This window comes from Bacillus rossius, chromosome 1, assembly GCF_032445375.1.
Source record: "Bacillus rossius redtenbacheri isolate Brsri chromosome 1, Brsri_v3, whole genome shotgun sequence".
In the NCBI taxonomy this organism is placed as follows: Eukaryota; Metazoa; Arthropoda; class Insecta; order Phasmatodea; family Bacillidae; genus Bacillus; species Bacillus rossius.
The window spans coordinates 349,135,744-349,424,101 of NC_086330.1; the positions used below are offsets into that span (position 1 = coordinate 349,135,744).

Below are 288,358 nucleotides of genomic sequence, written 5' to 3' on the forward strand. Positions count from 1 at the left end.
ATATTCGGTACTAGATTCTCCCTACATAGAAAGGATATTTAAATTTTTTTTAATTTATTTGATGTTTTAGCTATTTTTAACATTCCCCCAATTACCTGCACTTTTGATCATCTGCAAATGAAGCATGCCACCATGTAGACCTTGACCCAGTGAGTAAGTCTGTTCCGTAATTCTAACATTATGCTCTTTTATTTAGTGAATTTTTTGAACTAATTTTCTTTAATATCAAAGTGCATCAGCAAATCTGACCTCTTTCTGAAACAGATATGGTAAAAAAATATCAAATATTTCTATAAATTGTTGAATGAAAAACTGAGATATGCCAATGTAGCGTAAATACAATTAGATTGCTTCCGATAAATCTTTTATTTGTTGCTTCACAGGAAATATACATGTTTTCATCATTTTTTTTTTATTGGGAAGGCATTTGATTAGCTGAAATCTTACGATCTGAAGTCTCACTAAGGACTTCTATTTTAAAACTTCAGCTCTTCAATTGTTTACATTGGGCCAAAAACCAATCCCAGATTTTTTTTAAATTTTTTTGGGTACATGATAAATGAAATCTGGCATAGTAGTATAGTTTGGGATCAGTTTAACAATAACGACATATTCCTAATGAGAAAAAGACAACCTTGAAATCCTAAACCCAAAAATATTAGCTAATGTGAGTACATAGGTTTATCGCCTAATGAATACAATATTCAAAAAAATTTAAAACTTTCTACAAAGTTTTGTCAACATACGGTATTTGTTAAAATTGAGAAAATTTATTTGCATCATAATTCAATTTTATATTTTATTTCATTCTTTAACGCAGTTGTATGAGACATTTAATATTTCAGTTTTGAATTTAGTTCAGAATAAACTAATTTAATTTACATTCTATTCTAATGCTTTCTCAGAGTTATATTTGGGTTGATCTATATAAACAAAATACATAGTTTGTCGGTCTGTATAATGAGCAGTGCAAAAGTCTGCAGCAAAGCGCGGGTAGGTACACAAGTTAGTTCGTTATACAACATGAACATAATTTATTCGGATTTTAATAAGAAAATCAAAATTTATTAAGATAACTGAACAAAACAATATTGGGATTTTAAGTTCCCGCTTGGCTTAAAAATGTTGTTTTAAAGACTTTTTCTACCTTAGAATTTTCAGGGTGAGGACCCGTGAATCTCGTTTTATCTTAGGGTAAATCTATCCATTCCAGACGCCTCAGTACTATGGCCTCTTTCCAGAATATCAGGACCTCACAAAGTCGTCAGCCACAGCTCGTCAAACATGAGGACATGAGATGCCAACAAACTATACGTGTCAGGGAAATTAAGGATGCGTGGTCATCACTATTTTCAATCAAAAAATGAAACAGGATTAAGGTAATAAAAATAAATTCTACAAAGTCATCTTGTTTATTCATTTGTCAAGATGATTTGGACACATCTCCTACTACATGAATGCTCTACTTTGATATTTCACTAATTAAATAAAATTCGTAAATACTAGTTAACGGAAGATTTGTTTCACATACCTATGAAAAAGGAAGAAACCTATTAAGATTTCATATTAAAACTACAAAATTGTTTAACATTTGAATTAAAGTAACAAATGCTTCTTAGTTAAGTGACAAAAAACAGTCAATGGTAGACAACACAATGAAACACATTCACCTTACAAAATGTTGAGGCCATGTCACATAACACACTTTTACAAAGGCATCAGTAAGAACTATACTATTGAGCAGTTATTGATGCAATGTAATCAATACATTGAATTAACACACCTCATTCAGACATTTGTATATTATATACAAATATACACAGTGTACACACACACGTTCATTCTCTAATTATAAATTTTAACAACCACCAACACTGCACTTGCTTCTGGTTTATCTAAGTATTTACATATGCCATTATTCACAGCTATGAGAATAAAAATTTACCGAAGGCCAACATAAATAAATTACGTAATGAACGCAGACAAATGGCAAGACTAACTATATCAATTTTGAGTACAGAATTTTTATATTACAGAATATGCAACTTTCATATCACACATCTCAATAGCATTGCTTCAGCTTTATCTAATAGTTTTTAGTTTACTATCAAATTTAACTAATTTATTTGTAAATATTGCACTGTTTAGCAATAACTTTCTTAAAATACTTACATAATTTTTATTAAAAGAATTGTGTGTTTGTAATACAAAATTTTATGATGAATAGTTCATTTATTAACTCAAGTAAAGTATTTTCCTTCAGTTTAAAAATCACTAAGCTTATAAGTATATAAGCTAAAGTTGTACCATTAAAGCAAGACATTGAAACATCTTCAGCAAACCACAAAACATGGTATTGGAATAATACTAATATATTGGTTTTTGAAGTTATTTATTTCTATTCTTTTTATATACATATGTATAAGTAGGTATAAAAATAGTAAACATACGATGAGGAACTCAACAAATATAATACAAACGAGAACGACTAGTTACAAATAACTAAGTATTTCATTCCTTAGTAAATGTAATCACATGGTGATTATTCCAAAATCAGAAACATCTAGCTGTGGGAAATGAAAATCACAATAACCTCAAGATCATTCGAGTCATCATGGGCATTGAGCCAAGCAGATTTATGCACTGGCAAATAGAATAACATAAGAATATGACAAAACAATGCATTACAGAATACACTGCCCCTTCACAGCAAACAGCAACACATTTATGGTGATAAAATTCTTAAACTCCACAAGTCAAAACATACTATACTACTATGTACTTCTTGAGTAATTCATCTAGCACAATTGTCATCTTTAAGGTTACAGACTTGTTCCATTGCAAACAGCCTGATATCCCATTTAAAATACTAACTAAATAATAACCGCCCTTTCCCCTAAATAAATGTGGAAGCAAAAATCCTTATATAATTTTGAAAGAAGTGTTTGAGTCTGAAGATCTATGTGTATTCACACATTGCCCAGTAATTTCAATCCAGGACAGGAATCACATATTCAAAATTTTTCAAAATTTTAATTAGCACGAAAATGTCATTTTGAAAGTTTTATCACTTGTAAGCTAAATTATAAATATAAACCAAGAAAATTTTGTAAGCAATAATGTTAAATTTTAACAGGTCAATATTTACAATTACACATTCATAATAAGGAAGGAAAAAGCCTAAACATTCATTCCTGATTTTGGAATACTGTATGTAATTCCAAGAAATTAGCAAATAACATTCATAGAAGTTAATTAGTTTGGAACAGAGTCATATTCGTTGCACTTTTCACCATACTTTTCAAAGTCATGATTATTCTGTAAAAATCAATTTCTGTGGAAAAGTACGGTTCACAACACCCAATTATATTACTCTTGAAACACGCGCTACAAGATACAATTACTGGATGAACACCCAAACATGATTCATCTTGAAATGGTGTGTCTTACTGACTTTCATTACAGCTTTCAATACTTCTATAACAAAAAGTAGGAGTGATGTTTCCAAGAAGTCCACAAGGAGAAGGAAGAAAATACTCTCCGAAACAGTCCTGTGTACTTGATCAAAACAAGTACAAGCTGTTTTTTTTTTAAAAATCTAACTGCCAAAAATGGTAAAGTTTTTTTTTTGCAGTATTCAAAATGCCAATTCCTGGCTACCCAAAACTTCAGATTAGTCTGTGCTTTCAGAAAAAAAAAAAAGTTCCCAATAAGCATATAAAGTGAACAGAACACCAAACCAATTCTCCAACAAGCACACCACTCCCAGCCTTTACCGGACTGCCAACACCCAAGATATGCACACACGTTCAGGAAATGTTTGCTCTCAGCATGCAGTTGCCCCACCATGGACCGACTAGTCCAGCGACGGCCAGGCTTCCAGCGTGCCGCATCTGGCCCGCGGCGTCTTTGCGTACGGCTCGCTTAGAGAATTTAGCAACAAAGAAATATCAGGTAAACAGAAGTGCATTAACCATCTTTACAATTGTAGAATAGGTAAGTAGTCAGCAGTCACTGATGCAAAGTCACGATATTCTCACAGAAAGACTGTTAATTATTTATATTTTTGTAACCTATATATTGTTCCATGATAATTCTTCTTAAATTAAAAAATCAATTATTTCTTATAAATACTAATTTTAAGAGAATTATATTTTATCTCTTCATCACATTACAGAATAGAATTTATAGTTTATTAGTTGGATTAAGAAGATATAAAAATTTTTTGTTAGAAATTTAATATTTATTCATGTTTGTCTGGTCCCCCCCAAATAAGTTACAAAAATTAATATCTGGCTAGCGAAAAGAATGAAGTTGGCTATCACTGGCCTAGTCCATGGTTACACTGTTCTACTGATTCTTATCAAGACTTAACACAAGACATTTCCACCTGCAAGCAAAAATTTTTATTGCTTTCTAAAACAAATTCATACAATTACAAATCGCACCCACAGATACCAATGTAAAACTAGCCGCAAAGCCAAAAACAGTGTCAGATAAATCATGTTGGATGTTGCTTTATTCAAAGAGAATAAATTCAGGTTCCCAAACTTTAGGAGGGATGAATGTCCTTTTTTTGTGTGTCCTGTTATATACAAAAAGTACACTGAGGTAATTATCAACATGCAAATAATTTGTTATACTAATGATTTATTACGACATATTTCAAGTACTTCAAATCCCTGCAGACACTGAAACCCAAACAACTTTTTTTTTATTTAGAAAGTTTCACAAATACTGTACATGTCATGGGACGTCACAACTGCCACAGGTAGTCTCGACGACGAATGTTCGAACTAAGGCTTCAGTGCCTCTACAATGTGCACATCCCCCTGCAAGCAGCTTCCGCCAGTGCAGTTTCTGACGAGCGACCAGGACTCTACAATTCACCCTGCACATTGAAGTAATTATAAAATTACTTCTAGATTTGTAATTACTACTGTTAAGTAGCTATACATTTATTTTGTTAAATAAACAAAACAGTAATCATTATAAAAAAATTTAAAAAATAATTTAAATAATGATGCCCTTTTTAAACTCATAGACCTATTTTCTTTCCACACAATGAAACAAATTAGAATAAATTTATTGTCCAGCAATTTTTCAGTTTTGATTAATAAAAATAAACGAAAAAGAAATTGTGATTGAAAAAGTAAACACAAGACACCAGATTTCCAAGTGTGCATCAAAAACTAACAAAAACCATCTACTATAGCTATACAGCAAGCATAAAAACAATTATTTATATGTCTGTATACAAGAATCCTTCAAATAATTAAAATTTAAACTGTTAATTGAGGACATAATAATATTTCAGAATAATGTCACTTATGCATTGAAAGGAACAATTCATTTTGGTGAATGAAAGCAAAACATTGCATAAAAATAACCTTTGTATGTACAAACAAATATGTAGGAGGTGAGAGGGGCAAAAACCTTTAGTCAGAAAAGCTCGCATAAGTTCATTCTTTGTGGCAGGTTACATTTTACAGTGAAGCATTGGACTCTCAACTATGCTTACAGACAACTAAAGCACATGGAAATGCAACAAGGGTAAATAGAAAAAAAAAAAAAAATTATGTAATGGAAAAAAAAAATTGCTGAACAATGCATTTGCAAGCTTCGTATGTTGCAAACTTTCCCACAAACAGGCCACACACACACACACACAATGTACACACTCGCACAAAATTTGTAATTTCCTTAAAGCCTATTATCGTCATGGTTGACTCCCAGATGAAGACTTTCCTTTGCTTTGTAGATCGGCCAATTTCTGCACCACCTGCAAGAATCACAACGGAAACATTTTTTTCAAGACTCCTGCGTGATTTACTTGATTTGAGGGTGATACCACACATTTAAACATACAGGTAGGCGCCATTAAAAACACGGACACATTTTATTTTTCAAGGCAAACACACAGCACCCACATTGTTCTATAGAAACCTAAGATAAAATATCCATGATCTTTCAATATTTACAAGCATTGCCACCACAAAACAGGAAAATAAACCACAAAAAATATTTTCCCTTCCAACAAACCATGCAAAAAGAAGCAGCCTCATCACCTCACCTACCTGTTCCTTGTCATGTGATTACAAAAACTGATTAAGTTTATTGTAGAATTTTGTGGTGCTACCTAGTTCTTGCAGTCCCACGATGACATAACATTTATGTAATTATGAAGAAAAATATTCAAAACAAAACTGCATACACCTTTTGTCTGAATGTGCACAAAATTACGTAGAAACCATACTCATGGTTACTTAATATCAATAGAACCACATTAATAATTACACATAGCCCAAATTTACAATTCCTGTCACAAACAGAAACATAAAAATTTGTAACTACAACCAAAATTATACCCATTGCCCTACATGTGTATGTATCTTTTCCAATATATTCATTATTAAGATCATTAATGGTATGCAGCAAAAATAATACATTCAACTGCTATTTGCGCTACATCATCCCCAGAAATGATTTGGATACCTATAAGCAAGCTGCTTTTGTACAGTAGCAAGAGGATTATATTATACACAACTTATGTAAGACTGCAATAATAATTTGTTAACACTTCATGGCTGCAGTTCGCTTAATCACGCACTTGCTGATGTGTAATTTACCAACTGACTGTCATAGAAACTCGTATAAAAGAGTTCAAACAACCGGCTTCAAATCTGATCTTACACTATCTATAAATTTTACTGTCCATTTTTTTTGCATAGATATTAAGCAGAGAAACACAATAAATGGTATTTTGGTACTAGAAATGGTGCTTCGTGTACCAAAAATAGAATAATGGCATCCAAAGTTCAACATAATTAAGAAGTTTTGCCACATCCCTACAAAAACTTTTTTTATGGTTTTCACCTTCAAAGTGTTACTTGCTGTCCAATTTTTAATTTTTTTCTTCTTTTTCTTTTCATACCATCTACGAGCGTATATGTAATGAAAGAGTAAAATTCAAACAAAATTTGAATGCTCACATATTTAATTTTTTTTATTTTTTATTTTCCAGAGGCAAAAGTAAACCTAGGATATATTATTGCCAACAGTACATGTTGAGCCTGGAGCTACCTAAGAGTCAATCACTGATTTCCACTCAGAATGCGACACATTCAGTCAATCATAAGCCCCCTTCACCAACTAATCCCTAGGTTTGTTTTACTCAAAATTTTCTTTTGGACCTTTCAACTCTCGGGGTGCCCCTGTGGGTTGTACACGCGAAAGGGCAAGGTGCTCCCAGGTCAGTGAGGTTATGCATCAATGCTCCTCTCGAGGAAGAGCTGTGTGGCTTAGGGTTACCAACTATTTCACCCTGACCATAAGGGACACTGAACCCCGCCTAATAGAGCCCGGGGGGAGGGGGGGGGGAGATATGCAAATTGGTGCTATTTTAGCAGTTTTTGTATCTGAAAATAAATTATTTATTGGTTGGTTATATTATTGGTTGAAATATTAAAATTTGTTGTATTGGCCTAATAATTTTTTGAGTGATGAATTTAATACATAAAGATATGATAATAAAGATAACTTTATCCGTTTTCAACTCAACACAATATCAACATAAACATAACAGACTAAGCACGGATGAGTGATGCCACCTGTCGGCGTCAACATGAACTATTTGGTGGCCAGTGAACTGCGGAGTAAACGGAGCCTCGCAATGTCGCAATACATATAATAGGTGGTGCGGCGCAGGCGGAAAGATACTTTTTCAATTTTATGCAGGTGTGTGAATTGAACTTTAAACATGATACGGGAAATATCACGTCCCGTCCTGCCTACGTACGGGATAATTCTTTTAGTCACAGAATTCGGGAAATCCCGTACAATACGGGACGGTTGGCAACCCTAGTGTGGCTGCTGGTTATTTTGGTGCGACCGACAATATGTAACATATTTAATAACGTCTCCATCCCGTTACTATGCACTGAAGACTTGGGAAGAAAATTTTTCTCTACCAACAACCTGCAGCGTTCATGCAATGACAAAGGGGTTGATACCCAAGCAATCATCCATCACAGCATCCCCCAGCCAATTCTTCCTCCGAGAGAAGTGCTCACGAACAGAAGACGACCCGAACTCAGCACATGCTGCCATAGAAATATTGGACTACGTACAGACCACAATTCTCACACAGCCTTGGGCATATGTGTGTGAATGTGCACACATGTGTGGCACGAATCTAATATTTTAAGTCTTTATTTGTTCATAAATATTTATTAAATCATGATAAATACCACAAACGTTGTAACATACAGTATTCATGAATTTGTAAGCATGACAAAAGGAAATGTATTCATGATAGGGTCGCAGACTTAACTCAAGTCTTTTCAGACCTTGTGAGCAACCAAAACTTGCAAATTGTTATTTTAATTAAAAAAAAAGCATATTAAAGAATAAAAAACTAACCCAGACAGACCCTTCCCCCATTAAATTTGATAACAGCTCAAACAACATCAAAGTACCCATTTTAGAGCAGGATATGTGCATAAATGGCAAGTGATATATTCCTCATAAAGTGGTTGATGAATTGGAAATTAAAAAAAATATCTTAAATTTTTTTATAAGGATTGTTTTGTGTTTGCTAGAGGTCAGCAAGTATTTGAAGAAAAAAAAGAAGATATTTGTGAATTATTTCAGAAATATTTGTTTTCTGCAACATTATACATACTTTGATTTTATATGTAACAAATAAACTTCAATAATGATTCAAAAATTTCTAATAATATTTTATTTTTATGTATATAATCAGTTGAATCAAAGAAAAAATTAACAAACTTAAAATTTTATTGATTTAAGAAAATGTATTTCTTTTAACACATCTACTATGAGTTAAATAAACATTTATTTTTCATTTCACTGTATCTTGGATCAATTTTTCTTGGAAGCGTGAAAAAAGTTTTTATGTACGTTAAAATTTGATTAGAAAAAATTTTGATATTCGTGAATAATTTTATTTGAAATTTGATTGGAATAATAATATAGTTTTCTACCACATCAGAGTGTTGAAAGAGCTATTTATTTTGCTGCTATTTGATGAACTTAACAGCCTGTTGCTGCAAGAGTATGCGAATGAGCTACAGCATTCCTAAACTATGGGCTATGTAAGCATCTATTACAAAACAGACCTCCCTACACTCTCTTTCACCAACATAATTTTATTCTTTATTGGTTCTTTTGCAACCTTCTATCACATTAACACTTTTCTTCACCCTGCCAGCTACAAATTGTCATGCGAAGACCGAATTTTACAACACTGTAAGAGTAAGCATGAGATATGAACCCACCAAATGCTGAAAATGTGGGAAAAAAATTCCTCGCACAAAAATGTAATCTTAACTCTTTTTTATTCAAGCTTAATCAGCTATGCACATTTGTTATATTTTCTACCACCCTGCACACCTCAGTCCCATGAATGAAAGAAATATACATGTGTTATAATAATTCTTTTATGTAAATTTACTTAAAAAAAATATATCGAACAACAACTTTTTAAAACAGTATTAGCATCTGCAATGCCATATTTGTTCGTCAATTCTTAGCTTGGCTGTGATGTAATGAATCTTGAAATGCCTGATGACTAAAACAGTCAAAGATCGACGTCTAATTTAATTTGGAAAAAAATTAGGCTGACCATTATACAACTTGATTAAAATAAGATTATGTACATTTACCCACACCAACCATCACACCCACCAAAACAAGGTTCATCTGCAATTTGAGTGTGTTAGTTCAAACTTGCAACACAAACTATTCGCGCAACAGCACACAAACACCTTTAGCTTCATGCTATGTTACGAAGCAAAAACAAAACCCAAGAGTATAAACAATAAAATACAGAAGTCAAAATTTTGCAACCATTGTTATGAATTTGAAAAGAAAAAAAAAAAGCTGAAGAGCTGTATAAATATTGTGGGTGTCTGCCCTAGAGCCACAATTTTTGTTAAATGAGGGCTGGTGTGAATTGGAACCTACTGTAAAGGCAGACCTGAAATCCCAGCCAGCATACAATGCAGGACAAAGATAAGCTTCACATTTTTCAAACATACAGCTTTGATAATATAGGTACATACGTAAAAATACAGAGATCGTAAAAGAACATAGTAGCAGAACATATAGATGGAGAAATCAAATGATTAAATTAACTAAGTGTTATCATTGCAATGATGCTGTTGTAACTTGCAAAATTCTTCACTACATTTAGTTACTTCCAACCACCGAATTGCCAAATGAATAAGCTGGTCTGAAAAGCAAAAGTGTGTCTGCACAAAAGGGTTTTATACTAAAGTGTATTTCTTTTTGAACATATCTGCCCGCGAGTGCTTGTACTTATGCTGGCTTTCAAATCGAGTATTTGAATGCTGCAGATGTATCCCAACACAAGAATTTTTTTTTTTTATTAGTCCACACTGAGGTTAAGTGACCTAATTGGCTGTTCTGTGCCTTTCTCAAAATTAAATTTTTTTTAAATGCTAGCCAACAAAATTAAGTTGTCTGAAATACACATGCAAACATCTTCTGGATAAAAGCATAGACCGTGTGTCCACACAAATCTGTAATAAAGTTTCCGTAACTTTCACCGACCTAAATTTCAAACTTACCATAATAATTATTTTTACATAATTTATCCATCTTAAAATTTTCCAAACAAAATAAAGAAAATTCAATTTCCAACATCTCCATAGCTGGCCTAGAATTATATAACAAAACTGAAAATTCATACACTGTGCATAAGCCATTTTATTGTGTATATGACACTGCAATAAAAAAATCATCTGGAAACAAAAAAAATGTTTTCACAGATTGGGTGGGGGCAGACTGGTGCATGATGTTTCACCCTCAAATTACCATCACTGGGGAATTTCTATGACTTTTCCAGGATTTCAAGTATATTTCCATGACTTTCCAGAATGTGGGTACCCTGCGATAGAATATAAAAATGCTTAGGATCAATACGTTAAGACAGGCTTAAACCTGAAAAAAAAAAATAGTGATTGAACACCTGATAACACGTCGGTCGGCAATGCAAAGTACATTTTGAAACTTGATCCCACCTTGTTCTGACTTATGAAATTATTCTTTCCGCCAGAAAATTTCCAGAACTACAAGTTCCATTCCTGCACAGCTACAAGAAACAGTCAATACTAAATCTATCTACTGCACAATAGTCTACAGAGACAGAATGAAACTGACCACTCAATACCATTAAACTTATGGCTTAATAGCTTTGTATTGTTGTTACTTCTTAATGTTCCTTTGGTCCCGCACAAGGTATTTCATGTTCTTGTCACAAGAAACTTTATTCAACAAAGATCTAGTCCCGTGCTGATTTAAATCAAACTGGGCTTTGGGTTGATGTCTAATTTAAGGTACAATTAATTCAAACAGTCCTTACTGTGTCATTATGTACTCATGAATTTATCAGTCCAAGCCTGTTTAGTAAAGATATTCATGCCATACTCAATCTGTTGTTATACACATAAGTATACTGACTTAATATTCACTATTGAAACATTTCTGAAAAGAAATTAAAATAATACCCTTATTGAATGTGATAAACAAAAGGTTGAAAATAATGACTTCTGTTAAAGTGCAGTGTTAGCTCACACCCATACATCAAATGGGAACTTACATCCTTGGCAGTTATGACTTTTGGTTTGGTTATAAAATTAATATATATTAACTCCTCCAATAAGAATTTTTTCGAAACGTTTCTAACAAATCATTTTGTGACTAAAGATTTAATATAATTTTTTTTAGAAATGTCCAAATACGTAGGCAGTATAAGTGCACACACATTTCACACTAATATAAAAAAAAATAATAAGCATAACTACAAGTCACACATTTCTATTATGCAGCTTAAATACTGTGATTTTCAAAACATAAAGATGAATTAAACTTGATTAGTAAAAGTAATATTGAAAAACATAAATCTTTTAAAAAAAATTATGCGGACTTAAGTATTGGTTGCTATAAGAAATAAAGATGTTTGGTACTCTTATAAAAAGCCAATGGAAATAAATTATTATATCAAATAAAACATAAGAAACCTTACAATACAGAGTATACATAATAAACATGTTTTTCATGCAATAGTAATGCATTACAAAACAATACTTAATTATCTAGTAAAAACCTTTCAACTACAAAGAATTTCACCATGCGAACTAAAAATAAAGCTACTGACTAGAAAAATAATTTTTGTTGCAATCGGCTTTAAAAACAACCATTGACACAGTACACATTCATGCAGTACATGTTACAAAAAACAATGTTATATTCCCGATAAATTGAAGCATTTTTAAAAATTATTTTATCATCAGCAAAAAATTATTTAGTTTTTTTGTTTACTATTCCATGTAGAAAAAACTTAACACCCCTACCAAAATAATTTTAGTTATAATATCACACCTAATATTTAAAACGTTGCATTTTTTTTCAAAACTTTAATCAGTCATTTTTACGGCAATTATTAATTAATACTCATTACTTATTGCAAATGTTAAAAAATTAAATTCAAGTCCAATGATTAAGTCATTTTTATAATGTGTCACTTAAAGAAAAAAAACACAATCCAAAAAACACAAGTCTATCATGCTATAAAAAATAGCTTTATAATAAACAATTATTTTATAGTCCACTTATACACAATCAATAAGCTTTTTATAACTTACTCTCACAATTCTCACAACTACCTATATAACAAAAACAAGCTAAACCAGAAAAAATGAAATAAACCTACACATGCATGCAAACTAAACAGTTATTCTGCAATTAATCCTAGACTGTAAACTTAAATAATATTAACCTAGTCAATGAAATGGTAATCTCAAATCAATTTTCTTTTGCTAAGATAATAAAACAATGACATGCAGAAACAATAACAGTGTTATAGAAAACCCAATTAGCTGGTAGTAAATAGTTACCAAAAACCTATTTTCTTACAATCACTGACCTATAAATCTACATGGACGGCAAAGATTTCTAGTATCTTCAGTGATCCTCACAGTTTAAAAAAAAATGCCTTTTATAAAGTGGAAACATCACTAAAAAAAGTATATAATATGACAAACAAAAATATTAATTTTTTTCTTAACCTCTAACGAACTGTGTACAGTTAATTCAAAGACAAAACTAACGTATTTTGAAACACAGATGGAGAATATTTATACTAAACTGATTAACTTAACATTGATGTTTTCCTGTAAATAACTTTGAACATGTAGAAATTTGAGGAAATTGCACATACTATAATATATATTTGAAGGTGCCACTGAGCAGACCACTATGAAATAAACCCACAGATTTAATAAAATAATTTAACTGAAAAATTAAGGGGTCACTATCTATCAAAGTAAAGAAAAATGTCCCTGAAGAATTAAATGCTAATCAACACAACTGTGATGTAATGTTCACATTATATCATTAGAATGTTAGACATATGAGCGCACCTCAGTGATAAAACTAAGAGAGCTAGTATCTCTACTTACAAAAACCAGTATGTACTTAATTCTGAGACACACCCTTTTTGACACTTTTTGAGCCAAAAAAGTCTCTCTTTCAATTGTTAGCATTTTAATTTGCAGAATTGATCTGATTTTAGGACACAAATATTTATTGAGTATCAGATGAGAATGGGTAAATTAAATTCTTCAATTTCATTAAATTATTTGAAAAAATGGGCATTCAAGAATGTGTGCCATTAAATTAAATACTCCTAGCAGACACTTTTTGTACACTATCCAGAACTATTCCTGACAATAAGTTTTCTATCTTGCCTCAAGATAAATTTCTGGCCTTGAAATTTTTTCAGAATTTTATTTAATTTTGGGCTAAAATCTTCAATATTAAAACGTAAAATATAAAATAATACATTGTTTAAGGTTTATCATTCCGTTGTGAAATTACAAAGTTTTACTTCGATACAAAGATTAATACTAAATTGAATGTGACTTCCATCAGTTTACATTCAGGTTTGAAAATCTACGAATGAAGCTTAAGCCAGATAAAAAATTAATTTTTAGTGAATTAACCCATAATGGGACCCCGTGAGTAGTGACTCATAGACAACTTATGTAATAACATATATTATTTTTATTTACCTAATCATAAATAAAAAAAACTCAAACACGGGATACAATTTCATGAAACGCCAATGGGTAAGCGAAGATGTTATTTCAACACGATAAAATACATTCCAGAAGTGCTGATATTGTTAGAAATACCGAAGTTTTGTCAGTGTATGTTTTAACATTATCGAAAGAACTGTACAGTAAACTATCGCAAATCCGTGGGTGTCAGGGTTTTATGACCTTCGGATTTTTGAAAAATTTTAATTATAAAAAAAAAAATGAAATTATAAAAGATAAAGATTGGTAAAGTCAATGAACATGTACTACTACTACCACCACCGAACATCATAATAAACAAGACACTTGGAAATTAACAGAAAGGTACATCAGCAATACCAGTATAGTCCATTCTTGGTAAAGGAAGCACCTGAGAAATTTTTTTTCTTCTGAAAATTTACAGCCTTGCCGGGTTAAATTCTTTACACACCCGTTGTTCAAGTTGGTAGTAAATTGTGCAAAAAGTAATTTAAAGTCATCTTAAGAGGCCACTCCAGTGTTTCAGGGGTACTACGCAACCCGCGTTAACCTCATAAGATTCAATGCTATTTTCATTTTGCTTATAACTTATTAACTAATATAGATTTCGAAATGATGCTTGCTTGATATGTAAGACAACGATGCTCTTATCAAAGCCCCTTTCTTCAAAAACGTGCATAAATTATGGTTCAAACCTAGACAATACACTTATGCATATTAGTAAAGATTAGAATAAAACCATAATTTATGCACGTTTTTGAAGAAAGGGGCTTTGATAAGAGCATCGTTGTCTTACATATCAAGCAAGCATTATGTCGAAATCTATATTAGTTAATTAGTTATAAGCAAAATGAAATAGCATTGAATCTTATGAGGTTAACGTGGGTTGCGTAGTGCCCCTGAAACACTGGCGTGGCCTCTTAAGCGAAATTAATGGCACCCAAAGTCGCACTTTATTGTGAGCGAGCTATACATAGCAGGTGGCTACGTGACGTGCGCTGAAGCGGGAAGTCTATCGGAAGGGGAAGTGAATGGAGGAGGGGCGGGAGAGAGAAGCGATAGGCAGCCGGCAAGAGACTGCAAGGTCACTCCCTCACAGACACACGCGCAGTCCAGTTAAACTAAAGAAAAATGGGAGAAATAAAAAAAAAACTCATGAGGTAATTGCACTTACCACAAAACATTATTCCTTTATGATAAAGCCCTTAAATAAAAAACCCGCACACACACACACACACACACACAAGTTTTGGATTTAAAAAATAAAAATTGTCAAATTTCTTGTTTCATAAACACAACTGCACACAAAACGTTATTTTAATTACTGCTTTTTGTACACACATGAACAGTCCCAGAAGTTGAAGCAGATGACAGACTCTGATTCTGTGTTTCTTGCATCACAATGCAAGCTCGAATGTCGGACTGTTTATGGCCTGTCTTCTTTTGTGAAGAAAAGTGGAATGCAGAATATGACACTTCATTACTTCCGATATTGAAGAACAGTTTTTCTAGCTATCATAAAATTTTATAACAGTGTTCCATGCAGCTGCAGCCTCATTCCAAGTGACGCCTGTATGCATCACTACCATCATCACTTTCATCCCCACTAGTTCAAGGTTCGTTGGAGGGGTTTTTCATCGCATCTATTATCTCTTCTGTTGTAATTGACATTGCAACAGGAATGTCTTTGTCCACCTGTAGCCACTCATTTAGATCTGTCACGGACAGTGTGTTCACAGGATTTTTCTTGTCAGCACATTCAACCATTTGTACAATTTCCGTGTATGTATTGTCTGTGTGTCCTGACACGTCTCCACCTCCGAACCCTAGGAAGTCTTCCTTATTGTCCTCGTCGTCAGTCACGTCTTCGATTGTTGTTGTAGGCCATAGTTTGCGCCAAGCTATGTGTAGAGTTTTGTTTTTCACAGAACTCCACGCACAAGACACATTACGTATAGTATCATTTAAAATGTATTTATTTTGAAATTCAATTATTTTGCCATCATAGTTTGTCAACTGCCTCATGATATCACGTCTGTATAGCATTTTCAGATTTTGAATGACACCCTGATCCATGGGCTGAATCAAGCTAGTCACATTTGGGGGCAAGAACATTGCCGATATGTTGCCTTTCTCGAGTTCTTGTGCAAGTGGATGAGCACGGCAGTTGTCCAACGATAACACGACCTTGCTATCTTCTGGCAGTCCTTTCTCTCTCAATTTTTCCTTTACACTCGGCACGAAAACATTATTAAACCAAGCAAGAAACATTTCAGCAGTCATCCAAGCATTACTTTGAGCTCTGTAATCAACAGGCAAGTGAGTGACGTTTTTCAAACACCTTGGTTTTGCATACTTTCAGATGACTGTGAGTTTTACTCTGTGTGTACCTGCCGCATTTGCGCAAATGAGTACTCTCACACGTTCTTTGTTTTGCTTAAATCCAGGCGCAGAAGTTTCGTTACCGCCAGCTAATGTTGTTTTTGGCAGACATTTCCACAGCAGACCACTTTCATCCGCATTGTACACTTGCTCGGAGGTTAGGCAGTTTTCACTTACTAGCTTCACAAAACTGGTTCGAAATTTTTTCGCAGCATCTACATCAGCAGACTTCTGCTCGCCAGACACATCCAACTTCCTAATTCTGTGCCGATCCTTGAACCTAGTTAGCCAGCCCTCTGAAAATGTACATGGTTCGGTGAGCTTCATTTTTACGAAGAACTCTTTCCCTTTTTCTATTAACATAGGTCCTGATAAGGCAGCACCTTCCAATCGTTTTAAAGAAAACCACTTGTACAAGGCACCGTCCAAGTTCTGCAGTTTAGCCGTGTGCAGACTTGCCAACTTTCGAAACCCTCAATTAGTAAAATACATAAAAAATAATATAACACGCGTAAACTGCTCGCGGCAATTGAAAAATTAATAAACTTTCATGATCACATTTTTTCTAGTAATCAAAATTATGTAATCGTTTTAACATACATTAACATTGCAGACCAACAATCATTCTCATTATTTACCATTATGGAAACATTTTTGTTTAGTATCACATCAAAGAAAAAACTCTGTTCCTTGTGGTACCCTACAAACCTTTGTTACAATATACACTGATATCAGTTAACTTCCAGTAGAATCTCCCTGGAGTACTGGTAATGAAAGCAACCTTGACACTATCATTTTCAAACTTGCATCACAAAATGTTACAACTAGTGGTGGATATAATTTGGAGTCAGAGTCGTTGCTGCCGTCGGTCGCGACTGTAAATGCCACAGTTTGTAAATTACAAACAATTTTATAGTTGCATCTGTTGCCATTTCTTTCACGATAGCCGTCGACTTTGTTCTTGCGCAACCAAATTTTTTTGCTACTTCAGAATTTGAAAACATTTTTCTGAATAACGGGCCCGCGTGATCCAAATCATTTGAAGGAATATTATGTTCAACCAAAAAGTTTGTAAACATACATTTGCACGTATTACAGCATTGTCTGTGCTATTATTTTTAGCGAACTAATCACTAACCTTTGAATTGACTGCGACACTTTTAACATTTGCGAGATGTTATGAACAGTTCACGTGGAGATTGATGTCATATTTTCCGCCGTGCCCAATGTTGATGTCGCATCTACACACTGAAAAAAAAATGCGAACTGTGTTCCCTTGCTTGATTTAAGAATACACGGAAAATCCTGCGTGTATGTATCACGAATGCGTATCACGTTTCGGGGGCATTTTCTTCCTCACTTGATTCCACTTCCGTTAATTCTGCACATAACACTTTTTATTAAAAACATGCAATAAATTCGTTTCCTAACCTGTAATAAACAAAATCAAAATTGGCTCAACTTTAACTGAAGAATCACAACATACGCTTATGCATGACACCATCTTGCCAAACTAAAAATGCTATTTAAACTGGTTCGTGATTGGTTGTAAGCGCATCAATGTAACTGAGGCGGCCAATAAGGAAAGATATACAATCGAACAACAAATTACGTGATTTGCTGGCCTTCGACCAATAATATAACTCAATTACCGCACTCGTTTCCACAGCAACAACACATGGCAACAGCATTCACAAACCATACAATAAAACATTTAAGGCAAACGGAAAATACATGTTTTAATAAACGTCTCGTACTTAAAATTCGTAAAAAATGCAGACATCCTCGTACAATCGTAAAACGGACATGATTTTCGTACATTTTACGAAAAAATCGTAAAGGTTGGCAAGTCTGCGTGTGGAGCGTTTTGCGGTTATCAAAACCTCTTTCCGACTCGCTGTTTAACATAAACTTTTTAAGATTAGCACTACTTTTTTTTAATGTCATAAACCGTAGTCTCGCCGATGACATATTCGTCCCTGATGACAGCCACCTTTATACCACGTTCCCACTTTTTGCAACTTTCAACCTTTTGTTTTGGTGTTAACGTCATGTGCTTTCGTTTCACAGGCGCCATACACAGAAAGTAATGAGCAGAGCACCGCGCCGATTGTTTAGTCACGACCTTGGAAATGCTGGGCTAGTACCATTAGATAGCTGCCACTCTGGCAGCGCAGTGCAGAACAGCACTAATTGGGAAGCAGCAGCTAAGCGCGGCCGCGCGGCACTGTGAATCGCGACACACACGTCAAAACAACGATCATGTCACTTCGGAAATACCTCGGATTTCTGAGAACTTCGGATTCTCGGGCCACGGACTGGCGAAAGTTTACTGTATTTCATATTTTGAATGTCAAGAAAATGTATCTATGTGATTTAGGAGTTAGTTTTGAATTGTTGAAAGAAAAAAAAATTTTGTATATTATGCAGGCAATAAACGAACATACACAAAAACCATGCTTTTATTCTGGTGCTGGTAATCATTCCTAAAGCAAATAAACTTACTAGCAGGTGTAATGGTAATGGTAGTGTGTGAACACACTGTGGCTGGAGATCACATGCACAAGGTGGGACAATAATAGCAAGTATATATTTGTTTAGCATCTATTAGTCTATAGAAATGCAAAAAAAAGTTTGTTTTTGGCCTCGTCTCAGAAGTACTACAAAATTCAAAGCATTTCAGTTGATTGATTGGTTGGAGCAGCTTTAATAAAAGGACCAATTAGGTAAAAAAAATAATACTTGAATTAATGCATGATTCATTCTTGCAGCGGAAGACATAGAAAACTTCATATTACGACTTAAATTTTATTTTACCTACAACAGAAACTAGACATCTCTTAAACCTACAAAACTAGTTGCTTTCAAAACCAAAATGGCTACAAAAAAATGGGCAAGCGTATACAGTGAATGAACATTATCGCTAGGGCCTGGAATTTTTCGCGATCGTGAATTTTGCGAAAATTTGCGCGAATTTCACATGAAAACGCGAAAAGTAAGTAAATTCACGAAAACCACAACATTTCTATATTACACTGCGAATATATCCCCGAAAAGTACCATTACAGTAGAATCCCGCCGATGTGACCCCCCTCTGATGTGTCCATTCCGTTTAAACGACTGTTTTTTGAGAAACCGTGAAAAATTTGAGCAGAGAAAGTCGAAAATTTGAGTTAAATCGGCTGAAAAACAAGTCTGTTACACTTTGTTGGGCGCTATGTGTTCACGTTTATCTTGGCGAGAGCTGTACTGTAAGCAGGCAGGCATACAAAAGACGGCTAAAAATATATACCACCCCTCTAGACTGTCCATGCGGCAGTGTCTAGCCAAGCTCGGCGCGTCCCTTATCGCATGAAAAGCCGTCTCAGCTGTCATGTTATCTTACCCGCCCGCAGGAAAAGCCGCTGTGGTAGCTTCTGTGAGAGCGTAAGAAACTCGTCTGGCCAGGCTGGCGGGTAGCGGCGGCTTGACAGGGACGTGGAAAAGATAATTGCTTGAGCTGTCAAAATAAACATCGCTGACGGCAAGGGCGGGGAGCGCATCCTGTCGGTCTGTCGCTGTGATTATCTACTCCAAAAACATGTCAGAGCATTTCAGTATAGCATTGTTCTTATATCTTTCGTTTATAGCCGAATGTTTTCTACCTGATCCACACAAGTTCCTTCGCCACGTTTTGAACGAAAATAACCACCAGCCGGCTAGTGTAGCCGAACTCGCGTGACGCGAATTCACTTAGCGCGAGTATTTATTGGAACCCATTGTTCGGAGTATGCAAGTCCGAGGTGTAATATGAATTTAAAAAGTTGTCTTTTATACACCATAGACTATTTGAATATGAAATCTATGCGAACAAAGGCGATTTTTTATGTATTTGGATTTTTTTTGGGGGGGGGGGGGGGGAGGGGGTTAAAATTGGCCCAAATTCTCTATTGCGACCATTCCGTTTGTAAGTCAGTTTTTCCGGACACCGTGAGGGGTCGCATCAGCGGGATTCTACTGTATTTGCAGATCACTAATACTCTTGCAAGGTTAAAGTATCCTTTAACCCAAGTCTTGTGTTTCAGCACAATTACCTTATTTTTACATAAGCCGTGTTCGTGTATGGTTTTGATGCTCAAAATTGATCTCGGGTATAGTTCACACTAAGTTTCTTCTCATTTGTGCGCCGGGGTTTGTTCAAGTGGCAACCCCGTGCTCCTCCACTCCATTATGCCAATACTGTGTTTATTGAATGCAAGCAAACTCAAACTTTTGCACTCTACGAAAAATAAAAATAATATGATGCCGAATTATAAACTACTGTGCACACTTGGCCGGATATGAAAACGCGTTAATTGTATTTCGCGAAAAGTGTATAAAATATTATATCAAAGAAAAGAATAACATAATATATTGTATTTATCCAAGTTGCATAATATACGGTAAAATGTAAACAAAACAAACCTGGTTTGTCCATGTTAGCCAACATAGCTTCTACTAACTTCTCACGTAAGCGAATGCTTCCTTAACGAAGATCATACATTTCTCAGACTGTGAGAAGTTTTGTTTTGTGTAAAGCTAAACACATTTGTTAGCCGCTAACGAATTTATCTTACCGTAGTTGTTTATTTTGTGTAACTTCATAAATAGCAAGAGAATAAGCAAATAATGATTTTGCGGGTACGAAATTAGTCTGCGCAGCGAGACTGGGAGTGTGCGGGCATGCGTGACTATCATGCAGCCAGCATCTGTTGTTGACGCCACGAGCCGCGACAGCATTCCCAACGTAGTGGCATTCCACTGCTGATATTTATTCGCGCGCCAAGTTTAGTGGATTGTTTTCGTAACAGCCTGTATGTAGTACAGTAGAACCCTGTTATAATGTTTCTGCATATATAAATAGTGTAATTTCCTGCTTATAATGTTTGCTTTCTAGCATTCAATAAATGGGGAAAAAATGTTTTAAAACCAAATTATTCCAACACTTATGATAAAAAGTTTCCTTTATGTATGTTTATGTTTACAATCACTGCCATACAATACATGAAGTTTGTTAAAATACCTACAATTTTATGCAATATACTGAAGGTACACAATGTTCATAGTTACATGTCAGTTGGCACCCTTAGTCAACTCTTCTCTTCCTTACCATTCCAGTGGGTATTCAGATGCAAGTACATAGTCCTACGATATTTAAGTTGCCAACCATTGAGCGAGGGCATAACTAAAAGTGCTTTCTATTGCTTACAAATATTTTTTTTTTTCATTCATACGTAGAAATCCCAAAATTACATTTTCAGGTGGCAAAGGAGTAGACATTCTCACTCTTATTGTTGTCATCATGAATCGTGAGACAATTTTACAAAAAATGTGGCAGTGTATCTTTAAAGATAAACAAAATTTAACCAGGGAACAAGACGAAGTTGAAAAATTGTTGGCTTGTTTCAGAAAATTCATGTATCAAGTATACTATTTTTGGTTTTAACTTTAAAGTTGTTTACATAGCTTGGTGAGTCCATTGGTACAAAGCTCAAACATTGTTAAGCGCTAAATTGAGATTTCCGGCTTATAATGTTTTTTTCTTGTGGTCCCTTGAAAAACATTACAACAGGGTTCTACTGTATGTTGCAACATATTTCTGTCTAGAGTCTGAAAATGCCGAATAATACATTGAGTGCTCGAGACCGAGCATATCAGTATCAGAAACATGGGTTTTATTGTACTGATGACAATAGCACAGTGATGTGTAAATTTTGCAACTGTAAAGTTTCATGGGAAAGAAAAGATTCCATTGACAAACACCTAAAGTCGGCTAAGCATGTGGCATCGGCAGCCGAAAAAAAAAAAAAATGAAAAAAAAAAATTGTAGTTGCAAACATTTATAGCAACATGTCTGTTTTGTGTAACTGTTTTGGATTTAATTGGCTGTTATTATGCATATTAGTCTATTCCTAGTATACATGGATTGTTTATTAAATATATAAACTATTATATTCAATAACTGCACAATTTAGTCAACATTTAAAATACTGGTAAAATTTCTATTGCATAATGAAAATACTGACTTTAAACCACTGCTTTTCTAATTTGAAAGTACCGCTTTTTGCATACTGAAAACACCTAAATTTTCCAGATCCTAATTATAGCTAAAGCCATCATTCTGATTAGAATCTTAACATAATCTTACCAATAAAAGAATTTTACCTATTGGCAATTAACAAAAACAATGTAGTGAGGTCACTCATGTTCGTGTATGTTCTTGTGACGATATGCCTTCCTCACTAAAAAAGGACAAGACGAGCTTTTTCTTACCAAAGCATAGGAGAGAACTAGCCCATTGGCGAATCTGCAATGTAATTTACGAAAAGAAGTACAGTCAAACCTCTATCTATCTTTTTCAGGGGACCAACAAAAAAATTCAGTAGATGCGGACATTCAATAGATGTGGACTTCACTCTAAGAATTTTTAAAAAACAATATTTCAACCCAAAATTAGTGTCAGAAATATATCAGTTACTTGTCATTAAAGTTAAATCAGTTGAAAAATAAATAAAAATGGAAGTATTTTACTTAATTCAATTTACACTTGCAAATAAAAAAAAAAAACATACGCACAATAAATCTACATGGAAATTAATTAAAGACTTTTTCAATATCCTAAAGTCTGAAATATGTTTACTCATGTCATCAAATGTAGAGCTGTACTGAAGAAGCCGATTTTACCAATATTTAGTTGAATCGGCATTTCTGTCGACTTCCGATACGTTTGTTAATTTTCGGCCGAAATTACTGAAAAACGAGAGATACTGCCATAACCTAAAAATCCACGAGTACCCTTTTCACTTTTCGTAGTAGTACTGCATTCTTTCAGATCGCATTATTTCTTCGCAACATGTGCCAAACGTACATATAAAAATTTAACATCCTTTTTTTTCAATAATGTTCTTTAATTTTAATATGTCATAAATAAATACATTACCGTCACGGTAAATATACATCTCGGTTGTTACGGTAACTGTTATCTTAGGATAACAATTGGGTTTGTACTGTAGTTATGGTACATCATCCATATTTCTTCGTAAGTTGTTGTTCATTTGTCTTTTCATATTTACGTGCTCCATTACTTGGCTGCAGATTTAAGGTGATTTTTACTACTGTATACTATCGTTACTGTTTTTATGACGGTTTCTTTCTAAGAAATGGTTATTTCTGCAAAATCTTTATGGTTAAACGATCATCTATTATAATTTATAGTGACGGGACCACATATTTTGTACGATCAATGCGGACAAAACGGTAATTCGAACATCGGTACAAGCGGACTTTTTTAACCTTAGTTGTATGGCAATTTTGCCGGGACCGTAGAAAGTATACGATAAACACGGACAATCGATACATGCGAGTTCGATAGATAGAGGTTTGACTGTAGAGCCTTCCTTCTAGAAGGAAACCTTACAGAAAAAGAAAAGGAAGACCTCTGCATATGGCTATGCGAGTTCAGACACAGCCGGTGTATGTCAGGATGCCTGTTATTTTGAATAGGAACTGAGCCAACAAATAGACAATAGTTCACAGTACACTCACAAGAGCATTATTAACATTTCAAAAAACCAATAACCAAAAGTGATGCTACGTTATAAACAAAATAAATCGGAAACTGCTGAAGAATCACACGTAACAAATTCTCTACTTCACCGCATGTTAATCAACCTTGGAACTTGATGGATATTGTGCTATGCAGCGTTGCCAAGTTTTGAATAAGCTGTTCCTAGTGCTTTTTCAACACACAATTTACGAAAAATTGTGTGCGGATTATTCAGGTGAATACGGTACTACGCATACACAATTTTGAAAATGTTTCAGTTAAACAAACTTTTTTTTATAAGCAATGGCCACTGAAGAAACCATAACGATGCAGAAACAAAAATATTTCAAAATTTCCCTGACATCACATTTTCCCTGACTTATTTTAAATTCCCAGACTTTTCCCAATTTTTACTGTGTAGCCACCCTATTGTTCTCCTGAAAAGTGTAATTTAGTGGTTTTGCTGTGTATTTTTAAAAAGTCATAACTCACAAGTCTCACGTATTTATACTTGCTTGTAGGGCATACAAATACGTAAGAACTTTCAGAATTATCACTAAGGTGCATTCACATGTGGAAATTACTTATTTTTACGAAAACAATAAACACTGTATCTCATTGTATAAAACTAGATTATTTTTTGTGTTAAATATATTAAACATAAGAACAAATTGTATAGATAGGTACAAGCATATAATTTTCTAACAATATTATAAAATAAAAGGAAAAACAGTTTGCCTTGAAGTGTGAACTACATTCTCCAAAACTAAGACATGGTTGTGAAATACACTGCAACACAACCCATGCACTAATCTACACTTTTGAAGTATCAGCAGGAGCTACTCCGGGGGCGGAGGGGGAGGTGGGTTGTCGGGCGGGGGACCCTGTGGTAAAGGAGGCAGCTGCGAATCTCGTGGGAGAGGTGGCGGCTGCAAATCTCGTGGGAGGGGCGGATATGGCTGCGACTCATGTGGGAGGGGAGGATATGGCTGCGACTCATGTGGGAGGGGAGGATATGGCTGCGACTCATGTGGGAGGGGAGGATATGGCTGTGACTCATGTGGTAGGGGTGGGAGTGGCTGCGATTCATGTGAGAGAGATGGATATGGCTGTGACTCATGTGGGAGGGAAAGAAGTGGTTGCGACTCATGTGGGAGGGGAAGAAGAGGCTGCGACTCCCGTGGAAGGAGGGGATAAAGCTGCATCTCTTGTGGGAGAGCAGGAGGCTGCGATTCTTGCGGCATGGGAGGCTGCTGCTGGTGGTACATGTAATGCTGTTGGGCGTAGTAACCGTATGCGGGATCCACCTGTTGTGATGTGTACATATAGGGCTGCCTGGACATCATGGCAGCAGGGTGGGAATAACCCTGGTTATAGAAAGGGGCGTAGTTGTAAGGTCGGGGAGGACCTTGGTACATGGGAGGAGGGAAGCGCGGGGGTCGGCCCCTGCCTCGACCACGTACCTTGTTCCCGGCGTACTGGGACGAACCTCTGCCCCGCTGACCCTCTGCGCTGTTCTGCTTACTGTGGCTGCCGCTCGCACTTCGCTTCGAGTGCTCACTGCTCGACAGTCGGGCCGACTTGGTGGGAGCGGCAGATGACTCGTCACCGGGGCTGCTGCGGTCCCTCTTCCGCGACGATTCCGCGTTGCTGCTGTTGATCCCGGTGATCTTGATTTTCAAGCCACCCGAAGAAGTCGAGTGGGACATGTTGGATGTTGTCTGGGGTAAGTCTTTCAAGCGTTCCTTCTGTATCTTGAGCTTTATTCCTGAAGAACCACTCGAATTCTGCTCCAAAGTTGGTGTCATGTTTACCAGTTTGTCCTTTGGAATTGTTATCTTAATGGGTTCCGCTGCAGGCATCACATCGACTGATCTGTCTGTTTTGTTCCTATCTTTGTCTTTGTGCTTGTGCTTGTGCTTTCTGTCTTTATCATCCTTGTCCCTGGATTTATCTTTTTCTTTATGTTTGTGCTTCTCTTTCTTTTTCTTCTTATCACTTCTATGGTGGTGATCTGATGACTTCTTCGAAGGGGAAGCAGATCCAACTTGGGTAGCTCCGAGTGCCGACTCATCTACTAAAGGTAGGGTCGGTAGCGGTTCTGTTATCGAGGTGACATCTATAACACTTTCCAGAGAAGCATTGAGATCAACAGACTGTTTGCTAGAAACATCCGGTACTTCGAAATCCAGCGGGGAAGGTGAAAACGTCACAGGTCCGACATCACCATGTTGGTTCTCCGGTGCTTCTACTTGGCTTGGGAATGGTCTTATCAAGTCGGGTGGTTTCAACTCTTTTGCCACGGAAGTGGCCAGGGTGGTTTTAGAGTTTGTCCCGTGCACAGATTCATCCTTTTTCCTATCTCTAATAGGCTGGATTATATCTGGCACTCTACCTGGCAACTTGATCTTAGTCTCGTGGATTATGTTTTCATAGCCAGCTATATCATCTAATTTTGTAACAACAGGAATAAGTTCGGGCTCGCTACTTGAACTACTCGAGCGATGTCTTGTTGTTCGAAGACTCGCTGAGGGATTGTTTGCAGCACTTGGTTTTCCTGGAGTTGTCGGCAAAGGTGGAGGTGGTGAGCCGAAGGGAGAAGTCAAGCCACCACCAGAAGACACAGGAGGGATGGTAGGGGTTTCCAACAAAGGAGGTCTCCGCACTGAAGATGGAGGTGTGCGCTGCTTCGACTTCGCAGACCTCTGGGGGTACGGAGATTCACGGACGGAATGAGGTGGTTTTTCTGGGGTAGAATGACCCTTGTGACCGACGGGAGTCGATGATCTCGGGGCCTGAGAAACGTTCGTCTGGGATGCAGCAGAGTCATTGTCCATTTTTGTGTGTTCAGTAGACAAAAGTTTTGGTGTAAATGGAATAGGTTGCTCAGGTCTTTTCATCCTATGTTCCTCTGGCACTGGTCCATTACGAACGGAAACAGAATGATGGTGATGCAATTGCGATGAACTTGGTTTCTGTGGTTGTACGGACACATTAGGGGACTTTGATCTATGACTGGAAGATGAGCTTTGACCGAGTGATTGTCCTACAACTGGTGACCCTGACCGTGACTTTTGTTTGTTTATAGGAATACTATTTGATATTGCACGAGGTTTCACATCTAAATTTTCCTCAATTCTGACTTCTCTTTTTGTTGTTGGAACATGGTGACTTGAATGCACATTTGTCGGTAACCTCTTTGAGCTGTCATGCCGATCAATTACACTACTAAGTTCAGACTTTCTGTCCGTCAAATTGTTCAATTCTGGTTGAAGCTTTCTATCAACCACACTATTTAACTCATGAGGTAGTTTCCTATCTAAGTTACTTGGTTCACTAAGCATTTTTCTATCTAAGCTACTAGGCTCACTCGGAGGTTTTCTATCCTGAGTCATCAAGTCAAGCAAGGACTTTCTGTCACTCGTGATGTTTATATCCGGAGCTGGTTTTCTGTCCATCAAAATACCCAACTCTGGCTGGTGTTTCCGCTCCACCGAGTCGGAGTTCACTTGACTCGAAGGGTGGTATTGTTCACTTCTATGCCTGATATGATCTTGGCGATGATTGTACGTATTGCCATGTAAACTGTCTTTGTAGTTATTTTCCCCGAGTGCTTGACTCATCCTACCATGTTCGTTGGAAACTTTGCTGTGCCGCAGCAACTCGCCGCCACCACCACGCTTGTCACCGGGCAGCGAGCCGTGTCTCTCGTCCCTAGCTTCACCATCGACCGGCCACTCGTTCCTACCCGCACTGGAGCTACCGGCAGAGGGAACAACACTCCCCAAGTGGTTCTGCTGCGAGCCGGAGGGCTCCGACGAGTCCAGGGCAGGGTCGTGCCTACCTCGCGACGTGAACAGCATCTCTCGAGGGAGACTCTCTCGCTTGGACGCCTCACGGATCTGGGCCTGCTCTCGGCGGGCGGCGTCACGGGACATGCTGACCGCGCTGCCTGGAGGGCGGTGGTGCGAGGCGGGAGCCCCCACCTTCGGGGGCACAGCCTTGTGGTGAAGGTTCTGCAGCGCTGCCCCTCCGTGATGGCCACCGTCCCTGAAGTTCAACATTCACTCACTTACAATACATAATGTCTGAGAGACCGTTAGTAGTCATGAAAACAAAAAAACAACAAAACACTATAAAGCTGTTTAAACTGATTTTCAATTTTTATAACTAAAAAAAAAGTGTAAGGACAACAAACTTTCCTCGCAAATAAGTAAACTAGTAAATCCAAACTAGTATTTTCAGTAAATGAACACATCAATACATGAGTTTTGTGTGTTTTATACATGTATATTATGTATGTTTTGTGTGCGTGCCCCCCCCCCTCCCCCCCCCCCTCTCTCTCTTTCTATGGGCTGAGATTTGAAAACGTGAGTTTACTCGCCGAGTCGAGCGAGTATCTAAAGTTCAACTCAATTTGAAAGTTGAGTTCTTTATTCTCGATAAGACAAGACTCCACAAACCTTTTTTAAAATTTGTTACATATTTCACACGTGCAATTAGCATAAAAAAACATACCATTTTTTTGGTAAAAAAAAATCCCATTTTAATTGCACATTTTATTGCACAATTTTCTTTAAGTATGGTTAATTTTACATAATAATACTGCCTGAAAGACGTAAAATGTTTCTTCCGATATTTACGTTCCAAAACACTGGAAAAGACGCCATTTTGGAATGGCCTGCTCCATGTCAATAGATTTGTAACACAGCAGACAAACATTACAAGAAAACACTTTAATGCCTCCAATTTATGTTTTTTTATACTACAGCAACAATTGTTAGTATAGCTGTTTATGAAAAAATTGTTACACCATATATTTTACTATCTAGTAAAATGGCAGACCTAACCTATATCAATGGGCAGGTGTAATTATTTATGTAAACAAAAAGGTTATATATTTCACATAGTTTAATGCCATATTCAAAAGAAAATTTTGAAATGATTTTTGAAAAAGCTTTTGTATTGCTGTTTTTGAAGTCGGGACATTCGTTTCCAAACAGAAAATGGCAGAAGTAAAGGAAAATAATACAGAGCTTATATTCTGTTTGTTTAATGTGCATGATTTCCGGATGTCCATTTAATGACATTAAAAAAAAATACTTGAGAAGAAAGCAGTTTTCTTTACAGAAAAATAAGAAAATTCCGAAAAATGTGTATTTGATTACAAATGTTGCTAGGTTATATGATGTAAATGACAATTATTTTTAAAGCAAATGATTTCTTTCAATATATAAAAAAAAACTTACAGTAAGGAAGGCTATCAAGTCTGAGATAATCAGTAGTTCACTGTTTTAATGATTGGTTAAAAATAGTGAGAAATTGTGAGACAATTGCCAATTGGTTAAGTTCATATAGCTATATTAATAATACTGTGACACCTGAATTTATAATGTAGCTATTTTAACCTCACCTATTACTATTTTATGTAATTTTTATATAACTATCCATTCAAACAATTGTTCTGCATTTTTAATGTACAGTGGAAACTCATTAATACGAGTACGGGATACTACGAGACCTTCGAAGATACGAGAGTTTTGTAATGCACCGTCAGTTTGACCACGCAAATCATACTTAATTTGTCGAGTGTTTCCTTTTGGCCCTTCCGTAAGTACAAGTGATTTAAATGGCATTTTGAAAAAAGTTTACACAGTTAACACAAAGACTGCTAAAAGAGTGATGACCGACGAGGAAGGAAGTCTCGTGACTGGTGACAAGCAATGTGCATTGTATTTTGTTCCGCTACTTTCCCCAGTATAGTATTGCAAAGGGGGAAGAGGAGAGGCCATGGGTGGGATTGTGGTGACTAACAACATTCATTCTCTCTCTCACTCTCACTCTCTCTCTCTCTCTCTCTCTCTCTCTCTCTCTCTCTCTCTCGGCACCGGCTACTTCCCCTCCTTTTCTTTTCCTCATCCCGTTATTCCCCAGCATTGTCCTCTCTCTTCGCTGTCTCTTTCTCTCTCTACCCTAGGTTGAAGGTTGACATCGAACAAAGGTGCTTGAAAAGGCACATCCGGCAGGGGATGAAGGAATTTTTCAGCAGCACGCAAAGGCTCACAAAAAAAAGGGGGGGAAAAGAGGAAAATGCGTCAGAGTTGCCATGCTTATGGTGAGACTGGCCACAAATATAACCTAACCAGAAAGTATAAAATCTTTACGTTCACCGCTGCGCATAAAGCACCGTAGAGTGCGCCTGTGTGTTGTTATGTCAACCAAGGTTCTCCCCTAGAAGCTAGCTGCTGCGCTGACTTTCGACTATAGGGGGAAATCTAAAAATAAACCAGTCTACACAGGAAGGGCAGCCTTCTTCTCGCACTTCTTTTATTTTCCTTTCTCCGTTTCACTTACCTCCACTCCATTATGATGTGACCATGGCCCCAGCTGTTATCTTACCTGTATTCCGTTGCTCCCTCATGTGTCACACCAATTCATTCCCAATTAAAACCAAAACCATTTTAGATACAAAAAAAAATCATAGAGACTGTTTCAATTTTTAATTCAATTTGCTACAACTTTTATTCAATGCGTTTTTCACTAAAGTTTTTGAGTTACGGTGTGAAATTAAGACATTTTTAAAAGGTTCAGGAATCTTAACTTTGACTTCAATTTTTCGTGTTCGGATATTATGAATATACGTAGTTACGATAATTTTTCCCGCCATTGTCAGCTCTCGTAACGAGGCTCCACTGTAGCCAACCCAGCCAACCATAATTAACATTAGTCATGTAGCTAACCTAACCTAACCTAACTACTCTTTAAAAAGGTGAACTACTGGTAAACTACCTACTTCATGTATCACAATGCTCTCATAGAAAACATGTTGGGAAGTTTCAAAAAAGAATATTGAATTTTTTCTAGGAACGACACTCTCCTATGAAATTACCATTTCATTTAGGGAAATTGTAGAGTTAAAAACATTTAAAATGAGAAAAACCTTGTTAAACTATTACAGTGAAACCTCTATTTAACAAATCTCAAGGGACCAAAATTTGTTGTGTTTGTTGTATAGGGGTTTGTTAAATGGAGGTTTCGCACAATATATTTCTAGTCATCATAAAGCTTCACATAAATGGCTAGAACTGTCTTTCTGACTGTTTAATACGATATGAGGAATTAAACATGAAAAAGCACATATAATACACTTGTTTATTGGCCAACCATTTGATGCTTGGAAAATATCAATTCCCATCCCCAGTGCTTCCTGGCATGCCTTTTCTTGAAAAATCGGCCCCGAGACGTTGATGTTAGATGCCCTAGCCGCCATTAACCAGTCAAAAAGTATCTTGTCTAAATCATCATTTTTACATACTTTCACACGTTTTCGATCTGTTCCCGGTTGGATAATATGGTCGAAACTGTAGACGCCGGGATGTCGAAACGTTTAGCTATATCACTTTTTTTGTCACCTTCATCAACTGCATTTAAAATTTCTAATTTTATTTTAACGTCAATCTGTTGCCGCTTTTTAGGATTAGAATTCATTTTACAGTAATAACGTGTTGATTTCCGTAACTACGTGTGGAATAAATAAACAACAGTTGAAAACTGAAAAAACGGAAATTGTACTACACCATAGTTAAAAATATTTGCGTGTGCGCATCTTTAACCATAGAAACGCAAAATATACTAGTTGTTCGTCTTGCCACAGCGATGGTACGAGAGGTTTCCGCCACTAGCGCTAAATGTACCCGCCATTTTGAACAAAGTGTGGCATGTATACACGACGTGCGTTATCCATGATGCTTTGTTTATTTATGTCTTCCGCGATGGTGCATATTATTTTAAGGTTATACGCACGTATTTTTAAGCAGTGAATGCAAAAAAAATTAGTGGATGTCTTGTAGGAGATATTTATTTTTGCGTGTTTTCCAAAAGCGGCAGTTCGTTGTAAAGGGAATTTCACTATTTCAGAACAAATAAAATTCGGTATTTAGAGGTTAAAACAGCATTGATCTTATGGCGGTTCGGCGGGACCAAAATTTTATTTCGTTGTATGGGGTTTTTCGTTAAATAGAATATTCGTTAATGGAGGTTTTACTGTATTTATATTTTCTCGCATTTAATTGACTTTACCACACATTTCTCCTTGAACTTCAAAGATCTTCGCATCTACAAAGTTTTCCAGAATCTAGTGGGAATAAAATACTTAATTCTAAAAGAAACTATAAATAGGTATGATTGATAGTTATATTTTACTTATTCATGTGACCCCAATGACTCATTCGTAGAAAACACATGTAAATTTTAATATAATGCTATTGATAAATTAACATAATATAAAACACCAGGAACACAAAAATTAATGCCTAAAATTACTGTAATTAATAGAGCTCAGCTTTATTTGTAACTCAACTACTAAAAAAATTTGCAGACTTTCCCATCTCTTATTTTTGTATTTTTTATGCTATAGCAAAAATGCAATCAGTAGGCTCAAATTATTTATAATGGTAGAAAATTCAAATAATACATTATTTTTAATAAGAGCAGTTGTATTATGACACATTTTGTCAAAGACACTCATAATTATTGAATTTCATTTTTTCTCTTTGTGGATTAATTTTAAAAGCTTTAAGCCAGAGATAAAATAGTCACAAAGTAAAAACATCGAGAACTACAAGGTTAAGGATATATAAAAAAAATTAAATAACATTGCTGAAGATGCAGAAGATTTTTGGTAATATGTTAGGTTTTCAGGACGGTGATGAAATTTAGATGGTAGACTTAACAACAATTATTGTCGTAGACCATACAAGTTAGGCGTTAACTGTAGCTGGGGTAAGAAATTTGGTGATAATTAAAAATTACTAAAACCTAACATATTCTAGTATCTGTAGTCTTGATACTAAAGGGAACAAAAAATGAAATATGAATGCAGTTAACACACCGGCTGCTGGGCACAGGAGCAGACACCTGGCCTTCAGACGAGAACTTCTCTCGGTCCTTCTTCTCGCGGTAGTCGCGAGCATCAGCTCGCTGATGGGGGTGCTGCTGATGGGGAGGCGGGATCTGCTGTGGCGGGTAGTCCGTGTGTCGCAGCACGCCAGACGACTGCGCTTGCTGCGATTTCTTGTACGCATCTTCCGGGGCAGCGGAGTAGCCTGCAAGCGGAATGCTCCACTGCACAAACTGCCTGTCTCTACTCTCCCTGTACATCTTTGTACATAGTGGTGGTTGGGAAGAGGGAAAAATAGAGGGGGGGGGGGGGGGGGGGGGGGTTGTTGTGAGAGGATAAAAAAAAACATCTGGAAATGCTAAAAAAAAATGTTTTCGGCTTTACATAACATGCAAAAAAATAAGGTTTATCAGGTTATGCTGAAACGACCTTTGTCCCTAATGTCCAATCAGGGGGAAATCTATGTTTTATACTTAAATAAACCTTGGTGGGTGTGTGTGTCTATATATATATATATACACACACACACACGTTCACATAAGACACATGGGTATTAAAAAAAAACCTTTGAAACACACATATTTTATGAGGCCAGACTCCATCTTGCCATACTGAAAGATTCAAGTGATATCTGATCGATGAACATACCAACGTAAAACTTTCACTTTCAATAAGACAAGGAGCTACTTCTCTTGCTTTGCTACCACCGGACGGTGTGCGATTATCCCAGTTACACACAACTGCCTTCAGGCAGGTCCCACACGACAGCAGCTCTGGGCACTGGCTGCGTGCCGAGCTGGTCGACGCCTAGCAACGCTACGGCCAGGTTCCGCTCCCCGCACGCCCCCGGTGGGCGCTCACTTACTTGGGGAACTAGGGGGAGGCGGCAGCGACTGCGCGCCTCTGAGCAGAGTCTGCAAACTCTTCATGGTGGCACGGGACCCGGAAGCAGAGTGGTATTCAAGCTCGTCAGGGCCTTCTCCTCTTCCAGACACGGATGTTGGGAATGGACCTGGAAGCGGTAGGTATTCTGTGAAGTGTACTTCACATGATATGAATCAAATAAAACCCTGCATTATCAATGTGCTTACTTTTTAGTAGTCTGCAAGAATTTGAAAATTTTGATTTCAAATATAATAATTTGATATTGAAATGGCTTTTAAGATTAATTAACTTTTTGAATTATTGTTACTGATACATACATGTTTTCTACAACATAGAACATACAGCTTTTTATTGGTAAGTAAAAATTTGTGCTTGTGTTTAAAGTATTTCTTCCTATTTTCTTGAACTCATGTGAAGTGTGAAATCATATTTTCACTATATGCTTAAAAATTATTACAAAAAAAAATTGATAATAGTGAAATACAAAATAATTGACAAAAAAAACAGCATTCATAGATGCCTACTAATTTTTTTAAAACTCTGGTGCACATTCAGACCTGCAGTAGCAAACAGAGAGAAGTAGCGCCAATTTCCAATGCCTTATTTCAAGTGAAATATTTACATATTTACCAATTATCGTTTCTATTTTGTTTTATGTACATTCAAGAAGATGGTATGAATATCCTTGGAACCATAAAAATTGATCTACGCTGCAACACTTGTACCATACACTGACCTTCCATTTCACTGAACAGCAGACTCACCAACCAAACCAAACACACCCACATCATGGCAGTTATAACTATGCCACATTAAACCTTATCTACCAGTTGCCTCACGGAACTCACAAGACTCACCAATACTCTCTGGCAAAGAAAGAGCATATTGCTAACAAAACATTGTAGCATCAACCAGCATGAGAAGCCAGAAAACTACAACAAAGATTTTGACTGCTGCTACAACACCTTCTAGCAATTACTTGGAATCAAGCCACTTGGGTACAGGACCTTCAGAACGTCAATAAAAGCAATTTATACTTTTAGGCAAAAATGTAAGATCAATTTCAGTCACTTTCAACCTCCCACTAGCCATATCTTTGGATTCCATGATTTAAATGCCTACTTTAAACACAGATCACCAGTTTTACCAGTTACAACTAACAAGCCACCAATCTGTAGTATACCATTGCATCTACACCATCCGAGAATACTGGTACAATCAGTGAAATGCCGCAACTTCATGAAGTGGTTTCTTTTTGTGCATATCTCAATCATATGTCATTCATATGGGATCAATTGGTCACAGTGATCTAGTTTTGTATTTGTATTCTATCATTAGGTATATTCTTGTAATTAATTTTGATATTTTATTTTATTTAGGAAAGCCTGTCAACTATGTTTATACCAATTACCACTTTGCTGGCTAGTTTATTATGTTTGAGTGTGTGAATTGCAGTAATTTATTGCATTTAAATATAATTTACATAGCTATAATATAATTTACATAGCTATAGTTTTTTCGTTTGTGGTTCACAGTGTATTGGTGATGTTTCAAGAACGTAGGACAGTGGTTTCAGAGAAAGAAAGAAAGCAGAGACCTGACGCTTTGGTGCCGAAATGATAGACAATACTCTATTACATGCTGTGTAAGAGAAAGACAGAGACAGGTACCAAAATTGGGGCAAGGCCCGTTGAACTCAGAATCAATGAATAGTAGTTATAAGAAAAATGTTATAAGCAATACGAAGGTGTTTTTAATGGGAAAGTCCCCTGCTATGTAATGCTTGAAGGACTTTTGTATGTTTTTGCCCTGTGCTTTGTTTAGTTTAGTCGTTTTCCACGCGCAGGGCCAAGAGGTCAAGCAGTTTCTGCTACGGTCTTATCGTGAGGGTAAAAAGTTTCAATTCATTCCATTTATTTGAGAAGGAGCTTCACACCCAACTACCTGCAACTTACGTTCACAGATTTTCAAGTGTTTATGTATGTGCAAGGAGCAGTCATTATCTTAGTCCGGCACAATTGTGACTTGTTACAATGTCCGCAACCAACGTTTGAGTTTTTTCCTTCAAAAGTTTTTATGTACCGGTATGTAGTGACTTTCCAGATGACCACATCTCAACATACGGAGAGAGTATAGCGGGCAAGCAACTGAAATGTACTTCCATTTGCTGGTAAAAAACAAAAGTGTGTTACAATGGTCGTTGGCGTGGTGAATGATATCGAGCTTACCAGACTTGTCGGGAGGCTGATGGGGATGGTGGTGCGAGCTACTGGAGCCCTCCTGCCCATCCGGGCCATAAGCCTTGCGAGGATCAGCCTGCGGAGGACCACACATGGTAGAAATCACACCCACCGCAGGGCACTAAGGACTGGCTACACATTCTCTCGGCACACAATATCAAAACATTTTCCATAACAGAAACTACTAACGTACAATGTTTGAACCAACCAATAGCATCAGGTAACAATGATGACAAAAATATATGCAAATCTGCTCGAATTATTCCTCATATTAACTCAATTTAACAGCTACTTTATATTTAAGATAACAATATATTGTGGGGTGAGTATGCTGTTTCGGAAAAAAAAACCATAAATTAATGGGTTTTTTTTTTGGCGATGTTTGTTAATTTTTCTGAATTTTAAGTTGTACCATATTGGGAATCTAGAGCATTCTGTGCATTTACCCATATTTTGCTAAATTTTTAGTTACCTAGTTGTAGTATTCACACCACAATATTTAGGTAACTTTAATTATTCAATAATACCAATGAGAAATTTCATGAGTGTCCCACTAATGTTTGCAAACAGTTGTGCTACATCACAAGAACAGTAACCAAGGTCTGTGCAAAACACCAAAATTTTAACACACTGTGATAGGTCTTTTTAAAGTTCTCATTACAGTACATATTTTAATAGCATTCTCCTAAATTTAGAAGATAATATGCCCAAGGGTACAATAACAATATCATTGTTAGTATGCATATTACGTGACAAATGTTACCACTAGGAGTACATTGTCAATGTTAAAAACTTGTAACTAAACACACTCAAATAATCACATTTAAACACTTTAATCCGCTATTAGAACACAGCCCTAGTGTCTTCAACTAAACACAAGCATGCCAATACAACATGGTTCTCCACAGACAAATTAATAATTACTGTTCCAACATATGAGTGAATAACCATTTGCTGTAAATAACACAGAAGACAAAAGTAATAATAAACTTGCAGAAACTGACTTAACAAGAATGTACAAATTTTTCAATGCTAATTCTTCCTGAAAGTAACTAACAAAGTTCTTTAAAAGTTTAAACCCAAACTCACAATACTTAGTGCAGTAAACAACCCTGAAATGTTAATTACAATTACAACAAAAACTTAATTTAAAAAACTGGTTACTTATTTAAATCAAAATCTTTGCAACAGTAAATAAAATAAGAGGCAACTTACAAAAAGGTTGCTGTTGATGTTCTGGGTAGGAAATGGAGCATTCTCCTTTTTAATGCTCTTTATCTTTCTTTTCAGCTTGGTGGGACATTTGTCAAATATTATGAGGAACTCTGAGGTCAAACGCTCCAACTGCTCCAACGTCACAGACTTATCGACGTACCAGAACCACTTCTTCCCTTCGATAGACAGTGGAATCTAGACAAGCCAAATACATGTTTTTATTAGAGACAGCAGCAGCTAGCAAGCTTAAATTATTTAAATAAGCACTTTTAAGCGTAAAATTTTCTTGCTGTCACACTTAAGTGTAACCAGGAGCCAGAAAGCCTACTTGGCTACGAAATTGGCACAGGAAACAGCGCTGGAGTACAATTCAGCAACTAAAACATAAATATTAATGAAATGCTACAAGATATAAACATTGCCTGGTTAATGGGGACTCGGCCCTGGAAACTTACATTTTCCCACCTTTTTGCTACAATTATAATTTTTAATTATTCATCTCCATTTTTGCATGTTAACCCTTTCCCAGGTAGTGGGAAGTATACTTCCCACAGAGTTAGTTTTTTTTTAAGGGCCGCGGTAAATTATTTTACCACCTCAGACTTAGTCTGCCATCTGTCGGTTACTTCAGTAAACTATAAATAAACAGTTGGTAACTCTTGAAAACAAATGACAGGCACTGGGAACGAAGGAGAAGGCGCCAAAAGCTGCACTAAATACAATTTTACTACTTTATTGACATTGTGTGATCGTAAAAGTAAGTTATGATTTGAGTGAAATTCAGAAGCACCAAAAATGAATGTTACATGTTATGGTAAGTGAAATAATGCTTTGAGTTTATTTTATCATGTAATTGGAGTAATAATTTTTTCCTAACCTCACATTTTTGTTTTTACTTACAGAAAAATGTCCAGCAAAAAAGTGAAGTTGCGCTAAGAAAAATAGTTTGCAACTTTTAGCCCCCAATTTTACAATTATTGACAATGAATGAAGAAAATAGTAACAGAAAGTTTCATTGAGTCCATATTGACACTTTTTACGACATTGTGTGATCATAAAAGTATTGTTGGATTCAAGTGAATTTCAGAAGCACTAAATATGAATGTAATTTTGTTCTGGTAAGTGAAGTAATGCTTTGAGTGTATTTGATCATGTAATTGGAATAATTTTGTTTTCCTAACCTCACGCTCTGGGTTTTGGTTACAGAAAAAGATGTCCAGCAATATTTCAGTGAACTACAAAAGACAGTAATTTCACATTTTTGTCTTCCTGCAGCAAAAATGCCCAGAAAACATCAGAGAATTTCCACCGAGGAAGCCCTTGAGTTATATTTTGCACTTCCAAGTGACACTGATGATTCCGACAGAGATCCGGACGAAGGAGCAGAAGAAGAATTTTGTTTGATCGAGAATCAGGAGAGTAGTTTTTGGACGTCTGATCTGCAGCCAGGCACCAGTACAGAACCAAGTAGTGTGCACATTGTAGATCAAGTGAGTGATAGGCTTGGCAGATCTATTACACAATGTAGCACCAGTAGGGCACCCAGTAATTCATGTAGGGAAAATGTGGAATCTAGAAATGATGATAGGGATAGCAGTGACACTGAAGTTGAGCAGATGGATGAGGACTGGTCTCAGGATGCTAGTCAGTTTGATTCGCTAGCTGTCAATATGGATGTTGATGGAGAAGTCACTCCTATACTAACTCGAACAAGTACAGAGAAAGACTTTTTCATGCAAATATTCAGTAAGAAAATCACAGAAGACATTGTTGAACAAACCAATTTGTATGCAACACAAGTGAAAATGAAACGGAGGAGCGGCAGTGATATTAGTGAAACAACAAGCAACTGGGACAAAACATATGTAGAAGAAGTCCAAGCGTGGATTGGAATGAACATTCTGATGGGTTTGATAATACTGCCACAAGTTGATCAGTATTGGAGTTCTGATCCTGCACTCGGCCAACCTACGATATCGCAAGTAATGACATGTAAACGTTTCAAGAAGATAACTGAAACAATTCACATCAATGATAATCAGACCATCCTTCCAAGGGATCATCCAAATAATGATAAACTTCACAAAGTTAGGCCTCTTATCACAAACCTCAATAATACTATTACTGAGGCATACACTGCATCTAGTGTGTTGGCTGTTGATGAGAGTATGATACCTTTCAAGGGGCGCTCATCACTCAAACAATACATGCCCATGAAACCTGTGAAGAGGGGCTACAAGGTGTGGTGTCTAGCCGATTCTAGAAATGGGTATGTATTGAAATTTGAAATATACACTGGCAAGTCTACAAATGGAAGGATGGCTGATACACTTGGTGAAAGGGTAGTACTCAGTCTAACGAGAGATCTAAAAGGAAAAGGATGTGTCGTGGCATTTGACAACTTCTTCACCACTGTAAATCTGATGAAAGCACTTCGGAAGGATAACATTTATGCCATTGGCACTGTAAGAACAAACCGAAAAGGACTTCCTGCAATGTTGAAAGAGAAAGTGCCACTGAAGAGAGGAGAGTTTCAGTTCCAGTGCAAAGAAGGTGTTGCAGCCATCAAATGGATGGACAGGAAACCAGTAACCATTCTCACAACCTCAAACAACCCTATGTGCACCACGACAGTCTCAAGGAAGAACAAGGATGGGACAAGTTGTCATGTGAGCTGCCCAACTGGTATTGTTACATACAATGAGATCATGGGAGGCGTTGATCACTTCGATCAACTGCGGGAACGTTATGCAATAGGTCGACGTTCCCGAAAATGGTGGCACAGAATCATGTATTACCTCATTGACTTAGCAATCGTAAATGCATTCATCTTGTGGAAGATCAGCAGAAGAGAATGGGCATCTCATGACCAGCTTAGTTTTCGGCTACGACTAGCAAGACAGTTGATAGCTAATTTCTCAAACAGAAAACGAAAAGGAAGACCTGTCAGCTTCCTGAGCAACAAAAAGATGGTTCCAAAAGAGGTGAGGTTGACCAAAGTAGGTGACCACATGCCTATTTTGGAAAAAACATACAGAAGGTGCCGTCTCTGCTCAACGAAAGTGCATGACAAGAGAACAAGGTATATCTGCAAAACATGCAATGTTCCATTGTGTATTGAACCATGTTTCAGGAAGTTTCATGGAAAATAAAATGTGTTTGACATCTCAGGGGGTCATTGTGTAACTATGGAAGAAAATAGCTTTTCATGGAGGATGTAAGTTTGAAGGACTAGTGAAAGACAAAGAAGTGATGTTACATATTTTTTGTTACTGCTGCGGGCCATGGGAAGTATACTTCCCACCATTAGAAATTAGACAAAATGTAAAGAAAATATTTTATGCCTGATATTGATGTATTTTAGTTGTATAATATAAACTAAATCCAAAATTTAGTTTTTGTACCATTGCTAGAAATAAATGGCCTTCAACAACTTGTTGCAATCACTCTAGTCTGCAAGTGCCGTGAGGAAAACAAATATTTTACGCGGGCGACTACAATTATCATGATACACTAGTTCACAAATGTTGTCTTTAACAAGTAGCCAAAGCTAAGTCCTATGCCATGTCAGACCAAAATATTTTGTATGAAAGCTTTATTACGAGCAATATAAAAATATTTGAAATTGCAAAATGGAGAGGTTTACGCTGTAAGTTACAATTATAAAATTACATAATTTTATTTTACAATCTATTCACACCAAATTCGACTATGGTCAAACTATAGTCACAAATATGCAAATCATTAGATAACTAATCTTCCTAAATCTAAATGAAACTATAGTTACAGCACTGCAGCACATTCAGGATGTTCAATTTTCATAAACCGACTGGCATTTTTTTTTTTGAGGGTTTATAGGCTGGTCTCAACTACCATGAAAAAAAAAGAAAAAAAGAAAAATAGAAATTATATATATATATATATATATATATATATATATATATATATATATACACACACACACACACATACATACACACACACACTTGCACGCACACACACACACACACACAATTACAGTAAAACCCTCCCCAAAAAAATTTGTGCATCATAAGTTTAAAAAATTTCCCTGATAATACGATTAAGTTTCTAAATACTTTTGAAAAACTTCTACTGTAGTTCAAGCAAACCATGACCTTGTTTTAAAAACTGTTTTTCACAATCTTGAAGGTAATATCAAACACACACGTTCATACAGCAAGCACATATTTCAAAATGTGCTTATTGGTGATGGAATTACCAAATAAACTGTCAAATGTAAGAAACAAACAACTAGCTCAAACATGTTTTACTCATAATGGATGGCTGAATGCATGATGAATGCTTAACATCTTGGCCACATCCTGGTCATTAAAAACAATGAGAGGTGATGAGACAAGAATGAAGCATTGATGCAAAGCATGGGTAGTGAAATGGAAACCTCCTACCTTTATTTCCCATTCGCAAAAATTCCAGACTTGAACCCGACAGGAAACTACCTCAGATCGAGAGATCCAATCCAATTGCTTATAAAAGATACAACTCTGCGATAATAGAGAAAAAAACTATAGTCATAAGTCAGGAGACAAGAAGAAAATCACTTACATACAGTAGGCATATTATATACCATTTATACCACATTTCAATAAGCATAAGTCATTGTGAACAATTTCACAATAACATTACACATAAACTGTAAGTAACTTAATTACTAATTACATTCAGAATTTGTAACTTATGAAAACTCAAGGTAAATAAATGGTAATGATTGTACGTGATGGCAGGTTACAACAGCTCCATCCGTCTACTGAACTTGACTTAACATTTACATAATTTCATTGACAATATACATTAAAACTATGAATAAAGGTTTTGAGCACAAGACATATGATTTTGTACACCAGTGTCCTAAAAACATAAGCACAAACATATGCATACGCAAACACGAAAATAGAGACAGAATTGTTTAGATCTAACGACAACAATAGTAAAATTCAAGACATTTTAATATTAATATTAATTTTGTAGCTCTGAAACTGGCCGAATTATAGTCTCAGCTACTCAGAACTACATTGTAATATACATATATCCCTGGCACAATTTTGATTTTGTTATGTGCACATGTTAGTTTTCAGAAAATGTATTTTAAAGAATATTTTTAATGAGCGATAAAAATTTTTTTTTTACCAGCTTTCCTTATACAAACAGAACCAAAATAAATACACATTTTGTTTTTCTTTACCACCTAATGGCTAATTCAACATTTGAGAGTAGACATGACTCATGATTTAGAGAGACAAGATTTTATGGTTTTATTATTATGCCAATTTTGTTTTCAAAACAGGAGATTTCGGTGATATTTAAATATTTTATTAATATTGTTTACTCATAAAGCTAGCACCATTTTCATCAAATATGATACTTACTTGTTCAAGGATACTTAGGGTCAGGTGGGGTAATTGGGAACAAAATTGGAATGTTTAACCTTCTCGTTAACACAAGGACCATGCAAACCATGTTAACACATTTTTCTATGGATACACTTGTTAATACACATCTTATTTAACTGTCCTACATGTCTAATATAGAAATCGGTTTTTCTGATAGCCTTATTTTTCATGTTCACAATAATCCCAAAAATTCCCAATTACCCCATAGGGTAGGGGGTAATTGGGAACGGTTACTTTTTCACCTAGGGCTATTAAATTAATCAAAATCCTCATTAAGAATGATTTTAAAGCCTGTTATGTCTCTAACCTACTTAGAACAATTTAGCTCTTTGTTCACAATTACCCCAAGTAATGTTCACAATTACCCCAACTCAACTACTCATCAAGAGGTTACTTTACAAAACAGTGTAATTTTGATTGAAAAACGACTGGGAACAATACTAATAAACCAGCAAGCATATGTCCGTTTGAAAAAAAATGTCCTGATGTCGTAACATAAAAATTAGTTACTGGTCTCATAATTCATTTTCTCCAGCACAGCAGCTCGTGACAGGCGGGCGGCGACGGGGTGACGCACTCACCTGCCAGTTGGACCACTTGCATGCCAGGTGGATGCAAAAGCATGCCACGATGGTGGGCTTGTACTGCAGGCACATGGTGGTGAGGTGTAGGCTGCAAGACACCCACAACTGTCATCAGTGGGCGGGAACCCAACACCTCGACACGCATGTCTCACATTCATTCTTTGACCTCTCTTGGCCGTGTCCCTACCAACTGCACCAGATATCGCAGGATAGATATTCAGCGGACAGGCGAGTTCCACACCTCAACTCTGGTCTGGTGGGACGCTAAACTGTGAAGCCATTGTCCAGGCTGTGCACCATCTCCCATCAAACTCTACAGTTGTGTTGAGGCAAAGACAACTAAGGGATGTGTATGGCGACAGAGACTTACAAACTAACAGGACTATCTTAAAAAGAACACACGTCATGACAACAAGAATAATTTGAATAACTCATAGCATTTTTATGCAAAATATTTTTGAATACTATCAATAACACAAATATTTACTTCCTTTTAGATTTACTAACTAATTAGTAAACACTCTAAAAACCCCAACGTAATACAGTCAAACCTCGTTTCTAAAACATAACATTAACATTTTAAATAAAAAATTAAAAAAATTCTATACATTATTTTTCACAACATTTTAAACAAGTTTCATTGCTGAGTTGACAGAGGAATGTACCTGTAAAAATGTTCAGCAAATAGAAACCAAATTTTTTAGTTTATTTACATAAAATGTACAAAAATCTGTACAAGGAAAAGAAAAATAAATACTTTTTACAAACTGCACATACCTAACTAGATATTAAGGACTTAACAAAATTTGTTTAACCTTCCACAGTTATGCACAGAGGGTTTATGTGACTGGACTTTTAAGTTTGAAGTAGGCTCTGAACCATAGGCGTGCATAGGACTTCAGTATTGGTGGTGCCAGATTACACAACAGCCCTGTCATTCACGGACTCCGAGCCTAAAGTGGGTCCGGGGGTCCTCCCCCGGAAAAAATTTGGATTTGAAAGCGCAAAATCGTGCTATTTAAGGTGTTTCCGAACAAAAACATTAAATACACAGATGTCAAAATTTTAACATTTTTTATGAAAAATTATGGCTTTGAACGTTATAATCACCAGGAAAACTACTAAACTATTTACAGTTTTAAGCTTTTTTGAGCCATAAAGTAAATTGAACAAAATTTTTGCACGAAATTTATGTTGGTGGCTTTGAAAAACCGTACTTACATGTTTTCTGAAGACGCCAAATAAATGCTAGAAAAAACATTCTCAAATGTTAAGTTTTAAAATCAACAAATCAAGGGAGTTTTTGTAACATACCTTAAATATGTAAAATATTAAAATAATAAAAATACACAAATAAGAGTGGGCAAACGTTTTAACTTTTGGAATACAACAAAAATGTTTTGTCGGCGACTGCATATAAGTCATCAAGTAAGCCTATCCTTTTAACTAACTAAACTCTCTCTCTTTTTTAAAAATAAACCCTGGCGGACGGCGGCTATTATTCCGTGCGCCTGCCGAGTGGAGTGAACAGTGGACACCGAGCGCGCATTCTATGTAATTCGAGGAGAACTATGATAAGTATTTACATTTCAGAAGTTTCGTAGCTGCGGCCCGCGTGTACAACACAAGTAATTGTCACTGACTTGTTTCCGTGTGTATAGTTGGTTCGATTGATATTTGATATACTGATAGTGTTATGAGCACATATCCGTAACTCAACACGATTGGAAAACATATTTTTTTTGGAAATAATACGGATTTTTGTAAGTAGTATGTATTATTTCTGCTTGTAAAAAACAAAATAACGTTAACCCTAATGGTGGTGCCAAGGCACCTGTGGCACCTACCATGCGCACGCCTATGCTCTGAACAACTGATGGGCCCTATGCCCATAAAGATATTAATGTGCCAATTGAGTTGGAATTGAACAGTTACCCTTCCACACGAGCATGACACCTTATTAAACATGGCCATTATGGTTATTTGAATACTGCAATATAAGGACTGTTCCAAAAGCACAGCATTCAGTTTATTTAGAGATACGAGAAACTTTTATTCAAAGTTATTTAATATTTAGCCACATATAATTCAACTTAAGTGTAAATTTTGTCTGCTAGAATTTGATTCAACAAATGAGCTTGAATACTGATTGTAGGTAAGTTTGTCATAATTAATTAAGCAAGGAAATGTATAAATAAGGAACTCTGAACCCTACACATCAGGGTTTCCAACTGCCGAACCTTGACCCGGTACCGGGTACTGGGTTTCTATACTATAAATAATTTTAGATACCAAACAGTATACAAAAATTAATATATCATATTAGTTTGTTACACTGTTTTTATACTTTAATGTTAGGGAGAGCATTAGCGAAGCTTATTGACAGTCACGTGAGCTGTGATGTTCTCAATGTTGCAAACACTGATTTATATGCAGGGTGTATAAATAAATATCAAATGAATCACTTTCAGGACTTTTTCAACCTTCAATTTTTTCTTTTACAATTGTTTTATATTACAGGGTCATTTTTTAATACATAAGCCAAACTAGACATAACACAAAACAGATCTATTACAAACAGAATGTTCAGATTTTTAAGTTAGAAAGATAAAACTTTATCAGATATAACTTCCACAAGGTTTCAGAGGACAGTCTCCAACTCTGTGACTAAATGAAACTATGTGCGATTATAAACTCAAGCGAAGAGCACAAAAAAAAACAAAATGCACTTTTCCAACAGGCTGCTGGAAATTAAAGTTTTGTGAGTGCCAATACTGTTACAGTTTACTTTGTGAACTTTCAAACCTGCAAACACCCTGATATGTAAACCCAGACCTCTACAAAAATGCTTGAGTTAAGGAGCCAGCAATTAAAAAATGTATACAAAATTAAGAGTACAGTATAACCTCGTTAACCAAGACCAAGTTTTGGAAAAAAATTATATTTTTAGTAAATGAAGACTCTTATTTATATGATTGCAAAAGCTTGGGATCAGGTTACAAGAGAAATTTTGATAAGGTCACAGAAAAAGTTGTGACTTAGTGTGTGTGACTTGCCATGAAAACAAGATTAAAGAAGATTTTATAGACATTTTTAAAAATATCAATGGCTGTTCTGATGTTGATGACATTGACAATTGGTTGCAAATTGATGACGGAGGTTATAAAGCGATCACAGAGAAATAAATTATTGCATCATGCAGTTTACAGAAAATGAAAATAAAGATTCAGACAGTGTTGATGAACCAGCTGTGGTTATCACCCACGCAGAAGTAGTAGCAAACATAGATAATGTGTTGGTGTATTCCGATAGTCAAGCTGAAACATCGCCAAACGAGTTTCTAATGCTAAAGCGGATGTGAGATTGCACTGCTCGAAACCGATACACAAAACTGAAACAGCAAAAGCTCGCTGCCATTTTTTTTTACTACCGTCTAGTTTACACCTATATTGCGATCAGTATAAATACATATTATGTGTTTTTAGGTAAAAGTTTACGCATAATTTTTAAATGTCATTAAAAATATTTTTGTTACGTACATTCATGTTCTTTTTAATAGTTTTTCCTTCATTCTCTGGAATAACCTGGATTTTCGTTAACTCAGATCGTCTATGGCCCAAGTTGATCCGGTTTAACAATTTAAAATTTTAAAATTTAATTTTAACATTAAAGTACTAAATTGATATAACTTGGCACAGTATCAGTAATTAGAGTTAAATATGACCCAGTTTCTTGGAACCAAATCGTTTATGTACAGCACAATTTTGTAACAATGAAATTAGTAAATGTTTTCAAAACCAATATATAGTCAGGGGTGTATGCAGGGGGGTGGGGGGGGGGGGGGGGAGATACATATATAAAATCCTCCCCCTCCAAAACTAAAAATTTCTATCATTATCCCTAAGGGAAGAATTTGAATTCCAAAAATGCAGGTAAAGAGGTTCCTATACTCCCCTCCCCCATCCTATTCCAGTGTAGTCACATCTTGGTATCTAAACAGAAGTCAGTCGCCAGCAAGGGATAGTTAGTCGTCATGGCTACCCGGCTGAGCCCTGGGTTAACCTCCGAGATGACGGTGGGAATCACTGAGCGAACACGTGTTAAGCACAAACCCAACACTACGTGATCCAGTACTCAGCCACTCACCTGTTGGAAGCCATGAAGTAGGATGTCTGAGCGAGGTCCTTGCTGGCTGAAAGTGGGGCATGTTTGTGCGGGCGAAAGAGGTGGCAGGTGGCCGCGGCAACAGCAGCGACACACCGAGAAGAGAAAGCAGCGCTCAGTTAACAACTCGTTGCTGTCACAACAGCAACATACCTATTCATTCAGGTAAAACGTGCACAGAGATTGCGACCAATCCCGGGGCACAAACATGCTAGTCATTTTTTCCCCTCCACCTAGAAAACAGTGCAGTAAATCATTACCAAGTTCCACCAGCATGTCACCAAATTTTCAACTTGCCAAGTAAAGTACACCAAAACTTAACATTGACACCATAATTACAATTTCTTTAAAAATACCAAATAAAACTGTTTGATACAATAGATCACAGAGATGAATATTTTCAAATATAATTTGATAACTGGCTTGCATAATTAATATCAAAGAGGGCAGAGTACTTTGTATAAATCTATAAGAACAAAAAAATTATGGACAGTTAAAGGCAGTGTAATGCACCTTACAACTACGTAGCAGATATAAGTGAAGTGATTATAACAAAAAATTATATAAAGTGTTGTACTCTGATACGTAGACCATTATTGAAGTGTGTCGAGTCAATACTCTATTTAGTTTAAATAGATTGAAAAGCTAACAATTTTGGTGGTGGTTTTTATAAATTTATTCAGAAAATTACAGATATCATGGAAGATACTATATATTTTTATCAGCAGAATCTTTTTTTTTAAAAGATTACTTCTGCTATTTTATTAAATCCCATTTGCATGGAGATAATGGTGAAGTTAATTGTAACACACATAGTGTATTTGCTTTCAACTTCCAAAACCCTTGCAAAGATAAAAGTTCCTAAGGGGCCTGTCTAGTCTGGGTGTGTGTCAGTGAGGCGGGATAATAAGCACGACGCTCGCTGGTGTTTTTAGCGCGGTGTTGTTTTCTAAGCGCAAGGCTGTGAACTGATGCGATGTCTTCTTGTCCATAGGACAACTGAGAATTTTTTTTAGTTGTGACTGTAACATTATATGGTATGGAAATGAAGGTACAGGTGTAATGCAAGTCCCTTAAGGGGCCCGCCTCGTCAGGGGTGTATGTGTGTTAGTGAGGCGGGATGATAAGCGCGACGCTCGCTGGTGCTTTTAGCGCGGTATAGCCTCTAAGCGCAAGTCTCTGAACTGGCACGCATTCGTCTCGTCGTCACAGGATAACTGTGAAATTTGAGCGGTGACCGTAACATTATATGGCGGAGAAATGAAGATAAAGGTGTTATGCAAGCCCCTTAAGTGCTTTCAAGAATCTGTACTGATTGTTTTATGCCCAAAAATTACTCTGAAAACACGTGTTTCAGGCATTTTAACGCTTCTAAAAATACAGTTTAAAAACTTAATCTGAAATTAAAAGTACTTTTCGGCCCTCAGCAAACTCTTAAATGCTATTCGTAAATAGGCCCCACTCGGATATCTTGAGTAGTTTTGAAATCGCGTTGTTTTTCCTGAAGCTCTGCACACCGTATGTGTGCCCAGGTAGGCGGGACCCTTAAGTGCTTTCAAGAATGTGTACCGGTTGTTTTATGCCTAAAAATTACTCTGAAAAATCGGCTTTCAAACATTTTAAAATGGCTAATACTTAATCTACTTAACTGTATTAAAATACAGTTTACAAACTTAATCCAAATTCTTAAATGTTTGTCGTACACAGACCCCACTCTTGATATCTTGAGTAGTTTTGAAATCACGTTTTCCTGAAGCTCTGCGCACTATATGTGTCTAAGCTGACTGCGCCCTTAACAACTTTTATTTATTCATAAAACTATGTTTATTTTTAAAATATGGAAAAAGTAGTATTATAAATAGATTTTGTGTTTGTGCACACCTAATAGCACTTTTGTAATTATTTTGCCCTAATTTAAAACACAACATTTCTGACTGTTGACAAATTACTTAACACTACACCTCAAGTAAATTATGAGAAACCAAAAATATTAAGGGGGCCACTTGAAGGGTGCACTAGCTCTATAATGCCAGGGGGTGCTAAGGATGACAATGGCATGTACATAGAATCAGTAGCGCGTGTCTGTGGAACTTTATGCAGTGAAAATATCATTTTATTGTGGAATATTAAAGATAAAGGCTCCATGCATGTACTTATCCTACTTGTTTGTATGTACTTGCGTATAGTGTCAGACATCCTTAATAAATTTTAACTGTTTGTAAATGTGTGTTAATACCCGGAACTCTGCACGCTCATTCAGCAGCCACATAGATTAAGTCGAGACGCGGCACATTGTGCCCGCTTAACAATGTATTTTTGTTATGTTACTTCTTCCCACATTCTTGAAAACAAAATGTTGTTGTGATTATATGAAAAATGTCTTCTAATAAACAATCTTCAGCCAGTTCCATAATAAGAGAAAATCAATTAAAATACTTTGCAAGTGAATACAAACTCAAATTAAAGTAAAAATGAAGACCAGTCTAACTAGACAGCTGTAAACACACTAAGCCACGCCTTTGACAAATTTTTGTAATACTTGTGCATGCGCAGAACACTACAGCCATTTAATGTTTTCACCTCATGTCTGATCACGACAGTTTTGTGGCAATGTGCCGCATCTGATTCCCTGTGCATTGCTTTTATATAAAAACATGGAAGTCTACTACTATCAGACTAAAGGTTGCATAGTGTCGTGCCTTTATCCTGCGTGTACCCGGCCTTACGGTCGTACACACATGTGCACCGTGGCTGCAATGAAACATGGAATGCACCACAGACCAGTACACCTCAAGCATGCGATGCACTCAGGCGAATCACCTGAAACTGGCGAACATTGCAGTTCATTTGGCCATGTACGACGAGGAAGACGAAGTTCTGCTTGTGTGCAGTGGTGTAGTGGTAATTGTTGCTTACCGTTGTATGCACTCAAAATCTTTTTAATCCTTTAAAAGATTGTGCGGCTAACGAGTAAGGAGTCCTGAAAGTTCAGCAAATAAGCGGTCAATAAAAAAATTGTACACAAATGAGACTGACTAAATTTGAATATTTACTGATTAAAATTGAATCTAAAACCTGTAAGAAAGAAACATACTGGCAAGAACCGATCACTATTCAAGATCGCTAAGTAGCCTACTAATTGTTCACCATTTTTACTAATGCCCGACAGCATTTCCCTGTGAACATTACTAAAAAGGTTAATGTATATGCTTTTGTAGTTAACAATTTTTTTAATATTTATATTCCAAGTTAGCAGTGACGTTGCGGTTTTTAGCGACATGAGATTCGTACCCAAGCTTACAGTATCTTTTCCAAATTTCAAAGCGGGCAATAGTAGGAATACCTGTAGTTCTAGAAGTCTGCTCAGCGCTGATTTTAAGTACTAAACGGTAATATTAAGTTTAAGTTGAACCTAAGTACAAATAAATATTATCTTTGTTAAGTTTTTATTTATAAGAATGACGTCAGCCGGCGCTTCGACTCATTAGCCTGGTCCGACTCCACTGTCCCTTCCCCCTCCTTCCCGGCATTTGTACCGCCGACGTACATAGAAGGGCGTGTGCTTAAACTGTGCGCCACGGACTACCGCAAGAGGGCGCTTGGAGGCAGTGCGACGTCCCCCATATATCAATAATAATTATTGTAAACCTTGTTTTAATGAGTGCCAAGCGTTTTGTGTCTTTCTTAAACTAAACATTGGCACAAGGTCGCAGAATTGAGTAACGGTTTTGGTACGGTGGGAAGCTGCCTGTTGCGCTGCTCGCCCCAACAATTCCTCTTCGTCATCGGCCGAGACCAGACGTGCGGGGGTACACCGGAGACGGAGACGTGTGGCCACGTGTCGCTAACCTTTGTAGTTCTCGTGTGTGTGTGTGTGAGTGATAAGTGTGGCGTGCCCGACGCCCAGAGCGGGCTAGGTCTTTTTTAAATAAGCTTGGTAATAGAGGGTTGCTATCTCGCCTCACACGGGCCACATAAAACCCTGACCGAGAGTCTCAGCCGGGTCCAAGTGCCCACTCACGTGGTGGCGCCCACTATAAACAGCCTTGGGCTAGCAGCTATGCCCTTAAGAAGATATTTAGAAAAATACGAAACACACATGATGTAAGAAAAGAAACATTAAATAAATGAATCCATTACAAACAAATAGCATTTTTTCTTTTGATTTCTCCCTTCTGCAGGACGACTGTAAACTAATCATTATTTCCCCTGCATTCATCTTCTGACTGTACAACTATAACAGCTATGTCTCTCCACGCATCCATTTTTTTAAAGTTTTTTGTAGTAGTCTTTATTACTTGGATTACAAAGCACAAGACATGTTTTTATAATCTTCTATGAAGACCAACACATCATCTTCGCACCACTCCATGATCACTACCTGTGAGCTGCTAAGGACGAGCGCGCCCTTAACATATCCACACTGGCGCACCGAATCCCTTTGTGTTTGTCATAAAAACGGACAGTTGATGTTTCGTGGCTTGCAGTTTGCTACGTGCGTTATGCGTGTGTTCAAGGCTCCACTCACACAATGCAAATCCTGTTCATAGCGTGTTGCATTGTAGCCGCGGCGCGCATGTGTGTACGCGCCTTTATGCTCTACAGAAACTTCGGTACTGAACTCCAAACTGTTATTTCAACATCCTAATTGCCAGCCGTTCAACTCAAATGAATGATTTATTGTACTATCTTCACTGCAAATTATTCATATTGGTCCTGAGTTATTTGATTTTCTTATTTACTAAAAATTAGTTATGGGTCAAATACCCATTTTCACGAATCTGAATCTCGAATTCAAACCTCAAAGAGTACCCCGAATCCAAATTTAGGTCTCAAGGGTCCAAAATAAAATGATGTACAAGAAATGAAAATTTTTAACTGTGGTGCTGAAACATTTAACCATTTAAATGTTTTATTCATGAACCAAGTCTCCAAAATCAAAACATATTGTAATTTTATTTTAATAACTATGCTAAAAGTACAATATCCTGTGGAATGAAAACAGGTTAGGTATGAACAAAAATATTGACCTTGTAAACTTCAGAGTTTATCAGTTTTTTTTAATTTACATTATTTCCCCTGATAAATTTCTTAGAATATTTTTTCATCGAATATTAAAATTTCGAATACTAAGTTTCAGAAGATATTTGAGGATTTGATCGGCTCATCCCTACTAAAAATATAAATATGTAGATTTATTAGAATCTTAGTTCAACAAAAGTCAGTACAGAAACCAACTTCACATCAGTGTATAAAATAATGAAGTTCCTCTAATATTAAACTACCTTGACTTAAGAGGCTGAGCTGTGTCTAAGTAGTTGATTATACAAACATTTCCACATTCCTACAGGTATCAATAGGGTTGAGATATCAACTCTGTGCTTGAAGGCTCTATATATACAATAAGGTGGGCTGAAAAAAATAAAAAAAATTTATTTTTAATTGTTATAGTGCGGAAAAGTTGCATTTAACGGTAAAAAGAAAAACTATGCAAAGTAATTTCAAATCGGTTTATATATTCCGGTCGCGCATAGTGCCCAACGTTTATAATAATTGACAACAATGGAACATTTTTTATTTATTTTCTTAATCAACTTATACTTACTTCTATGATGGACATCCTATATATAGTTTGCGATGTTTATTTTAGGGTTGAATAAAGAAATATAAAGTCAAACTTCAATAATATTACAGTATTTATCGGTCGCGCATTCTGTTCAAAAAGTTGGAATTTTCCTAATTTTTCAGACTTTCATTGTGCTTCTTATCTTACAGATTTACAATCATTTTTGTTCTATGAAAAATATTGCCTATGCAAATAATTGTGTTAGTCGTTTATAATAATTGTTTCTTAAAAATGAGATGTCATTTACCCCTTCCATTTCACTTCTGCCGCGCTCACACCTCCCTCTATTTCCCTTGCCCCACTACATCTCTCACCTCCTTCCAGGGCCTGTCGTGACTCCTCAGTTGTCAGTTGGCCACTGGTTTTGGTGCTGTATTGTTTGAGGTGCGTGCACGTGTATACTGTTATTGTGTTAGATAATTTAAGATATACAGTTAAGTTGGTTCCTGTTGATTTTGGTTAGTACAATTCACTGTAGTGTTTTGAAACACTAAATCACTACTTCGTGAAACGATGGCTGTGCCGAAGAAGAAACTTACGAGACAGGCATTTGAATGCCCCATATTTGGTCACCCGACAGATTTTCTTCAGAGCAAACTACCAACGCATGAATGTATTCTCCGATGCTGTTCTGAAGAGCGATTCAAGCTATCTATCCAGTCAAATAACGTGTGTGTAAGTTTTTCTAGTGTATCCAAGACTGCAGCAAAAAAAATTAAATGTTTGTACGAGAAAGCATCTATCCCAACAGTTTCTGATTACAGAATAGTTCAGGTGATTAATGCTTACCATGATTCTTATTACATCAGGAAGTCGTACAATCGTGATAAAGATAAAACTTCATTTAAGCAAAAGGTTGACGAATTCAAACTGAGAGCTTGTTCACTTTTTGACATCGCTGCTTGTAAATGTGCTATTGTTGTTGATTGTACATGCAAAAAAACACCAGATGTCTGTGATTGTGCACTTTCAATTAACTGCACGTGCGAAAAAGCGAAAAAGATTCCTGCCCTTGAGTTACGATTTATATTTCTTCAAAAAAAGTACGGATTGGGAAGAATTGGAGTTCTCGACGTCAATGAAACAAGAAAGTTGGTTGAACGTATGAAGAGGAAGGCTTGTGAGCTCCAGCGAATCAAGACACAGATTGACACCAACAATTCTAACAGTGAAGCTGAAGAATATACAGAAGATACAGAGCAACTTTCTTCTGGTGATTCGGATTATGAGGATAATGAATTTAGACCAAGTACTTCGTCAACAAAAACCCATTGTCAGATGAGAGTTAACATGAGCGCAACAGTGTTAAGCAGTGACCGATTTGGAGTATCAGATCGTGTGACAGCTGCCATAGCTTCAAGTGTTCTACAAGACATTGGAATGATAACTGACAGACTTTTATCACGTCGTTGACTAGAATAAAATTAGAAGAGAAAAGAGTTGTGTCAGGACTGATTGGCATAGAAGTTATAACGAAGAAATTTATGGCCTTTACTTTGATGGTAGAAAAGACGACACTCTATTTGTCAAAAAATAAATGCCAAGCATTTTCGTAGGAGCAGAAAAGAAGAACATTATTCTCTGATTCAGGAACCTGGGTCGACTTACATTGGACATGTTTCTCCTATATCCAGTTCTTCAGCCGACATTACTCAAAGCATCACTTCTCATCTGCCTGAACTTCAAATATTGCTTGAAAAGCTAAAAGTGATTGGGTGCGATGGCACCATTACCAACACTGGCAGGAAGAATGGCGTCATTCGTCAGTTAGAACTGCACGTGGGAAGACCACTACAGTGGAGTGTGTCTACTGCACTTCAATGAACTTCCTTTCCGTCATATTTTCCAGCATTTAGATGGTTCAACCACAGGGCCAAAATCTTTTTCTGAACCAATAGGACAACAGCTTACTGGATGTGAATTGCTTCATGTGGTAGAGTGTGAATCTAGATTGTTTGGTTCCAGTAGTGGACAGAAATATGCTCAGCAAAGACCAGCAATACTTGTTAGACATATCCATAGCAATAAAGTTGGGACAATGTTCGGAGGATTTGTCAGTTCGAGATCCTGGTCCTCTGTCGCATTCGAGATGGCTAACTGCTGCCAACAGAGTGATTAGATTGTACATGAGTTTATCCAATCCTTCTGAGAACTTGAAACAAATATGTAGTTAACTTCATCTTGAAATCATACATGCCTGTATGGTTCAACATTAAAAACAGTGAAAATTTTATTGACGGCCCGAAACATGTTTTTCTAGCTATTCAAACATCGCGGTATTTGTCTGACGATTTAATTCAAGTTTTTGATCCAGTCATTCAACGCAATGCATTCTTTGCACACCCAGAAAACTTACTGTTGACTATGATTGTTGATAACAGACAACACATTCGGGAGCTTGGATATAGGAGGATTTTAAAAGCAAGACAAACCACCCCTAAAGGAAAGACTATTAGAAACTTTGTTCCACCTAAAATTAACTTTGAAGCTACAGATTATGTGGACATAATTGACTGGAGTACTTCCTTGTTGTATCCTCCCCCAATGCTTCGGGAAGTATGTGATGATATTAAAACAATCATCAATTTGGAAATTAAACCTATCAGAGACATCACACTCAAGCAGTCGAGAGATGTGTGAAACTGGTCACGGAAACCTCAACTAAAGTGTGTGGTTTTCAAGCAAGAGATGGATACATCAGATCTACAATGTTGTCAGTCAGTTATGCCTGCTTTCTCCCAAAAGTCTGATTTTAAATATGTACAAGTACATAGTACAAAGTAAGAAAGGACCCGTAAAGGTAACAGTAGTCCATTGAATCCTAGTAAACTAATGTTTGGATGGTTGGTTGGGTACGGTGTGGGTGGAACTCGATGTGCAGCCACCTTCTTGTGGTGAGTTCTGGGTCGTTTTGTTTAGACATAATGGGCGAAGAGCTGCACAATAAAACTTTCAAAATAGAGGAAAATGTCCACTTTTTGAACAGAAAGCGCGACCAATAAATACAGTAATATTATTGAAGTTTGACTTTATATTTCTTTATACAACCCTAAAACAAACATCGCAAACTATAGGACGTCCATCATAGAGGTTAAAGTTGATTAAAAAAATTAATAAAAAATGACTCATTGTTGTCAATTTCTATAAACTTTCGGCACTATGCGCGACCGGAAGTTATCAACCGATTTAAAATTACTTTTCATAGTTTTTCTTCTTACTGTTAAAGGCAACTTTTCCGCACTATAGCAATTAAAAATAAAAAAGTTAATTTTTTCAGCCCACCCTAATATACAGGTCTCTTTCTATTGGCTCAGGCGACAGCCAATCCAGTATATACAGGATGTCCCAGCTATCAATGTCAAGTTGAGGACAGCTGATAGGCCAGTAAATTATGGTTCTGAATTTTAAAAAAAATTAACAAGTGATGTAGTTTTCGAGTTATAGGTATTTTTTTCAAAAGTTTTTTAAATCCTCACCCTGCACTAAATTATTAGATACCATGACTGAATAATATTGCTACATAATCATAAATATCCATACTATGTATTGATAACAATTCAAAATAAAATCCAACATGCTATACTTTTAGGGGAAAAAATTATTTTGAAGATTAAGGTGGCAAAATTTGACTGGTCATATTGTAAAAACGTTACTTTGCTACTTAACAAGTTATTTTAAAATATGACTACATAAAGTAGATAACTTGTAATTTATTTTACAGACTGAATAGTCAAAAGTTACCCTACAAAAAATTGTTGCCATATAAGATGTGCAAAATCCCCCCCCCCCCCAAAAAAGTAAAGTTTATTTTGGATTATTAATAAATGGATTATTTATGATTGCATACGAAAAAGAAATAAGACAGAGTACCTAATAGATTGGTGCAGTGTGGGGATATAAAAAGTTTTGAAAAAAATACCTATAAATTTAAAATGACACTTTCAGAATTTTTTTATATTTTTATTTATTCAGAACCGTAATTAATTGGCCTTTAAACTGTTCCCAGATTGACGCTGAATTCTGGGACACTATGTATAGAGCCTTTTCAACCTGTAACACTCAATTTTTCAACCCTGATGAAATGCAGAACGAAATTTCGGTACACTCTACTATTCAGATGCTGCTCACAATTTACTAGACAATGGCCACAAACATTTGCAATCTACTTCTGCTACTACTGTTCATTAGAGTGACCTAGCATTGTTCGTAATACAATTCTTCCAAGTCAAGTATGAAACCAAAATTCAATATTATTGAATTCCAAAAAAATACATATATTGTGATTATTTGTAATAACCATTGTGTATGGATATCATTTTAAATGTAAAAAAAAAATTAAATACACAAACTTTAATAACAGTTACAGGGATCAATAATCATTGTTAAATAAGCATGGTCAGGTTCCAGTATTTGTAAAAACCATGTTTTATGAGCAGAGTCAGAACAAGATATTCAAAGTCTACTAGAACGTAGAAGTATCTAAAGGGTTTATATGAATTTCAATGCCCCACAAACTTATTCCTACATTCACCCCATATATATTATTAAGAGTTAAGCATTTAAGTCTTACTACTCATTTTTAAAACCTAAAACTAGTGGATCTAAATAAATTGTTAAAATTATGACAGGCTAGCAGGAAGGGCATTATTGTACACACAACTAAATTGATGTTATCTATACCCTGTTGCAATGTCCACCTGATAAGAATACTTTGTTTTAATTCAATGCCATTGCTCTCATGACACAAGTAAAGGAAATAGAAAACAAAATCCTATCAATGTCTTATTTGTTTGTGTAGTGTCTTTGGTTTCTGCAACAAATGAATCATTCAGCTTGCTGAAATTTAATTTATGACAAGGATACCAGCTTTTTTACACAAAAGAAGAAACAAAAACTATATAATGAAAAATATTACTCTACAACACAGTGTGTATTAAACTGGGTTACAAAACTGAAACACAACCTGTGAATGAGTGTAACATGGCTAGTATTATATAACAACACCAGGGTTAAGAAGCATAGTACCCTCCCCCCCCCCCACCACCGCCTATTAAAGCGGGGGAATTTGGATTTTAAGGTGTAAAATAGTGCTATCTGAGCAGTTTTCGGTACTTAACTTTAAATATTGTAATAGTAAAAATATCATTAATTTTTTTAATAAAAAAATTGTTTGAGTGATGAAGTAAGAAATTAATTAAAGATATTTTAATTAATCCAAGTGCCTTGTCCACGTCCACTCAAAATCATAAATCATGCTCGAAGCTCGACAGTACAAAAAAAAAAAGGAATAAAAATGGTTGGGTTTCGGCAGAACTGGCCTATTCCTGGAAACAATTAGCTTTAGCTTGAAGAATTACCCAGTCACTGCCTGCTTATAATTACCGCGCTGGTTAAATACAATAGGTGTAAGATATTTGAAAACTTGGGACCCGTTACGGCGTCACAACCTTCTAACTTCTGCTCGTGACAGGGGTAGGGGAAGGGAAGGAGAATCGGTAGGGCTCGCTTACTCTTCCCCTCCAGTGCAGTGGCTGGTGATAGTAAGACACCCAGGCTTTCAGCTAACCTCCTTTCAGATAAGAAAAAAAATGGAGGGCTAAGGGGGGGGGGGGGTAGAACCCCTAACCCCCCCCCCCCTTGCTTCGCCCCTGAACGACACTATATTAATTACTACAATGCAGGTCATTACAAATGCCTTGCATTACCCAATCAACATTTAAATAGCACTATGGATTGGCTTCTGAAGCAAACAAAAACAATAGTACTTAAATATACAGTGAACATTTTTCTAACAATAATAAAAAATAAAAAAATAATTGTTTTTGAGGGAAGTACAATATGAGATAAAAAAAAAAGGAGAATTAACTGATAACTGATTTAAGAAATACTTCTAACTGGATTTTGTATTTCTAACTGCACTTGGCTGAAAAAATAGACCGTTTGTGAGATTGTGTGTTGATTGGACAGCTAAACTGTGAACATGAGAAAACTCGCTCAATGTCTGTGTGTATGGTTATCAGCCTGAAGGCTGGTTTTATCTCTCGAAATGCTGAATTAGCATTGATACGAGGCCAAGCGTAATGGTGACAGGACGATGCCAACCAACAGCTGTAAACTCACACAATGAAATGACACAGCATCGAGAAGACGTTCTAAAGCAGAAGTAGTGGGGGCAGCCCACACCACCAATCATATTATCAACCAATAAAAAAGTGTTTTAGTACAACCTGAATTTATCTTGTGTTTACTACATGTCAACTTTAATTTACTTCTGCAGTGACACGCTGGTAATAACAAATTCGTCAGTCTGTACTTGGCTAAAACTCGAGAACCAGTTTCAGATAAACTCCTGGCCTGCCGTAGCCAAGGACCAAATTAAGTTCATAACATTGGAAGTATATTTCTAACAATTGACTTATCATACAACAAACCAATGGTTCTTATCATGTCAGTCAAAACTATCTAGTAGTTCATTAGCACACACTTTTTTTTGTATGAATGAGCAGCTAAATTAGATTCTTATATTTTACATTTTACTTTACTAAACCACTGTGAAAGTTATGTTGGATCAATCATCCTAGATTCGTCCTCAATTCCCAATGAAATATATATAATTTCCCGACTACTCTACTTGCAACATAACATAAAAAAAAATCTTTAATTATGCTGAAGCAAAAAAAAAAAAAAAAACTAACCATTTATAAATAGTCATTTCAAACAGTTTCTGTATAAAAAAACAGTAACAAACCTGAGAAGTATTATATTATTTAGATATACTAAATTGAAGGGTTTCCTCTATTTGTTTTATTTCACATACATACTTTCGTTTTGACACAACTGTGGAGACAGAAATTTTCCTAATTACAACCATATTATTTTTTTGTTGTATGATGGATTTGTGCTGATAAGTTGTGATTATTTACAGTAGTTTTATTTTTATTTTTTAATCATTATTATTACAGTTTAAATTTTAAATTTCTTACTAAACCAGTAAAATTGCATAGGGAAATGATAGTTTTGTAATTAAATGTAGTATTAACTTTTTAGTGAATGGGAAAATCATGGAAGCTATAACTGTTGAACTGACTTATTTTCATGCTAAAATATGTTTTATATATTCCACTCGATGATATACCACAGAGATTTGTGAAAATTTGTATTTCCTACTGCTTTAGAAATATTACTCCAAACTAAATAGATAGAATTATATAAATTTACATATTCTTGGACATTCACCCCACCCTTAAAAAAATTTCTATTCATTATTCCTTTGTTTGCTTTTCTCTTAAGATGTAACGCTAAAAATGGACAGATGTTTCCGTATAATACAACCAAAAAATATGCAACTATAATCATTAAGATTCCCTGGAATATATTTTTCAGTTATTCTTCTACTTAGTGACATAAAATGTACCTACATGTTCAAACAGTGCTTTAGTCCAACCCTACTCCTCTATGAAAACTTAACTTCAAGAAATTGTTAAATGGAGTCATTTGGGAATGAGCCTCTTACTTCAAAAGTAAACATGATGCTGCCGTTTCTGTAACAAAAAGCATTTTTCTTCATACTTCTCCAAATAGGCTACATAACTAATCAGATGATTACAGATCAAGCCTAGCTGTTGAAATATTTAATGATAATCTGCTTTAGCGTCATAGAAAACAAGTTAACTAGATAGGGAATTTATATTGATTGTTTTGTCCTGCTCCTTGCTGCACCCCCAATTTAACTTCTATATTTACTCCCTGTTTTTCTTTCTTACCTGTGGACGAGCCTTGATTCAATATGCTTCTTTGTATTTCAGTAAGGTTACTCTTCTTAGTTCTACGGCTGCAGCAATCTGATTCCAAACTGACATCTCCAGAATTTATTTTGTCAATATCAACAATTATTTGCGAGGTGCGAGTTACTCAAGTCATGGTTTAATACATAAAACTTCTTCAGAAATCCCTGCTATTGGATAATAACTAGACTAGATTTCCCCCCCCCCCTTTTTTTTTGCTGATGTGATATATTCATTTTCACAACAGTGAGTTGCAAAGTGAACTGTAATGTATAACTCTCCCAGTTATATTAGGTCTTGAACGATTTAAACATTTTACCTACAGGGATAACAAAATCTGTTGGTCATGCTTGACAGGTTCATTTAAGTGAATTATTTTTTTTTTGATCAACTGTATGCAAGTCTAGTTGGAATCTTGAAAAGTACTGTACATAGAGTGAATTAGAAACAGAAAAGATATTACCATTTTTGGCCACTTTAAAATCAATCAGCAAGTCCTACTATGGGAGATCATCCTCAGAGAACAAATGAAGTATCAACTTTGTAATGTGTTTATTGCTTGCTAGAAATAATATTGAATGCTAACCTTGTATATTAAAGTACCCACTCTTCTATCAGATCTCCTATAGAATCAGAATTACTTAAATTATAGTGAAAGGCCTTTTATATGGCACGTACAAGAACACAATAAAGCCGGATTATCGATCATCAATGTAGTTTTAACAGGAATAACAAATGTTAAACTGTGAAATGTGTAATATAATATTTAGAAACACTATGCTGGAATGAAACCAAACAGTAACAATACACTCTCAGTTACAGCATTGCGATAATGCGGTCAAGGTCAACAGCCGGAATGTATCCGAAAAATCTGAACAGTAGCGGCTCGTTCAGTGATAGATAACAGAATGTGCCAAAACAATAGAATGGTGAATTAATGGCCTTTCACAGTAATGAAGTTTTATGTAACACACTTTATAACACAACTAATAGAAGTCACAGGCTGTTGGTTGATAGTTGACGCTGGCAGGCCCTCAAGAGTCCTGATCCAAGCTAGCGCCAATTCCCCCCCCCCCCCCCCCCCGACAGTGTTGTCATGTGCTTTAGTGAATCATGCACGAGTGCTAGCCTGTGTGCCACTACCTTTAGACAGCACCGAGAATTATGAAAAACACTTTGAGCTTAGCGCTATTAGAAATAGAGAATTAATTTTTCAAAGTTTAGTTCACAAATTTTTATCAACACACGACTTTCAAATAGTATACAGAGTTAATTTACTGTCATGTAACTCTGAGCACCTTTCTGTTTCTTTATTGCTAATAACCCAACACCTAATCGCATCGGGACACAGTAACGTTGTACAGTAGTCCCTAAACTTCGCCTTCCCACCATACTTGGTTTTGTGGAGGGGGCAGTTTCGTTAAGGAGCTCCCAGAGGTAAGAAGACACCCGGCACAGAGTAGCTCTCATCATATGTTTCACTCACACGTAGTGCACCCATCAGCCTTCAGTAAATCACACTTTCTTATGTTTTTTAATGTTTGCTTTATATTAAATGTTACAAGTTTTTCATGGCCCGTGGAAAATTGTCAACATCACAGTGTTCCAGGTGGAATAGCGTTATTGCATCATCACTGTATCAGCATGTACCTGCGAAATGTTAAGCCACGAAGAGACAAGCCCCACACGATTACCTCTTGGGTTACGCTATGCATGGTGCATCACCTACCACATACTAAATCATTATCATTAAGAAGTTGTATTTGTACTGTAGCACCGTGCCCCCAAAGGCAGACAGTCTGGAAAGTTTTTGGCGGGGTTCATTGCCTCCTGTGTTTTCATGCCACGTGGCTAAGTCGCAAATCCAACAGAGTTTTCATGTTCCACCTTGAAATGGCACCTAGTTCCATTTATTCCCACTCCGGACAGCACATCATCACTCCCCTCCTTACATGTGCATCATTCCCCTTTTCAATCTCGCAGGACAGCACCGGCACAATGAACATTAGGAGAGAACTTCAGAAGACAACAGCCGATACCCCCCTGTCCACCCTTGATTTCATGTGTCCCTACATGATCCGGAGTTGTTTTTCTGTATTGCAACTGTCTTGTCATTGTCAGCCTATTGTGTTCGCCTGTGCTATTAATTTTTTTTGTCTAAACACCACGGAACTTTCTGTTTGGTCCTTTTAGAGCTATATTGACATTTGATAACCCGGGACACAGCAGTGGTCTCGACTATGCCAAATTAAAGGCCTTTCACTGTATCTGTTTTATAGATGACGTATTTATATTGAAATAAAAATAATCTGTGATGTAGTCATAACCTCAACGGAGCGGTGTTAGTGTTTTTCTAGTTTTTTTTCCTTGCACGCGACGTTCTTGGCAGGAAAGACTGAACGTAAAAAATGACGAGGAGGCAGGGTGGGGCAGGCTTGCAGTATTGATTACAGTAGTACAGTAGAGTAGCGATTAACCGAGTTGATGCAAACCAGGGATGACAGGGTCATTATTCGGAAATCGTCTTTGTCTTCAGTTGGCCCAGTGGAATCATTCTTCATTGGTGACATTCGTCCAGCTTTTCTTTAGTGTCCGTGTCTTTCACATCACTCCATGATTAAATGGCATCTTTCTTTAGGCTTTTGACAGGTCATTTAATTATCTCGGTCCTCAAGAAAATATATCAACAGTCTTTGCCGGTAATGGGGCTTTAGGTCAAATAGGATAATACCAAACCTCGGTTAACTGAGACACTACTGTACTTATGACCCAGGTCAGAATATTTAGCGTGTATCATGTGTTTGCTTTTCCAATTATTTACTGCCCATTACAAAAATACACTTATTTTCCATCTACGAAATGTGATGTCAAGTAAACACACGAATACAAATTTTGGGGAAGGGGAGGGAGTAATATAAGGCATGGTTATCGCCTCATTGAGAAAGGCGAAAGAGGGAGGGGGAGGGGGAAGAAATGCAGCAGCCAGACATGACACTACAGTGTCTGTCACCAGTTGCCTGACCCACCCCCAGCTAACAACCGTGAGGCAATTGTCTTTTGGCATTGCCCGTGATTTTGATGCAGTATTTTTCCTTACTTTTCAAAGATAAAATAATTTCCTGACATTTCCCTGTTTTTAAGATCTGTTTGACACCCTAACTGACCGCTAAAAAAGTGTACTCGCCCATGGACTACATTATCATTGCTACATGAAATTCACAGACCTGTTTACATGCTGCATAAGAATTCACAATGGATCGCTCAACAGTAAAGAAAATGAATATTTGTGAGTCAGATATGTGTGTTAGCTAAATTTTCAAAACTGGTATTAAGAAATAAAAAAGATAATATGTACTACTTAAAAATGGTAGACAATTAATGTGAAGAAATAAAATTGAAAATTTTTTGATGTTATAATTTTTCTACGACAATACTGCCAAATCCTTTAAATGTGGGCTATGGACATCACACAAAAATGATTTTAAAATACAAATAGGTTCAAATTAAATGAGACTGAATTACTCCACACCAGGACTCCAATATTACTCAACCTAATATAAAAACTACACTTTTTCTGCCTCATCTTCCTTTGTCAGATAATTTCACTCGACCCATTGAAAGATTTAAATTATTCTCAATTTCCCTTTATCCTTAAAAAAAAAAAAAAATTCCCCAATTTCATAGAACTCTATGCTTTATTTCAAGAATTTTTTATCTTTCCATCACACAGTTCTACTACCTATTATCACAGATTAAGCTGCAGTCACAGCTACAAAACTCCCATGCCTAGTTATAATTAAAGGTACATCAAATGAAGAAATAAAGAAACAATTATCTTTACTAAATAGCATCTTTATTAGTATCTAATTTCAAATATAAGTATTAGATTAATATCTGTGTAAAGAAAATAATTACAAAGCAACATTTATGATACGTATTCCAGAATGCTGCATTGTATGGTGTATATTCATGTAAATAAATTATTTTGAAACTGTTCATTCAATAAAATATTCTGAAAAAACGGCAGTTTTTAACCTTTTCCATACCTCAAAACATCTCCTGGCTTCTTTTCTTCTGTAATTATATGGTACTTGTATGATTAACACTGCTGCTTTAATTAATAACCACCTATTTATAATAGCATGTGTTAACATAATATGTCTATGAGAGATCAGTTTATACTGACAAATCATATTGTCACTGTGAACAAATGAAATTTACATCAGTTGTAACCACAGAATCAGAAGAAGAAGAAAAAAACAATGTTTCAATGTCTGCGGAGGAAGACACATTTCTGTCCATGTGAAAAGATCTGAAACCAGCCTACTAAGACTTCTTTATCTTAGTATGAAATAAAATCACAATTGCCATTTACTATGGATCCACATGTACAAATAACAATCATGCCTACTCAATATATACTTTTCACAAATATTCAAATCCATATTTTTTTTTTAAATTACAATTTTTTTTAAACTGGTACATAGTAATTAATACCTTAATGCCACATATTATTACCTTTCTCTTTGATTTTAAGCTAAACAAACCTGATAAGTTCTCTCAAATTTAATGTTTGTAATATAACAAGTATCTTTATGTAAGATTTTAAGTCAAACTAATAGGCAATTTCTTTCAAAATTAATGTTTCAAAGATTACACATAGATACGTCAGCTGTATAACAAAAGGGTCTACAAAGGTGATGTATGGCTACAAAAGAGTGTTCCATTTGACCAAATCAGACTTGTTTCCCTTAATACAATTGAAATGTAAACATTTTACTTTAAAAAGGCCAGCCAAAGAACATTACAATAAAAGTAAAGTAAAATATATTCAACAAGTCTAAGTTAAGGTCCAATGGAATAACCTTTTTTAACGTGTTCTTCTCTATAGTATAACAAACGCCAGAAATTAAATTTTGATCGCAATTTATTTTTTATTTACTAGAAAAAGTCTTACAATAAATTACCACAATGTACAAAGAAAATTATGCTCCTGAAACATAGAATCCACGAATACCTGAAAAAAAATCTCAAAGCTGCAAAAATATGCAAAAGAAATTTTCAACATCTGAAAAAGATTACAGAAAAAAGAGGTTATCAAGAATTTCCACGTAAATGGCAAAAGGAATACTAGAAAAAAAAGTGATAAAAGAACAGACAATGAAAAACAATTTGCTGATGCATAGTAAATCATTACTCACTGAAAAGAAATCATACTACTTAAATTTACTACTTTATACTGTATCTGTTTGAGCAATTTACTCCACTTACCCAACACCAGCAATAAACGTTTTTCATTACCAGCTCTAAAACCACAAGGAAAATGGGATCACTGGATGAGGTAATAAATAATTTAATGCACTTCCAACGGTCAACTATAAAATAGATAGTCCCATATTAATGGAATTTTTTAAATGTTACTAATTAATAATTATGCATGTATATTTTATTTTTATTAGGTATGTTGTATTGATAAATACTTACTTCAACTTATAAATCTGGTAGCTAGCTACATGTTTACTTCTGTAGTGACATAAGCTACGTCAATATTGACAAAATACATTTTTTATAACTAGTATTTAATATAAAAACCCTGCAATATAGATCATGTACAAAAAAAAAAGTAAGTATATATATTTTATCTCATGAAAAAAATAGCTGTAAAAAAGAAACAAATAGAAAATTCACGAAATAATGCAATTGATATTTTAAAAGGTAATTAAAGAGGTGAAAAAATTCTAATAGGCAGGTATAAAACCAGCACATCTCACCACAACAGCCCTCCAATCAGCACGCATGCACCGAGAGTACTTACCTCGGACGAGCTCACAGCACCGGACCACATGGGTGTGCGGGTGGTCTATTGCCACGTCGAACCCCAGTGTCTGAAGCAGCACATTCTCGTTAAACACTAGATCCTGCGCCTGCTCCAAGTATTGCTGCAAGCAAGGGGAAAAAAAAATATGTTACGGGCAAAGCAAACAATTTTGATTTACCAATTTAGAAACTCCACAACCATAATACACTTTCATGTTCACCCAAGGTTGCAAAAATTATTTGAGTTAAGAGAAAAGTTCCATGACAGTCCTATTAAAACGAAAAACACTACTACGAAAAATATTACAAAAATTATTTATTAACTTATTTGTATACCAAGCAATACAAAACCATCCATATAGATAGTCTGAATTGCTAATAAACACAAAAAGAACTAATGAATTAGGGAGTTAAAATCTTGACATTAGGTTAATTATATGCAATGAGTAATGAGATGAAAATGGAGCATTTATGGAATGCATGGGCTGAGGAAACATTTATAAAATACACAGGTGTGGGAAATACACTGAATACAGCCACTTGTTCCCAGCAACGTCCAGCACATATCCCACTTACGTTTTACCCCACTGGGAAGGCAACACAGATAATTATGTAATGAACAGTAATAATTACAAAATTATATTAAGTTTTTTAAGTGAAGCTGTATGTATGAGTAAGAGCTATACAAATTGCACAAAAAATAACAAACTATGTACACACAAGTAAAACCAAAACCTATATAGCATTCAAAATTCTAATGTTTACGCAAAACATATGTCTGATTGTATTCTCTGGTCAAGATAAGGTGACTTTTTTTTTTGACAAATGCCTCAGCGAACATTCAGACTACTATCAGGCCTCTACAATATCTTGAAAATTTATGAGTCTAACACAAAATCTATGAGCCAGTCATAGTCTTCACACTCTTGCAACACTGTCTAGTTGTAAACATGCATATGGGAGCTGCATTCACAGTGAGTACACTGTGGGGGTAACTGACGGCCTATCTATACAAAGTACTTTATTTATCCAAGAGCTCATGCTGTCCTGCGCACCACAGATGAAACCCAAGGACACTAGTTCTGATACCGTCCCGGTTTCTTGCACCCAGTAATTTTCTAAAACAAGATTTCGCAACATGATAATTCGCTGATGTTTTCAAAAACTACTGCCTGGTAATATCTTAGTATCTTTGAGAAAGTTAGTCGCCAGCCAGGACGAGTTGGGTGACATGGCGACCTGGTGTCCCGGATTCGTAGAGCCCTAAATATGACAAGTGAATTCTGAAATCAACCAAATAATTAATCATACACAATCAGCTAGTATGAGGCAACATCACAATGTCCAGCTGTCAACGTCTGAACCTTCACCGAGGCACCCGTCCGACCAGCTACAGAGCGTGCGCAGGGACAGAAGCGCTCTCACCTCCGACTTGGTGTCCAGGGGCGGAATGTCCCGGTGATCCCGGTGGAGACACATGTGGGCCACCTTTATCACGTGCTCGAGCTTCCGTGGCTGTTCCTCCACCTTGGCGGCGAGGAATAACGCAGCCGCCGCGATGGCATTGCGGTGGAACTGAGTGAACGAGTGGAACACGTAGAAGCGGTGCATATACACTATTGCTGTGTTTATACAAAGTTGCGTACTGTGGCACAGTTAAGGAACCATTTCGTGGAAATATTACACACTTCAGCACTATATATAATAATTTAAAAAAGACTACACAATATGACAGACAAAACTTCACACAGTGATTTAGTTTACTAACAATAATCTATTGCCTATTTATATAATACGTCCTGAATATGATAAAAGAGGTCTTGGAGGTCATTTTGTTTTCAATAATGGATTGTGTTCATTTCAACCAAATTATGCATTTTTAAAAAAAAAAAATGGCGCACAATACACAAACAGGATTAATACTCAAAAACTTTGAATGTTCGTAAACACCTATACTGAGCAGTGTTCTCACAATCTTACTATATACCATTTCCCTCACTGTCCAACCATAATATCTTTTTTTCTGTCACACCAATGACTCTTTCAAGATGACGTACATATATTCAACTACTAATACTTATCAAAACACATTTTAACCACACATAACATGTCAAGCTGAACATAAAATCTTTTACTGCACAATAACACAATTTTCACTCTATTTCCAACAAAGCTAAGCAACCAATGCTGTCAATCTCTAACACAAAACAACAATATACAATTATTTTTTTAAATAATTACTACTTCTCACCTGGTGAATGCAAATGAACATTTCATTGTGCTTTAAATCATTAATTTAACACATAGTTGGTCAATAAATTATTCTCTTACTAAACAAATGTATTTTCAACTACAAATGCATTTGTAATTAAAATACACACTGGTTTTAAGATATTAAAGGAACACACTAGTATTCAAAATTATTAATCCAGTTTGATAACCAACATTTGGTCAATTCCCCTGTTTTTTCCAGGTTCTGAAAACCACCTTTAGTTCCTTGAGTTTTCCATGCTTACGGGAACCCTGACAAAGTGAAATGGTTACTATGCTGTTCTGAATATGGTAATAAAAAAGTGTACAGTCAAATAATAATTAGATAAATCACTAATGAAAAATTATGTCTTTTATTGTCATTTTATAAATATTTCTAGCTTTAATAATGTTAAAACCATTCTTATTGCTTAAACTTTCGTAATTAAGACATCATAAGCATTCTTAAAAGTGAAATTTTCCTGGGATAGGGAAAACCTTGTATAAGGACTTAAAATATTTTTCATCTTCTTGGTGGAAGAACCATTAAGGCTTAAAGGTATTGCAAATTATATTACATATAAAATACCTTTGGTACACATGGAGTAAAAGTATGATATGCATACCGTCATTTTTAAATAAATTATGCTAATTTTGGGCAAAATTATCATATGCTGTTTCTCCTCAAATATGGATATTTGTGATGTCTCTAAGGTATGTTAAGACAGGATGTATGTTTCACTTTCCTAAAATAGATATCAAACATATTCTTTCACTGTATTTTACTACATCAAGATGGTGTTACCATTCAGGAACAATGAAAAATGTAGAGCAGGGGCGATCTCACCCTATTGTTTGTGACAACTAAGTGGGAATGGCTAGAGGTGCAAACTGCCCGTTTTCTGCTGGGTATCGATACAACTCAGGTTAATTTACTTGGTTTTGCTAGTAATCCAATCTCCTCCCACAGGAATCGGAAGGGCTGTTTGCACATATAAAATGTTCTACTAATATTTTTGAGGTGCTGATATTTATAAGTTAAGAATCTATATTGTATGTAGTTGTTTTAAATTATATAAGCAATTCTATCTTAAAGTTCTCCAGTATTTTCCTTTATCTTTTAAATCATTGGTGAGTATTAAATATTTGTTACAATTAAAGTGCATGAAGGCCTATGGTTGTATGGGTATTTTTCTTGCAAATTGGCTACTACAATTAAACACGTACCTATAATGTTTTATTGAGCTTGTTTAAAAAGACTACAGCTTAAGTGATTTTGAGTTTTTTTTCACATCCATAAACATTGAAAGCATGGAACACAGTATTTTGTTGGTTTAATGCTCATTATCACAACTTTGATTATCAGAAACCTGATTTATTGTTTTCTGGCTACCAACTTTTGTTGAGCCAAGCTAGCAGGTGGCCAGGTATCTGCAGCGATTTGGAACCCCTCCTGGTGACTGAGATAAGAGAGCTGCAGAAGGTACAGCACAGGGCAGTGAGATGGGTAATGAATACGTGGAGGAGAAGAAAAGGGGAAGAGGGGGGGAACACACAGCTCATCAGAGCTGGGGTGGAAAATCTATAGGTAAGTGGCAGATAGAAAGGCTGGTGAGGCTGTTCAAGGCGAACTAGGGGACAGGTGTTGGGGGAGCTAGGATATAGGTTGTACAGGGGTGATACACAGGGAGGAGAGACCATGAGTGGAAGATACACAGGGAGTGGAGGCAAACAGAAAGGGGGAAGCATTCATTCCTGGTGAGGGTAGGGTGGAGTGGAATGGCCTCAAGGTAAAGGTACTGGAAGCGACAGATGCAAAGGACTTTAAGCTTCAGGAAATGAGAGAGTGAAATAAATGGTGAAAGTGGAGGGGGAAGGGAAATCTTGCAGATGGGCAAAAGCCCAATTGCAGGTGTAATAATCAAATTTTAAAAAAGAATTCTAGGGCTTGGGCTAGTCCCTTGTCCTTTTCACAAGATTCAAATCAGGATCCAGCTTATCGGTTACCAACTAAAAGGGCCTGTACGAGAAATCTTTTGACCAGTTGTTTCATTGACAGAAAGGAAGATTTATTAAAGTCATAATTATTAAACAGGTACTTCTTTCCTTGTTATGTAACCCCTGGAAACACATCACTCAAGAGAAACTTTACCTGAAGGGATGGTCAAAATTGTGGTTCACTTGCTAGGTACAAAACTAAAGCAGGAAGAAAATTTAGTACTAAGACAGAGCTCATTTCAGCAGATATAGGAAATCTGTAATCAGTAGCGGCCGGTATTAAAGAGCACAAGTGCACGTGCACACCCAGTTTTCTACAGAACATTTATTTATTTTGTAGAGTTAAAAGTTCCTTTTAATCTACTTTTACCAGTGGCAGCTACCAGAGTAACACTCGAAGCTTTGTTTGCATCTGTCACGGACGTCTGTTTTTATTTTTTCGATTGCGGCGATACTGCAACGCTGTAGTGTTCACAATGGATCTGTGCACGAAACGCGCTGCCTGCATGCCTGCCTCGGTCCTTTTGCGCATGCGCACGAAGGAATTACGTCACCTCCTACGGGACATTTAACACTGGACGAGTGCACGGCTCTAGTGTGCTCGTGATTGTCCTGGCGTTTCATTGCTGTAGTTCCAAATTTCAGCACGCACAGCAGCACTGATCAGAGAAGTAAGACATAACTTATGAATCAGCCCGGTAGATGCCAGGATTGTCCACTCCAATACTATCACCCCTAACCAAACAAACTTTTCGTTTTCAGTTTTTTACGTCCAGTAGAAACAAATAGTTGCGTGTGGTTCAATGCGAGCGTAAATATCTTTAAATAATTAGTGTGACTGTGCGTTTGTAAAATATTTTTCTGTGCCTTACGCAGGACAACATTTTTCTAAGGTACCTACCTATTTTATAAAGTTTCCCTTTGTTGTAAGACTTTAACTGTGAAAATGTGACTGCGTTATTTAGCGCGTATAAAAACATGTACAATTTTTAAAAAATCGCCATAATGAATTCCGTACAAACAATTTTAGCGAACAGAAAACTTACTACAAGGATAAGTTAACAATTAAAAATTTAGGAACACTATGTCAGAAGAAAGACTAACTGCTGTTGTCAATAGAAAAAAGACTAATAAAAAGCATGCATGATTTTAATCATAGAGCCATCAACAAGTTTGCTCAGCTGGAAACCAGAAGAATGGATTTTTTTTTTACAAATAAATAATGGTGCAATACCTTTGTAGCATTAAAGTTTGTGAAATCACATTTTTTTAGCTTCACATTGCTTTCAGGCACAACACTTTGATAAGCTTAAGCTCAGCCACAAATTTGAAAAATCAAGAACTTCAAATATAATTTATTATTATTTATGTGAGGCTTGATCAGCGATCTACCATTTTGAATTACAATTTAAAATCTCTTAAAAAACAACTAGTCTGCTCAATAAGCTTCGTTGAGTTAATTCCGGCTACAATTACAGACATGAGTTTGTGTAATAAACGAAATATATCTTTCACGACTCCAAGATAAGCAGTAACTGCTACGGTGCCGCACCAACACAGATAATCTGACACCAAAACAGGCTTCTAGTACGCAGTAAGGTAGGAGGTCTTTTTATTTCTTTATGAGTGCATATGTGTTAGCATGTGTGTATGTATGAGTGTGTGAACACCCATAATTTAACATCACCGGCCGCTACTGTCTGTAATTACATAGAACCTAACCAAAAAAAAAATCAAGATGAATCTTTATAGTCACAAATACATTTTTTTGCAGGCCACATCATTTCACAGACAAGAGATGAATGGTGTAACATTTAATAGAATCAAACAAAACTGCCATTATAACTCAACTATATGACCAAAAAGGCTTTAAAATATTTTTGGGGATAAAAGTTTAGTAACAAGTATCAAAGTTGATCCTTATGGTATACGATGCTTGCTGTTTTAATGTGATATAACAATGAATTGCGATCATAAGTTGAAATTTCAAAGAAAAAATTTAAAGACCTGACATAATTTGTTTGTATTGTGGTATTCAAGTTTTTGTATGGCCATGATTGTTTGATGTACTAAATTAAAAACAGCAAGCATCATGTACCATAGGATCAACGTATAGAATATTAAAGGATGAACTTGGATACATGATATGGAACAATTACCGCCCAGAGTTTTAGTATGCGGCTCTGCTTAAAGTTTATGACTTTGCTGCAATTCATCTTTATACACTACAAATATTAAACATTTAAGTCTTCAGAACTCAATACTGGTGAGCAATTGACATGTATTTCCATGGGAAAAGCATGGAGAGCCCAAATAGAACACTACCACTTTCAATGTTTGCCCATGCAACATATTTGTCATCAATGAAAATGCTTATTTTAATGGGAACTGCAGTTTTTTTTTAATTTAAAGGGCCACTTATTGCATACAAGGGAGTTGATAGTTATTGAATTATTATCCATAGCCAGTACCTAACATGCCATATGATAAGTTTCGAAAATATGATTTTATATTATCGAACATACTTAACCCCCATTCCACACCCATAGGCCCATAGCAAGCAAATTTAGGAAATGATTTATAAAAAGTTGGTAGTTATTTGGGTTAACCTATTTTCACACCATTAAGGGTGTAATTTTGGAAAATGGAAAAGTGAGTTTATTTTTTTTCTTAATGCATAAAATATATACATTTTCAAATATAAAACAAAACCTAAATCCTGTTTAACCAGGAGGTGCAACTAAAACATCACGACTAGTGATCTTGTCTGTAGTAATGATACATTACTTAAATTGGGAAGCATGAACATTGACACAGCCATTGTCAGACTGTGCTTCACAGCGTAGCAGATAATGTTTTCAACGAGACTGTACTGACCCTGTCACAGCGCTATTGTTTTCTTGATATTAGAGGCAATGTGATTCTGTGGTTCGGAGATTGTTAGGAATATAGTGTAGCCGAGGCTGTTTTCAAAAAGACAGGGATGTTTAATGTTATTATTTTATGGCTGGGGCAAGACTGTTTTCAACCCTTGAATACTGAAAAGGCAGCTACAGGATCAGGGATATTTTAAATGGAAAAGTCTCGGCTGCATTCTTAAACCATAACAAACTTATATCACTATAGTTGGCACATGTAGTAGCCATGTTACTCAGCAGTCTACCTTAATAAGTCTTTTATGTTGTTTTCAAGGTAAATACACAAAGGCTTGTAGTGTTGAAAAACATCAAGTTAGGAACATTTATTTATTGAACAAAAATGCAGTAAGTACTTTATATTTACAATCTTTTAGCCATAAAATGCCACTTGCAAGGCATCACACCTTTATCTTTATTTATCCTTCATCTAATGTTATGGTTACCTGCTCAAATTTCACAGTTTTCCTACGCACAAGAAGACTGCACGCTAGTTCAGGCCTTGGGTTTATTGGAGATACCACGCTAGAAACACCAGTGACCATCAAACTTATAATTCCGCCTCACTAGCACAAACACCACCCCAAACTAGGCGGGCCCTTTAAAATACTCCAGGCAAATACTGTGATGTTTCCTTAAGGCTTCAGTTATAGTGGATGCGTGTTCTGGTATCAGTTTGTTTCCATCCACCGGCGAAGATGGAACCCACAGACGATGCGTATTCCCTTGAAAGTCCGATGATAAAATATTCATTAATGAGTAGCGAAAAAACAGAATATATTAACTAATTTTTGGCTGCCTGAGATGATAAAGAGAATGTTAAATGCTCTTTTAAGATTTTTAAGTCAACAAATAAAGTTTTTTGATTATTCTGAATGATACATACAACATTCAAATATATAAATTAATTCCTTGCATATCCAACAGACATTTGTTAGCATAAAAAAAAAAATATTAATTTTTCTACATCCATTTTTATGACCTCTTGATTAACCTACAAGCAGCATGTGGACGTCACAACGAAATGCAAAAAATCGAACTAGTTTGAATGACGAACTAGTTCTAACGTTAGTGGGTAATCTGCAGAGACGGTTGCAGGCAGTGTAAACACTCCCATTTCATTCTTATTGTTTGATTATTCTGACAAACTCATCAGAACCTCTTTACATCAGAACACGCATCCACTGTAACCATAACCAAATATAGGCCAGTCATTTCTTGTTCAGCTAAATTGGTAAATCTGTATTGTACGGATTAGCGCCAAAAAAAATCGTACAAATATGAAATAACTTTCATTATATGCTCTTTTACGTCCTCTTTTCAAAACCGCCTGCGGAGATTAAAAATTCCAATTACTTTTGGAGATATCGAATTTTTTATAGTCCTTTTTTTGGCGATTTTTTAAAAAAAAATTTTAAAAATCCGAAAATACCTTTATTCTGTGCTCTTTAACTTCCTCTTTTCATTAAACCTGGCGGAGATAAGAAATTCCAATTACTTTAGGAGATATTGAATTTTTTAATTTTAATCACTATATCTGTACATTCACACGGCGTCGACCATTGCTTTTTGTTTACGAGTGTCAATTGTGTTTTATTGGATAAGGTTGTCACGTGATAGGTCGTGATAGGCCGATATTCAAATGAACCAATAGGTGATGATTAATTTTTTATTGTTCAAAACGATGGGTAATTACAACGGTCACTTGCGCTATTTGTATTAGATGTTGTAGTCGTTCTTGGAATTCCTGTATCATTATCGTGTTACATTCTGTCTTTCTGTGTTTCTGGGAATAGTCAGCTATGCGGCGGGTGTACCATGCATGTATTCGATTTTGTACATTTGTGTGATGATTGGAAATTTTTGTTTGAATTTTTAGTTGATCATGGAGTTTTGAGTAGTGAGGTAAAGTGCGACCAATGTGGGACGGTAATTGAGTTGGCCGAGGACAGCGAATATTTTCAATGTCACCGGACAACGGTAACTCGTGCCAATAAAAGAATTAAAAGGGTAACATGTTCTTTCAAAAAATCTTTCAGAACCGGCACGTGGTTTTCCAAAAGTAGACTTTCGATTGAAACAATTATGAAGATGACTTATTTTTTTTTAACGATTCATCACCCAAATACTGTTTTCATTGAGAAGAATTGTAATGTCAGTATGAAAACCGTCATAGATTGGACGTCCTTTTGCAGGGAAGTATTAATTAAGTGGAGTTTCGACTTAAATGTAGGGAAGTTGGGTGGGCAGGGGAAAGTTGTCGAAATTGATGAGGCAAAAATTGGTAAGCGTAAAAATAATAAGGGGCGAGTCATCCAGGGTCAGTGGGTTTTTGGCGGAATCGAGAGAAATGGTGATAACATTTTTCTCGTTCCTGTCAAAGATCGTACTAGCAGAACGCTCCTGCGCGTGATCAAGAAGTACATTTCGCCTGGAACGACAATTATAAGCGACTGTTGGCGTGCTTATAATTGTCTTTCTCAGCATGATTATCTTCACCTGAAGGTTAATCATAATATGAACTTCGTTGATCCCGACACAGGGGCGAACACCCAAAGAATAGAGAGACTTTGGCGGGAAGTGAGGCAAAATGTACCTCGATATGGTCGACGAGTTGACCACTACGTCGGGTACCTTGCGGAATTCATGTTCCGTCGGAGGTATCGCGACGTAGGTGAACGACTACATCATTTCTTACTAAGTGCGAAGGAAATGTACCCGCCTCCAACTTAGGTGAGTTTTTAACGTTTCAAATTTTGTTGTGTTATTTTTTATTATATTGTTGCGGGTAAAAAAAAAAATTACGTTCGTTCCTACTGTTAATCATTTGTTCCGGGTTTGTTAGGTTAGGTCAGCTACATTATAAATGCTCTAAAACTAAACAACCAATGAAATAAATTTATATAATTTTCATGTCCGTTCAGTTTTTAATTATTTATAATGTAGCTGACCTGACCTAATCTACCTTTGTCCCGTTTTGCACACACGGCAAAATATAAAATGGCGACGCTCGAATGATTACATAGGGTTTGTATTGCAAAATAAGAACGGCGATATCTCCAAAAGTAATTGGAATTTTTAATCTCCGCAGGCGGTTCTGAAAATAGGACGCAAGATAGCATATAAAGAAAGTTATTTCATATTTTTACGATTTTTTTTGGCGCTAATCCGTACAATACAGATTTACCGCTAAATTCTTGCTCTGTCATGTGTTATAATATCTACTGATCCTGTTGTTGAACAAGAAATGACTGGCCTATATTAGGCTATAGTTACAGTGGATGTGTGTTCTGACATGAATTTAAGAATACTCCAAACAGCACTCGTGTGAATCTCTATCAGATGCAATGAACTAAACCATGTAATTCTAAGCCTATTAACTTATGTAAAATTAACACACTTCATTAAAAGAGCTCTATGAATAATAATAAAATTAGACTTATGGAAAACATTATAAAAAAATTTAAAAAAATTGGAGTCGTATTTCCGTTAGTTCGTAAAGGGTGTATCACGGTAGGGGCAATTAAGTATATTTAAACCAAGGACGCAATAAAATTATGTTGGCTCACTCCAGCAAGAGTATAGCACCCACATTCCTAACCCGTACCTTAATTCTTCAAATATGCTACAAACATTTATTGGTAGGTCAAGATTAGGTAACGAAATGTATTTCGCATATATGCAAAACAAAGGACAATGGTACGTCTGGTTAAATGTTTCGCTGCCATTCTAACACTTCATTTAATAATTTGTTGAATAACTGTTTGAAACTTTAAAATGTATCGTTTCGTAATAAACATCTTACAGTGCAATCGTACATTTCTGCACAATAATCAACACACTATCACATGATCAATATGGCGTGACACGAATCTGCACAGCGAGGCCACGCGCGGAAGATTTGCTTCAATCTTAAAATACAAGTAAGTGGAGCATTGTTAACAAGAGACACCGACAACATACCTGTATAAGTGACATACTCCAATATAAATTAGGTAAGTTAACATCATTTCAACAGCAATAACGTGAAATTACGATTAGAAGGTAACACCACTATCCTGCAAAGCAACTGTTCTCGATTAAGGAAGGATACACTTGTAGCTTTTGTCCCATGTCTTGAATAAAATTGGCAGCTTGCTGCCTGTAGGATAATTCCTTATCTGCACTGCAACCACATCTTCTGCTTGGAGAATTATTTAATAAATATTCTTTCGAAAAATACCATTTCTCTTCGGCCGCCATTTACTCTTCCACGGGATTACGATCGACAAAACACGAGCAGAAATGTTGAGGCGGAAGTTGGGAATCCTGGTATTCTATTGGTTGACGTATCCCAATAGGTTATTTAGTTGCTCAAAAAAATGTGAAATAGTTAATAATTTAGTATTTTTTTGGTATTTATAATTATGTTAGTAAAAATTGCCAATTACCTAAATTTGTATGTAACCTAATGACAATGAAAAATATGTAGTAAGTTTTCAATGAATGTAGTATCTTCTGCGCCATTTGCAATATTTCCCTAGCAGATGGTACTTTGTTCTTGCCCGTTCTAAGGATTTGAGGTATGTTCGTAGATATTTAATCTATTGCAGCTACTTAATAAGACTTATCGATGGCCGCATTATTTTTTTAATTATATTTAACGTGTTTAAGAGAGCTACAAATATACCAAAAAGCAAGGATTTTTTTTATTAAAAGTCCCGTAATCGCAATGCATGGTGGTGACGTCATGTGATATCACGTGCTGCTATGCGCAGTAGTGTGTAAACAGTTGGTAGTGACATCAGCTGTCTTCGTAATTCTCTAGTGAAGGATGTTAGAATATAGATTTTATATTTGTATTGTGATGATATGGGCCAAACATTCAATTAAAATTGAATTAATGTGATTTGTCAAGGTTAATAAAATATTACTAAACTAACTAAACGTAAATTTGGGTATATTTTGCACCTCTTCCCAGAAATACATATATAAAAAAATTTAAAAAACTGCCCATGAAAATGTCAATTTATTTTAGAAATCTAATCACATATGAACATAATTTAAAAAATTCTAATGAATTCACACTTGGTAAGCTACGCTACCAGAACCTAAATCTTTGATTTATCAGTTCCCAACATGCCTATCACTTGAAACCCCTGTCAGATTCAATGAATTTTTTGTATCCACAGTAATACGGCCAGTATCATGTCTGCGACCAGCGCAAGCCAGGCAGCGAGTGCCACGAAAGCACCAGCGAAGCCCAAGCTCTGTCAGTTCAGCCAGTACAGCTGCTCGAAGACGGCGCTCCAAGGATACAGTTACTGCCTGAGGCACATCCTGGAGGATCCGGCCGCCCCATACAGGCAGTGCAGTTATGTTTATCCTGGCAACAGCAGGCGGTGTGTTATGCCGACTCCCAAGGACGATAAGGCAACGTTTGGGTAAGTATCACTGTTTTATATTCTACTTATTTTTCACGTGTATTTTTAGTTTTTACCAATTGTAATTTTGTATTGTATTTTAGGTAAGTTTTATAGTTTCAGATTGACCTTAAAAGGAGAAAAAAAATGGTAATTTTTGTTCCATACTACTGTCTCTTGATTTTTCTGCAAAACAGCATTTTCGAATTCCATTTGAAATATAAAATACCTAATTTGTGAGCGAAGGTAATGAATTCAAGAGAAATCGTGAGGTAAAAGTCATTATAAACTATGAAATATTCAAATGAAAATTATTAAAATCACTTTAAGATTAAATTTACAGCCATTTATACATTTTTACACCAATATTTATTAGTTTTTATCTTCTTAAACCTTACAGTTTTTCTAGTCTGAATATATAAAAAGTGTTTTGCAAAAATTCATATATTTTCACCATTTTTTTAGTATTTAAATTTTGCTAGCCTAATCAACTGTTCACATGATTTGACAGTATTAAATGTCATGGACCTTACCTTACCAACCTATAAATACTTAAGTTACAAATACCTACATATACAAAAATTTTACCTCTTGGGAGGGGAAATGAAAAACTAAATTTTGCACAATTTTAGTACTGAAACAACAGTTATATGCATTACTTTTGTAACTAACAAAAATTGGCTTTGTTATTAATACCTATCAGTTTCAGACTATGCCTCTTAAAAAAAAATGACAATACCATACCCATCTAGTAATATTAAACACAAACTATGCAACTGTAAAATACCATTAAATTACACTACAGCACAAAAAGTAACTTTTTTTATATAGCAATGATCAGCATTCCTAGTGCACACTTTAACCTTGTGCATTGCACCATTAATTGAATGAAATCTTCAATAAACTTGCAGTATCACATTTTTACAAAATAAATGCTGGTTAAATTATTATAAATACACTACTTCATACCACAAAGTATCTCGACCATTCAAACATGGCTATGACTTTTTCCATCTCACAATTTCCAATGCACCAACAATTAAGATTTAAACATAAATATAACTAACACAAATATACTAACTGAAACAATAAAACTACAACAAAATAAACAAAACCTATACCAAGTAGTGACATTTACACATGTAAAATATTGCACATTATAGTACATATTATTAATAATTAACAAGGTATATTTTATTTATTTAAATTATGTAATTATTTATTTCTAACTACTTGGTAGAGTTGGCAACAAATGTTTTCTTCATGTAAATGTCACACTGCATTTTAAACTTGACACAATATTAAAAATTACTTCTCTCTGAGTATCATGCAGTATTGCTAATATAATGTGAACTCGAAAATATTATTTTCGTAATTTTATTATTTTTCATGCAGAAGCAGCAAATGAAAAAAAATTAATGTATTTCATAATAAATTTCCTTTAATGCTGTTACATACTATTATTACATACTTTTAACATTCATATAATGCTAAATATAAAATGTGTACAAAGTTCAGTGGAATTTTCTAATTTTTTGTGCAACCTAAGTGATTAATAAATTATTGCATGTAACATAGAGATACTAAGAGTTTGTATAAAATTACTTGGAAATATAACAACCACACTCCATTAAACTCCTGGCTTAGTGTGCCTTTTCAGTCTGACTCAGTGGTAATATGTGCATATAAAATTCTCTTCAGTATGCACTAGAACATCACTTTTAAATACATCCACATTTACACCATATTTCTATGGTAGTTACCATGCAATGTTATTTTCCCGTTATATTATATTTTCAAGAATTTTGTCATTGTTTTTACTTGGTCCCTTAAAGAAGTGTAATAAAGAAATTTATTTTTTGTGTATGTAAACATTTGTTTGTACTTGCTTTTGTTTTGCTTATCCAAGAGAGCTATTTTCATGATTTCAATGATTGCAGGCTATGTTCGGAGCATGCACGCAAGTCTCAGATAGCCCGCCAGAGAACGTTGCGGAGGCACAAGCCACCTCCGACGACCGAGACGTTGCTTCTGTCGTTGGTCCATTATGTTCGGCCCGGCACCAGGAAGGCTGGCGAGAGCACCTCGCAGAGCAGTCTCGGCACAGGAGCCGCCCAAGAGACAGGCACTGTCGTCAAAGCCCTCAATCCATTTGGTGAGTTCTGGTATCCATGTGCTTCCTTTCCTTGTCACTCACGATTTCCTGTGGTTAGAGACCCTGAATTGTGAATTTATTTGGTCTCTTGCTAAAAATTCAAAACTGCTTGTATTCCATGCACACGCGTTTGCTTCTCTATTGATTGGTTTCGTTGTGAGAAACTTGCCATTCTTTAGATGGGCTGTACGTGATTTGCTTACTTTCCTGACGGCTAATCTTTAAGGAGTGTTTATAAATTCATAAACCCCATGCATAAAGCATAGTTTTGTCGCAGGGGCTTACTCTAGGGGAGGGGGGAAAGAATTTGATAAAATCTTGGAGCAAAGTGCTTCCTCCTTCTCTTCCTTTATCTCGTAGAAATAAAAATCTTTGCATGCTTCTATTTTTTTTACTTAAGACCAAGCAAAACTGCTAACTTTCCGTGTGTCAAATCATGGCATTTTAATGTTTTTATGTTTAAAATGCACACAATTTTTTATTATTACTGTCTGATGCAAAATCTAAATTTTCTTTTCATTGTTGTTTTTGTGTAAACAGCTAGCAAAAAAGTTACAGTGTTAGCTAAAGTAAATGCTTAGGACTACACAAGTTAGCAAGCACACATCAAAATGTAAATATGACAACCAAGTTTTTGCCAAGAACATATTTTAGGATGAATCTCACGTGTAAGGATGTATGTTATATTTATGTGTATTATATTTATGCACATTTGCAGGTGATATACTTTTTTGAAAACTTTTTTGTGTGAATGTTTAAATAAAGTAGTCAAATTTAATTTAGTCAAGTTTTTATAGTTGCTAGATTGATACCACCCAATGTGTTAACATTAAAACTCTTTATTTGTATATGATGGATAGTTATACTTTTTAAAATCTTTTTCAGTTTTACTATTTGTTGAATATTTATTTTTCATACCATTTCTTAGCAGGTATTGTGTCTACAAGTAGCTTTTGGGACTTTGTCTATATGTACAGTATTTTCTTTGTTAGGCTGTTTTTAAGGAGAAGTTTATTCATCTTTCCCAGCCAGAATCCACTGGATTTAAGGTGCCCGCTTAAGTCATGGGTGTACGTGACTAAGTGAGATGGGAAGAGCACTGCTCGCTGGTGCATCTAGTGTGGTATCACCTCTAAGAACAAGGCATAGGGCAACTATGATATTTGAGTGGTAACCATAACATTATATGACAAAGAAATAAAGACAAATGTGTAATACAAGTCCCTTCAGCGCTTTTAAGAATCTGTACCGGTGTTTCACTGTCTACAAATTATTCTGAAAACACCTTTTTTTTAAATCCCTTTTCACTCTCATAAATATGCAATTTAAAAACAAAATAGAATGGAAACAGAGCTAATCATCCACCCTCTGCGGATTCTAAAAAAAAAATTTGTAGACAGACACCACTCTGATATCTTGAGCAGTTTTCAAATCACGTGGTTTCTTCTGAAGCTCTGCTACCGTGTGTGTGCCCGGGTAGACGGGGCCCATTGACGCTTGCCCGCCCTCTCTATAATAAATATCACGTTACTTTACGTTATAATTAAACCCAAAACGAGTTTTAATAAGCCCAGAAGCAATTCAGGGGAAAAAGGTATTTCAGCAGTAGGCCTACTCACGTAATATGCGGCGACGAATCTGTGCGACGTCGTAGGTTATAAAAAAAGCGACGAACAATAGAATAATTCATTAAAGCAACCAACCATCTTCGCCCTTTATTTTTTACGTTGTTATAACCACACATATTAATGTACTTCAGAATATAATTGTAAATATGGACGAGTTATGTACACAAATGTATATTTTTCTCTTGCCACAGCTAAACATGTACATTGTGACGCCATCTTGTGACCGGCGAACTACTAACTATATTTATATTTTATAAAAGTATAAAATTAACTAATTAAGTTGTGAAAGCAAGTTTAAATACTTTTTAATACATAGGATTGAATATATATGTATGTACATATAATTATTTATGCCACATTCATCTTTTCTTTTTTAATTATTAATATGTATCTAGTTTATACTTCCACCACCAGGGCAGGGAAATTTCGGCGAGATTCATGCGTGCGCATCTCATCCCTTCCAAAGAGGAGTTAGTTCGCCCCTCCCTTCTTTTTCTTCGTTCCCGCGCATTTCTCCCTACATAAAGGCGAGGTCATCCACCTGAAAGTCAGTTGATCGGCCCGACGGCCAGTGAGGCTGGATTCCGCCCACTGACCATAGGACGATCATAGGGGGAGCAGCAGAACTACTGGCTATCCGTTTTCTGCTGCTCGTACCCCTCCTTCGCGAGTTAGGCCATCCGAGGACCTATCTCGGCCTAGGGAATTTGTCAACCCCCCCCCTCCTTCTTGACGATAGGGTGTACCGTGTATCAATTCAGTGTATGTTGTAAAAGCCGATGCAGGCGACAAATTGAACTGTTTGGACATTCAGGTCAATAAAAGTTCCTTGTAAAATACCGACATTTTTCAATGAATAGTTTAGTCCCATCCCTCACCCCACTAGCTATTCGCTTTCACCAGCCAACTGCGAATCCTGCCGCAACACCAGCAGCTCGACCTTCTCTATAGGATACCTGGCTCTCACCCAAGAGGGCTCGGTAAGAGACGGATCACCTTCAATACGGCCATAAGTGTTGGCGATTATCGTCTGCTGAGGTTTCCCGTGTTGATGGCTGGTCCAGACCATTGATTTTATCTGCAGTAATTATTAAAGGTCTGAGACTATCCGGAGTTGTTCCAAGCCAAGAGGGGACTTGGTGGTTGAGTGGTTAGATTACTCGCCGCCCACCGAGGCAGTTGGTGTTCAGTTCCCAGAGGGGTGAAACCAGTTCTTTCGCAAGTGAGAAATCTATATGAATATAGTAAATGTAAGTGTTCGTTCATTCAAAATCTGAAATCTCTGAAAGTTCTACACCAAATGCTTTGAAATTTTGACACAACGTTGCATTCAAATACATGTGTGTTTATTTTTATATACCAATGTCACACCTGTGACAAGTGAAAAGATAAAAATATTGATAGGGAAATACAAATTTTTAATATTTTAATTTTTATAGTGTGACATATATAGAGATATAGAAATATAGGTATATAGAGGGGAGAGCTGGAGATATAAAGAGTGATATAGTAATAGAGAGATAGAGGTATGTATATATATCTATATATATATATATATATATGTGTAGAGATATTGAGAGGTTGTGACATATATACGTATACATAGACATAGAGAAATGCTTTGTGTATGTGTATCTACTTCAAACAAATTACAAAAAAAATTGATTGAAGCATTCCAATGCATGCCTGACATTAACTAGTACCAAAATAAAATTGCTGTGAGATAATGGGTTTTGTAAGGTTACTCCCACTTCCACCACTCATTCAGTCCGTTAGTGCTCTTCTCTGATCTCATCATTCATCATAGTCTGAAATAACCCCAATATCATTGAGACATTAAGACTTAATTAATTAATTCATTCATTGTTTCAAGCCCACATAGGTAGTGCTACCTTAAATCCTAAATTTTAATAACATTTGGTGATTATGAGAAACAACTGTAAGTAAAAGTACTTGCCTACACAGTTTGTTAACACAGAATTTTACTAATTGTGTATATAATTATAAACATCTAATTTCTCAATTAAATTATTTATTTCTCTTTGTGAAAGTTAACATTTAGTATAGGTATTATCTAAACAGCTATGAACAAAGGATAGGTACTGTCAATAGTTACTGTTGTGGCTAGTTGATTTTGTTCTTTTAGCACATCATATTGAAGTGTATGATTATTTCTTACAGTTGATATTAACGCTGCGAAGGTGAATCAGAGTGTGTGCCGTGTGCTGGATTATGCTAGCGAGTCGGAAAGTGATGTCGAAGGTGCGACCGTGGACACAGCGTGGCACTCTGAAGATTACGACTCTTCGGACGCTGAGAGCGTGGACAGTCAGCAGGAAGATCCCCTCAAGTAATGTGTGATTTCATTTCTCGTTAAATTTTTTTTTTTTTAATTTTCACTGCATCTGTATTTTATGTTTATGCACATCCTTGGTGCTAACTTTTGCAGGTCATATATTTGTTTGAAAACTTTCTTGTGTGAGTGTTAGAACAAATAAAGTAGTCAAATTTAATTTAGTCAAGTTTGTATAGTGTCTACATAACTTTTCAGATGCATTGAGTGGAGGTATAGTTTGTCTCGAGCTGTTTGCAGTACAGAGAAAATGGCACCCACCATTGAATGATTGATACTACTTAACTTGTTAACATTAAAACTCTTATTTGAAATGTGATCAATAATTATAAGTTTTGATATTTTTTTCATTTGTACTATTTGTTAACAGTATCTTTTGACAAGATTATCACAGTTGTATACATCCTGAAAGATAAAATATTAATTCTAAACACCCACTATTAATTCACAGGAAAAACTACTTGTAGCGGTCAATTACTATTAACAAGACATTCCATTAATTATGTACTATATTCAAACAGCCAAAATTTTTAATATTAAATTATATAAAAATATTTAATGGCAAAAACCTTTGAATCAATGTGGGTGGCATCTTTCAGTTACATTTTCTTAAAAGTGAGAATTGAATATTATCATATTATGTTTTTGATGAAATGCAAGAAAAGGTATTTCCAAAATTCTCATTCCAAATCTTTTGTGCTCTCTGGTGTACATCTGGCAACAGAGCACACTGAAACAAGGCCAGTGCTAATAGCAGAAATCTTACATTGTAAAAAGAGAGTAAATGCCCATTAAAATGAACATGGCAATCTAAGGATTAGATACACTATAGCATACTAAAATTTTACATTAGACATTTTTTTCTTGTACTACATTATAGCACCTTGCTTCTTATGTTCTTCTAGATATAGTGGAGTGTATACCGTTGAAGAGATATCAATCATTATGAGAGAGAAACTGATACGCCTCCAATCCTTGTATATAGAACAATTTAGGCGACTTCAACATGTTTTGAAAGAACGTCGTAGAAGATATCTGCACGCTTTGAAAAAGGAAAAGGAAACACTCTGTAAGTATTTCAATTGTAAATAAATTGTTTGTAGTTTGAACAGGTTGGTGCATGTTTTACTTCAAGGAAGCTCTTTCCATGAACATGAAATACAGTGGAATCTTTTCTTACAGCAAGTATACACAACCAGCCAAAAGAAACTATCAAAGAGCAAAAATTGTATGCAAAGTTAAAGGCCCTGAATAGTTACCATCGGCGTAGTGGCATCGAAGCAGTCATGCACAAAAAGGAATTGGAAAGGCGTGCATTGGTAAGTTTTTTAGTTTTGAATATGTGTGTTTACTGGCAAATGTTTTTTGAACATGTTAAATAGCTGTAAGCATGTGAACTTTTACAATTGCCAGAATCTGATAACATTTCTGCAAATTTAAGATTAGTAAATAGGAACTTATAATATACAAAATGATTCAGTATACCATATAGAGGATACGGGTATTCTGTGAGTATAATCGTACCCCCCTGCCCAAGTAATACAATATTTTTTCAGATAAAATGAACATCCCAGTTTCCTGATGTGAATTCTCACAAAATAAAAGATAAAACTGCAGCACGAGGGGGAGTGGGGGGGACAAAAGAACACTGTTGACCATTTTCAGAGATTTACTAACCATTTATTTCACATGTCACATAGGGCACAGTTAGTATCTGTTCATTAGGAGCTTCAAGTTAAGTGTCACCTATAAAAAAATTTCTCAGATTGTAATTTTGGAGGTCCAAGTTTAAGTGTCAATCTGTCAATGTTTGAGAGAAAAATAGTTATTTAGGGTTGAATGTTTTGATGTCTCTAAGATTACATCCCTCCTCTGACAATAGAGATAATAAATGTTTGATGCACTAAGTATTTAAGCAGTAAGCCATTGCTTATAGCTATTAGAGCTAATAATCAGTTTATTTTGTTTTTTCTCTTTCTTATAATACTGCAAACTGAGATATTTTTATTTGTGTTTTTGGTTGGTGAAAACATGTGTGGTGTAGTTCTTGAAACAAATCAGTTTAAATATTTACAAGGTTGTAAGGTATTTTTAGTTTGTAGGACAGTAGTGTAAATGGTAATTGATCTGTTTAAATACCACGTTGTGTTTAGTTGCCCCAGACTTAGTGTGTCTGAGAAAATACTTAGGTGATGTATGGCTCACATGTAATGTTAGAAACGCTCATTGCATTGAGAACTAAATGAGTCTACGATTTACCCTCCCGGCTTGCTAATTGAGATTCTGGACGTGTGTGTTTGCAGGCGACAGAGGGTGTGACTGTGCGGCCGGCTCACATCGTGAAGTGTGTCTTCACGGAGGGAGGTGTGAAGTGTGGCGAGAGAACGTTGCCCAGCGCAAGGCATTGCAGGAAGCATATTCTTCATGTGCGTATCACACTTTACCGAGTATTTTTTGACGTGACAATGTCTAATAAATCAATGAACACCGGCTGCACGCACGAAAAAGTGTCCCACTACGGATGTCCAACTACGGATGTGTTCTGTTTGCTCATTGTACACATGCGTGGCATCTCTCTTCATGCTCATTGTACGCATGCGTGGCATCTCTCTTCCACTCGATTGGAACAACCATCGATTTGACTTTTCAATCATATTTTCGTCGTTTGAATTATTAATATTATGTAATTTAACTATCGTCCACCGATTTTCAGCACAATCGGTACGGTTATTTAAAGGTAATGTTGAAAATTCAAATACATTTGAACCAACAATGGTGTTTTACAGTTACACATAATAATTCAAATTACACCCGGGATCTTTTGCACAATGTTTTAAAAAATATTGTAACACATTATAAATAAGTTTTGTGTATTTGGGATGCATATTTGTTATAAAATCGTGTTAATATTATACCCCTACCGTGAACAAAGTTTTTATAAATATATATATTTATATAACATTTGAAACTATATTACCTTAGTATGGCCTCGTGGGCGTGTGGTTAGCGTACCTAACTCTTAAACTAAAGGTTGTCGGTTTGAAACTCAGCAGCTGCGAAATTTTTTTTTGTACTTGTAAAAATAAATATGGCACACGCAACATTTCAAAAGTAATAAATATATTCGAATTAATGAATGCAAATAAAAGTAAATTTATTCATTCAATTGCACATTTCATTTCACTTCTTTGTATCCATACAAAATAGTGATAATTCAATAAAAATGATTCAATTTTATTCATAAAAGTATGCAGAGGTAGATTTTATCATGCAAAAGATTGAAAAATTAAAAAAAAAATTATTCCTCAAAGAATATAATATTTTTAATGCCTAAATGGTTTGGTTCCAAAAACCTATTACGACTCAGTGTCAGGCCGAATATGATATTTCCTTTTCTTCTGGATCAATCATTTCATCAATGTTTTGTTATGACGTCACGTTAAACTATCGTCCGTAAACCGACTTTACAGACAACCAATTTTTTTTTTTTAAGTGGTTAAATAGTCAGCTAATCTGTCAAGGTCAAACCTAGATATTTTTCACCACTGTAAAATTTGATGAACATTGCTGTGAGCTGGTGGTGTTTCTTGGGAGATACTTCTGATAATTCTGCATATTCTGGAGTTTGCAGGTGCTGGATTATTGGGTGGTATCACTTGCAACTACTGAATACTGAGTTGTAGAGCAAATACATCTGCAAGATAAGTGTTTGGTGGAAAATATTGTTTAGCATGAATATAAGGATGAACCTTTCAATGCAAATACAGGCCAAAGCTAAGTTTGTATTGTACATTTCAAAGGCTTGTATGTGCACTTTTGAGCAATCCCGTACCACTCCAAGTGCTAGAGACCATATTACCACTTATTGCATGCTGTAAAATTGTTTGTGAACTTAACTAAAAATTATAGGAGTTTAGCTTAAGTTTGCTCTGTTACATGCCTTGTTGGTACATGACCATAGGATGCCCAACTTTCGGAAGTCTACAGTACTCCCACCATAGCATTCTGTTGCTGCTCCAGTGAGCAAAGCACCTGTAGATACGAAGCGAGACAAATTTATCACAAGCACAGTACATGTTGTGCAATTGCAAATTATGTGCTAACAATTAGTGATGTATTCCACATATTTTGCCTCCCTCCTCCTTTTCCACGTGCATTCTTTAATTTTGCTTCTAATTTAAAATTTACAAATTTTTATAAAATCACATAAAAAGAAACTTTGATGAAAATAACTGTGAAGAAAAGTTTCACTTTTCTTTAAATTTTTTTTTTATTTTAGAGAGAGAGAGAGAGAGTCTTGTAAAAGTCTCAAATTATTTCCAGAATGAACTTACGTGTAGTTTTGTAAGTATGTACATGTTAAATGTTAGGATAATTTTTAGAGCAAGATTTTTGTTTTTCAGGACAATCATCAAGTTCTTTTCCGTGCCTGTGGTTGTACACAAGCAGATATTCAGTGTAAGGAACCTGTTCTGAATATTTTTGAAGGTGCTTCATGTGTGTATCATACTAATCTGCCACCTCCACCTAAGTCAACCATCAGCACCACCCTGCCGGTAAGCCTATTAAAAATCTAGATCATTAACTGATTTATGGCTCCTGGGTTGAGGCAAGGACTAATATATGAGGTTTTTTTTTAAAAAAAAAAAGCCCTTGGAACATCTATGAAAAGGATGAGTGATTAAAACTAGTTGAGTTCAGGAGTTATTAGTGTGTGCGAGGGTTGTTGCTTATACGCTCCCCGCAAAAAAAAATTACAGGGTGATAAATCTGGAGAACGAGGTTGGCTAAGTTTGACGTATGCCATTGCTCTTTTAAATAATGATTCTGTGATATACACCAATTCTTGTTGTCTGCACACAAAAGCATAGTTCATTTGTGTATTGCCAACATCACTGTCCAATTAAGCTCATTGGAACAAAATTATGGCTAACAGTTGCATAATATACATGTAATTTGGGTCTCTGGTTTGACCAATTTCAGTTCCATAATAGTAATGACCCAGTGAAGCAGGGAACTGAAAACTACCCATTCCTAACATTAAGCATGTTGTTTATTATTATTGTACTCAATTCTCTCTAAAAGGGTTTGAAAGGTATGCTTACAACAAATTTTCATTTCCGTGTGTCATTGGCAAGTTTTTTTTTGTGACCTAGGATTTAGATGTTGGTGGCCAGGACAGTTCGAGTCTTGAACTGAGAGACCTAAAAGTGGAGTCGAGCGACGACATGGCATGCCAGTTCGACCCAACCTCGCCACATCACAAAGATTCCCCGGATGTGGGGAGCTCCACCCCTGGGGAGGCGATGGATTACGCTTGTGACGGCGGTGATGCGTCCATGAAGCAGGAAGAAGTGTTCAGTGAAACCGCAACCGACATCGGCAGTTCCGACACCACATTGACTGCACACTCGGACATGGATGAATCATACGAAATGTAGCTGTGCGAGTTCTTGTAGTCAAATAATTTAAGTGCATTACCTCCAGAAATTATTTAAATCCATGTTAGGATTTGCTTCCAAGAAGCATGGATAATGTTAACCTGATGGCAGAATTCTCTGTAAATTAATATTTTGTTTGTTCAGTAAAAGTTGTATGAAGTTGAGATGCCTACCTACCCTGATGCTTGATCCTAAACTCCAAAGCTCCCTTCTGGAAAAGAATAATGTTCGAGTGTTGGTGGCTACCTCACCACAAGATGAGAACACTCATGCAAGAGTTGCCTGCCAGATCATACACAAAATCACAATAGCTAAATCAGGGCCCCTTTAGTGCCAACCATATTAAGGGAAAATGAAAAAAAGATGATGAACTGCTTGTGAATATTTTGCAGTGCTGGCTGCACAATGCTGCACAAAGGTGTCTGTAAACAGATTTTAGGGAACGCATACGAAAATGGATGGCCCAGAACAATTAACCTTGTAAGACAGAGCGCCCGTAGACAGGCAGGAAGCAGGATGCACAAAGCGTGTTCAGACATTTGGTTCCGTCAAATTGTCTGCAGGCAGGTGGCTGCATCTGGCAGTGTTTCTTAAAACACAGGCAGTTCTGGCAGGCAGTGTGAGGAACGGTGGCTGCAAAAAGTCTGACTAATGAGGTGGTCACAGCAGCAGCATTCAGCCGGGTGTACACTATGCCATGGCACTTAATCAAGCTGCTCTTATTAAATTTTTTTCGTGTGAGTTGAGACTGTTAACCTTAGTCATGTTACTGCACTGCCTGTTTTTTTTTTTTTTGCTCTGTGTATCATTACTGTAGATTTTAGTTTTAGGAAAGTGTACAGTTTTCTACCGGTTTACATTTCCAGGACGATGTTTCAGGAGACCTTTGCTCACCTGTATTATTTATTTATTATTTCTATAGAGCAATCTTTAACAACTTGTTTTAAATGCTCAGTTATATTTAAAAATAATTTTACTATTCTAGTAACCATATTGACATTTGCCAATCAGCACAGGACTAATTCACTACTGAAAATTGAAAGGGGGGTTGGTGCAAGATATCTGGTTCACAGCTGCAGATGAAAATTGCATACAATGCTTAAGAAAAATTAACTTTGTTAATATTAACTGTGTTTAACACCATTATTCTATGGCTTTCAAGCTGTATTGCATACCAGTCAGCTAGACTGTAGTTGCCTACTGGCCAAACAATGTGAAGGATAGTCATGTGGGATGTTTCCAGTGTCAACATTATGATAAATTTAATTCAAACTGCACTGGAGTAATTGTCAGTTTAAGAAATTTTTTGCTATTAGAAGTATACTTTAATTTTAAGTCTGTCTATACATGGCCATTAGTTAATATGGAAATTTGACGCTCCATTCACAGTTGTGATCAGAAAAAAAAAATTAACTTTCTGGTTCAATGTACACTGGTCTAAAATTGTAGTGTGCAAGAAAAATATTGACTTCATATTGTAATAGTTATTATGATTGGGTCATAGAGTATATTTTTATTCAGTCTGTCCTGCCATCAGTTTGCATTAAAACTAGGGATGTGACGACTCCGAATCCTTGTTCGAATCCACAGTGTTTTATCATCGAATCTCGAATCCCAGTCCCACACTAAACTTCACCACATGTTATTAAAAAAATCACACATTTATTTTAATAAATTACATAGGCCTATGTATTAAAAAAAATCACATGTGTATTTATAAAATAATAAAATAAGTGCATAGTGTATACACCTGATATAAAATAGAGAAAAATAACCTCAAAAACCACACACGTAAAAGTTTTCATCTGTCTAATTCTCTGTTAAATTAATCCTTCCCATGTTTTCAATAAAATATGTTTGTGTAACGGACACCATTTAAAAAAAGTAACGTATTTTTCTGCAATGTTACATTATTGAAGGTTGGAAATGATCGAGTAGTTATGCTAATTGACAAAATGCAGCGTAGTTTATCTTATGTTTGTGCTATTTCCGTTACCTTTATAATATAGTTTAGGTATACAATTTTCTTCAGCTGGACGAACCTCAGTTCTCTGGTATCGAACAATAGCAAAAAAAATTCGAAACCGTCCAAACCGAACCTCATACAGATATAATTGTTTTGAATTAAAATGAACTGACCACCAGCATTTTGGTATTTAACTGAATGGTGAGAAAGAAAGGTTCTCCAGCCATATGTAAAATTAAAACATTATATAGCTTAGCTTTATTAAAACATTGCTTAACATTTTATAAGTAAAGTTTATGCAATAAATAATGAAGGAAAGAAAACAGTTGAGAGAAAATCATTTTGCATTTAATTTCTTTATGTAGGTATATACTTTTAATTCATGAAGAAGTTCCATCTAAATTTCAAAAAAGACTATCTTCCTTTTTCAGTGTACACGAACCATTTTAAAAAATATATTATTATAAAGATGACGAACATGCAGCATAAGGCCACATAACATATTTTTGTGGTAGACATAACCTAACATTTTTAATAAGTAAAACTTTTTAATAGGACATTTAAAAAAAAGTCGAATGTGAATTAAGTTACCTATCTACATTACAAAACCCGCTGACTGCAGTTGCTGTTTTCTTGGAAGAATGCTGCTCGTCAGAAGAAACTTTAGACTTTTTTTTGGGGTGGTTTTGGGTCATCTGGGTCGTCATTATCTTTTCTCCATTTGGAAAACTTAAACGACGTGAGCCTGCTCATCGCAAATCACCTCAAGAACAATAATATTGTAAACGTAACGTAAGAATTGCGGTCATAGAAATTTGCGTCGGAAAAAAGAAAACACAAGAAATAATGATGGCTGCCGCGACTACGCTACTCAACTTAGTACCGTACTGTAAAATTTCCTGGACCAGTACTTTTAATACACAAGATTAAATTAATATTTTCAGTACCTGACTGTTATAACTAAAAAGGGCAAAGAAAATAAATATATCCCAGTAATTTACGTAATCATTTCCTACCGCATTTGTCTTGTATTAACTTGATCACGTTAGTTTTACCGAAATACGAGAGTTCTCGTACATGCGCGTTAGTTTAACGTATTGGGTACGCAATCTTTGGTGATTTTACAACACTTCTCGTACACTCACTATAGTTAAAGGTATAATATACAATACCTTTGGCATTTGTACGATAGTTTATATTACGTAGTACGAGAAATGCATACAAAAAAATTCTCTAAAGTAAACAAAAAACAAAGCGCGCCTATATGAAAAAATGCTATGGGAGTTATGCGACAATTAATAAATTTTTATATTATTTTGTCTGCGCTTGAAACTGTTGAGGCGAAATTATGCGATAAAAGTCGGAATATTACAAGTAATGGAATTTTGTTGTGTTGTGTTTGAGAATGGTCTCAAATGGGGGTTAGAAAATTAGAAAATACCGTAATTTTTTTTTAAACGAATGTTCGGTTTTTCGAATATATTTTAAGAGGTTTCGAACCGAACCGAACGTAAGGGTTCGGTTCGAAATTTTCTAACTTCGCCCAGAACTACAATTTTCAATTACTACCTAAAACACTTAAAAACCCACCTCAAATCCTACCTCGGATCCTACAAATCCATAGGATTCGGTATATTCGACGAATCCAAGATTCGAAAATCCCATCCCTAATTAAAACATTCATAAAGGACCTGTGGTTTCAAGTCACTTCATAGCAAGCATTAAGTGGGCAACAACAATTTTCAGTATTTAACATGAAACTGATTTGCATGTAGGGGAAAAAATTGAAAACTACAAACAATCTTCAAAAGTGTAGACCAAGGATATTACTGTCAATGTAAGGAGCAAGGGAGATAAGTAGGACATCAATGGAAGGAAATACATACCATTAGGACATGGCCAAGGAGGTTAAAGAATCTTGGTCACAGCATTTTCATTACAGTACTATACTAGTTCATAACATGTTGCCCATGTAGTGCTTAAACAGAAATACACACACCAGCATCATTACAATGACTGATGTTTATACGACAGTTTATGTATAGCTGGGCTGTGCTGCATCTGCATACTATATGGCTCAGCCGGTTGTTCCGAGCAACACACTTCCATCTGTGGAGCCCAGCGTATAAAACATTTGGCTCGTGCATGCTATACTTCCTCAGCTGTGTAATAATATTCTGAGTTTTGGAACCCTACCTAAATTTTTTAAAGTGCTCAGTTATGATTTTCTGTTCCACAAAGGGTTTTGCTTAGAACTTGGGGAGTGGAGATTTTCTCGGGCTCTCTTGGAGGGAAAATGAACTGAGAATAAGTTGATCAGTAACTTAAAATGTTCAGTTCCGAAAGGACATATATCTGACTGAACTTTCCATTGACCCTACACAGGAGCATCAGTGGAAGTTTCACATCCAATTCTGCCTGATTTACACAATCACAATATGCACAGAATAAATAGCTTGTTTCCACAGTTTATTGCACTAGGCATACAAACTCATCACATACCACTGTGGTTTTAAGGGAGTTGCAAAATAACTACACAATGTAAAAAACATGTTTTACTAAGCACACAACAAGAACATGAGTTTTTCCTACAGACCACAACTGATCACAAACAACTCCATCAGTATAACCACACTACATCTATGCAACTTTACACACTTCAACATACACATGCTAATTCAAATAATTTATTAAATTACTGAATCACAAACAGAGTGTCCACTCAGATCAATCTGACAACATGGCAGGAATATAAATTAAAAAATAAATAATTTACAGTGATTTACAGTTGGTCACATATTACACTTGCCAAGTGTGTACAGATTTAATGTTCGTGTGGAAACTTGCCACACTGGTGCGTTTATGAAGTAATCACATCTTGGAATGAAGGAACTGTTACAGCTCTGTGCGGTCATGCTGTTTTTCTGTAACAAATAATAATAATAATAATAAGCAAATTGCAATAATTATTCAATTAAAATGTATTGGGAACATACCTCAACACATCTTTAAACTTGCCATATGAAAATTTTGCTGAACAATCCTCCCCACATAGTAAAAAAAATGGGTGCATTTACTTATGTATGCACATTATAAGTTATACTTTCTAACTGAAATAAAAATTTGCCTTTAATTTTGCATGCATATAATAAATTAAAATAATAAAAGCACTGCAGTGATGTTATAAATACAGTTGATAATGATAAGGTATAAATTCAATCAAATTAAAAATTTAATAAATACTCAGTATTCAATATTAATATAAATATAATTAATTTAGTAAAACAATCAAGATACATTATCATGTAATCCCTTATTTACTGTTTATAAATGGGACTACTTGTTAAGTAGCATGCCTGAAAGTCATGTTAAGTTTTGTTTAGTAAAAAAGAAGACTGTATATTAACTGTTGACAAAAAAATTTGAATGTGTAGGACATTTTCAGATTAAAAAAAAAAACCTGGGACATGGCACAGCAGCACACACACAATGACCTGTTTTAATCTTTGTTTGATAATGAAACTACAATATTTAAACAAGTAAGGGTGTACTAGTTAAAATTATCTCTTAGTGTAGACTAACTTAGCATTTAATTAAGCAAAAACATGATCGTGAAATGGCCTAGAATGATATACCTGACAAAATTGTGTTACAAGAAAAAGATAACATTAATCCTATACACATTTACGCTCATCACTTGACTAAATGATCACGTAATGCTGTGGGCTATATCATTTTTATTGCTCTTTGCTAACCTGTACCTCCTAGCATTGCAACGGAGCCCGTGGCACAAAGATAATATTCTGACTACAACTTGGTGTTGGGTAAACCATTTTCCTGCACATCATCGGTGAGTTAAGTATCTTAAATAAATGATTCTGTGTGTGAATAATCATGTTTTTGACCATTATCTTTCCTTACGTCATTCTGTTTTGAATGATTAATGTCATAAGATAGATTAATGGTTTTTACATTTTTTTGTTGGTATCACCTTTATATGCAATGAAATATGAAATACATACTTATTTTAAAATTCAATATATCTTCACATGACCAACTGTATGTAGCTTTATCAATCAAGATTTGCAAGTCAAGTGAAAGTGTACATTGAATCACAACAGACAATAAATGTGCTTTCAATATATTAAAATAAATTGGAATTTTAATAAATATTTTGTGTATATTAAATTTAAGTGTTTTGTTATATTCATTTCTCAGTAGGTGCCTTAGACTAACTACAATTACCTAAGAAATTAAATATTAAATTCAAAATTAATGTAATGTTTTTTTTGAAGTTACACTTCTTTGGGTACTTTATGGAAAAATGATAAGTGAATTTTTATGATGCACATGCAGCATGAAAAAAAAAATTGACAATGAAAACAGGCTACATACAAATTATACATACTTCTTTAGACACATTATGAAAAAATTAGTGAATTTATACAATGCATGCGCAGCGTGCTATGAATAACTGATAAGATGAAAAAAAGCTACATACAACTAAAAAATTATATATTTTCTTTTAAATCATATATCTATTTTAGCAAATAATATTGAATACTGGTCCATACAACTAAAATAATTTTATTTATTTTGAATATTGTAGCATTGCAGGCTACTGCCCTTCCCAATTGTTCGCTTTCTTTTTTTTTTTCTCCTCTAGATAATAATTAATAACAGGGTATTTATTCATAATTTCAATAATAATGTTTCTTCATGATAAGAGATATTTTTTATGCTCATGTGAGCATGATTTAGTGTAGGAATGGACATGTAATTAAAAGCAATTCAGTTTATTTAATATTTAATTAAGATGTAAGGAATGAGCCCTTAGGCTTTGTTTTTACTTGCTCAGTTTTGTAACCACGTTTTAGGTGATTTAACGTATGTATTTTAAATAAGGCTGGTAAGATTGTTTTTCAGAAATCGGAGGATTGCACTTAATAATTTTGTGACATGTAGTTTTATTGTTTGAAATGGATAAATTCTTATATGATTTAAAGAGCAGATTTGAAAACTTTCTGAAGAAGCAGGCAGGTGGTTGTTACACCGTCGGCAGACATAATTAATATGGTTTCATGCTTTTTAATGTAAATTATAATTATGTTTCTGTAAAGTAAGAAAGTCCCTAGACTGAATAATTGAAATATGGGCATGAGAAATTACGTTTTTGGAGTTTGAATGCAAGTTGTGAGTATTGCTTAGTTTTTCATATTGATACAAATGTATGGTAATATAATTTAAATCAAGTAAATGTTATAACATGGCCAGTGCTTTGTGGGTGATCTGGGCTGATGCAATAGCTGTTCCGAGTTGCGACACCTTGGCGCCAGACGCGTCCGGCGTGCGAGAGAGACAGAAAAGGTTGGACTTGAGAAATGCGTAGTAATGCTGTTGCCATGCGCCGGGATTGGCTGGCCCTTTCAAATATGAATTATGTTATTGGCTTAATATGTCGTCACCAGTCGTCATAGTCCCTCTGGTAAAAAGAGCGGCTGTGATTGGCTGAGAGGTCACGCAGCTGCCTATCCTGGAGAAGGCAACTGCGTCGCCTCGCAACTTCAGTCTTTGTCTGGCGAGGTACCATGGCGGTCACGTTTGGGCAGGGGCTCACAATTTAACAAATGATGTGAGTATGGAGAACTTCGCGGCTGTGGTCTGGGCATCACCTATGTAATATTTAACCTTTTTTGAACTTTTGGACTTTTCAATTAGAATTTATTCGGCCACAGTCGTAGGTAACGCCCGCAACGAGACTCTTTATTCTAAGCAGTCGTCGTTCCAAGGACGTAGTCCTTGGACATTGTACCGTGCGTGCATATGTAACCACGGGATTTAATAAGAATTATTATATGGCAATCAGTTTCGATAGGGTACCTCAGCCAGCTAACGTATTTTGTTTGAGTAGAATCGTGTGAAGATAAATGTTTGTGATAACTCTGTACTATGTTCAGAGCGGCAAGATGGCGGCCACATTGACCATGACCGTGTGGAACATTGAATAAATAATCTGTAAACATCCATCGTGTCCGAGAGACATTATTTCAACTGGTTAGCCTAACATACCAGTAATATTGGAACAGAGGAAGTTCCTGGCGCCCTTTATTTTGAAAGTGTAATATGTATGTGCATTCTCACTCCTAGAAATAATTCTGAGCTAGTCGGTAGGAGTGAGATGTAACACATGGCGCCCAACGTGGGGCGACGGAATTTCTACACGACCCGAGAACAATAAATGAACATTCTACGAATAAAGAAAATTTGACGAAGATTAAAACTTTGTACGAGGTTGCTGAACTGAGAATGCGGTTATAACGAGTGAAAGAGATGAACTTGTTGACGGCGGCAGGGAGATCCAGTGTTCCAGTACCCAGTACGTGAACAACGGGGAACATCGCGAGACACGCACGTCGTGATCATCGAGAACGTCGAGATCATCACGTCGGGAAGCTGCACGGGACGTGAACAACGCCGATCATCGAGAACGTCGAGATCATCACATCACGGGAACTAGTGAGGCGGACAGCACCATCCAGCGAGGAAAATAAGGTCGTAGATGTTAAGCACTTTGTTGGTTAGTAAGGTTCATTTATTGTTGGGTATTGTGTGTGTATGTGTTTAAGATTAACGTTTAAAGTTCAATATGAGTAGTGGGAGCAGTGAAGATTTTATGGGTTTTTCCGAAAACCCAGAAAGTCTGGAAGACGTACCAAACGTCGAAACCGAAATATTGGAAAGGGTAAATTTGTTAAATATGCCGGAAAATTATGATAATTTGAGAGAAAACCAGAATTTTCCAGGTAGCCAGGAAAACTATGGCAACATGGAACATTCTGAGGAAACGATTTCTAAGAATGTTAGGGGTAGTTCAAATCAAGCAACACTTCAGGCCATAATGGAAATGATGAAGGGTATCACCCAGGATCTTGGAAACCAGATTACACAAAAATTAGAACAGAACTCACAAAATTTGAAACAAGGGCAACAGGAAATTAGGCAAGAAGTTTCGCAGGTACAACAAGAGTTGACCAGAGTAGAAAAGAGAATAGGGTTTTTTGAAATTCAAGTTAATGAACAAGTGAACACATGTTTCAACAAAGTTATTGAATGTGAGGGTAGGGTTGCCGAAATCCAAACAAGGTTAGATACATGTGGGGAGGAAATAAGCATTTTGAAAGAAAATTTCACATTTGGAGGAAATGAGGTACAAGTAAACCAAGGGAAAATTGCTAATTTAGAGGAAAATTATGAACAAATGGGAAGTAATTTTATAAGAGATCACAACGAACTTATTGATGTACAGGGAAAGGTAAACGATAATGCTAGGGGAATTTTCGTCAATGAAAAAAAAATTGAGGCAGTTGATAAAAAGATTGAGAGTAATGTCGAGAAAGTGTTAGTGGAAAGTAAGAAAATTGAACATAAATTTGAGAAATTTAGAGATGAGGTAGGTATGGAATGCCTTAAGAAAGTGGAGGAAAAATTGAATAAAATTAGGGGCGATGCAAATGGTAAAATTCACAGTTCAGTTTTAACAGTGGATGAGGTAAACACTTTCGAAAAAACTGTACCTAAATTCTATGGGGACAACAGAGGTGCCACACCCATACAATTAATTTCCAAATGTGAAAAGGTGTTTAGATATCTGAAGGGGTCAGATGAACAACAAGTAGAGCTATTCCTTACGAAATTGGAAGATACTGCATTGCAATGGGGAATGCAGAAGGAAGGTGATTGGCACAGTTTTGCGGAGGCCAAGCAAGCATTTTTGGATAAATATTGGGGAGTTTATATACAGGATGATTTCTTACAATATTTGTTATCAGGGAAATACAGAGGTAGGGATGGCCCGATGGCAAATTATGTTCAGAGATTGTATGCCCAAGCCAAATACCTGAGTAACCCTATTGCAAATGAGAGATTCATTTCACATGTGGTACACCATTTCAACTGAAATGTCCAAAACTGCATTTTAGGTCTCAGGGCAAACACTGTTGAGGAGGTGGTAGCGTTGCTTGAGACCCTGGACAGACGAGATGAACGAGAGGAAGGACTGAGAGGTCGAGAACCTGAACACCAAGGCAGACCCCAAGGACCACCGAGGGATAGAGATCATACACCAGGTAACCAGCGGCAGGTGCAAGGAGAGCAGCAGCAGCAGGGGAGACCAGGCCAGGATCGACAACCTAGGTGGAGGCAGGAACAACTGCGACAAGGTGAGGGAAGGGGAAATGAGAGACAGGAAAGAGCACCACCAGGACAACAGAGAGAGGGACGAGAAAACAGACACCAAGACAATCAAAGGCATTTAAACCAATAGAGGGTGGGGATCAAGCCTCAGATTCCTCCCAGGTAAACACAGAAGAGGCAGAAAAACAGTGTACCATTTTGCGAAACAGGTCCTCAGGGGAAATTACTCATGAAAGTGGCGATTTGTTACACGAACCAAATGAAACAATACCATTAGTCAAAGGAAAGATAGGACTTTGCCCATACATTCAAGGGGAAGTAATATCTACCGAATCCAAGGTGAAAATGTTGGTAGATTCAGGTAGTGAGGTGACGGCCATTTCAGAGGAATTTTTTAATTCATTGGGAACCAAGGTCACGCAATCCCTTGCTATCCTACCAGTTTCAAATGTAACAATTGTCGGGGCCACTGGGGTAAGGAACAAAAATGTAAGGAAACAAGTAATGTTGGAAATTAAATTTGGGGAAACGATACTTTGGGTAGTATTTTTAATAGTGAAAGGATTAAATATCAATGTAGTTTTGGGTGCAGATTGGTTGCAAGAACATGCAGTAGTGATTGACTATTCCAAATTAAGTATTAAAATGTCCGGAAAATATGTTAAATTTGAATCAGACAAGCCAACTCAATCTTATAATTTGCAAGTAATAATGGGACAAGATGTTGAAACTGAAATTGAATTTAAGTGTAATTTTGTAGAGAGGAAATACATAACTGAAACTGAGGTTGCCCAAATCGAATTACCTAATGGTACAGAACTACAAAAGGAAACACTAAGACAAATTTTACAAGAAGAAAACAGAGCTTTTGCTAATTTTCCAGGGTTAAATAACAGGTATGAATGCGAATTAACATTAAGAGAGCACAAACCATTTATTCAAAGGCCCTATCCTGTAGCATACAATTTAAGACCATCAGTCGAAGCAGAAATACAAAATATGATTAACATTGATATCATTGAGAGGCGTAGTTCTGAATACTTGAATCCAATAGTGGTAGTCAAGAAGAAAACAGGGGGGGTAAGGTTGTGTTTAGATGCTCGAAAATTGAACCAAATTATAGTACCGGACAGGGAATCCCCGGAACCCATAGAAGAACTTTTGCAAAAATTTAATGGCTGTAAATACTTTTCAAAAATTGATCTGGTAGCTTCATATTGGCAAATACCTTTAGCTGAGGAATCAAGGCTTTGCACTGCGTTCGTATACCAAGGGAAAACTTACTGTTTTAAGAGGATGCCTTTCGGGTTAAATGTGTCAGTGAGTCATTTCATTAGGGGATTGGAGGAAGTTCTTGGTCCAGAAGTACTTGAACTGGTAACTATCTATATAGATGACATTCTCATTGCTACAAAAACATTTGAAGAACACTGCCAGGTAATCCAATTGGTACTCGAGAAGTTACAAAAGGGAAACATGACAGCAAATTTAAAGAAATCTGTATTTCTGAAAGAGGAAGTAATATTTCTGGGTAATGTTGTAAATTCACAAGGGATACACATTGACACTGAGAAGTTTAGGGCTATCAGGGAATATCCATCCCCCACGAATCGTAAACAATTGGAAAGATTGATAGGATTTTTTAATTTCTTTCGCAAATATATTCAAAATTTTAGTCAGATTTGTGTACCGTTGAGGAAATTGCTTCAAAAGGGTCAAAGCTGGGAGTGGAGAGAGCCACAAGAACAGGCAATGGAATTGTTAAAACAGGAGCTAGAAAAACAGATTTTGCTGCACCATCCAAAATTACACGAGAAATTTTGCATTGCATGCGATGCCTCAAACGAAGCTGTGGGGGCGATGCTTTTTCAGGTCAACGAAAAGGGGGAACAGATCCCTATTGGTTTTGCCAGTAGAGCTTTAAATTCAGCAGAAATTAATTATACTACTACGGAAAAGGAATTATTGAGCATTGTATTTGCATGTGCGAAGTTTTGCACATACATCTATGGTAAAGAAACAATCGTGCTTACTGATCATAAAGCCTTATGTCACTTGCACTCTTGCAAATTGTTACATGGTAGGATCACCAGATGGGTTTTAGCATTGCAAGAATACACTTTGGACATACAACATGTACCAGGGAATACCCAGGTGGTTGCAGACGCTTTATCCAGGGGTGTAGCGGAATCACAAGCCACAAAGATGAAGGAATTTCAAATCAGGAATTTGGGTAAACAAATGACACATGTCCAGGAGGGAATGGAGAAATTTGCTGAAAATTTAAAGGAGGAAATCGATAAAGATCCTCGATTAAGTAAGGTAGTTAATGAATTGAAAGATTTAAATTGTCGGGAAATTATTAAGGAGAAATTTACCATTTCTGATAACATGTTATTCCAAAATGTTGGGAATAAGGTGACAAGATGGGTTGTATGTATTCCGAACAATTTACGCAAAGATATTGTAAATCTGTTACACCTAGAATGTGGACATTTTGGTGTCACCAAAACGGTCAAGTATGTTCAAAGGATATGTGTTTTTAAAGATATGTACAGAACCGTAGCACAAATTCTGAATCATTGTTTAATATGTGCGAAGACAAAAGTTATGAACAGAAAGTGTCAGGGAGTGATGCAACATGTTTTGGCATCAAAACCTTTGGATGTTGTGTGTGTAGACTTATTTGGTCCTCTGCCAAGGGGGAGAGGCGGAGTCCAATATATTTTTGTAGTGTTGGATGTTTTTTCAAAATATGTGAAATTGTACCCTCTCAAACGAGCCACTTCACTGGCTGTAACCGAAAAGATTTTAGATGTGTTTATAAAGGAAGTAGGGACTCCCAAGAAAATAATTTCTGACAATGGACCATGCTTCCGAGGAGTACTCTGGAAAACTCTCCAGGGCATTCTGGGAATCGAGTTGGGGTATACTGCAGTATATCATCCATCGGCGAATCCTGTAGAAAGAGTAATGCGAGAGTTGGGACGATTGTTTCGAGTGTACTGTAGTGAGAATCACAAAATATGGGCGAATGTATTGCAGGATATTGAAAAGTTGTTAAATAATTGTTGGCATGAAAGTACAGGGTACACTCCAATAGAGATTATGAAACAAACACTACCTACAACCCAATTACAAAATGTGATTGTATTTCCTAAGAGTGCTGATGTACCATTAGCAGACAAAATTCACGAGGTTGAACAAAGACTTGTGTTTAAAGCAAAATTACGAAAAAACAGACATGATAAGAAAATTCAACCTATCGTTTGTAAGGAAGGTGATGAAGTATTAATTGCATCTCAAAACATCTCTTCTTTAATAAATCAAAAGATACACAAATTTTTTCAGCTGTACAATGGACCGTATATTGTAGAGGCCATAGCAGGACACAATGTGTACAAAGTAAATGGTGCCAATTGGCATGTATCTCTATTGAGACCATGGAAAAGAGTGTAAACAATGTTAAGGTATAAAAGATTACAAAATGTAAACAGCTGTTGTGGTTCCCTAAGGCACAATAGTGACTGAGTCAATTGTTTTAGTAAACAAAGTTCATAGTGTTTAAATGTAAACAGTAATTGATCTGATATTTGAGGTTAGTTGACACATTAAGAAATGTTTACAGGGCAGGTTCTTTTGAGGGCCAGGTACTGTAGTTGGAGATCAGGAGGGCCAGGAGGCCAAGAGAGAGGTTAGTTTCGGGGCTGAAGTCCCAAGATTACATAGTCATGTAGACAATGTGAGATTTCTTATTATTATTAAAAAAAAAAAAAAAAAAAATTTATTGTTATTATTGGTAAAATTAAAGTTTCTTTTCATTACATATTACTTTGGTTTTTCAATATAGATTGGGCAAGTTTTAATGCAAAGGAGTTTACAACGATTTGGTTAGTATGTGATGTTGGATTCATTCAGATGTATTGGCATCATCAGGTGGAATTCAGTAGTCTCGTCCATGTTCATCTGAAGTGGTGGATAGTTGGAGATTAGGAGTGGTGTGAGCTGATGAAATTATCAGTATGTGTACGAGTTAGCTCAAGAGGAATGTTGTCAAGAGGGTACAGAAGGGTTAAGGTTTTTCACATCATTGTGTTCCTGCCAAAGTAGCAGAGGTTTTTGTTGTTGTTTTTCGAGGCTAGCTGGGAGGCAAGGAGGTGAATGTATTGTTTCCGGTCCGCATTCGAGTCCGATGGTTTTTTCAAGGCTACCTACTGAGGTCCCTTGCTCCTTTGTTGCTCCTACCCCTCATATTTATGACACTTGTTTATCTGTTGTTGCCAAAACAGAATAGGAAATGTGAAAAGTTAAGAACCAATAAGTGCAAATTGATGATATTCTTATTGAGCATGATACATGTAATGCAAGGCATTGTTACAACACAAATAATTGAAGATTTGTCCAATACTAGCTTTTGAACGAATACATATGGGGAAGTTCGATGATGCATAATGTATTTGGAGGAATGTAACAGAAACATGTGAATGGTTTTATTTTGAAAAAAAAAATTCAGTTCAGAAGAGTTTTGTTGTGTTTTCTCTTCATTTCTTTCAGCTTGCTAAATCTGAGTATTTATGAAAGTACAGCTATAACAAAATTTGTAAATTTGCTTTTAGTCTGGTAATGGTGTCATATTTAATGAATGTGATACAAGTGTGAAAATTTATAGTAATATTGACATGTTATTTTGAACTTTTCAATTAAATATTGGGTTAATTTAATTGAAAAATTGGGGGGGTAATGTAGCATTGCAGGCTACTGCCCTTCCCAATTGTTCGCTTTCTTTTTTTTTTTCTCCTCTAGATAATAATTAATAACAGGGTATTTATTCATAATTTCAATAATAATGTTTCTTCATGATAAGAGATATTTTTTATGCTCATGTGAGCATGATTTAGTGTAGGAATGGACATGTAATTAAAAGCAATTCAGTTTATTTAATATTTAATTAAGATGTAAGGAATGAGCCCTTAGGCTTTGTTTTTACTTGCTCAGTTTTGTAACCACGTTTTAGGTGATTTAACGTATGTATTTTAAATAAGGCTGGTAAGATTGTTTTTCAGAAATCGGAGGATTGCACTTAATAATTTTGTGACATGTAGTTTTATTGTTTGAAATGGATAAATTCTTATATGATTTAAAGAGCAGATTTGAAAACTTTCTGAAGAAGCAGGCAGGTGGTTGTTACACCGTCGGCAGACATAATTAATATGGTTTCATGCTTTTTAATGTAAATTATAATTATGTTTCTGTAAAGTAAGAAAGTCCCTAGACTGAATAATTGAAATATGGGCATGAGAAATTACGTTTTTGGAGTTTGAATGCAAGTTGTGAGTATTGCTTAGTTTTTCATATTGATACAAATGTATGGTAATATAATTTAAATCAAGTAAATGTTATAACACGGCCAGTGCTTTGTGGGTGATCTGGGCTGATGCAATAGCTGTTCCGAGTTGCGACACCTTGGCGCCAGACGCGTCCGGCGTGCGAGAGAGACAGAAAAGGTTGGACTTGAGAAATGCGTAGTAATGCTGTTGCCATGCGCCGGGATTGGCTGGCCCTTTCAAATATGAATTATGTTATTGGCTTAATATGTCGTCACCAGTCGTCATAGTCCCTCTGGTAAAAAGAGCGGCTGTGATTGGCTGAGAGGTCACGCAGCTGCCTATCCTGGAGAAGGCAACTGCGTCGCCTCGCAACTTCAGTCTTTGTCTGGCGAGGTACCATGGCGGTCACGTTTGGGCAGGGGCTCACAATTTAACAAATGATGTGAGTATGGAGAACTTCGCGGCTGTGGTCTGGGCATCACCTATGTAATATTTAACCTTTTTTGAACTTTTGGACTTTTCAATTAGAATTTATTCGGCCACAGTCGTAGGTAACGCCCGCAACGAGACTCTTTATTCTAAGCAGTCGTCGTTCCAAGGACGTAGTCCTTGGACATTGTACCGTGCGTGCATATGTAACCACGGGATTTAATAAGAATTATTATATGGCAATCAGTTTCGATAGGGTACCTCAGCCAGCTAACGTATTTTGTTTGAGTAGAATCGTGTGAAGATAAATGTTTGTGATAACTCTGTACTATGTTCAGAGCGGCAAGATGGCGGCCACATTGACCATGACCGTGTGGAACATTGAATAAATAATCTGTAAACATCCATCGTGTCCGAGAGACATTATTTCAACTGGTTAGCCTAACATACCAGTAATATTGGAACAGAGGAAGTTCCTGGCGCCCTTTATTTTGAAAGTGTAATATGTATGTGCATTCTCACTCCTAGAAATAATTCTGAGCTAGTCGGTAGGAGTGAGATGTAACAATATTAGTGATAGAAATTGTGTATAAATTTTTTCAAGTGTATTTAAATTAAGTGAGGTTATGTTCTCGAAAGTATTATTTATTTGCATTATAAATTATTACATTATTATTTAACGAAATTTAATAATTAATTTTATACATAGATTTATATGAATATTAATTACTGTGTATTTAATTCATTTTTAAAATTTTAATTTGAAACTTTACCAACCAAATTTATATCTCTTCAGTCCTTTTTATTATTTTATTTCTAATAATTAATTGCATGCAGAATTAAAGTTAGGTTAATTTTTTATTTTTTATTCAAAGTTTAAAAGCCATGTAGGAGGAACAGAGGTGGACTTCACTAGCGTAGCAGTCACTCACTGATTTATCGTACACAGTAAATTAGAATAAAAATTCATAATATCAATTTATTTTTGTTGTTAATTAATATTTATCTTCATTATTTTACTAAATTAAGTAACTAATTTTATACACTTGTTTATATTAATCCTATATATAATTATGCTCATAAGTGTTTGTTATATTCATTATTTTTCAACACCACCTTACAAACATGTTCATAATTAATAAAAAGGCTTATATCTCAGAAAGTTAAGTTCTTAATGAAAAACGGTGGAAAATTTTCCTTTTCTTGAAAACCTATATGTGCATCACTAGTAATCTTTTGAATTTTGTACTTACGCTCTTTCAAAAATCTTTGTTTTTATTTTGTAAATATGCTTATATTTTTATTAAAAACTGTTGGTACTTTTGGTTTTTTATGTATATAATATACATTTGTATGTCCCTAAACATATTTTTGCATATTTGATTTTTTTTTTTTTTAATTTTTATATTTATCTTTTGAAGTCACTTAATTTCTTGCTGCTAAAATTATTGGTAGACAGTACAGATGCACTTTATGTATGTATAAATTTTTTCAAATATTTTTTTATTTTTGTTTATTTTACAAACACACACATATATCCAAAATTATTTTAATTTGCATAGTACTAAAATTAATTGAATTTTTAATAAAAATAATTGTTTATATTAAATCAAATTGTTTGTTATGTATATATGTTTATTTTGTAAGGTGCCTTGCAACCTCCTAATATTTTAAATAGTACACATTTTTCATACAATAAATAGGTAGTAAATTAAATTGGTTACTGCCTGAAATGCATCAAACAAGTAACTGGACTGGTATATAATAGGTAATATGTATATGTTTTAAGTTACTGTGCTTGCATCACTACGGCATTGATCTTGCACACCTGATGGTACTTATGCTGCTGTTGCATAAAGGATGGAAAAAAAAACATTTTTTTAGAATAAATTCACTACCTTGACCCTGTTTATACCTACCCTAGTATCCACACCTACTACATCCATGTGTTCTGTGTTCTGTATAACAAACTCGACTTTAAGAAACTGTTTCTTGTTTATGCTAAAAAATTATAAAATTAAAAGGCAAGATTATTAATACATCAACTTTCTGCTAGTGTACAGTTGGATTTGGTGTGGGGGGGGGGGGGAGGGGGGGGGGGAACTCACCCTCTATAATCTCCTTTACAATCTATCACGGTTGTAAAACCCTAGATTATTTTCCAAGTGTGAGAAATGTTAATACACTCATATAATTTCTTCAAAAATGCCACCCAACAATCTTTACATCACACATACAAAGGAATTTCAATACCCCTTACGGTAAAAATTTATTTTCCAATTTTTATTTCTGAAGAGCTGATGTGTCTCATGCCAGAAACTAATGTATTTATTATTAATTAGGCTGAAAGCTATACAAAAATGCAATGCATGACATGTGAATGCGTAATAGTCAGATACTCTAATCAACCTTTTTTTTTCTCCCTATTCTACAAAAAAAAAAAACCAAGCTAAAGACAACAAACACCAAATTACAAAGGGGAAAACTAGGTGCTAAGCAACTACTTAAGTGCAAACAAAGTAACAGTAATACTCACAGGCATTAACTTGTAGAAAGAAGATTTAGAAAGAAAGAAAAAATTGTGCAGGCTGTGTCTGGAAGTTTTAGCCTGTGAGAACTTATTTTCCAAAACCAAATAATATAATTTTAAATAAAATTTAGAAACAGCAACACAAAGCACAAAAACTAGCAAGCTATTACATTTAAAAAAAAAACACACACAATTACAAACAGTGTTTTCAATTGCAAGAATGTTTAACCACCACCATCATCACAAGATAGTAAAAAGGACAAATATACCTCAATACTGTTTGAAGTTTTACTACGTACAGATAATAATATTAAACATAAAATTGGGAACTAGCTCTACCTTAAAACTGCCTTAAGACTAGGTGCCTAAAGAGATTTGTGCAATGTAAGGTGTTTGGAAATTAACAATATAATTAACATAAAAAAATGTCTCAAGAAGGACAATAAAAACAGCATAAAAATAACCTTTACCAAATATCTATAAATTCTTCCCTTATTGCTGATACATCAATAAGAATGATCAATTAGCAACTCTGTAATTTTCCTAGGTTAAGCTTCCACATGATTAAAAAATTGTGACAAAATGGAGACTATAAAACACATTACCATTTCAAAGAGAAGTCATTCTCTATACTATTACATTAAAAAAAAAGTTTAGTACACAAAAGAGAATTATTCTCATGCTTTTAACCAGATTCCTTATTCTGCATTTCGTATGAAGTACACTTCAATATTTTTGGTCTGGTGGACAGTTAAGCAAAGCACACACACTAGAGCGGTGGTTCCTAAACTAGGATTTCTGTCATGAAGGGCTGGCAACTAGACAGGCGTATTTCAGGAGAATGCCGCCGCAATCAGCTCGCAAAATCACGTGACACGTGAATTTAAAATTGGTAATTAGTTCACATGGAATACAAAATTGGAAGCTTATGATTAATTACTTTTTCACAATATATTGTAAAAAAAATCTTTTTGAGTACAAAACCATAAATTTAACACGTAAACATTCACAAGGTATTTAGCAGGGAGGAAAAAAACATCATTATGCTCTCTCTCATCTGTTAAAAAGTAGCAATTGGAGGTTATAAAAACATTGCAATGTACATTTAACTTAAAAACTTCTCTGCAAATGCAATGCCATTTCATCAGCCCACTTCATTCAACATTAGATTGACCATGCATACCCTACCCAGGAAATCTGATATACCCGTCTAGTTTCTCCAGTACAAACCTTACCACCTGAGCAATACAAACACTAAAGAAAAGAATCAATGGCCACACAGCATGCACCAAACACAAAAATATTAGCTGGCACACATTAACTTGCAAGAGAAACCACTAGCTACACATCTCACTAAAAAGATACTTTTAATTGGTTCAGCAAACATCCAATAGTGGTACAGATACTGAAAAATTTGGAACATTCATTTTGTATCTTAATAAATTATTTTAATAAAAGTAAACAAGAGAACAATTTTTAAATTTAATGAATATTCAAGTGCCTACCATACATTTTCTTTTATTACTTGAAATGAAATCCTAGTACTAGTTGGGGGTCATTCATATTTACTGTAAGGAAAAGTAAAATAAATATTGGAACTGAATTTCAACTCTTTAATATTTAAACATTATTGATCATTTTCATTACTGTAATATAATACACCTTTATGTTTAGGTTGCCCCATGTACAAGGTGCTGTGAACTGTTACTTGAGCAACCTTGAATACAAAACAAATGCAAATAATATACAAGATCATTGAATATGAAATAACCTCGGATAAAAGTTTGCCTCAGATGTAATGGAGACCTGGAATAATAAAAAAAAATATTCTGTAGCAGGGTTTCCCCCTCGTGGTACATGGCAACGCTGCAGGTGGTATGCGATCAAATGCTGACAAGTTAAGTTCCAGGGACCCTGATATTGAGAGTTGTATAATGGACGAACAGCAGCAAGTTCCCCACTAAAAATAGCAGTTTTTTATTAAATTTGATTTTTGGACTCAATTTGAAAGTATTTGTCTAAAATTGTTTGTTTGTATGGTGGTCAATATGAATGAATATATATATATATATATATATATAATGTTCATGTTATTCAAAATTGGGTATTCTGAAGCATTAGTTTCCATAAATAGCAAGGCTAATTTATTTAATGTGTTCCAAAATTGTGTAGGAAAATATACTTTAAGTAATATAAATGTGTTGAATATCACTCAACTATAAATATGTCAAGACTATTTATCTTTATATGCCTCCCATCGCACTTTGTATGACAAATACGAAACCGTGTAACAGGAGATACGTGGTTATGGGTCTTTACCACAACGCCGTAATACCACAATCAAACCTAACCTAACCTAACCTAACCTAACCTAGCGTAATATAACCTAACCTAACTTAACCTAGCCTATCCTAGCCTCCTGCAATGACATTTTTCGGCGTTAGTGTATTTTGGCATTGTGGTAATTCAGCGTTGTGGTACACAGCAGTTTTCTAGCTGTCGGCGTTGTGGTCAATTTGGCATTTCGGCGTTGTGGTGCATCCCCGTGGTTATGTACTTTATGGTCAGACGCCGGCTGACTTGCCTGCCCAGGCGTGACCAACTCATGTCGCGTACCTTTCCAAACCATCCTTTACTGACAGTGAAACCGATATTACTGTCCGGATAGTTACATTTTAATTTTTAAAAAATTAAAGTACTTATTCATGTATCACCACCTGGTTCACACCAATCCTGTCAGGCCAATGATTATTTTTTTTCATTGCAACATTCATTTAACAACCTTTTCCACGTGAATCTCTGTTCATTTCTGTTCCGGTATCTAATGTCAACTATATTCCCGCTAGTACAACCAACTGCATCAGACTTATATAAACATTTGGTAAGAGTCCTTATTTTGTACGATTGTGCACACAGTTGACTTGCTTAAAATTAAAGTGCGACCAACATAAGTGTGGCCTTCATGACAAGCTGCGTGCCTAATATGTACTTCTAGTTTTGTTTCAAATACTTGAACATGATGCATTTTGAGTGATCAAGCACGTACAGTTACCGGCAGCTGAATGGGCAAACATTGCTTTTGTTTGAGTGAATTCCCTGTTACTGGCTAGACTGAGTTCACGGCCCAGTCTGTGGCCAGGCGACAACGGTACGGTACGGCACGGCGGCATACGAGCAGATGTAAAAACATTTGATCCTTTACACTCTATAGCCACAATTTAACTTGCCATAGCTGATTTTTGTACAACAGCCGATAGCGTAGACAGACCTGTTTGGCTAACTGTATCCTACAGCACATCTGTTGTTTACAGAAGTTGAAACAGACTTCATGGCGTTGTGCTCGGCTTTTTTTATGCCTGCAGAGATTTCGTGCTAACTGAAATTTACAGACGTGCTATTCAAGATTGGGGCAGTAAAATTCACATTGTGCTAAATGAATCCGCGCACTCTGAAGACGTGCTAAGTGAGGAATAGGTGTATACATTTTTCTTCTACAGTAATAATAATTAGTACTGTAAACTTTTTCACTCATCATGAGTAGGGATGGTGGTTTTTAGTTTTTGCTAAATAGATGCTAAAATATGCTAAATTATATTTTTTCCGCTATAAAATGCTAAATCTAGACTATTCCGAGATAAATGCGAAATCAAGGTAAAAAACGTAGATTCGTCTTCACTCTACACAATTTATTTACCGATTGTATTTTGTTTCAGTTCAGTATCAAAAGAAACCATCATTTTATGGCGTATTCAGCACAAGTATCTTATTGTCACATCATTCACAACTACTATTGTTCGTAAATATTGAATGTAGATTGGCCATCCGTGCCTCGCGATTGTAAACAAAGCAAAGAACAACTAGCTGGAAGATTGTCCGTCATCTTGCAGAGTACAAGTTTTTAGGCCACCATATTGCGACATCTCTGCTTCGTTGCGCTAACAATTGTAAGTCCCATTTTCTGGCTGTGTTTCACGTGAAAGCCGCGTTCTTGTGTAGTCTGTGGAATGTTGCGTGTTTACAAATACGTGCATACTCGTGAATGTGTTGTATACTGTTATTTCTCGTGGTAAAAATGGGACGAATCGTCATTTTCATTCGCAATCGCATAAATGAATACAAAAGTGAACAGTTATAGGAAAGTGATACAAATATTTTAATGCGCAATTTTAATTTATGTAATCGCCATCTGGAATGGAAAAAAAAAAGATTTACTTGAAAAGCACATTAAATCTGAGGGAAATCAGACTGCAAAAAAAAAAAAAAAAGATTCACCGAGAAGTCGGTTGAAGAAAAAAAGTTGGTTAAACGGCAAGCAACAGTTTCTTTTTTTAAAAATATACTTTTCTTCAGTAATGTAAAATGAGAGAATTGGCTAAATTGTGTTTTTTAAATGCTACAAAATGCTAAATTTCAAATTCAAAATGCTAAATGTCATTATTTTAAATGCTATAAATCACCATCTCGAATCATGAGTGTTCATGTCTTTTCAGGTTTGATAAGATATTATTTCAAGTACCTTTTAATATCAACGTACTCTGATGGCCGAAGGTCATTTCTTAATTTAATATTTGAGTTTTAATTGTTTACATGAATTGTTAAGTTTTAAGGTTAATTAACTTTCTTGTAATTTCAAAGGAAATGTTCTGTCTTGAATTTACGAATATCAGCAGCACAACTCGAGTTCGCCTAACGGTAATTGAGTTTTGGCGCACAATACTGACGAACCACCTCCGCGGCCATGTCTCTCCCTAGTTGCTTCGCACCGCCACCCGAGGTAGGACACTTCCAGCACTCCGAGGACTTCATCTTTGGTAGTCACTGATCTAAGTAATTCTGTCTTACGTTAATCAATTTCAATCGCTTGCATTTATCCTCAGGGGCACAGCTGTTTAATTTATTTATTCATATCCGCTCGACGGACTGTCACTAACGTGATTCTCTTCTTCTACCATGAGATGGTTTGAACTTCCATAAGCCTGTCATGCAGAAAGGCTTTTTACAGTTTAAAAAAAGAGTGTCTCCAGAGAACTCTACCTTTAAATAATAGCGCAGAATCCAAATTCAGACAGCCACCAGGCTTTAACATAAGATGAATTTTACTTAAACACTCACATCAGCTCAATTTCATTTCACATCATTCAAACATCTTTAGCTTCCACATCTCACCATTCCCTCCTTCCCTTAGCATGTTTACCTTCTAGGGTTACTACTGGTTATGACCCAATAGTCTCCAAATCACAATTTACTGTTGTTTTAGTTTGTTTCCTGCCATCCATGGAAGTTGGTTCAACCTACAAAATGTCACAACTGCATGGTCAGCCATGAAACAATGCCTCTGAGCGTGTATTTCTACAGGACTGCTACTGACCATTAGTAACTTTAAAAACGTTCTTGTTATATACTCTTGTGTTATGATGATGATATAGTTAACTCTTGATTATCGGAGTCCTGTCTGGTTTAAGGGTTGTTCGTGCTAGAATTTGGTTTAGTTAATAATTTGTTGTATTCTGAAGCTGTAAAAAATATGGCATCGCTCCGGCACATTTCTTCACTTGGACATTCTACATTTTTAACCATCCTGTCACAGTGTCAGAAAGTTGTTTGGTCCGACCCTTCGTGTCGACCACATCCTCAGCTGTCACATTAGTCACACTTTAAACCCAAGGGGGATGCCCTGACTACTGCTTCATGACTCCAGTCTCCATCTTGTTTCACGGCCCTATGATATTTTCCGCCTGCCAATCAGCCCTGCAAGCATCTGGTGACTGACGTGAAAAAAAAAAACCTATCCATAATTTGTGTGTGCACAGTCTCTTTAACAGTGGTCAGTTAACTTTTCCTCTTCAGCTGTTTTAATGACTGTGAAATAGCAACTTAAGTGAAGGAAATCTCCCAGTGTCTGTCACGACAAGTTTTTATAACACCAACAATATTGTTTCCTCGTTCTATTTATTTCCCATGCTTGTAACTCCAACATTTCATAAGTAACACTATAGCCACTGCTCTGGAAGATGCATCAATCTTTGATTTATAGAAACTTTCCTGTGTTGAGTCTTAAGAAGCACGCCTTGGAGAATTGGTGCATTAAATGTTTCTTATATATGTATTCTTCTAGTTTGGCAAAGTTTCTCTGCATGATAGTTTTATGAAAAGACAAGGAACTGAGACAAAAATAACTTGCTGCAAAGGGGTGGAAAAATAAATGCCTGCAGACGGAGAAAGACCACGCTGCGACACAGTACACAAAGACTTAACTTGTGCTCAGAATTCTACTGAAGACAAATATATGATGCAGCCCAAATCTGAGGGTGGCCATTACCATGAAATGGATTATCCTGCATTGGTAGGTCCAATTAACACGGATAGTCAAGAGTTTACTGTATAAGAATTGACAGTATTGAATGTTTAAGCAGGGTGTCTACAAATACCTGGTGAATCAATGACATTTAATACTTTTTTCAGAACCTTTAAATAAAGTTTTCTTGCAATTTTTGTATCACAGGGTCATTTTTTTTATACATAACAAATAAAATTGAAATGGATCTAAGTTTCTACAGACATGTGCCATTTGTAATGTTTAAAATCTGAAATCTTTTCAGAAATAACTGCCACACAATTTAAGTGGACGGTCTCCAACTATTAATTTTCTATGTGCGATTATAAAATGTATGTGATAGCTTGCTAGTGTTGTGCCATTTGGACAGCGTAAACAAAAAAAAAAACATACGTGCAGGCGGGCGGTACACGAGCGAGCAGGGAAGACTAGAAGCGTGCAATAGGATCGTTATACAGGTGTCAACACGAACAAGACGTGGATAGTGCACACAATTAGGGCTGATGCAAACCAGGAAGGTTCATTGTGGTTCTCCACATCTGCAAACAACTTAAAGTATTATCATTATTATCGTGTAGAGCTACGTGCACACACACACACATATACAGGCACACTAACCCAGAGCAAAAATTTATTTCAGAATTAATAATCTTGCAAACCTGTTTAATTATTGTCTTAATAATGGTTATAAATACCATATAAATAAGATCTAATTGAGTCTCAAGGCAATGTACTTTAATGCACCAAATCTAACAGATGGTTGTTAAAGTGTTAGTGTGTCACCTTTCACTTTTACGCACTGAACTTCCAACAGCAGAGGATCTCTAGATCCAGGAAAACACATGTTCCACTTGGTACAAATGGATGGAATAAATTATGTTTGTGGAGAAGTGAATAAGGAACAAATTCAGAATAAAAATTTTCAAAATAAACATGTAACATGTTGATGGTCCTATACTATTGGTTTTTTAAAGGGTGCACCCAGCATTATTTTTTTATGGCTAAAATATATTTCAAACATTAAAATAAAACTTCAAACATAAGAAGAATGTTTCAATATGTAATAAGCTTCAAACCAAAATGGCAAAAAATCATTAAAATTTGAAATAATGCTAAAAAGCTGAGCAAAAGCATGCTAAATAGTAGAAATATGACATGCTAAAAAAAATTAACAAGACCACAAAAGCACACAAACACCATGAGCAACAGAACACAAAAATTTGAACCACTAAACCAATTTTCGAAAACAGTTACATTTTAGTGCCACTGCTCATAGGTATACTTCCACCACCAAGAACTAAAACATGGAAGAGGTAGTACAGTAGAAACCTGTTATAATGATTACGGGGGCATAAAAAAAGTTTTGAGCAGGAAAAATAAATTTAGCACTTTCTGGGTTAAGTACTTCCCTTTATGAAAATACGCCATGGATAAGCTGGTACAGCATGTCATGAAATAGCATTCAACTGTATAATGCTACAAAGTTCAACCGAGCACAATTTGCATATTCGTTTTGGTACTCCACAGCATCTAACAACTCGTTAATTTAAGTTTTTTATATTTTTTATATCAAAGCTTATTACCATTTCTATCAAAATTTTCTTTCATCGAATGAGTCAATCAAATTGGTTGCGTACCTTTCACAGACCCTTCCGCCTCATCCGCGTCAGGGACAGACTGGTCGTCGGGGCCGGGCAAGGCCGGGACTTCCTGCTCCTCCTCCTCCCCTCCTCCTGGGGCTTGATCTCCGGGGTCCGGCACGGAGTCCCCCGGCATCAGCTCCGGCCCTCCGGACTCTCCGGGCACGACCCCCTCCGCCTCGAGGGCTTCTTCCGCGACTTTCGCGGCCTCCGCATCTTCCGCCGGCTTGCCATCCCCTTCCGTTTTGTTCTTCCCAGACTCTGGAACAAGAAACTGGGCAGTGCTTACCAGATACACTTCAAAAACTGATCTGTTTCTGTTGCTGTTTAAGTAGCAAATACTTTACGGATAGTTGAAGATACATTCACTCTGAGTAAGAACACTTATCAATATTTTTTGTACTAACGGTCTGTGGACAGTGGGGGTCATAAGAAACCATATAACGCTACATAGCACAGGAATATTGAAAAAAGGAACATGCAATGGCATGTAGCTATAGTAGGAATCACCCAGAATTTGCCTGAAGTGTCACACCACTGCACCATCTAACTACATTTCAATTTCAATCCACAAAAAATGAGCCAAGCAATGCGATAACAGTACAACATGAAATCCGCTGGGTCAGAATCGATTTTCCATCTTTGCCAAAAATCACTCCAGTACAAGAATGAGAAGATTTCTTACAATAGACCATGGTCAATTCCTCCCCAAATGCCTGTAATGTGTGTCCAACTATGACCTTATCATTGACAAGACATAAAACTAAAAATGTGAACAAGTCTTGAAATACTCGCCACTGATGTGTAAACATCTAATATCACTAACGAGCCAATTCATGTGTTCTCATGTTGCAAATACACTTATAATACAAATTTTGGACACAAAATTTAATGTAGAATTCATTAAAATAATGCAGAGCGTGATAAATATATATGCAAATTGTGTTTATAATTACATTGCTGGATGGGAATCAGCAGAAGTTTTTACATCCACTGCTAGAATTCACTGCCGGAGCAGCTAAGTTTACTATCAAATCATTGGATTTGCTGAGCAAAATTTTAAACTATATAATTAAACGGTTCCCATAAAAGCGAAAAGAACTTGAAAAAATACTAAACCTCTGATTTGGATCTGATTTTCGACAAGGAATTTTATTAAAATACTGCCTATCTTGTTAAAATTCACTAAACAGTTAATACTATGTTTCCCATTGTCTCTACGAACTTTGATGCATGCTATCCACCACAGATGGCAGCACCGTGGTTACACATTTCTGTTTCAAATGGCTTCCATTTCATTCGCAAAATCACTCCTACCAAATGCTGTATACAGAGAGCTCAGATGTTGACACACCAATTTAAAAAAAATCATCCTCCTTGTGCTGGTAATGGCAGAAGGAAATGGGACTTCCTGTTAACAGTTAGATCTGAAATCACATATGTATAGCACATCTCATTCTTAGTTTGCAGTGTGCATTTAAATAGGTATTTACTCTCTCTTTTCAATGCCCAAATTCTGCCATTAGTGCTGCCCTTTTGTGGCGTGCTCTGTTGTCAGATATACACCATAAAGCATAAAAATTTTAGACACCACTTTGTAATGTATTGAAAATATTGGAAATACATTTTCCTGTCATATATCCTCATGAGCAACATCTGAAAATATTCCATTTTTATTTCTACGGAATCATAATTGAAAGATGCCATCATGTTTTCAACTGTTTTTATCAAAATTTATTGTTAACACTTAGTATTTAAAAATTTTTGCTCTTTTGGGCTTTGCACATAGTTTTATGGAATGTCTTAATATGACCGACTGCTATAAATAGTTTCTCCTGTGACACGATAATTGGTGGTTAGCACTTAAAACTATTTTAGTCAGAATGACAACTGCAATAATAATGTTAATAGACTAATTTATGGTCTAGGAAAAATTAACAAATAGTCAAATTTAAAAAATATTAAAACTTCTTGTAACTGAAGATGATATACATACAAAATAAAATTTTTAATGTTAACAATCCGGGTAGTATCAATATGGGAATGGTGGGTTCCATTTACTCTGTACTGCAATCTAAGCATGTGACAGACAATAGAAAACATTACTCAAATTCTTTTCTACGCTCCCGGTGGGACTATCACCAAGGGTCCCAGCGGCCACGATCACTAATGCATCATGATCACGTGGTAAGCATTGTGGGTTAAATCTTAAATCGTAACACACTTCTCCCCTCCTTCCCCCCCAACCTAACATTTATTGCACCAAGTTGGTACCCAAGTAATTGAGAGGCCTGTCGCCCCAAACCTCTGAGGATAACCAAGCAATGTTAAATGCTATCAATATTAAATAATAAACCAAGCCATCACCAGTTAAGCCTTCTTCCTACATGACCCTCAGTTATGGTCAGAAAGGATCCAAAAATCAATGAGTTTTATCAAGTCAATCTCATAATTTTTTACTAGTGTACATTTTATATAAAAAAAAGAAGCATACGTAACTATTCTGTCCTTGTTACTATGTCATTAACTACAAAGATACTTCGAAAAAATTACTAACCTTGTGCTTTCTGTGATTCTTTTGTTTTCTTTGGTCTCCATATCTTTGCTTTATTCACCAAATACTTCACCTGAAATTAAAAAAAAAATTCATATCACCTGGGGAAAAAAAACTAAAAAGTTTAAACAATTTTACTGTCAGGAAAAAACAGTTTTAGTGAATAGAAAAACTCACCTCTCTATCTAAAACACCCATCTTGTCTGTAATCTGTCTGAGTGTTAGCTTGGGTGTTTCTTGAGGTGTTAGTTTTGCTTGCTCGGCCTCCATATTTTCTTTCCACTCCTATCAACACACCACAAATGTTATATCAGGTAATGTAAATCTTAAACAGAGCACAGCTTAAAAAAGTTAAGCTAATCACATCATTACAAATAAAAAATTATAGCTTAATGTTTATTTGCTTTTATTAAAAATCATACAGTATAAATATTAATAAATACAAACAACCAAGTTCCAAATCACAAAATGCAGCATCACACTAAAATAAAAATAAAATTGTAACAGTTTTAAATTATATATATTTAAACAGTTATTAAAAATATAACCAGGCAGTAAAAATAGTTTGAAACATTTCAAATGGATTAAAATACAGTAAAGGCTCTTTAATTCAGCACGTTCGGAACCACAGCCATACCAGATTAGTGATTTTTCTGCATTTTCCAACGTCGATATGGATTTAATGGGAATACGAAATAAAATTTAATATACAGTACAATTATATATATAAAACAAGTTGTAATATTTGCTATATATTTACTACATGACAAGAAAAAATACACACTAGCATTACTTTTTAAAATGTCTTTGATATCACATTGCTCCAAGTTCATGAAACACCAGAATCAAACAAAAAAAATTACAAAACATGAGCGACTCAATTGGTGCTGAATTACAGAACATACTGAACTGAAGAATACCTGATTAAAGATGCAGACTGTACATATATTTCAGTCTATTAATCCGGCAAACTTTGTTCTTAAAAGGAGTAAAATTAATCTGTGTTTATCCATCATGAGCAGTAATTTTTTTATTCTTACTGAAAAGAAAATTTTTTGAACTATGAAGTATGAACTCAAGGATTTCATGGGATCGGACTGAATTTTGGTTTAAGGTCTCGTCCACACAGATTTTTACGGGATGGATGAAGAGTGAGACGGTGAGATGGAGCAGCAAGGGAATGCATTTGGGGGAGGATGGACGGAGGGGCAACGGAAGTACCTGGAGAAAACCTACCAGCTCGCTGTGAAGTCCATTCAGTTTTACAACTTTGAAAAAGTCAGGTTTGACCCTGCCGCAGAATACAAAAACCAAAACCCAGAATACACTGTTGGAAAACTAGTTCTGACCACTTAATCACATTGGTTCTCTTAAGGCGTAACAATAGGAACCAACTTTTTTTATCAATAATTATTGAAAATCTCTCCATTAAGGCATAGCAAATAATGTAATGAAAAACCAATAGATTATATTCGTTTGCTAAAATAAATATTTTTTCTTAAGAAAATCATTATAATTTTGAATTGAACTCATTTAAAACATAACATTATAAATTCAATAATATCAATAATAGTCTACAGTCTTAGAAATTTATTAATGGATGCCCTCCACCCTGAAAAAAGCATCAATTTTAAATTTAAACAAAAATAATTACTGACATAGAAATTATTGAATCAAAAATGGCATACATCTCAGAGTGAACTCAGATAAAGTGAGAAAGATTCTATGCACGCTATCAAGATACAACTCACTGAAAGGGCAAAACATTGGTTTTCCTTATTTTGACAATAGTAAAATATGAACTTGATGTTTTACAGGTTGGTGACACTTTTTTTGCACATGATGTGCTCATAGATGTCTTTGCTGGTGATGAGAAACATATACTAATAATAAAACTGTTCAGGGTGAAAATCTGTATATTGCATGAATTTACGAAGGGGAAAAAAAATGGAAATAGCTATTTGCATTACAGAAAGTCCTCTATTTACGTCGTACTTATTTACGTCGTTTCGGATTAACGTCGCTAATGTTTGGGTACTCATGTTTCAATTTAAGTTGTCGCCGATTCACAATAACGTCGTTTACAATGACCGTAAATCTTTATTTTAACCAAAACACTGTATATAATTCGTTTATAATTCTTTGTTTCCTTCGGCAGTTAATTTATGCTATGTAGCGAAAGCTACACGTTCACCGCCTTAACTTATCATACATCATGAGGGACGCTTCCTGCTCTTACGTATAGTATGTACTATATATCTGTTTTTATATTTCAATCAATAAAGGTAATAAAGCAGCTGGTTAAATAACCATTCTATAAAGCTGAGAAGTACTAGTTGGACTTGTTTCCCACGCTGACGGTTGTCATTTGCTGATAAAATTGCCCGTTGTCACGTCTGTATGCCAGCGCTTCCGGCTGACCTTGGGCCGTGGCCGGCCGGTGGCATGAAACATGGCTCATTTTGCGTCGTTTCTATTTACGTCGCGGTTTTCAGGAACGTAACCCCGACATAAACAGAGGACTTACTGTATTTCAAAACAAAAAAAAATTTCTTTTCAATTTTGTCTTTTTGTTTTTTTGTCTGTTCCAGCATCAGTCAAAATTTACTGAAAAGATTTCTGATGCATAAATAACTTAGTTCTCTGTATACGGCATTTGGTAGGAGTAATTTTGTAAATGGAACAAAATTCTATTGGAACAGAAATGTGTAAACATGGAGTAGCCATCTGTGGAAGTCTCGAAATATGCACTAAAATTATGACAACTCTTAGGTAACATTTAAATGTAGGGAGAGCGCAGTAACCTACGGCACTTTTACCATTTTTTCAAAATTTTACTACAAAGATAGTTAAAAAAAAAAAATGTCAGCAAGTATTTCAGTACTCTATGATGTGTAAACATCTATCCTCGTAATGAGCAAATTCATGTATTCTCATGTTGTGCAAGTTGTAAATAAACTTATAATCCAAAACAAACAACATTTAATGTAATAGTATTCATAAATATGCTGATAAATAAAATATTTGCTTTTCAAGTAACAAAATTTCCATTTACAAATCACACACACACTTACTGCACCCGCCGCTAGAAGTTGCTGCCTGAATCGTAAATGTTGCTTGCCACCCTCACGTGCAAATAGCAGCACGAAAAAACCGAGATTTTAAACTACGTATTATAAACGGCTCTGATAAAACCGAAAAACACTTGAAAAAATCCTAAACCCTGACTTTGGACCTGATATCTTATTAAAAGACTGTCCACCTTACTAAATTTCACTAAAACGTTTATTACTATAAAGTTTCTGCATATGTTAGAAGTTATAATTCTATGGCTTTACTAAAATATTACCCACAAAAATTTTTAAAAACATTGTAACATAGCAAAATTCCTGCCCCTGCTACTGTAACAATTAACTAAGAATATTTTATGTTGATCTTTTCTTATTGTTTTATAATTAATTCATACTCATGTTTCTTCCGTTATACATGGTCATTTAAAGTATTTTAATTGTACTTAAATATTAATTATTAAGTTTGGTTAGGTTTTACATAAAGCTGAATGTAGCATATTATTTTATTAATTTTAACTCTCATTTGTTTGGTCAGTTAAAATTTAATATGTCAATTAATTACCTTTTTACAATTATAAGGCACACTTATGGCAGTAAGTCTAACATTCGAGAACATTCCAGAAGTTTTAAAAAGAAAGGACGCCACAAGCGCAACATCTGTCGCCAGCAAGTTTTTTTTTCACATCTCAAATGTTTGGGAAAACCCAGCACGTGAGTGCACGACTGCGTAGTATAGAACCAGAACTATTGCTGGCCTAGAGATTGTGCGATGCATCTCCCAAGACTTTCAGAGAAATACATTTTTTCCAGCATTTCTCCTTTCATGGTCATTTTTCTGGATCTATGTTGTGATTGGTCAGTCGACACTGGGTTCTCTCCCCTTTGCTGTCACCTTTGTATGGGAAGACAACTTCGTTGTTTGTTTAATTGTCGCTCGATCGTCGCTACGTGCAGCCGCGTTGTCTGCAGCTCGCCGGAAACAATGAAGTAAAGTTACGAATAGCTAACTTCAAGCCTGCTGGTGGGGGCCAGGCCAAAATGTAACTTTTTTTTTTTAATTAATTTTTGGACTTTTAACTTAAAATTTTACCACAGGCGTGTTTATTGGTACGTTTTTTGCAAAGTAAAACAAAGGGACTTGAATTTTTTTTTGGTTAATCAAGCAATGTGCTACAGCGAATATGTGAAAAGTCTTCTGGACCTGTTATGTAAGTTATAATCTTTGTTTTTGAGAAATAAAAATAATAATAAAAGACTACCTTGAACTCTTTCATTTTTAATGCAACTACATAATAAACTTTTATCCTAAGGAAATAATTTATCTTTGATGTTGGCAACTAGATGAACTTAAAAAAACCAAACTTCAAAATAATTGTATATAAACATAAACTTTTCAAGTGATTAAAGTGTATTGTTACTATTGTGGGTTGCTTAGCCGGGCCAACCTGGAATGTAACAACATATAACACAAAATATATGTTTGAATATTTGTTTTTGCTTAAATGACTGAAATCAGTCTTAATACTTCCTACAAACAAACAACCTCATTGAGATGATTCAACACCATTTTTATTTTATACAATATTATATTATGTTACAGTAGAACCTCATTTTTACGTACCCGCGATATACGAATTCCCGCGATTTACGTATTTTTTTACATGCACTGTCAATTTCCCTATACTAATAATGCATTCTTTTCCCGCCTTGTGCAAAAGCATTTCCCACTGTTTACGTAGAATTAGTGCTGTATTTCGTGGCAAACCATCAGAAAATTTAGAGAAAACAATAAATTCTCAAAATGAATAGCGTGAAGTTTAATTATTAAGCGTTACTGCATGAGTGTATGGTCACCACAGCTTCGTTCGCCATTGTAAACAACTTACTTTTTTTTTTGTGCCACGTGCTATTGTACACTATACGGCCATGAACCAAACGTATGGTGACATAAACATGAAAATTAATAAGTACTTTTCTTAGCGTTCCCCTTTAATCTTAAATGTATCATGCATGAAAATAAAGGTGAAAACTCACATCTTAAATACACAAAAGAGCGGATTACTGTTCCATTATTAAAATACGTTTTAAGCAACGTACGAGTTTCCTATAAATATGGCGTCTTCGTGCATATTCTGCGATGTTCATTTTAACACATTAGAAACATTCTGAAACGTCAAATGGCTGCAATGAATATCCAAACAATGCAATGGCAATTTAACTTCTATTCCTCATCGTAAACAATTATATTGATGGTGGTAGCTATCGTTTTATAGTATTATTTCTCAAAAAATCTGAAGTTAATAAAACTTTAACACGTAATTAAATACAAAGTTCAAAAATCAATTGTGTTACAAAATTTCAGCACCAAGTGGCTATATCAAGATGCTTCAACATTCTCATCTCTTACACAAGAACAGCAAATTTCATGTTTAACTTTCAGAAATAATGAAGAACGGAGATATTGGATATATTTATAATTTTAATTATGTGAGATAGTGAAGTTCTAGTTAATATATAAAAACATACCCGTCTCTGACATATTATTTAGTGTGGTATATATTTTCTTATTGTTTCCCATATAGTGAGATGATAAAAAAAATTTTGAACATTACCCTCATTTTGCATTTTTCCAGTTTTTACATATTTTTTTCCTGGTCCCTTGAAATATGTAAAAATGAGGTTCTACTGTATTAGAAAAAGTAATTAAAATTGTCCCAATGATGAGATTTGAACCATGTCCCTTGAGGTCAACAAGCGCACACTCTACGCTGTGCTACTAAGCATATTGGGAATATGTATAGGAGAATACTGTAATGTCAGTTTTCTTACGAATTTAAAACATGAAATTAGTTTTTACAATGACCATTTTAGTTTACCAAATATATTCCAGGGTAGTTTTATTATCTTAAAGTTACATTTGGCACACCAGCACATTTTATATGTTCCCTAATACTAATGAAAGTGATTATGTATGGGTTTATGTTGCTACACATGGGTCCGGCATCTTGTTTACACATTTGCCGTTTATTGACATTCGTTCAATTTTCACCAAATTACTCCTACTAAATGCCATATACAGAGAGCTAAGAAACTACCACATTAAAAAGGGGTATATTTGGTTTAGTAATAAAAAAATCTTATCTCTAAAGCAAATAAAGTAAGAAAAAATTATCCCCCCCCCCCCCCCCATTTTTAGAAATTTGACTCCAAAGGTAGTGAAATTGGTTTTATAGTAATAAATCATACCTCTAAGCAAATCAAAACAGGCAACCAGCAACTGAGCAAAACTAACTTACATAATGAGTGCTTAGTATGTTTATAAAACCTTTTGCTATTCAAATGCAAAGGGGATGAAAAATGGGTAGATTGGATTTATAATAAAAGGTCATATCTCCAAGAAAATAAAAAAGGTGATAAGAAAATGAGTAAGAATAACCTATGGTACATGATCAGTTTCACAGCCTGTTTTCCCCATTTTTGATATTTTACTGGAAAGGCAATAAAAAGACAATCAGTTTAATAATCTACTCAAGTGGAAAGATGAATATTTCAGAGACTTGTTTCATTTCTCTACTATGCATATCTACTTATCTACCAATATGTATAAGAATTTTTATTCCTGTTTTAAACATGTTAAATAAATTTGTGAGTTTTCAAAAACATCAAAACAATGTACATATCTGAAATTAAGTGAAACAGGGAGAAGATTTTAATTATATTGTGTATATGACCAAATCAAATATAAGTGTTGAACTATATAAGTGTTGTGTAGTTCATGAACTATCTGTATATATACTCTGAACTCGTAGTTCAAAAACTGTTGTCGGAAATAATAATACTATTTAAATATTATTATACAAATACTGATAGTTCTCTCTGGATATTTATTACTCTGATTATTAATACTCTGTCGAGCATAGACTCTTTGGTTATATTTAAATATGTATATGGGCGCCACCCTTATGTACACCTTAACTTTGTTACTAGGATGGGACTAGTGTAGTGTGGTACATAAGAGAAAAAGGAAACAATTTCACACTTCAAATCTATAATGGGCATGAGATTGGAAACATGTAAATTAAGGTCATTAAGAAACATATACACTGTAAAAATAATAACAGGGTAACATAGGATTTAACAAATACTCTTTAATCAGATAAAATATAGATAATTAATGGTTGGACCAGTGGTATACTAATATGTTTTCTTAAATAACAGGAAGTATGTTGCACACATGATAAAACACAGCAAAAGTTCATAAGTTCAAATTAATTATGTCTGTTGCTCTCAATTCAGAATCGAAAATTAGTGTGAGAAAAAAAAATGTTTATTAAATTCGTAATTTAATTTAATTTTAGTGTACCTCGGCTGAATTCAGTGTGTAATTGCGGTAGAGCATCATGAGAGCTCCGTCTCATTTCACCTCTGGGTGTAAGAACTAATTAAAGTGTAGATCAGAATATGTAATTGGCTTTAACAAATGTTTATCTCAATAGGTCCTTAATGTGTTCAGCACAAAACTCAATGTTTATATGTCCATCGGCAATGTTAAAATACGTGTATGCAGAAAAACGTTTCTTTCAAAATAGCATCATGAGTCGGTAGGTATTTTAGTCACAGTAATTCACTCCTAATTACACGTCATATAGGACGTGCCCTATTTAAATAACATGTAATTTATATTTAGACGACGATTGAAAACATCCTAGTAATAGGATGATCTAATTAGCTCGTAGATATTTCTGATTTTTAAGGGGATTGAAACCCAGGCTATCTAGCCAACGCCGTCGTTATTCCAAGACTTTTTTCTTTAATTTCAGTAATGACGCTTATCTTAAGTAACATGGCCTCTCATTGGCCGAGACACAAAGATCGTTGACTTAATTATCACATCAAAACAAAATACAGACACTTAACAATATAACTTAATATGCTAAAATGTCTGAAATTTAAAACCTGATTTTTCAACAATGAAAGTTTTGTTATGCAAATTACGTATAAAAAGTTCAATTTGCCGTTAAGTCAATTGCTCCCTAGAGGGGTCTGTAAAATGAAAATAAAAATAAAAAAAAACTGTAAAATCAGACATAATCTAAAATTAAACCAAATACATAGCTGTGTGTGTCAAAATTTTAAAAATAGGCTCGCTCATAAAATGGAGAGGTGTGATTTAATCAAGGTAGTATATACATTCCAACACAGGAAAACTGGAATTATAAAATTGGCTTATTTAATCTACGCCAACAAAATATATAAATGCAAATACACCATTTTATTTAGTGTTCAAACAATAATTAATTTAAAGAAGGTTGCAGATTGCTACAAAGGTAATTTTTTTTAAAATTTAAGTGCATACATAATCTAAATTTACGCATTACCACTTTCAAAATTTCAATATTAAATGGTTTTGTTATGAAGGAAAGTTATAAACACCTTTTTGTCAATTTCTTTTGTAAAATAGTTTGCAATTATTCACAGACTTTTCCTTAAAATGGTAAAATTGACCAATATCCTGAAATTGTTGCAAGTAAAGCCACAAGTTATTAGGAAGTTTGAATACAAAATAAATAATGAGTTTAATGTACATTTTTGTTTAAAGGTTGAGTTGTGTAGCCAAGTTTATCTTGAGGTAAAAAAAAAAAATTCAATCTCCCGAACATGATGTTGATTGGTCAACCATTTGTAAGTGCCATGGATGCTGGACTGCACATTTCATCTCTATGTTCACTCAGACGAGCCACGGGTTCGAAGACAGTGTCTTGGGCGCCACAGACAGGGGAGCGGAGGGCAAGGTTGGAGGTGCCTCATTCCTCACCAGGTATCGGGGAGGTCTGACATGCATGCGGGCGGAAAGTGAGCTTGAAACAACCCGACTGCTGTGTACGCTCGCTATGCTCTCTCGCTCCACTATTCAAGAGTCCTCCCCGGGTATTGTTATGCCTGGCAGCTGATACTGTAGGCGCCCGTCCCCAGTCTTAGGATATCCGTGACTCGGTGACGAACCACTGCGTAGGGATGATTTATAGGTCAACAAAATTTTAAGGTTTTATTTATAGTCCGATTTGGTTATTAAAACAGAATATTTCGGTGTTGTTTTTATTTGTTAGAAATTCTGTTTTGTAATAAATACTCCAGCAAAAGTGGTGAAGTTGAAATTCTCCATTTCAACGATAAAATAAATTGTAATAAATTGTTCTAAAACCAATGCATTCAGAAAAATATAAACTAATTAGTGAGCATTTGTGGTTTAAGAGAGATTCTATACAAGATGCACAGTAAAACAATTTGTTTTTTCTGATCCATGCACTTTGGTTCAATTTTTTTGTCTGGAAATGACATTACTTGAAATTCAACCATTAATAGGTTTCTTTTTTATTATCTGTATTAAGTTTTGGCAAATGCTACTTAATTGTTAATTCCATTATAAAACTTACACTTCAGTGCTATAAAACTTGCATTTCAGTGTAATGTGGTGTTTTGCAAAGCTTTTCTGTGTTATTTTCGTTTTATCACAATTCACCAAGTAATCTTGTCCCTGTGTAGAGCCCATGAAAAATGGTAAATAAAACTGCCTGATTTCGGTAAATAAATTATAGGATTTCGGTGCTATATTTCGGTAAAAAAAAAGGATTTCGGTGGTATATTTCTGTAAACAAAATTTTTTTTTTTTGTTAAATGAATGCATTTGTTCTACTAATTATTTAATTTCATGATACACACACAAAGCTGTACATGATACTTGATACAGCAATCACTAGATTCCTGCGTAAGCCTTACAGAAGTGGAAATGTTATCTAGTAGATTATATACACATTACTTAAATTTTACATCACAAATAGTGTCTAGAATTTCACAGTCTATGTTTATGTATTTAAACATTTTGAGTATTAAATAGGACTATGCTATGTTCCTGCACAAAACTTTATAGATTAATGTTTTCCTGTCAGGAGAATTGGCCTTTTTGGCCAAATAGTTTGGTAAACATGTAAGAAAGGGTTCCCTAAAAAATAAGTTAATTATAATGATGGGATTTTCGATACTTCGATACCTCGAAACGTCGAAACCTTCGATACTTGACGGTATCGCAAAGTATCGAGTATCGAAACTGTAAGTTCAATACATTTTTTCGATACCGGAATGCTTGTTCATTTGTATTGAATTAAGTTTTGAGTCGCCATCGTACAAAATACAACTACAGTAGGACCTCAATGATACGTTCCCGTTTCATACGTTTTCCCGTGTCATATGCCGATTAATTTTGGTCCCGCCGAAAGTACTATATTTACAATGGTTTACTTTCCCGGAACATACACTTATAAAATCATTAATTTCCCGTTTCATACGTTTTCACGAAGCGAAAAAGCCCTAAAATTCAAAAAAAAATTTGTTAGATATATTCCTTCTGATAAATTACGTCTTAATTAATGCTTTTATTTTGAAAAACGTTCATTGTTTAGCTTTGCAAACGTAAGAAAATAACTTTATCGCACCATAGATATGGATAGTATCAGGAAGACTGCACTTCGCTAGTAGCATCTATGGCCAGCATCAAGCGAGACTAGTGGTGCAAACTAGCAATGATTATGAAAATGGTGCACGTGCTTTACCAATGCACGGAGATCTCAGATTTTGTGCATTCATTAATCTTTGAACTGAATAAACCCGTTTGTTATTGTTTTCTTACGATCAGATTGTTTTGTATTTTACGTTTCTCAAGTTAAAATTTTATTGATAATTTTTCTGTTGCATAAAGTTGTTTGTAAAATGAAACAAACAAGCAAAAATTTCTGATTTTCTTTTTACAATAGCCTAATTTTTTTATTTCTATTTTAGGCTTGGTGACTTTTCCCCCCTCCAAGAAAGGACTTAAACATTTTGTAAGGCCACTGTTTCTCATGTCAGCTTTACTTGATTATGGACTGTATTTTACATTTCTGGTGGTTTTATTATATGTATATATAATGATGAATTCATATATTTCATTAATACTATAAAGCAATTATTTACACATTAGACATTATGTATTTAAGTTTAAACTGACATTGTGCTGGTATGATAGATTGTATTTATATAGTTTAAAACTAATTTATTTTATTTGTAATAATATTGTTACTTAATGGGAAAATATTTTTCCCTGGAATATTGAAAGTATCGAAAGTATCGAACTGAAAAAACAATACAGAATCGAGTATCGAAAGTGTGGTATCGTCCCACCTCTAGTTAATTACAATGATTATAGTACATGTAAAATTTCAGGCTCAAAGTTTTTTTTTTTTTTTAATTTACTATAATTTTGTTTTACTACACATTTCCGGCATCTTTCCCATCAAATTATGTTTATTAGGACGTTAGAACCGTAATACATTTCCTTGACTTACCTTTCGTGTATTCATTTAACCATTCCCTCATAGCTGGGTGATCTAGCTTCTCTAGGGGAATATTTGCAGAAACAAATGCACGCACTGTATTGCTTGCAAATTTGACTTTAATTTCCTTTGCTCGTTTATGGAGAACAATATTATCCTCGAGTGTCACTTTCCTTTTGACTCCACAACCTCATGGTGATGTTTGACTTTTTTTCTTCTCTAAATGAGATGCTCGCTGTTTGCAGTGTTTTTCACAAGTATCTTTCTTTTTCCAATCTACTACCGTATTGCAAAATTTACACATCATTATCCGCTTTTCTTTATTAAAAACAATGAATCCTTCATGCTTGTATTCTTTAGCTTGTTCTAACACTGATACGACCTTAGGCATTGTGAAGTATCAAGTAAACTTCAAACAAAACAAACCACAACTACCTATTTTCGTTCACATTTGCCTATTTACATGGAACGTAGGATCTTTTCACATGACCGGCGTATTGCGACGTTAAAATCCCATAACCTCTGTGTTATTATTTACAAACAATATAAGAACGGAACAGAGATAAGTATCTCTGCAATGGAAACGAATATGGCCAAACGGCTAACTTCAACCACATCCCGCTAGGATCGCTGATAAATGGTTGCCGTTTTCAGGCCGAGTGTTTGGTATTTATTTTGCTTCAACTTATCTATGGCGCATCTCATAATAAAGATGGCTTACGATGTTTTTGTTTATTAAACGAATACGTTTTGCGGCAAAAGTATTATTGTGAAACTTAATATTCATATCGCGTTAAAATTCTGACAATTCGCGGATATTTCGTGAAACAACAAGAATATTGCGAATAGTAATGAATTTCGCGGCATCGCCAGTTATTTCGTGAAAACGAAATGCTGTAAAATCAAAATAGGCGTAGGGAAACACATTTGTAAGTGCTTAGAATGAAGTTCCAAAATCGTAAGTAAAATTTCGCAATTTCGTCATTAACGAAATTCGAGTACCCCTACCTATGTGCATGGTGCACGACAACTACGACCGCACTGACCTGCGTCTCCTTGATGACCCTCTCGAGCGTCTCCAGCTCGACAGCAGTGAACATGCCCTCCTCGGCCTGCGAGCTCATGTTGCGCGCCCCGGCCAGGAAGTTGGAGCTGCCGTTGAGCATGGAGGCGAGCGCGGCCAGCGCCTCGGGCCGCTCCCGGTGCTCCTTCACCCGGCGGTACAGCGGGCCCGTCAGCGCCTTCAGCTCCTTCAGCCTCGCCTCGTACGCCTCCACGCCGGCGCCCTCCCCCTCGTCGTACAGCCAGTCCGACAGCTGCCGCCACAGTTACATCAGTCGCCTTAGAATAAAAACCCTGTATCTTAGAGATACCGTATTTACCCGCAAAATGTCCGCAGTAATTTGGCTACATTTTAGACAAAAAAAATGGGGTGCGGACATTATGAGGTGAAGTCCGAAAAAAAAAAAATTTCCTCAAAATTTTACGTTTTGTGTAGAGTAAAAAAAAATTGTTCTCTCATAATTAGTTTACTAGCAGAGCGCTGGTGACTGGCGACCCTCCGCAGCGGACGTGAGAAATGTGACAGGTGTCGAGATAATTCGGTGCCGGCGATTAGTGGAAGACGCCACTCATTTTTTTATTCTTCTCTCACTCGCGTGTGCGCTCTTACGTTCAGAAGCCGCAGCCAGCCTACACAAAATAAACGCTTTGCGTGAAAAGATATTTTTTTAATCTTTCATTGAGATGGCCACTGACAGCACGGGGCAGAAGTCTAATGTCTGCATTAGCCGGCGCCGGCGAGCCTCCCTCCCTGTCCCTTGCCCACTGTGTGTATAAAAAAACCGTGCGCATGTACCCCCACCACTTCTCCGCTACCTCCCCTACTTTGTGACGTAGTGTAAGTTGACGTGTACTGGCTTGTGCTATATATAGCCCATCCCCTTGCAACTCGCGTGACGTCGCAGGCAGCTGCGCAGTGGAGTGCGAGTTTCTGAGTCCGGAAGGTTTCACCACGCTACAAAACCCTCTCAGCGACCGCTCCGGAGAAATGAACAACTCAAGGTCAAAGCATTGTTGACAGCGTCGGTAATTTTCCATCCCGTTACTGTGCCTTTCAGGGGTGGCCAAGGTTGCTTTGTCTGGTGCTGACTTTATGCGGATTTTAAAAAATTCCATTTCAAGTAATTAAAAAGAAATGTGCGGACATTATGCGATTAAATACGATACATTAAACAAAACTCCACAAATTATGCATTGTTTTCTTCAGGGAATGGCCATGTCTGCATGATTACATGGTAACTGGGTGAAGCAATTCTTTTTTCCGCTCACACCGTATTGGTCAGACATCCAAAACATTGGCTGAAGTGTAGACTCAAGTGCTCCTGAATTAGAGAAATGCTGGGGTCTTCAAGTTCAAACCCACAACCCCAGCCACATAAGCTAGGTGTATTAGTGATCACAGACATCAAAGATCCTTTATTTCATAATATATGAGGCTACTTGTGCATGTGCATGTGTCAGTATACAATTTAATTTGTTACTTATAAATTACATCAAAAATAATTTCAAATGCACAAAAATTGTAATGACAAATACAATAAATTGACTGACGATATTGAGAATTCAGTAAATCATTAGAAAAACAGCTACATTTATAAGTAATTAAAATAACATTAAATATGATACTAATATATTGCACCAGTTTTTTTTATAAACAGCTATTACAAGTCAATTTAATAATTCTCAAAAAAGAAATTCTTTTTCACAAGAGTGAAAACAAAAAACAATCTGGTCTGTGGAAAACATTATAAGAATTACTTTAGGTACATTGTATAAACAACCTACAGTTTAACTGCAATTACTTACTTCTTGACAAGCACTTCTAATCTTCTCCGCTTCTTCTGGAGTAGCTGCAGCCTGAAATTCTTCGGTGTTGAGCTTATTCTGAGCGTCAAACACAAAACTTTCCAAGGCGTTAAGAGCTGCTTCCCGCCGTCTCTTCTGCTCATCAAATCTGTTCAGTTCTTCTATCCTGTCAAGCGGAAAACACTCTTTACATTTAAAAAATCAATTACTTTTCCGCAGTTGAGAAGTACTATAAGATGTCTACAATTATTTTTAAATGCAACACAACTCTATTTACTACACATACAAATTCATGAGTTTTCACTTAATTTAAAAAAAATAATAACCAGCAAACCAAAAATGGCATGTGAACATCTTGCATGGCACTTATACGATACATTAATTTATTCAAAACATAAACACAAACATCCACACATGTGTATAAACAATATAAACTTACTTTTTGGCACACTCCTGGAACTGTTTATCACTTATTGGGATCACACCCAATTTCTCTTCACTTGCTTTAATTGGTTCCTTTATCTGAAGCTGCTTGGGTTTCTTCTCTACTGCCTTTGTAGCATTTTTCACCTCCTCCGCATTTTCATCTTTCTTACCAGTCTCCCCTTCAGCTTTCTTTTCGTCTTTCTCAGCCTCCTCAGTCACTGGTTTTTCTTCCTTGGGATCATCTGCTGGTGCAGGCTTTTCTTCATTACTTTCTTTCTTTTCTTCTGAACCTTAAATACATGAATTGTCAAAATTTAAATACCAAAAATAAAATTTTTCACCTTGAATTATGAACTAGAAAATTCTTTCAGTGATACTAATCAAACATTTGCTTTTATTTTTAATATACGTACAGGGTTATGTGAACGCAAAGCAAAATTACACTGTCAACCATAAAAGTATTTCTAATTGCAGCTTTTCAAGTTACGGCGGCAATAAATGTGTTACAAATCACAATACTACTATAAGATAGTGTAAGTGGTGTAAAATTTATAATTTTGTCATAGTTAAGTATTTTGTTCAAATATTAAGGGAAAAAAATTTAATTACTTAAACTAAACATGTAGTTACTTCTGTGCAAAACAGCCACATCTCTGCTTGAAAATATGCACTAATAGAAAAAAACATTTAATTAATTATTTTTTAAATATAAAATGCTTGAACTAATTCTGATCCAATGCAACAATATCTGTATTTTATTAATTTCATACCTGGTAAACACAGATGACTTTCATGATAAAAAGAACCTAAATGATAAATGCCTAAAATTTGCAATCAAATGTGCAAAAGTCAAAAATAAAATAAAAATTATTTAAACACATCTTTTAAAAAAATAGGGACTTACTACAGACTAGTATCATTTCTCATAAAAACCATCTCCAAATTTGGACAACAAACATATGTGAATTTGCTATCAAGATTACAAAATACTGTACACTTTGGTAAACAACTGACATGCATCAATGTATGGATGGCATAAACACACATTGACAGAGTACGAGCAGATACCTACACACACCTTTGCTTCCCCTTATCAAGAGCCGACATGTGAACGAACGACATTTTACAAAACACACATTGAACATAAAATATACATTAAGGGATTTTACTTGCCAAAACCAAATGCATGCATGTACGACTATATGTTGATTTTTTTTTAATGCTTATACAAAACAGTAATACACTCCAATAAGACGGTCACTGCAGGCTTCTTTTCTCTATCATGTTTTCCCACCTTCTTACCCCAAACCTTTTGCTGTTTTCATAGCTGCCACATTGTTCCGCCAAAAACATTGCGGAAGTGATGCTTGATAACATCAGGTGATGGTTAGTAAGATGATTAGCTAGTTTCTCCGTCGTTAAAAATGTCACTTTAATAAAAAAAAATTAAATAAAAAAAAGGAATTTAAAACTGCTTCTACAACACCAACCAATTTTTTTGGCGTAACTAATATGGCGCAACAACTAGTTGACAGTCTTATTCCTTCTTTGTTTTTCTTTTTACCTTAAGACAATAAAAATTAGTGCACTGCTTCTCTTATCACCTTTTATTGGGCCTTGAATCCATATTTTATTCTATGTACCTTTAGAATGTATTGAACATGAGCACATACTGTGGAATAGAAGTTTTACCATACACATTTGACAATTTTAGTCTAGTCTAACATGTATACAATAAAATACTCAAAATTGAATTTATTATTTTATTACAATGAAATAACATTTAAGGATGAAGCCTCAAATATAAAGGGGAACTTTTTTTTTGGTCTGCTATGTTTCTTGTCGGTTGAACACTTGTCAGTTGACAACATGAGTCCCCTAGCTAAGCAGTCAAATGATTCTGGTTATTTCATAACATTAAATTAAACTGGTCTTTTATATTGTTCAAGGGTGAAATGCATACAGCAAAAAAATGAGATTTTGGTAACAGTTATGTAACATGCAGCAAGTTTGTAAAAACATAATATTTTAAAATAAGGTTAAGGTATCAGCTGTGGAAACCAAACCAAATAAAAAAACACAACAAAACATATTTCAACATAACACTAATAGAAAAACCAAAGCACCAAACCCAACCACCAGCTCACCTGTAAACAACTTACTAAGGGTACTCCCAAGTTTCGACAATGTGGACTCTTCCTGTGCTGCCAACTCTTCATCTGTTAACGTCTTCTCCGCTACAAACTCCACGTTTGTCAGGTTCAGGATCCCACTTTCGTCAACCAGGAAGTGTACTTTGACGCCTTTTGACTCAATGTTCTCCCCTTGATGCTTTGCAATAACTTCAGCCACTCCCGTCAAGGACACTCGACTCAAGTTCAGCGAGCCCAGAGCTCTGTTTAACACATGATAAAACTCACCTTAACACAAGACACTTCATACAACACACTTTGGCAAACTTAACACAATGAAGTTTTCAAACCTTTCACTAGTAGTATTTCAATTTATAAGTTAAATTAACATGACAACCAGTATATAGTAAATTTAATATTGTAGTAATTCCGAACATTTAAGTCACATATCTTTCAAAGTAATAAATTAGATACTACAGATAAACTTATACCACCATCGTATAGTGCGATATAAAATTTATTTTTCAAAACTCTTCCGTACAATATTCCTAGCTAGTTTGTATTTGTAATATACTAAGATAACTGTTCTTGTAACATTTTTATGCAGTCTCCTAACTTGCTCAAATTAGACTGCATGGCAGCAAGAGTGTCTCTGTGTTGCTAGTTGCCTTCAATGGCATACGTGGCAACATTAAGTAGCAAATGACAGTGCAGACTACACAACACCATTTTTGACCCTCTTTCTTTAAGAGGAAATCACTCAGCAGAGTATTTTTGCATAAGGCTCAGTGTTAGTATCATATACCCACAGATTTACCCCTGAAGTACCTTGGACATGAAAATGATTTGGTTTTCTCTTAGATTTAACCCTCTTAGTGCCAGCCTCTGCTAGGATGGTAGTGCTAATAGTGCCAGGCCATTTTTAACTAAATTGCATCTCTAGAGTTTAATTTTAATAACTTTTTAACCTTTACTGTTATAACTATGAAATTTTTTACTGTTTATAGATAAATGTTTTCTTCTGTCACTTCTCATGTTTAAACATAAAAATTTTCATCTTATTTTATTTTTGTTGTTTTTTAAATTATAAAAAATAATTATAAAATTTTTTTATGGATTGTAATGTGGATAGGGAGTAGTTTTGACAGTAATATTCTTTGGTTTTGAATTTTTTTTTAAATATTTAATTGTTTTTCTATATGATAGTATAATAGTAATGTAATTTTTTCCAATATTTATTCTAATAATAATTTTTTGAAAAGAAAAAAAAAACATTGCTTTTCTAACTGTGTACAATACAAATGAAATATTTTCTTAGCGTAACTCCAACTATATAGTGTATTTTGAATCCTTATAATTTTTTAATAATTATAAGTCTGTTATTAATGTATTTAAAAAGTAAACAATTTAATTTAAAAATTATGCATTGCTATTGTATGTCTTTATACAAATTTAGGTGAAACTGACTTTCATATTTTAGAAGAAAAGTATTGTCTTGGTTTGATCAGCATTTTGCATTATCACATTTTTTTCAATTAAAAATATAAAATTAATTGGTAGTTCATGATAAAAACGATAAATCCATCACAACTATAGTCAAATACATATTCACTGGTCCTAGCAGCTGTGTTTACTAAAACAAACACCATGCAATCCTTTATGGCATTTTGCACAAACTGTCCTTGAACGCTTTCTTTTTCCTCCCTGACGTTTACTTGATACACTGCAAACAAAAAATTCTTTTTCTTTCTTCAATGGCAGTTTCAGAATTCCTGATGACGCCACACTTTCGTTAGTGTCACCAGGTTGTTGGTGTTGCTGTTCTAGCCACTCTTTTCCGAGACTGTCCACTACAGCAGAGACGAACTCATATCTTGTCAGAATGTTACCATCTGTATTCATTTTGTACAAAATATAACTGTTGAGTACCATACGGCCAAATATATTGAAACATACTTTTTTCCAGTATTTCAATGACCTTCTTTCGTAGAGATAACAATACAGCATCATATCACTTGTGTCTATACCACCCATGTATTTACTGTATTTGTGAATGATTTCTGGTTTTTCACGCACTCTCTCTAGTCCGTGCCGTTTTTTAGTACACTGAACATCTTCTGTTTTTCCATTTGTTGATAGTAAAATTACTGGTTTTGTTTGAGATTTCTTTTCGTGATATGCCAATAACAGCAGTTCATTACTTTTGAAATACCTTTTCTCCCCAACCTGAAATTTATTTTGCCTGTGTAATTCGGCTGGTAGATGCTTCCTGTTCCGCCTAACAGTGCCAGTAAGGTAAGTCCCTTCAGAATAGAGTTTCTGTGCAACTGGTACACTTGTAAAAAAATTATCAACAAAAATGTGATAACCTTTTCGTAGTAAATTCACACCTGATAATAGCTTCATTATCACAGTGTACCCAAGACCATATAGTTTTATGCTAGTCTTATCTAATTGATCTTTAGCACCACGGTATACATAAAATCACATGCAGTAATTGACAGTACTGTCACATAGCATCCAAAATTTTATTCCCCATCTATGGTGGTGTTTGTTGGGAAGGTATTGAAGTAATGAAGTATGGCTCTTTGTTCCGACCAAACTTTCATCAATGCTCAGCATTTGGTATGGAGTGAAGTGGTGCTTGAAAACATTATTTGCGTGGTCAATAATTGGCTTGAATTTTCCTTCTGGATCATAGTTTGATTCGCCTGGTAGACCAAGGCTTTTGTTATCTGATAGGTGGAAAAATTTTAGAAGTAGTTGAAATCTATTGCAAGAAAACATTTTTCGAAACCATGGCATGCTGCGAGAAGGAACAGTAGACCAATATGAGGAAAGTGTAGGCATTTTTATGAGGCCCATATTTATTATACATGCTACAAATGCTTTCATTTCAACAACTGAAGTTTTTTTCCAAGAAATAGCTCTTGAACCTGTACCTAATTTACCCTTGTTCTGTGATAAAAACTGCTGAGCATATCTATTGGTTTCCTTTACAAGAAGCTGTAGTAAGGAAAAAGTAAACATTAGCTGGAAATATGCTATGGGCTTCGAGTTTCGAGGGGGTAAATGTTTTGGTCCAGCATTTTCTAAAAACTGGGGTATGTTGTGTTTTGGTGGTGAAAAGTTTTCACAAGAAGACCAGATTATATTATTTACGTCAGTCTGTTCATTTTCATCCGACGAATCACTTGAACTATCGCCTGAATTCGTACGAAGTGATGCACCGGCTGGAATATAATTACCCGCAGCTACTGGAGTAAGTCTCGGTGTGTTTGAAGTAGATGGTAAATGCTCTTCCTCATCAGTACTTGTATCGTTGTCGCTTGTTGTATCACTTTCACAAATATCACTATCGAGCGAATAAAAATAGTCGAGCATTTCTTTGTCATCTTTACCCGCAATGTAACTTCTTTTCCGAGACATTATTATGAAAACGAGAACAAAAGCCTTGATCGCACAAAGTTTTGCGGTAGTATTAGTTTGAAACAGAGTAACATCACTTTCCACTGAGAAATATGCGGGAAAACGTGTTTACTATGACTACTACAATAATAATTTTCAACGCAGAATAACCAACGGTATAAAATCCTACGCAATTTGTAATATCCACGAAACTGGTAGTTACATATATTGTTTACATAAATGAACCAATGTTGTCATAACTTTGAAAAAAATACATTTGTAGAAATTTCTGGAAAACAGTTTCATGATAATTATAAAATAATTAAAATAAAGAATTTACAAAAGAAACAATTTTTTTTTCAAAAGGAAAGGTGTTTCTTTAGAATAAAAAATGCAGCAAAATGTGGTTTCTTACGCTGTGCGATGTCCAGCAGTATGACACTCATACTCTCTGTTGTGAGAAAAAAGAACTAAATAGTAGGGCACATACGCTACCTGTTCACATAAAAAGGAACTAGATAGTAGGACACTTCATTAGAGAAAGGTAGAATGCGCTGCTAGTAACAAAAACCTGTCTTGAAAACGGAAAAAAAAATCGGGCCGATTTTTCGGCCCTGGCAATTCTCGCACAACAAGGCAAGGCCGATTTATCGGACTTTGGCACTAAAAGGGTTAAAATAGTGACACATGTAACTATAAACATAGAACTGTCACAAAATGCTGCTCCTAATAACTAATAGTAATAAGCTATAAATATAACCTATAACTAATAAATTGTAGGTTGGAAACAATGAAATATTGTGAGAAACTTACCAATCATTTTCACGTCCATGTACTTAAGGAATAAAGCTGTGAGTAAATGATACTAACACTGTGCCTTATGCAAAAATACTCTTTGCTACGTGATTTCCTCTTAAAGAAAGAGGGCAAAATATTATGTGTGTAGTCTGCCTGCCATTTGTGTGTAGTATGTACTTTAGTAACAAGCACTTGATTTATGATTTGGCATCCGTCATGAAAGTAGAGGGTTCAAACTGCACCAAAATTTAAACCTGAATCACATTAAGTGAAATCAATTACAGACTAGACATAACATCTGTCACACTGGTCCTGGATGTTAATTTATGCTTACATCCACTTTTTTTAAATTTACTTGGGCTTCATGTCTTGTTGATGACAAAGTCATTAGAGACATTAATATAAAATACTCTACAACTACTATATGAATTCTGTTTTTTTAAATACAAATCAAAGTTTTAATCAAATATCAAATTATTCACAAATATATTTTTTTTATAAATCAAATTTGAACATATAGTGAAACTTTTGACCTCCATAAAAGTTCAAGGAAATTTGATACAAAATACAGTAAAATGAAACCATTATAGTGTGATGAAAATGCAATAGAATAAAAAAAACCTTTCAATGCATTATTAAAAAAGTAAAATTTTAGGTTTGAAAAAATGCTTTGTGAATCCAAATGATTATATGCATAAAAAAAGAGTACTTTTAATAATTTTCAATCATAATCACAGATTTGTTGCATATAAAAAAAATTACTTATTATGTTGCAGAAAACAAATCAAAATTTCTTAGCCTCATACTTTTTTCCTATTTCCATTTTAATTTTTTTTGCGAAAAAGTCCCACTTGGTGCATCTATTAAAAATGAGTAATTTAAAAAATGAATTTGATTTGAAATGTTAAATAAAATATCAAATATTAGACCTGTGCAAAGCTTAAACCAAGTGAATAAACCAAACTCTTTTTAATATTCAATTTGATTTTGCCAAGAAATTTGCATTTTGTTTAATTTGAAGCTTTGGTTGTGATGCAAAGCTTTACATATGATGTGAATGTTCGCGTTTGTTGCAAGCTTAAAAACATTGGAAGCCCAAGATTCAATTTTGAAAATATTTAATTTTTTTTGTTGTATGTGTTTTGCATGAATAAAGTTGGTTACTCAAAAAAATCAGAAGATGGAATTCAATTTTTTTATGAATGCTCAAATTTAATATTATACAGTTATTTTATAATGTTTTATTAAATGGTTTATATATGGGTGCCCAGTGGTTAATCAATAATCACTCATTCAGTTCAAACATTACAAAAGTTAAACTGTGATTTTTTTTTACTTCAATCCTGTATTTTATACAAAAAAGTGTAATACAGCTTCACCGAGAACAATACTTAAAATCAGATTTGACTTCGCAAATGTTTTAAACATTTGATCTGACATTCACTTTACATCAAAAAAAAATATTCGCCTATCAAATATATAAATTATTTTTGGAATACTTGCAGACTCATAAAAAGACACAACAGGGATTTTGGGTAAGAAATCTGCCAGGCCTATAACAAGCAACATCCCAGCATGTCACTTGGAATGACAATGGAAAACCTAAATCAAAGGAAGGCAGGACCAAGATTAGAACCTGGTTCATTTAGAATCTGAGTACAGTGCTTCAATCTAGGTTATAATAAATATTTTAACTAGGAAATGTTCTAAACCCATCATAACAATTTATGGTTAACATTTTACATATCAGCACTTCTGATGTAGTCTCTTAAAGGCAACAGGTTAACATACAAAAAACAAAACTGAGCTGGCACATTCCCTTTTAGCAAGGGGAAGATTTTGAATTTATGATTGGCATTTGCTTTACTCTACATTCAAAATATTTAGTTAAAAATTTTAAGTGTAAACTTATTTCAACTTACTCAATTTCAAAAGGAGAAAAATGGTCCAATTCTGCATAATTTACATTAAAAGAGAAGTCATTTTGGTGCTTGTTGAAGGTTAAAAGTTTCTTCTGCGGATAAGGATTCATATACCCAAACAGAGTTCTCTTGACTTGTTTTGGTGACGTAAGGCCATCAACCTCACGTTCAAAAGTTACCTGCAGAGAAAAATTACACTATCAGTCATGTATAGGTTTTAAAAAATTGAACTTTCTCAAGAGAAACAATAATAATTGAAAGAGACAAGATTTCTATGTTAGTGTTTTTATTTTTATAAAAGCTGTTTTGTAATACTTACAAAATATGGGTAAAATTTACATGCTGCATTTTTATGGTAAAAAAAAAACTTTTAATAAATAGGTCTACAAGAGAAACATTCAGAACAATTAAAATAAACTTAACAAAACATTTATGGTTTAAAATTGATTAAATAAGATATGCATAGTAGCATAATAAAACAAAATAAATAAATTTTTCTGATCCAGGCACTTCAATACAATTTTTTGTTCAGAAATAACATTTCTTGAATTTCAAACATTAAAAATTCCTTTTTTTATGATTTGAATTAATATTTGGTTCAATGCTACTTAATTCCATATATAACATTCATTTTGGCACTATATGGTGTATTAACTTGCATTACGTTGTTATGCAGTGTTTTCACTAGCTTTTCACGTTATTTTGGTTTTATCGCAATTCACCAAATAATCATGTCCCTAATGATTGACATTTCAGTATTTGTTTTGAATAGTAATAACTATCAAAATACTGTCTTCTGTTTATCTAAAAAAATTCACAAAAATGCTAAAGAAAAGAATATTTCATCAAAAAATAAGACTAATTAATGAATGAAAGTGATTACAATGTCTACCTTAGGCATGCTTGTAGGTTTGTGTCGCTAGTTTTTAGTAAGTACTAAACCTAGTAAAATATTTCCCAGGGGGTTTATTCTAAGTTACTTAGAAAGGAGTACCGGGTCATAAAATGTTATTTAATGGATAATTTCACATGTTTGGTATTCTAAGTTACGTGTGGCATCTGCATTCTCGCTGGCTGCCAATCGGGAGAGTCCAACTGCTACTGTGCTATCGGAATATAACTTCACAATCGGCAACTTGCTTCCAAACATTGCAACTTGGAGGCGTAGTGTCAACGCTTAGTATAAGCTACGTATATGCATTTACAGTTTTGGCATTATTTACCTTATTCCTAAAGTAAATGTAAATACTTTTATGTGATTTCTGTTAATATTTATCTATTATTCTAAAATGTATATACATTTTATTATAACAGAGTTTTTTCACTTGCATAGTAGAAATGGCAGAGTAGGTTAGGTCATGAAATAGTGACTCAGGAAATAATTGTATGAGTTTATATATCCCCTATTATAAATATTTTTTTAAGGTGCCTGTACTTAAGTGTAAAGCTGACTTATAAAATTTGAAATAATAAAACCAAAATATCTTTAAAAAAAAAAGATTAAATTAAAAATTAAACCATGAAATAGTATCAGCTTATGGTCCATGATTAATACTGTGTATCTTATGGATTGGCTTACCTAAGAAACAACTGAATATTGGTAACCAGGTGAGATTATCACTGACATCACATTACATTACAAGTCGTAAAATAAATTTGTAATAAATTTTCCTTCACCAAAATTCAAATTTCTGACTCAATTTTTAAAAATATTTACTTATTTTGCAATCTTTATGTATTTTTTTTAATATTTATGAAAATTTGAACAACCTTGCATACACCATTTTAGAAAGATCATGACTAGGGACAGGTACTTTTTGCGATCACGAATCACCATCGTTATTTCGCGAATTTGGCCCTTTTTTTTTTACGAAAATGAGAATTTTGCGATTTTCCACCGTTTCGTCGCAAATTTGGTCAAAATTTTGTTATTTGAAGCTTACTTGCCACAAACACATATAATTTAGATATAATTCATCTTCCGTTTGTAACAGCGCACCAATAAAAAAGAAAACAATAAAACACTACATAAAATATATATTTCACCGTGCTGACAACATTACTCGGCAAAACTAGGTAAACAATTTATTTTCTCCAGCCATAACCACAAAAACCACATTCTGTGGCAATAATATCACGGCAAGGTTAACGACCACAGATGACGGTAATCCAGGACCGTTTATATTTTGCGTTTTAACATTACAAGCTTCAACATATTTGTTTCTCGTGCCATGAAGTTATCAAAACAAAGCGTGTTACTCAATAAACGTGTTACCAACGTAGCAGTACGAGAATGCGAGAAAGAACACGAACGTTTACGAACAATCGATTGTTGTTCAATCATACAATCAATCGTGTACGGTAGATAAAAACGATACCACGTTCGGAACGCGTAAATTTTGATAACAAAAATTACAAGTGTGTTTTTTCTTCATAATTTACTTAACCATAAAATACTTCAGGCAATTTTAAACTGCAACAAACAAATTGATTGATGTATGTAATTTTTGTTTCTTCGGTTGTGTTAGCTTACTGCACATGCGTGCATTTATTGTGCGGTAACTGAACGAATATCGTGTTGACAGTTTTCTCGCTGCTTCGCGATGCCGAGGTATGACATAAAACGCACAAGATAGGGCCAAAGAATTTTCTTCTGATGGTCTCTATTCGACACTTAAGGCAGTTTTATTTTGTAAATACTGTAATTGCAAAGTCAGTTGGAACCGTAGAGACTCAATTGTTAAGAAAATAAGCAGTGAAAAGCACAAAAAGTCACGCATTTCTTCCACTGCTACTGTAGCACTGCAGCATACTATTGGTGTTTGTGCGCAGCAAGCAAAAAAAAAAAGGAAAACTGAAGTGCATTGTTTTGCTATGGAGACCACTGATGTATTCTTCAAAGCGAACATCCCACTTCATAAACTTCAGGACCCCAGTATTTTAAGCTGGATGAAGAAATACGTTGAAGGTTTGTATTTATGCCTACATCAATATCTGTAATCATGGAGTGGCTTAAATTTAGAAGCTCTCAAAACCAAACCCAACTTAAGCTAGTTAAAAAATCGGCATTTTAAAACTAACCTAAGCTAAACTTACCAAATAAACACCTAAAACCTAAAACCAAACAAACCTAACTTTTTTTGGCCTAGCATACCACCTGAGTTAGGAATATATTTTATTGCCAAACCTTCCCTCTAAACCCAAAAGTTTTGACATTCTGGAAGAGTAGCTAATCTCCTTGTCTTTAAAGCTTTTGAGTTTGAAGGGTTTTTCACTTCTAAATGTTAGTTTTAAACATTTTGATCATTCATAATTGAGTTCATTTAACTTTTTTTAAAAAAGGTATGCTTAGATACATTTCGCCGCTTTTTTTCCTCACCGTCTTTGGCATTTTTCCTCACTGCTTTTCACTAATTTTACTCACCGAAAAGTTCCTGTCCCTAATCATGACTATGCACAATAGCACTATATGGAAAAAAAAGTTTCAGTCTGAGTGATAGCTGACTGAAGCATGACATTTCCCCCTCAAATTTCTATCTCTAGGGAATTTCCACGACTTTTCCAGGATTTCAAGTGAATTCCCTGACAAATTCCAAGTTCCCCCGACTTTCCAGAATGCGGACACAATGCATTAATAATAATGGGCTCCTGTTTGTCACCACTACGCACCTGTATGGGGAAGAGAACAGCGTCCTTAGTGATGAACTTCTTGACCTTGAAGCCATTGCTGAGGTCGGCTGCCTTGTAGACGGCACCCATCACCGCCGCCTCGTCCGTGTTCAAGTTCTTCCCCAGCTCCATCTTGACGAACTCCGCCAACTTCTCCTGCACCTTGGGCACCCGGGTGCCGGCCCCCACCAGGATCACCTGGCCACACACCCCGCACAGCACTGCCGTCAACACTCAGCGTTTCTGCCTCCACCACTCACCACTCGGCTGAATGAGATACCCCCAAGCGTCAACGCTCGGCTGCTGACATTGGCCGTTAGGTCACATTACTGCACTGCCTACGCTTTTAGTTCGCTTTGAGTACACTGTTACTGTCAGTTTTCACTTCAGTACAATGATTTCAGTTCTCCAGCAGATCATTTAAAACATTTCCACTCTTGGTTGAAACTACACCAACATTCGTTAATTCAGCAAAAATCACTTTTCCAGCACTGCCATGGACTCGAATGTGCCGGGTGAAAGACCTCTAGCTGCTTTTTGTTCATACTAGTATTTGTCCAACACCTTTCAGATAGCATGTTGAATAACTTTCAGTTTCTTTATGGTTAACTATTAATTTTAGTTTCAAAGATTGTACATAAAAATTTTTAATTTAAAAAATACTTTTTTTTTTCATTTGTAAATGCCTCAGTAGCATGTGTATGAACTGTAAGTTCAAAGAAAAATTACTGATCTGGCAATATAAACACCTTGAGTAAATAAGTATAATTAAATGAATACCAAGACTGAATATAAATAATAAAATACTAGAATAAAAGGGTAATATGTTATGAGAAGGAATGAATTAAAATGGAAAGACCTCAAAAAATATAGTGAGCTCCAAACCACTGTGCAAATGACTTGGTACTGAAAAATTTAACATCTGTGTTGCTGTGGGTAGGGTAAAAACACATCTTCCCTCCTTGTGTCACATGACCCCCAAAACATACAGCGACCAACAAAAAAAAGATTACTTTAAGACTCAATGTTTAACATGAACATGAATTTACTGTCACCTGACTTATAACGTCCATGGTGAGTCCAGAACTTTTGAGAGCTTGTTCAACTGGAGCTTTCACTCTATCGAACAGGTCCGCACTCAACTCCTCCAGTTCATCACGAGTTACGTGCAACTTGAAATCAATATCATCCAGCAAGCCTTCCACCTGTAAAAAAATAGAAACCAAAACCTTATTCACCAACAAAACTTTTGGACTAAGTGTTGTATAAAACCACTAGTAAAGCAATTTCGTGGCCAGCATAATACACACAAACATTTGCAGTGAAAGAAAAACTCAGCAAGTTTACATAATCATTACTGTGTGGAATACCATTTTTTTTTAATTCCAATAAAAATTTGATAATATCCTTATTACGTGGGTTTCAAAAACTTCTTAAACAGATGAAGCAATTTATCACTTATTCTTTGGATATATTATAAAAACATATGGAAAAATTAAAATTATTTATATCATTTCTATAGACAAAATATTACTTTATTTATTGGTATCTTGACTAGCGTCTGCCCTTTTATAAGTTGGAGCCATTGTGGTTGAGTGGTCTGGTCACTTACCTGCCAACAAGGCGATTCGAGTATCCGGGAGAGCATGCGGGGTCTAAACCAGATTTTTCGCAAGTGGGAAACGTGACAGACGTTGCCAAATGTCAGTGGGTTTTCTCAAGGGACTATCCTTTTACCCACCCATTCAGTTTTCGTCCATGCTCCTTTCCCATCTCTTTCACTCTTGATTCGACACTAACGACTAGGGACGTGCAAAGCTTGAAACAATCTTGAAATGAATACTTGACTTATGGAAAATTCAAAAACTTACAGAATGCCAAAGATTTTTTTAAGATCAGAATGCATTAAAATATGGATTTAGTGTGATTATTCGGGACTACAAATAACATCAGCAGGACTGGCTGTGTTTTCACTGAGAACAGAACCAGCCACACCTTTAAAATTACATTAAAACTGCCATAGTAACTGCACCAATGATATTTTTTTCTATAGCTCAGGCTATCTTTGTTCACATAGCTAAAAAAAAAAAAGGCAGTATCGCAAGGAGAAAAAAAAATCTTTCCACCATTCACACAAGAATGCATGCATTGGAGGGAAAAAAAGTACCAACTAAGTTTTTACTAATTTTCTGTTCAAGATAAAGTGGGACTTTGACAGATACATCAGTGAAAATTTGGACTTTTGGGATTTTGGCAACTGAATATTCTTATCAAATTACCTAACAAAATTACTATTGATAATTTAGACGTTGAGTTTTTTATTACATTACAAGCTGTTAACTTCTGAAGCACCTATCTTGAACAAAGTGCAAAATTATATTTTCCTTAGAGTTTAGACTACAAAAAAATGGCATTTCTCCAGATGACATTTTGCAGGCTACTTTGAAAAATTAAACAGCCTGTCTTCTGAGTATAGTAATCACCAACTTAATTGTGTATTGCATTACCTGAGCATAGTGATCAGCATTGGCACTCAGGACGTTTTTCACACGACCAGCCTCTTTGTACAGTTTAGCCAATGCACGAGGGTTCTTGAAAACATCATTTGGAGTCTTTTTCATTTCATTAAATTTCTTGCCTAAATAATCTCTCAATCGCAGTTGTATCTCCAGCCCACCTAAAGTGCGGTCATACCTGCAAATAAACCGAATAATTGTACTTCATAAGTAAATATAATTAAAATTATGTTAAAAAACTATTTTTGTAACGAATAAAAATGCAATAAAAATAAGTTGTTTACCTACATTTTCCCCAATATGAGATTCATTTTATAAAATGTATTTAGTCTACCTAATTAAAAATATGCTACCCAATTCATTAGCAAAATTTAGTTTCAACGTAATATATAAGACACATACCATTGCTGTTTTAAGCTGGTGCTCATTGCAAGAAATCATTCAAAAAACATACAATATCCACTTACCCAACTCCAAGTATAAACACTTGTGGATTTGTCTCAACGTAGCCCTTCTCTTTAGTCTTGACAAGTTGGTAGCCAACAACAGTCGCTGTAGTGCTGGATGAACCCATGTCATAGAACATTATGTACTGCGCAGTTTCATTGAAGTCCTTACGGCGAAATATCCCATAGTTCAAAGCAACTGAAACACAGCGAGCAATGGAAACTTAACTTGTTCAAACGCCACACAGAAATGCTACAAGTGAGGGATTCAGGGAATTACCTGCGGTGTAGTCATTCATTAACTGCAGCACTTTCAGATTGGCTAGTTCTGCAGCATGCAACATCGCTTGTCGTTCAGCTTGATTGAAAAATGCAGGCACCACAATGACTGCATCAGTTATCGTCTGACCGGCAGTCTCTTCCGCAAACTCACGCGCCTTGTGTAAAAACATTCCAATCAGTTCTTCTGGGCTGTAGGTAGTCTCGCTACAACACACAAATAATTATGACAAACAGCAGCACCTTTACCTATTCATATTCATACACATTACAACCACTAAAAATACACTGTACCAGCAGTTAAACCATGATTAAGAATTTATAGTAAAACTTTTATCCCTTATTACTTGGATACATACACCAATCCCTCACTTAGCACGACTAATTCGTTCCTAAAAATGTTCGTGTTAATCGAAATCACGTATTCTGAAGCATTAGTCCCCATAAATATAAGGCTAAATTATTTAATGTGTTCCAAGATGTGTAGGGAAGTAATCTTTACATAATATAAATGCGTAGAATAATACTTGAAAATGCATATGTCATATCATTTATCTTTTTAAGCCTACCACCGAATACGTTAGATAAAGAAAACATGGCACAGTGTAACGGGAGATAAGTGGTAACATATTTACCGTCAGTCAGCAGGTTGGCTTGCCCGCCCAGGCGTGACCTTCAACACGCGCGCGCGTCTGTCTGCCTGCTGTTGCAAGCAGCTGGATCCTTTGTTATTACGTTTAAAACTTAACAAAATTAAAACACTTTTATGAAATTAAGAACTGGTTTTATATAACTTTAAAACACACAGCCATATGTAAACATTTAATTTGTTATGCACACCTCTTATAAAAGCGGCTATGTAAACAAATCAGTTAACAGATAAACAGATTTAGATTTTCCCTAGAGCACAAACATAACATTAAAATACGGGTACACTCCTACACTCCCTATTTAACGCGGTTGTCGGGGGACATAACTTTTACCCGCGTTGTTGCATAACCGCGATGTTTCGATGTGACCAAGGTCAAAAGGCATAAAACACCGCCTGTGTTCTAATAGGTCGGCAAGCACGCACAGTATAGACGGCCCGCCTTTGTGCGGACTTTGCATCTGCAGTTTCCACTAAACACGGGTGAAAAAATAAAAATAATAAATTTTAAAGATAAATATTAAATGTTGAATTGTTTTTATTTTTCCGCGTGCCGCGCACAGTTTGTCGCACGGCCTACGAGCGCGCCACACGCCGCCATACACATGTGCGGCACACAAGCTGCTGCTGCCAGTCTCGTGGTGTTAGCCACAGTATCTGCTTCGTCAGTGTCCGTAACAAAGTAAGTGCAGTGTGTGCGGTTACACACGATTCTGTGGTCAAAGTCTTCTAAAAAGAAAGGCCGTAGTGATACTTCAAACCGAATATGAATCGCAAAGTACAGAGTTTGATTGACAAAATAAAAATTCTAGATTTACTTACAGATAGCTTGTCTTTTGTAGAAGCAGGCCGCAGATACAGGAAAAAAACGATTCTAGCATTCGTACAATAAAAAATAAAGAATCGTCTATCGTGTCAAGTGGTTAAACTTTATTATCCATGCTTACAGTAAATTATAAATGGTCACATGTGGGAAACAAAAATTGCGCCAATTTAATTTTAGCGCAATCAGTGACGCCGTATTAAAAACCGTGTTAAACTTTGTCTTAACTTATTTCACCAAACGCTGTGTCGAGTTTCTGAGTGTGTGTGGCTCGGATCGGCAAGTGTTATATTCCCCAGCCTCTGTTTAAAGGTCGGGAGACCGCTACACATAAACATTTCCGGGACTTGTTTACTACCTCACGGCAAAAGTGGTACAGTATGGTTCACGTAAATATTGGACCACTGGGAATTCCTGGGCAAAGATTAAAAATACGCTAGCCGATTTACTTTACTATTTAATGTTAAAACATTATACCAAAGTAAAAAGATGAACTTGTATAATACAATGAATTACCCAATAATATTACGTCTGTAGGTTTAAGTTGTAACAAAACATTTATATACAGATGTCCAGTAAAGTACCAATTAAGATTCTGGAGTGGAATTTTAAACACCGGACTACCTGATTTTGCCTTGTACGCAGCGACGCTGCTCAGTCAAGTGACTCATGCTCTGCCTGTGTGCTGCGTGAACACATTCCCTCCCCCACTCCCCCTGGTGTTTCTGCCCGCTCTAATCTCTACCTCTCTCCATGTTCTCGGCTAGCCTCTCCCTACCCAGCGCTTGCCGACAACCAAGCCTATCCAACATCAATCCCTAGCCGAGTCACGCTGGACAATGTCACTGGATGGTGGGCTTTATCAGGTCCCCTGTCCGATGCTTCATTTGTGAGATAAAGCGACGTTAAGAACTAGTGTTTCAGAAAATATCACTGGGCTGGATTGGACCATAATTTGAAAACCCTACAAGATAGAGGAATAATGTACGGAGATATCTTGTTTAGAATTTTACTGCGGACATTTTCTACGCCTAGGCTTTTTTCTGCCCGATGCTTAGTTTGTTAGTTACAACGCAAAATTATCCTAATCGGCTGTCAACCATTTATTCCATTATCATTATTATTCATTTCTGACTGGGGGACATGGTTTGACCCACGATATACCCGATTCTGCGATCAATCGGGGCGCGATATACCGGGAGTTTACTGTATGTACAATATGTACATATACAAAACATAAAAGTTAGTTAAATATTTTCTGGGGTGAAATTAACACTATCATCTTGCTTTTTTTTAAAAAACGTGTCCAATTTCATCTGCTTTGGTTTCTGTACGGTACGGCCTGGTCTGCAGCCGGGCATCAACAGTACGGCCCGGTGTTTGTTTATCTGGGTGCGCATCTCTTTCCCCTCGCATTCCAAACCACTCTTCCCCCCTCGAATTCCATACCTGACGTCGCGTCGTTTCCGAGATTTTTTTTAGCCTGTGGCGATTTCGTGCTAACTGAAATTTACAGACGTGCTATTCGAGACTAGGGCAGTAAAATTTACATCGTGCTAACTGAATTCGCATTAATTGAAGACGTGCTATGCGAGGGATTGGTGTACTTCTGCATTACTATTATTTTAGAATAAAATTTACTAAACAATACGACTGGAAGAAAAACTATGATGTAAGAGGTGTCACTACAATGATATTTTATAAATAAAAAATTAAATTTTTTTGTTGTATTATGTGACAAATGTGTTTCCATTTCAATAAGAAATTTAAAAAACACTGAAGGTTTGTTTTTACCATAAATGTGTATAATGATCTGAAAGATTTGGCTGAGAGAAAAACAGTTGAAATTGTCATAATGTTGGTACAGTAAATTTTAAACAACACACTTTTGTTGCTGGTAAGGTTGATTCTAATAAGGAAGAAAAAAAAAGAATGTTTTACGACTCAGCTATTTGGCAGCATTAATTTAGTTCGCCACACTTATAAAATTGATTATTTCAACAAGTAGTAGAGCTAACCTTAATTTTGGGCACATGCCTGCTATCTATTGGATGAACATAACAAAGCCAGGGATTGGCTAGAAAATTTTGGAATGTCCAGTATCACTTTATACTTTTAAAGTAAAATTGATGCAGGTCTCAAAAATTCTCTAGAATAAATACTATCATTATTACCAAACAAATGTAATACTTAAATACATCATTACATCCAGAATATGTTTTATTTCTGAAATTTCAACAACTATTATTCACTACAGACACATCCCCCAGCTAAGGCATGCCCATGGCATAGAAAAACAATTCTTTGGGATGAATAATTACACACCATTTCTGAACAGCTGATCAAACAATTTTCTCTTTGCATCTTAAAGTTTCAACAAACCACTTCATACCACAATTAGTAAAATGAACAAAACTTTTTTTTAATAGTGATAATAGCACACCAGAGAAGTGAAAGGCAGGGTGACACCTACTGATGATCTATAAACATTCCCCACATTCTAAAGTATTACAGAGATGGAGAGAAAAAAGATTTTAAATTTTTTTTTGACCCCACTGGAAAATTAAACTAGGCCTTAGTGAGTGGCCTGTCTAACCAACGTTTCTTTTGAAACGCAGCATACCTGTCGTGCCTGAAGAGCACCGTTCCCCTCTCAGGGTCCGGCACTATGTCGTAATACGGGAACCTCTTCTGGAACAACTTGACGACGGGGTTGTCCAGCTTCTTCCCGACCAGGTCCAGGAAATAGCTGTAGCTGTACTTCGGGAAGCGCACGCCCACCGTCACCGCATCCTCCCCGAACGTCCTCTCCCCATCGCGGAACGCTATCGTCATTGGTGTCTTGCGTTTGCTCTCTTTATTCAACACGATTTCCATCGGCACCCCTGGCTATAAATAGAGATGTGAGAAAATTTTCAGAGGAAAAATATAACCACATATTTCTCCGAAAATTTCCTTTTTTTTTATTATCAACATCTATTTACCTAATTTAAGATAGGTTTATATATTTACTATGATAATAGTACACTCTTTCTACGCTATAGTCTGTATGCATGTACAATGTTTAGTATTTGCCCTGTATTATGAACGTTTTATCCCATTTGTAATATTTTACGTTACCATTATATTACAATACATGTAAAAAAACCTTAGAAGCTAAAAAAAAAGTATAGAATTGTGGATTTTGCCTTTACGTAGTCTCTTACAGTACATCTCGTCTTTCGTTACCATGCAATGGATCAATTTTTTTTGTAATTTGCTTATGTTTGTAAAATTTGTCTGTGTTTCAGTGGAAGTATAATCGTTGGAAAATGTTCCAACGATACTCTTCCGCAAAACTAACATCTCTAGCTATAGGCCTAAACAGGCAACATCTCTAGCTATAGGCCTAAACAGGCAACATCTCTAGCTATAGCCTAAAACATAAGCTGATAAATTATAAAAACAAACAAGTATAAGAACAGTACAGTATGTAGCACATCTTCATGCCTATGTTATCACAACCATCAAATCATTTAGTCAAAGAAATTCCTTGCTATATCATAACTCCACATGCATGAGTTTCTTTCTGATGAAATCTCCACAAATGCTGATGTTCCAACCCACCCTTTCCCACATACGTACACAGATTTTAGTACTTGTGACTCAATAAACTCAACTATTTGCAGAAACAAACACCTGAAATAATTATAAATCATATCTTATAAAAATAATTCAACTCATCTACCAGATTAAATATTTTTAAACAGTGATGACATAAACCTTACCTTTGCAAAATTTTTATTTTAATTATATTACTAAGAAATAAATAATCAACAAATAACTAATAGTGGATTAAATGTACAGTAAGTCCTCGGTTTACGTCGGGGTTACATTCCTGAAAACCGCGACGTAAATAGAAACGACGCAAAATGAGCCATGTTTCATGCCACCGGCCGGCCACGGCCCAAGGTCGGCCGGAAGCGCTGGCATACAGACGTGACAACGGGCAATTTTATCAGCAAATGACAACCGACAGCGTGGGAAACAAGTCCAACTAGTACTTCTCAGCTTTATAGAATGGTTATTTAACCAGCTGCTTTATTACCTTTATTGATTGAAATATAAAGCAGCGGAGAGCAGGAAACGTCCCTCATGATGTATGATAAGATAGGGCGGTGAACGTGTAGCTTACACTACATAGCATAAATTAACTACCGAAGGAAACAAAGAATTATAAACAAATTATATACGGTGTTTTGGTTAAAATAAAGATTTACGGCCATTGTAAACGACATTATTGTGAATCGGCAACAACTTAAATTGAAACATGAGTACTCAAACATTAGCGACGTTAATCCTAAACGACGTAAATCGGTACGACGTAAATAGAGGACTTACTGTACATAGCAAGATGTGGTAGAGAGAATATTGATAACTTTCTGCCCCTTACCTGTGGACAAAGAAACACAAACAATCACCGGCCAAAGAACACACTCCAAACATTAAAAAATATCTGGGGAGTAATCCTTACAAAACAACTTGGGACGGGGGAAGCAGGTACAGCAGGTGGAAAATAAAGGGAGGGGACTGTGGCTGATTGGCAGGTCATCGAAGGTAACAGGAAAGAAGGTACAGGCAAAGCCGTACTCCATACTCCACGTTGGTAAGGCATATAATGGAGTATGCGGCTGATTATGAACCCGTGTCTGGTGACAGAAATAAGAGAGCTGTCGAAAGTACAGTGCAGGGCAGAGAGATGGGTAGTTAAAATGTAGAGGAGAAGGGAGAAGGAACACACAACCTCATTAAAGGTGATCAAGAGCTGTGGCAGGAAATGCTACTGAGGAGGTGGGTAGAAAATCTGGAGACTTTTCAAGGGGATCTAGGGGAGGGGTGTTGAGGTAGCTGGGATATAGGCTGTACAAGGGTGATACACAGGGAGGTGAGGGAGTGGAGGCAAACAGAAAGGGGAAGCGTTTATTCCGGGTGAGGGTAGGGTGGAGTGGAATGGTCTTGAGGGAAAGGTACTGGAAATGAGGGGTGCCAAGGACATGCGGAGAAAGCTGAAAGGAATTGGAAAGTGAAGTAGAGCGATGGGTGAAAATCCCAATTGCAGATGCATACTTTAATCACACCTAGTGATGGGTAGTGGAAAGTTTCCTGTCGGAAATTTCCTGCCGAAAACTTTCAAAAATGGAAAATTTACAGACCTCATGGAAACTTTGAAAAAAAGTGGAAACATTGGGAAACATTGAATTTTTTTTAGCTGTAACAGTTGAGTGCTGTTGAGTATGTATGCAAAATTTCAACCGATATGGAACACATTGAAGAAGGTATAGTTTTAACAGAGTTAGCTCAGTACCTAAGTAGAGAAGGTATGTGGGCCAAAGAATTTCTTTGGATGGCGCTTGAAAAAGGTAAAATTGAACCCTGTACTTGGTGGAAAGGTCTGTGTGGTCATACACAGCTGTCAAAAGTAGCAAACAGAATCTTAGGTATGCCAGTAACCTCTGCTGCTACAGAGAGGTCTTTCAGTACATATGGTAGTATACATACAAAACTAAGAAACCACTTGACCACTGAAAGAGCAGGTAAAATATCATTCATTGCCCACAACTGGAAATTGTGTCACCATATCCTGGAGGACATTGAAAAATTGGAAAGGAAAGATTCTATTACTGTCATTGTGGAAGACAAATGTGAGAAAGTATATCAGAAGAAAAAACTACCACAGTGTGTTTTAAAAGAAGACAGTGCATCTTGTTCTAACAATGAAACAGAAGAGAAAGAAAACAGTGATTTCAGTTATGAGGACAATGATGATTTCATTGGTTTATAAGACCCAATATGACTTAAATAAGGACATGTTTGTTTCCAATTCAGTTAAAACTGTAACATGTATGATTTCTTATTATGAATGCAACTAATTGTTGATCAATATTTTTTTTAGTGTTCTATTTGTTACAACTTATTTGTCTTTATTTCCAATCAGTTCATAAATTGTAATAATATAGTGTTAATATTTTCAAATCTATGTAGTCAAATATTTTAACTGTGGTTGACCAGGTAATTGTTTTTTCAGAAGGAATCATTTCTGTTAAATCTGCAGTTAAGTATTCTTTACCTTAATTTTTCTTCCACTACATTAGCTTTTTGTAATGTTGAAAGCAGCTGATTAAATCATTTTCAGATTTAAAAACTGATTAGGCCTACTTGCAATAAATTTGTGAACTGTATTTGTAAAAAGAATAATTCCACCTAAATGTTGAAATTAATTTAGAACAGCACCCACAGTAAATTCTACATCGCTAACGAAATATATTTTAATGTCCTCTTAATACTGCAACTGTGAATATTGTATTTTACAATATGAAAATTTCATACAGTAGAGACAATCTCTGAAATGGTTATTTATAAACCAACATCAAAGTTTCCTAAAATTTCCTATGTTTTTCGGTTTTTGGAAAGTTTCCATGAAAATTTCCAGGAATATTTCAGATAGATAAAATTTTGGACATTTACCCATCCCTAATCACACCCCATGGTGATGGTGGAAATGGCATGAGATGGCACAAGGGTCAAGACCGTAACTCAACTCCATAGGACACTGGTCAAAATCCAGTTTGGCCACCCTGATTTTCTACTTGAATGTTTTCCTACGAATCTGTCCAGGCAAACACTGGGATTGAGACACTTTATAGAGAGATGAAAGTAATCTTTGGGCTGTGCAATTAATTTTACTGATAAGTAGTATAGCTCCTTTGCAACAGCTCACGGCAACGTACTTTCCAGATTCAAATGCACCAAGAATCGAACACAGATCAAGTTGATAGAAGGCACATGATCTGACCAATTAGCCATTGTTATGGGTATTGTGTATTGTGATCGTTCAGAGCATTTCACCAGGGAGTGGGATCATTTGTAATCCTACATAAATGAGTGAAAGGATACATGCATGGTGAGCTTACCATTTGTACCTTCCCCTTAAGAATAACTGTGCTATGGGTGCATAAATCTACATTCTTATAACTTGTAACTTGTCACAAGCAAGATTTAATGGGAAAATATTTCTGCCTACAATAGGTTCATGTGTTGCAACATTATCAGAGCTTGAAAAAATGAATTCAATTGCTATCCTATAACATTAGAGATCTTAAAGGCACAACAACCAAAACAACGAACACTCACAATTTGGTGTTTCAGCTAGGCCTATTTAATTTTCACTTTGCCTTACAATGGTAGGTATCTAAAGCTATTCTCTATATCACCTAAGGATTACTGTACACTTACAGAGACAATTGCTATCTTCATCCACTCGCTCCCAAGATCCACACTCATGACAGCAATCCCTGAAGCCTGGGAGCACAAGAGTGCTGCCAATCCCAGGAAAATACATATTCTTAGAACCATAGCTGCAACAGTAAACCAAAATATATGAAAATAAGCAAAATAACACAAATTTCAACAACAGCAAGAAAAGAATACATGCCATACACACACATCTACAACATTTAAAATATATTAACAGTTCAATTCCAAATCTGTAGGTACTTACATCCTGGATTTTAGCAGAAAAAAAGTATCTAATTGACAGGATTAAAAAAGAGAAAGCAGAAATTTGCATTACTTCAGTTCTATAAATTTCACATTAAAAATTCCTAAATACCCATTTACTTTGATGGTGACAATTTAGGCACATAGTGGGTATATACTTAGACTGTATCTGTATTCACTGAAAAACTCTCTCTTACTCACTCTCATCCATTCTATAAGTCGCAATGCTATCAAAACACAAAGAAAAGTTAGGCATAAAGCAAGACTGGGCAACGATGTACTCACTACGCACTTTCACCCACTTTTTGAAGCCACCTTGGTTTTCAATGTGTAAACAAACTAATATGGTTGATTTAGATACGCTGTTTTCAGGGTAAAATATCAAATGTCAGTAGTATTTAAAAACACATTTGGAATTATTTTCACGAAAAAGCAGCGGTTCCTACAAGTACCATTAATATGCTACAATGTGGTGTACGGCCTAAATTACTAGTTAAAGGAAAGTGTCAGTAATGTTCTTAGAGGGATTTTTACGTGAAATAATAAAATTCAGAAAATACCTTTTTTTATACACTAGAGACATTCCTGTATTTACCCTGAAAACAGAGTTTCCAAATTCCTACTGGTTTCTGAGAAATATTTGTTTATAGCCTTCGTTACGATACCTGTGTATTGACGCAGCCGCCGCTACATTGTGCTTTAATTGCGTTGTCGATCCTGTGATTATCCATACATAAGAGCATGTATTACTTTTATCTAGATATTGTAATGCTGTGGGAGGTCAATAGAAATTTAAAAAAAAAATACTAGAGTTCCTACTGTGCATCCAAACCCAAGCATCAACCCTTGACAGATTTTTTTAGCAGTATGGAGGTGCGAAGCACCTACTTGTTACATATGATAGCAAGTAACCTGATGCATAAAAGAAATTGTCATTACGTGTATCAAACGTAATAATTCCATTTTGTAGGTCAGGATACGTGCTTTCACACATAACAAGTCGGTGGTTCGCACCTCCGTACTGCTAAAAAAAATCAGTCAAGGATTGACACTTCAGTTTAGATGAACATAAGGGACTCAGGTATTTTTTTTTAATTTTTATTTACCTTCCAGTGCATCACAAAATTCAAATACAAAATATACACAGTCTTATATATCTAGAGCCACAAACTAAAGTTTCTGCACTAAAACACAAGGGTGGCAGAAACATCAATGCATAAGCTACTTAATATAATATATAAATGGTAAAATAAATAACTGCATCAATTCACAGGTACTGTAATGTAAGCTATAAACTGTAATTTCTCAGAAACCCATAGAAAAATAAAGACACAGTTTTCTGGGTACTACCTACATACAGTAACTTCTCTAGTGTCCAAGAAAAAGTATTTTCGAAATTTTATTATTACTTCATGGAAAAGCCACGTTGTAAATTTTTTGCTCCTATTTGAATTGTTTGTTACTATGTGACTCAAAATACTACTTTACATGCAAATGTCAAAAAACAAAGATTACACAATGCAATTAGTAATTTACAAAAACAACAAGCTGCAAATAGAAACATGAAAATTTCCCTTATAAATGCAATAGTCATCATATTAACTCATTTGACTATCAAAACAATACCTATGTTGATTAGTTTCTCCAAAACAATCACATAAAGGTAAATATGTAGTGTACGGATTAGCGCCAAAAAAAATCGTACAAATCTGAAATAACTTTCATTATATGCTCTTTTACGTCCTCTTTTCATAACCGCCTGCGGAGATAAGAAATTCTGATTACTTTTGGAGATATCGAATTTTTAAATTTTAATTATCCTAAAAAAAATTTATAAAAATCTGAATTAACTTTCATTATATGCTCTTTTGCGTCCTCTTTTCATTACAGCCTGCGGAGATAAGAAATTCCAATTACTTTTGCAGATATCGAATTTTTAAATTTTAATCACTATACCTGCACATTCACAAGGCTTACATCATTGTTTTTTGTTTACGAGTATCAATTGTTTTTTTTTATTGGATAATGTTGTCACGTGATAGTTCGTGATAGGCCAATATTCAAATGAACCAATAGGCCGCCTCCAACTTAGGTGAGTTTTTAACGTTTCAAATTTTTATGCTTTAAAAAATTACGTTCGTTCCTACTGTTAATCCTTTGTTCCGGTTTGTTAGGTTAGGTCAGCTACATTATAAATACTTTAAAACTAAAATATCATTAAAATTAATTTTATTATTTTTAATGTCCGTTCAGTTTCAAAGTATTATAATGTAGCTGACCTGACCTAATCTACCTTTGTCCCGTTTTGTTAGTTCAGGTAAGTTACATTATAAATACTTAAAACTATAGAACAAGTAAAATAAATTGATATTATTTTTAATTTCCGTTTAATTTGAAGTATTTATAATGTAACTAACCTTTTTTAATGGAAAATTTCTGTTATTTAGGCATTCACGCGCACACGGCAAAATATAAAATGCATCTGTCGAATGATTACATAGGTCTTGTATTGCAAAATAAGATCGGCGATATCTCCAAAAGTAATTGGAATTTCTTATCTCCGCAGGCGGTTATGAAAAGAGGACGTAAAAGAGCATATAATGAAAGTTATTTCAGATTTGTACGATTTTTTTTGGCGCTAATCCGTACACTACATATTTACCACAGCGATTTCTCACAAACCAATAGAAATTCATAAATGCTGTTTTCAGGGTAACAGGTATGTCTCTATTCTTCAAAAAAAATATATTCTAAAACTTATTTTTACTTTATGTTAAAGACTCTGTAAGAATATTGCTTAAATAAATCTTGGTTATAATGATAACCATATCTGGTTATTTGCAACAGAATATGTAAATTGCAATTGGGTAGTGAAATGTACTAAAATTAGAGATTGAATACTCAGAAATGTTTTATAATTTATTAAAAAATATTAAAGAATAAAATATAGATTACTTCTAGGCATGTATTGACCAGAGGCCGCAAAGTGAGGTAAAATTCCATCCAGACACGGCCTTTAATTAATAAATGGTTGTATAAAACACGCCTTATACCAACAAGCCCAAACTACGAACCCCTCACAATCACATATTTTTAATTATTCAAGAACATATTTTTAATTATTCAAGAACTTTTTTTCAAAACAAGTTAGAATCACGTTCAAATGGATTTTAAAAAAAAAATTAAACATGCAAGTACCATGCAAAAAAACTACTTCTCACAATGCATTAAGACACCGGCGATGATAATGAGGTTATGTGAACAATACAAATAAACATTTCAACATACTGTCGAAGTATCCAGTACTTTCAACGCGTTTAAAACTGGAACATAAGAACATAAATTTTTTTAAAGGTCATTAAAGTCAAACATAATATACTTTTATTAAAATTAGACTATTAAACTATAAGAAAACAGGCAATTGCAATAATTTTAGTAACTAAAAATTTCCATATGTTAATGAATAATACTATGAGTTCTACTCACCAATTACTATAATACAATATTAAATGATTGAAAAAAAAAACCATCCAAATCAAAATGTGCTACTTTAAAAACACATTTGACAGCAACTTACTTCACAAGCATCAGCACGAGTATGAAGTTACGATTAGCTATTGTTTTCATTCGCAATGAGAAATGTGTGGCGAATGTTTATTGGACAATACAAAACTTAAACCACGTCATATAGAAATTAAAAAATACAAATCGATTAAAAGATGAATTTCATTATCGTTTAAATAAAATAACTTATAAATACAGGAAAAAATGTACAACACTTTTAATTTTTTTACATTTGTTTTCAACTATATGTTGAATCTAAAATAATACCATGTTTTTTTTTTCTAAAACTAAAAGAAAAAAATAATTATTAAAAAACAATGTTACTGTAATAAGAATTTTTTAATTTAAAATAAATCAACCAAAATTAAGAATGCAGGTCAAATGAATGTCACCTACATTTTAAAAAGTACAAAACCCGCTCTCTTTTTACTGTACTACAATAAGATTTATTTAGTTGTATTATTATTGTGGTATAATTCTACAGACACACGTTACAGTGATGGGTAGTTTTGAACTTTTGACGTGCATGTACGGCAAATACAATTTTCTTGATTGAGAAATTTACGAAAATTATAAAAATATATATAGCCAGGTAAAAACACGGAGATTATGAGAACGATTGTAAATTGAAAGGTTTAGATAGTCAAATTTCACACATATTGGCATAGGCATTTGTTGGGTGCACAAAAGTTTTAAAAACATGTAGAAGTATGACATTAGATTGACGTCGTCTGGCCGACGACCACCCCAGAGCCCGACCTGCACCCGCCAGTATACGCTCCCGCTAACGGAACACACCCCTGGCCATGGCCCACCCGAGTCAGGCGACCCGAACAGCAATTAAAGACAAAGCCGCGGAAACCTGAGTAGACAAGAGAAGAACCGTACCCATTCCTCCTGAAACATTAAATGAGGATTTTAGCGACAATAAAATCTCTTCCAGAGACACCCGTTTGGAGTCTAGCGTAATGAGGTCACGTCTGGCGCGAGAGAGGCCGAGCCTCCCTCGGACGCCATGCCAGTTCGGCAGTTCAGCGCAGCTCACGGACCGGGGCGGACCTACGTCCCACGGAGCGGCAACATCCTTTGTCTACATTGAAAGTAACGTCCGGTAAATATAGTCACTAATTAACAAAACCCCTTTTATTACTTAACCTCTCCGTGAGTACCCGGTCCCTTTTTTCGGTCCCGGACCTAATCCGGCCGCATCAACTTAAGGACACCCCGCACCACACTTGGTCAGCGGGGCTGCTCTTCAGCATACAGCACGGGCCGTCTCCCGCAACGTACAGAACTTTGTTTAAGGTCACGCGCACGGCGCTGACCACAAACCCGCAAGGGAACTTGGACAAACTTAACTGCGGTGCGTGTTTCACCACAGTGGGCACAACACCCGCGCCGAGACATTTGCATACGGGATTGGCCGTCTCCAATCGCCCGCCCCTTAATTCAGTGTATTTTTGTATCCCGTATTTTGTACTGCTAACTTACGTTACCCGAGTAACGAGTGCCACGTAACTTGTGCGCGCCCCCTTAATCCAGTGTATTTTTGTATCCCGTGTTTTGTATTGCTAACTTACGTTACCCGAGTAACGAGTGCCACGTAACTTGTGCGCACCCCCTTAATTCAGTGTATTTTTGTATCCCGTATTTTGTATTGCTAACTTACGTTACCCGAGTAACGAGTGCCACGTAACCTGTACGCGCCCCCTTAATTCAGTGTATTTTGTGTCCCGCCTTTGTGTTACGAAATTACGTTACCTGCGTACCCAGTGAGACGTCTGAGACATAACAGCATCCGAGGCCACGTAACGCGGAACACAAACAATACGGCGCCACGGAATAACAAGTAAAACCCCCCGGGGACCTCTGTAGAGTGTTGTATTGTGTATGACTCGCTTTTCTGAATAAAAGGTACGACACCGCCACCTCAACTCCACGTCTCTTATTTAAAATCATCTCACGCAACACCGCCGCCGGCCCTAGTGGGCCACGCAGGGGCACATACATCCACGACCCCAAATTCACGACTAGAAACGAGCTAGTCTGGCGCCCACCCGGACAACACAGATCAAGAACCGCCTTTTCCCACTAGGAGCCACACCGGGACTCGAGCCCGAGACCCCGGACGACGGCATTTGGCGCCCGCTGCGTGGGGCAGAAAATAACGTGAAAATTTTTTTTTTCTCACTTCTGGACATTTTCGAAATAAATTCACCAACAGGCGACAGCGGAGACACGAAACGGCCATTTTGGACACAGGAAGGGTCGAAGGCCAGACAGACCGGCGCGACGAGGCGAGCGGACAAAGGACACTCCAACCACCCCCACCCCCGCACGTCATCACGGCGAGGCGAGCAACGAAGCGACGTCACCACCCCCACTCCGCACGGACCGTTTTCGCCTCCTCTTTGTGCGGCTGTCCGGGCACCTACCCCCACCTCGTCACCCCGCTTCACGCTCTCCGCTTCGGGCAACCATCCTGAAAACCCCCACTCCGCGCGGACCGTTTTCGCCTCCTCTTTGTGCGGCTGTCCGGGCACCTGCCCGCCGCCGATCTCAAACCCGCGCGCTACAACACGCGCCCAGATTACAAACAGCCCGTCACAGACGGCGAACTTGAACGTACAACATACAACTCAACATGCAGGCACCACCTACAGACCTCGTGTGCACGCGTTGCCTATTACCAAGGGAAATAGACCTATTGACGGGATCACTGCCGTGGTACAGGACATGCCAATGCGCGAACACCCGGGACAACGTCACTGAGCAGACCTGGGGCAAGCCCTGGAGCGAGACGTTACTCGGCGAGCCGCACACCCAATTACCGTGGTCATGGGCACCGCTAAAGACGGAGGCACAAGCTAACGTCACACTGGGAGGCATACTACCGACTATGGGCCTCACGAGTGCGCGGACCAATCCGGCACCCAAATACATCCCACCACCAAGCGCAATCACCGGACCAAACACGGGGATGCATACACGCAACCCGTGCTACACAGGGAAGTTAGCACTACCCGAGTTCAGCGGAATAGGGCACGAAGTACCCAGAGACTTCCTAACACACTGCGAGGTCAGACTGGCACGGTCCGTAATACCGACCGATGAGTGGTCGGGGCGAGCGAGCGAACAGCTGAAGGGGACCGCCTGCCAATGGTGGAACACCTGGGGACGCTTCGGCATGCCCTGGGAGGAGTTTGCCATGTCGTTCAACCGCCGATTTGACACGGAACACGCACTGGTCCAATGCACGACACAGTTCTATGGCGAACGCCAACGCGACGGCGAACCCGTCGAGCAGTTTCTGGCCAAGAAAATGCAACTGTTCAATCGAGTAGCACCCGGCGCCGCGCCAGCCACCGCGCTCGCAACCATTACCACCCTCCTACACAATGAACTGCAACCGTTCATGCGGTGTTACCGCGCAGAGGAAGTTGAGGACTACGTCCGACAAGCCATAGACACGGAACGGAACATCCGGGGACTGCGACACTACGACCCCCCGAACACCGACCGGGACCTGGCCAGACGCCCAATGGGTCAGAGAATAGCCAGCGTCCAGAACCGGGAAGCAGGGGGCTACCCACCCGACCGCCCACGACGAGCCATCGAGGACGCACCACCACCTGGTAGGCCCGATGGGTCATCGACACAGCAGGAACCCCCACTACCGCGATGCCAGTTGGGCTGCCCCGCAGGTACCCGCCACTGGCATGTCGACTGCCCACGCCGGCAAACACCACACGTCACCAACACGTCAGGAAACGCCCACCCGGGGGCACGGCGGTAAAACCCGCGCCTCCGAGCAAACCGAGCCAACCCACACCCGCCGCGGAAATAGCCACACCGCAACTAAACCAGCTAGTCCGTCCCCGCGACGGCCTACTCCGCATCCCCGTGGAAGTCAACGGACAACCCACGGCGGCCCTGGTAGACACGGGCGCGAGCCACGTGTTTGTGGCCCCCCACCTGGTACCCCCCCGGCGCGCTGCAGCCCCACCAAGCCGAGTTACGGTTAGCAACCAGCACGCAACCGGGAAGGACAGTGGGGCAAGCCGAACTCGGAGTACGCATTCGGGACGACGTCACCACGGTAACCGCCCTAGTGGTAGAGGACTTACACGAAGGGATAGTACTAGGCCAACTATGGTTAGCGAGACAAGATGCGGTGATCGAAATAAAACCCAGACGAGTTTACATTGAAACCCGCGAGCGGCTCACGGTGTATGCCATAGGCACTACCCCCGAGAGTCAGGGGGAGAAAGTAACCTTAGACCAGTTCCGCCACAACGTCCCCCACGAGTACCGAGCAGCAGTGGAACGCGTGTTGGCAGAAAGGCAGGACGTCTTCGCGGTAGCCGACCCACTGAAGCGCACCACCATCACCGAACACCACATCCCGACCACCCACGACAACCCAGTACACGAGGTCCCGAGAGGCTACGGGTTCCGGGAGCAGAGGGCGATCCGGGAGCAAGTGGCGGACATGCTTCGCGACGGGGTAGTCGAACCGTCCAACAGTCATTACAATGCTTGCGTCGTATTAGCCCCAAAGAAAGACAGTTCGCTACGCTTCTGCGTCGACTTTCGGCCGCTAAACGCGATCACGATTAGCTCACCCCCACCTCAAATCAGCGTCGACGCCGCCGTAGCCGGACTCGGCCGCGCGAAAGTCTTCAGTACACTCGACCTGAAGGCTGGGTATTGGCAAGTGCCCATACGGGCGGAAGACAGGGGGAAAACCGCGTTCACGATACCAGACGGGCGGAAGTTTCAATTTCGCGCCATGCCTTTTGGGCTAAAGTGCGCACCGGCCACGTTCCAGGGAATGATGACCCGAGTGTTGGAGGGGTACCTGGGCCGGTTTGCGATCGCGTACCTCGACGACGTGATCGTCTTCTCCGAGACGTGGGAGGACCACGCCAGACACCTGGTGCTGGTCCTAGAACGCTTAGCCACACACCATCTCACGGCCGCACACCACAAGTGTCATATAGGGACCCAGGAGGTCGAATTCCTGGGCCACCTAGTAAGCGCGGCTGGCAACCGACCCCAACCCGTTCACTTGCGCAAGATCGCTGAGGCGGCTCCACCGCGGACGAGGAAGCAACTCCAACGGTTTATCGGCCTAGTGAACTGGCTCAGGGGGTACATTCCCGACTTCTCCCGTACCATCGCACCGCTGACCGACCTCCTGTCACCACGGGCACGGTACCATTGGGGCGAACCCGCGCAACCCGCCTTTGAAGAAATAAAAGCCGCCTTCACTCGCTGTCACACCCTCACACGAGTAGACCCCGGACGCCGCCTCTACCTCCAGACCGACGCCAGCGCACTCGGTGTGGGCGCGGTGCTCTTCCACACGGACCCGAACGGGGTCCGCGAGGTCATCGACTACGCTAGCGCAAAGCTCGGACCGGCCGAACGCCGGTACCACAGCAACGAGCAAGAGTGCCTAGCCGTAGTCTGGGCCATGAAGAAGTACCGGCCCCACCTGGAGGGGAAGTGCTTCACACTGAGGACGGACAACAGCTGCCTCACCTGGCTGCGTACGATGCAGGGGCGGAAAGGCAAACTCATACGATGGGCGCTATTCCTCCAGTCGTTCGACTTCGACGTCGAGCACGTTCCCGGCACGGAGAACCAGCTCCCCGACTTACTGTCGCGGGAACCCGGCGACCGAACAGAGATGACGGACGAGGACGACTGGGAGGAGATTCTACCCCCGGACACACCACACGGACACGCATCGCACGACTCGGCATGCGCGCGCATCACGACCGACGCAGACGGGGACGAAGACCCACCCAACACCGTGGCCGACGTCCAAGACCGGGTACGTCGAGCACAGGAAACGTCAATAGACGCGGGAAGACGCTGCCAGCAAGCGACCGCCGGACATGAGGCGTGGCGCGTGCAAGACAACCTGATTCAGACTCACACACCCGGACACCAGGAAGACTGGAGGACCTACGTCCCGACGGAAGCCCGAGAAGCGGTCCTTCGGTTCTTCCACGATCACGACCTCGCTGGACACCCGGGGACCGATCAGACACGACGAGAAGTCACCCGGCACTACCACTGGCCCCGCGTCACGTATGACGTACGTACGTACGTGCGCGAATGCGAGGTCTGTCAGGCGAGGAAAGCGAGGCGGCGTGACGGCGAGGAGCAACAACGACCCAGGGAACCCACCACCGCCTTCCAAACGATAGCCTTAGATGTAATGGGCCCCTACCCCCGCACGCCGCGCGGCAAACGCTTCCTCCTCGTCGTGACAGACCTCTTCACGCGGTGGACGGAGGCGTATCCATGCGGGAACGTGCGCACACCTACCATCATCAGCCAGCTGACCAGGGAATTCCTGTCACGTTGGGGATACCCCCAGTCGGTGTTGACGGACAATGCCAGTCAGTTCCTGGGGCGACATTGGAAGGGCTGGTGCGACGAACACCAGATCGAGCACCACACGACGCCCGCCTACCACCCGAGAGCAAACCCGACAGAGCGCCGGAACCAGGAACTGAAGGTACAGCTCCGGATCCGGCTGGGGGCGGACCACACGCAGTGGGACCTGCACGTGGCTGACGCCCTCTTCTGTGTACGACGCCGCACCAACACCGCAACCGGCCGCACACCGGCCGAAATGATACAGGGCCACAACCTGCCCTTACCGGGAGAATGGGCCACACACGGCACTCCACACCCCGACGAGAAGACGGAGGAACGTGACCAACGACGGGTGACCAACGACGGGTGACTCTGCACGACGAGGCAAGACGTAGACAGGAGAGGTACGCCAACCGGATCACCCCAACCACAGATCATCCTCCACCCGCCGTGCAGGTCGGCGATCAGGTGTTCGCGCGACTACACCCACTTTCAGCCGCACCCCGCAACTATTGCGCGGGACTGGCCCCGCGCTGGGGCGGGCCATACACGGTACGGCGACGCCTAGGCAGGACGACGTACTTAGTCCGCACGGAGGGACGGCGCCTGAAGAAGGTGCACAGGGACGACATCCGGCTCACCGCCCTACCTGGGGAGAGGAACCCAGACGGAGACGCAGGACCCCCCACTCCGGACGAAAACGGACGCCGTACGCCGGAGAGCGACGTAGTCCAGGAAGAGGACGACTCGCCGGAAGCGACCCCCGCTAGGAGCCGACCCGAACCGCGCCCATACCGCACCCTGGTGTTCACGAACACCACGTCCAACAGGCCCCGCGACGAACCCGCGGACACGCCCGTGACATCACCCGCAGAGGCCGCGTCAGACGACGAGGCGAGGCCACAACCACGGCGGTGGCAGCGCCCGCCCACGTACCTCGACGATTACGCACTTAGCATGGCCACGGGGGACACCGGGGGCGACCCCGCCCACGATGTGCCAGACAAGCCGGAAGAGGTCCACGAGGACGCACCGGAGACGGCAGTGGTACCTTGGGAGGGGAGCGTGGTGTACGAGAGCCCCCCACCGCAATACTACCCACGGGGCAAGGACGAAGAGGCCGTGGAGATCGCCGAGCTGTCGCACAGCATAGGTCAATCCGATGCATGCAACGACGACGGGCCATCGCCGATCGTCACGCAACCCGGAGAGACCGACTCGTTGATCGCCGCCTCAGCATCAGCCGCCATACCCGAACGGGAACGGACCCCGTACCAGTCCACGAACTGTCAACCGCCGCCGAAGGAGGACCTCCGCGGACCGGGACATCGACTGGGGACAAGCGAACCCGCCAGCGAGCCCGCGGAACGACCCCGACGGGCCCACAGATCTTCAGTTCGCCTGGCCGACTACGACCTGGGAACAGGGCGCAGAGCCTGTCAGCCGCAAGGCCACCTCGACGAGTCGACCCCCGGATGTTTGGCGTGGGACGACCCGGGACAGGTGCTCGGGCCCTACCAACTGCGGCCACCGCGAGCACCACCCGGGTGGAGCTGTTGCCGGAGCTAGGAGGCGCCACGACGCCGCCCCCGGCACGACGACCAAGACGGCAACCGGGGCGGCGCGCACGCTGGCCCAGTCGGCCACGATCACCAGGTCCAGTGCGCTGACCCTATCAGCCGCTGACCACACACCGGCACCACGACGCCGCCCCCGGCACGCCTGCCACGACGGCAACCGGGGCGGCGCGCACGCTGACCCAGTCGGCCACGATCACCAGGTCCAGTGCGCTGACCCTATCAGCCGCTGACCCCGCCCAGGCGCCACGACGCCGACCCCGGCACGTCTGCCACGACGGCAACCGGGGCGGCGCGCACGTTGGCCCAGTCGGCATCGATCACCAGGTCCAGTGCGCTGACCCTATCAGCCGCAGACCCCGCACAGGCGCTGCGACGCCGCCCCCGGCACGCCTGCCACGACGGCAACCGGGGCGGCGCGCACGTTGGCCCAGTCGGCCTTGATCACCAGGTCCAGTACGCGGAGCCAACCAGCTGCTGAGCCGCGAACCACGCCGGGATGGAGCGGCCGGAGCTAGGGGTGGCCCCATGTTAGCGGGACCATAAGCGGCGCAAGGTCGGGCTTCACAGGGGGGGGGGGCGTTTGAAGTTGTCTGGCCGACGACCACCCCAGAGCCCGACCTGCACCCGCCAGTATACGCTCCCGCTAACGGAACACACCCCTGGCCATGGCCCACCCGAGTCAGGCGACCCGAACAGCAATTAAAGACAAAGCCGCGGAAACCTGAGTAGACAAGAGAAGAACCGTACCCATTCCTCCTGAAACATTAAATGAGGATTTTAGCGACAATAAAATCTCTTCCAGAGACACCCGTTTGGAGTCTAGCGTAATGAGGTTACGTCTGGCGCGAGAGAGGCCGAGCCTCCCTCGGACGCCATGCCAGTTCGGCAGTTCAGCGCAGCTCACGGACCGGGGCGGACCTACGTCCCACGGAGAGGCAACATCCTTTGTCTACACTGAAAGTAACGTCCGGTAAATATAGTCACTAATTAACAAAACCCCTTTTATTACTTAACCTCTCCGTGAGTACCCGGTCCCTTTTTTCGGTCCCGGACCTAATCCGGCCGCATCAACTTAAGGACATCCCGCACCACACTTGGTCAGCGGGGCTGCTCTTCAGCATACGGCACGGGCCGTCTCCCGCAACGTACAGAACTTTGTTTAAGGTCACGCGCACGGCGCTGACCACAAACCCGCAAGGGAACTTGGACAAACTTAACTGCGGTGCGTGTTTCACCACAGTGGGCACAACACCCGCGCCGAGACATTTGCATACGGGATTGGCCGTCTCCAATCGCCCGCCCCTTAATTCAGTGTATTTTTGTATCCCGTATTTTGTACTGCTAACTTACGTTACCCGAGTAACGAGTGCCACGTAACTTGTGCGCGCCCCCTTAATCCAGTGTATTTTTGTATCCCGTGTTTTGTATTGCTAACTTACGTTACCCGAGTAACGAGTGCCACGTAACTTGTGCGCACCCCCTTAATTCAGTGTATTTTTGTATCCCGTATTTTGTATTGCTAACTTACGTTACCCGAGTAACGAGTGCCACGTAACCTGTACGCGCCCCCTTAATTCAGTGTATTTTGTGTCCCGCCTTTGTGTTACGAAATTACGTTACCTGCGTACCCAGTGAGACGTCTGAGACATAACAGCATCCGAGGCCACGTAACGCGGAACACAAACAATACAGCGCCACGGAATAACATTAAAACCCCCCGGGGACCTCTGTAGAGTGTTGTATTGTGTACGACTCGCTCCTCTGAATAAAAGGTACGACACCGCCACCTCAACTCCACGTCTCTTATTTAAAATCATCTCACGCAACACCGCCGCCGGCCCTAGTGGGCCACGCAGGGGCACATACATCCACGACCCCAAATTCACGACTAGAAACGAGCTAGTCTGGCGCCCACCCGGACAACACAGATCAAGAACCGCCTTTTCCCACTAGGAGCCACACCGGGACTCGAGCCCGAGACCCCGGACGACGGCAAGATAACACAAAGGCGAGTGTAAAAGCATACGCGTGTATATGAATGTGTGCAAGTATCATAGCGTGTAAATAAACAAAATGAACATGTATGCGAGTGAGAAAGTATGCGACTGTGCAAGTATAAGGGTGCACAAGTATGCGACTACACTGGTATGTGACAGCGCGAATATGCCAGTACTTGAGTGCTCAATTCTATACATAAGTGTACGAAAGTATGCAGGCCTCGATAAAAGCGAAAGAGACTTAAAAAACTAACAAAACACGGTTTGAGGTTTGAGACCTGATTTTCAACAAAGTAGTTTATTAAAATACTGTCCAGCTTGTTAAAATTAATTAATACTTGACTCACCAGTTTGGTAAGGTGGTTATGCATCAGTACATACCAACTCACTTACTTATTACCTCCATGGTTACATTTTTCTATCCTTGTCTTATATTGCATTCATGAAATTAATCCCATTAAATTCTGTATACTGAGAGCTAAGATTTTACACATCAAAAAGTGTTAATAATGCTCTTTCCAAAATTTCTTTTTTAATGGGAAAATTTATATTGACGCCGCCGTCAGTGCTCCCTCTGAGAGCACAGGCCGTTATGTGTCCTCAACACCTGATCAGTGCAGCGCCTCGAACGCGCCCACGCGCGCAACATAGTGCAGTGCCCCGAACGGCGTGACGTCAGTCACGGCCCCCTACGAGTGCAAAGCGCCCGGCCGGGTGTGGCACTGCGCAAGGGTATTAATTATTCATGCATTTAATAAGATAAACAGAAACTAATAAATCTAAAACCATCAATAATTAATGTTGACGCCGTCCCCGCTACCTCTGATTATTTAGACGCGATTTTGTTAGGTTCGTGTTCTCAGGGAAGGTTCGGCCTTGTGGCTAGAGGTAGGGGTCAACACAGTAGGGCCCCCCGAGCTGTTGAGGTCACTCGGGACGCCTGAATAATAACACAAAACTTCTTCAGATAGTTGGTGAATTTAATACAGCACAGCCCAATACATGGTGCTGCCCGTTCTGGCCGTAACGGTTTGCCTGACGCGACTAGTCACACGCGCAGCTCACTTCCTCAGTGGCGGCTCACGATTCTTATGCGCGTGAGGGGCAGACTCGTATACGTGACGCGAAAGTTACAAAAGACACTCTGACATGGCACACGATATTTTGAAGCACAATACACTACACTAATACCTAGCTCTGGATAAACTGGGCTAGCAACACGTAGGCCCGTGTCTCCGGCGACTCTACGTGGTGTCTAGGTGTGTCCCAGGGACTGAATCGTTATTAAGTTTGGTGGCGCACTGCCGTACGACGGTGATACATAAGCCCTGACATGACGAATTACACTTAGGCGAACAACTATTCCACTAACATATTACACTTGATAAACTGGGCTAGCAGCACGTAGGCCCGTGTCTCCGGCGTCTCTACGTGGTGTCTAGGTGTGTCCCAGGGACTGAATCGTTATTAAGTTTGATGGCACGTGTCGCCTGCTGGCTGCCTCGTGCGGGCCAAAACTAAGTAGCCTTTAGGCTAGGTTGGGCGTGAAGCGCCGACGTAAAACCACATACTCTCCCCACAGTACTTACGTATGACGTGGAACACTCATCTCGGAGCACTGATTGAATTAAGTTAAGTACCTCATGGTAAATTGAGGCCGACCGCGGAACTGTACAAAAGGTTGAAAAGAAATTACACTATGGAAAACTACATGTCGGTGAATGCAAAGGTTGAAGGTTCCGCGTTGCGCGCAGGCTGCCGGCCTGGTTGAGCTCTCGAAGGACACTGGCGGTGTCGCCGCGCGCGACCCCCCTCCCCCGCCAGCCCTCCCGCGGAAACGTGTGAATTTCGCGGGAAACTGAACCGGCCAGGTTCGGGACAAATCGCACAGTGAAACATGATTTAGCAAAGACTTAATTATTAATTACTGAAAAATAATGTTTAATAAAAACCTGTGGAAAACATAATTAAATAATTTGTTGTAGTGCGGCGGAAGGATATGCCACACCCGGCCGGATCCTTCCGCCGGCGCAGCACTCGTTGCACGGCGTTCGCCTCGTCGCATGCACTGCACTTAGCTGCGCGCACGAGCGCGTTCGGTGCACACGCTTCTAGGAGACGTTGATGAGGCATAGCGGTCTATGCGACATAGAGGAGCATTGGCGGTCGGCGTCAATGTTAATGTAATAATCATGTTATAAAGGGTTATCATTCACAAAACTGGCCGAAGTCATCTTCCCGCGCTCCGCAGTTTTCCCGCGGAATTTCCCCCCTCCCTGGCCCCGGCGGCCAGGGAGGTTAGTCAGTCGCCATCCAGCACTCGCCCGGGCCGGCAGCCCACGCACGGGGAGCCTTCAACTTTCGCGCCAACATCCAGTAACTAAAATAGATAATTATAGCCAAATCGTTTTAATTCAGCTCCCCGGTCGGCCCGAATCGACCGTTCGAGACCCCGCGCGGTCCTCTAATAAAATGTGCAGTCCAACACAGGACTTTTAGTATAATACGTAATTGACTAGGTGGCCCATCGTGGCACCTGCGCCTCACGCTGTAAAGTCCCACATCGGGACGTAGTTCATCGCCCACGCAGGGCGGCACTGCGCCAAACGCGATACCAAACTTTCAGACGAGTCATTAACTGGGACGTGCCACGGCCACGTGTGTGATATCCTGCAAGATTCCACCGTGTCCGTACCCAGCGTAACGTGGCCCTCGCCACCACGCGGAATAGCCGCCTTTGTATATCCATCTGTGCGGGACTAACCACAGTAATTATAGTGAAATGTGTTATCTTAAGTAATTTTGCGGGACCTGTCGTCCACGCATTTCACGTTGCGTCCACGTATTCTCACATAAGCCGGAATAGGTTCATCGTGCGCGGAGCTTAGGTCGACGATGAAGCGGCCAGTTACGTGAGCGTGTATCGTGTAGATTGTGCGATGGAATAAAACAGCTAAAAGTACGTGTGTGTTTTATTAATAAGGCGTCCTGGGAGGCCATAACAGCCCGGGGGGCCCTTTATCGACGCGTCCCTACCTGCAGCCACGAGGCCAGGAACCCCGCCCTTGAGACCCAAATTAAATTAAACAGTTTAAATTCACGTAAATTCAGATCAGGCAACGGGGACGGCGTCAATATTCATTCGTTTAATTGATAGTCGGTTTAACTTTCTTGTGTGATAAAATACCGTCAGATTTTGATCGCAAATAACTATGACATTAATAATGCATCAACAGTGGTTTATTTTTATTTATTTATTTATTTGGTTGCCTCCTGTTTTCTCAGTACATACTAGAAAGGAGTTGTCAATATACAAATTACAAACAAAAAATTAAAACATATAGACAAACACAAATCTTAAATACAAAACATAACCACACTCCTGGATATTACAATCTTTGTCTTGGCAATATTGGTTCAGTCCACAAAGGATAGATCTTGTCTGTATGTGTTTGTTTTGCCCGACACCATCGTAACAGTGTAGGCAAATACATTTGATTGCTACGAATATCCTTTGTATAAAGTTATGTCACCACTCCCACTGCCTGTCTAAGTTTTTTAAGTAATTGTTAGTTTGAAAAGTGATCTCAGGGGCAATAACGGGGGTTCGGCCTCGTGGCTGCAGGCAGGAGTGCGTCGCGGTTTGGAATCTACCCGGGCTGTTCAGGCTACCCAGGACGCCTTATAAATAAATAGTAAACTGGTTGACACGACACTGCAATTTATTAAGAACCGTTACATATACTGGTCCAAGTATTGGCCGCGTCTGTTGTCTGACTGTCGTGGCACGCGAGTCTCTATGCGTAGACGATGCGCGCGAATAGGATAGTCGGCAAAATGGTATGTGCGGGCTTATACTGTGGCCGTTATCAACATGAAAGATGTGGCGGATAGTCGCGCAGTTGCATTGCTGCAACAGCTTATGCAGAGATTGATGTTATTATGCAAAACAGCGCATACAAATGCATGTTCTAAAGTTATTTGCAATCTAACCTGTTGCAAAACATAAAAGTCCCGAAAAGTACCTAGGTCCGGTTAGATACAAACATACACGTTACAGTCACTAATTAAACAGTTATGATGTGGTTAGACTACACGTAGAAGTTACACATTTAAATTAGATGAAAGTTAGATACGTAGATTAATGAGTTAAAACTGGACACACGAGGCTGACTAGGAGCCTTAGACGATAATGATTACTTGGCTTCGAAGCCGGAAAACTGCGTAATTCATTTACGCTGTCCTTAAACTCAGGTCATGAAAATTACCTAATAAATGCAAAACTCCCTGTTGGGATAAAATAATTATTAGTTAACGAGTTGCACGAAAAGATGTCCGACTGAGTGGGGTCGGCGCATAGCTGATTAAAGGTTTTGAAGAACTTACACTGACGCCACTCCCGCTGCCTGTCTAAGTTTTTTAAGGAATTATTAAGGTTGGAAAAGATCTCAGGGGTTTTAACGGGGGCTCGGCCTCGTGGCTGCAGGCAGGAGCGCGTCGCGGTTCGAAACCTACCCGGGCTGTTCAGGCCACCCAGGACGCCTTATAAATAACTGTTAAACGAATTGACACGACACTGCACTTTATTCAGAACCGATACACTTATTGGTCCAGGTACTGGCCGCGTCTGTTGTCTGACCGCTGTGACACGCGTATCTCTAAGCATGAACGGTGCGCGCGACCAGGATAGGTTGCAAAGTGGTATATACGGACAGTGGCCGACTGTCAACGTGAAAGTTGCGGCGGATAGTCGCGGAGCTACTGGCTACTGTACTGCAACAACTTATGACGACATTTACGTTAACATGGAGAATGGCACATATGTTCCAAATTTATTTGCACTCTAACCTGTGTCGAAATATTAAAGTCCCGAAAAGTACGTACACCCGGTAAGCTGGAGACATACACGTTACAGTCACTTTCTAATTGGAAATTACTCGGTTAGATTGCACATTACAAGTTACACATTTATAGAGGATGAAAGTTAAGAGGCGGAAGTTAGCGAGTAAGAACTCGACACATGTTGCTAAGAGTCTTCGATGATAACAATTAATTGGCTGTGAAGCCGAAACTGCGTAACTCAATTACGCTGTCCTTATTCTCTGGACACGAAATTACGTAGAAAATGTAAAGTTCCCTGTTGGGATAAAATTAATTAGTTACGAGTCGCACGAAATATCGTGCGACTGGGTGGGGTCGGCGCAGAGCTGGTAAAAGGATTTTAAGAACTTACACTATTGCTGAGACCTGGATGTAGCGCGAAAGTTGATGGCTCTGCGTTCGCGGAGCGTCCGACCCCTGCGAGCTCCCGACGGTAACTGGACTCGAGACCGCCCTGCGGCCTCGCGCCTAAACACGTGGAGCGCGGGAAAACAGATCCGGCCAGTTTTGGGCTTAAAATACATGTTACACAATATATGATTATAAAACAATTAGACATAATTTCCCTTAGACTAGTTATCTTTTAATTGTTGTTAAATAGTTGTTTTTAATTAAAAATAATAATTGCATATTTATTTCGGCACATTGCCACACCCGGCCGGGTGCTGTCGTCGCTTTGGTGTTCGTCGCGGCGCACTTTTATTCACTCGGCGGACATCACGCTCGGGCATGTTCGATGCACTTAAGAGTAAGTGTTGTTTTGACATAACGGCCTGTGCGAACCAGAGGGAGCACCGGCAGTCGGTGTCAACACTATTGCTGAGACTTGGATGAGACGCGAAATCTGAAGGCTCTGCGTTCGCAGAGCGATCGACCCATGCGAGTCCCCGACGGCAAATGGCGCGAGACCACCCTGCGGCCTCGCCCCGAGACACATGAAGCGCGGGAAACAGCTCCGTCCAGTTTTGGACTTAAATCACATATTTCACAATAAATGATTTAAGAACAATTGGACATAATTTCCCTTGAATTAATTATCTTTTATTTGTTATTAATTTGGTTGTTTTTGAGCTAAAAGAATAACTACCGTACTGATTTAGTTTAGCGCATTGCCACACCCGGCTGGGCGCTGTAATCGTCTTGGCGTTCGTCGCGGCGCACTTTTATTCACTCGGCGGATATCAGGCTCGGGCATGTTCGATGCACTTAAGAGTAAGTGTTGTTGTGACATAACGGTCTTAGCGGACCAGAGGGAGCACCGGCGGCTGGCGTCTGTTATAAATGGTGTAGTGTGGAATCGCATTCAGTTATGACTTTGATTCGGGTTTCTTTGTGCATAAAGAAAAAATAAATGCAAGCTTCCGCGAGATGAGTAACTTAACATGTTTTAATTTTTAAGTATATATGTAACTATGAATTGGAAAATAATATATTAATACTTTAATGTTCTGGTTTTTATTAAGTTTGAGATGAACTGTAAAAGCTATTATACTGCGTGTTCGTGTTGATAGTCTATGCTTTATAAAGCCTAATGTGTCGCTTTAATTCAAGCTCTATGACAGTGTGCTAACATACAATAATTCATATTCTTTATGTAGTCTATGATTTTGTGCTAAATTGTGGTACACTGTTTTGGGATCATAAGAAAAATAAATAAAAATGGTAATATGTAATATAATTGAAATAACTTTTACTTTAACTGTAATATATTTAAGCTATCCATGTTTCTGATTTTATTTTATTGATTCATGGCTGCTAGCATAGTTAATTTTAAGCTGGCCTATATTACAGTAGTCTTCATTAATGTTATTAGGTATTTTGTAAATATTAATTTGTGTTAATATTTTATGGATTTATTTACAGGGTAATGAAAGTTCTCTGCCTATGGAGCTTTGTTCCAACTGTAAGTATCTTTTTTTATGTAGGGGTTTGAATGAATATTTACATGTATTGTGTTTGTTTGAAGTGTGTTAATCTTGGTTTGTTATTTTACTTTAGTTGACGCAGATGAAATTCGTAGGCTTGGGAAACGATTCAGGAAACTTGATTTGGATAATTCGGGATCACTCAGTATAGATGAATTTATGTCATTGCCTGAGCTGCAGCAAAATCCCCTTGTACAGCGTGTTATAGACATTTTCGATGCTGATGGGAATGGAGAAGTTGACTTTAAAGGTATGTATCAGTAAGTTTAAAATAATTTTTGTGATGTCGCCACTGCCATTCTGTTTAACTCACCAAATTTTTTCTGTGGCCCTCGATAATAAGTATGTATATATATTTTGTATTTGTATTTGTATTTTGTGACGCAGTGGAAGATAAATAGAAATTATAAAAAATAATAATTTGAGTGCCTATTGTGCATCCAAACCAAAGCGTCAACCATTGACAGGGATTTGTTTGAGCAGTATAGAGGCACGAAGCTCCAACTTGATACGTTCTTCAGCATATAATTTGACATACAAACAGGAATTATTACGTTAGATTTGCGTAATGACAATTTCTTGTATGCGTTTGGTTACTTGCTATCGAATGTAAGAAGTCGGTGCTTCGCACCTCAATACTGCTAAAAAAATCCCTGTCAAGGATTTACGCTTGGGTTGGATGCACAGTAAGGACTCACGTTATTATTTTTAAAATATTTATCTACCTTCCATTGCATCACAATATTCAAACATAAAATATGGATGTTCTTTCATATGGAAAACTACAGGATCAGAAATGCAATTAAAGCACAACATGGCGACAGTTGCTTCAATGCTTAGGCTATCTAATGTGACCTATAAACAGAAATTTCTCAGAAACCAGTAGGAATTAAGAAAAGCTGTTTCAGGGTACATACAGGAATGTCGCTAGTTTTGAAAAAAATAATTTTGGAATTTTATTATTACCTACTTTACAGAAATAAAAGCAGCGCTGTAAGAATATTGCAGTTTTTTATTTTAAGTGTGTGATTCTGAAGGTGGACTTTCAAAGATCAGTTGTATCCATCACCCGTCCGTACGCCTTCCGTCCCCTCCATCATCACGCTGAGCAATTCATAATGATCTGTATGTCCATTAAATACTTTTCCATTTTGATGCTGTCAACAGACTAGAAGTCTTAAATAACTAGTAGTGAAAATTTTTGTATAGATGGATGAGAATAGTTATCATGAAGGTTAAGCACTTATAAATAATTAAACTCATAAATTTTTACTTTGACATTTATTAATATATTTTGTTTTTGTAATTATTTACACATCCTTCTCGTTCAATTTTTGTAACATATAACAAACATTTGAAATATTCAATCTTCAAATCCTTTCAAGATAGTAAAAGTTGCAGGTAATACTTTGCTAACATTTTGGAGGTTACAATATTCCATCCCTCCGTCCGTCAAAAGTTAAAGCTTGGGATTCTTTTGTCGGACTGACAGAATTTTTTTATTTTGTGAATGGCTTGAGGTCATGTGATTAATGGACAGATGGAAAACTGATGGAAGTGTTGGATCATTGTGAGTCCAGAAAACTTACTATTAGTTCTATAATGGTGAATAAAAAATGTATACATCCTACTTTGCAGGTAACAAGGGCTGCATCCAAATACTAGCATAATGCACTAAAAGTGCAACATAGTGGATGCGGCCATCATTGCATTGCTTCCGAATTCTCACAAGGGATGCCGATGTGTTTCTACATGCATCCACTAAACTCTAGGTTATAGGTATGCAACTCTCGTATCCACTGATGCGTCCCTACATCCATTAGCTTCTGAATAGTGTTGTTTCGTTGTTTGTACATAATATTGCTTCAGAGGTTTGGCATAAGATTTGTTGAAAACAAATTTTTTTAAATTTATAACTCATAGAGACCAAAAAAATTGTAAATAAAAGTATTGGGTTATGTGTTTCTAAAGTATTTGCTACTGAATTGTTCAATCACTTTTTGTTTGTGGGCAGTGCCATACTTATATGTAAATACTTTGCAGCATACCAATTGTGCAGATTAACTTCTGTTAAGTGAACATAATTTTTTTTATTGATTGTTACACTTGTGATTGTGCTTCTGCCCGGTGACAAAAAGCTTCCCCCTCCCTCCCGTTTTACACGCTGACATTCTTATTTGAAGGAGGTAAGGTTGGTTTTTGTGAGGCATTAAAAAAATCTAAAAAATTAGATTTTTAATAGTTACTGATAATACTAATGTTGCTTGATTCCAGGGTATGAAAAAATCCTAATTTAAAAAAAAAATCAGATTTTTTTATTAAAATAATTTTTTTTGTTTAAAATACAATTTTTTTGATTAAAATTTAAAAAATTGTAATCTGTGTATGTATTATACAGTACATTTTCATGACTGTTTTCATGACTTGACTTTGCTCTACAGTACAATTAAAAACAGATTAATTCATTTTGTAAATACAACTAGCCTAATTTTCTTTCTTTTAAATTACCACATTTTACATTGCATAATGTTTTAAGGAAATATTAATGATGTCACTTTATGAAAATTTTTAGTACAGTAACATAGTTAACATTAGTAAAAAAAATATGTCTTATAGAAAATAACTTCATCATTGAAAATATATCATATTTAAATGTAACTTTGTCACTTCTGTCATCCCTTATAGTCTTATAGTCCAATTGTTCTAAATAAAGTAATTTAAACCAAAACCACAATTTCGTGATCTTCTCAGAATTGCACACATACGAGAGTATTCAAAGTAAAACTTCTACATAAAATATTACTTATTTAAAATTTTAAACAAAAATACAAGTTTTGCAGCTTTTTCTGTACCCAGTCAATTTCGTAATGTTGACTGAACCAAACCAGACATCTTACCAAAGAACTGAAAATTTCCTTCCTACAGTTATAAAAATAGCATTTGACATTGTTGGAAGACAAACCTGTTGCCAAGAAGATATGACACACACACAACACAAACACATGAGGTAGAGGAGAGAAGAGAGAAAATGAGATGGCATTTAAAGTTACATTCCACCCACCTATATTTAATGTGTTTCAAAATAACTATAAATATGTACATACATTGTAGAAGAAATTAAGTACTATTCAATTTTCATTCTATCATTGCAACAGTCAATTTTTATGTAAGTAGGCATGATTACTTGGTTTAAACAATGCAGTATAGGAAATATTAACATTCATATCATATTATAAATTGATTTTATTCACTGATTTTAAAAAAAATCACATGATTTAAATCATGATTTAAATCACGATTTAAATCATGCTGATTAAAATCAACATACCCTGCTTGATTCTTCAACAAATACTTGTTTTTCAATCCAAACTGTATTGTAAAGAACTCATTAGGAGGGAGGGGTATGAACCAGAGAAGTTATGGGGTAAAAATAATTATAAAATATAATTGTGAAATCCCTTCTTATAATAATACATCTTTAAATATGAAAATTTAAAGAAGGTATACAAATTGCAGTGTTAAAGCAGCAACAAGTAGATGGTGTGTCTTCTGCAGGTAGTGTGGAATGGTAGCCACAATTGCTCTACTAGCATTCCAGGGGGTTTATTCTAAGTTTCTCGGAAAAGAGTTCCCGATCGTGATGCCACGATTATCGGAAGCTTTCTACAATTTGGTATTCTAAGTTACTTTCATCAACTCGGAACCTTTCGATTCTCGGAAGCCAATGATCGGCATGTTTTGAGTATACAATTGCTCTCAAAAAACCTTTGCCGATCGGGAATTAGCAGCCAGTTGAAATCATGGCGGATGCACGATTTATGTGTACACAAATAGTTAAACATTGTAGAAAATAGTACTTTTTTGGGCATGATCTATTTTTATGATATTTTGCGTAGGTGTCAATTGTGTTTAATATTTTGTAAAATGAGATGTTTTCCCAGTAGCATTGAATATGTATGATTTTCGGGCGTTATTCAAGTAGTTGACCTAACAGTCACGAGAGGGCAGCAGGGCTTGCGGGAGTGCGAGGCAGTAGCATGCGCTGCGGCGAGTAGGACTATTACAACACTTAATCGGAATAAAGTTTCGTGTCCATTACCGTTTCCCGAGTGGTAACAGTAATAACTGAAGATATTTGTACATTTATTATGTATAAAATATTGATCCCTAATACATGAACAAATATCTTCAGTAATTACTTTTACCACTCAGGAAACAGTAATGGACGCGAAACTTAATTCCGATAAAGTGTTGTAGTAGTCCTACCGGCCACTGCGCGCTACTGCCTCGCACTTCTGCAAGCCCTGCCATCTCGTGACTGTTAGGCCAACTACTTGAATAATGCCCCAAAACACGAAAGTATTTCTTCATATGGAAACCTACTTCTATCCAACCAAAGAAATTGAAAAATTACATAATGTAAGTAGTGATTCAGATACATAATAACTAAGTGGGAATGTAACGACGTTCTTTCTATAATAACAATATTATAACAAAGATTTTATGCAAGTAAATTGAAAAATAACCCAACTTTCAAAATACATATTCATAAATTATTTGCCTGTTTCAGATATCAAAAGTTTCAAAAATAACTCAGCGTGTGTATTTTGTTGCAGTCGTGGAATTCAATGAAAATTTTCTCCGCAAGAATTCGGGGTGCTCCTCCATAAAATAAAGCAACATTTTAATTTGCCTCTCACTCACACAAGATCGCCGAACAGCCATTATTTCAATAATACAATGACCGACCACGTGCAAACAACTACATTTCACTTCAAATATCCCATAAAAATAATTTAAGAAATAAACATTTTTCGCTTTCTCGAGCACTTTTAAAATTACTTAAGATTTTTATAAATACTTTTATCAACATTGAAACATCTGGAAAGTATATTGTCTTATAAACTCTGTGTTTTTATTTATATATTTGTTAGAAATATAAAGTGTTTTTTTGTTGTTATGTTGCAGTTTTCAAATCTCATCTTCGCTGCCAGACAAATTGTAGAGGGGGAAATCGTAACCCGAACTTTGCCGAGATAGTTAGGCCTCGTAACGATACCGCGCTTAGAATAGCAATTTCAGTACCTTTCGATTACAATCGTTCGGAACCGTGTGTTGCCGATCGGTCAAAGAGCTATATGTCGGAATCAATATCGAAATGTTCCGATAGAAAACGCTGGAAACTTAGAATAAACCTCCAGAAGAACAATTGTGCATATTTGTGATTACACAGCTATTCCTTTACGTTTTTCCCCTTAAAATACCCTTTTTAAAAGTCCTTCCAAATGGTTTAGTTACAGCAACTTTAATCAATTCTGCAATAATATTTATTTAAATTGTATTTAATGTATTTAATTTTTTTTAGGTTAAACCAAACAACTTTTCTGCACTTCAAAACATTTCACAACTAGCAAGATTTTTAGAATTTTGTCAGTGTTTCAATAATTTCATAATGCTATTGACATATTTTAAGTGTGGCTAATCTGACCAAACAAATATTTATCTTAAGTAAACTGGGATATTTTTATTATAACCTAACCTTCGTGGAAGAATCAAAGAAAACTACAGCAATGAAACTCCAAAGACTCATTTATTTCAGAGGCATTATAAATCATCATCTTGAACGTTTGTTGGATAAAATTTGTGACAGTTTGAATCATATTCCTCATTGACTGAAATGATCCACATGTCGACGATGTGTTAAACAGGTTGAGTTCATTATTTACTGTCTATAATATTGTTTGTCATAATTTTTCTCTTCATGTTTAAGAAATTATATTTGTTGGTGGTCATCAAGTGTTTATGAAATATGTATAAGACAACAAAATTGATTGCAATTGATCAACTAAGTGAAGATTGTGGCTTGCAGAATTCATCCAAGGAGTTTCACAGTTCAGTGTTAAAGGGGACAAGGAATCCAAACTGAGGTTTGCCTTCAGAATCTATGACATGGACAATGATGGCTTCATTTCCAATGGAGAGCTATTTCAGGTATTGTACTATGAATCAAAAATTCTTTGTATTCCATATTCAAAAAGGAAACCCTTGGTTCTATAATTAAATGTTCTATTTTTCCTTTAGGTTTTGAAGATGATGGTAGGAAACAACCTGAAGGATACACAGCTCCAGCAAATAGTGGATAAAACAATTCTCTTTGCAGATAGAGATGAAGATGGTAAGATCAACTTTGAAGAGTTCTGTTCGGTGAGTGAAGTTTATGCAATCATTCTTTTGTGAAAATTTCTTAAGAATCAAGGAGGAGTAGATTATACTTTCATGTTTGTTCATCATAAAAGTCAGTGTAACTTAAACAGAAAAGTTGTGCTGCCAGACCCAGCAATAGCAAATTACTCACAACAGACAATGTAGTATTAAGCAGGCACTATTAAAGAATCCAGTAATGAGTCATAAAATGGGGTGGGTTAGTTGTCAAGTGGTGTAAGTCTAAAACTTTAATGTTTTTAGGAGAGTTAAAAGTTCATAGCTCTGTATAAATTCAGGGAATAGTTTTTTAACTACATAATATGATGCAAAGGGTAATGAACTGGGACCCACAGCTTGTGGCCAATTTATGGATCCTCGTGGCCTAGTTTTGGAGTAAAGTCCATTTTCTAATTTTTGGGACTTCCAAATAAATAATGAACTGAATGGGCTTAAGATATTGTCGACATAAGGGTCTTTTGATTTAATGAGTAGTAATGGGATAAGATGAAATCGGAGCGATGACGGAATTAATTAATTTGGGGAGGATGGTGTGAACGGGAGTAACTTGAGAAAACCCATCTGGTTACAGCAGCGTCCGCCAAGTGTCCCACTTGCGAAAAATCTGGATTTGACCCTCTGAGAATCAAACCCAGATTGCCTTTGGGTGTAGGGTAGTGATCTAATCACTCAACCATCGAACTCCCCAAATATTGCAGTTTAACCATGCCAAGATAATTCTGTAGTGATGTCACTTGGCTAGCAACCCACCCAAATTCATTTAAATTATATGTTATAGAGTTACACTGGTGGATCGGGTTGGGGGGGGGATTTAAGAGAGCCCTTTTGATTGCAACCTGCTCTGGATTATTAACATTTTCATGAGGAAAAAAACTTTATTACTTTTTGGTCACAAGCTTCCTGCTTGAATTCCCTCATTTAAGTTTGTAAGTCTGCCAGTGAATGGTTACGTGGAACCCCGGAGTTGACGCTCTGTAGTAGAGCGATGCTGGTGCTGGGCTCGTGCCACAGCTTGTCGTTTGTCTCCGCCCAGACTTCCAGACCCAGGGACAAGGCCGACAATCCACACCCGCTACCGAGAGGGTGAAAATGAAAATTAAAAATCAAGAAAATTTAAATCTCCTAAAAAGTTTTGCTAAAAGAAAAAAAATCCCCCTGGCAGTGGTGTTTTAAATAGGTAGATGTTAAATTCAAATGATGCAGAGTAAACAAAATTTAGGAGTTGAAAGGGAAAATTCACAATAAAAGATATTTAAAGAATATCATTTTTCCAAATTGTGGCATGTGTTAACAAATATTATTAACAAATGATTGCAATAGGCTGGCATGTATCTACAAAAGCCCTTTCTTGATATAAAAGGGTTTAAAATGCTACCATAAAATATAAAAATAATTATACTTTAGCACAATAAGTACACTGTCGTACTAGCATATAATCATAAAACATAAAAAACTAATGATTATGCTTGCAATATACCTAATAAACCTTCCAATACTAAATTTATGTGAATATACTAAAATATTACAAAATTTAACAAATATTAAAATATTCTTAGCACATGCATTTCATCAAAAATATAATAATCCTCAGAAATTTGTTCATATTAACGTATCAGTTTTTGTTACAGTTCCTACAATTGCGAAAAGTCACTGAAACATATTTTCAAAGTCTTACCATATTTTTTAGAATATTCCACAAATTTATTCAAACTTATGATTGGCTCTTCAAACACAATGGTTCTTCAATAAATAGGTTAAACTCGTTAGTTTGCTAGTACAAAATTTCTCAAAGTTTATAATACCATGGACCAAATTTTTAACATCTGACTATATAGGCATGCACAAGTTAAAACCATAATCACTGCTTCAGTGCTCCCCATTAAACTCGCATAACTGCAGTGTTACATCCCTCTGTCGATACACAGCACTGTGGCTACACTTAAACTCTTAATACTCAAGTTATTTCCACTGCCGAAGATGAACAACTTCAGCAAAACTTTAAAGTTGAATCTCAAAACGCTTTAACCAGCATTGGCAGGTTTATGCACTACAGAAACGCTTCTCAGCTGCTTTTTTTTTTATTATCTCTCACCATGCTTGTACTTGCACAACGAAAACACAAAAAAAAAGTTCACGTGTCTGCCAACGTGCTAACTAGGTAACCTTTTACCAAATTTAGTTTAAAAACAAAATATATATTAATAAACTAAATTTAAGTTTAAAATTTAAACTCTAACAAATGTCACCAACTTAGGGAGAGTGGTGACAAGCTATCATGTTCACTGCTTTCAGAAAAAAGGTTGTTAATGGGAATGCATTAATTTTTTATACATGTAGATATTGAACCATTGAATAATTTGTTTGCCAGATTATAAACAGAAACAAAATATATAGAAATCTGTGCATGCCATTCATGTAGCATCTTGCCAGCATTGAAAATATTGTTCACTTCAAGATACAGTCAAATGTTAAATTCTTGGGAGCACAAAGTGTGAGTGAGTCCTTCACAATGAAGTTGCTGAGTTAGAAGTACTTTAACATTTGAAATTGTGCTTTGAGTAAGGGAGCTGAACTAGTATGCATTTTTGAAGGCCACTTTCCAGTTCCTTTTTTCATATTATAAAGAAAAAATAAACCCCAACGTCACGGCCTGGTCGGCTAGCTCATTGTTTCATCAAGTTCAGTAAGCAAGTCTTTAGATTACTTTGAATACATGCCATCTGTCATTGGTGTAACGCAGCCTTTTTTTTTCCAGGTTGTTGGCAACACCGACATTCACAAGAAGATGGTGGTTGACGTGTAGTGTGTAACGGTGCAATTTTTTTTCAAGGTCAATGACTAAGTGACCAAGGAAAATGAACGCAGCACACTGTACTTAAGACCATTTCGTCTGACTCTCCCTCTGTTTCCTCGTTTTTTGGAATGTGTGGAGTTGATGCTCTAGTCCCGTTCTGGTTTTCAGTCTCATTCCGATTGTCCCCTCCCCCCACATCTATCCATCTCGCTCCGCCGCTGCTCAAATTAAGATGTGGTGTTTTCTCCTCGATGCATTTTGAAAAGAGTGACAGGTGGTGTCATCGTTGATTAATAATCTAATTTACACCTTATCATTCTCAACAGCATGATTGGGAATCTTAATGCATGCATTAACGCCTTTGCCTACCCCAACTAATCTTCCGTTCGGTGGTTCAATTTAAACATCTGATTGTTGTCTTGTGTACAAAGATTTTCTACTGATCTAACACTAGCACTTTTTGTATCATAGTATAGACATGGGTTTTACAGGTACAGGTATTATAATACATAATTTTTACTGACGTGTAATGTGTTTGTAAATATGAAGGAAAAAATGGAGACATATTTCTAGATTTATTTATTAATATCTAATAACAGCTGTGTTAATTATAGATTTAGTACCCATAGTGTTTGTTTCAATCGTAAATTGCTTTTAATATTGTCTCAAAACTTGTGCATGGTTGGTGTACATAAAGGCAGTAACCGAAGGCATTCATGCTTAATATCTGTAGTATAATTTACTTCATTGAATTTGTAAGAGAATTGAAAGGCCAGGCAGTACACTTTGAGGTATTGGGAGTGATGTTAAATGCTGTATAAATGCATGCAACACTAAAGCTGTGAACTTGTGATATTGGTCTGTTATCACTTCATGGTACCTGTGCTTGTAAGACCTAAAAATACGGCAGGACATCACATTTATTCTTAAGCGTACTGTGAAAATCTTTCTTCCATTCTGTCCATTTCTGTTTCTATGTGTCACTGCACAATTATCACAGACTGTTTCTAATGAATATATATAAAATGCTGTATTGTTATGACAACTCTAACAAACTTATTTTATCTCTCTCTCTCTCTCTCTCTCTTCCTTTCTGCAGTGAAAGAAGTTAATTCTTGACGTTGATTAGCATAGCAGTTTATCAACTAAAAATATATCCTATAAAAAGTAATGTGTGGAATTGTACATCTAACCTGGGTTGTTAAATTATTGGGTACCAAGTATGAATTATAAAGTTACCAATTAATTATATTATTTTGCTGGTTCATAATATTGTTGTTCTTAATAATTTTTTTTTACAATATATTGTAAAATAAATGACAATAATATTATAAACCAGCCTTAAATTTTGTATATCTAAAAAAAATTTATTAATACTGTTGAATATTTTTATTGTACTAAGGCAGCATATTGTGCAACCTGTAGTCATAGTTCATAACTGCACAGGTTCAGTTCACAGTTATGGTATTTAACTTGCATTGTGTTAGAAATTCAAGTTTATGGATTGGGATGCTCTTAAGCATATTATTTTATACTTAGTGTGATATAATTGGTGTACGTATTGTGTTCTGCGATATTTTACCATCTCATTTATGATCTGAAATTTTTGTCTCTCACCATATGAACTGTAGTTAGTTGAGATAGCTTGCTGATGTTACTTTCTTCCAAGACTTTAGTAATAAACTTTCACTGAAGCTCATTAATCATCATTTTTTACTTTTAATTAAATATTATAGTTATGATATAAAAATACTTTTCCGCTTTCTTTTTAAGAGCAAAAGTATCAGTTTCACAATAATTAGTGTTATGTTTTTTTTAAGTATGGCCAGTAAATGCTTTGATTTTTTTTTTGATAGATGACCTAAATGATAAAAATTAATTTCTTGTGTGACAAAAAATTTTTAGAACTCACAGAATTTTCTGTGTTTCTCTTACATAAATTTGTTTTTCTACAATTGTAGTACAATTTTTGTAAAATTACATGTGACCAATTTGACTTTATAATTGTTTAACCTATCTATCTTATTTGGTGATTTTCAAACACTTTTTGTATTTTAATTTTTTTTTTCATATTGTGGTTTGCTTACAAGGGTCAAAAATAATTAAAAGAACAAATCAGGAAATTAGATATATGTACCAGAATGTATTTTAATTTTACTGTCAAATTTACTTATGAAACTTGTGTCAAAAAAATAAAAACAAATACAAAAAAAAATTTTGTACATTAAAAGAAAGACTTAAGTTTACTAGAAAAATTATTAGTTGCAATATAGTACAAGTCTGAGGATGATATTTTTGTTCTTACTATAGCTTAATTTTTTTATTATTTTAAATTTCATGTGTTTCAATATGTTTGCTGCATAATTATCATGGTGTAGAAATTCTCAAATTGTTTACTCTTATACATTGCATGTAAGGTATGTAAAGAGAGTGCAAATATTCAAGAACTTGTGTTTCATTAAAGTATTTATACATGTATTATTAAGTGTTATAAAGATTTTATTCACAATTTAAATTATTTTAATTTATTATTTGTGGTACCGGGAATTATGAATTGAGTTGAATTGAATTATGAGTTTCATCTCTTGAGTGAGAGAGAGATGTAACACTTTTTGCTTTATGGCAATATGCTGATGTTACAGTAATTTTTGTTGACAGGCATAAAAATATGGTGTTATTGTTTGGTACATAGCATCTCAATATTTAATATTTACACAACACATTGCTATTTTTGTAGACTAAGTAGTGTATTTTTCGTGAAATTAAAAAAAGGGCCATTCAAAAACATTATTTTAGTATAATTAGCTGTCAAGTCCCACTTTTAGCAATCTAGCTGCCTACCCATTTGCCTTAGAGGGATATTAAGGAACCTAGGGCAAATAATTTTGTTAGGCCTTCCCCCATTATTTAATGCACTTGATTTATGCTGGTATGGCACAATTTCCTGAAAGTATTTTAGCACATTGCTTTCTCAGTGACACATCTTTAAACAAATAAAATGAAAAAAGTATCATGTAGTGATGAACTTACCAGGTCTGCTCATCTATTTAGGCCCAAGTAAAATTAAACTCATTGTATATTTAATGTCATATAAATAATAATTTAAGCAACCTCCATTCATTACCTCCATGTTTGGTGATACGCATCACAATTTTCTTGCATAATTATTTTGAACTTTGCACTGTGGGAGGGGGTGAGGCAGCTTTCTTGTACCACTTCTCTTCCCCCTAAAACCTTTATTGGCCATTTCCCTCACCCCTGCACCCTCTTAAAAAAGTGACAAGGGAAAAAATATTCTTTATACCAGTGTTTCTTTCCCCATCTGTTGTACATATTTTTTTACCCGTTCCTTTCCCAGAGAGCGAAAAGACGGCAAGAATAGTCAGTTACTTCTATAAAAACTACAACTTATGTAATGGGGGTTGAGGAGGAGGATTTGTGTGTGTTTGTTGCTGCAATTTTGTCACGTAATATTACAATTATAAGCGTGGGAAATTGCGTTAAAAACAATAAATTTTGGGCAATGTAGCATCATGGAGATTGTGTTTAGTGCCAGTTTATGGTCATCTACAACAATGAGAGGGAGGGGAAACCATCCATGCTGCTACATGGCCACATTATTGCTGGTGGCAGACGTAGCATAATGGCACTGCTGAGATATTTTAATTAAACAATTTATACTTACTAATGTCATATTTCTTAACCAACACATTTGTATCCTTAATTAAAAATGAACATTTACCATTATTCCATGACTCATCAACTGTAAAAAAAAATTACCATAGGATACTGATATTTCAAATTATGCTGTTCATATAAAGTTATCTTAACATATTTGTGCCCATTTTCTAATGTTGGAGTTTTTTTTTTCTCTTTCAGTAAATTTGTGTGAAGATTTTATTTCTTTAAATATTTTGGATTTGAGTGAAATCTTCACTGTGGTGTTTGCGTTAATAGTGACAAAACCATATGGTAAAGTGAATATTTAATTTAAAACTTTTAATTTTGTGTAAATTTATTTTTTGTAATCAGAATCACTGTTACAAAACTATTTTGTTCAAACAGTTGGAGTTCATACCTCATGTTATTTCCAAAAAAAAAAAAAGTATGCAGGCAAGAAACCCATTCCCTGATGGGCTATATAAAATACATTTGTTGAAACACATGAGGGACAAACGAAACAAACTTTTTTTTTAATATTTTATTTATAGGTGTCTGCATGCAATAAAATGCTGGGTACCATGTTCAGAAGTAGAATAAAGTACACAGTTTACAAGCAAGCTTGTCTTATTTTAGTGTCTAATGACATGTTAATATTTTCATTAAATGAATCTTACACACATTCATTCACATCAATAAAAAGTACTATTAACTTCTCCAATTCTTTTTAATTCATTTACAAAATCTAAATGTTTATATGTACAAATTTTTACAATTTTCTCTTCAACTCATTAAATTAGCAGCAAATTTTTGTAGCTTGCTTAATTCTTATATGACTGTGCTAGACAGGTTATTTGGAAATTATAGTGTGGCAGGGAATCCCAAAACAAGCAATTTTGTCTAAGAAATTATTTTTATACGTTAGAGAAAATTAACCCTCTCATGCATTGTCTCATAATTTAGGGACATAATAAAAAAGTCCTTGTATGCTTAGTATGAAAATGCATTTTCAAATTTAAATGCATGGAAATCTTGCTTCACCAGATGCAGCATAGATGGCAGCACTACATAGTTCCATTTGCTACAGCTTTCACCAATACCTCATGTTATTCTTTTTGACGCCCTGTTCTGCACAAACTTTACGTTACGTGTTTGCTACAGATGATTGAACAGCGAAAGAGATGGTAAGTTAATTCTTATATCTAGTTATGTTTAAAAGAAATTAGTAAAAATGTGTGAACATTGTTTTTATTAAATAATGTACTTTATTTCAAGAGGTAAACATACGTCCTCAATTGAGGACTACATACATGCATAAATTCATTATGTATATATTTATAATTATGTGTATTCAACTCACATTTTTGTAGCAGAAAATCAATGTATTTTACAGTATTATCAACACAAATGTAAAATATAAACTTTTATAATTTTTACTCACTTGTATCAGTATTATTGTATTAGTACAGTTAACTCTCTATGATCCGCGGTGCGGATTATCCGCGCATGCTACGAAAAATACAACACATATGTAAATCTGTATTTTATTACAAGTGAGCAAATTTGAACTCTACTGACGAGTGTATTGTGTGCAGTATAACGCCACAAGCCTTCTCGGAACTCACACAGTAGGCTGGCATGCGTTGCTATTTTTGTCTGTCGCACTTTGTTTCTAGTCGTATGGTTGAGCACTTTTATGTTTACATTACTGAAATGTATTGTATGTTAATTATTCAGTAAAATACTACAACTTTAGCATCATTTAAAATTTTATACAGTTAATTGTAAATTTTACTGTACATAAATTTTTAGATTTTTAAGTTTGTTTCCCATTTTTGACTCTTTTGCGGATTATCAGCTATTTACATTATCCGCGGTGGCCCTGCCACTTAATTTCGCGGATAATCGGGAGTGTACTGTAATAAACTTTTGAAGCAAGTTCAGTTATAACATAAAATTTAGTTTTATAAGTCATAGCATTTATACTTTGCTTTGTTTGCAATATTTGCCTTGGAAACTCATAGTGAACCTACACTGTTTCTTTTTAGATAGAACATACTCTGAGCACATCACATAATGTGGAATCACGACCGAAAAGTCAACGTAATTACAGGCTGCTGCCATTAAAATACTGCAAAATTGCTCAGATTTTGGCTGATACCTGCCTAAGAAACTGTACAGCACTGTTTCTTCTTCATCAGAAGATGACAGTGATGTGGAAGAAATATAAAATGAGGAAATTTGTACAAACAGTTGTTTTGCAGGTCAAGAAAGGAAGGTAATATGGTTAAGTGAAGGTGGTGATGATGAGGCTAACTGTGTACCAGTATTTCCTGGTAACCACAAAGTACTAGTTAATGGCAACACTCCACTTGATTTTTTTTTACCACTTGTTTCCTCTTAAACTAATTTCAGAAACTGCATATCATACAAATTTGTATGCTTAACAGAGAAAGGACAATCTTTCTCCTTCCACTTCAGAACTAAAAGCATGTCTTGACATTGTCCTTGTTATGGCCTACATAAAGTATCCACGAATGGAACACTATTGGTCTGAGCAAGTGGACTACAAATGGACCTGATGGCTGACACAATCTCAGGTATTTGCATTTTACTGATAAAAGTTCCATTCCACTAGATAATGACAAAGCTATCAGAATTTGTCTAATTTTGAATTAGCTGCATGATACATTTCACTACACAATGCTATTAATCTAGAAGAATACCACAGTGTCGATGAAATATTGATACAATTCAAAGGTTGCTCTTCGCTCAAGCAGTATCGCAAAAAATAAAATAAAAAATGTGAGGAAGAGCTGGGATGTCTGGTTATGTTTCTTACTTTGAACTGTATCAAGGAGCAAGTTGCATAATTCTGAGAAATCAGGATGTGATGCAGCGATATTCATGGGAAAAGCCACAAAGTTTATGCTGATAACTATTTCACCAATTTGCCCCTTGTACTGAAATTGAAGTCCGAGCCCACAGGCTGCAAACAACTGATAAGAAACTAAAACCAGTGAAATTATTGCAGCAAGAGGAAGGGTTTCTATTTGCACATCCAATGAAAGTATCAGTTTCTCGTTGGATTAATAATCTTGCTGTACAAGTTGGTTTTTCTTTTGCTGGAAAGGAAGCAGAAAGCACTGCCAGGTGTTTCAGTAGGAAAGGAAAGACATATTGAAGTTCAGCATCCATACAGTATTGAGTGTTACAACAGGCATATGGGTGGTGTTGACCTCATGGACACACTTGTAGCAATGTACTAAAATGATGTCAGAAACAGGAGATGGTACACGTGTATATTGTATCACATGTTGAATGTGGCTGTGATAAATGCACGAATGTTGTGGAAATAGTCGGATAGCTACTGGACTCATTTACCAATGAAAAGCAGATATGGGGGAAAAGAAGCAGGGGGGGGGGGGGGGGGTTTCCCCATCTGATGTCAAAAACCGAAGAAGAAAAGAGCTAGTCATTCTGTTCCAAAAGAACTGCAACTTGATGGCGGACAGCACTACCCAGAATAAATCAACTGAAAAACATGCTGATGTTATGACATCCAGTGCAAGAGCAAGACAAGATCTTTGTGTGGTACTTGCAAGGTTCTAGTTTGTTCTCAGTGTATGCAAAGATTTCATACCAAATAAACCATAAGTATTAGATATAATTATACAATTTTACTTAGGGTTGTATAGTTCTAAACTCTGCATACATTGCAGTGTTAGAAATTGTATATCTGAGATTATCTTTGAAAGATTTGTGCAATGGGTGTTGTGTTTTCACCTTGTTTAAATGGACATCAACTCATTACACTGTACGACTATCACATATTTATTCAAAATCGCTCTACTCATTATGTTACATTCACTCTCCACCATTACATCACGATCCACTTGCCGCTCTACCACTTCCTTTCATAGATACCAACTCTCATAGATGCCAACATCACATATCACAACACCTTCCCTTTTATAGCAAATACATCCACACTCTTGACATATTACTACAATCCAGAAACAGAGCAAAAGTTAAAACGTCATCAGTTTGGGGAATCATATTATTTGGTACTCACTAGTCTTTGTATCTTGCTGGCACTTTCACCTCACGTCCACTTTTTGTACGTCTCGACACATTGACCTTTTCCTTACCACTCATCAGTGCTGGTGGGCACTCTCCCTGCCGCACTCTTGACCCTGCTCCCTGCGACTCTCCTCCTGCCTCGTCTTCTGCTGGGAACCCCCGGAACTCATCATCAGAGTCCAGGCTGGACCTTCTCCTATGCAACTCAGGAGCAAGGCTGGATGGTCTCAAGTGATGGGAGTTCCTCCGCACGTGCTGGCCATCCTGATCACGGACAACGTATGATCTCGGAGTCGAAGACTTGTGTACAATTTCTGCTGGTTCCCACTGATTGTTTCTATTTAACAAGACCCTATCTTGGTGCTCGAACTCGGTTGCCTTTCTTGCCCGTTGATCATACCACTGTTTGATCTTCGCTTGCCTGTTACGTAGTTCTTCTGCTACCTTTCCCTGCACTTCCGGTTGTAGTAACTGCTGCCTCATTGGTAGTTTCGTCCTTACCCGGCGACTCATTAGCAACTGTGCTGGTGACAGGCCTACAGCAGTCAGAGGAGTGTTTCTGTACTCTAGTAACATGACAGGTAGATCACTAGACGAATCCGAACACCTCCTCAACATGTTCTTAGCAATCTGCACTGCTCGTTCTGCAAGCCCATTCGACTTTGGGTAGTGAGGACTTGCTGTCACTACTTCGAAGTCCCAACTCATTGCGAACTGCCTGTATTTATAGGAGTTAAATGGCATATTGTCTGAAATAATGAGCTTTGGCACACCATGAGTAGCAAACACAGATTTCAGTCCTCTTATGACTTCATTGGCTTGTTTATTTGCTACTGGTACTATTTCAATCCACTTGGAATAGTAGTCAATGACAACCATATAGCTGTTGCCCCCATAGTCACAAAGATCAATACCAAGTTTCTCAAACGGTAATTCTGGAATGTTGTGAGATATGAGTGGTTCTGCTTTATTCTGGCTTCTGAATTTTTGGCATGTGAAACACCTATTTACCAATATCTCAATGTCTTCTGCCATTTTTGGCCAATACAGTACTTGCCTGGCTCGTGCTTTGGTTCTTTCTATGCCTAAGTGGCCCTCATGGAGTAAGAGTAGCATCTGCTGCCTCAATGCCACTGGCACTACAATGCGATCATTTAAGAACACTAGACCCTTGTCGAGATGCAAGCAATTCCTTTGGACAAAGTACATTTGAGCTTGCTGGCTGACTTGATGTTTGTGTTCTGGCCACCCATTTTGACAGTACCTCATAACCTCACACAGTGCTGTATCCTTAGCAGTTTCCCGCCTGAACTCATCCTTTCTAGTAGTCGACACCTGACTTGTATCACTCACACTCACAAGGTGAACCATTTCTGCAGACAAATCTTCATCTGCATGTTCCACTTCTGGCAAATACGCCCTTGACAGTAAGTCTGCTACATGCATGAGTTTGCCTGGAAGATACTCTACCGACAGCGTGTACCGTAGCAGCCTGATTTTCATCCGTTGAAGTCTAACAGAATACACATCTGCTATACTTTTCTTAAACACTGGAACTAATGGTTTGTGGTCTGTGTGTACTATGACATGCCTTCCATATATGTAGTGATGAAACTTTCTCGCTGCAAACACAATACTGAGCATTTCCTTCTCGACTTGTGCATAATTCTTTTCTGCTGAGGACAAACTTCGGGAAGCATAGCTGATCGGCTGATCATCACACATTAAACAACATCCCAGTCCATCTTTTGAGGCATCACACTGAATGGACAGTTTTTTGTTGGGGTCATACAAGCCGAGTACTGGTGCCTTGCTGACCAACTCCTTGACTTGCTGCAACACATCAGTGTGCACTGGTAACCACTGCCACTCAGTATCGTTCTTCAGGAGTTCCCTCAGTGGAGCTATGATGCTAGCTAAGTTAGGTAAAAACTTCCTTAAGTAGCTGATGAAACCCAACACTCTTTGCAGCTCAACTTTGTTGGTGGGTGTTTGTAGTGCTAGAATAGCTCGCACCTGGTCGGGATCTGGCTGCATACCATTTGAGGAGAACACATGCCCAAAATACCTTGCCTCCTTCTTTTTGAACTGAATCTTGCGTACATTGAACTTCACATTTAGCGCTCTCGCTCTCTGTGCTACCTGTAACAATATTTGATCGTGCTCAACTTCATTTGCAGCGGCAATCAAGAGGTCATCAAAGTATACTAGTACCCCTGGAATATCACCAAAGTTTTGCATGTTTATTCGTTGAAAAATTTCAGGTGCACTCGATAACCCAAATGGGAGCCTGAGAAATTTATAACATCCAAATGGTGTGCTGAAAGTGCAGTACATACTTGATTCCTCATCTAGTTCCACCTGGTAAAACCCATCTTTCAGGTCCAACACTGTGAAAATGGACTTATTGTTCAGCTGGCAGCTCAACTCCTCTAATGTTGGTATCATGTGATACTCCCTGCAAATTGCCTTATTCAGGTCTACTGGATCTAGACAGAGTCTGAGACTTTTGTCGCCCTTTTCAACAACAGTTAGGTTGCTAACCCATCCAGTTGGCTGATCAACCTTGGCAATAATTCCTAGCTTAACAAGCTCGTCCAACTTGATTTTTAATCTATCTCTTAAGGCAAAGGGCACTCTTCGAGGTGGTTTAGCAACTGGCTGAACAGATTTATCTACTACCAATGTGCACTTGTTCGGAATACACCCGACTCCCTGAAATACATCTGCAAATTCTGAGAGGAACTTATCTTCCGATAAAACGCTACTGTGTAAGGTGTGGACAAAACTGCGAGAAACTAACTTCAAACACACGCATCCTGGCAGTCCAAGAATGGGCATTCTGCAGCTACCATCTTCAACAACAACAAACTCCAGGCACTCCTGAGCACCATCTGCTGTATTTACTCCACACATTAGCTTAATGACACCCACTGGTTTCACTTTTTTGCCGCCGAACCCTTCGAGTGTTATGTGTGACCATTTCAACTGGGTTGGGCGAGCCAGCTGCTTCACAATACTCTGTGATATGATATTTACCTCTGAGCCCGTATCAAGCTTGAAATATACAGTCTTACCTTCAACCCACATTTCTTGGATCCACTCCTTTCGGCCTGGCTTGGCATCCTCCACCCCGGTCGTTGCTTCTGCCACTTCTAATGTGCTGACAAAGAACTCTTCCATCTCACCTCCCGTTAACCTAACCTCTTCAACTTGGTTGGTGCACACGGTTGCAAAATGATTGAACTTCATGCACTTGTAACATTTTTTTCCAAAGGCAGGGCACTCATTCTTCCTATGTACCCTCCCGCACCTTCGGCACTTAGGACTTCCTTGTTGCACATGCTTCTGTTCAGCCCCCCCTTTGTATGGTACCTGCTGCTGTTCAGTTGATTTCTGCTTTCTTCTATTTCGCCACACAGTTTCAACTGTGCCTCCTCTCGGGTGAATTTCATCATCCGACGAATCCTCACGCCGATTAACAGGATTGACAGCTTTGGTTTGTATAGCGTCGGCACGTTGCTTGCCTAGCTCAGCCACCCTACACTGTTCCATTGCCCGTGACAAGCTGAGATCCGGTTCACGCAACAAACGTTCCTGCAGCCCTTTGTCCCGAATGCCCAAAACTATTCTGTCCCGCACAACACTGTCTGTCTGGTCCTTGAAGTCACAACTTTGAACCAGCTTTTTTAAATCTCTCACAAACGAGTCAAACGGCTCTCCCTCTTCCTGAGATCGGCAATTAAACTTGTACCGCTCAACTACGATATTTTTTACAGGGTTACAATAATGTTCAAATGCTCGCAACAGCTTTTCAAAATCCCTACGGTCTTCCGCTGGAAGATCGAATGTGTTGAACAACTCAACAGCCTCGTCTCCTATGAGGTTTAACCACATCGCCGCCTTGACTGCCGATGGTTTGGACTCATATCCAGTCGCCAGCATAAAAATATCAAAGCTCTGTTTGAACCGCCGAAAGTGTTCACACAGATTTCCATCTAGAAGCAGCGCCGGCGGTGGCTTAAACGATTCCATCGCGCCGAAACCTGTATAACCTCTATCTCCACGTGGCACAACAACGAAACAACACCACTAAGGTCACGTTGCGAACACTATGCGATTTACTACCGACTGCGCCATGTTGTGTTTTCACCTTGTTTAAATGGACATCAACTCATTACACTGTACGACTATCACATATTTATTCAAAATCGCTCTACTCATTATGTTACATTCACTCTCCACCATTACATCACGATCCACTTGCCGCTCTACCACTTCCTTTCATAGATACCAACTCTCATAGATGCCAACATCACATATCACAACAATGGGAGTGCATGACTTGATGTAGGCTTTTGGACATACGTCATTGCATAGCAGTGCTAAGCAATGGCATATGTCCAAAAGCCTACATCAAGTGTATATCTGAGTTTGTGACATTTTGAAAACTCAGATAACAACATATAACTTTATAAGGATCAAAGATACTGGTGTATTTTTGTAGAACAAGTTTTTGTAATACTGTCTTCATGTGAGACATTTTAATATTTGTTGTTTGTGGCAGTAATGTATAATGTCCTCGAAAGTGGACAGCATAAAATTATAACAAAAACACTTATATATAATAATTTTAAAACTGATATTTGGGTAGCTTGATTTTTTACTACTGCTTGTATAAATCTATGCATGAAAGGTTTAATGCAAGGTTGTGGTAGTGACCTTTTTCTATAAAATGACATCCAAGACACTTTTGTAAAACTAAACGTGTCATTTATTTACATTTAACAATACAATACATTTTTAGATCACTCACAACAAAGCAAAACTATTTTTATGTAGGAAAATAATGTAACAATTAAAATGGCCATCTCTATACACATCTCAACACACAAACTTCTTGACCAAAAGTTTATTTTTAATGTAAATTTAAAAACTTCAATCAAGTATACTACATTCATTTCCTTGTACAATGCAGTTTTCACCACATAATAAATTAGGTTTTAGCAATGTGTAGGGTGACTTGACATTCATAAAAGTTTTCCTGACCAACTCTAGACCTATCTTTTTAACTTATAACATTATTTACAGAAAATCAAAATATTTTTCTTCCCTTTTTAAAAATAATTGTTGTGTTAGCCAACTCAGGTACTCATTTAAGCAAGTACAGCGAAATTTCAAAAAAAGTATCAGTGCTGCATTTTTTGTACATCACTGTTCAGACCAAACATAACAAGAAGTGGGTAATGGTCCGAAGGCGATTTGAAGTTTGGGATGGGTCCCGAACGAGTGGCTTCATCAAATGTGGGAAGCTTGTAGGTGGCCAACAATGTGAGACCACTTTCCAGCTCATCTTTGGGAACACTAGAACAAATGAACAAACAAATATAAAACTACATGGTGTGCAAAGGCTTCTATTTTTGTTTCAAATCAAAACATGAATTATACATACTTTCTGTGCCTGCCTGTAGAATTAGCTGCTGGAGCTAATAAATTATTCCATTTGCAGGCCAAAATTTTAAACTACAAGGGTCATCCAAATATACACCGTAATTTTGATCACTTGATTCAAGTAGTGACGTGAGCAGCGCAGCAGGAAGGGGACTGGGTGGCGGGAGAATGGAGAGGGGATAGGCATGCCCACGGCCCTCTCATTCACAGCCGTCATTTCATATGAGTGAACAAAAAATGGCCAGTGTCAGTTGCTCAATGTGTTGTTTGTCCTTTCGCCAATGAAGGTGTAAAATTGTGAAGAGACTTCAAGCACAGTTCGGTGGTGCTAATCTGAGTAAAACTCAAATGTTCAATTGGACCCAGAAGTTTCGAAATGGTCGCGATAAAATGGAAATTCAAAGCCACAAACAGCATCCGACGACCAGCGTCAATGAAGGCAATATTCACGCCATGTGACTACTGTATGTTTGGTCCACTGAAGAAGGCATTGGGAGGGGAACGATATGAAGATGGTGCTGTGGTATAAACGGTATGTGCAAAATTTGCTATTGGAGCAAAAAGAAATTTTTTAATGAAGGGATAAAAAAGATTCTTATCTGATGAAGAAAATGCTTTTCTGTTGAAGGAAACATGTAGAAAAATATTCTGGTTTACATTTGAATGACCCTTATACATAATGAAACAGCTCCGATAAAAGTGAAAAAGTCTTGAAAAATTCACGTGTTCTTGGGTTCCTAAATACATAATTTAAGTTTATATATTTGATTTTGGTTAAATGAGTGAAAACAGTCTGTAACTACTTTCTACAAACAAACCTCAAAATTCTTTTACTCAACATGGCATTGAATATATTGCCGCTTAAGAAACAACACCGCTTTTTAGGCATGTGTGAAGGTCTCTTTTTAATGTGAAGCGAAGTCGAAGCGAAGCTTATATTGTGCAAATGAATGTCGAAGGAAAATCGAAGTCGAAGGATTTGAAATAACATAATTTTTAATATTAAAAAATTGTTACATATGTTTCATCATGATTATATAGACTAAAGAAAATTCCATTGTACCAAACATCTTCAAAAAATATATGTATACTACATAAGTACTGTTAAATGTCTTAATCCACAGGAAAAATAAGTACTTTTTATTTATTTAAAATTTGTAAAATTCATTCATCTGGTTTTCATTAATAAAGTTAAATTCCACCTGGCTTTGAAACGTGTGAGCCAGCCATTTGAGGCTTGAAAATTGTCAATTCCAAGCCTTAGTGCCTCCATTCGTGCTTTCTTGCAGTGCTGTTGCTGTGCCCGAGATGGGTATGTTATTAGAGCGTGCTTGCACAATCCAATCAAAAAGATTTTTGTCAAGGTCACTATCGATACATTTGCTATATCTTTTCCTCTTCTGGTGCAGTTTTGCAGCATTTTCTTCAATATTTGCTCTGTCTTTTACTATTGTGGACAGAGTTGTAGGTGCAATATTAAAGCGTTTTGCAACATCACACTTTTTCTTGCAGTTGTCAACAGCTGTAAGAATCTCTAGTTTTTTGCAATGCTGATACCCACACGCTTTTGGGTACTCATAACTTCTACGGGTAGGCCTACCTACATATGCTGCCGTAATACACTAAATATAAAAATATAAACAGGTTATCCACGTCGTCATGTCGCGTCGCCATTAAACAAGCTTCACGAAACGTCACAAAATGTTCACTAGCGTCGGAAACGTGCCACTAGATCTGTTAAATAAATGCTGTATACGTATTACATTGGTGTACGATTGCGAAAGATTTCAATCTGAAATTATGTTTACAAACAAATTATAGGTTAGGTCATCGTAACAGAAAACAAATAGTAACAAAAACGCATTAGTAGTCGTTGGCCATCGTATAATCCACGTTTTATGTACCTAGCCAGATATGGCCGCCATCGGCCAATATCCATTGCTACAAATTCAAATGCGAAAATACGCATTTTGTAGGATAAATATTATAATCAAATCGTTTTTTTAATTGAAAAAGTTAAGCGTTTTTTATTTATAACTCTTGATTATTCCGCATAAATGTTATGTTACACCGATCACACAAAAAACGGACTTTTTTTATACGAATGAATTTTCTATCCGCACGGTTACCAGCACTGCAACTGCCATTTTACTCAACGAAATAAAGAAAAGTCTGTAAACAATTTCCACAAGACCTGTCGTTAAACAAAGCTATAGAATTGTGAATGAAATGAGAAAATGTTTAATATTTTGTGTATTAATATCGGCAAAACGAGAAATTACCGTCCAGGGCTTTGAAAAACGTACGTTATATATTTATTATGCCTATTAATTTGCATGGCGTTTCAAGGGACCGGCGGCGTTATACGTTATACTTAGGGGCCTGTTCTTTTCGCGATCGCGATTAAACGACGATAAACGCGAAATAACTGTTAAATACAGTTTTTACGCGAAATCGCCATAACACAGCGTTTTTACACGAAATTTTGTATTAAAACGCGAAATCGCAGTGTTTTTACGCGAAATTTAAATACTGGTTAAATACTTGTCTCGTCAATGGTAAACAAACACCGCAACATGGCCGCCAAACATTAATCATAAATGAACTAAAGCAAACAAAAGCTTACACACGCTCACGTTATAATGTTAAACCCAAAAATATACTGTAAAAATACGCAAAACTACGGCGTTTATTTTCCTTTCCGGCATAATGTTTGGATAGATAAGACAAACAAGCGAAGTTTTAAAGTGTACACACACCGCTTGGGGCACTGATGTCAGCTTAGAACAGCGACACCGGATAAATACAAAAGCAAGCAGATGATTGGGCGAACGGTGTTTGGAACAGCCTTACGTGAGTGGCCATACCACGTCAGCCGGGGGCGCAGGCATATAGTTGGAACAGCGTCATAGTATCAAGCAGATTATCGGGCGAACCAGGCACAAGCATTTTAAATCGCGCCAAAAAGCGGAAAAATGTAAACAAACATTAATTTTCGAATGGTGTGACGATGATGATTAGTTGGCCAACAGTTTTTATAGATTTTGTTGGGTCGTTACCACAACGCGGAAATACTATAACGCCGAATGTCAAAATTGACCACAAAGCCGAAATACCATAACGCCGAATGTCAAAATTGACCACAACGCCGAAATAACAACTGAATGAATTTGTGTGCATTTCTAATGTACCTTAACGCCGAAATACCACAATCAAACCTCACCTTACCTTACCTTACCTAACCTAAACTAAACTAAACTAACCTAGTCTATCCTAACCTAACCCAACCTTTGTGGCAGCCCTGTAATGACATTTTCGGCGTTGTGGTACACAGCAGTTTTCTAGCTGTCGTCGTTGTGATCAATTTGGCATTTCGGAGTTGTGATGCGTCCTCGATTTTGTTAAAGGAATTAATAGTTTTCCAGATTAGTTTATGGGAACAAACTAATAATCAGTGTCTAAATCAAAAGTATTGTCATATAAATATATGTAACCTATTTGTTTAGGGTATTCAGTAATGAGTAGGTTCAAGTAAAATTATTTAACTTAAATAATTTCAGATATATTTACGGTAACACACACTTTTTTTTTTTTTTTTTAGTTTTTAGCACCGCTTTTGTGTTTTTAAGTGAATTTTAGCACCGCTTTTGTGTTTTAAAAGTGAATTTTAACACCGCTTTTGGTAATTTTTAATGACAAAATCTGAAAATTTTATTTACCACTTTCAGGGGGCCCTAGTTATACTGGATTGCAAGTTAACAAGAGGGACGTACTAGAAAGAATTTGCTGTATACATAAACGGGAAATTACCCACCGCAAATATATTTTGGCAGTATGTACATATTAATCCAAATAGTGGGCCAAACGTTTCTGGCAAAAATCTTCGACTTTTCCACTCGAAGTTTATTTTTGTCAAAGCCAAAGTCGAAGGAAAAAAATATCTTCGATTCGACTTCGAATACTTGAAGCTTCGCACACCCCTACCGCTTTTTGTGACAAAAGACAAACAAAAGGCTCGAAAATAGACTTTTTCAAATACTGAAACATCAGAAATATTGCTTTTTCTCTACTAAATGTGTACAAAACACAGACATTCTTAAAATTTGATACGAATAATCTAGCTAGTTAAACATACTAGATAACGTAATGTACTTATTCTTAATTTATTTTAACTGCTGAATTTAAACAAATCTAAGTAAGATGTTAAAAATAGTAGTTCTAGGATTCTCAATTGTATGCCTTTTTTTAAATACATAATGTGATGTTTGAAAATGTCTAAGGATAATCATTTTTTTTTAAATAGAAGAAATTGTTTTCAACAATAAAATTTTAAATAATATTGGGAGTATTGTGTTTACACTTCATTTTTTTTTTATATATAACTTTATAGCTTTAATAAACTTAGTCTGAATGTTCTCAATGAGTGTATTGTGATACTGCTGTTTCATTTTCTTGAAATGAACGGAGGTATTTGGTTTTGAGTGGACTGAAACACCTTTACTACAGCACATTTCCAAGGAAACAAACAAAATACCTTAAATACCTATGCATAATCGAAGAAACCTGAGTATGATTTAACTATGGAAATTCTAAGAAAACAGCAATATAAAATATTCTCAGTTAATTGTTAACAGTAGCAGGGGGCAGGAATTATGCTATGTTCCATCATATGTTAAGAAAATTGCCAGTGATTAGCCAAAGGGGGAGGAAGCGGCTATTCAATTACTTTTCTTTCTTCTCTCACACTGCACACAGTTGCAGTTGCTACGTGTCATGTGCTGGAAATGTTAGAATACAGAGGGAAAAATCCAATGGCAGTAAAATAAATAGTTTCTTCATGGCCCTGCTAAATTTTTCCATTCAAGAAATTTGGAAGTTTGTGATTTTACAGCAGAAATACTGCTGTGACTAATAAACAAAGTTTACCTAGTCCATTTTTTTGTCCAATGCCATATTAACTAATACAGCTATTTAAAATTGGTAAATGGCTGTTGCTTGGGCCTTAAAAATAACACACTGTGGTGCTCTGGCTTTCTTGAAGGTTTGAAGGAAGGGGGAAGAGGGGAAGAGTATGTTGACAGTTTCTCGCATGCGGAAGATTGTAGGAGGGGAGGGAATGGTGGAATGTTAAGAGGGTAGGGAGAAGTAAGCCATACGTCATGATGCCGCCGCTGGATGAGTTTCGCGTGTGTCCACTTAGGCCGTAGAAGCTACCGCTGCTGCATTTTTAAGGGAATGTCCAATTTTTTTTGTACTTCTCATAGAAAAATTTTTTTGAGAGTAGGTATTAAAACCTACACAAAATATACATTAAACATTAAGAAGGAACATTTTTATAAGCTTTCATTGTAATTTTTTCCTAAATTTTTTTCTCATTTATATTTTCGAGACAAAATTTCCTTTTTTTTCCCTCAACAGTTCCTGAGAATGTATTCGTAAAATCGCTGCTTCGCTAAGTCCTGGGGATGTAAAATTGGGGTTCTAGTGTAGGTCTATAGTTAAGGACAATTTGCTTCATTTCTTGTGGATGGGGATGACCTTAACTAATACAGTAGAACCCCGATTTTACATTACCGCTTTTAACGCTTTCCCGTTATTTGCACCATTTTTTTTGGGCCCGTTTTAACCTCATTTGATGCAATGCAATTAATTCCCGCTTATTACAACAAGCCCATAACCTACTTCCCGCTATTTACGCTGTTTGTTTTTGCAATGACATACATAAATTCGTTATTCCCGTGTTTGTCATGGACGTCTTACCTTTGAAGATATAACTTTTGTATGAAATCCAAATTCCTAACTGCTATTGGGAACACTAGCCCTATATCTCGTCGATGTTTCGAAGTTCTCTTCTATTAAAAACGGTATTAACAGGCTGCCAACACTGGTATAATCATGGACTTCACGAGAACGTTAGCACGTGACGCTAGCGCTATAGTTTATAGAAATCCCTACTGTTAATCAATAACTTATACATTCAGGATTTCCGGCATGTATCTTTGTCAAGTCTGTTATTGACAACGTGGTCGGCAGTATCGTGAAAGGAATAACTTTTTTACCCCTGTAATTACTGTGTTTTTAACAAGATGGCAACAGGTAAAAAACGTAAAACATTATCGATTGACGAAAAACTTAAGTTTTTAAAGTGCGTGGACGAACATGTCGGTACTCGTGTTTCACTCGCTGAGAGGTTAGGCATCCCGATTTCAACACTGAACACAATTGTGAAAAATCGCGACATGATAGAAGAAAGTGCATCGCAGTGTGGTAGTTTTTCGAAGAAGCGAAAATACGTTCGTGCATCGAACGAGGAACTTGAAGTACTTTTGAAGGAATGGTTTTTTGGTGCAAGGGCCTCAAATGTACCAATAAACAGTGTTTTGTTAAGAGAAAAGGCACTATTTATAGCAACACAGCTAGGAATATTAGATGAGTTTCGTGCATCCAATGGTTGGATTGACCGTTTCAAACAAAGACATAACCTCGTATATAAAGCAGTATGTGGTGAAAGTAGAAGTGTAGACTCTACAACTGTAGAAGTGTGGAAACAAGAGCAGTTACCCAATTACATACAAGGGTATGCACCGAAAGACATTTTTAATGCGGATGAAACAGGCCTGTTTTATTCTCTACTCCCAGACAAAACACTGTGTTTGAAAGGGGAGCAGTGTCATGGTGGAAAACTTAGTAAACAAAGGCTCACTGTTTTGCTAATGTGCAATTCAGATGGCAGTGAGAAACTTCAGCCATTGGTGATAGGGAAGGCACAAAAGCCAAGGTGTTTTAAAAACATAAAAACTTTGCCAACAAAATATTTGGCAAATCAAAAGGCCTGGATGACGTCAAAAATCTTCGAACAGCAAATGCGTGCTCTGGATGCAGCAATGGGTGTTAATGGAAGAAAAATTTTGCTGTTTCTTGACCAGTGCCCAGCTCACCCTCAAAACTTAAGGAATGTACAGCTTGTTTTTTTCCCTGCGAACTGCACCAGTGAGCTTCAACCTTTGGACTTGGGCATATTCATGCCTTCAAGTTAAAATACAGGAAAAGGATTGTCCAAAAAATATTGAATCTCTTGGATGCTGGCAAAAATCCACAAGAAAAAAAATCAATGTTCTGGAAGCAGTGCATGAAATTGCCTATGCATGGAAACAAGTTGCATCAACAACAATTTCAAATTGTTTCAGGAAGGCAGGTTTCCCAAGCTCAGGAACAGTGTCTACAAATGAGGACAGTGAACCAGGCAGCAGCATAGAGGAAGAAGACTGGAAGAAAATTCAGACAGGCAGTTTGTTCAGCGACTTTGTCAATATTGACAGTCATGTGCAAACAACAGAAGTGCAATCGATTGATGAAATTGTCAGTTCGCACATGAGGGAACAGCAACATGAAGAAGATGATGGTGGTGAAGATGAAGATGAAGAAATCCCTATGCCTTACAAGCATGAAGCTCTCGAAGCAGTTTCTGTTTTGAGAAACTTTTTTTCTGTGTTAAACTGTCCTGACAGTTTGTTTGACCAGCTAAACCATATAGACAAAAAAATAGAAGAACTGAGCAGCCAACAATTAAAGCAAACAAAAATTTCAGATTTTTTCACATTGTGTTGATATAATTGTAAATGCTTTTTTGTAATCTATACATATTTGCTTTTACTGAAATTAATTTTAAACCTCTTTCATAACCTATATTTAGGGCCATGCAATTTTCGCGATCGCGAAAAAACAACGAAAAACGCGAAATATTCATTAAATCTGATTTTCCCACGAAATTCGCTTTTTTTTGACAATTCACGATAAAACGCGCGAAAAACGCAAAAAATATTTTTATTAACTCCTTTGTTCAACACAACACAGACAGTGCCAACTTGTACCACCTTACTACGAAAATAATATGCAATATGTTTTATAACTGTAAACACGGCAAGAAATTTCAACAATCCTTAAAAATCTGACGTGAGTAGAGTATTAAACTTGTATTCTCATAAATTCATGTGGTAAGGGATGTGGATTGGAATCCAAACGGTATTTTTTTTTTCCCCGTAGCAACGTTACCAATTTATAATATATTTTTTCTAACCTCAGATAACTTGTCGTATATATAAAGCTGTCGGAAAAAAAATTAAATAGATCCATCCGTCGAAATGATTGTGATAATATATTTTATTAACGAAGTCACGCGCCATCTTCTTTGTTGATACTGCAAATTTGACCAAAGAGTCACAGACTCTTTCTATGCATAGATGTGTCTATCCAGATGTAGAAAACTGCTCACCCGAACAGTTCCGAAGTTTTCCGATCGCAAGTAAAAAAGCACCATAATTAAAGGATTAAAATATTTTTATTTTACGGTCATTAAGTATTTTAAATAATGCCAACCTAACCTAAGATAACGTTTAACTTCGGAAGATTTCAGGTTGTGCTTGTGGTTTCTATTTGAACTGTAAGTTATCCATCCAATACAGCACAATGTTTTTAAAAGGCCACTGTTCCAAAATGGTGCCGTTTTGGAAATGTTCAGTATTCAGTATTCACAATGAATGCAACACATTAGGTCCTGAAATTAAAAAAAAATTTTCTTGGAAGTAATTAGTTGTTGGTTAGTTCAACATGCCAAAAACGTGTAAAGGAATTTAAAAGTGATGGCTTTTTTATTTTTGATGAAGGAAGTAAAATTATGATGTGCAAGTATTGCACAAGTATTGTATATAGTGTGGAGTGGCTGCGAAAAGACTTGATTCCTGTAACTGCAGTCTTATACTTCAGGCCAACCATTTCAAGCATACAACATTGTTGTACATTTTAAATAAATTATCAATATAAATATACATATATATGTATATATTTTTAAAATTGATTGCAAGGTATATGCATTAAGTGGCTTGAATATAAATGCATTATATATTATATGCTAAGTTAATTGGTTTTAATATGCTATTCTAAAGTTAATAAAGTGTATCTATGCATACAGTAAGTCCTCTATTTACGTCGTACCGATTTACGTCGTTTCGGATTAACGTCGCTAATGTTTGAGTACTCATGTTTCAATTTAAGTTGTCGCCGATTCACAATAACGTCGTTTACAATGACCGTAAATCTTTATTTTAACCAAAACACCGTATATCATTCGTTTATAATTCTTTGTTTCCTTCGGTAGTTAATTTATGCTATGTAGCGTAAGCTACACGTTCACCGCCTTATCTTATCATACATCATGAGGGACGCTTCCTGCTCTCCGCTGCTCTCCGCGCGGTGATGCAATACTACCAGCCCGCCCGCTCGGCCACCCACGTATCTCGCACGTAGAAGTGTTATCTACTTCCTGCAACGACATAGCATTTTCTCCTACCCCTTTTCGTCCAACTCCTTGGCACTTCAGTAGAGGTGTAAAAGTAACTAAAAAAAGTGTACCCGTATGTATTCGTTACTATAACAATTAGTACTCGTTACTTTCGTATCGTTACTCGTTACTTCTGATACCGCATAACATGCTATGTTATGTAACAGCAACGAATCGAGTCGTATTTCGTACGCGTACAGTATGACGTCGCGTAAATAATAATAAATCGAATATAAACAATTAAAAGTATTTGATAATTAACAGCTTTTGTTAACCAAGAAACAATAAAATCTCATTAGAGCAGCTTTATTATAATATCTCTTTTAAGATAAGAACAAAAAACGTGAATATACGCGATAATAAAAAACAAAAACATACATATTTATAATTTGTAAAAAATACTTTCTTACGTTGTTTCTGTTCCAAACTCAAACTTTGTCTACACACACAATAACTTTAATAAACCGTAAAAAACTTGGACGACGAATTTCCAAATTATACTTTTCTTAATAAACAAACATCGTTCTTTGTAACGAATAAGCGCGCGCATGCGTAAAACATATGAAAAATGTGAGTAACGAAATGCATTCGTGTGTAACGTTTCGTTACTCGTTACTAGATGCCGCACCCGTTACTCAGTAACGAATACATACGGTTTGCTACAGCTCTACACTTCAGTCGCCATGATATCATTGAGTTGGCCGGAGTTTTAAACGTGCCGTTGTTAACTTTATTGTGATTAAATGCGTTTGTAGTAGGCCTACAGTATCAGCTCACTGCAATTTATGATTTTTTCTTCATAAGATGTCTTCCAAACGACTATATATCTGTTTTTATATTTCAATCAATAAAGGTAATAAAGCAGCTGGTTAAATAACCATTCTATAAAGCTGAGAAGTACTAGTTTGACTTGTTTCCCACGCTGTCGGTTGTAATTTGCTGATAAAATTGCTCGTTGTCACGTCTGTATGCCAGCGCTTCCGGCCGACCTTGGGCCGTGGTCGGCCGGTGGCATGAAACATGGCTCATTTTGCGTCGTTTCTATTTACGTCGCGGTTTTCAGGAACGTAACCCCGACGTAAACCGAGGACTTACTGTATTTGTAAAGGAAATTCATTGGAAAAATAATTTTAAAAAATAATATTATTTGCCGATTTTTAACACAAATTTTTATACAGCTTTTACCTGTTTATAATGATGAAATACCTCATTTTTATTCACCACTTACTATATTGTAGTAATTGTAAACTGGAATTTAATACAGTATGTAGTTGTGACTTTACCTTGTGTGTGTGTAGGTAGACTGTATGAGTTGTTGCTTTTTTTTTTACATTTAAAAATTAAACTTTTGCATTAGTAAACTTTTATTACTATCTGTATTATTTTTATTAATATTCTTAGCCTATGAATGTCTAATGTTAGTATGAATTGCTAGTTAAAGTAAGGAAGTATGTACATAGACTGTGCCAATTTTTACCCTCTACAGAATATATGTAGTATGGGACTTAAGTGTTAATATAATAACCCTTTTTAGCTATGTGTCAGACACTCATAATGAATAATTATGTGTATACCAGAGTACACTGTGTTTAGGTCTTATAATATAACAGTTCTTCGGGCAAAAAAAGGAATTTTACACATTTCCCTTATTTTACACTTTCCCGCAATTTACAACATTTTCATACAACCCCTTGAATAGTGTAAAGAGGGGTTTTACTGTATCCATTTAAAGCTATTATTAAAAATGTGTTTTAACAAGGGTACAAGTAAAATCATAATAATAACTTGCTTATTCACCTGTAGAAAACGTAATCAACAGTAACCCATTTCTTGTGGTGCGTTGTGACTTCACTGTCGTGGTCTGTGTACGCAGAGTGCAGGTTGAAAGGATGCGTCAGCACTCCAGTTTCGAATCTGTTGAAAAACTGAAACTTTACACAACAGAAGAAGGAAGAAAGGGAGATTTCAGTGAAAGGTCACAAATCCAGCACATTTGGGATCATGACCATGCTAATAAGAGGTTTAACCACTATATTTTTAATAGCGATGCACAAGTACTCAAAATGTTCAGTAAGTTTTAAGTAATCGACTTGAGCCAATTTTAAAGGGTGGAAAATTCTCCAGCAGTTCACTGTTTGGTCTAGGGAAATAATAATCTTATGAATCATCACTAATACAAACCTAGAGTAATCTAGGATTATATATCTAGTAATTGTAAAGCTCAGCACAGTTCAGTAGGAAACATGATTAGTTGATGCAGAACTGATTAAAAAAGCATTTGTTACAATTTAAGTACGTCAGCATGCAACGCTTATACTCCGTTTCATTAGTAAGAATGTAAATAAAAAATAATTAAGTATTAAGTTTGCTAGTGATGGTGGCTGATTTTACATAATCTTGTACTTTATTTACGATTTTGATTTATATTTGGACATATTTATGGTCATTTAGTGCATCGTCATCATAATTTTGTTTATATTAACGATATAACGATTAACCTATACCACAAACACCAAAACATATCTTCTATGCAAATGCCATTCTAAAAAATTTTTGGAATTTGCTGAAGTAATAACTTTTTCTTAAAATAGGCTTCCAATATCCTTTTATACATAAATATTATTCATACAGTGTGTCATTGAAAAGAAATAAATATACGACATACATGTATATTTTTTCGTTCGCCTAGCTGAAAATAATAATGGTACACACGAACGTGGAGTAAAGACAAATGAACGAGTGACAAATAAATACAGATGAAGTAACATAATTACCATAAAAGTTACCATTACAGTTACTGTAGAAGCACCATAGTTACCACAGAAGAACAATAACTACCACAAATATACTACAATTACCTTAAAAACCTTAAAAAATATATTGGGCAAATTAAATGTTATGGCACAACTGCTTCACCCACACAGCGTAAGCAATATCATCGTACATTCACCCTGAATTTTCTTGTATTGGGCGTATAGAGTATAGGGAAATAACTATAATACATATTTAAAACAGTGATAAAATGATAAGTGTTGGCGTGAAAAAGTTTTTTATTTTATTATGTTCCAAATAAATATACTAATTTTTTAGTCTTTTAATTGCAATGCAACTGAACATAAATATCTTAGTTTAATAGTGATTCATTAATAGTTATAATTTGAAAGAATTAATTCTATTTTTTGACTAATGCTTCTTTAGGTACGTTATGAAAAAAGATGAGAGTGAATTTTTACGATGTGCGCACACCATGCCACAAAATTTTTACAGGATGAAAAAAAGGCTAAATACGAATAATATAATATATGTGCTTTTTGATTTATGAATGTTGAATACTTGTCCATATGATTAAAAACATTTATTTATTATGAATATTAGTGAAAGAAAATGTGTTTCAAGTATCTTTTCTTTATGTAAGTGAGGTTATGTTCCTGCATGTATAACGATGTCAGGTTTCTTGAAAGCTTCCATTGTCACTGGCAGGGAGTGTCTGTGGAAGGTTTAGTAGTCTCCTGGCCATTTTCATGGAAGTGTTTGTGAAATATTGTTCCAGTGTGGGCAATTGTCTGTAAAGACGTTTTCGGCCTGCACATAGTTGTCCGGTCATATTAATATTCTTCCTATTACAAAAAACCTACTAAGGACCAGAAAAGTAACAGTTTAATGAGAAATATTAAAAAGCACATTGAATATATAGGAACTTCTCCAGATATTGGGATTTTTCTGGAAAATAGTTCTGGGGGACTGTTGCAAATAAATCAAAATTACATAATACATAATTATAATCATTTATTATTATATATCACATAGGATCGATATTGCTAAAATTATGCTGCTTCAGTTTTCATCAATAATAAACTAAAATTTAAAACCTCACTTCTGAAAAATCTTAAACATAACCTGAGATCAATTTCTAAGTAGTTTACTTAAAACTAAGGCGGCATTCAAAAACAGTCTTTAACTTTTTAGTTTTTAGTCTTAGCTTAGTACTTTTTTATAAGCAATTATTCGTAACAGCTCACTAGATATGTATTCTGATCTCAAATATAGGAATTTTTAACATAAATAAGTACACTTTTTATATTAAATATAAATAAGGCACGTAAAATCACAGTAGGTAGGTAACATAATAATAAAATATTACTTATTAAAAAATTTCTTTTAGAACGAGAACCTAATAGAAAACAGGAAGCATTAAAAATAGTGATGGGCCAAATCCCAATTTTCTCGTATCCAAATCTCGAATTAGAATCTCAAAGAGTACCTCGATTATAATTACAACTCTTGAATCTGAATCTAGGTCTCTAGAGTCAAAAATAAAATAATGCACAAGAAATAAAATTTTTAACTATAGTGTTAAAAAATTCAACCCTTTAAATGTTTGTTTTACATAGGTAATAATTTTCCAGAATCCATGCATACTGTAATTTTATTTATATGATTACATGTAATATATAAATATCTTCAGGAATGGTAACAGGCTAGGTATGAAGAAAAAAGCTGATAGAGTAATCTTCAGAGGTTATCACTGTTATCAGTGTTGAATTTTTTTAAAATTTACTTTATATCCTCTAATATTTTTCTTTGAGTCTTTATTCTTGAATACTAGAGGTGGGACGATACCACATTTTCGATACTCCAGGGAAAATATTTTCCCATTAAGTAACAATTATTACAAATAACATAAATTAGTTTAAAACTATATAAATTCCCTCTTTATTACAAAAATACAAACTGCAAACAACTTTAAAGACTTGAGTATAAAAATCAATATAAAAAATATATGTGAAATTCAAAATGAGAAATAGTGGCCTTACAAAATGTTATGAAGTCCTTTCTTGGAGGGGGAAAAAGTCACCAAGCCTAAATTAGAAATTAAAAAAATTAGGCTATTGTAAAAATAAAATCAGAAATGTTTTGTACCGATACCCCCCCCCCCCCCCCACACACACACACACAAATATATATGGTCAGTAGGGCGTATTTAAGGACATATAAACAGTGTTTGAGGGGGCCTAGTCAACAATGGTCCGCGGTGTTGGTAAATAATGATAGTGTGACGGCGCATGCGCGCCAGCGCCAGGAGAATTAGCGGCAAACGGCAACCGCCTGAACTTAAAAACGGGCCAATAGGAGAGGCCGCTGGTGACGCTCGGCGGAGGTATAAAAGAGCCGCCCGGCGTTTTCTCGGGGAGTCGGTCCGCTGCGCAGAGTCGGAGCTCGTGTCGCTTCGCGTGAGAAGTTTTCGCTACCCGCGATTCTGGGCTGCGGAATCGCGACCTGAAGTTGAACTGTCGGTATTATTAATACAGTAAGTCATCTATTTACGTCGTACCGATTTACATCGTTTCGGATTAACGTCGCTAATGTTTGAGTACTCATGTTTCAATTTAAGTTGTCGCCGATTCACAATAACGTCGTTTACAATGACCGTAAATATTTATTTTAACCAAAACACAGTATATAATTCGTTTATAATTCTTTGTTTCCTTCGGTAGTTAATTTATGCTATGTAGCGTAAGCTACACGTTCACCGCCCTATCTTATCGTACATCATGAGGGACGCTTCCTGCTCTCCGCTGCTTTTTATTACAATCAATAAAGGTAATAAAGCAGCTGGTTAAATAACCATACTATAAAGCTGAGAAGTACTAGTTGGACTTGTTTCCCACGCTGTCGGTTGTCATTTGCTGATAAAATTGCCCGTTGTCACGTCTGTATGCCAGCGCTTCCGGCCGACCTTGGGCCGTGGCCGGCCGGTGGCATGAAACATGGTTCATTTTGCGTCGTTTCTATTTACGTCGCGGTTTTCAGGAACGTAACCCCGACGTAAACCAAGGACTTTTGTACTGCGTGCGGAATTGGGACTGTATTTATCGAATTCATCAACGCGTCCGCGGTCCGGGAAACAACTACACGCGCGCCGGAACTTCGCCTTGTGTGAGTGCTCTGGTGACCTAAAGTGTGTGGTGCCTACTGGTGCATCTCAACGCACTCCCTGGGACAGCTGTCACGCAGACTGGAGACTGCGGAGCCAGCGCAGCATTCGCAAGGTAAGGCGCGGTCGCCTTGAGTCGGTGCCTGAGCATTGTTGGACTGCAAACTCCCCTCATCGTACACGGTGATTCCCACTACGAGACGTTATCGCAGAGACTGTGCCATCTAATAGTAACTGTCCGCGGTCCCCCCAGAGGTCCTGCGGGTAGAAATAGCCTACCGACAGAGTTTTAGCCCGGAGCAACCCCCACCCTTATTTAATGTGCAGACGGCATCTACGTGTTGTGTTGGATACCAACAATAGAGACTGAACTTGAATTGGACTATTGTCGAGCCGGGTGCCCTTCGTAACGTCCTGCAGTCTCAATAACATTTTTTTTTTTCTGCTAGTCACATTGTGCCTCAGAGAACTTTAGCCATTATCAAGTATAAATGTAATTCCAATGCTATGTTATTGTTTTGCCTCCATTTCCTTAATATTATTAAAATTTCTTGGAAAATCACATATTGTTTATTTGTACTACAGGTCAGTCTCCTTAATTATATTTTAAAGTTATGGCAAACAGGGCTAAGTAATGTTAGGCACTCGTGTATTGACAAATATCATCTGCCATTCATGCAGTCCTGTGTTTGTAAACAAACGAGGTGTTTGTTTACGTTTGGGTCACATCAGTCCAGCATAACGTGTGCCTGTCGTCATATTAGTGTGTTACACCACAGTTTGCTGGTTTGTTTCATTTTTACAAACAACTTTATGCAACAACAATTTTCAATAAAATTTTAACTTGAGAAACGTAAATTACAAAACAATCCGATCGTAAGAAAACAATAACAAACGGGTATATTCAGTTCAAAGATTAATGAATGCACAAAATATGAGATCCGTGCCTTGGTAAAGCGCGTGCACCATTTTCATAATCATTGCTAGTTTGCGCCACTAGTCTCGCTTGGTGCTGGCCATAGATGCTACTAGCGAAGTGCACAGTCTTCCTGATACTATCCATATCTATGGTGTGATAAAGTTATTTTCTTACGTTTGCAATAAAAGCATTAAAACGTAGTTTATCAGGAGGAATATAACAAAAAAATTGGTGCATTTTAGGACTTTTCCACTTCGTAAAAACGTATGAAACGGGATATTAATGATTTTATAAGTGTATGGTCCGGGAAAGTAAACCATTGTAAATATAGTACTTTCGGCGGGACCAAAATTAATCGGCGTATGACACGGGAAAACGTATGAAACAGGAACGTATCATCGAGGTTCTACTGTAGTTGTATTTTGTACGATGGTGACTCAAAACTTAATTCAATACAAATGAACAAGCATTCCGGTATCGAAAAAATGTATCAAACTTACAGTTTCGATACTGGATACTTTGCGATACCGTCAGGTATCGAGGTATCGAAGTATCGAAAATCCCATCACTATTGAATACTGAATCCTTCGAATACTAAAGATTTTATGATATTTGAGGATTTGATTGGCCCATCCCTAAATGAAATGAAAACCAACAGAAATGATAAACTCTGAGCAAACTAAAAATGCTGGCAACACAGGAAACACGGGAAACAGCTGGAATCCACCCGAAAAAAATTAACACACGCTCGATTACGATTAGTGGCGGATTACGTAGCTTGCTGAACCATTGAATGTAACATTAAAATCCTTTTCACTGTTAGTATTTCTCAAGGTTCTATGGTCATCAATGTACTGAACCTGTCACTTGGGAGACCATCTTTCCCATCTTCAGTATCCTTTTCCACCTCGCTGCTCACATCCATGAGCTGCAAAGTTCCTGGATGGGGAAGTTTGCCTGACGTCGCATCTTCCCCGAACTTCATGTCCCATGGGCTCTGGATCTTCCTCAGCAGTGTGAAGTCAGAGTTGTAGACCTGTTGGTTCAAATAATATTCATAAATTAACCAGCACAATTCACTTTCAGTTCATCGGTCACTTGTACACAACTCATGCACACATCTGCCCAAAAAATTACAAAAATTTCAGGAATTTACACTTTGCCAGTTAATTACAAGGCAAATTTCCCAGGTGTGCCAGAGCATTTGCAGATAAATAATTTTAAACCATACAGAATACCAGGCTATAGTTAGACATTGCAATAATAATCTTTGTATATTGCTCTGACTTGCACATAACTAATAACTTAAATTATTCCTTAGGGTGGTATTCCAAGATGTTCGGGCAAGATAGCAAATAAGAACTGCCTTGTTCGGATAAAACTGTAACACTAATTCTTGAGTCGTATTCCAGACCAAGTCCAAACCCGAATCCCAGTAACAAAACAAATTGGTAAAAAAATTAATAAATGGCACCCTGCACGAGGCTAGAAACTGGTTTCAATGCATTCTAGTGGATGTTTTGTAACCATCTATACAATTTTTATGGCAAAATAAAAAACTAGAGAGAGCAACACCATACCACAAAAATAGAACCGCTTTTCTAATTTTCTCAAGTACTTTTAAGTTATAATTATTTCTTCTTATGACCATTAAGGTGTTCAAAAACGTATTCCAGGATAGTTTCACTAACATAAAGTTTCATTTAGCATACCGACATGCTTGGTATGTTCTTCGATGATCACTGAAGTAACTATATAGGAAGGAGTCAATGGCGCCAGACACGGGTCTGCCATCTGGACAAAGTCAACAAAAAATGTGAGCTCTACGTATTTTGGGCAATAGATATGGGTCACCAAAATTCATTCCCTAAAAATAAGGGACTGGCCATGTCCTATTGTGCACAAGGAATATGGTTAGGGAACAGGTGTAGCATACTCAACACCTAAACCATTATTTTCGTCTCTTGGAATACTGGCCTTAGTGCACATTCCCAGGTGGACTTAAACCAAGTAGTAGTGAATAAAACTGAGGCTGTGTATGGTTGAATCACATTATCAAGTAAAAAAATATGTATAATAAATTAAAAGCTTTCTTATTACAATAGCTACTTTTTTAGATATATGAGATCCCCCCCCCCCCCTTATTATTATGAAATTTGTCCTAACATGCTTCATGGAAATTTTTCACTTTGCTTAACAAAACTCAAAGCTGCTCACAGTTTTAATTATTGGCCATTCAAACTCAACTTGATGTAAAGTGTAGATCAAGAAACCACAACTCGCAGCACGGCAGTGAGCAAGCCACACACCTTGATGCGCTTCATCTCATCCCTGCGGTCAGGGGTGCCCTTCTCCCTCAAGGGGAGGATGCCCCAGTGCTGGCACGAGTCCATCACGTGCAGGCTGCGCGGCAGCAGCGTGTTGTTGAACACCGCGCCGCTGCCGTACCTGCAACAGCACACCCAGCCCACTGCGGCCAAACTGCACACACAACAGTGCGCACCGGCACCACAAACTTGAAGCAAGCATGTCTCTTACTTTTTTTTCTAACATATTTACCAGTTAAGCTGCGTAAATCTACACAGTCTCGTCGAAGAATCGTTTTCCTCGTGAGGTGGTGATGATATACTTTAACCGAATTTCCTTTAGAGCAATATACAAGTCCAACCTGTACCATTTTATTTTAATGTCCAATAATCAACTGTTCCGTGTTTACATTACTTTGCAATGAAGGAATCAATGTCAAGGCACGTTGAATCATCTTCTTGGTGGGGTGAGGGTTTGTGTGCGTGTGTGTGTGAGAGAGAGAGAGAGAGAGAGAGAGAGAGAGAGAGAGAGAGAGAGAGAGAAAGAGAGAGATTAAAGTCGTGGAGAACCATATTAGAATAATTGTTTAATCAGGGACATTATAAACAATGAGAGGCTCACACTCTCTGGTAACAAATAGCTTAAGTGATTCCTTTAAAGGAATGTACACATAATTATACACGAGACAGTATTCTATTTACATAAAGCAATAACTGAACATACAAACTATGTATTTGTAAATCTTCACACTAGACTAATAAAGCAATATGTTAAATTTATAACTGATCATGATATGGCGTGTATTATTATCTCTGGCTACCATACTGACCGATCAGTTAAATTCTTCTTAAAAAGGCCCTTGTAGCGCAGTCGTCCTTCCGTCAAGAATTTGTACACTCCTGAGAAAGGCGTGAAGTTCATGTCACCAGTTATGACAACCGGGAAATACTTTGGGCCAAACTTCCTGAACACACATAAATATTTCTGGATACAATCTTACAGAAGTTTGGAACTTTAAGAGAACAAATATTTTTTAAATGAACCGGTTAATTAGCTTGCAAGCATCCTTTATCAAAACAATTACTTTTACGTTCCAAAAACAAGGTTTAACAGCTAAATCCTATATGTGTAATGTCTGAAAACAAACACTACATTAACCATAGAAAAAATCATAAAACATATGATAAATTATATATGGATGGATATCAAAAATTTCTAACATTAAAATGAAAGTAAAAAACTAACCTAACTTTTGGCATGCAAATAATGAATATAAATAAAATGGTAAAAGGACTGGAGTGATGATAAAAATACAGTTGGTAAAGTATAAATTCAATTAAATTAAATTTTTTAAATAAATTCTCAGATTTAAATATTAAACATGTGAATAAAAATTAAAAAATAAATTTGGTTTGATTGAGATAAATTTTAATTAATAATGAAAATAAATAAGCGAATGTTTATTAAAAGTGAATGTTTACTAACATTTATTAATTTCAATTATTTATTAAATAATGTAATAATTTATAATGCAAATAAATTATACATACGGAAACATAACCTCACTTATATAAATACACTTGAAAAAATTTCTAAACACAATTTCTATCACTAATATTCACAATAAATAAATATTTTTAAATAAATATATACCAGTAATCAATATCAATCACTAAAGTATAAGATTTGAAAGCAAATTCATAATTTTTATTTGTAAGGTAGCTTTTTTACCTGTGAAAATTATGTTACACGGTGCAATGCACATCAAAAAAATTCACTCTCATATATGTATATTTATGTGTATATATATTGTGTATATATATTGTGTATATATATATACACACATACACATATACATATATGAGAGTGTTTTTATTTTATTTTATATATATATAGATAACATTTTTCTTATCAATTATGCATCTAACTGCTTTCTTCAATGTGTCACAAGGGACTTGAATGCAAAACATGTACGTCAGCGCTCAAATTTTGTCCCGTCAAAAAAGTTTAAAAATAAGCTGTGGATCATACACACCCCACTCCCGAGTAAGCAAATCGCTCCACCTCCGCCATGAGCAGCTGCGTCTGCGCGAGCTTGACGTCGTGCCGGTTCATGTTGAAGAGCAGGTGAGTCGTGGCCACCACCACGCTCTGTCCCGGCAGGTCCCTGTGGGCGAGCTTCGCGATCAGAGCCACGTTGTCCCGGTTCAGCACCGGCACGTTCGGCTGGAAGAATTCCACCGACGTGTACTCCTGGAGGACGAAGGTATCGGCTTTGTAGAATATTGCCACGCCGTCCACCCTCTTGTGCGAACGCTTCTTGTAGATGCCACGGTAACCTGTGAACAATCAAGACTTTCGTTAAAACAACAAATATTAACACTATACACAATTATTCCATTTTGGTCCCTGTAGTAATTATTTATTTTCCCTTTTTAAGTTATAAGTTCTTACAAATTGTTACATTTGTATTAAAAAGGTGTCTAGTGCAATAATTACAAAAATATTCCCTACAGAGTACTACATAAGAAAATGCTAGGTATGAAATTTTTTCTTTGCTAAATTGCTAACACAACTCTCATGAGGTATTGTTATCATGCCTTATTCTTTACAAAGAAACTATTAAAATTATTTAAAAAATACAAGAACACTAATCGATATTAATGAAAAAAAAAAAAATTAACTAGAAGCATGAAAATATGCCCAAAAGCTAATAATAATGAAGCCGACATATACTAATGATGAGTAGAGTCCCGATTTTATGGTGTTTATTTTTTTATCAATTTCATATTAAAAATATGAGATTTCGGTGTTATCGGTTTTATTTTTACTAATACAATACAAAAACAGCAACTCAAAAAGATGTATTTTAAAATGTGTGAAAACTCTATGGCTAGACGCTAGAGTACTGTTTCAGTGTTGCAAAGTACTAGTATACCATCCTTATTGGAACATGCTCCAAGATTTTTTCCGCCTAATCTAGGTTTCACATCTTTGCATTGTATGTATCTATAGACTCTATGAAAGAATCAAAACAAAGCACGGACATTGTACATATAACCTGTATTTCATTTTCTAGAATGGAAATCAAAACATGCCGAGTTGATTCCAGCCATAATGATGCTACGGAAACCAGAAGTTTATGTTAAATAAATAATAACAGCTACTGAATGTTGCCTATTTTCGTGTTTTGTCGTGTGTTGACATGTTTTTCGGTGTTTTGTCGAACGTTAATGTGTTTTTCGATGTTATTTAGTTTTATCGCAATTCACCATATAGGTAATCGGGACTCTAATGAAGAGGTAATAATCTGTAAAATATAAAATATTTTCTGTAACTGCAACTCTAAATATCACAACCACTTAAAGATTTTTTTAAAAATCAAAATTGAATACACAATCAATGGTTTTCTCTTATTAAAAATTTCAAAACCTAAGCAATGCATCATTGCAAATCAAATAATGGGAATGAAGACCTTATCTAACTATTGTACAGACACACAACACTGTATGTATCAACACAATTTCAAAGTAATGAAAGCAGCTTAGAGATTGCCTTGTTCTTTTATTGTTACTGCAGATGGGCATTAATTAAGTTAAACACAAGCATCTGCAATTTAATGCCAAGAAAAAGTTGGATAGTAGTAAATTTGTTCATATTTTAAGCTTCCTCGAACTCGCCATGTTAGCATTTTTTTAACATTACTTTTAAATAAGTGCTATCCCTACAAATTTTTAATGATATCTCTTTTGCATCTGTCTTCTGGTCACCGTATGTTTTCGAAAAGCTATTTGCTGGTTGTAAAATGTCATGAAAACGATCATAATTATAAACACATGCATGACTTTTTATCACTATTTGGTGACAAAAAGTTGTAATAACATATTAAGGCAAGAGAGCTATTGTGATGAAAATTTACAAGAAAAGCCCTTCAATTATAGAAATAATAAGAAAACAAAATATTAGGGTGAGTGAAACTGAGCATTAAATCTTGAAAAACATTGAACAACTTATGCAGGCCCCAGAGTAGAGGTGTAATTCTCAAGCTGATATTGTTTAAGAGCCAGATTTTACTCACACTTTGTTGCATTTTGATGTGTGTGTGCATTTGCAGCTTTTTGCAGTGCCAAATAAATACATCAATGATTATTGCATACATGCACACAAGAGTTCTACATCGCCTTCACACTTTGCTGAGTAAACTTTGGCATCAGCAAACTAATTACCAAACTTCCAACAACTGACAGAGCGGAAGATGCTCAAAGCCGACACACAGCACGTTATTTAGTTATCTGTTGCACTACCGGGTTATTATTCCACCACATCTGTCACAAATCATTTTAAATCTCTGTTCTGGTGTCCAGAAAAAGTGCATCCTTATTCATTAAGGGGAATAAAAAATAAGATAGTTAAAAACAGCAGGAAATTGTGCTATTGATAATGAGAGAAAAACTGATCCCAGCTGTAGGACCATCATATGCAGAACATGTGAACAGAAGAAAAATTTTCTGCAGATCATACTAGTTAACTAGTACTTTATTATCTTTGAAATGTAAACAAATGAATAGAATCAATCACATCGTTACGTAGGATTCTATGCATACACATCATATAAAGTACATTAGGAATTATAACATTAGAAATACTATAGAAATTACATCTTCCAGAATTCTTAACCAACAATCTAACAAGAACTATCAACTTATGAATGCCACTTAAAACTTACCCAACATTTGAAGTTGTCTTTCAAACAAGTAAACATGCTCATTTTCAACTTCTTGCAGACACAGTATCTGTAAGACAGTCAGAGTAAAGTTACTTTGAAAACAATTTCATTAAATGTAAAAAAAAAAAAAAATAATTAACAGAAAAAATTCAGTACAAAAGTTTTTAAAACAGTAGCTAGCATACAATGGACGAAGAGCAGCTACCCAAAGTTATGTGTATAACCCCTTTAGTAGATAACAGATCAGGTTTATCTTATTTTAGAGTACAGTATTTATTGGCAGTTAGCTTCTCCTGTTCAAGAAAAAATATTTCAAATAACACTGTTGAACCGTATGCTTAGTTATACTAATCATTAGGGTTATTGAATTCTGGCTAACAGTTATACAAATACGTAAATAGTATGATTTACAATATATGTGTATATCAGTAAATCCCTGTTAAGAAAATTCTCAAGGTACTTAAACATTCCAACTTATATTAATAGGGATATTTGATTAAAAGGGTAAAATTGTATGAATTTATATGTCCATTTTATTTTTCTTAACTATGCAAGAAATTTTCATAACTGGAATTTTCTTAAGAGAGTTTCACTATCAATAAACTTGCATTTTGATGAGTAAATGAATATTAATACAAATATTACAAGACTTCATGAGTAATTGTGCAATGATCAGAAATTTTTCACTTTCTGATGTAACGAACTGGCAGACAACTGCACTGAAAGTATAGCAAACTGTTTACACAATGTGGCGCAGTTCAAACTCAAGCCTGTGCAAAGTATGCAATGCTAACATGTGGAGAATTCTAGGTTCCACATGTGCGCAGCAAACTTACAGTGCCAGTGCACAAAATGTTGCAAACGTGCACAATTAAAACTGCTGCAAAATGTTGCAAAAAAAACTGCTACATTAATGGGGTTAAATAAGCTTTAAAAGCAGCACCAAAGTAGTCCTTTCAAAGAAATATATACATGCTTGTAACCAAATTATCTGGCATAAACTGAAAGCATTCTTGTTTAATCTTACATGCCAATATAGCACTTTAAAACTACAGGATCATATAAAATGATTGCCTGGATTTTAAAATGTTAATGCAAAATAAATATTAAACGGATATACACATTCAGTGTCTTAAAATGTTTAGAAGAATTCAAATTTTAGATTTAGTTTAGCACTCTTCTTTATGGACGGCATTTTAATTCTGGTGATGTCTAGACGACATACAATCTACTGTCCTGTCTCCTGAATCGTGTCTACGGTTACAGTTGCAAGTTTGCAACTGCTACAACGACAGTCTCTTTAAGGTTCTGGATGTTTGTTATTTTCTCAGTGTACACAATCTCCACAGAAAGAAGAGAAGTTTTTGTGTGATGTAGCGTGACAGTAAAGCTTAAAACACCATGTGTGTGAGGAAAGGGGGTGGGGCTGTGAGACTGCCCTGTTCACTTTACTTTAGTGTGAGGATCCAAACGTCGCCAATTCCGTTACACAGAGACCAACAGTTACAGTCTCGGCATACCACAACACAAAGTGAGCCTTCTGTTGAATAGTCCACGACCTGCCACGCACCACCTCAGACTACAGCAAAGTGAACAGGGAAGTGTCGCTGCTTCACTCCCGCTCTCCACGCATGTGACTTTTTAAACATCATGGTCACACAAGGTCACACGAAAAATTAACTCTTTTAGTCTATTCTGTGGGGGTATGTTAAAAACATTGCCTGGACCGAGAAGATAATGAATATCCAGCACCTAAAAGAGAAGGTCGCTGTAGGAATTGCAACTATAACTATGGACCCCATTCAGGTGAAGACATTGCTAGAACTAAAAATAGTGCCCATATCAAAGTGCATTAAGCTAAATCTGAAACTTTAAACATTTTTGAAAATTTTATGATGCAACATGTTTATCCATTAAATACATTCTCTTGCAATAACAGTTTAGAATCCCAGCAATCATACACGATGACCATGTAATATACATATCATGTTAAATTTACTGTGCTTCTGTTGCTGCAATATGTGACTGAAGGATTAGGAATTCCACACTTACGTCAGCATTCAGATTTTGAATCTCTGCAAACAACAGCCTACTACGAAAATTCCAATCCAAAGTTCTTGGATCATTTTGTGTATACAGATAAGGATGTTCTTCCAGTAAGCTCTGAGACAAAACGTTGTATGACATCAATTTGAATTTCCTCCATTTGGATGCATCTAAAAACAGACAAAATAAAATTTACTGAAAAAAATTATTACTGAACACACAAAACTTCTTCAAAATATTGCATGAATGTGAGTGTTTTAAAACATCTACAAAACAAACACTCTAAATACAAATCTTATCTAAAGAATTTATAGTGAATTTTCTAACAACCAAATAATAGTTAACAAATGCATTTAACTGAGCTTCCAATTAAAATGTCGTTAATAGTAAAAACGTAACATTTTTAATGTAAACAGTGGTTTATTATTTTTAACTTCCATCGCACTGGACCAAAACCACTCAAATCTGTAATAAAATTTCCATAACTTTTCCCTGACCAAAATGTCCAATTTCCGTAAACTCCTTGACTAATTTTTTAATAATATTTTACCTCTTTGAAAATTTTTTCAAAGAAATAAAAATCCACCCTCCACCATCTCATAGCTGGCCTAGTTCTCTATCCACTTTCTTTACTTCAAACAGAACCCTGCATATGCAATTTTATAACGAGTATGACTATGCACTAAAACATCATTTGAAAATAAATGCTTTCAGAGTCTAGGTTATAGTAGATTGGAATAATACATTTTCTCCTCCAATTACTGTTTCTGGGGAATTTTCATGACTTTAGAATTTCCAGTTAAACCTTTAACTTTTCCTGACCAATTACTACATCTACCCTGGCTTTCCAGAATGACGTCCTGTCATTGCAGTAGTATTTCCCACACACATAGCAACTTCAACTTCCAAGCTCAAATTTAGAAACTGTCCACCTCACCAATGAACTCATATTCTGCAGGATCCGAGTTCGAATCCCAGTCTGAACATCTGATTTCAGTTTTCCATACATGATCACTGCAGACGAACGTGAAGGTTTCTTACTACAGTCAATGGCTAAAGGAACGTGAAAATAGCAACTGCTGTAAGTGATCAATCACAGACATGATAGGTTCGTATAAAATAGAGAATTTCCATTTAATTTTTAATGACGTGACTAGCAAATCTCTGCATGGATGCGTATTCAATTGGAAGATATTTATAAACCATTTTTTATTCTCAATCAAAAATAAAACTAACGATTATATGCCAAAAAGTACAGTAGGATTTAGGACAGGTTTAGGTTAAATATATTCAAAATCCTTTCAATGCTAACAAAAGACAGATAACAATAAATATCATGCTGATGAACGTCACCTATATCCAAAACATGTTGACTGGCCATACCATGAAATTAATATGTTCCTTTATTATAGCTTATTTTTTCACATAGCTGCTTTGTACCAAAGATGTTTTAATGAAACCCACATTCCAAAAACATTGACAACATTATTAACTATATATTTTCACGATTAGGATGGAAGGATGAAAAAAAAATTACAGACAATAAAATAAATTCAAATGTTATTTTTTTATAAATATTTTCAAAATACAAACTACTAAATTTTAGAACCAAGATGCTAAAATATGTATTACAAGTTGCTCTTTACATGTACCACTACAGTCAATTTATTCACAATCATCCCTGATTTACGATGTGCTTCCATCTCTGACAACCATGCTGTTATGAGATGTAAAGAGCATTAGAAATACGTATTTTAAAAAAGCTTTATTTATTTATGTTATGTGCATGGTAATCATAATAATTTACCAAAGACTATCAGGCATGGGTAATGATAAACCCACTTAATTCAAGGGTTTTTAAATACTTCAAAACACACCTCTATTCCTGAATCCATTATGACACAATTACCAACCTCATAAAAAAAGCTTGTTATATAAACCAACTCTAATACTTTGTTAAAGCATCCATACACTCAAAAATTTTTTTATCCATACACATCACAAACTAATATAATTCATAAAAAAATATTAAAAAATTCACAGGCATGAAAAATTTTTTTACAAGTTATTCTGAAGAAAAAAAAGCCTAACATTTACAATGAACACGTACACATTCTCCCTTTTGATGAAAAAACAGTAAATGAGTTACAAACACCAACCTTCCATCATGGTCTCAGAATAAATCCAGTACCGTCCAGGTTCCACCAAACACTGCCCACCTTGAGATGCTGCAAATCAACACAGTATTAACATCAAAAACAATTCACCTTTATTAAACAATGTCAGCAAGTGATTTTTTTTTCCACCATACATTATAAAAGCATGTTATACAATGCTGATTAATAAAGGTGACAGTCAAACTGACAAACACAAATGTACAAAAAATAAACTTATTAACTTTCCTTCCTCCTGCTGTTGGCCTAAAACATTAAAGAGAACATATTGAAAAATTGAAACCATTGAATCTACATAATTTCACATAGAACCAATGATGTGAGAAATTGAAAGGGAAGAAGGGGGGGGGGGGGGGGGAGAAGGAGAAGGGACAAGTATGGGAAGTATGGGAAGGTGAAACAAAAAAACCAATTTTCTTGTTTCTTTGATTAATAGAAAAAATCTGTAGCACCTAATCAATGAATACATCATGTATGAAAATGCTATTATATTAACCGTTCGACTTAATAAAGTATTTGGCAAGATGTGCAGCAAAATGTTTCTCTATAAGGGCAGCCATATTCCACATTATCAGGTCTATCTTCCTGCCACTCAATTTAACACACACTAGATATTTTTGGTTAAAATAGTAATATTTCTATCGGCTGTTTCTCGGGAAAAATTGAGAGTTTGGGTTTTTTTTTCCTTTACAGGGTAGATTACTACTGGGAGTACTTTGTTAGTAAATATCTGTTATCAAAAACTGTGATAAAACATAAAATGGAAGAAGAGAGCTATTGAGATGAATTTGCAGGAACAGTGCTTAGATAATAATGACAAGAAAAAGAAACACGTAGCTACCATTATGCACGAGACTGGGCATTATGAAAATGCAGACACCCAGAGTCTTAAGGGGGCCACCTGGCTGGGCACACGAGGTCTACAAGCACTGAGGCGCTAAGGGTGACACTGGCTCGCGCATCACACACCTCACAGTCTCTACGCGCAAGGCTTCGCCTGAACAGAAACCTTATAGTTATGCCACTTTACGCAGATGGGGCTCTGGAAACATGCCGAACCCTCGAGGAAGGTAGAAAGACGCTGCGTGTATCAGATTACTGTACTGGTAGAAGATGGGCAGGCACCACCTGCATCACGCCTCTCGCAAGCTGGCCGGCTGTCTGGCCAGCCTCTTCGCTAGCTGCGTTGTAACAGTATCTTTTAACAAGAGCTAAGTTCAGATTTGGCATTGATTTCATAAGGAAAATGAAATGACTTTTCATTAAAATGATAGTTTATTTGATGTAGGCCACAACTATATACCACTCCAGAGAGGTCAAGAAGGTAAAGCACCGTGACATTGCTTTGGTTATCGCTCGCGTGAGAGGCGAGATATGGAATGGCATATAGTGTGTGTCACGCTTGGATAAAAGGAGCAAACTTTTTTTAATGCTGTGAAGTGACCTTTTTTTTTTGTCAACCCAGAGTTAAAGATAATTGTCATAGCTGTCATGATAACCAACACCGGCGGCAGTTATAACAAAAAGGTGGAAAGAGCGAAAGTGCATACAGATATTTTTCTGTTGCATCATATCCTGCATGTCACACCATAGCGCTATTGTGATTTCAATAGTAACATGTGTTCACTCACAAAGACTTTATCATTAGCCTGGTCATGTGGAAATGACAAAAATACAAATGAATAAGAGGCTAATTATCGCTCCCCATATGTAGGAAAACATCATCTGAATTATCTAGAAATTCACTGCTTTTTCCCGGTTAGTTCCTGGTCACTTCAAATCACTACCATTTTTCTGGTTTTCATGGTTGGTAGACACCCTAATATAAAAATTCTTAAAATCGCTATAAATAAACCCTTTTCATAAAGTATCACTAAGTGTAGAAAGGGATTTAAAAGAAGTAATTTTAAGAGTGAACTAAGTATTAATATTGTAATGTTATCACAAATCAGTGCCTATGCCTAGCTGGGCCACCAAACAGCATGCAGATACACAGGTGTTAATCTATCATTTACAAATAGCTCACAATCTGATTGCGAATATCATTGAACAGCTTTGGATTTTTCTATGGTAGTTTTGTTTTTAACATGTAGTTATAGTTCAGTGAAAAATATCTATGAACAAGTGTTTCCACACAATACTACAAGTTTGACAGGATTTGGAGGGAGACACGTCAGATTAAATTGGTTACTTACTCTTAGCTTCCTTATTACTGGCAGTCCAACTTTTTATGTCCTGGTACTGCAATGGTGTTACACCAACACCAACTGCCTTTTCAAACACATTTTTTATTATATGTGAATCTATAATTTTTAAGCTGCTTTCTGAAGATCCTGGGGTTTCTGGAGGTGAAGTATTCAAAACATCTGAAAATGAATAATGCCATTCAGAGTATACCAAAAAAAAAAACACAAAATCATCAGAATGTTGGACATGCATTAACAACTGACCCAGTTGAAGATTTGATGTCTTACCTTGCAGGTTATTCCTGGGCTCAACTACTGGTGGGTTCACAAATCTAGTAACATCACTGATAACTGTATTCATGGACATTTCACCATACAAACACCTATCATCTTTGGTGAAAATTTTTTTATCACAGGCATAGTTAACAGAATCTGATTTCCCAAGAGACTCAATAACTGCACCATTTTTTTTGCTATCATTTTCTAAAATTAGATCAGAAGTATCAGTAGATGATGTTACTGTGAAACTTGCTTCCTTTTTTCCATCAGTATTACCCTGATTACAGTACCCAATATTATCACTAGTATTTACACCAATCATCTTTAAACAGTTAGAAACAATTAGTTCTCCAAGAGTTCTTACGTAAGTGCTGGTAGGCAAAAACTCTTTAAATTTTTTAGATTTTTTGTGTTTACGTTTTGACTTATGTTTTCCATGTTTGTGTTTCAACTCATGTTTGTCGTGTTTGCGTTTTGACTTGAACGTTTCATTTTTGTGCTTTGATTTACGATGCTTCTTTTTACTTCTAGTTCCTTTGCTAGGTGAACTCGCAGAACCTTTCTTTGATGGAGACATTTCCCCCTCAATAATATTAGTTCCCAACACTGCACCATTAAGTTCCAAACTTTTAGTCTGTTTAGGAATCCAAAGTTTATATATTACAGATGTTTGAATACTATTGTGTTTCACATTTAGATTACACAAGGGTCCATAACTATGCCTCCCCTTGCCCGACCTTTTAAAAACAAAATTGAATACATTTGAACGTTGCAAACAGTTCCTAAACATGACCCCAGGAGACAACCAGTAGCTGTTAACCTTACATGCATGTGATTAATAAACTCCATTATACAAAATACTTACAATTTTGGATGTAATATAAAACAGGAAGTGAAAACAAACAAACAAACGTTGTAAACGAATTTTTCTCAGAAATCATGTCTGTTCAAATACACAATAATTGTTACCGGCTATACAACGAAGTGTCTCACACAAACAGTAACACCAAAATTATACAAGTCACAACCCTACATTTTCTAAACCGGTGATTACCCCCTGGTCGGGTATACAAACAATCTTGAAGTACCCAACATTCCAAATTTTAGATTTTGTTAGGATGTGTTGAGTGTTGTAATACTTTAAGGCTCAAAATGTGTACGAACCGTTAAAGCTGTATCAAAATCAACAAAACGTACAAAACGTAACTAAACTGTTATCCTTCAGGCTATGTTTCAAATATATATAAGACACACATATCGTGTAAATTTATTTAATTTTTCTATCTAACTTTCCCATGCGTTTCATAACAGTTGGTCTCACTGCGATCCAAATAACCAACCATAAACTTTAAATTGGGTAGAACCACGGGAAGCTTAATTTCACAAAGGGTTGAGGACCAACCCGAACATGCCCGAAGACTTAACCTTCGGCCAACTTCGGGACTTTGTTTTTCTTTTAACAAGACGCGCGGGAATTTTGATTAGTGAAGGCCCACCGCCCATACTTAAAAGGACAGAGGCTATTCCTATCTTGCAGAATCTCGTCACTGTTCAACTATGTAACAGAACTTAACTGAATTCAACATGTTTCAGGATAATTATATTTAGTGTTGTATCTATAGCATGTTTCAATTGTTTTTCATGGAAAATTCAAAATCATCTTTATATATTTACAGCTTAAAAATTTTATTTTCTTTCCGGGAGGGTGCCAGGCTAACTTATGCAGCTGTTTGGTGGGTCGTCGGCCCCAGCTTTGTTCATTAGGATCGTGGCAGTGGTTGAATTACTAACTAGAGAAGTAGTATCACACTCCTCAGGCAGCATGGTTGGCTGATGCATAACTTAGGTAAGGGGGCACTGGAAATCACTGTCAATTTGTTCTCACATTTATTGGCATGCTATGCATTGCGGTGTTACACTATGCGTTATACCTTATACTTTACCCTGACAAAAGTTTCTGATTGCTTCGTTATGTGCTTACGTTACATCTAACAGCAGTCTTATTGGGGATTTGCATGGAGTCGGCCATACCCATAAGTTTTTGAATTACGACTCGAACAGGCTTTACGAGCCGTGAATCTACAAGTGCTTTAATGTCTTTGTTTGGGCCAGCAGACATATGCACGGCTACATTAAATTAAAATGCTTACCTCTGGAGTCAGCGAGTTCCATAATTGTCGACCCTGCGGCGTGGTCACGTGGCAGGGTTAAATCTAAGGCGGTTGGGATAAGCCCGGCTCCGCAAAGATGACCCAGGGATGTGTGGGTAACGAGAGAAAAAAGATTTAGAGGTGAGAAAGTCTATAAAACATTTACCACAATATTTCAAGACATGTGTGTGAAAATGCCGAGTTAATATTGTGGTCATTCACTAAAAACTGGTTTCATTATATTTGTGAGGTTCATACTGTGCAGCTATACTGCATGACTATTAAGTAAATTATATAAACAATTATTTTATGCACAAATTACTACATTATGTTTCTCACCATAAAAGTATTTGTCCATAAAGGTATGTACATACTGAGATTGTTTAAAACAATAGCATGTTATGAGACTTTGTAGTGTCACCTGATGGTATAATGTAAAGAGGAAATATTACTGTGTAAGCTCTGTGTTGGTAATGCTCAGTATAGAAATTCAGTAATGTATGAGACATTTGCAGCCTAGATTGTCACTAAAGAATATTTTTTTTATGAAAAAAACAACATAAATATTAAAAAAATTTTTGTGTCCACATTAATCTCTTTCCATTGTATTATTTTATCCGTAACATTCCTGTATAAAAAACCCAATCATTGTAGCTTTCCTAAGGGCGCGGTTACACGGGAGTCTGAACTACTTCAGGTGAACATGTTCAGCTGTTGAGTGCGGTTACACACAGTCTGAACATGTTTCGTTCGAGGCCATTTCCCATTTAACTTAGGGCGCGGTTACACGGGACCCTGAACTACTTCAGGTGAACATGTTTAAGTAAACACGTTTACAAACGCGAAAGTGTGCGGTTACACGGTAGTTGCTGAAAAGTGTGTTTAGCTCTTAAAACCGATTGTCTACTGTCAACGAATGACTGTGTTGTTGATCTCTATTTTTTAATTGCATCCAGAAAACGCGGGATTTTCTCACTTGTTTATACAGCAGTATCAGCAGAAATGAAATGTGTTTACATATTGCTCAATATTTTTTTACAAATCGGGAATTCAAACATGCACAGTAAAATTTTTAAACTTATTTTTTATTATTTTTTGAGCGAGAGTACCTATCTCAGTTTTAAGAAAATTAAGGTCAGGATAAATTAAAAAATATATATAATTATCTGTTGGTTTTTTTTGTTGCATTCGGTAAAATATTACTCGAACTTGTGCCAGAAACACTTTCCATCTAGAATTTCTGCAAAAGACTGTTTATATTCTAACCAGCCAATCAGAGGCTAATGTAGAAGATATGTCGATCTGAACTACTTTGCCAACCTGTTTAAGTTAAATGAGAAATGGCCTCGAACGAAACATGTTCAGACTGTGTGTAACCGCACTCAACAGCTAAACATGTTCACCTGAAGTAGTTCAGACTCCCGTGTAACCGCGCCCTTAAACAGGTTGGCAAAGTAGTTCAGATCGACATATCTTTTACATTAGCCTCTGATTGGCTGTTTAGAATATAAACAGTCCTTTGCAGAAATGCAAGATGGAAAGTGTTCCTGGCACAAGTTAGAGTAATATTTTACCGAATGCAACATAAAAAAATCAACAGTTAATTAATATACTTTTTTTAAATTGATCCTGACTTTAATTATCTTAAAACTTAAAACTATCGCTCAAAAAATAATAAAAAATAAGTTTAAAATTTTTTACTGTGCATGTTGTTTGAATTTCCGATTTGTAAAAAAATATTGAGCAATATAAAAAAAAACATTCCATTTCTGCTGATAATACTGTATAAACGAGTGAGAAAATCCCGCGTTTTCTGGATACAAAATAGAGAAGATCAACAACACAGTCATTCGTTGGCAGTAGACAATCGGTTTTAGAGCTGAACACAGTTTTCAGCAACTACCGTGTAACCGTACACTTTCGCGTTTGTAAACGTGTTTACTTAAACATGTTCACCTGAAGTAGTTCAGGGTCCCGTGTAACCGCGCCCTAATTGTTCGTTGGTTTACTTGATATGTACCAACACAGTGGGTGAATGTATCTTGAAAGCGATACCACATAAAAGGTTACATGTTACATTTAAATTTATATGTTCACTTTATAAAAAAAAATTCATTTATGTGCTGTGGAATGAAAAAAACGAAGACACGTTGAATATTTAAACACTATTTTAAAGGCATAAAATCTTGCACTTTCTTTCTTGTACATACTAATAACTACAATGTGTTTTAAAGATAACTGACATGTCAAAAGGTAAAATTATTTATTATGAACGTTCAGCAAAAATCTTTACACTTTTCTTTCCTTTAAATGACAGCTTTATTTTTTCCATATGAATCACCCAAGTTTGGTAAGTTTTGAAGATAGACAATCATGAAATATAAGGTTGTAAAAAATACTCTTTATTTCTCCAAAAAAAAAAAAAAAAAAAAATTATTTCACTTTCTTAGTTACTATCAATTAACTGGCAATGAAACAAAATTCTAAGTAAAATAAAAAAAGCACTATTATAACAAAAATTCACAAAATAAATCATTTTCATTGAATGTCCAAAGAATTTAATCTACAAGAAAATGTTCTAATGTCTTAACATGCCAGCATTAAACAGAAAATAATTCTTCCTTTCTATGGAGTGTCCAAGGAGTTTAATGTTTCAGCTCATTTTCTAATTTCCTTACATACCTGCAACAAACAGAAACAATTACAAGTACTGAGAATGTAGAGAATAAGTCATATAAATGGCAATCTGGAGACAAAGTCCATAACAGAAACTGTAGAGCAATAAAGTAATACATAGTATTTAACAGAAACTATATAGCAGAAAAATAATATTCATGGCAACATGATACACACCAGATGGTCAACACATTTCATTTGGTAAGTATATGTATAATTTGATAAGCTCAATAGTTTTGGTAGGCCTATCTTATTTAAATGTATACTGTGCTTCATGTATTCACAGCTTTCAATATATATTTTTTGTTTTATATTTGTCAAACATTCAGTTACATAAAAAATTGGAAATATTGTATGACGTCGTACCTCCGTGCCTCTGGGTTAAAGCCCGGATCACAGCCCTGTCCGCAGCGCGCCGCGGCTTTGGGAATGACGTCACTTCCGCTCCGTGCGCGCGAGAGCAGTGCGCCGGCGTCCTGGTCTCCAGTCCCGTGCGAGCCACCTTCGAGGCTAGACGCGGCCGCGAGACGCTCCATAAACTCGCCGCTATTATCGCTTTTGGATTCTGTTCTATAGTGTGTATAATCTCTTTTATCGTTGTCTTTACTGTGTGCGTGAGTGTTGTTTTGTATCTGGCGTGTCCGCGGGCCAAAACACGTGGACTAACACAACTAGCCTGCACCGCACATTTCTCCAGCTCGCGACATCCCTCGGCAGCTACACGGGCCGGACGGTCCACCCCTGCCTCCCCGCAGGAGGCTGCTCTACGCGAGAGAGCTGGCGCCGGGCAACACTAGAAAACGGCCGAGCGACGTCCGCCACGTCTCCACGCATTCTACGGAGGCGGGTACGCGACATTTGGCGCCTGTATGTGTGGCGAACTGCAAGTCCACAGGAGAGCGCGTGCAGTGCGGGAAAAGAGTGTACAGTGAGTGATCAGACAGCGTGAAAATCCACCTGGGACAATGGATGGATTCACTTATTCACCTAGACAGTACTTCTGATCTCATCAACGCGAGGACGCAACCATTCCTTTCCCACGTTTCCAACACCTATCAGTTTCACGGTTCAGCTGATAACGCATCGCCGTCTCCCGTCCCGCAACCGGATTATATTTCCCGTCGATTTACCACCACCCCCCTCCAACGGGATAACGCACCGTGGTACCCCCTCCTTTTTCACCCTTTCGCCGTTCTGCCATCGGTGATCTTCGGGGCGCGCCGGCGGTGTTCGGGCGGGCGCGGTGATAGCCTGCGCGGGCAGGCTGCGCAGACAGAGCGGCCACGTGGGCCCCGTGTTTGTAAACAATGCTGCCGCGCGGGTTGACAGTTACGTGCGCGACGTGTCAGCTACCGAAAGGCATGGACCTTGTGACAGGAGAGTGGCAGTGTCGGAACACGTGTACGTGCGCGCCACTGAGGCGCAGTGAGGTGAAGACAGAAACTGCTGAGGGTGTGTTGTTATGGGACAGGGATACATCATCAGAGCAGATGCATAGGGTAGCCCCGAACACAGCGAGTGCCGTGTACCGGGAAAAAGGGGGATGTGACGAGTGTAGAGGCTGCTCGGGCAACCGCGTCGGGTCGATGTTACCGAACCAGAATCCACCGTCGCCGAACCTAATTGACTGGGACACACCTACGAACTCAGCAGCGCCGCCAGTCGCGTACGCTGTGCGGGTTGCCACAGGGGCTGGGCGTATAGTGCTGCCAGAGTTTAGCGGGCTCGTGCACGAAGACCCACGGGAGTTTGTGCAGTGGTGTGAGAGGCGCATGTTACAGTGCAGTGTGCCGGTAGAGGAGTGGACCCAGCGCACAAGCGAACAGTTGCGTGGTCGAGCTCGTGAGTGGTGGACTCTATGGGGGCGATACGATATGCAGTGGCGGGAGTTCGCCACGCGTCTCATGCAGCGATTTGATGACCGCCAGGCAGTCTTGAGCTGCAAGGCCCGTTTCTACGGCGAGGCGCAGAGGGACACGGAATCGGTGGAGAGATTCCTGGCGGGCAAGTTGCAGCTATATCGTCGCATAGCCCCAGGGGAAGCGCCGGAGCAAGCGTTGCCGGACGTGACCGCGTTAGTGCGGGAAGAATTACAACCCTTCCTCAGGCCGTATTGCAACGGGTCTGTTGAAGAATATGTGCGACAGGCCGTAGCCACGGAGGGCAACCTGCAGCGCCTTCTGGGGCGACGGACAACTATGACCACTCCCGGACGAGAGCCCAGACACGAGTACAGAGCGCCCGTTCTCCCAGAGGGAGACATGCAGCTCGAACGTCCACGGCAGATGGTAGCACGGGCAATCGAAGGCCCACCGAGTGGCAGACGACAGACCACCGCACCAGAGTGGCGGAACGCGGGGAATCGGCGGGACGGAGGCCGACCACCCCAGTGTCGCCTTGGATGCCCGCAGGACACGTTCCATTGGCACCAGGACTGCCCAAGACAACAACAAAAAAAAACAACAACAACAACTGGCGGGAAACGGGCAGCAGGGGGTGTAGGACCAACAGTTCTGCCCCCCACACCACCTAACCTCCTTCCCGAAGCCACGGCCGAGACACGCATAACACTGGGACAGCTCACCACCCCAGACGACCGGCTGATGCGGGTACCCGTCACTCTGAACGGGAGACCGACGGCTGCTCTCGTAGATACAGGTGCGAGCCACGTGTTCGTGGCCCAACACTTGGTGCCGCCAGCGGACGTCACACCGAGACGCTGTGCACTGCGTCTGGCCACGAGCACCGGAGTCGGGACAGCCATCGGGGACGCCATCATAACGGTGAGTGTGAGGGAGCTGGTTACCCAGACGGCAGCAGTTGTAGTAGAGGGACTCAGGGAGGACCTAGTGCTGGGACAGCCTTGGTTGGTAGAGCATGACACAGTGATAGCGCCGGCCTCTGGGCTAGTGAATGTTGGCAAACATGAGCGCCTGGTAGTGTATGCACTAGGTAGAGCACCACCTTCCCCGAGAGAGCCCACGAAGTTAGAAGATGTGGACAATGATGTACCCCCAGAGTATCAGGATGCATTCAGGCGGCTCATAAGGGAAAGGCAGAGCATCTTCGCCACTGCCGACCCACTCAGGCGCACAACGGTGACAGAACACCGAATCCCCACTATGCACGACCAACCAGTGTATGAGGCCCCCAGGGGATATGGTACCCGCGAGCAACGGGTGATACGTGAGCAAGTGCACGAAATGTTGCGAGATGGTGTCATTGAACCCTCCAACAGCGCATACAACTCACGCATCGTCCTAGCTGCCAAGAAGGATGGGACCATGCGCTTCTGTGTGGACTTCCGTCCCCTGAATAGTGTCACCATTAGTTCTCCACCACCGCAGATCAGTGTGGACGAGGACTTGGCAGGCCTGGGCAATGCACGAGTGTTCACGACCCTTGACTTACTTTCGGGGTATTGGCAGGTGCCAATACACCCAGGTGACAGTGAAAAGACTGCGTTCACGGTGCCCGATGGTAGACGATTTCAGTTCTGTGCCATGCCCTTCGGGCTCAAGTGCGCGCCGGCCACATTTCAAGCTATGATGGCCCGCGTACTGGAAGGGTACATTGGCCAGTTCGTGACAGCCTACCTCGACGATGTGATTGTGTACTCCAAGACCTGGGAGGACCATGTGCAGCACCTGTCCCTGGTCCTGGAGCGGCTCGAGATGCACCACTTGACCTGTGCCACACAGAAGTGTCACATTGGACGGAGAGAGGTGGAGTTTTTGGGGCATGTGGTGGATGCTGAGGGTAATCGTCCGCACCCGATGCACCTGGTGAAAATTGCAGAAGCTGAACCCCCTAGAACCCGCAAGCAGTTGCAGAAGCTCTTGGGCCTCGCCAACTGGCTGCGGAACTATATCCCGCAGTTCTCCACGCTCACTGCCCCTCTGACAGATCTGTTGTCACCACGACAGCGCTACCAATGGACACCGGCTGCACAGCAGGCGCTGGACAGCTTGAAGGCGGCTTTTCTCCGATGCCACACTCTGTCACGGATAAACCCCGAAAGGACGCTGTACGTGCTGACGGATGCGAGCGCCGAGGGGGTGGGCGCGGTGCTATACCAACGAGACGAAAATGGGGACAGGTGCATAATCGACTACGCCAGTGCCAAGTTCGGCCGCGCGGAACGGAATTACCACAGCAATGAACAGGAGTGCCTGGCTGTGGTATGGGCACTGAAGAAATACCGTCCCCACTTCGAGGGTAGTTAATTTGTATTGCGCACGGACAACCAATGCCTCACATGGTTGCGGACCTTCCAGGGGCGGAAAAGCAAACTCGTGAGGTGGGCGCTGTTTCTACAGTCGTTCGACTTCGTTATGGAGCACGTTCCAGGAGTAGAAAACGAGCTGCCGGATGCCCTGTCACGGGACCCTGATGAGGGATCGTGCCTGAAGGACGAGGTATCTTGGGACGAGATACTGCCACCTGGCCGTGAGACGGATCACCACCACCCAAGGGACCCAACCTGCCGCCTGCTTGCTCTAGGTGTAGACGACGACCCGCCTCCTGCGGACATGGTCGAGCTGAAACGTCGGGTGCACGATGACCAACGCACCTCTCAGGATGCTGAGCGCAGACGCGCGAAGCAAATAGCGGAACCATGTGAGACCTGGACTACGAGGGACGGTGTGCTCTACATACGAGGACTGGGACCCGATCAGGAGTGGCGCACCTATGTCCCACCGGAGGCACGTGAAGCGGTGTTGCGCTTTATGCATGATCATGACCTGGCCGGACATCCTTGGGCAGACCAAACACGGCGGGCGGTCGGTCAGCACTACCACTGGCCCGGCATGGCCCGGGACGTGCGGGAGTACGTGAGGACTTGTGAGATGTGTCAAGAGCGGAAAGCGCGGCGGAGCGACGGGATGGAGCAACAACAGCCTCGCATTCCCACTACCCCTTTCCAGTCCATCGCGCTGGATGTCATGGGGCCATATCCCCGCACAGCCCGGGGCAAGAGATTCCTGGTGGTAGTGACCGATCTGTTTACCCGTTGGGTAGAAGCTTACCCCACCAGCAATGTACGGGCCAACACCATTGGGACAATATTGCAAACGGAATTCTTCCCACGTTGGGGCTACCCGAGAGACCTGCTGACGGACAATGCCAGCCAATTCGTCGGGAGGCAGTGGCGGGAGATGTGCAACTCGTGGCACATCGAACACCGGACCACACCTGCCTACCACCCCCGAGCCAACCCGACGGAAAGGCGAAACCAAGAGTTGAAAGTCCAGATGCGCATAAGGCTGGGTAGCGACCATACTAAGTGGAACAACCATCTTGCAGAGGCTCTGTTTTGTATCCGTCGCAGAACCAATGCAGCCACAGGAATGACCCCGGCGGAAATGGTCCAAGGCCACAATTTGCCCTTGCCAGGAGAATGGACAGCCCACGGGGTTGCCGATGAAGAAGAAGATCCAGAGGAGCGCTGTCAACGGCGAGAGGCAGAAATGACAACAGCGCTTGAACACCAGAGGGCCTATACTCGCCAGATAACACCGCAGACGACCCGAATGCCACCGGAACTCCAACCTGGAGAACTGGTATACGTGCGCACGCAGCCTCTGTCCAGCGCGCCGAAGAACTACAGTGCCGGGTTGAGCCCCAGATGGTCGGGACCACACCCGATCCTTAAACGGCTAAGTAGGAGCACCTACCTAGTCCGCCTTGATGGACGGCGGGCGCGAAAAGTGCACCGAGACACCATATGGAGAACATCAGTCCCAGGAGAAAATTTGGTCTCTGAAGATGTCACCCTAGTAGAAGTGGACGAAACGCCTACTTCCGACGACTCGATCACACCCCGAGGCATGCGGGGCCTGTTCCATGCCACCCCCAGCCCCGAAACAGCGACCCTGGAAACAGCAGGAAGCTCAGCCACAAGTCCGAGGCGACGCCGTCGGAGACGCACGACGCGGACACAGATAGATGACGTCACCGGGATGCCCGTGGCGGGCGTCGATGCGGCGGGCGAACAACCTCTGGTGACCGAGCCGGACGAGGAGGAGGCAGATGAGCCACTCTCCCCCACCCGAGGTGGATGGGGACATGGTGCCTCCCTCGCCGATGCAGAGTTCAGAGTCACAGTCGAGGAGCCGGCTGAGACGACCCCGAGACGCAACTGACGACGTCGCCGAGCCCTATATTACTTGGCAGACTATGCCACAGGCTCGGAGCTGGACGCGTTGGTGTACGACGACCCGGCGAGTACGGGGCGAGAAAGGCGGTCCTAACTCCAATGACCGCCGTGGGAGAGGGCGTCCCGATCCTGCTGCCTCGGGTGGAAGCACGGACGGCATTGACCCGGGCTTATCCAGGGGGGGGCATCTGACGTCGTACCTCCGTGCCTCTGGGTTAAAGCCCGGATCACAGCCCTGTCCGCAGCGCGCCGCGGCTTTGGGAATGACGTCACTTCCGCTCCGTGCGCGCGAGAGCAGTGCGCCGGCGTCCTGGTCTCCAGTCCCGTGCGAGCCACCTTCGAGGCTAGACGCGGCCGCGAGACGCTCCATAAACTCGCCGCTATTATCGCTTTTGGATTCTGTTCTATAGTGTGTATAATCTCTTTTATCGTTGTCTTTACCGTGTGCGTGAGTGTTGTTTTGTATCTGGCGTGTCCGCGGGCCAAAACACTTGGACTAACACAACTAGCCTGCACCGCACATTTCTCCAGCGCGCGACGTCCCTCGGCAGCTACACGGGCCGGACGGTCCACCACTGCCTCCCCGCAGGAGGCTGCTCTACGCGAGAGAGCTGGCGCCGGGCAACACTAGAAAACGGCCGAGCGACGTCCGCCACGTGTCCACGCATTCTACGGAGGCGGGTACGCGACATTTATTAGCACCTAATTACACACATTAATTAAAAAAAAAAAACTACTACTGCTTATAAACACAAGTGGTAACAATAGTTAACAGCACTTAGCTCTTAATGTTTCTCAGGTAGATGTATCGAATATAAATGTGTGGTGATTGTAGTAGTGACTGCATTTTGCGATACTGTATGCTGCAACACTAAGTGAGATTAATGGCAGAACAGTAAATATTTTTTGTGTAAACTTAAGACAAGCAGCCAGAAAAGTAGGTGGTTTATTTTTATAATTTTATAAAATGTTATAGTAATTAAGTAGTAGAGTTTTGTGTTCATTGTAATTTTACAGTTTATCAGATTTTTTGCAAACAAGAAAATAAAAATTACAAAATACCTTTTGCTTCCTGAAATGCTTTGGAATCATTTTGTAAGACAGCACTGTGTTACATCAAGCAGTCTACCAATAGTTTTATAGTTTAACATTCATGATTGCGATATCGCAAGCGCCGCCATGTGCGAGTCCCTGCTGTGCTTGCAAAAAGCTTGCTTCAATAAAAACAAGGGCCTCATAATCAGATTTTGTCACATATGGAGTTATGTGTTTCTTGCTGCAAGTATTGCTCTCTTGGGTAATGACTGAAAAACATATCAGGAAGTAAAAAAAAAATGTTATAATTTTTACTCTTCTTACTTTTGTTGATTAAAACAAACTTAATAAAATCTTGTGCAGTTTTAAAAACGATAAACAACTTAAAGTACCTCAACATTCTCTTGGGAAATATTTCGATACATGTCAGGATGTGAAAAAACGTTTTTCAGAATTTTTTTCTTTATTCATTTAAAAGCCACAAAACTCTGTGCATTTTATTTGCTGTTAGGAGAGAGGTGGGTAATAATCTTACGTTGTGGCTTTTCCACAAACTAAAAAAAAATTAGACAAAAACTTTTTTTGACACTAGTCATAGCCCTGAATTTATCCTGAAAACAGACTTTAAATTTCTACAGGTTAGCAAGTAATCAAAGTTTAAAGCTTACATTATAATACCTGTGCATTCACACATACCTGTACGTTCTTAAAGTACTGACACCGTTCCGGCTGCCTCCCCGTCAAAGCTATCAAGTCTTGCGGGATGGGTCTCGGGGTTTGGGTTCGGCCAAGTGGCGGGAGGCAGGGACGTGTCCGTAGAGGTGATCCTTGGGCTGTTTAGGCCACCCAAGACGCCTTATACTACAAATGATGCACTCTGCTACGTGAAGTGTGGTTTTTATTACACATCAACCTCTACATGGTGCTATCCATCCCCTGGCCGCGACTGTTCGGGGTTAGAGAGCTCTGCGCGTGTACGGCTGTTCGGCGATGACCCCGCTTACAATGGAGAGGGGGGAGTTTTGAGCGAACAGTACGTGGCGGACGTTGCTGCTAAGACCTGCGCGGTGATGCGCGGTGATGCGCGGTGATGCACGGCCAGTGGTGTTGTACTCACGATCTAGATGCGGTTGCTGAATTGGCGCGAAGGTGGCCTCTCAACGTTGCGCGAAGACGACCAGCCTCTTCGAGCTCCCGGTGGGTACTGACTCACTCGTGTAGCACAGCGCTACAGCAGGCCTGCCAATTGCGCGCCAGAAGCGCAGCGCGCGGGAAACAGACGCGGCCAAGTTTAGGACCTATTCGCACGTTGAACAATGGAATTAACAAATAAAAACATTTGATGAAATATACATTACATAGTTTATGTCTGTGAGAGAAAACATGTGCCCTTGATGCTATTATAGTCCGGCGGAAGCACATTGCCACACCCGGCGGAGTGCTTCCGCCGAGGTGGCCGGTAGTGGTGCTAGCTGCGGGTCGTTTGGTGCACTCACACTCGTTGCACCATGTTGCACGCGCGGGCGTGTTCGTGGCACACGGCTTTGAGAGGCGTCGGAGAGGCATCGCGGCCTGTGCGACTAAGAGGCGCACTATCGGCTGGCGTCAAATGCCCCCCTCTATCTGAGGCCGCTATGTGCACCGACGCCTCACAATGATCGCACGGGAGTGATGCACTCGAAGCGCGGCACTGGGGTGGTGTACTATGCCTGGGGTGAGATTCTAGGCCCTGAGCATCTCTCTTCAAACAAGAAAATGACTGTGTGCCTCCCTCACTATGCTCGTTCCCCCTCAGTAGGGGCAGTGATGTTTTGATGTGGATAAGCTCTATTGAGTTGCACTGTGGTGGCACTGTAGGGTCCCTGGCCTGGCCCTGATGATTGGTCCATTCGTACTCAGCAAGGTGAACCGGAGCCCTGCGGGTCCTCTGTGGCCGCCGTGGTGGGGAGGGGGCTGCCGCTTGCTCGGGTGTGATGTTCGGCGGGAGGCACCCCTTCAGGGGCAAGAACTTGTCCGAGGTATTGTCCTCAGTCTCGTCCAGGGGAGTGATATCCTCAATAATGTATCTCCCGGGCTCGGCCAGGGTGTAGGCCTGGCTAGCTTGGTCTCTCTCAGGCTCGTCCGGGCGGGTGACATCCTCAATTATGTATGTCCCATGTTCGGCCAGGGTGTAGGCATGGCTAGCTTGGTCTCTCTCAGGCTCGTCCGGGGGGGTGACATCCTCAATTATGTATTTCCCGGGCTCGTACAGGGGCGTGATATCCATGGACTCATGTTCGTCTAGACAGCACGTCTGGACTGGAGCCCGCCGCGTGCGTGATGGGTACCTTCCCCCAATGTCAGTTCCTTCCTCCCCCCCTTCTGGTTCATCACCTGACTCATCGACAGACATCTGGGGGTTGGCATCTACCAAGCTCATGTTCAGCATCCATGATGGCTCATCCCATTCCTCTGTCTCCTCCTCGTCATTCTGTTACCATATCAGGGAGTCCTGATGGGTGCCACCCGCGGTGTCGATCGGAGGGCTCAGTGTACGGGCAGTTGGAGTTTCCAGTTCGGGGGGGGCAATATGTATCGGCTCAAATCCCATGTTATCATCAGATGGTGGGGCGGTGCCCTTTGGCAGAACCTGCTGGTTCGTTACCTGCTGGCCCTCTGATTGAGGCACCCTCGAGTTGGGCCCTGGTGACACGCCTTCCATTACCCCGGGTGCTACCAACCGCAGGTCATCCCTGTGGACCTTGGCAGGCCGTCCCCGGGGGGTACGGACCACGTATGACGTGGGTCCGGATTTCCAGAGCACTTCCCTTGGCTCCGACCACTTGGGGGCCAGCCCCGCACAGAAATTGCGAGCGACCGATGACAGATGGTGCTGCCTCACGTACACCCACTGTCCAGGTTGTAGGGGCGTTGGGGGGTGACTGGTCTGTGGTGTGTGCTCCGATAGGAATTGGTTTTGCTGTTTCCTGGCCTGTTCCCTCCCTTCCTCAATCTCCGGACGGATTAGTGTGTCCGTGATGGCCGCTGCCACCCGGCACTCCCCTGGTAGGGCGAGGTTCTGTCCATACAGCAGCTCGGCCGGGCTGTGGCCTGTGACGGCATTCGTACGGCGCCTAAGACAATACAGTAACTTGGGTATATGTACATCCCACTTAGAATGGTCGTCCCCCAGGCGCAATCTTAACTGTGCTTTTACTTCTTGGTTCCGACGCTCGGTCGGATTGGCCTGGGGGTGATAGACAGGGGTGGTGTGGTGGTCTAGGCCCCACCGACGACAGTCAGCTCGCCAGCGCTTCCCAGTGAATTGACACCCATTGTCTGTCAGTAGAACCCTCGCGAAGCCGTAGCGCGGGAAAATTTCCTGGTCCAGTAGAGCTGCTATGGTCCCAGCTCGCACATTGGACACTGGGAAGGCCTCAACCCACCTTGTGAAGATGTCCGTGATGACCACTTAAAATCTTTTGCCCCGAGTGGTCCGGGGATATGGCCCCATGATGTCGAGTGCCAGTGTGTGGAACGGGTCACGGGGTCGACGGGGGCGCTGTTGCTCCACTCCGTCCATCCGCCGCGCCTTCCGCTGTTGGCAGCGCTGACACTGTCGCACATAACCCCTAACATCGCGGGTGATGCCTGGCCAATGAAATGTTTTGCGGATGTCCGTCTGCGTCTGGTCTGCCCCGGGGTGGCCAGCCAAGTCATGGTCGTGGTGAAAATGTAGTACGCCAGCTCGTGCGCACCCGGGTACGTAGAGACGCCATGCCTCCATGTCGCCAGGCACCCGTGTCTGTAGCACTCCGTCTACTACCCGTTGGTAGGGGTGGACTGTTCCCTCACCCGCCTGCACTTCGGTCTGAGTGGCCTCGTCCGTCTGCTGGGCATGCTGCACGGCCGCCACTAGGGCAGTGAGGGTCTCGAACACCTGGATTGGGGCAATGTCCGGGGGCGTGGTCACGGCGCACAACACCACTGGTGCCTCCTCCCCGGTGGCGACAGGTAGGGTACCTGGTGGGGGTAGTAGCCCCTCCCAGCTGTGGTCGTCCTGGAAAGTGGACCTAGGGTCGGGGTGACGTGACAGCTCGTCAGCGAGCTAGTTGTCCTGCCCCTTCACATGCTCGACCGCGAAGTCGAAGCTCTGGAGCATGAGTGCCCACCGCGTGAACTTCGACTTGCGGCCTTGGGCGGAATCCAGCCAGCTTAGACACTGACTGTCTGTCCTCAACGTGAAACGCCGGCCCTCCAGGTGGTGTCGGTACCGCCGCATCGCCCAAACGACGGCCATGCACTTCTGTTCGTTCACATGGTACCGCCGCTCGGGCTGGCCGAACTTGGCGCTCGCGTACTCCACTATCCGGCGTTCCTCGTTTTCCCCTACCTGGTATAGGACGGCCCCCATCCCCTCTTGGCTTGCATCTGTCTGCAAGTATAGCGGGGAGTCGGGCCTCAAGCGGGCGAGTCGGTGGCACTTCCGGAACTCGTGCTTGACGGTGGCCAGTGCATGATCTGCCTCCTCTGTCCACCGAAACCGGGTCTTCGGTGACAATAGGTCGGTCATAGGGGCAACTATGCTGGCAAAGTGGGGTACAAAGGATCTTAGCCAGTTCAAGAGACCTAGGAGTTTTTGTAGCTGCTTACGGGTGCTGGGTGCAGGTTTGGATTCAATGAGGTTCAGGTGTTTGGGCAGCGGCCGACAGCCTTCGGCATCCACGAGGTGCCCCAGGTACTCAATCTCTCGCGCACCCACGTGGCATTTGTGGGGGGCGCATGTGAGTCCATGTCTGGCCAGCCGCTCAAGGACCAGGCCTAGGTGGCGTGCGTGGTCCTCCCACGACCGCGACCAGATGATCACGTCGTCTAGGTACGCTGCAGCAAACTCGCCGGCATAGCCATCCAAGACGTGGACCATCATGGCCTGGAAGGTCGCAGGGGCGTCCATCAGCCCGAACGGCATGGCGCAGAACTGGAAACGCCTCCCATCAGGCGCGGTGAAAGCTGTTTTGTGCCGGTCCTCCGGGCGTACCGGCACCTGCCAATATCCTGATTTTAGGTCTAGCGAGGTAAAGATGCATGCATCGCCCAGCCCCGCCAAGGCATCCGTGATGTTGATGAGGGGAGGGGGGGCAGGTATGTTGACTGCATTAATTGGCTTGAAGTTGACACAAAAGCGCATTGAGCCATCCTTCTTACTGGCCATCACAATCAAACAATTGTAACGGGACTCACTTGGCTCAATGACGCCAACTCGCAACATCTCAGCGATCTGCGTCTGGATGACCTCGTTCTCCTTGGGACCGAACCCGAACGGTTTGACGAACCGGGGTTCATGTGGCCTGGTCGGAATGGCGTGCTCAGCGACCGTGGTGAGTCGTAGCATATCAGTAGCAGCAAACACTTGCGGTTGTTGTGCCAATACCCGGTTAATTAGGTCTATCTGCTCGGGTGGTACACCATTTTGCAATTCATCTAGGGTGATGGGGTTCTCTCGCCGAGGTGGTAGTCGCTGACCCAGGCCGTATACGGTACGCCTCTCCTGCTTGCCGATGTGTACCCTCCCCGCCCGCACTTCTACTGTAGCATCCTCCTGGGCTAACCATGGCAACCCTAAAATCAACTGGTCCCTGAGGCCATCCATCACGAGGGCGGTGGTTTGACTGGTGTGATCTCTAATGGCAAGAGTGATTTGGGTGCGGCCGACCGTAAGTGCCTTCGCCCCCTCGGTGGCTAATTGTACATTCTCACGCTCCGGGATCAGGTCCCCCTCGGGTATGAGTTGAGCTGACACGTAGGAATGACTGGCAGCCGTGTCCACTAATGCATGCACAGGTTGCCCATTCATGGCCACCGGTATCCTAAGTAGGTACCCAGCCTCAGGTCCCAACTGTCCCAGGTGGGGCGACTCACCCGACTGCTCCAAGGGCGCTGCCGACGTCGTCAGAGGCACGTGGTGGCTGGTGTAGCTCGCCGACGACCTGGTGCGGGCCGCTGACGGGTGGCGCTGGTCATCCCCGTCCGTCGTGACAGGGTACGCCGGTGCATTAGGAGGCACCGCAGGTGCTGCCGTGGTCGCCGGGGGCTCCCGGTAGCTGGTGTAGCTCGCCGGCGACCTGGTGCGGGCCGCTGACGGATGGCGCTGGTCATCCCCGTCCGTCCTGACGGGGTACGCCGGTGCATAAGGAGGCACCGCAGGTGCTGCCGTGGTCGCCGGGGGCACCCGGTAGCTGGTGTAGCTCGCCGGCGACCTGGTGCGGGCCACTGACGGGTAGCGCTGGTCATCCCCGTCCGTCCTGACGGGGTACGCCGGTGCATAAGGAGGCACCGCAGTTGCTGCCGTGGTCGCCGGGGGCACCCGGTAGCTGGTGTAGCTCGCCGGTGATCTGGTGCGGGCCGCTGACGGGTGGCGCTGGTCATCCCCGTCCGTCCTGACGTGGTACGCCGGTGCATAAGGAGGCACCGCAGGTGCTGTCGGGGTCGCCGGGGGCACCCGGTGGCTGTTGTAGCTCGCCGGCGACCTGGTGCGGGCCGCTGACGGGTAGCGCTGGTCATCCCCGTCCGTCCTGACGCGGTACGCCGGTGCATAAGGAGGCACTGCAGGTGCTGTCGGGGTCGCCGGGGGCACCCGGTGGCTGGTGTAGCTCGCCGGCGACCTGGTGCGGGCCGCTGACGGGTAGCGCTGGTCATCCCCGTCAGTCCTGACGGGGTACGCCGGTGCATAAGGAGGCACTGCAGGTGCTGTCGGGGTCGACGGGGGCACCCGGTGGCTGGTGTAGCTCGCCGGCGACCTGGTGCGGGCCGCTGACATCGCGACCAGGTGAGGCGGGCCGCCCCCACCCGCGCTAGGTGGATGGGACGGCAGCTGAGTGGCCCCCGCAGCAGCGTGCGGGGGCGGCGCCGACGCCAGGTGGACGGAGTCGCTCGCCGGCGACCTGGGGCAGGCCGCGAACGGGTGAGGCGGGCCGACCCCACCCGCGCCAGGTGGATGGGACGGCAGCTGGGTGGCCCCCGCAGCAGCGTGCGGGGGCGGCGCCGACGCCAGGTGGACGGCGTCGCTCGCCTGCGACCTGGGGCAGGCCGCGAACATGTGAGGCGGGACGCCCCCACCCGCGCTAGGTGGATGGGACGGCAGCTGGGTGGCCCCTGCAACAGCGAGCGGGGGCGGCGCCGACGCCAGGTGGACGGCGTCGCTCGCCGGCGACCTGTGGCAGGCCGCGAACGGGTGAGGTGGGCCGCCCCCACCCGCGCTAGGTGGATGGGACGGCAGCTGGGTGTCCCCCACAGCAGCGTGCGGGGGCGGCGCCGATGCCAGGTGGACGGCGTCGCTCGCCGGCGACCTGGGGCAGGCCGCGAACGGGTGAGGCGGGCCGACCCCACCCGCGCCAGGTGGATGGGACGGCAGCTGGGTGGCCCCCGCAGCAGCGTGCGGGGGCGGCGCCGACGCCAGGTGGACGGCGTCGCTCGCCGGCGACCTGGGGCATGCCGCGAACATGTGAGGCGGGACGCCCCCACCCGCGCTAGGTGGATGGGACGGCAGCTGGGTGGCCCCTGCAACAGCGAGCGGGGGCGGCGCCGACGCCAGGTGGACGGCGTCGCTCGCCGGCGACCTGTGGCAGGCCGCGAACGGGTGAGGTGGGCCGCCCCCACCCGCGCTAGGTGGATGGGACGGCAGCTGGGTGTCACCCGCAGCAGCGTGCGGGGGCGGCGCCGATGCCAGGTGGACGGCGTCGCTCGCCGGCGACCTGGGGCAGGCCGCGAACGGGTGAGGCAGGCCTCCCCCACCCGCGCTAGGTGGATGGGACGGCAGCTGGGTGGCCCCCGCAGCAGCGTGTGTGGGCGGCGCCGACGTCAGGTGGACTGCGTCGCTCGCAGGCGACCTGGGGCGGGACGCGAACATCGCGACCAGGTGAGGCAGGCCGCCCCCACCCACGCTAGGTGGATGGGACGGCAGCCTGGTGGCCCCCGCAGCAGCGTGCGGGGGCGGCACCGACGCCAGGTGGACGGCGTCGCTCGCCGGCGACCTGGGGCAGGCCGCGAACGGGTGAGGCGGGCCGCCCCCACCCGCGCTAGGTGGATGGGACGGCAGCTGGGTGGCCCCCGCAGCAGCGTGTGTGGGCGGCGCCGACGTCAGGTTGATTGCGTCGCTCGCAGGCGACCTGGGGCGGGACGCGAACATCGCGACCAGGTGAGGCAGGCCGCCCCCACCCGCGCTAGGTGGATGGGACGGCAGCCTGGTGGCCCCCGCAGCAGCGTGCGGGGGCGGCACCGACGCCAGGTGGACGGCGTCGCTCGCCGGCGACCTGGGGCAGGCCGCGAACGGGTGAGGCGGGCCGCCCCCACCCGCGCTAGGTGGATGGGACGGCAGCTGGGTGGCCCCCGCAGCAGCGTGTGTGGGCGGCGCCGACGTCAGGTTGATTGCGTCGCTCGCAGGCGACCTGGGGCGGGACGCGAACATCGCGACCAGGTGAGGCAGGCCGCCCCCACCCGCGCTAGGTGGATGGGACGGCAGCCTGGTGGCCCCCGCAGCAGCGTGCGGGGGCGGCACCGACGCCAGGTGGACGGCGTCGCTCGCCGGCGACCTGGGGCAAGCCGCGAACGGGTGAGGCGGGCCGCCCCCACCCGCGCTAGGTGGATGGGACGGCAGCTGGGTGGCCCCCGCAGCAGCGTGCGGGGGCGGCGCCGACGCCAGGTGAACGGCATCGCTCGCCGGCGACCTGGTGCAGGCCGCGAACGGGTGAGGCGGGCCTCCCCCACCCGCGCTAGGTGGATGGGACGGCAGCTGGGTGGCCCCCGCAGCAGCGTGTGTGGGCGGCGCCGACGTCAGGTGGACGGCGTCGCTCGCAGGCGACCTGGGGCGGGACGCGAACATCGCGACCAGGTGAGGTGGGCCGCCCCCACCCGCGCCAGGTGGATGGGATAGCAGCTGGGTGGCCCCCGCAGCAGCGTGTGTGGGCGGCGCCGACGTCAGGTGGACGGTGTCGCTCGCAGGCGACCTGGGGCGGGACGCAAACATCGCGACCAGGTGAGGCGGGCCGCCCCCACCCGCGCCAGGTGGATGGGACGGCAGCTGAGTGGCCCCTGCAGCAGCGTGCGGGGGCAGCGCCGACGCCAGGTGAACGGCGGCGCTCGCCGGCGACCTGGAGCGGGACGCGGACACAGCGACCAGGTGAGGCGGACCCTCTCCAGCTGTGATAGGTGAGCGGGGTGGCGGCTGGGTGGTTCCGCGGCGCCGGGGTGAGTCTTTCCGCGGAGCTGGGCTGTTAATTGGGGGGTGGTGGCCAGCTGAGTCACCGCCCCCTAGACGGAGTTTCCCAGGAGCTTCACCTCGCCCCCTCTTGTTCGCCAGACTGCCTCGCGGGTCGGGCACACCGTGTGCCAGTGGTACTGCTCTGTCGCGCAGTAGCGGCAGCGGGGTGGCCGGCTGTCCTGGGCGCCCTGTGTTCCCCCGCGGTGGTCGTCGCGACGCGTCTGTACAGCGCCACGGTGAGGAGCGCCCGGTAGGGGCATCCCCTCCCCCATCGGGGACGGGTCGGTGGGCCGGTAGTTGCCCCTCGGCGGCGGCGGGCCCGTGTACAGCACTACGGCACGTTCGACCTCTGCGCGTGCCGCCCCCTTGGTGGACGGGGCTGACCGGGGCGTCGCGACGCCCTTGGCGCTGCGAGCTGATTGGAGGTCATGCTCTACGGCTCGTGCTTGTGCGAGAAAAATATCCAGCCCGCGAGTCACTGCTTCGCGCAAGAATGGGCGAAGTTCGGGGGACACTAGCTCCACTATGAAGGGCAGTATGTCGCTAGTTTGACCCCCGGGTGTTAGGCGGCGGTATAGTCTGAGCTTGTTATAAACAAACGTCTCCACCGCCTCCCCGTCCCCTTGGCAACGGCTGAACATCTCACTCCGAAATGTGTTCAGGGCTCGGGTGTCATTGAAGCGCGCCTCCAGCTGGCGGGCGAAGTCTTCCCAGTCTGCGTCGTAGCTGCCCGCCTGGGCCCACCACTCGCGCGCCTCGCCGCGCAGCTGCGCACTCACGCGTTCCGCCCACTCTTCCCGCGGTATCTGGTGCCATACGAGCCTCGCCTCGCAGGCTCGCAAAAACACGCGCGGATCCTCGTGGTTGAGGCCCGCGAACTCCGGGAGGGTAATAGGCCCGGTGAGGGGGCGGGACGTGGTAGCTAGCTGACCCCCTGGGTGCCCACGTGCGCGTCGCTCGCACCCCACACACAGAAAAAGTCCGTCCCGGAATTTTACGAATTCCAGCGCGTCTGCGCATGCGCGGTGTTTAATTGTTCCGCACTGCTGGCATCTCGCTATCTCGCCTCGGTAACCGGGACAGTGGACAGCGGCGCACTGGGGACCCGCTTGGGTTCTGGGCTGCCCCTCCGTCTTGACGCGTACCGTTTCGCATGTGCAGTACAGGTGGGGGTACTCACCGGTGCTGTGGCTGGTGGTGTGCGGCTTGCCGCACCCGGCGCAATAGCTCTCCATGGTGATGGCTACGTCCGGCCTCTTGTCCATGCGCGATCCGCGGCTGTCCGACCCGAGCGTCGGGATGAAGCGTCGGTGGCGGGCGCGGGCAGATCCGGGGGTGCGCCCCCTTGCGCTTACGACCGAGCGGTCTTGCCCGCACGCACGCGCCACGCGGTTGTTTACGCGGCCGCGGCTGGTGACGGCTCGGTGATCTTCGGGCGCGCTCGTTTGTCCTCGGTGCGCGATCGGTCGTGGCAGTCCACTCTCACTCGAGGGGTTAGGCGGGAGGGGGTGAGCGAACGATCTGTACGCGCGCAGGCGGGGGGGGTGGAACCGTGGAATGCGGGAGGGAGTGAGCGAACAATCTTAGTGCTGGAGGGGGGTGGTGTGGCCTGATTACCCCGGCGCGTCCCGTTCCGCGGCGCCTGCACGTCTGCGCGCGCTTTCTCTCCCCTTTGTGCTGTCCCTACGCGTAACTCTGCCGGATTTTCAGCGATTCGGATGGCGTTTGCGGCGTTGTTATGTTGCCACACTAGGTGGGCGCCATTTTGACACCGTTTCGGCTGCCTCCCCGTCAAAGCTATCAAGTCTTGCGGGATGGGTCTCGGGGTTTGGGTTCGGCCAAGTGGCGGGAGGCAGGGACGTGTCCGTAGAGGTGATCCTTGGGCTGTTTAGGCCACCCAAGACGCCTTATACTACAAATGATGCACTCTGCTACGTGAAGTGTGGTTTTTATTACACATCAACCTCTACATGGTGCTATCCATCCCCTGGCCGCGACTGTTCGGGGTTAGAGAGCTCTGCGCGTGTACGGCTGTTCGGCGATGACCCCGCTTACAATGGAGAGGGGGGAGTTTTGAGCGAACAGTACGTGGCGGACGTTGCTGCTAAGACCTGCGCGGTGATGCACGGTGATGCGCGGTGATGCGCGGTGATGCACGGCCAGTGGTGTTGTACTCACGATCTAGATGCGGTTGCTGAATTGGCGCGAAGGTGGCCTCTCAACGTTGCGCGAAGACGACCAGCCTCTTCGAGCTCCCGGTGGGTACTGACTCACTCGTGTAGCACAGCGCTACAGCAGGCCTGCCAATTGCGCGCCAGAAGCGCAGCGCGCGGGAAACAGACGCGGCCAAGTTTAGGACCTATTCGCACGTTGAACAATGGAATTAACAAATAAAAACATTTGATGAAATATACATTACATAGTTTATGTCTGTGAGAGAAAACATGTGCCCTTGATGCTATTATAGTCCGGCGGAAGCACATTGCCACACCCGGCGGAGTGCTTCCGCCGAGGTGGCCGGTAGTGGTGCTAGCTGCGGGTCGTTTGGTGCACTCACACTCAGTGCACCATGTTGCACGCGCGGGCGTGTTCGTGGCACACGGCTTTGAGAGGCGTCGGAGAGGCATCGCGGCCTGTGCGACTAAGAGGCGCACTATCGGCTGGCGTCAGTACAAACACTGGAAAAAAAACTTTTGGACGGAGGACATTCATATGCTTCTGTTACATCAGATATATATCTTGAGAAATAATAATGAAATGTATTATATCTTCAGTATGGTGTTCTATTATACTAGTACAGGAAGGGTTGTTCTTAAGTATAGAATATGATACCACAGGTAAAATATATACTGTAGTAGGTATGTTCTAAATCTAGAATAAGCATGGCCATAGCATAAAATACGTTACCAGAAAGCTAGTTTAATACACAAACATATTTTGTGCAAAACAAGCATTAGAATACTTCCCAACTAAAACCCCCATATAATCATGCTAGTCACATAATAATGCAGATATGGTAATGACATAAATGTGCCATGTTAATGTCGTCATTAATGTGATAATGATATTGTGATACATACTTGTCCCGAAAGTGAAATTGGTAAAAGTTCTGTATAACATATTCAAATTAATCCCTTGATCCAGAAGGCATGATCTTGCATACATAGTTCCTGTGGTACATTTTGCTTGATGTTTTGATTTGGTACATTGAAAGAACATGGGCATACTAACTTATGTTATTACAATTTATATATGAATGTAAAACATTTACAAATAAAATTATTTCACAACACCTGAGATAATTTGTTTGTCTTGTGATGTTCTAGTTTTTGTTATGTCCATACTCTTTCGACGTAACAAATTAAAACAGCAAGCATCTTGTACCACAAAACCAAGGGATCAATTTGGACACATGATACGAAAAAAATTACATCAACCTAAGCTAAACTTTAAAACCTGTAGAGAGAAAATATGAACTAAATGATGATACATATCTCTTAATTTACACGCAAATCTGAAAGTTAGTTAAAGTTCAGTATCGCATATCCTAGTTTTTCACTTGATCCCAAGGTACATCATGCTTGCTGTTTTAATTTAGTGCGTTGAAAGATCCTGAACATAACGAATACTTGTAATATAACAGTGAATAATAATCTTAAGATTATTACTAAATATGCACTTTCTTTCTATGAATTAAACACTTAACCTACAATTATTATTAATAAGTGTTTTTGATATCCACCAACATGGCCGTGCTGTTATGATTTATTCCTAACCTAACTAAAACTAAGTGTATTTTGGAGGGGTCCGGGTTAGGGAGGGACCTAGGTGCGTCTCAGGCCGAAGCCTATACGCCTAGTCATGATGGGATTAGCCATGCAGGGAGAGGGTCGCATGCATCATGTGCTAGGAGGGGATTGGCCAGCCATGGCAGCGATTGGCGCCATGACTAACTCCCCTCACTCTTAAATCTAGACTATAACTAGAGATAGGTTGGGCCCAGGTAAAACCTGCATAGACACAGGGAAAACCCTGGGCACATTCATGCGGGTTGCAAATTGGCATGCATTACGTGTAGGAATTTACAGGAGACAGAGGATGGTCTGGATGAAGTGTTGGACAGAGTAGAAAAGAGTCTACCATGCGGGGGTTGGGCACTTGGACTCGTGGTCCGCTTTTCCAGTTGTCCAGCACTGGATTTAGTGACCAGGGACGCAAGCGCCCCTGGTGGTGAGTGGTTGCACTGACCACTCATTCCGCCGCCAGTCAGCACGTGCTGTTATGAAAATAAAAGCAAAGTCCCGAAGTTGGCCGAAGGTGAAGTCTTTGGGCATGTTCGGGTTGGTCCTCCACCCTTTGTGAAATGTAGAACCCCACTCCATATAATTTATTCTTCTTCTTTACAACGAATATTGGCCTACTGACGCCGACCGCCAATGCTCCTCTGTCGCATAGACCGCTATGCCTCATCAACGTCTCGCAAAAGCGTGTGCACCGAACGCGCCCGTGCGCGCAGCAAAGTGCAGTTCGTGCGACGAGGCGAACGCCATACGAGTGCTACACCGGCGCAAGGATCCGGCCGGGTGTGGCATATCCTTCCGCCGCACTACAACAAATTGTTATAATTATGTTTTTCCACAGGATTTTATTAAACATTATTTTTTATTAATTAATAATTAAGTCTTTGCAAAATCATGTTTCAATGTGCGATTTGTCCCGAACCTGGCCGGTTCAGTTTCCCGCGAAATTCACACGTTTCCGCGGGAGGGCTGGCGGGGGAGAGGGGTCGTGCGCGGCGACACCTGCAGTGTCCTTCGAGAGCTCAACCAGGCCGGCAGCCTGCGCGCAACGCGGAACCTTCAACCTTTGCATTCACCGACATGTAGTTTTCCATAGTGTAATTTCTTTTCAACCTTTTGTACAGTTCCGCGGTCGGCCTAAATTTACCATGAGGTACTTAACTTAATTCAATCAGTGCTCCGAGATGAGTGTTTTACGTCATACGTAAGTACTGTGGGGAGAGTATGTGTTTTTACGTCGGCGCTTCACGCCCAACCTAGCCTACAGGCTACTTAGTTTTGGCCCGCACGGGGCAGCCAGCAGGCGACACGTGCCATCCAACTTAATAACGATTCAGTCCCTGGGACACACCTAGACACCACGTAGAGTCGCCGGAGACACGGGCCTACGTGTTGCTAGCCCAGTTTATCAAGTGTAATGTGTTAGTGGAATAGTTGTTCGCCTAAGTGTAATTCGTCATGTCAGGGCTTATGTATCACCGTCGTACGGCAGTGCGCCACCAAACTTAATAACGATTTAGTCCCTGGGACACACCTAGTCACCACGTAGAGTCGCCGGAGACACGGGCCTACGTGTTGCTAGCCCAGTTTATCCAGAGCTAGGTATTAGTGTGGTGTATTGTGCTTCAAAATATTGTGTGCCATGTCAGTGTCTTTTGTAACTTTCGCGTCACGTATACGAGTCTGCCCCTCACGCGCATAAGAATCGTGAGCCGCCACTGAGGAAGTGAGCTGCGCGTGTGACGAGTCGCGTCGGGCAAACCGTTACGGCCAGAACGGGCAGCACCATGTATTGGGCTGTGCTGTATTAAATTCACCAACTATCTGAAGAGGTTTTGTGTTATTATTCAGGCGTCCCGAGTGGCCTCAACAGCTCGGGGGGCCCTACTGCGTTGACCCCTACCTCTAGCCACAAGGCCGAACCTTCCCTGAGAACACGAACCTAACAAAATCACGTCTAAATAATCAGAGGTAGCGGGGACGGCATCACTACGTCTCTGTTGCGCGCCATAAGCCAGCCTGGTACAAAGTATTCCACAGTAAAAGTTAGCAACGATTTCTTCTTAGAAATGGTATAGAAGCTGACAAGGGATGCTGTAAGAATGTTACAGACGTTGTAGTGTTGACGATGATGTCACAAGCCAGATGTGTAGTTAGTAATCAAGGAGCCTATGTCAGCTTCAGACGAGCAGATTGAACGCGAAATAGACATAAAATAGAGACATACCGGTATAGGAAAAGAAAATCTCGATATTATTAACAGTTAGAAATTCATACATATCTTCGTCAGCCTGGATGTTCAAAGATGACAGTACACTTTCCTTGTAATATGGAGGATATCTACCATATGCGATAAGCTTCCTGTATATAATATCGCGAGTTTGCAGGAGATGGCATTGACACAATGTGTGATTTATATCCTGCCTGTCTATTCATAGTCACAAACTGGAGTATCAGAAAAGTTTATTTTATGCAGATGTTGCTTGAAACGGCCGATGATTGAGGTGGAGACGAACCATAGTTGAAATGACTTCTCTTTTTTCGGACACCTTACGAAACTCCATTCAATAAATATTACCGATTAGTAAAAACAATAATTTTGTACTATATTAATGTAAAAATCTTGTAAAATTCGGGTTACACAAACCATCTTTATAATAATTTTTTTTAAGCTCTTTGCTGGTACCAAATTCTATTGACTTTTATTATTTAAAAACAATTGAACAGAATAAATTTTCATTTTAGTACAAACATTTTAATTATATACCATAAATACCAAATATTTTTCATACAATTATCTACGGAGCATTTCCCACTTCGATCGTTTGTTGCATGTTATTCCCTCTATTTATCATACAATCTAAATGTGCAAGATTTCGACTTGGTTTCTAGCACCAGTAAATTACTAGTACCTTTGTCTATGTCTAGTACTCAGTATACTGTCAGGAATATCGGAAGTCACTACCACAAAGTATGTGTTGGTTGTGGTCTGTGGTGGGGAATCTATGATCGTATTAACCTAGCTGTCAAACGCTAGAAAACTTAGATGAATTTAATACTGTAATAATTTGGATAAACTTTTGGTGTGTGTTTTGAAAGTTTAAGTTTGTTGAAGAAATGGCCACCTGTTTTGAAAATTTCCAGATGCCACCATGTGTGTGGTTTGAAGGAGATGACAAAAGAAATCCTGTGGTGTCTATCATAGCTGGAATTTTGGTAAATGTAGAAATTTATTGTGGCTTAATTGTATTTGTGTTATAATAATGTGAGGGAATCTTTTATAACCATTAATATTATGTGTGATGGAATACATTATTCAGTTGAAGTAAATCTGCTCAATTTATTCTGGGAGTGGGTAAAAATAAAGTTTACAATATATTAATGGTAAAATTGTAGGATCACATCTACTTAAGTAAAAAAGAAATAACAATACGATTAATTAAGATTAAATTACGAAATTAAAATTTTCCAAAACTTCATCCTTCCTCAGTTTTTTTTTAACTGCATTTGAAAAATGTTTTTTTAATGCTGATGTATTGGTTTCTGAAAGAAATTAACATGGTAAATATTTAGTTTTGCGGTATTTGCGAAAATAAATGTTAAAAATCCGAAAATACTTATATAACATTTATTTTCGCAAATACTGCTAAACTACATATTTACCTTACACAAGAGATATACCTGATCCTGTTGTTTCATGATCCTGTGGTTCTCTAAAAATCCTTAGGAATACAGCATACCCAAGACTTTTCATAAAGTCAGGGATGTTTAATGTTAGTACGTTATAGCCGGGGCCAAGACTGTTTTTGACCTGTAGTAACTACTCGCTTTACAAGTCAGAAACCACAACTTCGACACCCTACTGGGGGCAGCAGTTACATATTTCAAAACCAAATTAAACTTTACCAAATTACTCAAAACTCTCATGTAATTATTACCCTGATCTCCCACCAATGGAATGTCCAAAATATTAAGATGGTAAGTAAATAAAGAGCCATTCCATTTCAATTCAGGCAGGAGCGTGTCAGGTCACCATCTCGGATTTGCTTTAAAAAATTACAGCAGTTACAACCAGTGCAGACAAGAAGTATGCCAAAAGGATTTTGTCCCAAAAAATTTTTTCCCCTTTTTTGCCTTTTGAAGTTGGTTCGAAATCAAAAAAGGTGGAAAAAGGGGTGTTTTTTAAATGAGCGGCATTTCAAAACTATTATACTGATTTTGTTGATTTTTTTTTATTTTGTACCTATTATAGTGAACTACAGAGTGGAATAGTTCCAATGAGCCCAACGACAATATCTTTAAGGGGGGGAAACTAAAGAATTTGGCAAAAAATTTGAATTTTTTTGAATTTTCAAAAAAATTTTTTTATGTGGAATAATCAATTTTCATAAAAAGTAATTCTGGTAATATGTGGACCTATTACAGTAGTTTTACAGGAAAATTGTTTTTAATTCTATGATGCATGGAATTATTAAAATTTAACTTTAAAATTTTCAAAATTTGACAAAAGTGCCATTTTTGATTGAAAATTACTCAAAAATCCCATATTTTAAAAATCTGAAAATTTGTAACTTTGTAGTCCTCACCTTTAGTAATAGCATGCACTTTGTTGGATAGTGTGTTTTTGCCTGTAAACATTTCTAGAATTTTTTGAAAATGTAATTTTCTTACATTTTCTAAGGTCTGCACACTCAATTAACAAATGTTTTGTTAGTTTCCAAAAAGTGAGATGTAATTTGTAAATTGGGGAAACCTTGGGAATTACAAAAGGAGAGTCTGTGTATACATTATCACATTAACATAATATGCACAATACATATACACACATATAATACATATGCATACTCTTTAACTTGCATGAAAACCAAAATTTCAAAGTAAAATTGAAACCAACAATATGTACCTATAATTAATTATATGTAGACTGCTTACCCTTCCTCAACTATATGTAACATATATTGACAAACTTCCTAAAATATTATTTGGCTGATTAAAGACAGTAGATCTGCTGGATCTTCATCAACTCAGCTTTGTCGAAAGTGTGGAGTCTTGCTGATTGTCCAAGTGGAGTAGGATTGCTTACTGCTAACAAAACATTTTGTAGTGGCACCGGACATTCATCCTTCTTCTTTCCAGATTCCTGTGGCCACTGAAACCCTTTAGCTGGACCATGGGGATGCATAAAAGACACTGTCATGTCGTTCAACTCTTTAGATATACCAGTGATCTGTCCCATCCACCAATTCTGATCGTATACACAAGCAACGAACTGGCCTACTTGGAAATCATTTATTGAATAATGTGTTTTAATCTGGTTAGATTGTACAACTATTTCTATTTTATCTTTAATTGTGCGTCCCATGTATGTCTCATTTTTAATCAGCCAGTAATGTTTAGATTGTATTCCAACAACTGGTTTTACAGTAGCCCATTCTTTTTCCTTAGATGACCTATACGTTTGAATTGTTTTACTTTCAAGAGCCAATAGAGTTATCTTGGTACAAGGTTACCTACTTCAGCAACAAATGAAGCAGAATCTCTAATGGCATTAACAAACTCTGCCCGAAGATTGAACTTAGTTGCAAAGTGTTTACACAAACCACCTATTGCATCACATGCACTTTTGCCATGCCCTGTAGCAGAAAAAATCCATTTTTTTTCAACAGTTTGAGTATTTTTACATAGTTCATACAGCTGAAACCTATTTTTGAAATGTCCAGCTGCCCCATCTGTAATATACACTATTGAACTCAAAAGTTCTAACTGACAAAATTTTGAAATTTCCAGTTTTATAACCTCTAAAGCACAGAGAACGTGAGCAGAGTCGTGAGCTATATCATCAGATACTATAACAAAACTTCTTATTTCCGCACCAAAGTATGCAACACAGGTAAACAGTGAAAGCTGATCAGTTTGCCAGTGGTAAGTTTGGATTTCATCAGGCAATACAACTGACCAGTTCTCAGCAAAATCAAAATGTAAAACAAGAGCATTATTTTGTTGGACAGAACTTCTTGCTTCAGCTATTCCTTCCCTTTGTATTTTCCTAATGTAACTGTGAGGAATAGCTTTTTTAACCCAATGCCTTACATGTTCCAGAAAATTATTTACAGATACAGTTTTTTTTATGAGGTCACCATGTTCCCAAATCGCAAATGTAACTTCTTCCCCTTCATCCAAGCCAAAGTTTTCAACAGTTAATGTTTCTGTGCCAGGACAGTCACCACACTCCTCGAGCCAGCAATCTTCATTCCTTGTTTCGTCACACAAACACTTCAGTAGAAGATAGTCTTCATCAATTTGGTTATTTGTTACATTTCGAAGAGCTACACAGATAAGTTGCATGTTACTGCAGTAAATACAAGAACACACAGTCTGTTCTGGCTGAATTTTCACCCATCTTGGTCGTAAGGCATAAAACTTTGAAAGACTAATTTCTATAAGAGGATTATCTTTTTTGAATGCTTTGTATGCCTCTTTGATGGACCTTGTCATGAATCTTTTAACCTTTTTTACTTTCTGGCCATTACCATCCTTAATGCAAATAACATCTTTTTTGTTTGGACTTTCCCTTGAACAGTCTTTACTATCTTCTAGGTAATATGATAATGCTAGATCTTGTACCTGTGTAGGTAAAGGATGTCCACTATAGGGGTCAGGTTGAGCATAAATTCCCTTATTTTTTATAACTGTGCGACATTTATCAATGAGGTACTTTGACACTGAAGGTAATTTTTCCTTCAATACAGTTTTACTAAATGTTTGTGGTACCAATGTTAGTAGCTGTACTTTTCCATTGTAGTTACAAGTATGAAGAGCTGAGTCAATATTCGAAAACCATAGACTACAATTGACACACACAGGCATTTCATCATCAGACTCACTTGAAAGATGCACGTGATATATGTCTTGTAATTTGTTCACAGCAGAAGTTTTTAACTCATCAACTAATTTTATCTTCTTTTTCCTCGCATAACCTTCTCTCCTATCCAATCTCACCTCTGAAGGGGATTTCAATGGTGATACTTCTACATTTAATGTTTTAATGAGACTGCTATTTAAAACACTTACTAGTTCATCCTCCGGAATAAAATTCTCTGATGTGGATGTTTCTTCTGCATCTTCAGCAAGTTCCAGAAATTTCTTTTTATAAAAAGTAACACAGTTGCTACACAAAATATCATTTTTATTTACTGAAACAGATACACCCACAAACTTTTGAATATCATCTGCTAAATCATTCACCTTACACATCCTCACACATTTACTTTTATACACACTTTTTTTGTGCCTTTTAATGTAGTCCACACATTTAATTCTCTCCGTACTATGAAAGTCAGACATGATTTAGTTCACTAGCTGAACATCACCCATGAACACACACAACACAACTGTAACAGCAAAAGTTTGGGAATTCCCTTGTAGTCTTGTAGTTGATTCCCCCTATGGTCACCAGGGATTTCCCTCAAGCTACCAGGGATTCCCCTTACAGCAAGCGCCTGGGAATATTCAGATAGGGACTCCCCCTTCATATTTCCCAAGGTTTCCCCTCATAAAAAACCAGTTACAAATTATCACATACTATTTAGATACCAACAAAACATTTATTAATTGAGCATGCACAACATACAAAAGGTAATGACATTACATTTTCAAAAAATTCTAGAAATGTTTACAGGCAAAAACACACTATCCAACAAAGTGCATGCTATTAATAAAGGTGAGGACTACAAAGTTACAAATTTTCAGATTTTTAAAATATGGGGTTTTTCAGTAATTTTCAATCAAAAATGGCACTTTTGTCAAATTTTGAAAATTTTAAAGTTAAATTTTAATAATTCCATGCATCATAGAATTAAAAACAATTTTTCCTGTAAAACTACTGTAATAGGTATACATATTACCAGAATTACTTTTTATGAAAATTGATTATTCCACATAAAATTTTTTTTTTGAAAATCCAAAAAAATCTAAATTTTTTGCCAAATTTTTTAGTTTCCCCCACTTAAAGATATTGTCGTTGGGCTCATTGGAACTATTCCACTCTGTAGTTCACTATAATAGGTACAAAATAAAAAAAAAATCAACAAAATCAGTAAAATAGTTTTGAAATGCCGCTCATTTAAAAAACACCCCTTTTTCCACCTTTTTTGATTTTGAACAAACTTCAAAAGGCTATAACATGGGGAAAAATTTTTTTGGGACAAAATCCTTTTGGCATACTTCTTGTCTGCACTGGTTGTAACTGCTGTAATTTTTTAAAGCAAATCTGAGATGGTGACCTGACACACTATCTTGCTAACTGCCTGAATTGAGGTGGAATGGCTCCAAACATAAAGTTGACAGTCGTAAAAGGGTTAGCAGTAAATATTTAAAAATGTTTATTTATCCCTATTAAGCAAACTTTTAACTCCACAAACCTTTTTACAAACAAAATGTAGGCAGTAAAATAACTTTATCTTGGAAGCTATAAATGATCTGATAATCCTACGAACCATGCTATGAAACTTAACTACTAGACAGCATAAAATTATGACCGTCTTCAAAAATTACGTACTAAAAATACACAAAGATAAATATTAAAAGTAATATAGAAAGCTAAATGCAAAGCTATTAGGTCGGGTATGTCCCTTAAAGAAAGTGCTATGTAAAATTACAAAAAAATATATCTTAAGTAAGTAAATTTAAGTTCCATTTCTGCACATAAGTATACTTTCTTTATAATGCACTCTTCTGCCGGTAACTAAGATGTTAAAACTAAATGTCCAATGAAGCGCACATATCTCATTTATAGAGCTGTTTTATTATGCATATAATAAGTTAATTCAGCAATTGTTCTTGATTCAAATTTCATAAGTGCATGTTAAAAAATGACCATTTAATTTTTTTACACGTCATTTCCTCCAAGCATTGATGACTGACATGAAAAGTTGTTTTATATATTTTACATTTTATACATGTCACTTAAATGACAGTATTTGGCTTTTTACTGACTTTCCGCAATGTTTAAATATGATGATAGTAAGTAAAGGAGGGACAAGTATTAAAAGGTTGACGCAACGTACTTGATCACATGCAGTTGACATTCACCCAGTGTGCCACAGCAGCGCACACAGCTTTTTGAGTGCCGTTCAGCACACGGCCGTGGTGTCCCAGTCGTCATGGCCCAGCTGACGCTCGCTAAACGAAACACATCACTCACACATACCGTTGCTCTGCGCACGAAACCTTTGCATGCACACGTCCATCTGCCACCAGATCTAGGCACACACACACTCACTTACGCCCCTCTTGCGGTGAACAGCTGGCATTTCATTACGTCACTCGTGCCTATTAGCGCGGCATCTCGAGACTCACTCTAACTGCTCTGACATAAATATAAACTTGAAACAAAGAGAACTTATCTTCCCTTATTTAAAATTTAAGTAGCACTTAACTAGGTATATTTATATTTACTAAAACTTACTAACAGCTAAAAAAATATGTCAAACAGTACCAATTAACGCTCATCTCAGTTAACCAATTTTACAGAAATTAGAAATTTGTGAACTTATACTTGAAAGTAAAAGTAAATTAAATAAAAAATTATAACAGAAATCTTACATCCTATAATTTTAATATGAATATTTAAAAAAAATCTAATACCAAAATGGAAAAATAAATTATGCTCATTAAAATTTGATTATAATTAACAACCAGTAAGAACCAGTGCACACTGGTGACCAGAATCACCCTGATTGGTTTTCCACTCTAATGGTTTTAACAAGTGGATAAGTTAGGTAAGCTACATAACAAATATTGTGGTATTGCGACAATGGTCAGTTGGAATGGATTTATTGAGTTTCTTGTTGAATATCTAATTATTCTGTGGAGCCACTTTCCCATATTTAAAGAACTTTACATTTAAAAGCCATTAAAAAAAGTGACTTAAATTTGTGATGTGCTTTAATAGAGTAGCAGAGACCATTTTCCATGAAAGTTTGCCCTCCTGTTGCCATGGTCCCACTGTTTTCTTGATACATACCAGCTGCAACTTGATTTTGGGGTTCTCTAAATATCTTTAGGAATATAGCTTAGCCGAGACCGTTTTCAAAAAGACTGCGACTTTAATGATGGTACATTTTGGCCGGGGCAAAGTCTGTTTTCTACCCCAATTTGTTTTCCAGTTCAAATAAATATTTTTCATTATTCTTAATTTAATAATATAAATTCCTCTATATTTCATACAATTCTACTCTGCTGACCTAAAAATATGTTTTAGATATCATAATATTTCAGATGCACTAAATTATGATTTCACTGACACTACAACCTTCACACAGCTCCCGTATGTTCAGTGTTCTCAGTGATCCTTCTAGCCTCTCACAGGGTGTTACTCAGCAGCTCACTCTGGTGCTTGCCAGCATTATCCAGTGTTGGCCTTAGACTTTGCGGGGCCCTGGGCTTTTTACTTGAACGGAGGAAATTTTGGAAAAAAATAACTCTGTCAAACAAAATTTTAAGCAACATGGAACTTAAATTTCATCAATGGTTTTGCTAATTTATCTTAAGAAATGGTATTCTATCCTGATAATTATCTTCGGGTCAGTTTTATAAAGGCTTATGATCAAATGCCGGTGGAATCACGTAATTATACATGGCAATAAAATATTTGATAGTTTTTCTAATACAAAATCATGAATTGAAATTTGTATTGAACAGCACTTCAATTTACATGCTAATAAAATTTTAATACTCTTTTACCATTAATGTCCATATTTTACATTGAACTAGACAAACAAGTACAATGACAAGTAAAATGACAAACACAAAGACAAAGCCAATTAAAATGAACTAGACAAACAAGTACAATAAAAATGCAAAAACATTGCAGCAGGGCCCTGGGCGATTGCTCGGCTTGCCCTGCTCTGGAGCCACCCCTGCATTATCGTAACAATACCTGACGTTACTCGATCCACTGGCCAGTGAAATCTATGAATTTAGGAACCTGATTACTGTAAAGTTTGTAATTATGGTTTCCCCTTCATATACAAAAAAAAAACATAATTTTGCTTTCCCATAATATACAGGAATGATTGTAATTAAAGATTACTATAAGATATCCAAATTAATTAATTTTGGTATTGTAAAGTACACTAGAATCCCAACCACTGCATTCTTTAACTATGATACCTAGTTTTCTAATGAAATTATTTTTTTTCTCTGCTACCTACCCAAAATACCCTATTTTACAGCTGGTGCCTATTAAAAATATGTATAGTTAGTAAAGACTTAATGCAATTATACTGATGCCAATTGACTATAAATGCTCAAGTATCGCGAACCAGCTAGACTCTGTGCTAGGGCGTGATGTCGCCCATTTGTCTGAGGGAAGTGTGTCTTGATTGCTTCGCACTCATAAGCGATGTGGACGATTTTAAAAAGGCGAGAGGAAATACAGTGTGATGTTTGTAGTCTCTCCGGCATCCCTCACGTCTGGACACTCTGCACTACTCTCACGCCAAAATGAAGCATGCACCCAACACAGGTTTAAGTTAGTTTCCGTGCCATGTTTATTCATTGAAGATACGCACGTGACTATGCTCACTTGACCATGCCGCTTAGCCACGTGGTAACTCAAAGTGGTGAGCGGGAATGTCAGCACTTTCTGGGTGCGAGAATATGGTTGAGGAGGCGGCGAGTGTCAGCCATCTTGGGGTGCGTAGATAGTGCCGCTGGTCATTCAAAAATTACAATACGTATATTCAGACTACATAAACTAAAATTTATTGTGAACGTATTATTAAATGGTAAACAAAGCCCTTTGATATATAAACAAAAAAAATTAAAAAAACTATGTTCTACTCGGGTAAATATTGATGGCTCTGTCCATATATTAAATTATTAGTCACACTGCTTTGAAGAAACATATTTGAAAAACCCCTGAAAGAAAAACGAACAAATCCACAAATGAAATTTACCTTTTATTATTAAAAAACTCGCCAACGGATGTACATTGCTGGCAACTTAAGGGTTGCAGACACACTTTTTTAAATAGTTTTCTCATAAACAAGCCCACACGTGTGGTGGTCTACGCATCAAACAGGAGGCACTGCTTAATGATGTGTAATATCCAATAAGGGTGAGTTTGCCAGCTTGCACGGTAATGTGTTCGTGTGGGTAAGATGACAATGTGATACTGTTGCTTTTGGGATAGGTCATCGTATCTTACAAAAAATTAAAATTCACATTTGCCAGAATTTTGCTCCAATGAATTTTTTATTTTTTGTTAATTATTTCTTTAAGCTGGTTTGGGTTATTCAGATAGGTATCCAAGTTCAAGTAGCCGACTTAGTGAAGTTATACTAATGCCAGGGTTGAAAAAAAAAAAACCTGGTTTTTGGTTTAGACCAAGTTTTTTTTATTACATTAGTTATTTTGGTTCTCAGTAATACAACATCCCACTTTCTGGCACTCATTTTGAACCAGAAAAGTTGTTACATCAAAGAACTGAAGTCCAGCAAATCTGCACATCTGACTGGAACCTAACCACAGAAAGGGTATTTCCGTAAATATCTTACGTCGTGCTTTTCCGCAAAGTAAAAATAATATTACAAAAACACAATTTTTTAACACTAAAGACCTTCTTGTGTTTACCCTGAAAACAGTGTTGATAAATTTGTACTAGTTTCTGAGAAATCCCAGTTTTTAGCTCACATTTCAACATCTGTGCATTGCCGCTGCCTGCCATTAATTGTTTACCAATGTCGGTTTGTGTGTTTATTTTGGAGAACTTTGATCAAAAGTATTGTTTTATAATAAAAGTAGTTAATATGATGGTATATTGCAGTTGTAGAGAAATATTAATGTTAAAATTTTCTGTTTGTTGGTTGTTTGTCCAAATATCGTTGACTTAAGAAAGTTTTTTTTTGACAGTTCATTTAAACTAGTTTTTTGTATCACGTAGTAACAAATGATTCATAGGTTATGTTAGCGATGTAAAAAATACTATAAAATATTGTGGATGGTTAGTTGGGTTAGTATAGCTACATTAAAAATACTGTAAATGTCTTGTTACTGTAGGTTAGCGACATTATAAATACTTAAAAATATTGTGGACTGTTAGTTGGGTGGTTGGTTAGGTCAGGATAGCTACATCTTAAATTCATAATTCCTAAGAAACCATAAATAATAATTTATAGTATTTTTAATGTATCTGTACTAACCCAACCAACTGTCCACAATGTTTGAAAGTATTTTTAATGTAGCTAGCCTTACCTAATCTACCATTCACAATATTTTAAGTTCTTCAGAACAAACACACAAACCGACACGGGTAGACAATTAATGGCGGCGGCAGCGGCAATGTACGAATATTGAAATGCGAGCTAAAAAATGGGATTTCTTAGAAACTAGTAGGTATTTATTAATGCCGTTTTCTGGGTAAATATAGGAATGTCTCTAGTGTTATAAAATGGTATTTTTGTAATTTTATTTTTACTTTGCAGAAATGCCCCAACGTAAGATATTTACCGGTATTTTCCCACAGGAAGAGGATTCTCCATAGAATGGGTGTTTCCCACAGAAAGGAGATTTACTACAGTCAGGGATTGCCCAAAATATAGGGATTTTTTTATATATATTTTTTTAATAAAATGATTTATTTCCTCCTTTTTTAAACTTTTGACTTTAATTTACTAATTAATATAATTGTAGAGGAGTATTTGGCTGAGTATAATTTACAACTTATTCAGATAATTTAATTGATAAGATCTTGATTACTATATAATTATTTGTTTCTGTATCACAAGAAACATTAATAAGCAAAGTATTGTTATTTGAGTGGAATTAGACCTTTCATTAAAATTTATTAAGATATTCTATTTAAAACTATGTTAAAAAAAATTTAAACCATGGGTTAAACTGTGGTTTAAACCAGCCAACCCTAACTAATGCCGTTCTAATAAAGTGTATTGCTCGAGTTGATCATCTAGTTCATTTAAGTTCTTGACAAGTAAAAAGCTTAAGAAATTCTCTTATTTTTTCACAGACGTATAAAAATACAGTATTATCTTGTTGTAAAAAGTGAATACTATATAATTAAATATAAGGTTACCTTTTAGTTTTGACATCTAACTTGCCTTGTACAATATGTAGTACAAACTTTCTTTGGCTGTTAATATTGATTTTTTTTATTTTAGTTTTTTGCAGGTTGGTGGTTTGTCATTGATGTGCAGTCTAATCCAGATACTGAATATTTCAACCCAGCTTATCATGTGTGCGGTATATTTGGCACTCTGTCTCTTCTCATGTAAGTTCTACGAGCAAACTATTTGTACAGTTAATTTCAAATGAACTGCATCACAATTTAGGCATTTTATGTTCGAGTCAGAAGTTAATTGCTTCAGGTTATGGCAATCTAAATGATGGCTCATTATCATTATGCAAGACTCTGAACATGTTTTTTAACCAAGAATTGTAGTTCTACTATTTTTTGAAATTAAACTTCTTTGAGTGCGATGAGAGTAAAATTTCAAGGCTGTATTTTAATGCGACATTTTCATGAAACATTGTTGTGAAACGTTTCTGAGGTGAAAAAAAAAAACAAAGAATTTGTACTTGGCCATAGAGATATAAAGAGAGCACTATGCTATATACGTTGCTGGGTTAATTTAACTCTTTGTGTAATGATTTATCCCCCGCCCAAAAAATATATAAATAGAACCCAGAGAGATAGATGAACAAAAGAATAAGACAGAGAGGGTGCGCTTGCACTTGTTTCAGAAAATGGATATAGGTTCCTATACAGTCAGCTGTGAATGACTTGAATTTTATGTTTGCTACCAGCGTGCTTGCGTTATTCCTGGTTTAACCAGCAGCATAGAGAGCGCTGTTGAGACAGCTCCTGTTGTGAATTTCATTTTTCGTTTAGAGATTTGGCATGTTCCAAATGGCAGAATTGTTTGAAGAAATAGTAACAAACATTTTTTTCTTTATTTCAGCAGTTGTTAATTAAACATTATTAGAAAATTGTCTTATTTATCTTTTTCTCTCTCTGCAATTTTACCAGTTTTACCTTTTACGATATACTTGAGTCAAGTTTTGAATTGCCACAGAAGTTTCACTTCTATCATATGTACTGAGTCACATGTGCTTTTTTTTTTTAAAGTTTTATGCATTATATTCCTGAAATTTTCTGATTTTGTAATTTAAATAAGTGTATGTGTGTGTATATATATATATATATATATATATATATATATATATATATATATATATATATATATATATATAATATCTTGAACTTGCAGCATTCTGATACTTATCACTGGCTGTGCTGGTCTTCAAAACAATCAGAGTACGTAGTGTGCAACTGGAAAATATGATTTTTGAAAAAAAAAAATATATTTGTTGCAGGATAAACTCTGTATCGAATGCCATGGTGCGTGGGGATGCGTACTCTGGCGGTTGTTTCGGTCCCAGAGGAGCCCGTGCATGGCTGTTTGTGGGATTCGTCATGGGTTTCGGAGCAGTCATTGCTTCTTGCTGGATACTCATTGCGAACTACTTGTCGTACGAGCCAGGTAAATGTTACGAGTTTTCACAGTACAACGAAATGTGCTTGTGACTTTTAACTAGAAAATCTGCATTAATATTATGTATATTATGTATAAATAGCACAAACACTATTATGTGAGTTTTTTACAGTTTCAGATCCTAGTAGAGTGTTATTGATGTATTACAACATATGTATAAGTGTTGATTTGAAAAGAACAGTAATATTTTAAAAAAAACTTCAAACATTTAATTTTAATAGAATGCAGCTATTGTGACTTTTGGTATGAACCAACTTAAGACTACAGTCAACATGAGTGAGCATGTGTGAGCTATCATTGCAGACTTGTCCAATAAACTATTGATGTTGAGCAATGCAGCTCAACCTTGAAAGCCAATATTCATGTTTGAAATTAATGTTGAAAAATAAAGTTCAGGAAATACAATTTGTAACAAATGCTGTGTAAAAAAAAACCCACTGGAAATATGATTTGCAATGTCATTGAGAACTACCTACGTAAATTTAGGCTTGAGGTTTTTTGCACCATGCATAATATTTTTTTGTGAAATCTTGTACTTATTTTATTTATTTTTTCCTGGTAAAATTGGAATGCAGATAGTATCTATAGATGTCCCCAGATTCGTATCAAGTAGAGGTGGGATTTACAATACTTTGTTACTTCAAAACCCTCGTCCGTCGATACTACGTCGAATCAAAGGTATAAAGTTTCCAATTCTTGAGGTTGCTCTGGAGGATTCAACATGTGCTTCCTAGTCTACGTCTGCTAGCAAGGATGTCCATAGTATTTCACTAGCTACTGTTGAGTCTGATTGACTGTTCAGTACAGTTGAACTTGTTTTTTACAGGAAAAGAAGTATACTTGATTTTAAAAGAGTAATGATGATTGTATTTCTCAATAAAAATTCATATTACTATTAATATATTTTTATTTGTTTTTTACACAATATAATTGTGTAAATAATAAGTTAAGTACTTCTATATAACTTTTTAGGATGTTATACTAACTATTTTTTTTTCAGACTCACAAAATTAATTAAATTTTGAATAGGAAATAAACAAGAATATTTGTTTTACTAATAGTGTTATTGATTTCAAAAGAATTGTGGGCAAGGGCGCAAATCTGTAGGATTCGCAATGGGTCTGTGCAACCTCCAGCCGAAGGATTTTGAGAATGGCATTAACTGACAAAAAAGTAATCTCACTAGGAGGTCCAGGCCACCTTGAGTGCAATAAGTGTAAAACTTTATGTCTGTACCTCAGAGGCATAAGACACACTATGTCTACTTTTGGGCAAAATGCACTTGTAAACATAATCTTGACCACGGTTTGCCATGTATTCTAGTGGCATACAACACAGAGATCTATGATATGTCAAAATTTACATTTTGGGTAGAAAATATTTGAGTTATTAGGTGAGATACTATTTAAAATTTTTAAAACTACTCTCATGAAAAGTATGGTTTATGTTACAAGTTTTGTATGCCTCTCACAGATATACAATGTTCAAAACATTTTCCCCAAAAACAAAGCTGTGGCGTTAATATTACGTCTACCATCCCAGTTTTACAGTTATGATTGCCTCCACAACAAGGGACCTTTTAATTCCAGCGGTGCCTGGGACTTTCTGACTCCCATCTCCCTCTCCCCCTTTTTTCCATGATTTATGGCCTTTATTGAGTAGTATTGAGCTGGAAACAGTATCAAGTATTCAGCATTGCAGTTATAGTAGCTCCAGTATTAATTTCTTTTCCTCTCAGGTAAAAATGAGAAACCAAGGGGCACATACCCAGGAGTCGGCTTGTTCCTCCAGAATGCACTGATCTTCATCGGCTCGCTGGTCTTCAAGTTCGGGCGAGTCGAGGACCACTGGAACTAGGCCGTAACTGTGTAGTAATAGCTTTTGTATGAAATATTATATGTCATATGTTTTTGGACCTCCGTAAATGCAAATTTTGTGAACGTGTAGCAGGCACATATAGGGAGTGTCTGATGCACATTCAGTGGTACTGTTGTTGTGGAATTTTTTTCATTGTTAATTCAGTTAGGAAAGCTGCTCTTCATATGTAACCATTATTTATTTAGTCTTTAAATACATACATATGTAAATATACATACTTATAATGGATATCACTTAATAGGATGTTACATGTGAAGTGGTCACAAAAGCAAGGTATACAAACCTTACTTTTTCTCAACACTTAAAATTTGGCATTGATAGAAGAAAACCACGTACTTATTCTATTGATTTTTAAATTCTCAAATAATATTATAATGTACATGAATTTGGCAACATATTTGAATGAAGGTCAAAAACATGTTCTTGTATTAGTTATAATTTACTATGGTTGTTTGAGGTTTATTAACAATTCCCCATCAAAGAAATTATGTGCAATAACATGACACCAAGTTGTACAGTTGTAAGTTAGTGTTGCTCATTTAAAAATTATATTTGCACACTGTGCACGTCTATTTCTGATAAACACACACACATTATTTTTAGTATGTATAAATAGGACGTCTAAATTGTTAAAATTAAAACAAATAAAAGCGTAGCTACTTCATGATTCTATACATTATAATTTACTGCTTCAAAGATGTAATTGTTTGAAAACTTGTTTCAGTGGGCATAGGTAGTTCAGTGAAGAATTATGGTCATATGCCACTGGATTGTAGTAAGGGAATGAATACTAATCATGTTTAAGTCTAAGTTTTGCAAATACTTTAGCTAATTACAATTGTAAATCAATTTCTTAATGGTCTGCAATTTATTTGTTTATAATCTAGCTATTTTTACTCTGTTTATATGGTACTACTTATGATCATAAAAATGTATGCTGATATATTTTCACTTGTGTTTTCAATAATTTTTGAAATTATGCATAACAAAATAAGTTACTATTTTTGAGTGTCAAATGTCAAAGCCAAATATGACCCAACATGGGAACTGTCAAAGAAATGTTGCATTTTATAAAATTTAATTGGCCATCATCAGTCTAGTTATGAAACACCTATCCTTTTTTTTTATATTGGTGGTGATAGTATAGATAGGGGCAGGCATTTTTCTACAGAAAAATCTGAACCCATATTGGTTTACAATATGGTATGCCTGTGCCAACAGTTTCTTCCTTGTGGATGGCCTTCGTCTGCCTTATTTGACCGGGCCACTCAGGACACATTTACTTCTGCACTGAATTATGTCCTGTGATAGATATGATGAAAGTAGAAATAAACCTGAAAGAAACTCACCCAATCACGAAACACAGACGGTGCTACATTGTTTTGAGTCTCGGCTAGTGTCAAAATCATTTCATGGGAAATGCATGCCCCTAAGTATAGGTAATTATATCTTAAAAAAGTTCGTAATTAAAAACCTCACTTTTTCACATACAGCAAAACCCTTTTAATAAAATATCCTGCAGAAGTTTCAAAAATTTAGCACTTGATCTATAAATACTTAAAATTTTACATTTTTTTATAGGTCTAAATTTGTAAGTACCTTAAGAAACTTAACAGGGTTTTACAGCATCCAATTTAATTAGGTACTTAGGCATTGTATGGGATTGTGTATGACATTCACAGACTTAAAACCACTACGTTAATCGACAGAAAAAAATTATATTACCAACTGTATTATACTGACCAATACAAAATTAAATTCTGTTTAACTTTATAAACTTTTGCCTGTGCCACACTACTTAAACAATACTCTGCAAGAATATATCCAGCTGTTGTTAGGCATGTCAAAAAACTAAATAAATTTTAGTGATGCAACCACTAGGAAGTGTGGTTTTTCAAGCTCCTCACAGAGTATTTTATTGTTATTGCTATTATGGTATTGATGCCCTACGAGTTACAAGATATAAATTCACTTAAAACTTTTTTCCTTAATGGTAAATAATACATATGAATAAAATATGGAACTACTTATCCTAAAGTGTAGTCAGAATGTTTGTATGCACTAAGCTATAAATTCCGGCTGTATGCCTAATTATATCAAATTTGTAGTGGAATAGTTTAGATTGTCGGAACATGCCTCATTTGCGTACTATAACTCTTTTCAGCTAAATGGTTAGTATAATTTGTAGCTTTTATATTCAAGTTTGTTGTAGTGTACAACATGATTTATAAGTATATAATTTAACGAGAATTATTTGTATATGCTATGGTAAGTACTGTAACAGACAAGACACTAAACTTCAAACTACCTATATTATAAGTACATCTGCTTTTAAAAAAAATTATGTATAGTATTAAAACAAATTGCCTGTGGGTTTGTAGTACTCTGATCTTAAATGTGATTATTGTATTGCATTTGAGAAAAAAAAATTTAAATTACTTTTATAGAATCTCATAGTTTGTAAACCTTGTTTCATCAAATTACAGCCAAATTATATGTTTTTTGTATTGCATATGAATTTAAGTCCTGAAATTTGTGCGTGTCTCCAAAATAAACAGCTGAAGTTCAGTTTAAAAATTTTTCCTGGTCATGTGTTTGGATTTTTACCTTGACAGAAAATATAACTTCCTTTAATTTACATATTTCCTTGCCCATATTAGTATTATTTTCTGTCAGCATTAAAAACATTGTCATGCTGATATAGATTTTAAGTTTCATGAATCACTAAGATCACAAATGTCACCAATATTTGAACTTTTGGTGGGGGGAGGGGGAATAAGTGACTATCAAGCTACATAAAATAATTAACTTACTCAGAATCACATTTTCAATCCGACTTGTGAAAAGAAAAATTATGACTCCTACTACTACAGCAACCCACGAATGTTACCGAAAGAGAAACCTTTTTTGTGTTGTTTGTATTGGGTATTTACAATTTCACCTGAGTAAAAAAAAAAAAAGATCCACAGACCACATTTACCTGTATTTTTTTTCATGTCTATACTCTTATTTAAACATTAAAAAGTATTGCACTTTACAATTCATGATAAAAAATGAATACTTCTCTTTCACTACAGAACTAGTAACAGGGACACATGACAAGTTGGCTGCAGCTAAATGGATTCCAAAGTGCAAAGTTTATGCAGTCATTGCATAAACAAATAATGAAATCACCTAGTAGAAATGTTGTCTTGCCAACTCTGCTGGTAGTGTGTAAGAATGCCATATGAAAGAATTAAAATTCCATTGTGATTATATTTACTGATATGGATATGTATCACAAATTTCGAAAAATTTTCAATTCTCTGGCTGATGTAGAGTTTGATTGAAATTAAAATTAAATATTTTGTAATTATTATATGGTTTTAGAAGTCAAGTCCTGAGAGTGCTTTCAATTTTTTACACGCTTTATATTAGCTTCACCTGTATGTTTGTATGTATGTTTGTAACCGACTCCTTTGGGTGCAATTTTGACCCACTTTAAATGGCCAAATTTCATTCAAACTTTGTAGATTTATTGAGGACCGATGACAATACACTAATTTGATAAGATAATTCCATTAATCTATTTGCAAAATAAGATTTTTGTCAATTTATACAAAGATATACATATACAGGGCTCGATTTTAGCACCTGTCCGCCTGCCCGGGACAGGCAAAATCTCATCCGGGCAGGCAAAATAAAAAAGGCAACTGTCCGGTGGACAGGTGCAACTTGTGACGCCGAGGTTATTCGCACGCACTAATGCAGCAGAGGTGATTTATAACATTTATGCGACCACGACCGCAAATAAAACATCTTTGACAATATCTATAAATAAACAATAATGGCTGAAAGTGAGTTTGATCCAGCACCAGCAATAAATCTCTGGTATCATAATGTTCAGAGAAAACGTCGACCCTTTCAGCCTCCTTATCGAAGGTGTTCAAGACAGAATCAGCCAAGTAATTCGTGCAGTGACCCCTCTGAAAATGATGATTAAATAAGGATGTTAAGTGTGTGATAAAAATAGGTGCAAAATATAGCAAAAATCCTTTTTTCTCACTTTTTTAGCGACTTTGAAATTTTTTTGATTTGGGTAAAATAGCGGACAGGCAAATTATTGATTACACCTGTCCGTTGGGCAGGTTAAAATATTCCTTAAAATCTAGCCCTGGATATATATGTAAAGAAAACCATTTAGCTCATGTGTGAACTCTTTTCTTTCAGTTTGTCTTTGGTGCGATATAAACAAAGCCTACTAAATATTGTGACATTTAATTAAATGAACAGTGAGAGTGGGTTATGATTATTGTGAACAATATACTTTCTTGAAGAGAATATTATCTATATTTGTAAAAACACCATATGCATAACCTCAATAGCTACACCTGATAAGCAGATTTTTGAAATTCCACTCGAACACCAACCTGCAAATCTACACCAAGCAGTTACAAATACTCCAAACTATGCCAAGGTCAGTAAATCATTAAATAAAATACATCAAACACGGAAAATATGGATAAGTTTGACAGATGATATATCAAAAAACATATTTGGATAGAGAGCAAAACTTACAGTTTAAGGATTTTTACCTTGGAAGAAATTGAGGGAAAAAAAAAAACACTTATAAATAAACCAAACTAAAAAGTAGAAAATAAATAATAGTTAAAAAAACTAAAAAACCACACTTTATATAGCAAATCAAACTAAAAAATAGAAAATAAATTTTAATAAATTTGAATTAAGAATAGTGTAATTTTTTATATAAATATAAATTAATAATGTAAATAAGAAAATAATGTATTTAATTTTAAAAAAAGCGTGGGGTGCTTAAGATATTATCGAAATGATAATCTTTCTCTCCATATCTGTTAATAAAATATAACTATTGACACCATGCACCCCACGCTTTTTTTAAATTAAATACATTATTTTCTTATTTACATTATTATTTATATTTATAAAAAAAATTACACTATTCTTAATTCAAATTTATTAAAATTTATTTTCTATTTTTTAGTTTGGTTTTCTATATAAAGTGTGTTTTTTAGTTTTTTAAACTATTATTTATTTTAAATTTCTTTTCTATCACCATTTTACCTGTCCTTGTAGAGTACGGGTGCTCATGTTCATGCAGTTATGTGATGTGCAATATTTTCTTTTACAAAATATATATGTATGTACATATTATCAAATAGGGAGAACATGTTTAAACACCAATTTTGAAGCTCGAAATGTTTTCTTATACACATGTCGCAGGAAGATTTATTCACTTCATTATCTGCAGGTCATATGTACTTAAGTTTGTATCGTGCATGCTGAAAATTGTACTCGCTTTCTGCTGTACTGTTGCTTCTCTTGGCCCATTTAACCACACATACAGCTAATTGTGGGGGTAAAAAAAATGCTTATTCTACCTACCAGTTGGAGTAACACCTGGAACTACAAGCCACACATTGATAATGCAACTGTTTGATACCCTTGATGACCAGATTTTTTTTTTTGTTTGTGAGAGTACTGATACTTAAATACATCATCGTAAACTACCGAGGTTACAATTTGTAACAAATTTTTGCAGCAGTTATCTTGTTTACTACATACTGGCATTGAGCCATGTTAACACATTATTTATTGGTACTCCAACATCATATATCTGTAATGTAAGTGTATTTTAGCATTTACGTTCAATATGCTGAGTGCCACATCTGGATGCCACTCTAACATGTTTAAGTCAAATTATGAAGTTAGTTGCTATTTAAATAAAAAAATAAAAAATATTTTCATGAAAAAGTATGTCTCTTAAGTTTAAATAAAACTTCACACATTAGATTGTACTGCTAATGAATGGTTTAAATCCCAGAATACTAGGCTTTATTTGTGGTTTTTAACTTCTAAAATAATCAAGTTTCACATAAAAAAATTCTGACACACACTTGGTATTATTCAATGTAATGAATCTTTTATTGTAAATCCAGTTTAGTTATTTACGTTTATGAAAAATTTGACTCTGTATGAAACTTTTGGAAGCAATTTGGCATGCACAGAACAAAACCAGTCTTTGCAGTGCTGAGTTTCCTTATTTGTTTACCACTGTTGGATTTGCCCACATTGGAACATACTTTACTGTATCTTGTTGGCTTGTGTGTTTCTTTTCAGTCGGCGGAATTTTTGCGGAAAATGGTGAGCAGACAATTGATCCATAGATGAGGATGATGGTCGAACTTTTGCAATGGTAGCACCATACGAAGCCAACCAGTTCCTAAGATCCTTCTTGAAGCTTTCCAGACTAGTTTTTTAGCCATTGGCCCTGGTATTTTTGAACAAAATAAAATAATTTATGATTGCTATCAAATAGAGATGGGAAATAGTCTCCTCCCCTCTCTGCCATTTTGATTTTTTAATGGGATTGTAACAGTAATTCATCAAAGTGATCAACACATTTTGCCTATACGTATTGTTGTCAATCACAATATCAGTGTCCGAGAATTCAGACAATAGTTAATGCAAAGAATCATAACTACAGTTGTCAGCTTCTGACCTGGAAAAAACATAAAATTTCTCTCTCTTACGATATCTAGTCGCCATTTCCACCGTAGCAAAAAAAATCTGATAATTTTCCTGGCATGATGCAGCACACCTGAAGCCACTTCTGATGTAAAACAGTACAGTGCATGTCATCTAGCGGCAACCAATAGAACTACCATGACTGTGGAAAGCGTGCGTGACAATCCAAGCTTGTTTTCTACTCGCGCAAGCACACATCAGTCCATAAAAACGTGTGCTCAAGCTAGGCTCGGGTGCCCTTCATTGTATTAAAATACTTTGTTCAAGCATGGACCCGAATTTGTGAAAAAGGTAAACTTGCATGGTATGACTGATGCATTGTGTATGTCAAGGGATAATTTTTTTAAAATCCTCAACAATATCATCAAGACTACTTACTGTGTAGGTATTAAAATTAAAAAGTGAGAGTAAACCTAGTATATCAAAAACATCAAACATTTATTGATTTTAATACTAACACCAGACTAACTGATGGTGCATCCATGGGTGAAACACTAGGATTCCCAGATGGGGCCCACGGGATGTTTATTGTTCCCATTTCACACTTACGATTTCGCAAGTGCGAATGGCCCCCCTCGGCAGAATTTTTGTTTCCCATTAGGGAAGGAGGGGGGGGGGGGGGGGGGGTATCTACGCTTATGGGTGTATCCATATTTATTTTAATTTTAAGACTGCAGGAATCTAGTTTTCAGTTCAGGAAATCTTTGAGCAGGAAATAATTCGGGAAATAATTATTTCCCAAGGCAATTGGGATGGGGTTGGCAACAAATTCAGTGGAACAAAAAGTGCCACTAATTATGTAGAATTAATTATTTTCTGGAATTTCCTTCGTAACATTAAGGCTCTTGGTTAGTCAGGAAGCCATCAACATGTCTCTTCGAGGTGTTCTAAGTTCACAATGTTGGGTTGACAATTTCTTATGGGGAATGATGTAAGAGGGGGGAGACAATATATTTTTCTGGGGGGGAGTGGGGAAGAAGTAAGCCATACATCACGATGCAGCTGCTGCCGCCAGCCTAGCTGGATGAGTTTCACACACACCCACTTACGTCGCAGAAGCTACCGTCGACAAATTTTTAACAGATTGTGTGGGATTATTGTCATATGAACTTAACAGAGTATTTATATTAAAACCCACACAAAATGTATGCTGTGCGTTAAAAAATAACATTTTTCTAAGCTTTCATTATAATTTTATTCACCTGAGAATTTATTCGTAAAATCGCTACTTCGTTAAATTCGGCGTTGGTAAAATTTGGGTCTTGTGTAAAACCTAAAATAATATGCTCACATATCAATCTCTGTCTATCTAAATACAAGAAGCAAGTAAAAATGGTCTCAGTGTAAGCTCATCAAAAGTTAAAACATATATCAGCAGCTTAAACTATATTTTATTTCATTTCATATGGGAGTGGGGGATACTCCTCCCCTCTTTGTGTACACCCCTGATGTTCATGGTGCAACCTGTTTAGGTTTGTTTTAGCAACAGGAAGAACATACATGCATTTATAGGTTCTTTTTTTCTAGCATGACGACTGCCTGTAAATATACATTCACATTTAAAAATAACTATCTAATTTTTGTACTGAAGGAGACTGAAAACAATAATTAAGGAAAATATAATTTTTTTAGGTTGGAGATTGGGAATGAGCCAAAATTTCTCTAAATTCCAACATATGACCTTATTAAAATAAGATTTTAAGTTACTCATCTGAATAAGACACTAAAAACATTATGAAAAGCTCAAAATAAAAGTAGGTACTCGAAATTACAATCTATATCTAAAAACTGCAAGACAAAACCAAATTGTAAATATAATGCTTCTAACAGTACCTCAATAAAAAAATAAATAAATAAATAATGGAATAAGTAAATGCCACAACTATTTGAATTTTATTCTAATAAAGATGAGTAAACACTTAAACAGCTTAACACACAAATATGGAAAAGAATTGTGCATGGCTGAGTGAATTTGTAAGAATATTTTATTATCTATTGTGAGCATTTGCGATAAAATCTTAGGCTTAATATAGTCATTCAAAATTGAAAAGCAGGACATAGCACATTGGCTTAAAATGTTTTCTTGTATTTCTTCAAAAACAAAACTGTACATTAAAAAAAATTGAAAAATGTTAGTTTTAAGTGCTAGTGGGGGTAAGTAGACAAATGTGATCTTGTAGGGACACAGCCAATACAATTTGGCAATGCACTTTGGTGTTCTAATCTTATCATCTCACATGGGTACATAGCAATGACATGTTCCTCTAAAAAGATGTTAGTGAAATAGTACGTCTGCAAATGAGTTGAAATCTTGGCCTTTTCATTGTTTAGTATAAACACACGAGGCAGAGAAAAGCTAATATACTGAAATTGGATGCCATTTCTTTTAATGTGTACTTCTAAAAAATCTTTTTTTATTAATAAAGAGCTGGATGGTTGAATACTGATCTTAAAAAACTAAATTTGAATCAAATAGGTAACAAAATGGGATAGATTTATCACGGTTTCATTTTAACAAACAAATTTTTATTAATTTTATGTACCTACTGCCTACTCTTTGAAAAATATATTTAAAATCTGAATTCAAAAAGGCCAAATGAAAAGTAGAACGGAAATAACTAGTTAAACACTGCAACTGAATGTACTGAAGTTCACTTAACACTTCACCAATATAAAAATGATTAATCAAAATGAGAATAGGATGAATGACAATTTTCTTAAGAGAACCAGGAAGAGAGTGATTTAAGGAGATTGTACAAGAGAGGGCTTAAAGGCAATAAATATATCATAATATTATAGCAACATTTACATCACAACATAAAAAATTACTTTAATATACATAAAATGATATAACTGAAGTAGTTTATGATCTGAGAAAATATTATTTCCTTTGTAAAACTAAAATGATGTTATCTCTATCTGGAATAAAAAACTCACTAAATGAAGTAATTACAAAGAACTACTAAAAAAAGTTACATTAAAAATTGTTGCTATTCATTTCAAATAAAGCTACCTCAAGTGGCTTGTTTGCAAGAAACATCACAGCTATACTGAAGTGAATATTTAAATAAAAACATGAAGGTTTAAAACCCTGATGGCCCACCACTTTCCCTGAAACTTGTTAGTTTAGTTTGTATATTTTTAAACTCTTACACCTTGAATCTAGCAACATACAAGCAATCGAAACGTCACTGAAACATCATGCTCTGTGATTACACTGTTGAGAAATGGGAGTTAGGCAAAATAATTGGATTTGCAGTGATTAAGTTATGCAGAAATTGGCAGGAAACATGGGACTGGCTGTCACATTAATCAGATTTAAAATTTTCAGTTCTATCAACACTTGTGTAAAGTTTTTAACAGTTAACTTTACTGAATCATGGCTTTTTCATACAAGACAAGACATGTAAAAGGAAATTAATATCTCTTAGTAGCTAGACAAGCATTCAATAGATAGGTGGTTGCTCCCAATTTCTACTGAAATTTTGTAACTAGATATTAAATAGTTCAAACCTACAGCATAATAAAACACTTGTCCTTATTTTTTTCTTTTCGTAATGACCTCTAATTGGAAACAGTTACCAAGAGTTCTTGATATTGTTTGATATATACAGATATATAATATAATGTATGTACACTATAACATAGCTGTTGGCTGTAACAAAAATATTTAGCATGCGAGCACAAACTCTGCAAAACAAAAACAGAAAAGACAACACGAACACTCAGTTTCCTACATTTAAATCTGAGTTTGGTTAAAAGGTAGAGTTCATTATTTCCTCTTTCTTTGCAAGAAAGCACAAGACGGATGTAAGCATACAGCACCATACGCATGTCGATATTCAATCCTCTTATAACAATTCAAACAACAGCATTTAATGCAGTGACAAACATTTAATATTAAAACAAATGTTTTATTTAATTTCAAAAAACAAAGTTAAAAATTGCACACATAGTTCCAGTGATTGCTAAAATTTACCAACATCAGCAATCCAAATACTTTTTCACAGTTTCAAAATTCGTGGACTCATTAAAATTATATATAATTCTGCCGACAAGCATAATGAAATACACTTTATACACTATTTTCATGCCAATATAAAAGCACTATTTTTGTTCTATTTTTAATTGTCTTTTCACCACTTCTTGCAAATCAATCAAATAACTACTTCACATCAAATTTGATTCTCTCACAAAAACTGAAGTACTTAAAATTTTAAATTTCATACCTGTACATTAAATAGCGGAGCAATATGCAGTATCTTTCAAAGCCATTAAGTTAGTCAAAGACATTTTCAAACTTATCATTCCTGTACATGCCAAGCACGAAACTCCACATCTTCCGGATGGAAACTGCCCATCTACTATCTAATGCTCTAATTATACAAATAATATTACGTACGTACAAAGATGAAATAACTGTACAAGGTCTATTATACTATACATATTGTTTAGAGGTTACCTTGTTTCAAACTTTCCTATTGAAAAAACCTGGTCATTTAATTTGCTGCTAACCACGTGAAGTAAAGCAATGTAGTGATTTTCACGGATACAAGTACACATACATCTTGTTTCATATCGAATATGGCATATTCGGTTACGGTACCTCTCCGACAACATAAAAATTTCGTCTCGAAGAAGAAGCTAGAGGCTGGCACGGAAATCAATCGATTCCAATTCTAATCCTGAACACACACAGGCTAGCTAAAACTACAGCCAGACTCTGCAAGTGCCCGCTATCCAACATAACTACGTACGGTACAGACACACACTTGAAATTTGATTTCTCATAAAACACAGCATTTTCATCCAACAATTTGGTTACTTAAAATATTTCACAACATAGCATTTGTTTTTTTCATCTTTAGTACCAGTTTCTTCAATAACAATAAAATAATATGTACATTTAATTTTCAGAATTCTCATGATGCCTCTCCAACCATGCTTCTCCAGAGGTTTGCGGAACCGGTCCGGAACGAGTTCAGGCCATGCTCGCGGCCGCCCCGGCTCCCGAGGTCGCTGCCGGCGAGTCCACGGTCGCCATCGAGTTGGCGTCCGGCGCGCCCGAGCCGCCAGGGTTGCCACCCGCGGCCCCGCTGCCCCCCTCGCCACTCGAGCCCGCCCCGCTCATCCCCTCTTGGGCGTGTCTCGGCAGCAGGGCCGAGTTGAGCGACGGCTGTATGCTCAGCTCTGCAACACACCGCCATCCCACCGCTCCAGCTACTCCACTTTACCGCCTGCTGCCCACGGGTCATTTCGGTCCGCCAAGGCTCGGGCGGTGGCCCACCTCAATACAACACATTTTCGCAAAATTTCAAATTCGTGAACTTGTATGTTTCAATAATTGAATTATTCACCCGAACATTGTAACCAACAGTTTTTTTTATAGTGAGTTAGAGATGGGATAACCTAGTATCCTTTATCCTGCATGCAATGGGAATCTTTGTTCTTACAGGAAAAAAAAAAAAGTTGAAACCATGATGAATATTTCCAATCACTGTTTAGTATAACAAAGTCGTTAATACAAACAATATCGCCGACAGCACTGCTGTTGTTATACTGTTTGTTGGATACAATGGTTGTTCGGGTCAAGGACTAAGTATATAAATACATTTTGAGATAAATTAAGTAGGGATGGGGCGAATCCTGATTTCCTTGAATCCGAATCCTAACTCGAATCCTCGACTGGAATTGCCGAATCTCGAACCCAAACCCGAATCTTTTAATAGATGATGTCCACATATCTAATGTAAGTGAGATGTATTCTGCTTGCACTAAAAGTCCCTTGACTTTATCACATGTAGATTGGTACATTTCTGGTATAAGTGTATATAAAGACAACAATTTTTTCTTGAGAAATTTCAGTTTTAGTACAGATTAGCGGTTAGGATTTTTTCTATAAATAAGCTAGAGGGTTGCGAGCCTAAGAATTTTACTTCGAGCCGAGCTCGAGCTTTTGTGGTACAGTTACACTTTTGGGAAATTATTTTTATCTTAAACTTAATATAATGTTTGAATAAAGTATTAAAATGAAGTGGGCTTATTAATTTTGGGTAACTATTTACAGAGTGTGTTTACATTTTGCACTGCTAGAAAAAAAATAACATTTTTTTTCATTGAATCTTACCTGTTTCCATTGGTTCATTAGTAACTGATATCATCCAACTAACATAACCAAGTATATGTTTGTGTAAATGTAACATATCTTTGGAAAAATTTCACCCTTGTCAATTTTTCTGGAGTCCTTACTGAGCTTCAACAAACTTAGCACCAAAAATCATGTTGTTTGAAAAGTACATTCACATTGTTTCAACATTTCCACTTTTCAGCACAATAATTCTGAGAGAGATTGTCACAGAGTATTAAATTCTATTCTTTAATCTATCATTCAGAACAATAATTTGTTCTGCACGTTCAGGAGTTAAATTAGCTCTACGATTGGAGATAGTGTTTCCAGCAAAAGAGAAGCATCTCTCGCTGGCAACCTACGTGGCTGGAATGCTTTAGTAAAATTGCTTAACCTCAAAATTAGTGTCATAAATATCTGTAACTGGTCATTAAAGTTTAATCAATTGAAAGTAATAAAAATAAAAACATTTTACTTCATTCAATTTACACTTGCAAAAAAAACATACACACAATAAACCTACGTGGAAATTAAAGTCTTTTTCAATATCCTGAAGTCTGAAATATGTTTACTCATGTCATTAAATGTAGAGCTGTATTGAAGAAGCCGATTTTGCCAATATTTAGTTGAATCAGCATTTCTGCCGACTTCCGATACAGTACGCTCGTTAATTTTCGGCCGATATTACTGAAAAACGAAAGAGACTGCCATAACCTAAAAATCCACGAGTACCTATTTCACTTTTCGTAGTAGTACTGCATTCTTTCAGATCGCATTATTTCTTAGCAACATGTGCCAACCGTACATATCAAAGTTTAACATCCTTTTTTTTTAACAATTTTCTTTAATTTAATATGTCATAAATAAATAATACATTACTATCACGGTAAATATACATCTCAGTTGTTATGGTAACTATAGTGCAAATATGGTAGCTATCATGCTTCTGTAGTAATTATGGTATTCTACAAAGAATCTTTAGTTCTTTTTATGGTAATTATCTTAAAATAACTATTGGGTTTGTACTGTAGTTATGGTACATCATCCATATTTCTTCATATGTTGTTGTTCATTTGTCTTTTCTTCATATTTACGTGTGCCATTATTTGAGACAAGAAGTTTCAGAAAAAATTTTAACGGACATTATATCACACATTTAATGGCGTAAATGACGAGACCTCGGGCAATTTAAACGCTTTATACGGAAAAACCTACCATGCGGGACCTCGTAAGCGAGTTTTACTGTATTTTTTTCCCGTAAATAGTAAAAACCGAATCCTTTGACGAATCCTATATCAGACCCGCCGAACCTTCGAATCCCTAGGATTCGGCGGATATTGGATTCGGTCGCCCCATCCCTAAAATTAAGTCCTTGAGTAAAAAACTTTTACAAATATTCCTACGTCAACCACTTTTAAAGATCTGCACCCACTAAACCTCGGGGAACACATTCTAAAAACGTATATCACAATTCAAAACATCTTATTCTCATTGCCAATGCAAAGGTAAACCACCACATTTACAACTGTAAGGACTTAAGTCGTTAAAAAATTTGTTGGCAATTTACGCAGGTATTTTAATTTCACATCCTACACTAAAGTTGTTATACCAAGTGGTTTTAGCAAAATTTAATTTGAATACCATTTATTTAAGGTGCAAAATTCAATTAACCACGAATTCCAAAATGCTACACTGAAATGTAGTAGTGACAGGCGATATGGATAAAAACTGATACCGATCCAATTATAGATATACTCATCTAACAAATCTGATAAACCATAAAAGAATAAAATACAAAAAAATTTAATATTTTTTGTAAATAATTAGTGGAAGTCAAAAAAAAAAATTAAATTTTTGTAAGTAATAAGTCAGTACCTACCTTAACAAAATTCATTATCAAAAGTATTTTTCTAAGATTAATACAAAAATATATAATTTTTTAGCACATGAAATTTATACACATTATGTATTAGACTAA

The 288,358-nt window shown here is 37.9% G+C and overlaps 7 protein-coding genes across 27 annotated transcripts in view; 3 read left to right on the plus strand and 4 right to left on the minus strand.

The window, feature by feature from the left end:
- Positions 1–2,375: 2,375 nt before the first annotated feature.
- Positions 2,376–78,153, minus strand: LOC134528206 (cyclin-T). Of its 3 annotated transcripts, none has more exons than XM_063361608.1 (11): positions 77,969–78,153; positions 68,138–68,357; positions 66,711–66,834; positions 47,468–47,513; positions 43,319–43,409; positions 37,309–37,503; positions 36,082–36,169; positions 33,834–33,980; positions 32,960–33,173; positions 25,533–28,119; positions 2,376–5,782 (listed from the first exon to the last, which is right to left on the minus strand). In XM_063361608.1, exons 1-11 carry the CDS (start codon positions 78,115–78,117, stop codon positions 5,720–5,722), a joined length of 3,924 nt encoding a protein of 1,307 aa, XP_063217678.1. In that variant the 5' UTR covers positions 78,118–78,153; the 3' UTR covers positions 2,376–5,719. The 3 variants fall into 3 exon arrangements, with proteins under 3 accessions (XP_063217678.1, XP_063217677.1, XP_063217679.1); XM_063361607.1 differs by having other exon boundaries at positions 2,376–4,891; positions 77,969–78,131; XM_063361609.1 differs by lacking the exon at positions 33,834–33,980 and having other exon boundaries at positions 77,969–78,144.
- Positions 77,686–91,018, plus strand: LOC134528209 (KAT8 regulatory NSL complex subunit 2). 6 transcript variants are annotated; one of them, XM_063361620.1, is made up of 9 exons: positions 77,686–77,798; positions 79,047–79,298; positions 81,218–81,432; positions 85,242–85,410; positions 86,319–86,482; positions 86,596–86,732; positions 87,717–87,839; positions 89,817–89,969; positions 90,570–91,018. In XM_063361620.1, the coding sequence occupies exons 2-9, from the start codon at positions 79,063–79,065 to the stop codon at positions 90,852–90,854; spliced, it is 1,482 nt and encodes a 493-aa protein (XP_063217690.1). In that variant the 5' UTR covers positions 77,686–77,798; positions 79,047–79,062; the 3' UTR covers positions 90,855–91,018. The 6 variants fall into 6 exon arrangements, with proteins under 6 accessions (XP_063217690.1, XP_063217688.1, XP_063217687.1 ...); XM_063361618.1 differs by having other exon boundaries at positions 77,717–77,870; XM_063361617.1 differs by lacking the exon at positions 77,686–77,798 and adding an exon at positions 78,163–78,437.
- Positions 91,019–95,362: 4,344 nt separating this feature from the next.
- LOC134528207 (hypoxia up-regulated protein 1) lies at positions 95,363–162,411 on the minus strand. Of its 7 annotated transcripts, none has more exons than XM_063361612.1 (18): positions 162,314–162,411; positions 158,473–158,594; positions 153,824–154,089; positions 149,730–149,935; positions 149,471–149,648; positions 148,995–149,181; positions 147,543–147,692; positions 146,488–146,685; positions 142,819–142,997; positions 136,706–136,953; positions 134,572–134,848; positions 134,133–134,298; positions 132,311–132,580; positions 120,005–120,112; positions 119,831–119,900; positions 117,271–117,534; positions 116,027–116,172; positions 95,363–95,744 (listed from the first exon to the last, which is right to left on the minus strand). In XM_063361612.1, exons 2-17 carry the CDS (start codon positions 158,590–158,592, stop codon positions 116,084–116,086), a joined length of 2,976 nt encoding a protein of 991 aa, XP_063217682.1. In that variant the 5' UTR covers positions 158,593–158,594; positions 162,314–162,411; the 3' UTR covers positions 95,363–95,744; positions 116,027–116,083. The 7 variants fall into 7 exon arrangements, with proteins under 7 accessions (XP_063217682.1, XP_063217681.1, XP_063217680.1 ...); XM_063361611.1 differs by having other exon boundaries at positions 162,223–162,392; XM_063361610.1 differs by having other exon boundaries at positions 136,721–136,953; positions 162,223–162,376.
- A 16,300-nt stretch (positions 162,412–178,711) lies between these two features.
- On the plus strand, positions 178,712–190,610 carry LOC134528211 (calcineurin subunit B type 2). Its single transcript, XM_063361627.1, has 6 exons — positions 178,712–178,816; positions 179,018–179,057; positions 179,153–179,329; positions 184,949–185,070; positions 185,161–185,283; positions 188,057–190,610. Exons 1-6 carry the CDS (start codon positions 178,814–178,816, stop codon positions 188,102–188,104), a joined length of 513 nt encoding a protein of 170 aa, XP_063217697.1. The 5' UTR covers positions 178,712–178,813; the 3' UTR covers positions 188,105–190,610.
- Positions 190,611–200,589: 9,979 nt separating this feature from the next.
- On the minus strand, positions 200,590–232,583 carry LOC134528210 (protein angel homolog 2). 3 transcript variants are annotated; one of them, XM_063361624.1, is made up of 11 exons: positions 231,208–232,583; positions 230,929–231,099; positions 228,719–228,787; positions 226,566–226,729; positions 224,514–224,580; positions 221,823–222,126; positions 220,617–220,751; positions 219,790–219,928; positions 218,341–218,516; positions 212,424–212,540; positions 200,590–201,202 (listed from the first exon to the last, which is right to left on the minus strand). In XM_063361624.1, the coding sequence occupies exons 1-11, from the start codon at positions 231,986–231,988 to the stop codon at positions 201,028–201,030; spliced, it is 2,298 nt and encodes a 765-aa protein (XP_063217694.1). In that variant the 5' UTR covers positions 231,989–232,583; the 3' UTR covers positions 200,590–201,027. The 3 variants fall into 3 exon arrangements, with proteins under 3 accessions (XP_063217694.1, XP_063217696.1, XP_063217695.1); XM_063361626.1 differs by having other exon boundaries at positions 232,363–232,528; XM_063361625.1 differs by having other exon boundaries at positions 232,064–232,528.
- Positions 232,584–259,214: 26,631 nt separating this feature from the next.
- Positions 259,215–276,284, plus strand: LOC134528216 (transmembrane protein 50B). The gene is made up of 4 exons (XM_063361638.1): positions 259,215–259,470; positions 270,435–270,544; positions 271,651–271,817; positions 273,568–276,284. The coding sequence occupies exons 1-4, from the start codon at positions 259,372–259,374 to the stop codon at positions 273,684–273,686; spliced, it is 495 nt and encodes a 164-aa protein (XP_063217708.1). The 5' UTR covers positions 259,215–259,371; the 3' UTR covers positions 273,687–276,284.
- A 6,034-nt stretch (positions 276,285–282,318) lies between these two features.
- Positions 282,319–288,358, minus strand: part of LOC134528215 (glycogen synthase kinase-3 beta-like) — a 251,874-nt gene continuing 245,834 nt past the window's right edge. For all 6 annotated transcript variants that reach the window (XM_063361635.1, XM_063361634.1, XM_063361631.1 and 3 more), the window contains exon 8: positions 282,319–285,443. In XM_063361635.1, coding sequence (XP_063217705.1) covers positions 285,235–285,443 — 209 coding nt within the window. In that variant the 3' untranslated portion in view covers positions 282,319–285,234. The remainder of the gene's footprint in view (positions 285,444–288,358) is intronic.

Coding starts and splice junctions, on each gene's coding strand:
- LOC134528207 (XM_063361612.1), bottom strand. CDS start 158,592: ATGGTTCTAAGAATATGTATTTTCCTGGGATTGGCAGCACTCTTGTGC. Junction 154,090..158,472: donor TGAAGATAGCAATTGTCTCT/GTAAGTGTACAG, acceptor CTCTATTTATAG/CCAGGGGTGCCGATGGAAAT. Junction 120,113..132,310: donor GGGTCATCAAGGAGACGCAG/GTCAGTGCGGTC, acceptor GTGTGTTGATAG/GAGTGGAAAGAAAATATGGA.
- LOC134528209 (XM_063361620.1), top strand. CDS start 79,063: ATGTCTGCGACCAGCGCAAGCCAGGCAGCGAGTGCCACGAAAGCACCA. Junction 79,299..81,217: donor GACGATAAGGCAACGTTTGG/GTAAGTATCACT, acceptor CAATGATTGCAG/GCTATGTTCGGAGCATGCAC. Junction 81,433..85,241: donor CAAAGCCCTCAATCCATTTG/GTGAGTTCTGGT, acceptor TATTTCTTACAG/TTGATATTAACGCTGCGAAG.
- LOC134528206 (XM_063361608.1), bottom strand. CDS start 78,117: ATGGCGGCCGAAGAGAAATGGTATTTTTCGAAAGAATATTTATTAAAT. Junction 43,410..47,467: donor TACTTCATGGCTTCCAACAG/GTGAGTGGCTGA, acceptor GGTGTCTTGCAG/CCTACACCTCACCACCATGT. Junction 5,783..25,532: donor CCCAGTACGCCGGGAACAAG/GTACGTGGTCGA, acceptor TGATTCTTGCAG/GTGGTGCAGAAATTGGCCGA.
- LOC134528210 (XM_063361624.1), bottom strand. CDS start 231,988: ATGTTTAGGAACTGTTTGCAACGTTCAAATGTATTCAATTTTGTTTTT. Junction 231,100..231,207: donor GCCCAGGAATAACCTGCAAG/GTAAGACATCAA, acceptor ATTCATTTTCAG/ATGTTTTGAATACTTCACCT. Junction 226,730..228,718: donor TTCTGAGACCATGATGGAAG/GTTGGTGTTTGT, acceptor GTCTGTTTTTAG/ATGCATCCAAATGGAGGAAA.
- LOC134528216 (XM_063361638.1), top strand. CDS start 259,372: ATGGCCACCTGTTTTGAAAATTTCCAGATGCCACCATGTGTGTGGTTT. Junction 259,471..270,434: donor CTATCATAGCTGGAATTTTG/GTAAATGTAGAA, acceptor TTTTTATTTTAG/TTTTTTGCAGGTTGGTGGTT. Junction 270,545..271,650: donor GGCACTCTGTCTCTTCTCAT/GTAAGTTCTACG, acceptor TATTTGTTGCAG/GATAAACTCTGTATCGAATG.
- LOC134528211 (XM_063361627.1), top strand. Junction 179,058..179,152: donor TATGGAGCTTTGTTCCAACT/GTAAGTATCTTT, acceptor ATTTTACTTTAG/TTGACGCAGATGAAATTCGT. Junction 179,330..184,948: donor TGGAGAAGTTGACTTTAAAG/GTATGTATCAGT, acceptor TGTGGCTTGCAG/AATTCATCCAAGGAGTTTCA.